Source organism: Rhinolophus hipposideros, assembly GCF_964194185.1.
Source record: "Rhinolophus hipposideros genome assembly, chromosome: 12".
In the NCBI taxonomy this organism is placed as follows: Eukaryota; Metazoa; Chordata; class Mammalia; order Chiroptera; family Rhinolophidae; genus Rhinolophus; species Rhinolophus hipposideros.
The window spans coordinates 11180751-11469108 of NC_138058.1; the positions used below are offsets into that span (position 1 = coordinate 11180751).

The 288358-nt window shown below is 40.5% G+C and overlaps 8 protein-coding genes and 1 pseudogene across 35 annotated transcripts in view; 5 read left to right on the top strand and 4 right to left on the bottom strand.

Moving 5' to 3' along the window:
* Window positions 1–2349: 2349 nt before the first annotated feature.
* MRPL30 (mitochondrial ribosomal protein L30) lies at window positions 2350–40463 on the bottom strand. 6 transcript variants are annotated; one of them, XM_081069573.1, is made up of 8 exons: window positions 15119–15138; window positions 10820–10913; window positions 10272–10349; window positions 8786–8866; window positions 3903–4049; window positions 3603–3676; window positions 3343–3525; window positions 2350–3258 (listed from the first exon to the last, which is right to left on the bottom strand). In XM_081069573.1, exons 3-7 carry the CDS (start codon window positions 10320–10322, stop codon window positions 3372–3374), a joined length of 507 nt encoding a protein of 168 aa, XP_080925699.1. In that variant the 5' UTR covers window positions 10323–10349; window positions 10820–10913; window positions 15119–15138; the 3' UTR covers window positions 2350–3258; window positions 3343–3371. The 6 variants fall into 6 exon arrangements, with proteins under 6 accessions (XP_080925699.1, XP_080925697.1, XP_080925696.1 ...); XM_081069571.1 differs by lacking the exon at window positions 10820–10913 and having other exon boundaries at window positions 15119–15230; XM_081069570.1 differs by lacking the exon at window positions 15119–15138 and adding an exon at window positions 15097–15114 and having other exon boundaries at window positions 2350–3525.
* On the top strand, window positions 15273–27690 carry MITD1 (microtubule interacting and trafficking domain containing 1). 6 transcript variants are annotated; one of them, XM_081069564.1, is made up of 7 exons: window positions 15273–15493; window positions 23470–23571; window positions 25274–25410; window positions 25492–25578; window positions 26306–26421; window positions 27321–27381; window positions 27481–27690. In XM_081069564.1, exons 1-7 carry the CDS (start codon window positions 15343–15345, stop codon window positions 27574–27576), a joined length of 750 nt encoding a protein of 249 aa, XP_080925690.1. In that variant the 5' UTR covers window positions 15273–15342; the 3' UTR covers window positions 27577–27690. The 6 variants fall into 6 exon arrangements, with proteins under 6 accessions (XP_080925690.1, XP_080925692.1, XP_080925689.1 ...); XM_081069567.1 differs by having other exon boundaries at window positions 15353–15447; window positions 27481–27624; XM_081069568.1 differs by lacking the exon at window positions 15273–15493 and adding an exon at window positions 19589–19640 and having other exon boundaries at window positions 27481–27624.
* Window positions 29605–30207, top strand: LOC308505753 (double homeobox protein A-like; the record flags this gene model as incomplete). The annotated part of the gene is made up of 1 exon (XM_081068436.1): window positions 29605–30207. One exon carries the CDS (start codon window positions 29605–29607, stop codon window positions 30205–30207), a length of 603 nt encoding a protein of 200 aa, XP_080924562.1.
* LIPT1 (lipoyltransferase 1) lies at window positions 34036–40831 on the bottom strand. Of its 3 annotated transcripts, XM_081069560.1 has the most exons (3): window positions 40441–40831; window positions 35319–35388; window positions 34036–35223 (listed from the first exon to the last, which is right to left on the bottom strand). In XM_081069560.1, the coding sequence occupies exons 2-3, from the start codon at window positions 35375–35377 to the stop codon at window positions 34101–34103; spliced, it is 1182 nt and encodes a 393-aa protein (XP_080925686.1). In that variant the 5' UTR covers window positions 35378–35388; window positions 40441–40831; the 3' UTR covers window positions 34036–34100. The 3 variants fall into 3 exon arrangements, with proteins under 3 accessions (XP_080925686.1, XP_080925687.1, XP_080925688.1); XM_081069561.1 differs by lacking the exon at window positions 35319–35388 and having other exon boundaries at window positions 40718–40822; XM_081069562.1 differs by lacking the exon at window positions 35319–35388 and having other exon boundaries at window positions 40441–40546.
* A 4926-nt stretch (window positions 40832–45757) lies between these two features.
* On the bottom strand, window positions 45758–54993 carry LOC308505916 (uncharacterized protein C2orf15). Of its 2 annotated transcripts, none has more exons than XM_081068738.1 (3): window positions 54664–54993; window positions 53943–54054; window positions 45758–47477 (listed from the first exon to the last, which is right to left on the bottom strand). In XM_081068738.1, exons 1-2 carry the CDS (start codon window positions 54988–54990, stop codon window positions 54046–54048), a joined length of 336 nt encoding a protein of 111 aa, XP_080924864.1. In that variant the 5' UTR covers window positions 54991–54993; the 3' UTR covers window positions 45758–47477; window positions 53943–54045. The 2 variants fall into 2 exon arrangements, with proteins under 2 accessions (XP_080924864.1, XP_080924865.1); XM_081068739.1 differs by having other exon boundaries at window positions 45764–47477; window positions 54664–54988.
* Window positions 54994–55127: 134 nt separating this feature from the next.
* On the top strand, window positions 55128–151125 carry TSGA10 (testis specific 10; the record flags this gene model as incomplete). Of its 9 annotated transcripts, none has more annotated exons than XM_081069581.1 (20): window positions 55128–55326; window positions 63192–63320; window positions 72214–72429; window positions 79306–79371; window positions 80355–80478; window positions 80876–81031; window positions 84875–85045; window positions 85135–85212; window positions 86116–86267; window positions 102632–102747; window positions 105064–105218; window positions 109057–109112; window positions 110573–110741; window positions 113130–113240; window positions 116424–116609; window positions 136294–136503; window positions 144993–145195; window positions 146907–147015; window positions 147191–147336; window positions 150384–150523. In XM_081069581.1, the coding sequence occupies exons 5-20, from the start codon at window positions 80428–80430 to the stop codon at window positions 150406–150408; spliced, it is 2094 nt and encodes a 697-aa protein (XP_080925707.1). In that variant the 5' UTR covers window positions 55128–55326; window positions 63192–63320; window positions 72214–72429; window positions 79306–79371; window positions 80355–80427. The 9 variants fall into 9 exon arrangements, with proteins under 9 accessions (XP_080925707.1, XP_080925706.1, XP_080925701.1 ...); XM_081069580.1 differs by having other exon boundaries at window positions 55230–55326; window positions 80311–80478; XM_081069575.1 differs by lacking the exon at window positions 55128–55326 and adding an exon at window positions 55433–55589 and having other exon boundaries at window positions 80311–80478.
* On the bottom strand, window positions 90455–90834 carry LOC308506045 (thymosin beta-10-like; annotated as a pseudogene). Its single transcript has one exon. The product of its transcript is annotated as a thymosin beta-10-like (transcript).
* A 2052-nt stretch (window positions 151126–153177) lies between the features above and the next one.
* Window positions 153178–153817, top strand: LOC308505670 (chromobox protein homolog 3-like; the record flags this gene model as incomplete). Its single annotated transcript, XM_081068320.1, has 1 exon — window positions 153178–153817. The coding sequence occupies exon 1, from the start codon at window positions 153266–153268 to the stop codon at window positions 153815–153817; it is 552 nt and encodes a 183-aa protein (XP_080924446.1). The 5' UTR covers window positions 153178–153265.
* Window positions 153818–190154: 36337 nt separating this feature from the next.
* Window positions 190155–288358, top strand: part of CRACDL (CRACD like) — a 112047-nt gene continuing 13843 nt past the window's right edge. For 2 of the 6 annotated variants that reach the window (XM_081069695.1, XM_081069696.1), the window contains exons 1-7: window positions 195881–195899; window positions 250823–250902; window positions 264845–265013; window positions 270128–270263; window positions 270618–270779; window positions 279427–279654; window positions 284313–285972. In XM_081069695.1, coding sequence (XP_080925821.1) covers window positions 250833–250902; window positions 264845–265013; window positions 270128–270263; window positions 270618–270779; window positions 279427–279654; window positions 284313–285972 — 2425 coding nt within the window. In that variant the 5' untranslated portion in view covers window positions 195881–195899; window positions 250823–250832. Of the gene's footprint in view, window positions 190174–190872; window positions 191035–195880; window positions 195900–212069; window positions 212103–214068; window positions 214128–250822; window positions 250903–264844; window positions 265014–270127; window positions 270264–270617; window positions 270780–279426; window positions 279655–284312; window positions 285973–288358 lie in introns of those variants that run through there. The other 4 variants (XM_081069699.1, XM_081069700.1, XM_081069697.1 and 1 more) reach the window with 4 other exon arrangements.

Sequence of the window (288358 nt, forward strand, 5' to 3'; positions counted from 1 at the left end):
GTGTGTGTGTGTGTGTGTATATATATATATATATATATATATATATATATATATATATATGAAACTATAAAATCCTTAGAAGATAGTGAAAAATCTTCATGATATTGGATTTGGCAGTGATGTTTTGAGTATGACAGCAAAAGCCAGAAAACAAAATAAAAATATAAATTGGACTTTATCAAAATTAAAAATTTTGTGCATCAAAAGAAACCACAGCAGAATAAAAACGCAACCCACAAAATGGGAGAAAATATTTGCAAATCACGTATCTGATAAGGGATTAGTACCCTCAACATATGGAGGACTCCTAAAACTCAGCAACAAAAAACAAAACCAACCAACCAAACAACAGAATTAAAAAATGGGCAACACAATTGTATAGACATGTCTCTAAAAAAGACATACAGATGGCCAATAAGCACATGACAAGATGCTCAGTATCACTAAGCATCAGGGAAATGCAAATGGAAGTCACAATACCATCTCACACCCATCACATTGGCTACTATCCAAAAGACAGAACATGAAAGCGTGAATGAAAGTATGGAGAAATTGGAACCCTTATGCATTGCTGGTGGGAATGTGAATGGAGCAGCTATCAAGTAAAAAGTATGATAATTCCTCAAAAAAAATAAATATACAATTACCATATGATCCAGCAACTCCACTACTGGGTACATGCCCACAAGAATTGAAAGAAGGGACTCGAACAAGTATTTGTACACATTTATAGCAGCATTATGTACAATAGCCTAAAGGTGGAAACAACCTACATGTCTATCAATAGATGAATGGATAAGCAAAATGTGGTTTATACACACAATGGAATATTATTCAGCCTTAAAAAGTATAAAACTCTGGCATCTGCTACAACATGGATGAACCTTGAAGACACGATACTAAATGAAATAAGGCACAAAAGGCCAAGTACTGTTTGATTCCACTTACAAGTATACAAGATATCTAAAGTAGTCAAATTTGTAGAAACAGAAAACATAATGATTGCCAAGGGCTGAGGGGAGAGGGAAATGTAGTTATTGCTTAATGAGCACAGCGCTTCAGTCTTGGGAGACGAAAACATTCTGGACGTGGATGGTGGTGATGGTTGCACAATGTGAATGTATTTAATGCCACTGAAATTAATGCCACCTAAAAAATGGTTTAAACTCCTATAACTTTTTTTTTCTGGGAATACTTCTTAAATAAATTACTTTCAGAAAATTTTCATCTCAGAACCTACTTGTGGGGAACCCAATCTACGACAGCTGGGAGGAGCTGAAAGTGTATGCTAGCTAGTCTCATGGAACATGAAATACTAAGACAACTTTGAAGGACATCCCCCAAAAGAAAAACAATCACAAAGTTCTCCACATCTTCCCTGACTCTGGCTGTGGGACGTGGGTTGTAAGGATCACTGAATGGAAAGAGAACTAGAAAGCATCTTGTCCTCTGAAATGTTATGATTGGTACCACTTTGGAAATTTTGTTTCTCTGGGAGGTCTGAGTTTCAGTGCTGCCGGCTCCCAGGAACCCCCAACCCCAAGGGAGCAGCTCTAGCTCCAGTTCAAGCTTTAACTCACCAGCAAGCTGCTATTGAAGACATGGCTGTCCTGGATCTTGGTTGGTCAGCAACCTTTATGGTGGAAGCATTCCTTGGCCACTGGAGTCCCTAGACTACTCAGAGGCCCATGTATCTTCTGGAAGATTTTGAGTTCAGGGGCTCTCAGAACATCTCCTGATTGGGGGTGTGGAGTGGGGGACTACTTGAAGGAACCTCTATATCCATCTCCAAATCCTCTCCCTAGAGTATGAAATTCAGCTTTGAGAAGCTGCTCCTTAGGGAGCTCCTTCCTTCCGTGTCTCCCTCCCCTTTGCACTTAGCTTCTGGGTGGGGCATTGCTATTCCAGGGCTGGAGTGTCTTGGTGTGCAGCTCCCACTCTCACTCACTTCCTGCCATTGTTTGACTTCTGATCATCTGTGGCTGGCTTCTATTGGCTTCCAGGATAGTTCCACTCTGCCAGGTTTTGTCTGTTGTGGCTGAAGTCTGTCTTTTCTCTTTCTCGGTTAGAGGGGCCTCTACAAACCTTGACAAATATCAGAGGGGATTATCGTAAAGCTTTTACCTTTTCTGTTGATAAGCGAGTGGCAGTGAGAACTACCCTGGAGAACTACATTTTGTCACCAGGTTGTCTCCCCAAAATGCCTGAGTTTCTTTCAAGCTTATCAAGCTCAGCTGTATTTACATGGGTGGATGGGTGGGAAGGGCACATTGAGGCCAGGATGGCATCTCTTTCAGCTTGAAGTTTTATGGGAAATAATTTGATAAAGAAATCTCTGGGCAAAAATATCTGCTTACCCAACTCTATTTTTACTTTTCTTTTACATTATTCATGCACAGATAGAAGCAACAATATATTTTTACGTGTATGTATTTAGGCATGTGCATATATATTTAATAAATTGAAGTTTCTATCTATAGCTTTAAAATAGGACTAATTTATCAATGTTTAAATAAAAGTGTATATATCATGTTAAATTACCATCTGAATAAGCATTAACAGAAAAATTATATTCACTATGCTATATATATATTTGTATTTCTTTATAATTACTGTACCAGATATAATGAACTGTTTATATTATCTTTAACTAAAGTGATCTTTTTTTTCTCAGACAACAAAGTTAGAGAACAGAAAATTATTTTCTCCATGAGCATTTACTTCATATTATCTTAATAATTCTGAGACAGAAAGAACCATAAACAAAATTATTCAAAGGCATTTTCAACATTTGTTAATCGACGGCCATTCTAACAGGAATAAAAAGTTTATTTAGTGACTATGTTGTACCTGTTTCTTTCTTTCTTTTTTTTTTTTTTAAGGAGGGTGCAGCTCATGGTGGCCCATGTGGGAATCGAACTGGCAACCTTGGTGCTACCAGCACCACGCTCTAACCAACTGAGCTAACCGGCCATCCTTGTATCAGTTTCTTATTTATAAACTGTCCAGACTTCCAAGGATTCTTCATTAACTAACTTAAATATTTGGCTACAGTCTTAAAATTAATTAAGAGAAAAGAAGTTTAGATGTAGAAAACAGATTTTGACATATGTGTATATACACATAAAAAGAGTGACTATGCGTCAGTCACTTGGACCCTTGAAAATTTTATCCTGCTGTGTGATTACTAAGGTGACACTGGAACCTACATGTTCAAACGATGCCATTGTCACCCAGGTGGCACCACAACCTCCAAGCCTATAGGAAGAAAGAACCACACTGTGTTTAGTCAGTGAAAATGACTGGCATCTATAATATATTTTAATGAGAACACTTTCTCACCATCTTTACATACAAAGGGTTTGCACGTGTTAATCTGAAACCACTCTGGCATTAGGACTCGTTGTGTCCGGGTCCACGGGACTTAGACGCCACTGCACGACTAACTCCCCAGTGCTCTTCAGGCACGTGTGAGCCATGTCCTCCTCTGCTGGAAGTCCTTGTGGCAACTTCAGGGGCTTGATTCTGTGACGCAAGAAAATGCTTTCAGCATTAAACCAGGCAACACATCTGTAAAACTGCGGAAGTAACAAATGACCAACCTGATCAAATGTTTCACCACTTTCAGTTTGGCATTCACTGAAGGGATGTTCTTGTGAACTTGGGGAGTATGTGCCTACAAAGAGAAACCGCGTTGGCGGTCAATTTCAAAAGCGCACATGGCCCTGTGTTTCAGTAGAATGTTCAGGTGAAGGCTCAGGGTCTAAATCAAATGTTCAAACACATTCTAAATAATACATCTCAATAACAACAAAAAATTAAATATATACCTTAAAGTTTTAACAGTGTCAAGTTGAAAACAAATTTAAACAACACTAAAGATGACTAAAATAGGTGCATACTTTTTGTAATCCAAGCATCTTTATTATATCTTTTTCCCAATATGGACGTCTTTTTGTACTTTTTATCCTGGTAACAATATGCAGTTTATGAGGGTGCTGCGGATCCCCACCATATTTTTCATGATCAGCAGGTGACGGCTGAAACACCTAGAAAGGAAGAATCATAAATGGTAATTTTCAACTTACAGTTTCTGTGTACCTCCTTTTTTCCGTAACCTCCCCCACAAACAACTACATAATACTCAATTATTATTAATCTTTCTATAATCCTCAACCTCAAATTGATTTACTCTAAGAAAACTATCACACAGTCAAGCACTTTGTTTTGTTTTGAAGGGCCACGCAGGAGAAACAGGATGATGCTAGTTCAGATGCCCACACCCGAGCTGGGCACTGGGCTGCACCCCCGACCCCCATTGAAATGGGGGAACAAACACATAAGTCTAAAATGACAATAACTCTTAAGTATTGTAAAAAAGTATGCACAAAGTACCGTGAGAAAACAGACAAATGATTGCCTAGGAGGAATTAGAAACAGCTCCACAGAGCTGACATTTGAACAGATTCTCTAAGAATCAAAAGGTTCTAGGAAGCTATCCCACAGAAATACTTCCATAAGTACATAAAATGTAAGGAGTAAAAATGTACATTGTAACACTATTTGTAATACTCAAAAACTTAAAGGCCACATCCATGCTTCTCAATAGGCTAAATAAATCACCAGGCATACATTTTACATAAAACTAATAATAAATCTAAAATATAACTAAATAAATTATAATGTATCCTACTGGATACAATGTTGCCATTAAAACAAAGCAGGTTTACTATCTTTGCAGGTACTACTAGCATTAGGATGGCAGTAATACATTCTTGAGTGTGTGTCGGGGGTGGGGGGTGGGGGGGAACCAACCCAAATTCCCATACTACTATGTGTGGTAGGATCTTGTATTTGCTTCATCTGTACCAAATACAATAAGTGTGTATGATATGATACATTCTATAAATACTGATTCTAAGAATCAGATACATATCATGTGTATAAAGGTCTCAAAGACATGGGATCAAGAGTCATATCTCTGGGAATTCATATCAAAGAAGCACCAAAAAAAAAAAAAAAGATGGTAGTTTTATCATTTAAAAGTGATATTGTAGAAAATTATCCACTGAGAGATTTACATCATATGGCTAAAGGAAGAAAGCCACAAGAGACACATTATATACGAGACAATTCTCATCTTTAAAAACATAAGGCAGAAAAGGAGGCGGAAGGTGTTGACAGTAGTTGTCTCTGAGTGGGTGGGATTAGAGGTGGTTTTGGTTCTTTTTACTTATTTGTATTTTTCTAGGGATTTTGAAGAGATGTAGGATCAGTAGAATGGTAGCCGACAGAGGAGGGCACAGGTGCACCATTGAAAAGGAGAGAAGGTACAGAGAAAGTGTGAAGAGTATGAGATATTTGGGAAAACCAAGTGGTTCAGTGTGGCTAATGTAGAAAAAGCGTGAAAAGCAATATAGGGGAAGTTAAACTATGCTCAACTAGGCTAAGCCTTTAGAAGTTTCCAGAAGGGATACAAAGCTATTGAAAGTTTGAAGCAACATGGTCATCCTTTAAAAAGAGATTCAGAAAAAACTCAACAACAAAAAAACAAACAACCCAATTGAAAAATGGACAGAGGACCTGAGGAGACATTTCTCCAAAGAGGATATACAAATGGCAAATAGACATATGAAAAAATGCTCAACATCGCTAATCATCAGAGAAATGCAAATGAAAACCACAATGAGATATCACCTCACCCCAGTCAGAATGGCTTTCATCAACAAAACAAATAGTAACAAGTGTTGGAGAGGCTGTGGAGAAAAAGGAACTCTCATACACTGTTGGTGGGAATGCAGACTGGTGCAGCCGCTATGCAAGGCAGTGTGGAGGTTCCTCAAGAAATTATGAATAGAATTACCATATGACCCAGCAATCGCTCTCCTGGGTATCTACCCCAAAAATATAAAAGCATTTCTCTATAGAGACACGTGTACTCCAATGTTCATTGCAGCTTTGTTTACGGTGGCCAAGACATGGAAACAACCAAAATGTCCTTCGACAGATGAATGGATAAAGAAGTTGTGGTACATATACACAATGGAATACTATTCGGCGTTAAGGAAAGATGATATAGGAGCATTTGTGACAACATGGATGGATCTTGAGAGTATAATGCTAAGTGAAATAAGTCAGACAGAAAAAGCAGAGAACCCTATGATTTCACTGATATGTGGTATATAAACCAAAAAGAACAAGACAAACAAATGAGAAACAAAAACTCATAGACACAGACAATAATTTAGTGGTTACCAGAGGGTAAGGGGGTGGGGGGTGGGTGATGAGGGTAAAGGGGATCAAATATATGGTGATGGAAGGAGAACTGACTCTGGGTGGTGAACACACAATGGGATTTATAGACGATGTAATACAGAATTGTACACCTGAAATCTATGTAAATTTACTAACAATTGTCACCCCAATAAATTTAATTTAAAAAAAAAAGAGATTCAGAAAGAAAACTTTTACAAGAAAACAAAATAAACTGGAGGTGGGTGACTGGTACAAGGAAACCCAGTTAGGAAGCACTTATGACCGTGGTTGAAGGAAAGGGACTGATATGGGGACTCTGAGCAGTAAAATGGATGGGTTTGTGGAGGGTGAAGAAGCAGGAGGAGTGAAGACTGACTCAGAGGTCTCTAGTCTGCGATGGTAGCATTAACTAATGAAACTTAGGACGAGCACCCCTTTTTGTTTGGTTGATTGTAGGGCAAGTGAGACAATGAGTTTAATTTTGGACATGTTTAAGTCGAGTACCCGAGTTATCCATACAGCAAAGTCTAGAAACCATTTGAGAATCTAGGAATAAGTTCCGAGATGGGCAGGGGCAGGAGGAACACACTTCATAGTCATTTTTATGAAGTTTAAAAGCTTCCTCATTTACAACAGCTAGTTATCAAAATCACTGCCTTGCACATTTTAAACAAATGCTAACATTTGTTTATCTTTTTCTCCCAGAAGGTAACAGACTAAGAAACATGGAAAAATATGAGACAATACAGTTGTGGAAAGGACAGCAGCAGAAAGACCGTAACTTGAAAAATAAAAGAGGTTTCTGATAAATGAACATCAAGCACATTAAAGGTATCAAAACAGTCAATAGTAATATAATACTATTTTATCTTTTATAAACATCAATGGAGAATGGTGGGTGCCAGGGACTGGAGAGAGAATGGGGACTTACTGTTTAATGGGACCAGTTTCAGTTTTGCAAGATGAAGAGGTCTGCAGATGGATGGTGGCGCAACAATGTGAATATATTTAATACCACTGAATTGTACACTTAAAAATGGGTAAGACCATAAGTTTTAATGTATATGTATGTATTTTACCACAATACAAAAAATTGGGAGGAAAAAAGCCCCAGGCTTTACAAAACTAAATATAGTCTTTACGACACATCCCAGGAATTGCATTCCTAGGTATTTACCTAAGTGAGTAGAAAACTTGCTCCGCACAGAAACCTGCACACACGTGTCCATAGCAGCTCTATCCCCTACTGCCCAAGCTTGGAGGCAACCGAAACACCCCTCAGTAGGTGATGGATAAACACCCATGGTACAGCTGGATAATGTAATATTATTCGGCAATAAAAGAAAATGAGCTGCACAGCCACAAAACTTAGGTTATAAAAATGTAGCTTTCATTATTTCCAGAACCTTGTCTGATTTCTGAGTCCCCAGCCACTTTAATGGAAAACAACCCGATCTTTTCAAATTCATGTTTTTCCTGAATTCTAGCCAGAGATTTTATAGCTAATTCATGACATCATTCTTTTGATTAAACATACAGTTAACTGAAAGAAAAAGACAAAGAAATAAGCTATGAAGTAAGACATCAAAGAACCTGAATTTCTTATTGTTAAAGTGAACGAAGCCTGTCTGAAAGGGCTACATACTATGTGATGCCAACTATATCACCTTCTGGAAAAGATAAAACTATAGAGACAGTGAAAAGATCAGTGGTGCTAGGTGTTGGAGGATGAGTGGGAGGGATGAAGAGGGGGAGCACAGAGAATTTTTAGGGCCACGACACTATTCCGTATGATACTTCAATGGTGGATGCAGGATATTATGTATTTGTTAAAACCCATAGCATGTTCAACACCAAGAGTGAGCCCTGATGTAAAAACTATGGGCTTTAGTTTATAATAATGTTCCAATATTTGTTCACCAATTCTAATCAATTTCTACCAATGCAAGATGTTAATAGGATCACTGTGTAAGTGGGGGGAGGGAGGATATGTGAACTCTTCGTACCTTCTGTTCAATTTTTCTATAAACCTAAAACTGCTCTAGGAAATAAAGTTTATTCATTTAAAACAAACAAACAAACAAAAAACAACGGAGGGCTTAGCCAGTTTTCTGAAAAAATGATATGTACACACAGACCTAGCAGAGAAAACTCAAAAGACCCAAAGTGGCAATCAACAGTCAACACAGAAAGGGAAGGAAAAAGCAGCAAAGACAGAGCCTGGGGGCAGGGGAAGAGGATTGTATTCTCAGGACAATGGTGATATGAAAATACAAAATATTAAGAGGAAAAAATCATACACAGGAATAATAAAGATTCTGAGATGATTAAAACCCACTACTTCGAAGGCAAGGGGCACATTTTGACTTTTTAATAAGCACTGACATAAATCCTATGTTCTAAGCGCTATACTACTACCTATACTCACAAATGATTTAAAATAAAGTTCTAACATTACAAAAATAACATTTTTTAAAAAATAGTAACTAACCCCGCCTGCCCCCCCCCAAAAAAAAACCCTTGTTCTTACTTTATCTGGAATTCTCGACCTGGTAAATTTGTGACGAATCCAATCTGTACAAATGAGAGACTCCACACCTTTTGTCACAATCTAAAATATGATATAAAACATTTTTTTTTAGAACTCTGTCTAGTGCAGAAACCCACACCCATCCATTTCTCAGGTGACAAAAGTCTGTTTCTACCTAACCCGTAATTATCAAATGTTTATCTCAGCCCCCTACATGAATGAATACATCTCATCTTACCACTAACAGATTAAAACACAAAAAGCACATAATTATAGACTTCCAGACCAGGGCCTGGCAATATTTTTCTGGAACGGACCAGACAGTAAATATTTCCAGCTTGGGGTTATACTGTTTCTATTGCCAAGTCTCAACTCTGCCACTGAAGGGCGAAAGCAGCCTAGACAATATATAAACAAATGGGCATGGCTCTGTGTTCCAATAAAACTTTATTAACAAAAATAGGTGGTAGGCTGAATTCAGCCTGCAGGCCGCAGTTTGCCAACCCCTGCTCTAGACAACGTGCAATAATTCACCTTCAACAATACAATGGAAAAGCGAGCCAAATGAGTTTCCAGTTTTCTTTCTAGTCTCAACAACGCCATCACTCCTAGTTCCTATCTCTTGTTCCCTTCCTACAAACAACCTCCAGTCCTGTTTCTCCCAGTCAGCGGACGAGAAAGGATTCACTGCTAATTCTTCATACCAGGAAACTCCAGTCCGATGGGCAATCATCATTCCCTTTGTGCCCCCCTGTACTGCAGAAATGGCAAAAACAACTAGGGAAAAAGCAGTAGGGGTGAGGGAGGGAAAGGAAAAACAAAGGTTTTGACACCCCATAAACATTGGGCTTCTAATCCTGGTTCTGTGCCTACCAGCTGTGAGAAATGAGACACCCTCTCAGAGAGTCAGTTTCCTCCTCTACAAAAAGGACATGATACTGACCACACAGGAATAATCTGAGGTTAAGATATGCATGTAAATCACCTGACATTATTGTAATCTACAACTAGCAGCAGCTCTGTATCTTACTCTGGCCCTCCTGAATACATTAGGGTCCACCCTGCAGTTTCTAAAGGAAGGAAATACATGAAAATACGGGATATCAATGGTCTCTGGGAAATTGTCTTTCTTCTTTCTGCTGTTCTATATTTTTCTAATTTTCTAAAATTGAAAATGTATTCTTTTTGTAATCGAAGGGAAAAAAAATACCTAAAACTTTAAAAAGATGAAGGCAGACCGAGGGGAATCAATGCTGGTCATTTTTTAGCAGCAGGTTCTCCAGGAAAAGATCTTATGTGATTCTAACTCTTTAGGGATAAAACAGCAGATAAATCATAAACAAAATTAACCCTCAACATTAAAAAAAAATTAATATATAAAAATGTTAAGTTTAACTTGCTCATAACGTTTTGTTAATTAGAAAAGAGAAAGAAAAAATTTTAAAGAAATAGAAAAAAAAGACAACTCTTGAAAAGAAACACTTACTTGTAGTCTGCCTGGGGGCCTCTGAACTAGTGAGCGTAAAATCCCCGCCATGAGTGTGGTAACTGTTCTCTGTACAGGCTGTGGATAGGAAATAGATCTGTGAGCCAAATATGCTTTAGAAATGGACAGGTACCCCCTCTGTAGTATTAAAAAACTAAACAACAAGTTAATGGTAACCTTGATTGAAAGTTAACAGTACAATCTAGGTTATTTTAATACAATAAAGGGAAGAATGACGTTATAGTAAATGTTTTATTCAGAGTTCAGCAAAACCATACATAGCAATAATATATTAACCATATCTCATTTTCACCAAATGAGTTAGAGCTTCAGCTGATTCAACAAAAAAATGGGCAATGGGGGTTACTATCATTTAAAAAAAAAATCTTCAACAATGAGGGTAGGTAACGAATGCCTTGCTTTAGATAGAATCACAAAAAATTAAAGAGCTGAAGGGACCAAAGAAATCCCAACTCCTAAAATTAGAACTGACAACCCTCTTACTTTATGGAGAAGGCAAATGAACCCCAGAAAGTTCAATCATTTACCCAAAGGCCCCCAGCTATCCAGGATGTACAGGGTCTGGAACCCAATTCTGTTAATTCCTAATCCAGTGCATTTCCACTGAATCGTAACACCGTTCTGTTAAAAAGTAAAGCAGAATTCTTTTTTGCTTATTTGTATTTTTAAACTATTCTTAACGAACATGCATTGCTTCTATGATCTAAAAAGTCATGTTTTTTTAGACACAAAACAATTATAATTCATTATACTGACAAACTGAAAGCAGAAAGATTAAATGCATGAACTAGCTCCACGTACATTTTGGATAGGTTAATTTGTGTATTTCAATTTTTTCTCCAAAGAACAGAAAGAAAATAATACCTATCTTGCAACTGAGTCATTCTAAAAACACCTAAAACAGTACTTGGCATAGAGGACACCATCAATAAATGGTAGCTTTTACTATTATGTATAAAATGAGTAAATTATTACAAAGCTATAATAAGAACACCCTAAAACACCAAAACAGGGAAAGGGCTGTATTTCAGTGTCCACCGGATTTGGGCTCACTCAAGGCTCTGCAGGTCTTTCCTGCGATGTGAACAAAGCAATGGACTTGTGGGAATTAATGCAAGATGTCCCATGAAAAGAGCCAGACTTCAGAAAAATTCTTGGGGTGGCCAGTTACTAGCTCAGTTGGTTAGAGTGTGGTGCTAATAACAACACTAAGGGTTGCCAGTTCAATCCCTGCATGGGCCTCTGTGAGCTGTGTCCTCCTTAAAAAAAAAAAACACCACAAAACAAAACATAAAATTAAAAAAACAAAAAAGAAAGAGAAAAATTCTCAGCAACTGGACCAATCTCTCAAAACTAATTATGGATCAGTTTCAGGAGAGTTAACTACAGCATCCTCAGTGGCCTGAAAGCAAGAAATGTGTCTCGATCCCTCTCAGCATGTAGCACACTATCTGATGAACAGTAGGCACCCAGTGTTTGTTGACAAATGTATGAATAAATGGGTTAGATCTCGGGTCTGCTCAACTCAGAATTTAGAGGTACATGAGAATTTCCTAAATGTCATTCAGACATCACACCCCAAACATTACAACACAGAATTAACAAGTTCTATTTCAAATCACCCCGTTTGCCTTGCTGGGTTTTATGTACTTGCATGGAGGTTCACTTAGAAGAGATGCTTAGTCTTCTGGTCCTCCAATCAAATAGGTAACGCTAAATTATTTCTCTACCATACTTCTGCCTTCCAAGTTAAACATTATATACTAACTCAACTCATTTAGCTTCACACTTTGTTAAATCTTTTTCTTACCACTTAGAACTCAACAAAAGCCTCCTGATTGGCCTTCCTGCTTCCATTCCACTTTCCCTAAGATCTTTTCACCATAGCAGCAATCATCTCGTTAAGCCCTAAATCTGATCATGTCAACTCCTCCACTCAAAATCTTCCAAAGAACCAGGTGTCTCACTATTGGAGGCTACACATAAGCAAGAGGAATGGTACAATGATCCATGGGATCTAGTGATACAAAAATAGAGTTGGAACTAAGGTTTAGCTCAGTATAGATACTAACGGACATAGAAATAATTAGACATGGATGTACATGGGTTAGCTCTGCTGGCTGAGAGCACCTAAAAGTAATTTCATCTCAGTAACAATGAGCACACCCAGTAACAATGAGCACGCCCAGATCTCAGTTTGTAATGGAACTCTCTAATAAAAGGAACCAGGGCTCCTCAGAGAAATAGCTGATTATAGGTCTGCAGGAAGGGATAGATAAAGATGAGTGTGGAGCATCTTGGAGTGCTAGAAAGGAACACTCAAAAAGCAAAAGGATGGGGGTGTGTCAAAGGGGCATACTGGCCAAATGAAAGAGCTCCCAATTGGTAAAGATGGAAGAGTATGAGCAATAAAATACGTAACAAAATATTGGTTTGTAATCCAAACCATAAAATAACCATGAGTCCATACTGCTATAAATGAGTGAATAAATTAAACTAATGGGAGAGAAGAAACAAATCTCCCCCACAGAATTCCAAATAGTTTATGTAGCTACTCCCCCCACAAAAAGTGGAGCAAACCACTCACGTCCTGGAACTGTGAGCTATGCTCAATAACTTGCTCCTCTCAGATGACAGTATAGAGAGGGTGGAAAATAACACTACACTAGACAAACGTGACTAGACAAACGTGACAAACACTATGTCAGCCAGGTGACCAAAGTTAACATCAACTGTGATAAAAGTCAAGTTGATAGCATGTACCCTTGGTATGATGGAATGAGAATGGCACTTCTCTGTGGTCTTCCTCTCAAAAACCCCTGCACTAAGAGAAAACTAACTAAGAGAAAAACGCCAAATAAACTCCAATTGAGGGACATTGTACAACACACCTGAGCAGTAGCTCCTCAAACACCTGACTGCCTTAAAATTGTCAAGGACATCAAAAACAGGAATGTTTGAGAAATTGTCATAGTTAAGGGGAGTCTAAGGAGACATGGTGACTAAATGTAGTAATGTAGTATCATGGATGGGATTCTGGAGCAGCAAAAGGACATCAGGTAAAAACTAAGAAAATCTGAACGAAGTATGAATTGTAGTTAATAATGTATCGATATCGGTTCATCAATGATAACAAATGCATCATACTAATGTATATGTTCATAAAAGGGGAAACTAGGCGTGGGGTATATAGACTTATATATAGTTCTTAACCCCCACCTCTAGGACTTCATCTCCAATTACTCTTTTGCTCAATCCTACACCTACTGGCCCCTTTGCTGGTTCTGGAACCTGCCAGGTAGGCATGCTCCCTTGGACTGGCTGATCCCTCTCCTGAAATGCTCCTGATATTCACATGGTTAATTCCCTTACTTCCTTCAATTTTTGGCTCAAATCTCATCTGCTCAGTAAGGTCTACCCTGATTCCATTATTGAGCATTTTGATCCATGAGACAACTGTCAGCACTTGCAAGCCTTCTTATTCTATTTGATTTTCTTTCAATAGCACTTATTTTCCAACGTAAATTAATTAGGTTTGTTGTTTATTGTCTGTCTCCACCCAATAGCATGTTTGTTCCCTAAGGACACGGATTTTTAAATTTTGTTTCGCTTTGGATTTGTTCTATTTGTTCACTGAGGTATCTCAAGCATCTACTTAAAGCAGCACCTGCTACATAGTAGGCACTCAATTTGTTCAATGAATGAAGTTTAATTTACAGTCTTCAAAGGACGTGTCAAAAGTAATGTTTTAATAAAGCAAAGGTTATTCTTAATAATTAGGCACATAACTCTTGGACCTTGAAACAATTATACTATCTTCTGTACAATAATTTTTCTCTTGCACAGATGCAAAAATAGGAAAATACATGCATCGCATGAGAAGTATGACCCATTTCCGTTAAAAAAAAAAATGTCTGTGAATGTGTGTGTATCCACAGAAAACCTCTGGAAGGTTATCAGGCTACCAGGGAGAATTTTCCTCTTTTTCGCCTCAGTAACGTCCGATATTTTTTTGTTGTTTTACAATGACCATGCATGTAACTGTTCTTTAAAAAAATTTTTTTTCCTTTCCTAAAGAGACAACTATTTAATGCTAAGGGGGGGGGACATTACTGAAAATACAAATCATAAAATTTCCCTTTTGATGAACCGAGATCTCTGAAGGCAAGAAATGTCTCTTCTTTGAACTCCCAAAGCCTAACAAGTCGTAGGCAGCCCTTCTAAGTGCCTTTTGGCAAAATAAGCAAAACGAGCAGCTTTGGGTTGGTAGCGACGAAAAAAACGATTGCAAAATCACGGCTTTCCGCAAAATGGCAACTATTGTAACTGCTAACTCCAGAAGGGTCGCGTTCTAACATGCAGCAATTTAAAAATTACGCAATTTTGTATCTTCATCAACAAATTAAGTTACGCTGATCCCCAATGGGAAGCCGGAGTTACAAATCAAGTAGATGCACAGAAAATGCTAAAACAAAACTCGAATTCCCTCTCCCAGGCTGTCCAGCCTAGGAAGCTCGACCCTTGAGCTTCGAGAATCGTGGTGCAACACGCCGCCCGTCCCGGAATCCCTCCGCCTGGGAAAAGGGTCACGTCAACCAGCGGATTTTCGGGAGCCAAAGGGACAGGAAACGGCACGGAGGCCCATCTAGGTTACAGTCAACTCCGAGATTGTTACCGAAACTCAGGAGCGAATAAGGACAATCAATCTGCATCTACATAGGGCTCCCACATATGAACTCCAGGACAAGAATGCAACTGTCCGCCACACATTCCCCCATATTCCCCAATATTCAGCGACAGCTACCCATTGCTAAGCACGAACTTACCCGTCGACAGGAAGTCAAGCGGAGGAAAAACCACCAAGCGCTACATTCAAACCCTACCGTCACGGTGCGCACGAAGTGAGGCACTTTAGTTCCGGCCGAGTCCCTCCCACCGAAGCGCGGTAAAACGAGGGCGCAGGCGTGTTTGGCGTCACGTGATGGCTTCCCGGAACAGCAGACCTGCCCGACTCTAGCAGGGTTTGAGGAAGAGAGGAGTTTCCAGAATCATGTCAAGATTCGGGTTGGGGAGCGATCCCGAGACCGCAGCTGCAGTCACTGTGCTAACGCGGGCGGTGCAGCTAGATTCCGAGTCTCGGTACCAGCAGGCTCTGGTATGTTACCAGGAGGGCATTGACCTGCTCTTGCAGGTTCTAAAAGGTGAGCAATGAGCGGTGGAGGGAGGATTGGAGGAAAGGGGGCTGGGTCCTGTTGTGTCTGGGCCGGAGGGCAGGAGTTAGTGACTCTATGCACTGCGAGGAAGCATATTCTACCGGACAAGTGGACTGGTTTCTTTTAATAGGCTGACGTCCTGAAGAAAAGGGGCTTACTACTGCAGATTTGTAAGAGACGTAACCAAATGTAACACGTACGCCTAGACAGGTCGTGTGGGTTTGAATGAACTGTAAGAGACAGTTTTAGATCCCTTTGGAAAGTTTGAATATGGGTGTGGTAAGATTAAAATTGTTCGATGTGTGAGGCAGTATTGTATATTCAAAAACGGTCCTTAATATTTAGAGATGCAGACCAAAATATTTTGGGAAGAATTGTCATGAAGTCTGATTTTAATTGTACTTAAGAAACAAACGTGGGACCCGCCAGGTGTCACAGATGATTGGAGAGCCGTGCAGCTAACGCTGAGGTCCGGGGTTCGATTCCCAGATGGGCCAGTGAGCTGCGCCCTCTACAGCTAAGATCGTGAACAACAGCTCTTTCCGGAGCCCGGCTGCCATGAGCAGCCCGAGGGTGGCGTGAGTGGCCGGCTGCCGAGAGCTGCTGTGAATGGCGGACTGATGACTTGCGACCGACTGCCTCAGCCACTGGAGCAGGGGAGCGCAAGGCTCCTAACACCAGCATGGGCCAGGGAGCTGTGTCCTACACAACTAGACTGAGAAACAACGGCTTGAACCGGAGTTGGGGCAGGGGGGGGGGGCAGGCGGCAGAAGGGGGAATACAAAAAGTTGAAGCAAATGTGGCAAAATGCTAACAATTTTTAAATCTAGATGCTGGGTAATAAGCGTGTTTGTTCATTACACTATTCATCTTACGTTTCTGTTTAAGTATTTTAATTAAAAGTAAAACAAAATCACATAGCGGTAGAAGAAAAACTTTTTTGTAAGAAATGGATGTACTGATATTTGGTGTGAGGAAATGCGTAGTATTGCTGGGGGTGGGGAGTGAGACTTTGTTATGTAATCATTCAGTGTTGAGAACTCCCCAAATAACCCTTAACAGCAGCACAGTGCCAGGTACATAGTAGACACCCTGTAATTGCGTTTTAAATGGATTAAGACGAGCCTCTGCTCCCCTTGCTCTGGAGATCTCAGTCTGGCCAAGGATCTTCCCCACTGCCTTTTAGCCTGTTTATAATATGTGTTACAGAAGCTTTGAGACAGTAGAGGGCTCTCTTCGGTGTTTGGGGCTTCTCTCATTTTATGATGTTGATGCTGATGCTGATAACAAGCAGAATAATTTACGATTTATAAGTGCTGAGTGCCAGACACTGTGCATCTTACATTAAACCCATGATCTCATTTCATCCTTACAATTGCCCTGTGACATAGGAGGTGATTATTATCCTAATTTCACAGCATAAAAAAGTAAAGGGTGCTTTCCAGTTCCCCCACAATTGGTAGAGTCACAATTAGAAGCCAAGGCTTTAAAGACTCTAGTGTAATGACTCCCCAGAACAGAGGTGGTGTGCAGTGTTGGTCAGGTGGGGACTGCTCAAGTCCTGGCCCGCTAGGAATTTGAAGTAGGAGAATCACAGGAGTTTGGCTGCAGTACGCTCCACTGATCCCTTAGAGGTTGGTTACAGAGACAGTGATGAGATCTTCCAGGTGAAGGCACAAATGCAGATAATAATTCTAACACAGGGAATAAGTGCCAGGAGGGAGCTACAGACAAATGCAGGGAGGATTTACACAGTTAAGTCATTTAGGGATGGAAAGGTGAAGATGGCTTTTGATATAGGGGCGTTGGAGGAACAACTAGAATTTCAGAAATTAGAAATTCAGCTAAGTGTGCACATTCTGCTTGTGCTGTTTTACCAAATAGTTTGTGTTGGTTCAGCCTGTCTATACGCTGAAAGAGTGAGAAGTGAAGGTTAAAGGTAGATTAGGTCGGAGAACACAGTGTGGATGGTCTTGACTGGTAGGAGGTTTTAACTCATTCTGTAGACAAGGAGAAAACACTTATTATAAGTACCACTTATTACAGTCTAACATACATGTTTTACCATCTAACATACATGAAGATAACTTATTTTTATCGTTGTCTTTCACTTGAACGATAGGGGAGAACTGCGTCTGTTTTATTAACTGCTGTGTCCCCAGTGCCTGGCATGTAGTAAGTTCTCAATAAATATTTCTTGGATAATCAGTGAATATGGCACAAGAGTGTAGGAGAGACATTAACCTGAATAGACTGAAGTCAAGCAGACCAGGAATCAAGTTGAGAGGGGATAAGGGGCTTGAATGAATCAGGAAGGTGACACCAATATTAGGAAGAGGGGACAGTGTAGATACTGAATTAGTGGCATGGGCACATGATCAGGTGAGGGAGTGAGGTTCCAATGGGAATCAAAGATGGTTGGAAAACCGAGGCCTGATGTTTGAAGAATGGGTCTACAGTGTCAAACTCTGCCAGCTGATCAGGATGATGATTAAGAAAGCACTACTACTACATTTATAGAGGATGGGGAAGTAGTCATAGGCAGATGTGAAGTAACAGTGGAATTTAAGAAAAGAGATGTTAGATAAAGTGTGTTTCTAAAGGAAGCCCAGCATGAGGCGTATGGAATCATTAGACAATAATGATGTTGACAACGTTTACTGAGTGTTTACTGCATGCCAGTTTCTTTTGTAATTAATCATCTCCACAACTCTCTTAAGGTACTACCGAAAATAAGACCTAACCAGAAAATAAGCCCTAGCATAAGGTTTCAGGATGACATCCCCTAAACTTAAGTGCTAATGCATCTTTGGAGCAAAGATTAATATAAGACCCGGTCTTATTTTCAGGGAAACATGGTATTACTCTCTCCATGTTACAAGGGATGATACAGAGAGGATGAATAACCGGCCAAGGTCACATCGGTAGAAGTGGCATAGCAAGTTTCGAACTTAAACAGTCTGACTCCAGATACTTTGCTGTTAACCACTATTCATACTACCTCTGTAAAGATACCATAACAAGCTTAATTGTGACAAAAAGACAGGACAGTGCAATGTTTCTGAGTTTAGAGGACCATGTAGTGGAAGCAGTATGAGTTCTCATGTTACCTTAGGAGGAAAAACAGGATTCTTCACAAGAGATTTGTAGATTACATATGGCTATGTTAGGATTTTCTTGTGCGACAGGAGTATAGGCATGAGAAAGTAGCGATCTAAACGATATTAATTTTGGAAGTAGAAGCACTTGAAAGGGAAAGATTTCAGTAATTATATTAATGTCAATAACATGTTGGAAACAACCTAAATGTCCCTGGGTAAGGGAGTGGTTGAATAAACTAAGGTGGGTCCATACAATGGAATACTGTACTGCTATAAAAAGAATGAGGAAGATCTTTATAAAGTGTATGGAGTGATTTCCAGGATACATTGTTACACAGGACAAAGAGTAACCATAGTATGCTATCCTTCCTATAAAAAAGATGGTTAACAAAATATTCATATGCCTACTCATTTGTTCTACTCAAAGAAGGATAAAACCAGAAACTAATGAGGTTTGTGGGGTGAGTGGGAAAAGAAGTAGAAAGGAAGAGGAAATGGGAATGGAGTAGTAAGATGAGGGGAGAGTGACTCTTCTCTGAGTGTTTCTATTGTAATACAAAAGAAAGGGGGAAAGAAACTAGGTAACCTAAGTATCTTTGGAAAATAGTATTTTGACTGTCTTCTGAAAGGTTAAAGACAAAAATCAGTATACAAACGTGTTTTAGTTGGTAAATATTTTTCTCACAGGAGTATGGGTTAGACATTCTGAAACTACTTTATGTTTAAACTAGATTTGAACAAACCACTAAACATAATGTGGATAATAAAAGAAGTTACAAAAAAAAAAAAAAGGAAAGGAGGAAGGCTAGAATGAACCCTGTGGGATCAAAGTTCTCAGCATGAACTGGTAGTTTTTAATACATATACAGGTGGATAGACACAAGTAAATACAGGCACGCCTCATTTTGCTTTATTGCACTTTGCAGATACTGCGTTTTTTTTACAAGACCCTCTACCAGCAAAAAGATTATGACTCCCTGAAGGCTCAGATGATGGTTAGCATTTTTTAGCAATAAGGTATTTTTTAAATTAAGGTATGTACATTGTTTTTAGATGTAATGCTTTTGCACACTTAATAGACTACAGTATAGTGTAAGCATACGTTTTATATGCACTGGGAAACTAAAAAATGCATGTGATGCACTTTATTGCAGTAATCTCTTTGTTGCAGTGATCTGGAACTGAACGCACAGTATCTCAGAGGTCTGTCTGTATAGATGTAGGTGTATATTCATAAACCTACTTATACTGTCTAGCTGTGTTGACTGAAAGGGTCTAGAAGTAGTGATAGGACTTCCCTAGTAGCAATGAGCATGCTGAGCATCCAGAATTTGATTTCTTGATACCATTCTCCAATATGAGGGACCAGGGCACCTTGGGAGAATGATTGATTCCAGGGCTGGGGCAGGGAAAACACAAGATGAGTTTAAAACCTTTTGCACTAAAAAATAAAGAAGTCCTCAAAAAATATGGGGCATGCCAAAAGGACAGAGCAACCAACAAGAAGGAGCTCTCAAAGCCAAAGCTGATATTTGAGCAAGAAAATGATAGTGTTGGATCACAACCCATAGACTAAAATAAATACCCTTGAGCTCATATTGATAAAAATTAATAATTTTATAAATAAATAGGTGGGGGAAAAGAAACAGCTCTTCCTTGCAGTAGAATTCCAATTAATAAATAGGATTGAAAACAATAGAAAATCACCATTTGGCAAACTCGGTAATAACTGTTGCAGGGAAGGACCATCATCGATGGATGCTAACATTTGTGGGTAAGGAGAAACAGGATATCTTCTCCCAAGATACTTAATCATAAACAAAGGGAAAAATAGTGACATTACAGGAGAGAAATGTGTGAAGACTTTAACCCAGTGATCAGAGTTAACATCAGCAGTAATAAGACACGTCGACATGTTGTACCCACTGAGAAAGGCATAACACTTCTGTGATTTTCTTGCCAAAAAAAGGCATAACTTCAGTCTAATCATGAGAAAACATCAACAACCCCAAATGAGAGACACACATTCTGCAAAATAACTGACCACTACTCTTCCCAAATGTCAAGAGCATAAAAGGCAGAGACACTAAGGAACCATTACAAATTGGAGGAGACATAACAACTAAATGCTGTGTGGGATTCCTGTCGAAAAAATGAACTTTCTTTAGTGGGAAAATTGGGGAAATACAAATGAGGTTTGCAGGTGAGTTAATAGTGTTGTATCAACATTGATTTTCTAACTCTGATCATTGTACTGCAGTTATGTGTTATGTTAATATTAGGGCAATTTGGGTTTAGGGATTCTGTACCATTTCGCAAGTTTTCCATAAATATAAAATTAATTCAAAATAAAATGTTTAAAAAAAACTGAGAGTTTAAAAATGAAATTATTATGGAAAATACAAGCAATATCAAAAGGAAGGAAGGAACCAGGAGTGATTTGGTGACCATTTGGGCTTAGGGGTGTAATAAGGAGCGGGGGGGGGGGAGGAAAGAAGGAGGAGGGACACACGTTAGAATGGGGCTTATTTATTTATTTATTTATTTATTTATTTATTTAATACCTAATCAATTTATTTAGCAATATGCAATAGCAAAAGACAAAGGCATTTAAAAGAATGTGCTAATGACAAAGTAAAGGTGGTGAAGACTAAACTATATACATTGATAACAATGTCGTGTCAAAGGAGTATACATACATATAAATTTAAGAGATCTCAACATGTTTATTATTGATCAAAAGTCATTTGGCTGGGGCCGGTCCAGTGGCTCAGGCGGTTGGAGCTCCATGCTCCTAACTGAAGGCTGCCGGTTCGATTCCCACATGGGCCAGTGGGCTCTCGTCCACAAGGTTGCCAGTTTGATTCCTCAAATCCCGCAAGGGAAGGTGGGCAGCACCCTCTGCAACTAAGATTGAACAGGGCACCTTGAGCTGAGCTGCCTCCCGGATGGCTGGGTTGGAGCACGTCCTCTCAACCACAAGGTTGCCAGTTCAACTCCCGCAAGGGATGGTGGGCTGCTCCCCCTGCAACTAACAACGGCAACTGGACCTGGAGCTGAGCTGCGCCCTCCACAACTAAGACTGAAAGGACAACAACTTGAATTGGAAAAAGTCTTGGAAGTACACACTATTCCCCAATAAAGTTCTGTTCCCCTTCCCCAATAAAATCTTTAAAAAAAAATAATTTGGCTAAATAAACAAATAATATCAGTAAGGAGTATCCAAAAACAGTAATAAGCTTTATAGGATAGTAACTATTAAAGTAGATGCCAAAAGCTCACCAAACGGGGAGAACAGCACTGGAAAAGTCATAAAGCAGAACCTTGCCAGGTCTGTAGCTGAGAAACTCAAGCGTCTTCCACACCACTGCTTGCTAGTTCCCAAGATGCTGCTGTTGTTGGCATTGTTTTGTTGTTGTTAGAAGTCAAGGCGTCTTCTAATGCTATAAGCTGCATGTAAGTTTTCAAGGTGTTAACAATCTGAAGAATGTTGCTGCTGTTGTCATTGTTGTGGTGTTGTTGTTAGAAGTCATCTTCTAGTGCTGTAAGCTGCAAGCTATGTATAAGAGTTCAAGATGCTAACAAGTTCTCAAGAAGGCTAACTGTGGGGAACAACACTGGAGAGGTCGGAACCAGCCAGACCTCACCAGGTCCGCGGCTGGAAGTCAGGACATCCCCTGGTGTTGTAAACTGCATGCTGCTGGAAGTCTTCAAAATGTTAGAATGATGAAGAATCACCAATGACAAAATGACCAAATGATGAAATAATAATTAATAATTACACTGTCAACTGAGGTCTGTCTTACATATTTTCTCAGATGTACCTTGAGCCAAGTTTTATGTTCCTGCCTCCCCCTCCAGGAATGGCCAGTTCCGGGAGGGTCCGGCAGTTACTGATATGAATGCTGCCCATGTGGCCAAAGGGCCAATTAATCCAGATAAGCAATATCTACTGTTCTTGTTTGGGACCATCAGCCCAAGGTCTTCCAAAGCCTGGCAACGTGCCTGTCACGTCGTCCTGAAATAACTTAGCTACTTCTTCACTTCATTTGTTAATGTGGGTGAAACAGACAGAACAAAGAAGGAATGCTCTCAACCCCTGATCAAGAATTTATTTAACCCTAAGCTAACCATCACCTCACAACACGGACAGAACAACAAACATCATTTCATACCTCCCCCACTCGAGAGAATGAGACCAAACAGAAACCTCATCTCATGTCTCCCCTGCTCTGGAGAATGAGACCAAAGGGAGAATTTACTCAATCCCATGTCAGCACAGAAGTTACCTCACATACAGGAACAGATAAAAGCTAATAGACAAAAGCTCACATCAATCAATGAAGGCAAATTTTCTTCAACATCTTCCCTATAAGAGGATAGGGCTTGGGGTAAGATTTTATTGATAATGTATATTCCAAACTACCTTCCATTTTTGGGGTGGCTGGGAAAACTATTGAACATAAACTATAGTGGGGAAGTCTGGAAGAGAAGCTGGTTTTGTGGGTTTGCTAACTTTTGATTAGGTTAAGATTTCAAACTTGTGGGTGATTAGAACAGAATAGTGCTCAGACTATTGACATGTAATAAGCCACCTTTGTCACTTCACTGGAATTGGTGTCCCTAGCAGAGAGACATGGTGTCAGAGTCCCTACTCCTGAATAAAGCAGCTTCAGATGCTTAGTGCACCAATGAAAGTCCTTCCTGATCTGGCCAAATTTGAGGCTATTTGTGTATTTTAGGACCGAAACCAACCATGCTAAGAGATAGGAAATGTGTGGAAAACTTGGGAAGCTGGAAATAATGCCTGTACTAAATAGAAAAACTGTTTCGAAACTTAGGAATATATTTTTTAATTTGTAGGCACCAAAGATGATACAAAGAAATGCAATCTCAGAAAAAAAATTTCGGGCTACATGGATAGAGCAGAAAACATAAAGAAATACTTGGATCAAGAAAAAGAAGGTACAGTGGCTGTTTTAGAAAGTGTGCTCACAAGCTGCTGTGACAAAGCCCATTTCACCTAGTGTTTCTCACTGTGCCCTCAGAGCTCTGTGGTCTGGACCATTAATCCCTGAAGCCTACAGATTTATTCTGCATTTCTGCGCCCCTATGCATAAGCTGTTCTTTTTTACGGTGGGAGGTGCGGAGGGAGGGGTGCTCAGATACCCTCTTGAGTGTCTGATTGATGAAATCTTTGCCTGCCGTTTTAAGGAATTCACAGACCCTGTGAAGCTTACATGTGGACTCCAGTGTGAGTAATAACACAGAGGAATACAGAATGTAAATCTTATATTTAACTTGCATTTCTCTTTATGAAATGATCAAAATATTAAACTATCTAAAGAAACTCATAGGATATTTTTGGGGTTTTGTTGCAAATCAAAAAAATTCCAGGAATTAAGTTTTCCTAATGATTAGAGATGCAAGAAGCATGGCCCCTATTTATTAGTTCTCTCCTCATGAGCACCCAGATTACAAACACATGCATCTCAATGGCCATGGCCGCCTTTGCCTGAAATGCACACCCCTGCTGCCTTTCTGCAGCTACAGGAACTACTGCCCTCAAAAGCCAGCGTATCCAGCCCCATCTGCTCTTCCCTGTGCTTCTCACTACAGCCCTCTCCCCCTCTTCCTAGTATTCTGTACGAGCCCATTCCGGGGGTGCCCCACTGAGCTCCTCTGTTGAGTGGCAATAAAACTGTGTTTCATTCACCCCCAAATTGAAATCTACAATGAAATGTCCCTCTAAAATATTGATGAAATATATAGTACCATCAGCATTGTGGTTTGAACACATTGGGTTCTATTAACCTATGTGACTACCGGGTTGGCCTCAAAACTGATTATAGTAAAATAAAACCAGGTCTTATGTTAATTTTTGTTCCAAAAGATGCATTAGAGCTGATTGTCCAGCTAGATCTGATTTTCAGGGAAACATGGTAGTAGGAACTGAATCCAAATGACTGGTTTTTAAACAAAATTTGAAAGTACAACTGCCATGTATAGAAATTGGGAACTATCATTAGGGGGTCATATTTAAAAAAAAAAAACACCTTAAAGGTCTTTGATAACTTATTCCATAATTATTCATTCTGAATGAACAAAAACATTGGAACTATCCTACTGATCCTGTGCCCCCCTCGTCTTTGGCTTGGGTTACTGAAATGTACCATCAATTTCTGCTGAAAACACTCAATATGTTCTAAGGACTTCTAAAGTCCACGTTATGCTGCATTTAAGTATTCGTTACTCACTTTAGCTACTCAACTGCAGGACATAAAAAGACTTAAATCTGAAGAGAAGGACCAGACAACCACTGAATTATAACTATGGTTGTACTCACAGTGATAGGAATATCAGATATCTTTATACATACAGTCCTCTCTGGAATAAACTTCCTGGTATATAGGAATCAGCTCAAGAATTTGTTCCAAGAGATCTCTGGATTTTCCCACTTGTCCTGCCTCCATAAAAGCCAAAATCATGGACTATTTTGCCTTATCTCGCAGTGTGCTGGGTACACAGCCGGCATTCAAAAATGTTTACTAAGTGTAGGAGTTAAAAAAAATTAACTTGTATCTCATCCTGATTAATCACTACATGCAAATTTAAGATGTTTAGAAAGAAAGTGGTCACTGGTTTTATTGAAGCTTGTGTTTTGTAGATGGAAAATACCACAAGCAGATTAAAATAGAAGAGAATGCCACGGGTTTCAGTTATGAGTCGCTTTTTCAAGAATACCTTAATGAAACAGTTACAGAAGTTTGGATAGAAGATCCTTATATTAGACAGACTCATCAGGTAAGTGAAATGTACAAAAATATGATGAAATGTTGTTTAAAATGTACCAGTTAGTAGTAACCCATCCCGTTGTCTTTTCAGCTGTATAACTTTCTTCGATTTTGTGAACTGCTTATTAAGACACCATGTAAAGTCAAAACTATTCATCTGCTCACCTCCCTGGATGAAGTAGGTATCTGAAGGCATTTACCCTTTCTTCATTTTATTCAGTTACAGCATGTAGCTTGAGTCAGGAAACCTGGCTGTAATGCTTCATTCAGCTAGAGCTATTTCTTTGGGGGGAATTTATCTAACAATGGGCATAAAACACCTTCAGAAAATGCTGTTGATTGTAGTAATAGTATTTTGTACCTTGCATTTGGCCACTTTGCTAAACTGTCTTATTCAAGTAGGTTGTCAGGTTATTCTCTTGGCTGTTCTAGGGGGCGATCACACTGTCTGCACTATTGACAACTTTGTCTTTTTTCTAAAGGTTATTATATCTCTTTTTCTAGATTGATTGCCTTGGCCTTCTTGGGGATCATAGCATGACAGTGGGTGTCCTTCTCTTGATTTTGACCTACATAGGAATGTTTCGAAATAATTCAGATCTCTGGGAGTCATCTGAGAAGAAAGCAGCCCCATCTGAAGAACTAGACAGCATTACTAACATATATTTTAGGAGATGAGATAGAGTTGTGTTATGTTCATGTTAGGAAAAAAACCCAGTTATTTTGATAAGAACAGTTGCTCTTAAACTACTTCATATTCTTTGGTTGCTTCTTTGAGATAACAAACATTGAAACTAGTATAGAATCTTTCCATTTTGATTCACCTACGATACACATTGCATAGCTTGGGGATAATTTAAAATATTAACAACTGAGGCAGAAAATTATATTTTTCCTATTAACAGGGCTGTGGGAAACAACAGCAAATTAGTGGCCTGGGGGAAATAAAAGAGTCACTCAGGAATCATGGAGTGCTGTTGGAATTAGAATACTCTTCTTCATTACATGACCGAGAAATTAGGTTAGTATATAGTAATACTTTAATTTTTTATGCAGTTGAAAAATACTTATTTTCATTTAAGTTTTATATAATTGCACATAAATGTTTAATTTAAATATTAATATTGTAAATAAAATTCAATTTTAGTATCTTTTCACTCTTGAGGAAAAAAAATCTGGCTTATTTTATCCTGTATGCAAGTTTCATATTTCCTAATGGAGTAAAATTTACATGTTCTATGTCGTGAGAAGAGGAAGTACTTTTCTGTCTGTTCAACTCTACATATTGTATCATGGTATTGGGAGAATTCCCCTTTCTGGTGATACTGATATTTTTTTAACGTGGCTTTACTTCTTGTGGTTTATAAAATATTCTAGTAGGCGTGACAGTAGGCTATGTCTATAAGGAAACAATATATGCAGTTATTTTCGTGGTATGTTCCCTCTGTTTAGCACAGTGGCTTCCATATGTTTATAGCAGCTGCATTGTAATGAAAACTTACGCACAACTTAAATGCAAAACAGATGAAAATGCAGCCTCTGTGTTGAAGCATAGGTCAGCATTGAGAGCTCTTCAGCTCTAGGTGGGGGAACCCCTGAAACAGCACCCCAGTCTGCTTGAGTACACTTTGAAACCACTTATTAGCAGAACGGGAAAGTTTGTTGTATCAGCAAGCTGAAATGCAAGAGTATTGTAATTGTTAAACTCTTTATCAGATAATCAAATCAACTGGTGCTTTCTGTGGACATTTTGTTTCCTTGTTGACACAGCCCAGGAGTTACCCCAGGTTTGGTTCAACTCGTGCCACTGGAGGAAATGATTTTCTCTGTTAGGGGGAGATTTGCTGACACTTTTTATACTCCAGCTTTGATAATTGTCTGATGTAAATGGAATATAATATGATATACTAATTTCAATAGGTTTAACAATGGATGGATGATTAAAATTGGAAGGGGACTGGATTACTTTAAGAAACCACAGGTAGGATATAGCCTTATGAGTGGGATACTCTTTTTGTATCGTTTTCATAACATGGCCTTGGCCTGTTTTGTTAAAGAAACTCTTTTCTTCTCTTCTTAGGGTCGTTTTTCCCTTGGATATTGTGATTTTGATTTAAGACCATGCCATGAAACAACAGTGGACATTTTTCATAACAAGTACACCCAAAAAATATGATGGGTAGTAGCTTAATTTTATATTGTATATTTGTATTTTAAGTGAATATTGGATTTTTTTTACTTTGAACATAATATATGAATTTAATAATAAATATATATATATATTTCTACGAATTTATGGATCCATTGTTCAGTTGTGTGACCAGTAATACATATTTTTGTAAATACTCAGTAGATTTATAGTGTTTCAAGTCATATATGGTTAATTTAAATATTTTACCAGCTTTTCTCTTATTTGTCTGTTGAAGAGTGAACCAGCAAATAATGAGCACCTTATAAAGATGAATTGGATGTTAATATTGTCCCTGGGAATTTGGAGTCCAGGAGGAAAAAAATCATGGATTAGAGCACTCTTAAGAGACACATGGGCTGATAACCAGAAAAAAAGTACAGTGTTAATTTTGTTACCATTAATTGTCTTTGGCACACATTCACCAACATTCAGTTACCCAATATTACCTAACTCCAAAAAAGCAAATCAACCTATTTAGTTACCCAGACGCATTTTGTAGCTCTTTCAACCGTGGCTGGCACATTTGTAAAGCTTTGCAGCTTAGAATCAACTCTTCTTGGTAAGCTTATCCATCCAGATTCCAGTTGACTAGCTGGGGAAAAGATTAGGTTTCATGGAGATAGACTGGGAGAGGGGATAGAGGTAGAGGCAGTGGGCAGTCCCTCTTGGAGAGTACGTGTGTATGTGTGTGTGTGTGTGTGTGTGTGTGTGTGTATTTATATCTGGAGAAGACTGAAGATTAAATTCAAGATTAGATAGCGTGGAAGACCAAAGCCAGGTGGAAGGAAGCCATGGGAATAGGTTGGTAGTATAGTCTTGGGTGGCCTTGGACGCCAGGTTTGTCTTGCCTTTGCGGGCCAGCAGGTACATGATTGAGTTGGCATAAAAGACCAAAGATAGCTTCCAGAAAAATTCCTGGTGTTTTTCTTTGATGATTTCGGGTAAAAGTGCTGATAAGGCTGAACCTGCAAATACTCTAAACCAGTCTTGCCAAGCTTTGTTATATGGAAATGAGGGTTCTCACGAGAACACTTGGACAAGTATTGGACCTGATCAAAAGTTACTTTCTGTAGAGTATTCTCACATATTTTGCCAGGTACCCATCATCATGGGGAATATTTCATTTCCGATGAGAACACATGTAAGACCTCCTTACTTTCATCTTAAAATATCAACTCTGATTTTTGGAGTGTATGGCTCTGCCACTAGAGAATCAGCAGTATGCAACCCTGTGAAAATAACTTTTATTCAACTATCATAGACATCCTGTCTAAGAGACAATGATGTTTAAGGAAGAGAGCCTATAGACATACTATCCATTACTCTCAGTATTTGAAGTTCTATCCCCAGATCCAATGAGACCATCAGAAGGCTTTCAGATGCAAGTTTTCCTACTAAACATATCAAGAAATGTGTAAGAACTACATGAAAAAACAATAAGCTTTATGGAAGGATGTAAAAGAAAACTAGAGTAACTGGAAAGGCAGATTATATTCCTGAATGGGAATGCTTAGTAAGATGTCAGTTCTCCCTAAATGGATTTATACATTAAATGACAAAATAGACTAACATTAGGAGACTTACTTGACTAGCTATAGAGACATAAATCTATGATATATTTTTTTAAATGTCTGGGCATAAGAATGGACAAGTAAATCAATGGGATAGAGGAAGCATATCTGAGAAAGTGAATGTGTATATGGGTATTTAATAAACAACAAAGATGTCTTTAAAAATTAGTGGGCAAAGAGTATTCAGTAAATGGAAAAAACATTAGAGCTCTGCCTTACTCCACCAAGAGAAATTATTCGAAATGGATTAAAGTGATAAATAAAAAATCCAAATTTGTGTTTTAAACCCAACTAAATGTTCTTAAGCACAACACAAAACCCAGCACTTACCAAGGAAAATACAAGAGCAAGAGCGTTGATTATTAGATATTTAAAACGAGTAAAGGGAACCATAAAAAAGTTTAAAAACCATCCCGGTTAAAAGCTTCAAGACTATTACAACATGGCCCAAAACAACTCTCCAAACAAGATCACAGCAAGGAATCATAGACGAAGCCGCACCAAATTCACAGAAGACCAGTTGAATATCCTCATCAAAGCATTCAATCAAACACCTTACCCAGGTTATGCTACCAAACAAAAGCTTGCTTTAGAAATCAACACTGAAGAGTCTAGAATCCAAATTTGGTTTCAGAATCGAGCAAGGCACCGAGTTCAGAAAAGATTAGAACCTGAGAAGGACTTAGAAGCAAGCCAAGACCAAGATCACCCTGAAGAGAAGATTCATGGTAGAGAAGATAGACGGTGTATTACCAACTATACTTCCTCCCAATTACATACCCTCATCACAGCATTTACAAACAACCCTTATCCTGGGATTGATTCCAGAGAGCAACTTGCTAAGCAAATTGGGGTTCCAGAGTCAAGAGTCCAAATTTGGTTTCAAAATCAAAGATCTAGGTTCCACGTACAGAAAAAAGAGAACGTGGTGAGCTCTTACAACAGATACAAGACCAGGAACGAAATCTCTGAGACATGGGAGTTCAAGGTACAGAAATCACACCAAATGGCACCAATCTCGTTAACAGCCGTCTTATTTCTCTGAAGCCAGAACAGAATGGACCAAGAGATAAATTTGATGTCATCAGCCTGGGCTCCAAATCTCTCATCCTGGGAACATACCCTTCTAAATATACTGTCAGCTTCTTGAGAAGCTGAGCCTTCTGGAGATGGTAAACAGAACTTCAGGAGGCAGACAGATACAAGGCACCACACAGCCCTATCCAACGGAGCCTGGCTCCACACTTTAGCAGATGTCAAAGAAAATGAAAATAAACTCATTCATATCATTTTTAAGTAAAAAAAAAAAGTTTAAAAACCTATGAGTTCAAATTTGTTACAGAAAAGTTATTAGTCCTAATGTACAAGGAAGGTAGCGACATTTTCAGCAAGTGAACTTGACCTCACCTCCTTTAGCCTCACCGAGGACTTGGTCCTTTGAGCAATCTCCCAACCTCTCTACAGCACTGTTCCCTCCTGTACACACACCCCCAACCAGGTATCACCCTATTTCTTTGTTCTTCATGAACAAACTTCTTGAAGTTCTCTATATAGTTTTTGTGTTTATTCCCCCATTTCCTCACCACCTATTGACACTTCAACTCAGGAGTCCCCAGTCTGGCATAAGGGGCAACAGGCCCTACTGGTTGATGACTCAAATGTATTAAATCCCCGTCAGTACTTCATTCTGTCTACCCAGCCAAGGTGGTCTTACCTATAATTTCATCTGTGGCTTTAATATTCCATTCTTCCTTTCTACCAACCCTGTTGCCTGCGGATTATAGGGGAGATGGAACCTCCACTCAGTGTCATGTTCTTTTGCCCAGTCTTGTACACTATGACCTTTGAACTGACCCATAATCACTGTCTGATGAGGACATCTGAACATTATACTTAGCTTCTCTAATCCCCTAACAGTAGCAGTCTGGTTGGTATGACAGGGAAGACTTGGGCTAAGCCAGGTGTGGTGTCCACACAAATCAAGGCATAGTTAGAACCCTGACTTGGAGCCTACATGAGGCTGTTGAAAGCAGTAAGGGCAGGTGTACAATACTCACTGGGTGCAGTTCTCAGATAACTTCTCCTATTTCCTTAACTCCCACTCCGGCAATTTATAATGTTTGACACTTACCACTGTTCCAGGAAGTGGTGAATTTCTGGATCCCAGGGGGCATTTCCCCTCAGCACTGGTTTGATTACTCTAACCCAGAGGTGGAATTCACCAGTGGAGGTTTGCAGTTTGACCTTGTAGGATATCAATACCCCATGTGTTCTCTGGTATTGGAAAGATAAAAAACTTATTTACATTCTTGTGGAGGAGAACGCCCAATCTGCAGTGTCAAAGGGACCTTCCTGACCATAACCATTTCCCTTCTGCAACCATCGATGGTGCTGAGGGGCCCAGAAAACTTGAGGGTTACCACGTATCAGAGTGAATTTGGCTCCAGTATCAACCAGAACTGTCACCTTTTGCTTATTTCTGGAGGACCAGTGAATGGCAAGCTCAACTTGGGGCCTCTGATCACCCCCAATGGCACTCACCTGGAGGTAATCATTGCCTGCATCCTATACGCAGGTCAGCATCCACCCCAATAGGACTATATCTCTGAGGCCTATGCTGGCACAAGTGGGGTCCTAGGGGTGGTAGAGCCAGGGGTGGTAGGAGGTCTGAACTGTTGTTCAGGTTTTAAGGCTTTCCACAGGCCAACCAACACAATGTTGGGTCGTGGGGGCCCAACTATGGGGCAAACCACATTTGCTGCTTGGTTACTTTCCCTGGACCTTTTACAGTCAATTGGGATAGGCTTTTGGCTTCTCGAGTTTTCTGTCTTCGGTCTTTTCCATAGTCTCTACCCGTTCCCGGGATTCGTCAATTTCCCCAGGTCAGCAATGGACTGCCCAACATCATAAATGTCCCACAACTGGGCTCAGCATGGATATCGGTGTCCCAAAACCTGGTACTGGGGGCAGAGTGGATTCAATCCTGCAGTGACTAGCGCAATAAGGGCCTTCAAAGATGGGTATAATTGGCTTGTATCATTCCTGACTCCGTAAGAATTTGTTGTACCTCCTCTATTGATTTCCAGGGTCCTACCTGACCAGGGAGATCGCCCTTACTGGGCCCTGCAGGATAGAATAATCCAATCAATGAGGGAGTACCTTGAACTCCCTGAGCAGGTGGTGCTCGAGGGCAGGGTACATGGTGATAAATGACTATTTTAAGCCACCAAGTTTTGGAGTGGTTTGTTCTGTGGCAATAGATAATTGATAAGACCTGGGATATTCTCCACTTTGCGTGGCTGCTTTCTTCTCATTCTTCAGGTCTCAGTCTCAAAGTTGTCTCCCTGATACCTGTAGGTAGGTAGCCCCTATTATTATGTTGTAACTAACTACCTGGACTTTTCTCATTTTGTAATTATTTACTGATTTCTTTGTCTACTTTCCCTACTAGACTTGAGTTTTTTAAACTCAGGTCTGGACCTATTAACGGGTCATAAAATTAATTTTAAACAAAATTGAATATAAGGTATCAAATTAAGTAAAAGCATTGTATTGTGAAACTTTTTAAAGTGTAGGTAATGTACGTGTGCTGGTACACAGTATAAAATATGCATTTTCTTCTAGTTTTAAAAGTTTGAAAGTCACTATACAAAGCTGTCAATTCCTGAGTCAGTGACTATGTCTCTTTCACTTACCATGGACATCCAACAACTAGCAAAGGATCTGGCACTTGGTAAACTATAAACACTGTGGGAGTAAGAGAAGGGTATGAGATTGAACTGTAGACAGGAAGTGGTGGGAGCTGATGTTACTCTTTGAAGAAGTTTGTCAATGGAGAGATGGACAGAAACAATAAAACCTTGAGCAGGAGAGTTTTTAGGAAAAGGGAGACATGACCATGTTCATTAACTGGGGGTAGGGATCTGGTGAAAGTCGAGAGAAAATGCTAGATAAAGAAGATAAATATTTGATGGTACAAAGCCCCAACAGACTGGAGGACAAAAATCTAGGGTACCATAGAGGGATTGGCTCTCAGGAAAAAGGATGTATTTCTTTGTGAGATTGAATGAGATAAGAAATGTTGAAATCGAGAACATGGGGCGGGATTAAAGGAGCTCATTTCTAAAAGCCTCTGCTCTCAAATTATGAGTCAAGGTTTGTGACAAGATTAAGAGTAGTGGGATTCTGAGCTTAAGAAGAGTGGAAACATTTAGAGATAAGGCCTTTGAAGAACGAGGGGGAGTCCACACAGATGAGTTGAATCTGACACCAACAGAAAGAAGAAATGTAAGTTGGAAATTGTAAATATGAAATTGGGTTAATCTGCATGATTGTGTGAATTTTCTTCCAGCATTGCCTGCCACCTGGGCATAAGAGTAAAAAACCAATTGTTGGAATAAAACAAAAAGGGGCTACGGTAGGTCGAGAGAGGGGCAAATGAGAATGATGGTAAGAGCAGTAGACTTAAAATGATTCTGGCTACAGTAGGAAGGGAGATGAAATGAGATTAGGGAAGAGTTAAGGGCTTAACAACTAAGTGCAATAGACTTGATTTAGTGGGAGGATGGAAGGATATGAAAATATAACTAAAGGGAGAATTTTAGAGTTTCAGGTATCAGAGGTGGCAAGAAGCCTGGGTTATATTTCACACAGGTAAGAAAAAGAAGTCTGAGGTCAGAGTGTTTACAATACATCCCCAAGATGGTAACAGGAAGGAGCTGAACTATAAATGCACGCCAGGTAGTAAAATCAGTGCAGAAAGAGAGAGTATCCTAGAGGTCAGTGGAAAATACGGACAGGGAAAGGTGATAAGACACTTTCACATGGGAAGACGTTACTGAAAGAGACCAGGCCTTTTTCATTTTAAGAGACATACAACACACATTGAAAAATTTTATTTTCTCACTGAAACTGTCAATATTAAGAAATTTACTTGAATCACATTATTCCCTTAATATTTTCACAGAGAATATTCCATCTGCTGTGTAGATAATCATCTTCTGGATATGTTCTACATAATATATTTGTTAGCACAGTAGTTTCAATTGGGCAAAACTTACTGCCAATAAAACTTGAATTTAATTTGTCACATATTTCCAGGGGCAACCAATGATCAGGTGCTTCAATGTTACAGAGTTCAATTCTCCCATTCTTTACATCTATTAATACTTTAACTTCCAAGTGTGACTGTCCATGGAGCACATTAAAGGAAGTGTTTATACTGAACTTTGGAGTTTTGCCATAGATCCACTCCCAGGTTTGCAGGTCTCCGGCTTTTCTGTTGATTCCAGGAAACAGTGTCTCGTCTGTTGGGTTTATTAAGCTGATGCGGTTGTCAATCTGATGATAAGCAGCGTACTCTGCAGCAATAGCATCAATCAGTACTTCACAGGTCAGAGTGGGATCGCTTTCCAGAAGATTTTTTACTAAGGAAGGTATGCTAGCAGTCGCATTGCTCCTGATCCCTTGGTAGGGGCTCTTGAGCAAAGACGACAAGAGGGTCCTATCCGTACTACATAACAAAGTGCAGTGGTGATAAGCAGTAGTCCGGCCAATCTTAGAAGCTGTGCCCGAGATTTTAAACTGTCCATCAAGTAAAAGGTCAAATCTTTTCGTAGGCTGCACGTCCAGTTGGGGTTGGACAGCATTCAGAGCTCTGACAACTAATTTTAGATTTTCCATCCTATCATACTTTTTCTTGGTTGTAAAAAACGTCAAGTTGATATTACCCATATCATGGTAGACGGTGCCTCCTCCACTTCTTCTCCGAGCCAGTTTTACACCTGCTTCTCTCATCAGGTTCAGGTTACATTCCTGCCAAGGGTTCTGATGCCGACCAATTACAACAGAGGGAGAATTTCTCCAGAAGAACAGAACCGGCTTGCCTTCTAGATTCATGTGGTCATGGATCCAGTCTTCTACAGCCAGATTTTGGTAAACATCATTGGAAATCGACTGTAAAATGAGCCCACTTTTTACTGTGCTTTTAAAGCCAGCTGCTGGGACCTTGAGGTTACAAAGTAACCGGAAGCAATTCTTCCTTGAAAATGGGATCAGCATGCTTTTAGAAATGGAAGACAAACACATTAATTGAGAAAAGGAAAGTTGAATTCTATTTTCTAGTTATCAGTTCTTGGTTACTTAATCCAAACTTACCTAATTCTCTTAAGTATCCAGTACAGTTGCTTTTCTTGACTTTTAGCTTTATCATTCATCTATAGCAATTCTACAACACAGTATTCAAAGGAAATAAATGGAGACAAACCTCCAATAATTTCAGTTGAAATAGAATCAGGGAACAGATTTTTCAAACAATAAATCTGCAAATACATTATGTAATGTATCTCAACGCCAAACCAATTCTTTTGAATTCACAGGGTAATACATGGTCATTGAGAAAAATGAGAAAATATAGATAAGCAAAAAAAGCAAAATAAAACAATCCATAGCACCACCACCTGGAGAACATCACAATTGACAATTTGGCGTGTCTCCAATTTTTCTGTGCATGTGTTTATGGTTCCAAAAAGTGGAACCATACCATTACTTAATTCAACATGAAGTCTATTTTTCTATTTTTGCATCAGCTTTTATGTTGTGTAATATTCCACTGTCAGATACACCACAGTTGACTCAGTTTGTAATTGAAGGTTGTTTCTAGCTTTATTGTGATACCAACAATGTATTCATGAACATCTCTGTGGAAAGTTTTAAGTATGTCCTTATACTACCTCTAAAATAATTCCTATTTGACTTTGAGATGTGATTTATTTAAAAATATTTAGTAGCATAAATATTTTATTTAGGTCAATATTAAATTAGGATGGATCCCCTGAGGACAGCGGTAGAGGCAATCACAGTAGCAGGTTAGATGGGAAGGCTATGAACAATTTTATTACGTTTGGACACTTGACACATTTTGTTAATAGTGCTGATGAAATATAAGGTGGCAAAAGGCTGAAAATACTAGCTATACTAATGAAGTATTTTGATTAGTTATGGTCGTAAAGAAACCCTCCTGTTCCAATTCTGTTTCTTAGGATAATCATAATTTTTTCTTATGATTAAAGAACTGGAATAGAATGGGTTACTAAAGTCCATAAGTACGCCAAATTCTTGTAGTGTTAAGTCCTAGAAGCACAATTCCTAGGTTAAAGAGTTTTCACATTTTCATCACTTGATATATTTTGATAAATTATGCTACAGAAAAATTGAACCAGTTTACACTTTGTCTGGAAAGGTCAGGAGAGATTTAATAGAGGAAGGGGTACTTGAACTGGGTCTGGTGTTTACCGAGTCCATGGGGTTAACATGTCCCAGGCACATGCAAAGACAGAGTCATCTAACAGGATGGCATGTTTTGGGGACTCCCTCCTCAGGGACAGGCTCACACTCCCAGTCTTCTAGCTCCACTGAATTCCACGGCTACGTGGCCTTAGGAAGCCTTTGCGGCCAGCCTGAACTTCTTTGCATTCTCTTTGCTCTTGGCTGTATTTAGATGATTCTGATAGTAGTCCCTCATTCACTCAACAACTACTTATGGAGTGCCTACTAGGCACAAAGTAATAAGGGAATAGAGAAGCGGAGGAGACAAATTCATGTAATTCTAAAACACTTGGACTTTTTCTAAAAGTAGCCAGGATCTACTGGAAATGTTTAAAGCAGGCAGGGGTTAAGCCAGCAGTGCTGAGCACTGATTAAAGAGAAGCTGGATTGGGGCAAGGAGACAAGTTAGTAGACTAATGCAGTTGTGCAGCTAGAGATAACGAGGGCCAGAACCTGGGCAGCAGACAGATAGTAAGGTCGTAGAGTGGTCTTTGCTTTCCAGGCACTCACAATCTAGTGGAAGATACTAAGAAGCAAGTAAGGAAGATAATTAAAGTTGTGTCATAAATACTGTGATAGGGTAAGTACATTAGAGGCCATCTCTGGCTCTGTCTCTAATTAGTGGAAGTCACAGTGAAGCTGAGACATAAAAGAGGTAAGGAAAAGTATTTACAACGAAGTGCAATAGCTTGGAGGGAAAAATGACCTGTTCAAAGAAGTCAAAGAATTTAATTCCATTGGCTGGTACCTAAACTTTGAGCAAGAATGGGGAATTTCAAGAGATAAGGAGGCAGGAGTAGAGATCAGATTATGAAGAGACTCAAAATCCAAGTTAAATGCTTACCTTTACCCTGAGGGCCCTGGAGGAGATGCTGAAGAGTTTTAGGAAGCGGAAAGAGCAGATTTATACTTTAGAGACATCACCTAGAGATCGAAGCAGGGAAAATCTACAATACTTGGTAAATGGTTGAATGAGGAGAGAAAGAAGTCAAAGGTTATGTCCTTTATAGTATAATGATTACAAGCTCAAACCCGAGCGCCAGCATTCAAATCGCAGTTCTGCGTCTTACCACCTAACTGACCTAAGGCAGATGAGTTGGACTTTCTGTGCCTCAGATACTTTATCTGTCATATTTGGGGAATGACAGGACTCATACCCGGATTAAATTGAGCAAATACATGTAAAGTGCTTATAAAAGTGCCTGGCTCATGGATAGTACACAGTATGTTAGCTCTTTTATTAATATGATGCCCCATTTCTGGCCTGGCAAATGGGTGGAAAAGAGGTGATATTTCCTAAGACAGATTTCATAGGGAGAGGAGGTATGGGGTGAAGATAATTAATTCATTTTGACTGTGTTGAACTTGAGAGTCTGTGGTTATCCAGCAGCCAGTGGTGCAGAGCTGAATAGATGGTAACTCAGGCCATGGAGGGGACTGGATTGTCCAAAGAGGGTTCAGTAAGAAGACATGAGAGCCTTAGAACCCTGAAGAGCAGACACCTTTAAGGGATATGCAGAAGAAAGAGGGAGAGCTCCCCAAAGAAACGGAATCAAAAGGAAGCAGTTTTAAAATACGGTATTATAGAAGCTTCAAGGAGACAAGCGGGTTAACAATGCCAAATGCTGAAGACAGACCAAGATGAGGGCTGGGAATGATCGATTTGAGTTAATAGCACCAAGACTCTTAGTGATCTTGGCAAGAACTATATGTGTTGAGTGAAGTGGAGACAATGAGTCCATTCTAGTTCCAAAGTGGAAAAGCTAGGGACAGTAGTTAGAAGGAAATGTGGAATTAGGAGAGGAGTTAAAATGCAAGAGAACTGAGCATGTTTAGATCCTGGTAAGTCAGGAGAGGGAGCAAGGGCAACACTGGCGAAGGGAGGTCCCTGACACAGTGGTGGTGTTGGCATCGAATGCAGGGAGGGAGAGAGGCAGCCCTGACAGCAGACAGGATCTTTTCCACTGTGACCCGAAGGAAACACAGTAAGGGACAGGCGTGATAGATGCTAACATGCTGAATGGTGTCTGTGGATTTGGACATTCTCAAAGGTCTTGTGAAACACCCTTCCCTAAGGTTAAGGCTCTGACTCTTATCTGCATATGCAGATTGTGGCAGGATAGCAAGTGGTTAACAACTTAACCGTTTTGAGATATATCATTGTATTAATTTAAGGTGTGCAACATAATGATTTGATGTATGTATATATTGCAAAATGATTATTACAGTAAGTTTAATGTTACAAATTCTTTTTCCTTGTGCTAGGATCTTTTAAGATCTCTCAGCAAATTCCAAATATATAACACATATAGTTAACTATAGTCACTTACAGAGCTTAAGTTTTAATCCTGGCTCTGCCACTTACTACCCTGTTTCCTTGAAAATAAGACCTAGCCGGATAATCAGCTCAAATGCGTCCTTTGGAGCAAAACTTAATATAAGACCTGGTCTTAGATTAGATTATATTATATAAGACTCGGTCTTATATTATAGTAAAATAAGACCGGGTCTTATATTAATTTTGCTCCAAAAGACGCATTAGAACTGATTGGCTAGGTCTTATTTTCAGGAAAACACAGTAATAACCATAGGTGAGTAGTTTAACCTCGAGCTACTTCAATTGCCTTATTTATAAAATGTTCTTACCTCACAGAATGGTTGAGAGAATTAAATGGGTTGACATGCAATAAGTGCTAATGCCTGCCACATATCACATTAACTGTTATGGAGTTCCTGCCTTTCCATCTCTATTCTCACACTGTTCCTGTTGTATGACATGAATTCGCCCTGAAGCTTAATAGGAAAGTGTAAAGATTCCTAAGTAATACACATCAAACAGACATTTACCTTGATAATTAACAATAGTGCAAGATAATGACTGGTCAAAAACACGATCTTGTTAGAGTTCCAGAATGAAATCAATTCATTAATAGTGATGAAAATACCTCTATTCATCTTGGCATTGTGTATACAGTGTGAATGAAACACAACAAAGGTTATTACTTCAACAAATCTTGCATCTACTACATGACAGGCATTGTTCTGGGCATGTGGGATTCATCAATGAAGCAGATACAGGTCAAGACTCCAGGAGAAAGAAAAAGGAGAGCCTGGAAATGGGTATTTAAGAGGAACTAGGCTGCAATTTTAAACAGGGTTGTTAGGCTATGCTTCACTAAAAAAAGTGATATTTGAGCAAAGACTGACAGAGCCCAGGAAGTTAGGCTGAGTGCCTACTATGTGACAGAAACTGTAGGCACCTGAATACATAAAGAAATAGGCCCCTGTGAGGATGTAACATATCAACTGAGCCCTGAAAGATGAGAAGAATCTGAGCGGGGAAACAAAAGGATATCTGAAAAAACCCGAATGCCAGTTTATTAGTTTACAAAGAGAACTGTAGGCTCTCAACTGGGTATTCAGCTCAGCCTGTCCAATTTATCATATTTGCTTGGTGAATTCGGAATCTGAAGGAAAGGATTGAGTTATATGATTTCGATATCTGATGGGATAAGCCCCGAGGAACCCACTTTCTTAAACTCTGGGTCCTGGAGAGGTCCTGCTATTAACACGAGGACATCCTGTCTCTCCTGGAGGCGGCCTGGATTCCTGCGGGACAGGTGCCCCTCTCTTTTATTCCACGCTTCAGTAACAGATCGGCCCTCCAGCTGAATGGTAGTCGTCTTTGTTTCCTTGTCAGGATATAGTCAATGAGTCTTGAAGGCCTGGTACCATTTCGTTTATTTAACTTTGCAGATCTCTTCTCACCTCGTCATGATGAATTTTATAGTTTTTCATCAGAGGGCAATTTTATTTCCCTGTTTTAGGGGACACGTAGCTACCACCACGTGGCACTGCCAAACATGCTCCTTCACCACCGAAAAGAAAGCAAAAAGTAACACAATCCCACCTTATCCACCTAGGCAGGCCCAGCCCCTTCAAAAATGCTTACCGTGTTATTTTGCCAGCTCCGACAGCGTGTAATGACGGTCCTATGTACGTTTGACTTCGCCTTTTCGGCTCTGTCTGGGCGCGCACACAGCCGGCACGCAGCACGTTTTAACTACTACTGTCCGGTGTCGGGGAGAAACCGGTCCCTGCGTGGTGCTGCGTCCTCCCAGACGCTGAGCGCGAACTGCGGCGCCGCCAGCACCAGCGCGCGGAGACCGCCCCGGCCCCCGCCCGCCCCAGCCCGCCGCGCCCCGGAGGCCGACACTGGCGTCACCCACCTGCTGCTTTCCGTAGCGCCCACAGCCGCGAGCGTGCTCGTGGGGAACGAGGACGCGTGGGACCCCCGGGCCCCGCAGGCTGCGCGCGCAGCTAGTCCCCGCCCCCTCCCCGGCACCGCCCCGGAAGTGGCGCGAGGAGGCGGGGCCCCGGCCGCCCCGGGCGCCCGCGGGAAGCCTGAGGGTCCTTCCCAGCGGCCGAGTCAGGGCCGAACCCGAGTAGAGGCAGGGACGCGCCGGACGACCGAAAGCCCTAGAGCCCCCCAGTTCGGATGGACGCTCCCTAAGTGACAGCACAGACCTGACGGTCACCGGGGCGGAGGTAGGAGGGGCGGCCGTGTCAGGCTGGAGGGCGCACTCGGTGCAGCGAGTCTGGGGGAGTCCGCCCCCAAACCCGGGGCCGTCGGGACACCGGCGAGGCCCGAGAGCCAGCAAGAACTGTCACTGCACGTTTGGGGTCTTTACCTATCTTCTCTTCACAGTCCAAAGGGCGAGATCACTGCACTGGGGAGGGGAGGAAACCAATCAGTTTCAAAAGACAGGTTGCATTTAAAAGAGTCACGGCGGGTGTTTCCCACGGGTGGGAAGGAGTGGGTCAGCAAACACACGCACGGAGGCCAATGAACGTTACCACTTGGGGCGCCCCTCGTTGCCGCTGACAAGAAAATCCTCGTGGCTGAGCCAGCTGGGCAGTTCCCCAGCCAGCCGGAGTTTCCGGTAACTATTGTGTGTCACAGACTGCCGCCAACATCAGCGGCTTAAAATGGTTTTATTATTTCTGACGAGTGTATGGGCAGGTTGGGTGAGCCCTCTGCTGGTCTGACGGGGGCTTAACGCCTGCGGCTTCGGTCAGCAAGGGGTGGCCGAGCGGGGAAGCCCAGCATGGCCTCGTTCACGCCCCTGACAGTTGGTGCTGGCTGGCTGCTGGGGCGCGTCACTTCGGGCCTGGCCCTGGAACTGGTAGGTCAGGCCCATTCTAGTCCCCAAAGCAACAGCAAAGGCAGCCCAGCGTTAAGGGGTGGAGCGGTGGACCCCACCTCTCGATAGGAGGATACCAAAGAATTTGGGGTCCTCGTTTTCAGCCTTCCACGGAAATCAGTCTTTCCTTCAGTTCGATTAAAAACCACCAAGTCTTACATCTCCCAGAAGGAAGCGCCCCGTGTTCACAGTTTGGTGATGCTGAGACAGTAAATAGCCAGGGCTCCATGTAAAGCTACCGCAAAGACACAAGGACGCCTCATTTATGGATTCCCCTTTTGATTGAAGTCACTCTGAATCCCGTACTCTTCCTGGTGTTATACAGATGGGAATGGATTCTGCTGAGTTAGTCCCGATAGGAATATCCCTAGTAGTCATTGAAAATAGCCACACAATACTTTTGCCCTCTGCTTATGTTACATCTTTCTATATTCTATTTCTCTGAAATCTGAGATGGTACAGTTTTTCCCCCCCAATTTCACACTAAGGTGGTTTTCGAGACTCCCATTTCCTCTGTGCTCTGAGACTTCTCTTCTTTGGTGATTCATACCCCCTCTCTCCTACTTCTTCAGCTTCTTCAAGGGAACCTTCGTCCACTGACACTCAAATATGAACTCCATCTCATCTTCACAATCCTCTAGTGACCTAATTTCTCTTTCCGCCTTTTATCCTGTCTACTCCCCTTCAGAGCTGAGCTTCTTCAAAAAGTTGCTACCCATCCTGTATCCACTTCCTTACTTCCCATTCATTTTTCAACCTATTCGAACATGGCTTCTATGTCCATTATTCAGTCAAAAATGCTTTTTGGGGGATGGACAAAATGGGTGAAGGGGGTCAAAAGGTACAAGCTTCAGGTTATAGATAACTTCTTGGGATGCAATAATACATAGCATGGTGACTAGAGTTAACAATATTGTATATTTGAAAGTTGCTAAGAGACTGGATCTTAAAAGTTCTCATCCTAAGAAAACAAGTTGGTAACTGTGTGGTGATGGATGTTGACTAAACTTATTGTAATCATTTTGCAGTATGTACATATGTAAAATCATTTTGTACACATGAAATACAATGTCACACGTCAATTATATCTCAATTAAAAATGAAATTATTTAAATCATTTGAAAAAAGTATTCAGGGGCGACGGAGAATTAGGTCAGCGACTTACTCTCAAATGGTTGTGGGGTGGGGGTGGTAAGGGAAAGGTACTAGTACTATACTTGCAACTTTTCTGTAAATTTCAGATTGTTTTAAAATAAACGGAAAATAATATGTTAGGTGTCTGGTATTGTCATAAAGACTGTTAGTTAGTGCCCCCACCCAGGCCCCCTTTACTCTTAATCCATGCATTCATTCTCCAGCTGCTGTGAGTGTAGAAGCTGTCATGCCCAGAGACACCTGAGTGGTTCACACTACCTCCCTGCCCCGCTCCCACTTTGGCTTAGTGGTGGGCAACCAGTGCCTGACTGGTATGAGGGTACAATAGTCCCCTTGCCTCTGTGGGACAACTTTGGAGTGTGAACTCTCCAGAGCTCCCTGTGGATTGGGGCAAGAATTTACCTGAGTCTTTATCCTTAGTTGACTTCTGCTTCTCTATCTTGCTTTCCTCATCCCTTGACAGGCTTTTCCCCAAAATCATGTGGACCTGAATCCCTGTCTCAGGCAGCTTCTAGGCAATCTCAGTGAAAACAGTCACACACCCGCTCAATAAATGATAGCTATTATTATTAGCATCAATGACAACACCATTAGATACAACACCAATGCATGTATTATAGGTCTAGTTACCCTTATTTTATGGAGATGTGGAATTTAAAGTTTCCTTCCATGCTTATTTCTACATTATTTTTATATGGGAGTTTTACTTTATTATCAAAAACAACAGAACTTTGAAAGTGCCCACTTTAGGATTCCATTTGTAGAATTCTCCCAACAAACAAACACCTAAGTGAGGCTGTTGTCTTGATTAAACTTGTTCCATTCCATCCCTTCCAGGAAGACTTTGTGAATTTCCCTTCCCAGGAGTGCTGCCTAATGTATGGCTTGGATGGGATTTGGGGATCCCAATTTTCTGATGTCTTAGCAGCAGTGGCTCTCAATGAGGGTAATTAATGTTTGCGTTTTTTATTGTCTCAGTGACTGGGGTGTGCTGCTACATTTGACATCCTGCAGTGCATGGGGCATCACACCTAACAAAGGATCATCCCAAATTCAGCATCTAACACAACTAGGTATGAAATGTCCGGTTGGACAGTCTTGGAGGATAAAACCAGTCTTGCCAGCTTCCCCTGTGCTGACCGGCTTTGAAATGTTGGAGTTCCTCAGGACTTTATCTGAAACTATACATTCACCTTAAGCAATCTCATTCATTCCCATGGCTTTAAACACCCTTTCTGTTTACGACTTCAAACTTTAGATTTTTAGTTCCATACAGACAGCTGTCTGCTTGCCTTGGAAACCTGATATGTCCAAAACCCATGCTCCTGAGCTCATTCTTTTCCCCCACGGGAACCTCCATGCATCTCGCCTTTTTTGCTAGAAACGCTTTTCCTCACTTCCCACTTTCAAACTATCGCTATGTCCTCCCAAATTTCTCTTGGACTCTATCCCTTTCTCAGCTATCACCATCATCTTGGACAACCACGTCACTGCAAAAGCTATGTCATGTCCTCAGAGAAGCCTCTCTAGTTCCCACATTTTACAAATCAAGTTTATGTGTTATGTTTCCTCTTCTGTGTCTCTGAACAATTTACTTTTTCTTCATGGCACATCACAGTTTGTGTCTTACGTAACCATTGTCTGATGTTCTGTCTTCCTGGGTAGACAGACAGTAACCACATAAAGGCAGTAGCTATTTTACTCACTACTAGACCCCTAGCACCAAGCACAGTGTCAGGCTAGGAGAACATATGGATGATTTGTGTATTTTTTTTCTCTCCCAAAGAATTATGTTCTTTAAATGATAAAAAGCATCATATTATTGCTTATGTACCATTCAACAATATTTTTTTTTACTGTCGGCTCAGGATTCTCTACAAATACAGAGCGTGCCAAAAAAACGCATACACATTTTAAGAAAGGAAAAACCTATTAAAATTGTAATACTCAATATATACCGATAACAAAAGATGAATACAAGTCATGTGTATACATTGTTTTGGCACCCCCAGTATATTACATTTGTTTATATGGTTCTGATTTATAAAATATTGCTACCCCTAAAAGACGATGCCTTTTCTTCTTTGTTTTTATGAATATTAAGGAGATTACTCAATTGGACATTAGAGATAGTCATTAAAGTACAGGAAAATGTTCAAAACATACATAATATAAATATAGTTAGAGGCCATTATATGTCCGACACAAAATGTTTTTTTTGGTTTTTTTAAATTGGGGAATATTGGGGAACAGTGTGTTTCTCCAGGGCCCATCAGATCCAAGTCATCCTCCTTCAATCTAGTTGTGGAGGGCGCAGCTCAGCTCCAAATCCAGTCACCGTTTTCTTTTTTTTTTTTCTTTTTTCTTTTTACAAAACAATGAATGGGTGAGTGGAGAAGTCTTTCTTGGGGCAGGTAGGAATTAGAGATTATCAGAAATGAAAATATGCTGGATTCATATCTCAAAATGATTCCCATTATATCATTAAGAGATCATTACTGACTTTGATAGGAGCAGATTCAGAAGCTAGATAAGAGTTTATTGCACAGTGATTGAGAAATAGTGAACTATATGGTTACCCCTTCTAGAATCTAGAATCTTTCCATGAAAAGAAAGGTAAAATAGGACTGTAACTAGTAGGGAGTGCAGGATTGAGAATAATTGGTGTTAGGTTGTTTTCTTTTTAAGATGGAAGAGATTAGACTCATAAGAGCTAGTAGAGATAGGAGTTGAAGGCAGGAAAAAGTGTTTGAATGATAGACTGAGGTTCCAGAAAAGGCAAGAAGAGGTGGTTGCAGACCAGAGACATTTTTTTAAAACTCAAGGCTCAGTCAATGCTTTTTGGGCATGAAAACCCATTGATTAGTTAAATACTTAGTTTTAGTAGAATAGTTTCCCAAATACAGACATCAGAATTAGCAGGGATATTTATTAAAAATTTGGGTTTCCAGGCTTTACATAAATATTATAAGCCAGGTGGTTTGGGACAGGGTCTAGGACTCTGCATTTTTTTTAAATTTTAATTTATTAGTTTCAGGTGTACAAGACAAGGTAATACTTAGATGTTCATCATTTATATCCCTTACACTGTGAAGCCCCCTCCCCCCATCCACTATCCCTCCGACCTCGCACCGAGCCATCACATTATATATATAAAATTATAGTTGGCATTTATTATTGTTTAGCTTCTGGTGTACAGTGCCATGATCAGGCATCCACAGTATCCCTGAGGTTGTCTCCCAAATAGGACACATGTCCATCGGATACCCAACAAAATCTTTACAACGTTATTGAATACGTTCCCCAAATTAATTTTCAAAAAACCCTGAGGCTATCTTGTGGTTACCAGCTGCTTCCTAATCCCTTCACCTTTCCCCAGTCACCGTTTTCAATCTTTAGTTGCAGGCCCACCATCCCATGTGGGAATTGAACTGGCAACCTTGTTGTTGAGAGCTCATGCTATAACCAACTGAGCCATCCGGCCGCCCCACAAAATGGTTTTAATTTCATCTAACATTACTTGGGACATACTACTGTTTCAGACTGCTAGATATTTCAATAAGAATGGTAAATTGACATATATAGAGCAATATTTTAGCACAAGGCTATATACTTATATTAAATATTGATGGTACAAAATGGTAGCATCTGCCAGATAAATTATTACACTTGGAAATAACTATTTTGTAACTCTGAAATGAATTCAAAGTGGCTGAAAAAAAATAACAGTTTTAAAAGGATAATTTAAAGTGTGGAATACTTCTCAAAGTACGCAGTTCACTGGTCTTTTGCAGAGTTTACATGCAGTGAACTTTCACAGAATAGAAATGCAAAAATACTGGAAGATAAAGTCCCCTAAAGCAAAATTCCACATTGGAAATCTAACACACAAAATCAGTACACTAGAAATAGTGTGACATACTGCTGTCAAATTGTTTGGGCACTGTTTTATGTTTTTAAATCACTTATTAAAGAAATACATTATAATTAATATGTTTTGACGCTATTTAAATACTGTTAGTCAAAAACTCCGATTCTGACAAAGATAGAATGTAATACCAGAGAAATCCGCTTTGAATTTTGGAAAGCTTTTTCTCCCTAAAGCAACAATTTTGAATCTGTTTCATTAAAAAATGCAGTCTAAGGTGATTCATAACTAGTGGAAACAAAAGCAATCATCTTCCTTCATTCTGATAGGTTTTCCTAGTAAGATTAAATTCTCATTCAACATGCCCTCTTAGTCAAAAGCAATTTTTGGCTTCTTTGGTAATACGTACAAATAATTTCATTCCACATCTGTCATTTCTATTCCATCACTTTCTTTAACATAAACCACTGAACCCAAGGCTTTCTCTGAAAGAGATCCCGTGGCAGTCTCTTTACTTATAAAGTTTTCTTGGTTTGTATCTTCTAATCTTATTTTCTTGGTGTTCTGAAATAACTGAGTCACTGGTTCCAGCTTGTTTTTCTCAGTCCGTTGAATTAAATGATCATCCACTTTTGAATCCATACACACAGCTGATACCTGAGTAGCAGATTTACTAAGAGAAAATCCCATTGGAACAGCTGAATAAATATAGTTTGCAGGTACCTCTTTAAAGTAGTTAGAAACGTTTCTTCAGCTTGATTTCTTGGAGGGGGGAAATGGAAACAAGTGAATACAGCAGGAATTTCAACCAACTTCATGGCAATGTTTGTTTTAATGAAATATGGTGATGATGCCAAAAATATAAAGTAAAATCGCCTCCTACTTCTACTGTTTACATTTTCTCTGTGGGAGGGGTCGCAGATTCTTTGGGAGTCTTTTTAAAAAGGAATTTACCAAATTTTGTTTCCTCACCTTTTAGAAAAGAACTTCCCTTCTACCATTATATTATCAAAAACTTTTAATTCATTATTACAGTAGTACCTCGGTTTTCGAACATCTCTGTTGACAAACATTCCACTTTACGAATGCTGTAAATTTTATGGACCTATGGTATCATTAGATAGTAAAATTCATGCTAAATTTGCAGTTTTAGGGAATGATTTTAAAGGTCTGGAAATGGAATAATCCATTTTGCATTACTTTCTATGGAGAAACCATACCTCGGTTTTCGAACGATTCAGACCTTGAATGGTCTTCTGGAATGGATTATGAAAACTGAGGTACCACTGTAATTGATTAAAGAAATAATTATTGAAGTCCAAACACTGCTAGGTGTTCTCCAAAAAACAATGATGCCCAAATAATGATAAACATTTACCAAATAGTAACACACCATCAAAATATATGAAGCAAAACCTGACAGAATTGAAGGGAGAAATAGTTCTACAATAATAGTTGGATGATAAGTAAGGAAATAGAGGATAAGTAAGGCTGGGTCTTATTTTCAGGGAAACACGCTATCTAAAAAAACCCAAAACAAAACAAAATAACAAGTGTTGGTAAGGATGTGGAGAAATTAGAGAGCCTTTATGCACTGTTGATGGGAATATATCATGGTACAGCTTTTGTGGAAAACAGTTTGGCAGTTCCTCAAAAAATTAAAAATAGAGCTACCATGTAATCCAGAAATCCAACTTCTGGGTATATACTCAAAAGAATGGAAAGGAGGGTCTTGAAAAGTTATCTATCCACCCACATTCATAGTAACATTACTCACAACAGCTAAAATGTGGGAAACAACTCAAGTGTCCATCAATGGATGAATGGAGAAGCAAAATGTGGTCTAGCCATACAATGGAATATTATTCAGCCTTAAACAGGAAGGAAATTCTGAAATGTACAACATGCTGAACCTTGAGGACGTAATGCTAATTAAGTCAGTCACAAAAAGACAAATGCTATATGCTTCTGCTTATGTGAGGAACTTAGACTAATCAAAATCCTAGAGACAGAAAGTAGAATGGTGGTTGTCACGAGGAGTTAGTGTTTAATGGGTATAGAGTTTTAGTTTTGCAAGATGGAAGATTTCTGGAGATGGATGGTGGTAATGACAGCACAACATTATGAATATATTTAATGCACTGAACTGTACACTTAACAATGGTTAAGATGATAAATTTTGTTATGTATATTTTACCTCAATACGAAAGAAGATATCCAATGAGGACACTACTTTTTATTATGGATGCCCAGCGTGTCAAGAGAGATGAGCATGCAACCTGGTGGGAGGGCTTGGAAAGGTCCTGAAAGGAGGGGGGCCTAGGTTGCGTTGGGCTTTGCAAGATGGGCAGGAATTTGGTAAGCAGAATAGACCAGGATGGCAGAAGGGACTGGCTTCCTAGCACAAGGACAGTGAAGACGTATGTGCTTGTTAGAGAATGGCGATGTACTGAAGATGCTGTACAGCACTGAGCGGAAGAGACTCCACAGCCGTGAATGAAGGCACTTAACCACTTTTGAGAGTGTGTGATTTCTTCACTATTTAGGCAGTGTGCTTCTACTTGTATGAGTTTACAATTCCGTCCGCCTCAAACTCTAATCGTTTATTGACGGAAGATTTCTAAAGGTATCATCTTAAAACCTTGTTTATCCACATTTGTGATTGAATAGCAGTGTTTAATCTTTCACAGAACAGTCCTGGGCCTACTGTCGAATCCTAAACACAGTTGTCAAATGTTGTCAAAATATCTACTCAAAATATAACAGTTAGAAAAATAGTATAGATTTGCCTTTGTAGGAATCTAATACAATTTAGCTAAATTTTTAAAAGATCTCTGACGATATTCTAAAATGTATTTAAGTATATCTGTTTCTTGGATTTGGAACTTGCACTTTTCTTCTCATCAAATAAATGTCTAATACTACCTTCAAATGACTAAAATTGAGTTTATTTTATTCTTTGGTTTCTCCTCTTTATTTAAAAAGGAAACACTCCTGTCAAAAATGCATAACTTGAATCTAATCATGAGGAAGTAACCAGATAAACACAAATTGAGAGACATTATATAAAACAAATAGTGAAAGAAAACAAGAAGCTGAAGAATTGTTCCAGTTTCAAGGAGACTAAAGAGATGACTTCCAAATGCAATGAATGATCCTGACTTTGGGTGAGGAGAAGGAGGATGGGTAGGAAATATACTAAAATGTCCTTTTTAGTACATTTGTCTTGGACAATAGGAAAATTTGAATATGATGGTTTATTAGATAATAATACCACAACAATGTTAAATGTCCTGAATGTGATACCATATTTTGCCGTGTATAATGCACACTTTTTTGTCCAGATTTGTGAGGGAAAAATAAGGGTGTGTATTATAAGTGGGTAGTACTACTTCTGTATTTATATAAATGTTTTTAATTCTTTTATTTAAGCTTATGAGTTAAAAGTATAACTCAGAAATCAATAATGATATCCATATGTAAAATAATACCCTGGAATATGATAATCAGTTTTGTTGAACTTATGATGAATGTGCAACGAAAGTAATTTCAGCCGGTGATTCAACAAAATGACACAAAGAGCGAGGTATTCTTATCCACAGAGTAGGTGACTCTGCCTTGATAAGACAGGTGATGCCGGCTTTATTACCACAGCGTGAACAGCGCGACTTTTCTCTTCATACACTTTAGGCAGGACCTAGCGATCTAGCTGATATTTTTACAAAAATTATTGGAAAATTAAAACAAAAGATTTTTTTTCCCCCTGAAAGTTTGGGCCCAAAATGTGGGTGCGCATTATACACGGGAGCACATTATACACGGCAAAATATAGTAAATTTATTGTGGTTATATAAGTGAATGTCCTTGTTCTTTAGGAAATACGTGCTGAAATAGGGGTAAAGGATCATATCTACAACTTGCCTTCAAATTATTTACCAATAGAGAAAGTGAAAAATTGGGAAAAAAAAGATGTCCAATAAAGATCAGCAAATGTTAAAATGTTGAATCTAGGTGGGAAAGTATAAAAAAAAATTGTTCAGTGTTTATTCTTGTTAAATTTCTGTATGTTTAAAACTTTCTCAAAATACAAAGTTGAAAAAAAGTTAAAAATACTAACAAAACACTATAAAACAACATACTTCATTTAAAATCAACAAAGGTAAAATAATGGTAACATATATAATTATCAACTAGCACATTAAACTTCAGTCTGATAGAGGGACTGGGAAAGAACCAAATGCAATTGGTCCTAGGAATCTCACCTTAACTTATCTGGGATCTTGAGGACATGAAGGGAGAACAAGAGTATTTGGGGACTCGTTGGAAACCCAGCATTTGGACAGTCATTCAAGAAGAAATCGTAAATGCATAAGGAAGAATAAAGTTCCATAGAGGTAAATAAGTTTGGACACACATACACACACACAAAGAGAGACTTGCGTTATAAGATACTAAGATATGCTACAGAGTCAAAATAATAAAAACAGTCTAGTCCAGGTGCAGGAACAAATAAATGACCAATAGAACATGACAGAGCTCCAACTTGAACCTAGATTTGTGCAGGAGCGTTACATATACAGTAAAGGTGGCACCATACAGCAAAGGGGGATAGATCAGACTACATTTAATATGCTAGCACCGTGATCACTGGCTCACAATGTGGACGAAAATAAATCAGGATCCCTCTGCTATACAAAAGGGGACTCCAAGTGCAGTAAATACCTAAATGTGAATGGTAGAAATATGAAATGTAGGACAATGTATTTGTCACCGTGGGGTAGAGAAGGATTTCTTAAACAAGAACTGAAAAACTTAATAAGGACGAAAACTGATGGATCTGACTACTCACAATTAGAAATTTCTTTTCAATAAAGAAACTATAAACAAAGTAAAGAAGATGGGGAAGAGACTGGTAGAAGATGTGCTGTCCAAAGCTGACAAGGGATTTATAGCTAGAATATAAAAAGAATACAAATTAACAAGGAAACCCAATAGAAAAATGGGCAAAGGATGTAAAGACATACTTCACAGATTGGGGAATCCCTAATAGGTAATGAGTATATAAAGAGATGTTCAAACTTACTAGGAATCAGAGCAATTCGAGTTCAGTACCATGAGAATGGAAGGCATTAGAAAGGTGGGTAACACTGAGTATTGAGAATGCAGGGTGACAGGAAACCTTGTGCATTGCTAGTGAAGTAATTTTTAACTCCTATTTCATATTCTACATCCAACCCTTCAATGAATCCCATTTCTGTTTCCACCCTTGCCCCCCTGCCCCATTGTATGGTTTTCAAACTGTATCTGGAATGAGCTTTTTAAAAGTTGGCTAGAATTTATGGAGAGAGATGCGGTGAGAAAAAGAGCTCCAGAGATCTGCAGAGGATTCCCCACAATTCTTTGGCTGTGCGTAAGGAAATTTTGAGGCCTGGGAAAGAACGAACCAAAAGGAGAAGGCAGACACAGGGCCAAGAATAAAGTTCCCACCAGCCAGAGTGGAAAAGAATCCTAATACATGGAGCATCGAATAGAGTCTGCAGAAAGGTACCGGCTCAGGAATGGGGCCAAATTAGCCTGAGATAAAGACTAGTTTGGACCTAACAAAGCTTGAAAGCAAGCTTCTAAAGCAGTGCGGTCCAACAGAACTTTCTGCAATGACGGAAATATTCTATATCTATTGTCAATGTAATAGCCACTAGGCACATGGACATTTGAAATTACACAGTACAAATGAGGAACTAAATTTTATTTAGTTTTATTACATAAATTCAAGTAGCCACCTGCAGCCAGTGGTTACCGTTTAGGACAGGGCAGCTCTAAAGATCAAACTGTTTCCAAGTAAACGTACTGTATCTCAGAACAAAGCCTAAATATATTTAGGCACCCAACAATGTGAAATCTGCAATGTCTGGCAGCCAATAAAAACTTACCAGGCATGGAAACAAGCAGAAAAATATGACCCATAACCAGGAGAAAACAAATCAGTAAATAGAAATGAAACAGGTGATAGAATATGCAAGGAAATTAACAACTATTTTAATATATATTCCATATTTTCAAGAAGGTAGAACAGAGCATGAGCACGCTGAGGTGTGATGGAAAATCTTTTTAAAAAATCAAACTTCCAGAAATGAAAAATACAATTATGACATGAAAAATATTGTGGATGGGATTAACACTGCCAAAGGAAAGAATAGTGAACTTGAAGATAATATCAATAGAAACTATCCAATTTAAAAAAAACAAACAGAGCAGCAGTTAGCTATAAGGTAATATCAAGCACGTTAACACATATATAACTGGAGTCCCAGATTTTTTTTTTTTGGAGGGGACCAGGAAGGTACAGGAAAAAAAAAAGGCAAAATAGAGATTTTCATAGTGAAACTTGTGAAATGATGGAGAAACTAAGGGAATAGAAAATGCAGGTTTTAGAACTGCACAGGAGTGTGTCACAAGGGAGAGAGCAGAGGTACTATAAAAAGGGTCATTTGGGGCAGGATGGAGCACTGACCACACTTTGGGTTTTCATAGAGGGAAGAAAAATTTCGGTTTCTTGGTCTGGGGAGGAAGTCTTTGAAAGGAAAATCATCATGTCCTGGTTTGGCCTTAAAGTGATCTTTTCCCTACATTCTTTCCAAAGAATCTTCAGTAACATCTAGGTGGCATACATAAATGCTTAAACTTTTCTCATTCTTCCCCTAAGGGATGTACTTTCCTACCTCTTATATTAATAATTCTTTCCTCTCCCCAAGTCTTCAATTCCAACTGAGTTTTGAAGTTCATACATTTTTCCCTATTTCTTTTCAATAATGCTGGATAATGAGAACCTGTTATTCAAAATAATCTTAGTATCTAAAGAGGAAACGAGATTATACATTGTTCTCCCTAAAATAACTTTTCTGGATGGTCTTTGAGAGCTCATGCTTCTTTGTAACTTATTCTCAGAGGAAATATATCTCTTGGGACCTCTGACTTCTTTATCTAAAATAGTGACACTCAATTTAATTTTTTAGTATCTAGCTATATTTACAAAGTATATGATATCTGAAAGTAAATGCTACAAAATAAGAAAATGTAATGGCACACAATGATAAAAAAAATCAGAGCAGAGAGTGTTTGAAAAACATAGCACTTATATTTAAATATACTTCTATGAAGAAATTGTTTCTAACATAAAATTTGTTTATGCCTGCCAATAATATATTGTGGGAATAAATGAGTACTCACCTGGCAAAAACAGGAATTGTGTCTTCAAATGTAAGTTTACTTTTGAAATGCACAGGCAAATACTAAATCAAGATCATCAGAGCAGCTATAAAAACCTAGTTATCTATTTCATCTGTGGAAAAGACAGGGAGATAAAACCACCATTAAAGTTCAGAAGCCCTTGGATTGTTTAAAAAAGATGGGTCATCCACAGCCCCCAAAACACAATATTTCTTAAACTGGGTTCCAAAAATTTGGCAGAATGATGTAGTTCACATTCTTTTTCACTAAAAACTAATTTATTCACTTATAGGTAATGTGGTTAACTTTAACATAGTTGGGTGGCCAAAAATATTACACCTGGGTAAGTTAAAGGAACGTTCTCTGAGAGAAGACAAGTTTAAATGGTATTAAATAGGAAAACAATCGATACAATAGTAAATATCAAGTGAAGCAGTACATACTGTGTTTCCCCGAAAATAAGACTGGGTCTTATATTAATTTTTGCTCTAAAAGACACATTACGGTTTATGTTCAGGGAATATTATCCTGAAACATCATGCTATGGCTTATTTTCTGGTTAGGTCTTATTTTCCGGGAAACACGATATACCCCTTATGGGTTTTTTTGTTAACCATCACCAGTTTTTCAGGAAAGGGACTGGCGGCACCTTGAGATGGAATATCGGACAGGAATCTGCGCTTTCATTGCTAGTTCTGCCACTTTTCGATTCAACACTTACTGGCCCGTGCAGGGCTGACCCGGCCGAGGGGGTCGCAGGCTCCCCAGACTGCAGGCCGCCGGTGCTCACCGAACAGGCCGGCTCTCTCCCTGGATGTGCAGCGGCAGGACCCAACCTGGGGGGCTCCCCGAAACCCGGCCCCTGGCTGCGGCAGCAGAGCGCACCAACCTCCCAGCGCCCAAGAGCTGCTCTGGGGAGTAACAGGTTCAATGAACGTGGGTCCAGAACAGGGCCGATCCCCGGGAAAAGCGGCACAAAGCAGTGGCAACCAAGCAGCAGGTATTCCCAAGCTGAGAGGGCGGCTGGAGGGCACACAGCCCTGCGCATGCGCGTTCCATCCAGGTGCGGCCACCGCGGCAGGGAATGAGAAGTCTTGAAAAAAGAGTAGCGGCTGGTTACTAGGAGACGGGACGCTGGGGGGGGGGGACGTGTAGTCGCTGCGTGGGCGTACGCCTGCGCGGCGCGGATGCACCAGGAAGAAGTCTTTCCTAGGCGTCTTGTAAGACGGGCAGGTGGACGTAGGTGTCGATACGTGTGTGGGCGCGCGCCCACGGCTTGTAGTCCCCGCTAGGGGGCCAGGTACGCGTGCGCACAGGGACTAGGGGCGCGCGGGACGGAAGCGGAGCCGAGGCGCCGGGGAGGTGGAGGACAAGGCCCCCTCAGGTACAGAGCGTGAGGGCGGGGCCGAGGGCGGCGCCGGCCTCCCGTAACCGCCCCCGCCTCCTTCTCGCCGGGTCCCGCCTCCCTCCGCCTCCACTGGGGTGGGGCCAGGTCCATTTGTGGGTGGGGAAGGAGGGGAAAAGGGCGGAGGATGGACTCTGGGAGGGACCTGGATCCCTGGCGGAGGCCCAGGCCTGGCAGTCGCTGGGATGAGCTCCGGGGAGGACGCCGGGCCGAGAAACCGGGGCAAGGACCGGGACCTACAGGTAGAAGCTGCGGGAATGCGCCGGGTTGGGGTGAAGCCGCTCCTGGGCCGAAGGCCTTTGAGAGGGCGGCTGCAAGAGGGCGGGTGTGGCGGGGGTTGGGGGCTGTGGGTGACCCCCGAGGTAGGCAGTCACTGCTTGAGCCGCTGTGAGGGCCAGTAACGGGCAGAGTTGCGGTCCCGGGAAGCCCTCCAGGAGCAAACTTTGCTCCTGTTGAGGTTTCTTAGGAGATTAGCGTAGGGCCCGGTTCCTATGGTGACCGCTTCGCTCCGTGCCGCGGCTCGGCGCTTGGTTGTTGGGGGGACTGTTCTGTTTAGAAACGCACTGGAGTGGGGCTCCAGTCAGAGATTTAGGAGTTGAACCTGACTCATCCCGACTCCCAACTTCTCACTTCTAAGCCTCTTTATAGCCTTTGGGAGGTGAAGGGCCGAAATTACCTAGGCATGTACATGAAAATCTCATAATTTCAGTAGAAATTATACATAGGAAAAGCAGAGTAAACTGGCTTTTGTTTGAAAGAAATATGAGACTTAGATTGAATAACTGTGGCGATCATGGACCTGATACCTAAATGCGCATAGAAATACATATTTTTCTTTAAAATGCCGTTCTTTTTTCAAGGATCGCTGTTTCAGGAAAAGTTCGCCTAGAGGACTGTCTCAGAATCTTCTTAAATTCCATGCTCTTAGGATAGCCATTGTTTTAAATGTCCTCTACTGACATTTCAGCTACACTTTTAGTTTGTTTTACCTGTAAGGAAATAAATAGAATAACAATTGGCTTTTAAGTAGAAGAAAATAGGTTAGTTATGAGTATACAAAGAAAGTGTCACATAATTCAAATCTGCCTCCAGGATAAAACATTTTTTTATTGTATTTTAATTGATCAATGAACTAAACGATTCAGTTTTCATTAGTGGGACATAATTAGGAAAGCACATTAATGAAATATTTATTTTCAACCATAAACTTTGGCATTAGTTAAGGGCAGCTCCACAATATATCTTATTTTGTTTATCTTCTGAAAAAAATCACTACTTATACCCCAGCATAAAATCGTTTGTAGAGATTCTCTGGGCTCTCTTTCTGTCTTCTCTTTCAGTTGCTTAGTTCAGTTTGTTTTAGGATAATTTGATTTTAAAGTGCTCCATATACAGAGGCAGTTAGAGCAAGCATTACTGTTCGTTCTCTTTTTCCATCACATCCCTCCTTTTCCCCAGATGTAGCCACTGTCCTCACTTTTGTGATTGCTACTTCCTTGTTTCCCCGTATAGTTTGTGCATCTTTGTAGGTAAATGTGCACATTGTAGTTTGGCTTGTTCTTGAACTTTACAAAAATGGAATTTTTCTAAGTATTCCTTTGCATTTTGCTTCTTTACTCAACGTTGTGTTTTTAAGATTTATTCTTGTTGTTGCTTGTAGTTTGTTGTTTAGTGTTCTATTGTAAGAGTATAGGCACCACAATTTATCTACTCTTCGTTTGCTGAACATTAAGGATTTTACAGTTTTTGGTTAATGTGAACACCACTGCTGTGAACTTTCTTACACATGTACTCCATGATAATCGTTTGAAGTTAGCTAGTTATTAAGTAGTTATATGTCTTAGTTATGCTAACAACAGCAGTCTATATATTATTAAATTCTTTTAGTTCAGAAAAGCCTCTTGAAAACAACTATTTAATCCCTTCTTATGTTTCCAGAAGGTCTTGATGAATGGTACCTCTCCTAAGGCCATTGTTTTATACTGTTTTAAAAAGACAAGTTATTTCTTTACGGTATAATCTGGATTGAAGAGAAGTGAGAAGCTTGAGTTTGGATGAAATGACTAGAGAGATTATTATTTTTCATAACAAAGGTTAAACATTGTGGCTTTACTATTTTGATTGAAGTGAATTCCCAAAACATTTACTGACTTATTTTTATTATAAATATAAAACCATGTCTCAAAATTATTCATAAAATTTTGTGTGGTTTTCTACACCTTTCTGTTAGTGAGGCTATTCCTTCCTATTTCAGTGTCTGTTAGTCTAAACTTCTAGAGACAATTTTATAAAAAGAAAACAAGTTGACCTTTTGTGGAACCAGAATTTAGAATCTCATATAAAATACTCCAGTGTTTTCAATTATTCTATCAAAATATTCAGTAAACATTTGTTGAGCACATATTTTATACCTGATATTTTACCCAGCATTGATGATACTTTTTAGCACTTGATTGTACTTCCTTTTTTACTAAAAATTAAGATTCTACCAGGCAGGAACTTTTTCAGATTTCTACCCCTTCTTATCTAAATCTTCATCTGACCTTGCTTTTCCCTTTATTGGAGGACAGTGCACACCCTTTACCTGGGTTTCTTCTTCTTAGCTCAGTGGCCATTCTGCATTAGTTAACGTTAACCTATGTCTTAGAATCTTCATTGTGTTTATACTGTAGGGCTTCTTAACATGGAGTACAAGAACTTTAGGGAGCTCTTGAACCCCCTGAAATTGTAAAGTTTTGTATGTGTTTGCATTTTCCTGAGGAGAGGACCAGGGCTTTTGTTTAATTCTGAAAGGGGTCCTTGATGTAAAGAGAATTAAGAAACATGTTTTTCGGGGCGGCCAGATGCCTCAGTTGGGTGGAGTGCGCACTCTCAACAAGGTTGCTGGTTCAATTCCTGCATGGGATGGTGGGCTGCACCCCTCCCCCCTACCCCCCCACCCCCCCACCTCCGCAACTAAAGATTGAAAACAGCAAATGGACTTGGAGCTGAGCTGCGCCCTCTACAACTAGATCGAAGGACAACGACTTGGAGCTGATGGATCCCGGAGAAACACACTGTTCCCTAATAAAAAAATTAAAACAAAAAAGAAACAAGTTTTTATCCTCTTGTAATGACCCTTCGACAACCCTGCTCTTCTTCCAACTTTCACTCTACGTTTATTTTTCTCACAATTGTGCTTCCTAAAAGAAGTCTAATTTTCTACTTCCTTCTTTACTACTCATTCATTTATCAGTCCTCTTCAGACTTGTTCCTACCCCTTCCCTACAATTAAAACTACTTTGTTCCAGTCATCAAAATTCATTATTTTAAAAATGTTTCCTTGAGTACCAACTTTGTGTTGGGCATTTTTCTACGCATTAGGGATATAAGTGACCATACAAAAGCCTAGATCTCTTGGAGCTTACATTCTAGTAGGGGGAGACAGACATAAAAAAGTGAAGGAATAAATGATATAATTTCAAATAGTGTTAGTGAAAATAACCTACTGAGAGAATGAGTAGGAGAGAGGATACTTTAGGTCAGGGAAGACCCGCTGACAGATCAACCAAATAGCTGGGGGTAAGATGGAGCCAGCCATGCAAAGAGCTGGGGGAGAGAATGTTCCTGACACAGGGAAGGCAAGGGCAGAGGCCTCAAAGAGGAATGAGATTGGCACATAGAGAAACAGGAAGAAAACCGATAAGGCTGGTGCATGAACAAAGAAGAATACTAGGTCTGTTTAGGGACATGAAGGCAGTGACCAAATCACCAAGGATCTCAAAACATTTGGATTTTATTCTAATTGCAGTGGGAAGCCATTGGAGTGTTTTTGACCAAGATCTCACTGTTTTATGATAGCTTTGATTTCAGTTTGGAAAATAGGTTGTAGGGAACTACAGTAGAAGCAGAAAGATCAGTTAGGAAACTGGCAGTCATCCCTGTGGGAGACGGTGGTGATTTGGACCACGGAGGCGGTAATAAAAATGTAGAGAAGTGGATGGATTGGGACATATTTTGGAGTTAGAACCAACAAGACTTGTTGATGGATTTGATGGAGGTCAGGGAAAGAGGAAACAGACAACTCCTCGGTTTTTGCAGGCGTACAGGGTTTTTAAGACATGTTAAAGTTGCAATGGCTGTGGACAGCCAGTAAACGCAATATGATGTGTTACGTGCTTCGATTGGGGTGTGTTTAGTTTTTTTGGAACATGGAAAATATATTCTAAGTATTTGGGGGAGAAATAGAAGTCAGACAGCCTTTTTTGTCGTCCTTTTCGCTGATGCATTTCGCTGATGCATTTCGCTGATGGGGCCCTGATCATGCTGTGCTGTAATTTTTGACTTATTTGTTCTGGACGTTCCTAGATTCAGGGAGTGTTGCAACTGTAGGTGTTTGTTTTTCATCTTTCTATCCCCAGAATCTAATGTTGGTTCATCTTCATTGTGGCTATTTATAAATTTGTTTGGTAAATGAATAAATGTGACTGTGACAGTCTCAAGGTATGAGCTGAAATAATGATAGTAGGGATGGAAGAGATGTATTTCAGAGAGATTTTAGCGAAAAGATCAGTAGGACTTGATGGCCAATTAGGTCAGCTGAGTCAGTGAGAAGAATTAATAATAATAGTAATTGTGAATGATGATAATACATATAGCATTTCTTTTTGCTAGGCACTATTCTGAGTGCTTTTATTAACTCATTTAATCCTCAGAACAACTATGAGCAAGTACTGTTACCATCCCTGTTTGATAGATGAGGAAGCCACGGCCAGAGGAGTAACTTGCCCATGGCCAGGCGGCTGAGAAGCGGCAGAACGAGCGTGATGGACATGAGCAGTGTGATGCTGAAAAACATGCCCTTAGCCACCATGCCCTGGTGCTTCCCAGCGACAGTGACTGTGATTCTAGCTTGGGTGTTTATGATGACAGCTTGCTGCTTGCACAGTACTTTTTCTTGCTTTCTCTGAGATCTGTACAGGAACAGAAGTTCCATCCTTAGTTCCATTTAGAGATTGTGGGAAAATGGAGGATATTCAGGTGACAGGCCAGGCATGGGCATTTCAGGTACTCTGATTTCTCTCCCTTCTTATTGCCTCCAAAGCTAAAGCACTTAAAGAAGCAAGTCTAATATGATTGCTCACAATTGTCAGGTTGGCTGTTGGTCTCTTCCTACTTTTAATTTCTAGACAAGCCTGGTAGGTAATTTTTTTCTTTTTAATTTAGTTTTTAATTACTTAAATGAAGAAAAAGCAGGGAATGAAGAGGAGAATTGGAACGGTTTCACAGTTAATCCCACACATCTGTGCCTTGGTCTACATCATGCTCTGTAATTCTGCTGCAAAGCTTATTGACTTACTTCCCTGTACTTGAAGTGTCAGTGGACATTGGGCTGGCTGCAGTATTATTCATAACCTCTGCTGTGAGAGCACTAGGCGGTAATTTTATAGAATCCCCACTGTCTTCACGAGAAGGAAAGTTCAGTTTTATCTGCTTTAGTACACTGCTTCATTATCAACCTCTACAAATTTTTATGATGCCTTCCTATTACACAAAGAACTCTGTGCAGGTTGGGGGGGAGTACAGAGAACTCTAGGACATTGCTTGTTCTTCAGATACTAATGACGGTGTGAGGAAGACATACCCAGAAAAAAACAAATAGCTACATAAATTGTTCTATAATGAATATATACAGAAGTCTCAAAGAAGGATGGGATCACTATTTGATGGAGCTGATAGAGAAAACCTCCTAGAGAATATGGAATTCAAGCTGAGCCTTAAAAGTACCTTTAGTTAAATGGAGAAAAGGGTGAGGATAAGTAAGGCTTATGAACAAAAGATAACATGACTGTATAAAGAATGTGTAGAGTATTTTGAAATAGATTGTCTTTATTAGAGGGGTTCTTGAAGGTGTCAAGTAGGAGATAAGTTTGGAGACATGGGGAGGGATCATATTATGAAGAACTCTGAATGCTAGGCAGATTTAGACTTTACTTAAATAGATCCTTGCTATTCAGGTGTAGTAGCTGTACTAGCCAAGTAGGGATCACCGAGCAGCTTTTTAGAAATGCAGTATTTTAGGTCTACTGTGAATAAGAATTTACATTTTAATGAGATTCCCAAGGGATTCGTATATTTACTGAAATTTGCTGTAGTGAGGAGTCATTTGATTCTGTTATTCTAAGTCAAATGTTTATAACTAGGAACACATTTTCAACAGGAACTATGTAAGAAATGGTAGTTAGGATTTCAGCCTAACCCATAAAGGCTTAAATTATTCTAATTAGAAATACTCTGTGAGATCTAATGCTTTAGTTCCAGGTGAGGCAGTAACTTTTGGAATGAAGAAGAGAAAAGCAGATTTGTGTCTTGTTTAGGGAAAAGGAAAAAGGAAGCTAAATCGGTCACACTGCTAAGCAAGTAGTGCACTGCACAAATTGTAACACAAGGTTAGTGACTGTGTTTCTGATCCTATAATACCCTGAGCACTAGATTTTGGAGAATAACAGCTGTGTTGCCAGGAGATGATCTAGGGTGTGCAAATTCTCTCTTTAACATAAAGGCAGCCTTGATTCAGGGAAAGAACAAATTAGTTCCCTAAATTACACAATATCTAAGTTACATTGTCAAGTGAAAAAGCACAAAGCAGACTACGTATAGTATGTTAAAGTGAAACGTCTTTAACACTTGTTATTTTGCACATGTGCAAATATGTACTATGCAGGGAAAATTCCTAGAAATGGAATTATTTGTACAGAAGCTATGTGTATTTGTAATGTTGCTAGGTTGTACACAAATGGCTCTCCGTACGTAGATGGTGTATCAATTTACACTGCCCCCAGCGATGCATAAGAGTGCTAAGCTGTGTGCCCAACTTTTTGGTATTTGCCAATGTGATAGTTAAAAAAATGGCATCCAGTGTTTCAATTTGTATCCCTCTAAATGGTGAGATTGAGTATCTTTGATTGTATTTAAAAGCCATTTATTTATGTGAAATATTCATAATCTTTGCCAATTTTTCTGTTAGGGTATTTCTTTGTTTTTGTTTATTGGAATTATTTGTGTATTAGGGAAGTTAGCCCTTTGTGATATGGGTAGCAAAGCTCTTTGTTAATATACAAAAGCAACAATAAACAGGTAGCCAGGAGCTACTCTACTGGACAACAGGCCTGGAGGTTGACCACTCAGTGTGCTGCTGACCCATATTTCCTTAGAACGTAATTACCAAGGGGATAAGAGGGGCATGTGTTTTTTGAAAAGCATATTCAATATTGTAGTTTCATATTTGAAAAACACAGAAAAAGTTTTTTTGTGTGTGTGTGTTTTTTTCTTTTTTTTTAGATTTTATTGGGGAAGGGGAACAGGACTTTATTGGGGAACAGTGTGTACTTCCAGGACTTTTTTTCCAAGTCAAGTTGTCCCTTCAATCTTAGCTGTGGAGGGTGCCGTTCAGCTTCAAGTTGTCCTTTCAGTCTTGGTTGTGGAGGGCGCAGCTCAGCTCCAGGTCCAGTTGCCATTGCTAGTTGCAGGGGGCGCAGCCTACCATCCCTTGCGGGAGTCGAACTGGCAACCTTTGATTGAGAGCGCACTGGCCCACATAGGAATTGAACCAGCAGCCTTCAGAGATAGGAGCACAGAGCTCCAACCGCCTGAGCCACCGGGCCGGCCCCAGAAAAAGTTTTATAACATAAAATTTTAAGAAAGTAAAGATTGCTGAAATCCTTATAGCTGGTGGGACAAGGTTTAAAACAAGAGAAAATGTATCTAAAAATGTTGTTAATTTTCAGAATTTATTGATTGTTGTGAGAAATCACCAAGCTGTTTTAAACCGAATGCCTCAGTGTTATTCTCACTCTTTCCACCAGGTTACCACCAAAGAACATCATTTTGGTCTAGGGGCTCCAGATTCTGAAGCTGAAAAATACCAAAATACTTTCCAGCTAGAACAAGAAGTGAGAAATCAAGATAAATTCATCTCCACACTGAAATTACAGGTTACATTTAATTTATATGTGTTTCCCTAAATTAATTTGGGATGGGGCCTATTTTAAAACAGAAAGATGGAGAATAAATACTAATTCAGTGCTCGTTTTATGGAATTTTTCCATTTTTATCTTAGCCATTTTGATACACAGAGATTCAAAGTCGGTGAGTGCAAACTATTGTTTGGTAATGCCGAGTGTTGTGTCAGGTGCTTTCAAGTACATAATCTTGCTTTATCCCAACCTTGTGAAATCGTGACATTATTTTCATTTCACAGATATGGAAGCTGAAGTTCCTAGAGGTTACGATACTGGATCAGTGAGTGACAGAGCTAGGATTTCTCTGCATTCCCAAGTTAGCTAGAATTTGAACCCAGTTCTCTGAACTCCAAATTCAGTGTTTTAAGTAGACTTAACTTTTCCCTATTCCTACCACGGAGTACAGCTAAAAACTCTGAACATAATGTCTAAAACATAGAACACTGAAAGGTGGGAGGAAGAAGGAAGACTGGCTAGGGATCTCAACATGCAATGAGTGATACATTAGTGAGTTCCTGGATTTTTTGTTTTGTTTTGTTCCATATACAACAGACAAAGTGCTGGAAAAACTGACACCCAGAAACAACAGTGGGTGCAGACAAATAAAGGTCTCAGAAAAACCACTCCTCACTAACCAACAGACTAAGAAAGGGGCAGCCTAGCAAGGCAGACTACTTTTGGACAGTAACTGCCTACTCTAAGCAACACAGTGGAAAAAATGATAGCCCCATTCCGGTCTAGACTTCTGTCCTTGCCAGGCTGTGACAAGGCGCCCTAGCCACTCCTCAAGCTCCCCCATCCTGACAGGTATCAAAGAAGGCTGAGTGGGGAATGAAGACTTTTGTGCCCACAAGATAGTAAGGAAGTTCCCATCCCCATAGTGTCAGTGGAGACCACGTGGAGGTGCCTAGTAGTAGGAGGTGCCCCCACCCCTGCTGGGTGGGGTCGTGTCAGAGGAGACCTAATACAGTTCAGACTTTTACCACCCCCAAGCAGTGGCAAGTCCAACCTCCCACAGTGGTAGAGAACATGTGTGAGGTACCTCTTTTCTTCCTAGCTGTGGTGGTATCAGCAGAGGCCTAGTGGGACGCCAACTCTCATCCCTGCCTAGCAGAAACAAAGAATCCCACACTTCCCAGGTATCAGTGGAAACTTAGTGGAGAAATTGGACTCCCCCTCTCCCCCCACCTAGCAGGACAAAGGCAGTATACCCCTTTTCTAGCTGGAGCAGTGTCACAGGAAGCCGACTAAAATATCAGAGCCGTGTCATAGAATACCAGATCTCAACAACAACAAAAGTCACTCTTCATTACAAGAAGATTCAATCTCAATGAGAAAAGACAAGAAATGCCAATACAGAGATGAATTAGATATTACAGTGATTTGACAAGCATTTAAAATCAGCCATCATATTCATGCTTCAACAAGCAATTTTGAGCATGCCTGAAAGAAAAAAGAAAATCTCAGCAAAGAAATAAGACACAAAGAAAAGAACCAAACGGAGAGTTTGCAAGCACCCAAGATGTTCTTCAGCAGGTGAATGGATAAACTGGTACATCCATACAATGGAATATTCATTGATAAAAATACATGAGCTATCAAACTACAAAAAGACATAAAGGAACCTTTCACCTAGCATATTGCTAGGTGAAAAAAGCCAATCTGAAAAGGTTATATACTGTATGATTCCAACTATATCACTTTCTGGAAAAGACAAAACATAGAGACTTTAGAAAGATCACTGGTTGCTGGGGATTTAGAATGAGGGAGAAGTGAGTGGGGCACAGGGGGTTTTTAGGGTATTGAAACTACTCTGTATGATACAATAATGATGGATAAATGTCATAGCATTTGTCAAAACCTATAGAATCTACAACTCAAAGAGTGAACCCAAGTATAAACTATGGACTTTAGTTAGTGGGTCAGTGTTGGTTCATCAACTGAAACAAATGTACCACACTAGTATATGATGTAAATAAGAGGGGAAACTGTGTGTATGTGGGGAGAAGAGGTATGTGGGAACTCTATTTCTTGATCAACTTTTCTATAAACCTAAAACTGCTCTAAAAAAAAAAGTCTATTAGAAATGCATGGGGGAAAATATTTCCAAATCATATATCTTATAAGGGATTAATATCCAAAATATCTAAAGAACTACAACTCAACAACAACAACAAAACAACCCAGTTCAAAAATGGGCAAAGGACTTGAACAGATATTTCTCCAAGGAAGGTATGCAAAATGGCCAGTAAACACATGAAAAGCTGTTCAACCTCACCAACCATTAAGGAAATGCAAATCAAAACCACACTGAGCTATCACTTTACACCCATTAGGATGGCTATTATCAAAAAATCAGAAAATAACAAGTATGGATGAGGATGTGAGGGCACTGGAGCCCTTGTCCAGTGTTGCTACTGGGAATGTAAAATGGTGCAGCCATGGTGGAAAAATAGTTTAGCAATTCCTCAAAAAGTTAAATATGGAATTACTGTATGATCCAGCCATTCCATCACTAGGTTTATCCCCAAAAGATGAAAAGCAGGGACTCAAACAGGTATTTGTACATCAGTGTTCACAGTGGCATTATTCACAAGAGCCAAAAGGTGGAAACAACCAAAATGCTCATCAATACATGAATGGATAAACAAAATGTAGTATATATTACATGCAGTGGAGTATTATTCAACCTTAAAAAATAATGAAATTCTGACACAAGGCTACAACATGGATGAACCTTAAGAACATTATGCTCAGTGAAATAAGGCAGGCACAGAAAGACAAATATTGTATGATTCCACTTATATGAAGTACCTAGGAGAGGCAAATTAATATAGAGTTTTATTTAATGGGTATTTAGTTCCTGTTTTAGACGATGAGAAAGTTCTGGAAATGGATATGGAATTGTTGCACAACATTGTGAATGTACTTAATGCCACTAGAATTATACATTTAAAAATGGTTAGAATGGTAAAATTTATGATATATGTACATATTTTACCACAATAAAAAAGTTTAAAATTTTGTAAGTGAAATTAAAAATTTAATGTTCTCAAACAACAGAATGGAGAGGAGAGAGGAATGAATCAGTGAACATGAGAATAGGAAAATAGAAATCACCTAATCTGAACAACAGAGAGAAAACAGATTGAAAAAAATGCAAACAGAGGCTCAGGAACAGATGGGACTATAACAAAAGATCTAACATTTGGATCATTGGAGTCCCAGAAAGAGAGGTAAGAGAGAGTGAGGCTGAAAAAAATATTTGAAAGAGTAATGGCTAAATAGCCCCCAATTTTGGCAAAAGATATATGAGATTAAAGAAAGTGAGTGAGGGCCGGCCCGGTGGCTCAGGTGGTTAGAGCTCCATGCTCCTAACTCTGAAGGATGCCGGTTCAATTCCCCCATGGGCCAGTGGGCTCTCAACCACAAGGTTGCCAGTTCAATTCCTCAAGTCTGGAATTGGATGGTGGGCTCCGTCCCCTGCAAGTAAGATTGAACACAGCACCTTGAGCTGAGCTGCCACTGAGCTCCCAGATGGCTCAGTTGGTTGGAGCGTGTCCTCTCAACCACGAGGTTGCCGGTTCAACTCCCCCAAGGGATGGTGGGCTGCTCCCCCTGCAACTAACAACGGCAACTGGACCTGGAGCTGAGCTGCGCCCTCCACAACTAAGGACAACAACTTGACTTGGAAAAAAAAGGCCTGGAAGTACACACTGTTTCCCAATAAAGTCCTGTTCCCCTTCTCCAATAAAATCTTAAAAAAAAAGAAAGAGTAAGAAAACTTGTCTCAAAATTATTTAAAAAAAGAAAAGAAGGTGAGTGAACACCTATTAGAGGAGTCTCCCAAAGAAATCCATGCCAAGACACTTCATATACAAACCTGTAAAACTGGGGAAAAAAATTCCTGAAAGTACGCAGAGAAACAATTCTTTACCTATAGGGGAACACCAATTCAAATGATAGCAGATCTGAAAGCATGGAGGTCAGAAGAAAATGGCACATTTTTTAAGTGCTAGAAGGAAAGAACGTATCCATAAGAAATGAAGGGGAAATCAAGACTTTCTCAGATGAAGAAAACAATGAATATGAACTGGTATTCTGAAAACTACAAAGTACTAATGAAAGAAATCAAAGACGAGCAAAACAAATGGAGAGACATTATGTTCATGGATTGGGAGGCTTAGTATAGTACAGGTGTCACTTCTCTCCAAATCAAAACACATGTTTAATGCAATGCCTATCAAAATCTCAGCAAACACGCTTTGGAAAAGAAGAATAGAGTGGAAAGACTCATTTTCCCTGATTTCACAACTTAATGTATAGCTATCGTAATCAAGACTGAATGGTATTGCTAGAGGGACAGGCACATAGATCAGTAATACAGAATAGAGAATCGAGACACAGCCTACACAAGTACAGCCAAATGATTTTTGACAGATGCAAATGCAGTTCGGTAGAGCAAAGATAGTCCTTTCAACAGTTGCTGCTGGAGCAGTTGGATATCTTTTAGAGGGAAAAATGAGCCTAGACCTAAACCTCACACCTTATACAAAAATTAACCCAAAATGGATCATAGATTTAAATGTAATATGTAAAACTATGAAACTTTTAGATGGTGACATACGAGAAAATCTTCTGGACCTTGGTCCTGGTAAGTTCTTGGACGTGACAACAAAGCATGATTCATAAAAGAAAAAATAATAATTTAGATTTAATAAAATTTAAGTCTTTTTATTTATGAGAGACCCTGTTAATAGAATGAAAAGACAAGCTACAAACTATGTTTCTGTCAGAGAAATCATGTCTAGAACACATGATTCAACAGTAAAAGCAAACAATCCAATTAGAAAATGAGCAAAAGATGTGAAGATATATTTCACAGAAGTTTTTGTGGTTGACAAACATATACAAAGCTTAGCCTTTCTAAATACAGGAAATACAAATTAAGGCCATGATGAAATAATGCACACCTATAAGAACAACTAAAATTAAAAGTAGTGACAATGCCAAATTCTGGCAAACATGAGGAGAAATTGGATCATTCATACATTCTCATGGGAATTGGAAATGTATTTCCCTTCGGAAAATGGTTGAGTTCTTATACAACTAAACATTTACCATACAACATAGCAGTTGCACTCCTGAGCATTTCTTCCAGATAAATGAAAACTTATTTCCACTCAAAAACCTGTTTATAGTTGTTCATAGCAGCTTTATTTATAGCTCCAAATTGGAAATTACTAAAATTTCCCTTAATTGGTGAATGAGTGAAGAACTGGTAATCCATATCATGGAATATTACTCAGCAATAAAGAGGAATGAGACGTTACAAAAAAAGAAAATTATAGGCCGATACCCCTGATAAACATAGATGCAAAAAATCCTCAACAAAATATTAGCAAACGGGATTCAGCGATACATTGAAAAGATCATACACCATGATCAGGTGGGATTTATTCCTGGGATGCAAGGTTGGTTGAATATCTGCAAATCAATTAACGTGATACGCCACATAAACAAAAGGAGGGATAAAAATCATTTGATCATATTGATAGTTGCAGAAAAAGGAACGCACTGTTGATCCCCATGACAATTTGGATAGATCCCAAGGGCATTGTGCCAAAGAAAAAAACTAATATCGGAGATCACATACCATGATCTTTATCACATGATTTTATTTATATAACATTTTTTTTTCCTTTTTTTAAAAAAAATTATTTATTGGGGTGACAATTGTTCATGAAATTACATAATTTCAGGTATACAATTCTGTATCACATCATCTATAAATCCCATTGTGTGTTCACCACCCAGAGTCAGTTCTCCTTCCATCACCATATATTTGATCCCCCTTACCCTCATTTCCCTCCCCCCACCCTCCTTACCCTCTGGTAACCACTAAACTATTGTCTATATAACATTTTCAAAATGACAAAATTATAGAGATGAGCCCTTGCTAAGAATTAAGGATGAGGAGGGAGAGGATGTGACTCTAAAGGGGTAACAGGAGGGCGATCTTTGTGGTGATGGAATAGTTCTGTATCTTGTTGAGGTAGTAGTTACAGCAATCTACACATGTTGATAAAATGGTATAGAACAATATACACCCATTGTACCAATGTCAGAGCTCTGGGTTTGGTATTGTACTGTAATTATTTAAGATGTAATTATTGGGGGAAACCAGGTTAAGGGCTCATGAGACCTCTCTCTACCACGTTTGCAACTTTAGTACTTTCAAAATGAAAAATTTTTTCATTAAAAAAAGCTACTTTTTGAGTACCTATTATCTTAAACTTTTGTATCTCTCTAACTACAGACCTGCAAATTGTAGATATTTTCTCCATTTAACAGACGAGACTCAAGAGGCCTCCATTTATTTTTTATGAGGTCAGATGCATCTCTTAGGATCAAGAAAGTATGGATCAAAGTTACGTAACTGGTAAAGGACTGCAGCGGGATTTAAACCTGTCTGCCTAAGTCTGAAGCCCACGTCCTTCCTATGGCTCCAAACTGCCTCTTCTAAAGTCCTTGTGTCTTAGAACTGAGTAAAATCAGGGCTTGACATTAGACATAGTTATTTAATTTGTTTCTTTTATTTAATAATAATTTGTTCATCGTGTGCTAGATATACAATAAATGATACAGAAATGAGTTATGTTGAACAAGAAATTAGAAACATGATCCCTTTAAAGTTGCTTAGAATTTAGTGGAAGAGACAGGTAAGTAAACAAATGATCATAATACATCTTATAAAACACTAAGATAAAACTAAGGCTATATAAGAGCACTGGGAGGAGAAGCATTTCACCTCTCCTGGTGCAACGGGAGGTCAGCAGCCATTTTCAGTGTGCTCCAGTTGCTCAGAAATGTGGCATTATGGAAGCGATGAACAAAGACAAGAAGACACATAAGCAGATAAATTGAAGGTTATCTGTGTATCCCACATCCTGTAGTTTAAAAAAATACTATTAATGAAAATAGCTTAGATAATAAGAGTAGGGGAAAATAAGAGACTTAGTGAAAGAGTGGGATGAGAATAGCAAACAGACAGGAGGTCACTGCACAGGCTTCAGTGCTAGTTGCTAGAGGCAAAGGCAAAAAGGAAATTTTATTGAAATAATTCACGGTCCAATAGGGTAAGAACAGACCAGGTATCCAAAGAAGTACATGTTTTCTTGAAATTGAGACCTGGGCAAAGTCTTCCCCGAGGATTCTTATAAAGAGGGTCCTGTGACATAGTCGAGCACGTTTTCAATAACTTCCCTAATAACAGGTTTTAAAATGAGTTTAGTGAAATTGTTCCTTACAGCGTGTCTGGAATGCAGGTCTATACTGGGGATGGTGTAGTTAGGTGGGGCAAGTATATAGGGCGGGGAACACAAATAGCGTGTTTTCATCTTAATCTCAGTGTGATGGAGCACCACGCTGGGTTTACAGGTGTTACCTCAAATGTTCATTTTCAACGAATTTGTTAGCTGTGTATGGGAGAGGGCCAAAAGATGAGAGCGGGAGGTATTGCTGCAACTCTGGGCAGTGTTGATAAAAGACTCAGCTAAGGAAATTAGTGCATTTACAGTTTCCCTTTCTGTTGCTTAAATATTTTTTCAGTTTTTTTCTTGTTTCTTGGATTTGATCATTCAAACTCTTCATCTCACAAGTTAGTGTGCCTTACAAAATACCAAAGGTAGAGTTAGATTAAAATAATGGCTTTTATAGTGCTTTTGGGTATGTATCTATTGAGTTAATAAATGTCATTGTAGTATATTTAGTTAAATTCATGACCTTTAGGATTTTTTTTTATATTTTGACAAATTATAAATAAAGTTTATATTTTTAGAGAAAACTGTTGATTTTGATTGTTTGGAAAAAGCTATCTCTATAGTGAATTGAAAAGGGCAAGGTCAGGGCAAGAATAATGTTAGAACTAAGAATAACATTAATTGAGGGATTTAACAATTTTGGATGCTTTTTACAGACAGACTGTTTTTTCCTGTCTTTTTACATCTTCCACAGGGTACTAACACATTGTCTTGAATATAATAGGTGCTCAATAAATGTTTGTCAAATACACAATGAGAGAGAGACAAATACTATAGAAAAGGACCTTTATGCCACCACTGTATCTCATAAAGACTTCTGTTCTGGCACTTAACATATTGTATTTTTCTCAAATAAACACTAAATTCTCTGAGGGTACCTAACCTATCTCTGTATCTTAGGAATTTACCTAGTTCCTGACATAGTCATTGTTCTATGGGTCTAATATATTTATTTTTTCTTTAAAGGCATTTATATACCTTCGTGATAGAAAAGGCTCTTTTCTTCATTCATTGATGGTTTGATAGTGGGCTGGGAAGTAAAGCTGTGGTCCTCCACATTAGTCAGCAAACACTTGATTGATTTGGTATTTAGTTTAGTCAAGTAAGTTAATATGTTCAGAGGGACTTTTCTAAAGCGTTAACATATATTGATAACAATAATTAGAAACAATTATAAAGAATGCCTAATTGATGATATTATTAAAATAAAAAATTTCAACACCGTGGTTTCCTTTTTTTGTAGATACAAATATTTGGCTATTTTTCTAATAGTTTTGTTAAAAATCAATAGTAATTAAGTTATTTTTTAAATTAAAGTAAATTGTCTTGATAGATATAGCTATAAAACTTTAAATTTTCGTTTAATGTATTTTTTCAGATAGGTAATACATTCACATGGCACAAAATTTAGAAAGTAAAATAAAGATACATAGAAGTCTCCTTGCCAGGGAAGCACTCTCTACCTAATTCCAGTCACCTGGTTCCCCTCAGAGGGTAGCTAAGGAAATGTTTTAATGTGATTTTTTTCTTTCTAATTCTAACAGATTGAAGATCTCAAACAGACAAATCATGGCTTGGAAGAATATGTTAGGAAACTCTTGGATAGTAAGAAGGTGGTAAGCAGTCAAATAGACGATTTAACCAGCCACAATGAGCATCTTTGTAAAGAATTAATTAAAATTGACCAACTAGCAGAGAAACTAGAAAAAGAGAAAAATTTTGTGGTGGATACTGCCGACAAGGAACTTGAAGAAGCAAAGGTATTAGGTTTATTACTGATCAGGATTTTTTTTGGTGATATATTTATTTATTTATTTATTTATTTATTTATTTATTTATTTATTTATTTTTAATTTCTTTTTCCCTAGGATAACTTTTTTTTAATAACTTTTAAAAAATTAGTTTCAGGTGCACAAAGCAATGTAATAGTTAGACATTTATCATTTATATCCCTTTCACAGTGACAACCCCCCGCCCCCCATCGACTATCCCTCTGACATCGCACACAGCCATTACATTTCCACTGTCTCTATTCCTAATGCTGTACTCCGCTTCTTGTAAATATGTATATATATATACATATATATATATAAAGTTATAGTTAACATTCATTATTGTTCAGATCAGGATTTTTTTTAATTGCCCTGTAATTGACATATCATATATTAGTTTCAGGTGTACAACATGATTAGATATTTGTATATATTGCAAAATGATCAGAATAAGTCTAGTTAACATCTGGTTAACTAGTTAACATCTAGTTAACTGATCAAGATTTTAATTCTATTTTCAACGTCATGCGGTTATTAAATGCAAGGAAAAAGTGACATTCTTGTTTATGTCATTTGAAAGTTTTTAGGTTTGACATTATTTTTAAATGTCTGTTCCATGGATTCAATTATATTGCAACTCACATTTTATTTTTTTAAAAATTTTGCTTACAACATTTCCTAAGTAATATGTAGTACTGGTAAAGACTTCAAGCAACGAGAATGTTCTGTATAGAGAACATTCTTCCTCTCACTAATTTTCCTCTGCAGATATCTACTAACAAGATACATAGGTTCCCAGCCTTTGTTTCTGTTTGTTTTCACACTCACAATTTATTTCACACTTTTCAAAAAGTTTTTCTAACCAAAGTTTTAAATTTCTATATAGTCAAATTTGGCAAATTTTACTAACTTCTGAGTTTTGATTATTTTTGTTTTCTGAGGTTTCCTCCCCCTTCTTAAAAATTTGAATAAACATTATTTTTTTAAAAGCAGTTTTAAATTCATAGCAAAACTAAGCAGAAGGTACAGAGATTTCCTTTATAGTCCCTGCCCCCCACACGCACAGCCTCCCCCCATTATCAACATCACCACCAGAGGGGTACGTTTGTTAAAATTGATGAACCTGCATTGACACATCACCACCCAAAGTCCATAGGTTACATTAGGGTTCACCCTTGGTGTTGTACATTCTGCGGGTTTGGACAAATGTATAATGACATTACAGTGTCATACAGAGTATTTGCACTGCCCTAAAAATTCTTGTTTAGGAAGGCCTTCTTACCTCAAGAACTACAAAAATATTTTCTATAGTTTTAATACTTTTTAATAATTTTTAAAAAAAGTTTTAATCCTTCTGGAATTTCTTTTTGTTCTGGTATGAGGTAGGGTTGACTAGTTCTTTTCTTTAGTCACTGATTTGAAGTGCCATTTTAACAGCTGCTAAATTCTCAGTGTACGTGGATGTGTTTCTGGACTGTTTGGTTTCATTGATTACTTTGCCATTTTTTGTGCCACTACCACATTATTTTAATTTCTGTAGCTCTTTCATATTTTAATAACATTTTATTTCTTGATTGAGTTTTAGTACTCTGCCATGAAATTTAGAAACTAAGAATTTCAACACAATTATAAAATGAAGACCATTTGATTTCTCATTGCTGCCTGGTGGCTTATAAGCAAGACACAGAGTGGACTTGAAAGCCAAAAAGCAACCTATTGAATTTTTAAAATGATAACGTGTTTGTTATCATTTGTGCTTGTTTGATTTGATTTTATTAATCACCAAATTAGTAAGCTGTAATAATAAGGTGGTTTCCCAAAGCTAATTGTTACATGTCATTTTTTAAACATCATTTTCATGTCTTTTTTAGCATATAATAAAGGGCTTAATTAAATAAATGATCAGGCAGAACATGAATGTTATTGAAGGCATTATTTGTTACAGTAACTTGAAATATAAGAACCCAATCTCTAGGCTGGTATTTGTTTATATGCACTTACATTGTGTAAAGGATAAATGCATCTAAATTACTGAAAAGTCTGAATAATGGGATATTTAAACATGTGAAGTTTATTACTTCAGTGTAAGGACACAGTCTTGAACGTGTTGCCTGGAGGAGATCCTTAGGGGAACCACTTGAGAGAGAAGATAAGAATGATTTGTTTTAACTTGTGAATTACTTATCTTGTCATGGTTGCTACTGAAATATTTGAAGGACATTTAAAAGCACCTTGAATGTTTTAAACATTTCTCAATAAACTCTTGTTTGTATTCTTTTTTAAAAAATAGTTATCCTTCATTCACATTTAGTGGTAAATTGAGTTCAGTCTCAATTATAAAAATGATCATATTAAAGAACACTGGATTAATGTCTTACCAGGTCTTCCTTGTTTTCTTCAAATTAAAATTTACTGCACTCCTTCCCAGACTCTGGGAAGTCAAGTTGGCCAGATTCCCATGAAGAGAACACCCAGTTTAGAAGTCACCTTTTGATGAGATTATTAGGGTCTGTCAGGGTGAATCCCATATTCTCAAAGGGAGAATTTCAGGAATGGAAAATTCATAAAGTAAAAGAGCTAGGGCTTACCTAAAACTGAAAATTCTGCTTGGCTCAAAAAAGAGTGTTTCTAGGAAATAGATTTCCATATATGAGGTAGAACGTTTATTGTATTAGAGAATTGGAAAGCTATTTGCGGAAGAGGTGGCAGTAGTTTGAGAGTAGAGAGAGCACTGCTGATGCTGGGAAAACACTAGAAAGTTAAGAAAGAGGACAGAATGGAAATAGGTCCTTCAGGTTGGTAGAATGCCCTGAAATGAAGCCACGTGAATGTACACGTAAATGGGGATTAGTAAGATGCATGACCAGAGGTGGGGATATGAACACCAATGCCTGTTGTTATCTTCCATATGTCATTGGCTGTACAATTTAGGTATCCAATTGCTGGCGAGAGATTCCTTGTCTGATTTGTGGGGTTGTTACCGGGTTGTTCTGGTGTCCCTTAGCATTGTCTTATCGAGAGCATTTTATGCAAGTACAGGATAGTAAGAAATTTATTAGTGAAGGCAGATACACTCTAAGATGTGGAGCAGACCAATCCCAACAGGGGGAAAGGCCTTACCTTACATTGTATGAAGGCTTCCTTTTATTTTTATGAGTAGAATTGCCTCCCCCTCTCTTCCCCTTGTCTGTCCTGCTGAATTGTGCAGTCCTCCCTTTTGGTTCTCAAAGTAGTTTCTGTCAATTTTCTTTTTAGGATTTGTTTGAGAAGCTCAGTAAAATGGTCCTGACAAACAGGATGTGTACTCTGATAAGCGGGAGGTCTTCCCTCCTTCTCTGGCTGTTAATAGCACACCCCCTTGATTTAGGGGCATGTGTGAGCCTGGCATCCTGCTGGGCTAGTAAGGCGCTAGTGCCCTACGTGAGGGCAGCTGCAAGGGGTCTTGACCCAGGTAGGAGCTGTAGCAGGGGGCTTTCTAACCAGGGACAGGCCTCTGCTCCTGCTCATTTCTATGTATCTACTTCCCCTATCAGGATGAGGCTTGAAGCAAGAGAATTTCTAATTTGAGAGCTGGGAAGGAATGTTTGGGTTCCTATACTACTTGAGGTGATGCTCTGGATATGTGGAAAAAGACTCTGAAAGTAAAGCTACTGCTCGCTCGTCTAGAATTGAGATAGGCCACATTACATTTATTTACTCAGAAGGGATTCCTTTTAGTCATATTTTTAAAGGTCAACAGAGTAAATTCTTCCATCATTTATCCCATACAAATGTTTTGAGTATTTCCTAGTGTTATTTGTTGCTTTACCAAATACTCTAAACCTTAACTTCTTTGAACAACATACATTTATATCTCACAGTTTCAAGTGCTGCTTAACTGAATAGTTCTGGCTCATGGTTTCTCAGGAAAGTGGAGTCAAAATGATAGTCAGGCTGCAGGTATTGCTTGACTGGCACTGGAAGATTGCTTTTATGATGGCTTACTCAGATAGCTGCTGGCTTTGGCAGGAAGCCGCAGTTCCTTGCCAGGTGGACCTCTCCCTCAGGTTGTTTGGTATATTTATAGCAGTGGCTTCTCCAATCTAGTGATCCAAGAGAGAGATAGCAAGGAGGAATCTGTAATGCCTGTTATGATCCAGTTTCAGAAGTTACATACCACTGCCTCTACCGTATCCTGTTCATTAAGGATAGGCCATACGCAAGGGGAAGGAAATTCAACTCCATCTTTTGAAGGAAGGAGTATCAGAATTCATGGACATATTTTTAAAGCACCACAATTATATGCCTCCTTTTATCTTCCCCTTGAGTTGTTTATCATTCATGCCTTAATACAGTGTTTCCCAGATAACTGAATACAATGTTTTGAAATATGAAGTAGAACTGCAGTTTTCTCATTCTGATTTCTTCATACAGTTTTATATTTTTAATTAACATAGGGGCCATTACTAGCCTGGATCTCTGGTGGTAGCTCCTGTCAGTATCGTCACCTTTGTGTGTGATTCAGTCAGTCAAAAATATTTCAAACCCTATGTGGAAGGCAAAACAGAAAGCATATTTAAGTTTTAACTCCTGCCCCCCTACACTGCAACATACACACACACAGACACACACTCTCCCCTGCTTTGTTTTGTTCTGTAGCACTTTCCTACTTTATCCCTCCCTCCCTCTACTCCGGCCACAGTAGCCTCCTTATTGTTCCTTGGAATTTAGCGGGAACCTCCTGTTCCTTTTGCCTTAGGACATTTGCTATAGCTGTATCTTCTGCCTGGAATGTTCCAGATATTTACATGGTTGACTCCCTCCCGCCTGTAAGTCTGCTCAAAGGGCACCTTTCAGTGAGGACTTCCCCGATCACCCTATTTAAAATTCCAAACTGGTCCTTTATAAACACCCCTAATATCCTTAACTCTGCTCTTTTTTTCTCCCTATTGTACTATATTATTTGTTAGGCTTATTTTTTTGTTGTCTACCCAGCCGGAATATAAGCTTCTCAGGGGTCTTTGTCTATTTTATCTAATTTTAAAATCTGAGGTACCCAGAATAGATGTGAATACTCATTATATACCAGGGGTGCCAAAAAAAACAACAACAAAAAAAGGTATACACATGACTTGTATTCATCTTTTGTTATCAGTGTATGTTGAGAATTACAATTTTAATACAGTTTTCTAATTTCTTAAAATGTGTATACATTTTTTTGGCACCTTCTGTATTTTTTGAATGACACAATCACTGTCTGACATATTTTACCTATTTTCTGTTTTCCTCTTTTCAACTAGAATGTAAGCTACATAAGGGCAGAGATTATTGTGTTTTATTCACTTCTATATCCAGCATATACCACAATGTCAGGCACATATTAGGTCCTCATTAAACAATGGTCAAAAAACGAAAACACTGAGTTGGCACATCTTTTAATTTGGGCCAGTTTAAATTTTGCTTTTCAGGGTGGAATCGGCATTATGTTTACAAAAGTAATACACATGTATTTTAAAATTATCAGTCTATATACAAGAGCATAATAAAGAAAATAACATCCACCAAAATCACACCTTGCTATAACTAGACATAATCCATCTTCCTCAGTTCATATATTATTGGTTTTGTTCCATCCATATCTAGGATATGTGTATATAAATTTTTATTTATATTTTTTGCAAGAATATGTCATACCAAATAAAATTTTTGGTATTTTATTTGGCAGTGTGAGTTTCTATACTTAATTTACTTTAGTAGGGACATCTTTATACATGATCCAGTATAGATCTATTTCTTTTTAGTGTCCACATAGTAGTATAAATTAAAGCATTGAAAATCACCTATACAAAGCTATACATAAGCTTATTTAAACTGTACATAAGTTATGTTCCATACCATAACACCCCTTAGTATTAAAATATGACTGCCAGAGAAATCTTAGAAAAGCACTTTGGTCTAAAGAATAAATGAGGTGCAATAATTCCAGAAAATTCAAATTTAAAATATAGCAGAAGACACTTTACAATAACAAAGGGGAAGTTTATGAATTGAGAAATAAGTTTATTAAACTAATATGCCAACATTTAGTCAAGAGCTATGCAGCTTTATATCAAAACGTAGTCACGGTCCTCTAGAAACATACAATCTAGTCATACTAAGTATATAACTGGGTAGCTGTACTGTAAGACTGCGTATATTCTTTCTGTGTCATAAATCTGATACAAAAAGTTTTTGGTTTTTGTGAGGTGGATTGAACTAAACTATTAAAAGAGTTCAGAGGAGAAAGCAATCACTTCTTTCTGACTATGGTGGTTTGGGAAAAAAATTTTTATCTTAGCCATTTTTTTATTTCTTCCCTATTATCCTCAGAATTATAATTAGCATTAGCATGTTTTTCCAGCTTCTGGGGGGAAGGGGTAATTTGGTAAAATACAGTCAACTAATATTTTATAGAAAACATTAGATAATTTAAAGCAACTGCTATATTTCATCCTAGGTTCTTTTACCATCCAAGTTAGGTGAACATAAAGGGTAGATTATCTCTTCTTTTGTAAAATAGTCACTTTCTGCATTTATTTATTTATTTATTTATTTATTTATTTATTTATTTATTTATTAAGTGTGTTTTTCCAGGACCCATCAGCTCCAAGTCAAGTAGTTGTTTCAATCTAGTTGTGGAGGGCGCAGCTCACAGTGGCCCATGTGGGGATCGAACCGGCATGGCAACCTTGCTGAGAGCACCTCACTCTAACCAACTGAGCTAACTGGCCGCCCTTGCATGTTTTTATTTTTAGGGGGCTTCCTTTTTTTGATGGTCTCTTTCCAGTTAAAGCAGTTTAAACATTTTAAGTCTCAATGACAATTGTTTTCTGGCTTGATTTGCAGATTGAACTCATTTGCCAGCAAAATAATATAATAGTACTGGAAGATACAATAAAAAGACTTAGATCTGTAAGTACATTTTTGTAAAATATGTGTTAAGGAATTGTTTTTATTCTATTAGTAGAGTAAGGCTACAAAAAGTGGTACATGTGTTTTATCAGCACTGTGTGCTTGGTGCACAGGTACTCCCACCTGTAGGAGCAATGCTGCTCTATTCCACTTCATCATTCCTTTCTTTCCTAGAGGTGGAGAGAACTTTTGGTTAGTTTTAATGCCCTTAGCTACTACTTGACTTAAAATGATGACTATAATTTAATTCTCAAAATATAAGATGAATTTGTCTACACATTAACTTTTATGCCTTATAGTAATAAATATCTTTAAGTCAAATTTTGTTACTTAATTCTGAGTAATATATTTTCTTTATCTAACAATGTGGAATGAAAACTGCTCTGTCGAGACCTTTTCACGTTACTATTTAAAATATTTTCAACACCTTGTCTGTAAGTATGTTATTTTCTCTCAATATAGTATTGTTAAAATAAGTGTTGTAAAAGAAATGTTTCTAAATATATTACAGTGAATGGGAATGCATCTGAAAGTACATGCAAGTATGGAATATCCAGCATTCATTTAATTTATTCATTCATTGAACAATTATTAAACAAAACTAGGATGGTTTACAAGGTTTTCTAAGCAAATTAATTCCATTGCTAGGATTTGTAACTAGATTTGTGGACATTTCTGGCCTCTCTGAAATGTCTTTACCATTTTTTCTTCAAAACTATTGAGTAAATTTGGGGACACTTTCAGTTAAATGAAAATATAGTACATTCAGAAATGCTGGAAAAGAAAGTTTCTAATTGCTTTTTTAAAAGTATTTGGTATTTTTTTTAAAAATACCAAATTCATTATTTTTAAGGATCCTGTTTGTCTTCAACTTTCGTGTAGAAAATGATGCTATAGTTTAGTTTGAAATAATGGCCTAATTTTTTCCTTCTTGGCAAGATAATTTTAGAGACTGAAAAAGCACAAAATAAATCTCCTTCCAGACTTGATTCCTTTGTCAAGACTTTGGAGGCAGACAGAGATTACTACAAGAGTGAAGCTCAAAATTTGAGAAAGATGATTAGGAATAGATCTAAAAGTCCAAGACGCCCATCTCCATCTTCCCGGGTAGGTTTTGGAAACTTATAACTATGTTGGAATTTGTTGCTCAAACACGGATTTTTATTCTTTGTTTTACCTAATCTGGATATAATTCATGTTGATTAGCATGAATTGGTATTTCAAAGAGGTTGGGAGACAGAGGTCTCTTTGATGGACGGTGGGTCATCAAGTTGGTTCTTTATCCCGAGCATTAGTAGTAGCTGAGAGGTAATCAGACAAATGTGGGACACGTTGGAGTGAAGCTGTTTGAAAGAGGTGATTTTTAAAACTCTGTTCTTCATCGTTTCCTTTCATTACATAGTCATATGTGCTTAAGTAGAGATTGTGTACTGCCATCAGTAGCACCTTTCCATTAGTAACAGATGTAAAGAAGAATTTCAAATTTCTTATATAATAATTGTAGGTTACAAACTGTGATGTAGAGATTTTAAAGACAACAAGAGACCGCGAAGAACTTAAATGCATGCTGGAAAAATATGAGCGTCATTTGGCAGAAATTCAGGGTAATGTCAAGGTTCTTACATCTGAGAGAGACAAGACCTTCCTTCTTTATGAACAGGTAAGTTTATTTATAAGGAAACAGAATATGTAAATAATAACAGTTAAGTCTAGAGATATGTACTTCTTTAAGTATACTTAAATCTGCCAATCAAATTGATTTGACATTTGGGAATTACTTTTGTTCTTAAGTTATTCTTAATGAAATGTAATATTTTTCCAATACAATAAATGTATGTGTACACTCACACATATATTCACACATATATGTTATCCCTATACCCAAAAAAGATCATGTACATGCATAGAACTAGTCTGATTTTTGAAATAAGAAATGGGGAAGATGTTAAATGAGAGGGTATGGTGAGTTCAAAGTAAAAAGATTTGCGTTTGGGAGTTAAAAAATACTAACATAGCATTTTGATGTACTGTCAACCACTTTAGGAACTGCCATGTACTTTGTTTAGTTTCAGAGAGTAAAAGTAATTTGTAGTTTATTTTTGGCTTAAAATTATGTAAACATTATTAATCGAATAGCTTCTTTATTCAACAAATATTAAACCCCATAAATCACCAACATAATTTAAAAATATCAAATTCTATTACAGCAACTTTGTGCAGGGTTCTGGGCTTGCTACTCTAAATAAAAAATGACAAGACTCAGACACTGGTTTTTCTATTGTTTGCAATCTAGTTGGGGAGATAAAATATATTGTCATGTATTTATTCTTTGTTACTTTAGCATAAGTAGTCAAGAAGATATTGCAAAAATAAAAGTGGATATTTTTAGTTATGGTGATGAAGGAAATCTTGGTAGAGAAGTGCAGTTTGAGTCCTGAGGGATGAATGGGGTTTCTGTTATCTAAAAGGGATAAGAAGGAACATTCCAGACTAAAGGACTGGTGTGAGGCCAAGGCAGGAAAATCAGCAGATAAGTGGATTAGTTGAAGACCATGTGTCAGTGGGGGAAAGGGGAGCTAAGGGGTAAGAGTTAGCTGGGACTACAGCAGGAGTCTAAGCTTTCTATAAAGCCCAGATAATGAATATCTTGGGCTCTGCAGGCCATGTGATCTCTGCTATTCAACTCTGTTGTCTTTTAAAAGCAGCCCTAGACAATATACAAATAAATAACTTTGTTATGTTACAATATAACTTTATTAATGCTTTACAAAGGGTTTATACTTTGCTTTATAAACAATAGGCAGTCTATTTTTTTTTAAGGCAAAAGAAATATGACCAAAACTACATTTTTACAATTTTAACCTGGGAACAATTTTATATTATCCCTCACATAATCTTTCTATGTTATCATCTTATATAACAGTTTCTCCTTCAAGAAAATTGGAAGGAGGGGAAAACCATGGACTTTTTTTTTTTTGAGAATATTTTTTATTTATTAAATTTATTGGTGTGACATTGGTTAATGAAATTATATAGGTTTCAAGTGTACATTTCTATAATACATCATCTATGTATTGCATTGTGTGTTTACCAGAATCAGTTCTCCTTCCATCACCATATATTTGATCCCCTTTTTCCTCTTCTATCACCTTCTCTCCCCCTTACCCTCTGGTAACCACTAAACTGTTGTCTGTGTCTATCAGTTTTTATTTCTTTGTTTGTTTGTCTTGTTCCTTTGTTGCTTTCATTTTTATGTCCCACATATGAGTGAAGTCGTATGGTTCTTGACTTCTTCTGTCTCACTTATTTCACTTAGCATTATAATCTCAAGACCCATCCGTGTTGTTCCAAGTGGCACTATTGCATCTTTTCTTATGGCCAAGTAATAGTCCATTGTGTTTATGTACCACATCTTCTTTATCCAATCATCTATGGAAGGACACTTTGATTGTTTCCATATCTTGGACACCGTAAATAATGCTGCAATGAATATCGGGGTGCATATAATTTTACACATAAATGTTTTCAGATTTTTTTGGTAGATACCCAGGGGAGGGATTGCTGGGTCATATGGTAATCCTGTTCTTAATTTTTTGAGGAACCTGTGCACAGCCTTCCAAAGTGGCTGTACCAATTTACATTCCCACCAACAGCGTATGAGGTTTCTTTTTTCTTTTCTGAGAATTTTTGTAAGAGTTTTTTTGAGCCAAACTGACAACAGTGCCAGGGAGCAAGATCTCAAACGCTCTGGAGAATTACAGTTTTGCAGCTTTTTTTTATGCTTTTGAAATTAAGGGGGGAAGATTACATGGAGGTAGGGGAAAGCAAGGTGGGGATTGGGTTACAGAACAGTTAACAAGGTTATGTGCTCTTTTGGAGGTGGTTACTACTTATTTCAAAGGTATGTTCACCTAGATTCAAAGAAACAATGGATAGGGCTGACTTAAGGCAAAGAGGTGCTGTCAGTTAAAATATAGGGACAGGTGCTAAAGACACAGTAAAGGAAGACTTGACAAGATTTGATTTGAGCAAAAAGGAGGATGAATGGAAATTACTGAAGTTGTTTTGAATGACTAAAGAATGCTGTCTGTAGAAAAATAGGAAAATCATTGGTGATTGGAAAGAAAAGATGTGTTTGGTTTCAACAGATGGAGTAATATGATAACACATCCAGGTCATAATTGCTCTCCAGCGGTAAGAAATAAGAGACTGGAGTAGGGAGAAAGGCAAGAGCTGATGATGTAGATTTAGAAGTCATCTGCTTAGAGGTGAGTTTCGAGCCTTTCGAGTAGATGAGGTCTCTGAATGAGAAAGCTACAGACAGAGAATCTTGAATGAGAAAGCTACAGATAGAGAATCTTGGGAAGTTTTATTCCATTGGTAGAGGAACCTTTGAAAGAGATAAAGAAGACAGGAAACTAAGGCAGCACAATGTTATTAACCCAAGGGAGAAAGGAATATCAAGGATGGTGTTGAAAACAATGCCAACTATTGTCAAAATATCAAGAACAGGAACTGAGAAAAGGCCATTAGATTTTGTGAGGTATTAGTTGAAATTCTGCAGAGTGGTGAGTGTGGGAGCCAGGTTACACTGGGGTGAGAAAGTGGCTGGTAAGGAATGAGCCAGAGGTATAGACCACGGCACTTAATGAAAAAGAAGGAAAAGAGATATAGGATGGTAAATGGGCTACATGAGTAAGTGACAGTTTTTCAAGATATAGGAACCCTATCCATGGTTGAAGGCAGGGGAGAAAGAGCCAATGGAGAGGGTACTCTTCACAATGAGAGGAAATAATTATAATTGAGTCGGGGATATCTTAGAAGAAATTCAGGAGATGAGGTCCAGTATTCTGGTGAAGGCTCAGCTATGGAATTTGGAAAGTATTATATCCTCCTCTGAGACTTGGAGACTAGCCGAGTAGATAGTGATCAAAATCAAGACGAAGGAAGATAAGGGACTTAAGCTGAGAAGTAGGATATGAAATCATCTACAGGTGTAGAACAGTTTGGGGGCTGAGGATGGTTGAACAAGTGCGTAGGGTTGGCAATAAGGATTGGTAGGCCTTTCTGTCCAGGGTAAGATTAGCCAGGACCTGACTACATACATTTATGTAGAGAAAGACTAGAACACCATGATAATATTTATTAAACCAGTATTCCACCCAAATTGTGCTGAATTCAAATTTATAGCGTAAAGTACATGGAGTCTACCATATATGTTTCTTAGTCAAACATTCTCTCATGCATTGGCTGCCTCCAAAATTAGTTTTAAAAAATTTGGGCTAAGATATTGTGAACCAAACTTCTATTTGTATACATTCATTTGCATTTTTAAGGCATCATTTGCATTTATTTGTATACACTCATTAAAAATTATTTTATTATCCTGCTGCATACATATTAATATAGGTTTGAATTTTACCTGGCTGACTGTAACATAACTGTATTTATGTCTGTTCTAAGGCTTGTTAAATACGAGTCTCTCTATGTATTTAAATGATAGGCACAGGAAGAAATTGCCCGACTTCGACGAGAAATGATGAAAAATTGTAAGTCTCCTAAATCAACAACAGCACATGCTATCCTCCGGCGGGTGGAGACTGAAAGAGATGTGGCCTTCACTGATTTACGAAGAATGACCACAGAACGAGATAGTCTGAGGGAAAGGCTAAAGGTCTGAAATAATTTTATCTCTGTGAACATTTGTGAAACACAATGCAGTGACATTGAAAGTACTTTGTTTTGTTTTTGTTTTTTGACCAGATTGCCCAAGAGACGGCATTTAATGAGAAGGCTCACTTGGAACAAAGGATAGAGGAGCTGGAGTGTACAGTTCATAATGTAAAGAAAAAACACTTTTGTGCTTTTGGCTATACATTGTCAATGGCTTCCCCCTTTTTCTGTGTTTAGACAAGTTCTTTTATATTACTTAAGATTACTTAAGATAGTGTTTGTAATCCTAAAATACATGGTAAAATACATGGTAAAATACATGGTATAAATTGTTAATTTTTCATTGTATATTTCCTTCTAAAAAATGTGAGTAAAGTCTTTTTTATGTTAGGTTGTGAAGTGTGTTCTTTTTTAAAAAAGTTAGGGATGCATTCTCAGGGATTTTAAAACTTTCTCATCTTCTTAGTTCATCAAGGATAACATTGCTAGATACAGACAGCCTGACTTAGGAAGAGAAAATTGTGATGAAATGAAAATTAATGAGAAAAATATATTTAAACTAATTTAAATGTGAAGCATCACAGTTTTACTAATCAAGGATTTGAGATCCTATGAATATATTTTTGAGATGTTACAACTATAGAAACAGAATTAAGAGAACTTGACTTACTGTTACCAAATTTAATTGAATATGTTTATGAATTCATCTGTATTGTGTTGTTATAATGAGTAAAAAAAGCAATTGATAGGAGGAAGATGATTTTTTTCATTAACTCACTTTATGTGTATAATTTGTTAACGTTGAGCAGCAAATAAGAAATCCTTTGCAAATGGGAGATGTATGCTGTAGTCACATTGCACCCGATTGAAAATGTAGGTGGGATCCTGTTGTTGTTCCTTCTCCACCATACCTTGTCCATACAGTCTCCCACAACTTCAGGTCTAATCTGATCAACTCGTTGTAAGTCTTGTCATGTACCACAGTTGTACCAGGAGAGGATCTCTCTTTAGGAAAGCACTAAGACTTCCTTAGTGATGGCTGTAACCTACCTTGTCGTTCTACTTGTATAGCTTGATGATGAACGTATGGAACAAATGTCAAACATGACTTTGATGAAGGAAACCATAACCACTGTGGAGAAAGAAATGAAATCACTAGCAAGAAAGGCAATGGATACCGAAAGTGAACTTGGCAGACAAAAAGCAGAGAATAATTCTTTGAGGTAAACTAAATTACCTTTGAACAACTAATAGTTTACTATACCTACTAGCTCTGCTTTTTTGTAGTGTATTTTATCATGATAATTATTTGTTGACTATAATTTCTGGGAGGATTATTACGAAGCAGTTGTAAGAAACCTCAGCACCCGTTCGTTACGTGATTTCTCCAAGATCAGTCACAGATTGGTCAGGCCACACTTAACCAGGAACCAAACTTCTCGTAATCTGAATCCTCCATTTGCAGAGAGCCTCAAATGTTTAGCTGAAATAGCTCTTGCAAGGCCCTTCTGGGTACAGAGTGTGTTTGACTTTGGCATGTGGTTGTTAATTTACCTTTATAAGGTAAATTATGTTCGGGATCTGAATGGCATAAGCAAGCACTAAGCACAGGTTTGATAGTCGCTTAGCAAAAGGGTGGTTTAGAATATAATAAAAAATCATAGCAGAGAAGTAGGAACATGTAATAGAACTTCTATTAATCGGATGTCAAGTACTGAGCTTAGCCCTTTCTACATACTGGTACAGCAGCAGAAGAAATTCTAATAAAGTTGCCTACAGGCAGGAGTATAGGGGAATAAATTTTTGAAGACCTGCATGTTATTTAACTTTTAGTATGTGTTGATGTGAGAAATACAGGTTCTGCAGATTCAGTAAGGCTGAATTTCAGTACATCTGTGAACATTTGAAAAATAGTAGTTCATTTGAGTGTGAAATATATTAAGTCTACAGATAATAGTTGGTTCACATGTGAGGGCGCATACATTGGGATCACTTGTCAGGATAGATAATCATTCAAATTCTTCCCTGCTTAAAAGGATATTGCAAACTCAGGTAAAATAAAAATGATAATAAGACAATAACCACAAAGAAAACCTTGGAAAATAGAGAAAAGTGTAAAGAAAATTTAAATCACCCATGATTCCACAAACTAGGGGAGAACTATTGTTACTGTGGATCTGTTTCTAACTAGAAATATGTTTATCTGTGTGTGTGTAAGTTTTCTACGTAACTGACATCATCCTGTAATAAGTTATATATTTGGCCAGTTTCACTTAATTGTATACCATAAGCGTTTTCACATGCATTGGAAGTTCTTTGAGAGCGTTTTGGTAGTTTATTAAAATATTCTAACTGATAGATGTATAATAATTTGAAGATGTTTTGTGTACATTTATCTTAACAGTATTATTAAAGTATTATTCACATAGTTAAGGTGTTCAGTTTGGTAAGTTTCGACATGTATGTACCTGTAAAACCATCACCTCCATCATGATAGTGGCCCTATCCATCACTCGCAGTTTCCTCGTGCCCCTCTGTGATCTCTCCCTGCCCTGCTAATCCCCAAGCCACTGCTGATTTGCTTTCTGTCATAGAGATGTGTCTGGATTTTCTAAAAATGTTATGTAAATAAAATCATACAGTACATATCCTTTTGTCCAGATACTTTCACTCACCATAATTATTTTGAGATTTATTCATGTAGTCAATGTAATCAAGAGTTTATTCTTTTATTGCTGAGTAGTATTCCATTGTATGGATACACCATGTAGACATTTTGGTTATTTCCAGTTTGGGACTGTAACCAATAAAACTGTTATGAATGTTTTTTATATGAGTCTTTGTGTGGATGTGTGCTTTTATTTCTCTTGGAAAATAACTAACAGTAGAGTGACTGAGTCATGTGGTAGATATATATTAAACTTTTGAAGAAGTCATTAAACTGTTTTCTAACGTGGTTGTACTATTTTATTTCACTGTGGCACTAGTGGTGTCTTAGTGTTCCAGTTGTCACATATTCTCACCAGCACTCGGTGTGCAGTGTCTTTTTAATTTTAGCTGTTCTGATAAGTGTGTGTTATGGTTTTAATTTGCCTTCCCTAATGACTAATGATTTCAAGCATCTGTTCTTGTGTTTATGTGCCATACATTTATCTTCTTTAATGTCTATTGAAATTTTTTGCACATTCTGCTTGAGTGGTTTATATTATGATCATTAAGTTGTAAAAGTCTTTTCTATATTCTAGATATGAGTCCTTTATCAGGTACATGTTTTGCAAATATTTTCTCCCAGTCTGTGGCTTGCCTTTTTATTTTCTTAACAGGGTCTTTTAAAGAGCAAATATTTTTTATTTTGATTAAGTGAAATTTAAAAATTTATATCCAGTTTTTTGTGTTCTTTTAAAGAAGCCATCATCAAGCCTAAGGTAACTAAAATTTTTCTCCTGTGTTTTCTTCTAGCAATTTTATAGTTTTAGTTCTTACATTTAAATCTATGATCCATTTCAAGTTAATTTTTATATAGTACTAGATATAAATCAATGTTCATGTTTTATCTTGCATATGGATATCCAATTGTTCCAGCACTATTTGTTGGAAAACTATCCTTTCTATACTGAATTGTTTTCTACTTTTTTAGAAAGTCAGTTATACATATATGTATAGGTCTGTTCTTGGTTATCTGTTTAGTTTACTGGCTCTGTTTATGTATCTTGATGCCAATACAACATTTCTGATTACTTTAAGTCTTCAAATTAGGTAGTGTTAGTCCTCCAACTTTCTGCTTTCTCAAAGTTGTTTTGGCTGTCTTAGTTCCTTTGCATTTTATTTTAATTTTACAGTCAGCTTCACAACATATACAAAAAAAGCCTGCTTGGGAATTTGATTGGAATTGGGGGAAAATGACATCTAAAGAATATAAAGTGTTCCCACTCATGAACAGAGTATGTCTCTCCTTTTCCCTAGGTCTTTAATTCCCTCGGGATGTCTTGTAGTTTTTAGTGTGTAGATCTTACACTTCTTTTGTCAGATTTATCCCTAAGTATTTCCTACTTTTCAATGCTGTTGTAAATGGAATTTTAAAAATTTCACTTTCTGATTGTTTATTGCTTGTGTATGACAATACAATTATTTTTAAAAATAAACTTTGTATGTTAGAACAGTTACAGATTTACAGAAAAATTGCAAAAGTAATACAGAGTTCTACATATCTCCTACCCAACTTCCTGGGTAGGAGAACATCTTACATTAGAATGATACACTTGTTACAATTAATGAATCAATATTGATACATTATTATTAACTAAAGTCTGTACTTTATTCAGATTTCCTTAGTTTTTCCTTAATGTCCTTTTTCTGTTCCAGGATCCCATCCAGGACACCATATTACATTTAGTTGTCATGTCTCCTTAGGCTTCTCTTGGCTATGCCCCTCTCAGACTTTCCTTGTTTTTGATGACCTTGACAGTTTTGAGACGTTCTGATCAGGTATTTTGTAGAAAATCTCTCAACTGGGGTTTGTCTGATGTTTTTCTCATGATTAGACTGGGTAATATGTTTTTGAGAGGAAGATCACAGAGGTTAAGTGCCATTTTAGGGTACATATATGTCCAAGGTATCATGGGTACAGTAGTATCGATATGATTTACTACTCTTGATTTTGACTTTGATCACCTGGCTGAGATAATATGTGCCTTTTCCAGAATGTCATATCATTGAAATCATACAGTATAAAGCCTTTTCAGACTGGCTCTTTCCCTTAGCAGTGTGCATTTAAGGTTCACCCTTGTCTTTTCATACTTTGATAGCTCATTTCTTCTGTAATAGTCTATCATATGTATGTACCACAGTATGTTTAATCTATGCACCTATTAAAGGACATCTTGTTGCTTCCAGTTTTTGGCAATTATGGATAAAGCTGCTATAAACTTTCATATGCAGGGTTTTGTGTGGACATAAGTTTTCAGTTCAGTAAATACCTTGGAGCACAATTGCTGAATCATAATACAGTCAAACTATATTTAGCTTTATAAGAAACTGCCAAACTCTCTTCTAAGGTGGCTGTGCTGTTTTGCATTTCCACCAGCAATAAATGAGAGTTTTTGTTGCTCCACATCTTTGTCAGCATTTGGTTTTGTCAGATTTTTGTATTTTAGCCATCATAACAGGTGTATTGTGATGGTGCATTGTTTTAATTTGCAATTCTTTAATGGTAAATGATATGGAACATCTTTTCATATGTTTACCATCTGTACCTTCTTTGGTGAGGTGTCTACTTAGATATTTTGGACATTTTTCAATTGTTTGTTTTACTTATTGTTGAGTTTTAAGAATCTTGTGTGTGTTGTGGATAAATGTTCTTAACAGACATGTGGTTTTTTTGTTTGTTTTGTTTTGTTTTGTTTTCTGCCACGAGGTGTGTTTTATTTTCATTAATCATACAAATAATTTTCTACAATATCCCAGGGCAGTCCGGAGAATTTGGCAGTCCGATTGGGGGGGGGGTCCCCTCAGAGACCCACGAGCCGATGGCATGGGCGCGGAGTGCCTGGGTTCACAGTGCAGCTTTGTCGCTCGTGTCCATCTTGCAGGTGGCTCCTTCTCCACATCACGACTGGAGTCTCCAACATGACGGGGGTGGGGAGTCCTCCAGGTTCTTAAGAAATTTCACTCCGCTTCTCCTGCTCAATGGTCTCTTTGGTCGGCAGGGTGTTCCTCTCCTGCGTCTCCGTCTTCTTCAGTTTGGCCTTATCGAAGCTGGCGATTTACCCCCATGTCGGGCTTGTCTGCCATTTTCTTAAAACAATCCCTGGTCTTCACTTGGAGCCGAGATTTCTGGCTACCGCTCCCGTCGCTGCAGCGAGAGACCCAGACACGTGTTTTGCAAAAATATTCTACCAGTCTGTGCCTTGTCTTTTTATTCTTTTAACTGTTTTTTGCAGAGCAGAAATTTTAAATATTCTTTCATGGATTGTGTTTTTGGTGTTGTATTTAAAAACTCATCACGGAAACTTTAGGGTACATATTTTTCTCCTCTCTTTTGTTCTAGAAGTTGATAGTTTTGCATTTTATACTTAAGGTCAATGGTCTATGTTGAGTTAATTTTTCTGAAATACAGAAAGTCTCTGTTTAGTCTTGCTTAATTTGCATATGGATATTCTAGAATTGTTCCAGCACCATTTATTGAAAGACTGGCCTTTCTCTGTTGTCTTTGCTCCTTTGTCAAAGATCAGTTGCCTGTTTTTGTGTGGGCCTATATCTGGGCTCGCCATTCTGTTCCATTGATCTATTTTGTTTAGTCCTTTGCCAAACCATGCTGTCTTGATTGCTGTTGCTTTATTGGATAGTATAAATTCTCCAACTTTGTCTTCTCAATATTATATTGGCTATTCTGGGTCTTCTTCCTTTCCATGTAAACTAGAATAAGTTCGTCAATAGTTATAAAATAGCTTTCTGGGACTTTAATTGGGTTTGCATTGAATCTTTAGCTCAAGTTGGGAAGAATCAACATCTTATCAATATTGAGTATTTTGATCTATAAATGTGGACTATTTCTCCATTTATGTAGATCTTTGATTTCTTTCATCAGTGCTTTGCAGTTCTCTACACGTTAATTTTGGAAAGTTCTAGGCCATTATTACTTCAAATATTTCTTATGCTCTTGTTTTCTTCTTTTTTCTCCTGGTATTTCAGTTACACCTACAGTTCTTAGCTGTTTTGTTCCACTTTTTTTTCATTCCTTTTTTCAGTTTGGGAAGTTATTACTGACCTATCTTCAAGCTCAGTGATTTATCCTTGACTGTGCCCAGTCTATTGATGAGCCCATCAAGGGCATTCTTCATTTTTGTCACAGTATTTTGTTTTCTAGCATTTCCTTTTGATGAGCATACCTTATTTGTAACTCTCTGAATTTGCCTTTCTTTTCAGATTTTGGAGTGGCAATTTGACTAGCAAATCAATATCCTGATGTTTCTACAAAAAGTCTTTGATTTTCAGTTTAATCATCTTTTCCTTGTTTTAACAATGAGAATGACATCTTCTAAGTTCTTTACCTATCAGGGCTAAAACCAGAAGTTTCACAATTTATTTTTAGATATATATTCTACAACCTTGCTGAATTTACCTTTTAGTTCTGGTAGTCTTTTTATAGATTCCATTTAGTTTTCTGCATCGACAACTAGGTCATCTGCAAATAGTGACAATTTTACTTTTTCAGTCTGCATGGTTTTTGTTCTTTTTCGTCTTATTGCACTGTCTGGAAGATCAAACACAATATTGAACAGAAACGGTGAAGTGCACATCCTTGTCTTTTTTCCACATCTAAGAGGGGAGCATTCAGACTTTAAACAAAGATGTTACTGTACATCTTTCGTAGATGTCTTCTATCAGCTTGAAGAAGTTTCCTTCTATTCCTAGATTACTGGGTGGGTTTTTTCCCCCAGGAATGGATGTACTTTATCAAATGAGTTAGGGTATATTATGCTTTTAATAGATTTCTGGTCTCAGTTAACTACTTCTTTAAGATATTTACCTCTATTTTTATCATTAAGATTGGCCAATAATTTGCTCATCTTAGGCCTTTTTAAAGTCAGATTTTGGTATCAAGATTTGTAAACCTAATAATAATCTTGCCAATTCATTCTCTCTTCTTTCAATACCTGGAAGAATTTGTATAATATTGGAGTTTTAGTATTTACCAGTGAAGCCATTTGGGTGTCAACATTTTTTTTTTTGAGGGAAGATTTTATTTTATTTATTTAATGGTAAAGGAACAATTAGAAGTTTCTTCTTATGCCAGTTAGTATCTATTTTTTGAGGCATTTGTGCATTTTCTGTAAATTTCAAAACATTTTTAGAGCAATGTTGTTTATAATACCTTTCAACATTTTAATGTTCACAGAATCTGTAGTGATTTCCTCTTTTTTTAGTTTGTTGCTTTTAATAGTCTTTTCAAAGGACCATGATTTTGCTTTGGTGATCCTCCCTATAGTTTGTTTTATTATTTCATTAACTTTTGTTCTTTATTATTTCCTTCTATTTTCTTTTTTTTTTAAATAAAGTTTATTGTGGTGACAATAGTTAATAAAGTTACATAGGTTTCAGGTGTACAATTCTGTAACACGTCATCTGTATATCACATTGTGTGTTTACCATCCAGAGTCAGTTCTCCTTTCATCACCATGTATTTGATCCCTTTTACCCTCATCTACTTTCCTCCTCTTTCCTTACCCTCTGGTAACCACTACCTTCTATTTTCTTTAGATTTATTTTCTATTTTTTTCTAATTTCTTACATTATGAATGCTTACATTATTGTAAGCCTTCTTACATTATTACTTTTTGGACTTTTTCCCCCCTCATATTAACATTTAAAGCCATAAATTTTCTTCTAAATACTTAATTTGAATGTACCTACAATTTTTATGTACTTCTTTCTTTATATTTTCTAATGTCATTATGACTTCCTAATTTGATCCATTGTGATTTTAAATATCCAAAACCAATTTTTATTTATCTACTTGTGATTGCTTTTTTGCTTAATTATAATTACATTATTTCTCAGAACATACTGTTAGGTTTCAGATTTCTGAAACTTGTTGTCTTCTACTTTTATGGTCAATTTTAGTAATAATCTGTGTATATTTGAGAAATTACAAATTCTGAAATAGTTGGGTACAGTGGTTTATATCTGTCCCTTAGTTCAGATTTGTAATCTTCTTATTCAAATATCCTATATTTGTACTAAATTTTTTGTCTCAGTTACAGGAATTCCATGAAAAGAGTTGTCTAAGCTTCTGGTCTCACTTTTTGTCCTCTTGTGAACCTATTGTAATCTGCCTTTCTCCCCTCCCATTCTATCAAACTTTTTTTCAAAGTAATATTTACTTTCATGTTGCTCAATTCAGTGGTCAATCCTCAGTCTTCATTTTATTTGACCTAGTAGCAACATCTGACCAAGTCGATCAGTTGTGCTGTCTCCAATGATTTAAACACTTTCTTCATTTGGCTTCTGATGTACCATGCTCATTTGATTTTTTCTTTTTTTTTTTTCTCTTTGGCTGTCCTATCTCAGTCTCTTTTGCTACTTCCTTCTTATCCCCATGACCTCCAAACGTTGGAGTGTCCCTGAGTTCAGTCCTTAGACCTCTTCTCTTTTGTATCCACACATCCCTAAGTCATCTCATCCAGTCTCAGATATTACTTTTGACTCTGAAATATGTATCTGTAGCCTGGAATTCTCTTTTGAACTTCAAATTTGAATGTCAAATTACCTCCTTTTCATCTTTATTATGATGTCTAATTCATACATCACACTTAACATTTCCAAACCTCACTTTCTGCTATCCACTACTCCTTTCCCTCCAACATACATAAATCTGCTCTTGTTTAGTCTTCCCATCTCAGTAAATGGAAACTCCGTTCATACAATTCTTAGCTTGAAACCTGGATACGATCCATGATTTTACCTTTTATACACCCATATCCAATCTAGTTGATTCTGTCTTCAAAATGTGTTCAAGGCTGAGCATTTCTCATCACCTCTATTGCAACCTTGCTTATATTGAAGGCAATTTTTACTAGGTAAAGAATTCTAAAGGTTAGGAATTATTTTTAACAATTTCATATCCTTCTACTATCCCTGACTGTTGAGAAGTCAACTATAAATTTATAAATTTATTTTTTGAAGATCAATATCTTATTCTTTGTAATAGAGTAATTTATCATAGGTCTCATATTTACATGTACAAAATGTAGAGAAACTACTCATGGGCTGTATAATCCAACTACATTCAATATAGTTAAAATACTATTGTCCCCGTTCTCCATTTTGTTGCTTGATGAAAAAAATATGTTTTATTCCACGTGTAAACTCCACTTATTAGAAGTTGAGTCCTGAGCACAGTTCACCACATGTCTAGGTTTTTATATCTCTAAACTAAGTACTGTGTTACAGGCCAAATCAGCCCAAAAGAAATGTATCCATTGCTGTTGGGTTTCACTGCTGATGAACAAAATTCCCAGGATTTCAAAACCAGTGCTCATCATTTGTGTTCTGTACTGCTGAAATGAACTTTTCTTCCTAAACAAGTCTATTTTAGTAGTAGAAGTTTTTTTCTGTTTGGGTTTCCATGTCAGCTAAATCAGCACCTGTAAAAGACTGGAGTGATTTCAAAATACTTCCTAGAAGCAAATTAAAAAAAAAAAATGTCTGTGTGCCTGCATCTGTGCATCAAACATCTTGAGATCCAAGAAGTTACAATGCCCCATACAGTTGAATGATTGATGGAACTATTATATGTCAATAAAAAGTTAGTTTGGGTCTCTGTGTCCAGTGATTCCAAGATAAGTTTAGTTTGAATTTGAGGATTTGAGGCTAAGACGATTTTAATATTAAAACTATTCCAGATGACATGATATTTTATGTAGAAAATCTAAAAGAATGGACAAAAATCTGGAGCAGTTAAAACAAGGTTGCAGGATATAATGTTACTATATGAAGTCAGTTGGTTTCCTATATACTAGCAATGAAGAAGTGGAATTTGAAAGTGAAAACACAGCACCATTTATATTAGCAACACCCAAAAGAGATACTTAAGTATAAATCTAACAAACTATACATAAGATCTATGTGAAGAACACTACAAAACTCTGGTGAATGAAATCAAAAAAGAACTAAGTAAGTTAAAAGGTAGTCCATGTTTATGGATTGTCAAGATGTCGGTTATTCCCAACTTGATGTATACTCGTATATTCAATACAGTGCTAATTAAAATCACAGCAAGTTATTTTGTGGATATCAACAAATAGATTATAAACTTTATATGGCGAGGTAAAAGAATCACCAACACAATATTGAAAAAAACAAAATTGGAGGACTGATACTACCTGTCTTCAAGGTTTACTGTAAAGTGACAGTAATGAAGACAATGTGACATTGGCAAAAGCATAGCTCAAAGGAACAGAATAGAGTGCCGAGAAATAAACCCAAATAAATATAGCCAACTGATCTTTAACAAATGAGCAAAGGCAATGCAATGGAGCAATGATAGTCTTTTCAATAAATGGTGCTGGAACAACTAGACATTCACATGCAAAAATAATAAATCTGAGACACAGTCATCACACCCTTTAAATTAACTCAAAATGGATCACAGACCTAAATGTGAATCGCAAAATTATGAAACCTCTAGAAGATAACAGGAGAAAACCGAGATGACCTTGGGTATGGTGATGACTCTTTAGATACAATATCAAACGTACAATCCATGAAAGAAATAATTTATAAACTGGACTTTGTTAAAATTCATGACTTCTGCTCTGCAAATGACAATATCAAGAAAATGAAAAGACAAGCCACTGACTGGAAGAAGAACACATCTGCTAAAGGACTGTTACCCAAAATATACAAAGAACTCTTTAAAAACTCAACAGTAAGAAAACAAACAACCCAATTAAAAATGGGCCAAAGACATTAACGAACACCTCACTAAAGAAGGTATTCAGATGGCAAAGAAGCACGTGAAAATACTCTCCACGTCATATGTCATTGGGGAAATGCAAATTAAAACGAGATACTATTACATACCTATTAGAATGGCCAAAATCTGGAACACCGACAGCAAATGCTGGTGAGGATGTGGCTCAACAGGAACTCTTATTCGTGGCTGGTGGGAATTCAAAGTGCTACAACCACTTTGTAAGACGGTTTAGTAGTTTCTCAGAAAATGAAACATTCTCTTACCATACAATCTAGCAATTGTGCTCTTTGGTATTTACCCAAAGGAGTTGCAAACTTATGTCCACAGAAAAGGCTACACACGATGTTTATAGCAGCTTTACTCATAATTGCCCAAACTTGGAAGCAACCAAAATCGATTCTAGGACTCTGGGCTAGACCAGATGGCAACTGTGTGCCAGATCCTATGTTAGTGTCTGACTGAGGACCTTCATGGTGTGATTTCTGGCCAGGCAAATGACCTGACAAAACGTTTTCCAAAACTACTTTATCATTTGGTTCTGATTATGTCATGTTTTGTAAAGGAAACATTCTGTTCTGTGCACTGAAGTTTATAATAGGTGCAGATTTCTCATCTTGAATTTCAAGTCTTAGGGTCATTCTGAGGTTGTAACAAAGCATGCATTTCAGTCTCTGCTAATAAATGGTTGCTTATAATACTGTTAAAATGCTGTGTCGTGAATGGAATCTGTAAAACACCATCACCATACATTATCGCTTGATTTATCAGTGCTGCCATGTAGAATTTTGTGTTTCATTGGTTTGAGTTTCTCTAGAGAGGCTAACTAACTGTAAACGACTATCTGTAAAAGCATTAATTTGGGGTGTCTTTGAATGAGGCTCCCTGGAAACTGGGCAAAAAAGGTATACGTCTGAACAGTAATGAAAAGTGTAACTTGAGAACAAATGGCAATTTGGTTCGAGAATAAGACCATATACAGGAATCAGGAAACCCTATGGTGCAGAAGGTGTAAAGTTTTGTGAGGTGTAAGACATATCTGTACAAGGAATGAAGATACATTATTCTTTTGCCTGTTTCCCTAGTTCTTGTAAAATATTAGATGGACCTTTTTACCCTTTGTGCCCTTGTATATCTGTACTAATTGGCTCAACAGCATTAGAATTTTCAGTTTTTGAAAGAGGCTGATTCCCTTTAAAAGAGAAAGCGTCTTAACCTACCCAAGGATCACAGTTGCTATTGAGGAAGGAATTAAATGAACATGGCAGAACCCTGTTTTTTATGCCTCCTACTAAGGCTGCACAGATGAGTTGTTTGTAAGCTCCCAAATGGGCATTTGAAAACACCCTAAACACCCTATGAGATAGTTTAAAGCCCCTTTGGTCAAAGCAACTTCGAAATATGTCTTGGGGGAATTGTAGAAGTCTATTTGCTGACACGGGAGTTACTAGAGTCTGTTTCCGCTTAATTTCTAGCATTCCTATTTCTTGCATGTGTGTTTTAATTGTGGGTTTTATTGGTCAGTGATGTAAAGGTGTGATTTGAAAGCTGCTTATGCATGTCATTTTTCATTTTCCTTTTTCCTTTTTTTTTATAAAGATTTTATTGGGGAAGGGGAACAGGACTTTATTGAGGAACAGTGTGTACTTCCAGGACTTTTTTCCAAGTCAAGTTGTTGTCCTTTCAATCTTAGTTGTGGAGGGTGCCGTTCAGCTTCAAGTTGTCCTTTCAGTCTTAGTTGCGGAGAGCGCAGCTCAGCTCCAGGTCCAGTTGCTATTGTTAGTTGCAGGAGGCGCAGCCCACCATCCCTTGTGGGAGTCGCACCAGCAACCTTGTGGTTGAGAGGACGCGCTCCAACCAACTGAGCCATCTGGAAGCTCAGTGGCAGCTCAGCTCAAGGTGCCCTGTTCAATCTTAGTTGCAGGGGGCGGAGCCCACCATCCCTTGTGGGACTTGAACTGGCAACCTTGTGGTTGAGAGCCCACTGGCCCATGTGGGAATCTAACTGGCAGCCTTCGTAGTTAGGAGCATGGACCTCTAACCTCCTGAGCCACCAGGCTGGCCCCGTCATTTTCCTTTTTCTTACTAGAGGGATCCCTGTGTTGTTCAGGGGGTCTTTGTGGCTCTTTTGGGAAATACGTGGCTGCAATGCAGTTTAACAACATAAGGCCAGCCACCGTGGACACCGGAAGGTTCTGCCTCAATCCTCTGCTGACTTTTCAGGACTCATTCATTATCATTTGTATTGATACACTTATTACATTTATGCTTCTTATTTTAGCACACATTTTTTAAAGTGTTGTTTTACAAGAAAAAAAATAGTTTGTCAGGGCATTTGAAGGAATTCTTCAGTTGGACTACAGTAGAATTCCACTACATTTTCAAATCTTACTGTTGATTTACTTTGCCATCCTGCAGGCGGTGATTTTTTTCTCCCAGATGTATGCTGAATGAAGATTATTAGGAAGGATTTTGTAACAGTCAGGGATGCTGCGCAGAAAGTTGATCTCCATTGTCCAGGGGAGCTCTCTCCGAAAAGCTTGATAAGCTTCAGTGGTAGCACCACTGTAATTCCTTGCTGCCTTGCTTCCGTGACCCAGGGACACAGTGGTGGTTCCTCTTATAGCTTCCTGGTCAGCCAGAGTGCTGCGTACTTAGCTTTCTATTATAGCCCTGGAAAATGGGTATTTTTAAAAAAATTTCCAGTATTTCACTCTCCCCATTTTTATACCTATTATTTGAAGATATGTACTATCTAGGTATTAACATTTCTACCTCTACACATCGTACTTTTTACAACTTTATTAAGGTATAATTTACATACAATATGTGTATGTACATATGTAATTGACATACATATGTATACACCCATTAAATTATCCCCATAAGCTGTATAATGAATATATATGTTGTCCCATTCTGAAATCCTTCCCTCATGCTGCCTCCTGCCTGCTACCCATCCTTAGGCAACCACGGATCTGCTTTCTGTCATTTTCAATTTGTTCAGGTTTTCTAGAATTTTATCTAGTTGCAATCATATGCCATGTACTCTTCTGTTGAGCTACTTTCACTGAGCATAATTACCTTGGCATTGATGCATGTTGTTTTGTGTGTCAGTAGTTATTGCTGAGTAGTATTGCATTATATTGATATAACAAATGGACATTTGGTTTGTTCCCAGTTTTTGGACATAACAAATAGAGCTGCAAATACAAGTCTGTGTGTGTGTGTGTTCACACTTTCATTTCTTTTGGGTAAATACCTAGGATTAGAGTGGATGATTCGTATGGTGGATACATGTTTAACTTTTGAAGAAACTGTCAAACTGTTTTCCAGAATGGTTGTACCATTTTACATTCCCACCAGCAGTGCATGTGAGTTCCAGTTGCTTTATATTCTTGTCAACACTTGGTATTGTCTGTCTAGTGGATGTGTAGTATCTTATTATGGTTTTAATTTGCTTTTTCCTAATGATGAGTGATGTTGATCATCTGGTCATTTACTTATTTGCCATTTAGTGAAGTGTCAGTTCAAAATTGTCCATTTTTTGTTGAGTTGCTTATCCATTGTCATTAATTTATAAAAGTCCTTTTTATGGTCTAGCTACAAATTATTTCTCAGATATGTTTTGCAAATATCTTCTAATGTATGGCTTGCTTTTTTATTTTGTATTTTGTTAGTGGTATCTTTTGGTAAGCAAAGACTTTAAATTTTGATGGAGTGTGAATTATTTTAATTATTTTTCATTTACATCATGCTTTTTGTGTTTTATTTAAGAAATCTATGCCAAACCTAAGGCCGTTAGATCTGTTTGCTATGTTTTCTACTAGCAGTTTTATAATTTCAGCTTACATTTAAGTTTATGATCCTTTTTGAATTAATTTTTGTGTAAGGTGTCAGATAAAAGAGATTGTGTGTATGTGTGTGTGTATCCATTGATTCTTATTTGTTAAGATTATCCACTTATCCATTGAGTTGCCTTGTCATCTTAGTGAAAAAGCAATTGACCATATATGTGTGAGTCTATTTCTGGACTCTAGTCTGTTCCGTTGACCTATTTTCCCATCTTTATGCTAGTATCCCTTTGTCTTGATAATTGAAGCTTCATAATGTCTTGAAATCAAGTACTCTGAGTCCTTCACTTTGTTTCTTTTCAAAGTTGTTTTGGTTGTCGTAGGTCCTTCACATTTCCATATAAATTTTAGAATTATCTTGTCAGTACCTATAAAATATTTATTGGGATTTTGATTAGAATTATTTTGAATCTATAGGTTAATTTTGGAAGAATTGACTATGAACAATATTGAGCCTTTTGATCCATAAACGCAGATTATCTCTCCATTTATTTAGGTCATTTTACATTTCTCTTAGCAGTATTTTATAATTTACCAGTGTATAAATCTTGCACACCCTTTGTCATATTTATACGTATTTCATATAAATATTTTTTCCCCTTCTTCCGCCTCCCCTCACCCCCACTCCCTTTCAAGCTGTTGTTTCTCAGTCTAATTATGTAGGACACAGCTCCCTGGCCCACGCTGGTATTATGAGCCTTGCGCTACCCCCTTGCACTCCCCCCGGCTGAGGCAGTTGGTCGCTGGCCGCTCACAGCAGCTCATGGCAGCTCTCTCCAACTGCTGGCTGCTACTTCACACTGGCCACCGCCCTGGCAGCTCACGGCAGCCCACGGCAGCACACAGCAGCCCGCGGCAGCTCACGCCAACCTCTGGCTGCTCACACTGAACTCCAGCTGCACACAGCAGCCCAGCTCCAGGGAGAGCCATTGTTCACAATCTTAGCAGTAGAGGGTGCAGCTCACTGGCCCATGTAGGAATAGAACCGGTGACCTCGGCGTTAAGAGCACAGTGCTCCAACCACCTAAGCCACTGGGCCAGCTCGTAATGTGCTTTTAAAATTTGAATTGTGAACTGATTTTCAGCAGGCTTTTACCTGAGGCTTAGTTCTGTACCTCAGTTGAGGGCATGTCCCTCCAGAGAAGTTCTGTGTTTATTTCTGCCAAGTGTTCTAGGTTATATGACCATCCACACCCTGAAGGCTACTATTCTGTAGAACCAGATTGTATTTTGATTTCTTATCTTGAGATTAAGGAATCCCAAGGAAGACTTAGTTGTTGTGATTATCCTGAGTTTAGGAATGGTTGACAAACTGATTTTATCTTCTCTAACCTTTACACTGAGGCTTTATGTGGAGAGTATTAGTTCTAATACTTGTGTTACAGACATCTCTATGGCCTCATCTTCGAAGTTAAAACACAAAACCCTAGACTACTGTGACAGGCAAATTCCAACCATATCTTACATAACATTGGTTCATAGTCTCATTGCTCTAATTTGATTCCGTTTCAAATTCTAATAAATTTTGCTGTACATTTAAAAGGATGCTTCTTACATTTTATTCAGTATGTCTTAAGTGTATTGTGGTGAGAGGACTTGTAGATTGTCCAGTTTCCACATTGTCGGAAATCATAGACTGTTTACTTGTTTACTGATTGACTTCATGAGTGTAGGGCCAATGCCCCCCCAGTTCACCATAGCTTACTCATCACCTAGTGCCTGCCTGGTCCATACTAACCACTTAATAAATGTTTGTGGAATGAATGAAATTCTGTTCATTACAGATTTATTTATAACAGTAAAAAACTGAAATGAACCTAAATGTCTAATAATACGGGAATATTTAAGTAAATGATTATATTTACTTAAAAGTAAATGTTTATATGATATTTTTCATCCAGAAAAATGAAGATTTGGAAGGCTGTATTATATGACTAAAAAACATTAAAGATTAAATGTAGGTTGAAAAACATCAGGATTCAATTTTAAATTTATAGTATGTTAGTTCTAAAATATGCATAGCAAAAAATTACTGAATAGTGAACACCAAAATGCTAATAGTAGCTGACATTACAGTGGTGGGTTGAGGATCCCTTTTTACTCTTTATTCTCTGAACTTCCTATAATGTGCTTTTATAATGAAAATACTAAAAAGAAAAAAATGTATATTAGTGTCCTTGATAGTTTTATTTTAAATATACTAAAAAGTTGATAAAACATAAAAAGTTCATAATTAGTTTTATTATTAAAATGTTTACAGACTTTTATATGAAAACACAGAAAAAGATCTTTCTGATACTCAACGACACCTGGCTAAGAAAAAATATGAGCTACAGCTTACTCAGGAGAAAATTATGTGTTTGGATGAAAAAATTGGTGAGTTTTTTTTTCTTGCACTTACTTTTTCTTTAAGTCTGGTAGAAAAATGTTTTCTTCTCTTCAGTTATAACATAGATAAACATTGAAACAGACCCTTAAATTAAAAGTTTATGCATCAAAAATCATGGAAAATACATTTTTACTTAATAGTAATTTTTTAAACTTAGATTTAGGACCAGAAATACTTAGACATGGCTTCATATTTTTCAGTGAAGAAATAGCTAAACAAAGCAGCCACACTTTATAAATATATGATGATCACTTTTAAATTTACAAGTTTTTGTATTATATTGTGGTTTGTACATAGCTCTTGTAATGAAACATATTACTTTTGGTGGAAAGGGTACATATATTTGGTTATATCTATGGTATTGTGTTTATAGCAAAAATTATTTTTATAAAATGTCCTGTTTATGACCAGTGATCTCTATGAAAATATGGTCATAACTTAATCTTCTTATACAGTAAAGTAAAATTTTGGTCAGGACTATAAAAGCCCATTTTAAACTGAAGGAATATTTTAGTGTTTGCTATTATGAAGTTCAAAACTGGTATAAATAATTAAATGGGTAGAGATGCTTTATATTTAGATAGGAAATATTAAAAGAGAAATATAAAAGGAAATGTTGAAGAACAAATTTTTGGATATTTAATTCCAAGTACAAATGTAAGGTAAGCAGTTAAATAAATATATTTTTATCTCAGAAGAGAAACTAAGTTAAAGTATACATTTGGGACACATCACCATATAAATGGTATTTTAAAATCATGAAATCACCTAGTGAAAAATATAGAGAATGAGAAGAGGACCCAGGACTGAGTAAGAAGAAGCCATAGAAGTAGGAAGAAAACCCAGAAGTGAGTGTTATTTTGGGAGGCAAGAGAGTCGAACGTTCTAAAAAGGAAGGCATCATCCATTGTCAGATACTTTCAAGAAGCAAAATAAGATGAGAATGTAAAAATACTGATTGGATTTGGTACATTGGAGGTTTTGGTAACACTGATCAAATTTGAATGGAGTGTTGGATGTGGAAGATGGAGTAAGCTGAGGAATGACTGACTGGGAAGTGAGGAAATAGAGAAGGGAGAGAACAGAAGTCTCTTAAGAAGCTTGGCTATTAAGAGTAGAAGAAAAATGTGGTGGTACCTTGAGTGGGATGTGAGATTGAGGATTTTTTAAAACTAGGAGATACTAGAGTTGTTTTAGAGCTATTTTATTTATTTTATACCACGTGGAATGAACACAGATATCAGAACATCCAAATCATACGTTTTGCCTTAAAGACAGTACCGCCTAGAAAAGGCACATGATATATTCTCAAATACCATATAAGTCATCCTCTCGGCATACAGTATTACCTCTTAGCACTTCACTGGGTGGCCGTTGGCAGGGATTTGCCTAGAGGTCTGGTCTAGCAGAGCTTCCGCTGTACAGCTGTAGACCAGTGCTTCTGAGACTTTGATGTGTGTCAGAATCACCTGAAGAGTTAATAGAGCTCACGGGATTAGGCTTCTGGACTAGGAGCTGGCTAGGGCTTTTGTGTCTTTACCAGTTTCTTCCAGTGGTTCTCAAAAGCTTCCTTGTACATTAGAATCATGTGGGAGGGGTGCTTGTTAAGGCATAATTACTCTGCCCACTCAGGGTTTCTAATTCAGTAGATCTTGGGTTCCCAGATGCTGCTGACGGTGCTGGTTGAGAAACCACAGTTTAAAAACTGCTGTTGTCTGCCAGTCACTCAGCCTTCAGCATTGATATTGCCAGTGTCCTCACAAATCAAATCAGACTTCTGGGATGTTCTGCCCCCCCGCACCCCCAGGAATTTTTATACTACTACTTTAGAAAAAACGGAATATTAAAAGACATTTGACTCTAAAGATGACTTAATTGAATATTTTATTAAGATCAGTTATTTACCAACTTATATACAACAGTGATTCTGGGCTACAGGGAAGGTAAATGAGAAGGGGAGATGGTATTTTAATATTCCACCACTTAATCCACCCATCCTCTCTTCCCCCACCGCACATGTAAATCTACTTTGAGAACTTGTGATATAGAGCTTTCCTTGGATGTTGTCATTCAAATGTGTTAATTGTGCTTTTACATTTATGAGTCATTTAGAATTTCATGATTCATCCTAGTTTTTAATCGCTAACAACAAAACCATTTTAAAAAAGAATTTGGGATACAGTGCTTATTTTTAGTCATTGAATGTAATATAGGAGAACTTAGTTTGAAAAGAATTGTAATCTACTTGAACTGAGAAAAAAATTACCTAGATTAAAGCAATGCTTTTATGATTACATATTTAGATAATTTTACAAGGCAAAGTATTGCCCAGCGAGAAGAAATCAGCATTCTTGGTGCAACCCTCAACGATCTGGCTAAAGAAAAGGAATGCCTGCAAGCGTGTTTGGATAAAAAATCTGAGAATATTGCATCCCTTGGAGAGAGTTTGGCAATGAAAGTATGTTCTGAGAACTGTGGTTTAAGAGAAATGTTTGCACTTGAATCTGAATAAATAGGATTTTTTTCAATGTTTTTTTTTAGAGAGCTGAAACTTTAAAATCTGATTTTGAAATATTTCAAGACAGTCTTAAGAAATACGTGTTCAAATCCACTAGCTAATATTTTTAAATTGATTTTTCTCTCATCAATTCCTGATTAACATTCATTAACAATAACTAATTCAAATATCAAAATGTGAAGCATGAGATAATAAAGCAGTGAGACTGCTTTCTTTTTAAAAGCATAGCAGAACTTACATTTTCAGGTAGCTACCTTGGGAGGCAGTGTTTATTTCATTAAAAACTACCTTTGTAATTGTGTTCAGAACTAGGAACGCAGTTTTACCTTAGCCTTGGAGACTAGATCAGATTGAGTTGGTGAGTAAAGCTGGATGATAATCTCCATCCCTCATTTTTTGTTATTCCAACAACATAAAATGTGTTGCCCCAAAGCAGGGAAATGTTGATACCCTTTTCTAGCTCATAAACTGGTTCTCAAGGCAATTCCTAAACTGTTCTCCACAAATGTCTTAAGCAAAAACAGCATCATTGGAATCAGGCCTTTCCTCTCTGAGGGAACTAATTCATTCCTTTATCCACCCATCCAGTCAACCAACACTTATTGACACGTAGCAGGTATTATGTTAGCCACTGAGGAGGGGTGGGCAAGTTTTCCAAAGGCAATAGTATAATTAGGAGAAAGATAAATAAAGATGCTATTATGATAGAAAGTGCAAAGTGCCGTAATGATGTCTGCACAATGGTGCGATTGGAGTTTGGCAGAAACACACCTACTTTAGCCTGAGTGTTGGATTAGGAGAGGAGGAAGATCTGAAAAGCTTTCCAGGGGGTAATGGTGCCTGGACCACTCTGAAAGATGGCTAGGAATTAGCCAGGAAAAGATTTAGAGAAAGGGGACAATGAGAGAAAAGGGGGTCCAGACAGGCAGAACAGTTTATATGAAAGCCCAGTGGCTTTCATAAGAGAATTTTATGAGCTTTCTTGATAGATTAGTATGTCCAGAGAACAGATTGCAAAGAGGTGAGTGTGGGGGCAGGGACGGTTCGGGGGACAAAAGATGAGATGAGCTAGATAAGCAGCAAATCATAAAAATATATGGATGTTGAGTTTAGATTCTGTCATCATGGATATAGAGGCTCATTGAAATAATGTAAATGAAATATTTATATCTTTATATTAAAACAAATATTTTGGTACTTGTTAGTCCATGTAAAAAGTGAATTATAAGGAAGTGGGAATAGTGACAAGGACACTAGTTAGGAGAAGATGGTGAGAACTGTGTTAGGGTAGTGGCTGCATCCGTGAGTGAAATAGATCTGTTAAGGAAATAAGATTGACAAGATGTGCTGTCTGACTTAGGAACCACATGAATAGTTGCTATGCACGAAGTAGGAAACACAGGAAATAGAACAGGCTTAGAGAGGAAGATTATTGACATGTCTTTGGGACGTGTAGTTGAAATATTCATACGCTTGTGGATTTTTAGGTTTGGAGAGAAAATTGAAATTAGATTGGGGAATCATGAGCATAACTGACGTATCAATGTGCACGAGATAGCACATTTTGGTTTCCTTGTTGGAAAGACTGACTCATTACCTTACAAGTTAGTTATACCTTAATATTTTTGAAATTGTATGGGTTTTTGGAGGATGGAATTTTGCTTTTCATTATATTCAAACCGCTTTTTGATTATTTAAGCATGCTTTTCTTAAAAGCACTAACATTTAGAAACAAATTATTTAGATCTTTCAGAATCTCATTTCCCTCTGCTATATCTAACACTTCACGTTTTCTCTGTTCTGCTAACTGTACCAACATTATCTTTTCCTTCAGAAGGAATATGGAGTTGCAAGTCCATTTCAAAATCAAGAACTTCATATAAGATTATAAACATAAACACATTCATCCTTTGAAGGGAAAATAACTTTTAAAAACAGTTTTAGACATTCGAAAGAATAAATGTGCTCAACAATGATATTCCAGAGCTGAATTTACACATACCCTACAGTTACAAGCTGGAGTTTTACAGTCTAATTTGGAGATTACAGAAATAGATTCCCATGGGAATGTCTGTACAATAGCAAATAAGGTGAATTGCTTCTGGAAATCATAGTTTAAAAAGATGTCCTATTACTTGCTAGCAGTTAAAGTTAAAAAACTCAAAAGTAAGTTTACAGGTTTTTGAGTAATAAAAGCCAGAATTATTTGTGTAAAATTTTAGTTTCTTTTTCCTAAGCAGATTTATGACTATTCTGTCCAGATTGAATTTTTAACAATTAGCACGAATCTGTCTCGGGTTGGACAAACATATTGAGGTTGTACAAAAGATATTAAATTGATAATGATGGCATACACTTTAACAATTTGAGAATTAGTGGTATGAGGGCACTATTAAGAGAAAATAGGGCTAATAGAACATATTATTGGATTCTACCTAATGCTTTTGTTGCCCTGGATACTTTACAATGTTTTTAGAGAAACTTAATTTCAAGATGAATTTCCATGGCTAAAGGAAAGTCCTTTTTAGGCTTATAAAACGTATTTAAAGCTTAACTAAGTAATGGGTTTCAGAAACACTAGGTCAATTCATTTTTTAGAATTTATTTAGAAAGAAATTATATTTCAGGAGCATGTGGAAACATTTCATTTTAAGCAGCATTTTGTCTTTGTGTTTTTCCTCTTTTGGCTTGTGCTTCTTAAAGGGGTTTAACTGTTTTGCTAATAGACATTTTAACCATGCTCTAATATTGATTACTGCCAGATGTGGACTGTGCACCAGTATTCCAGAAAGCAGAATGGGAAACAACTAAATAAAGGAAGATTAAACACACACACACACACACACACACACACACACACACACACACCCCTAACTCTGTCTCTAATGAACAGGAACAGAACTGGTTGGGAAATACAGGTTTAATTTTTCATCTTGTTAATTGGTTACCAAGGATTTGAGAATTCAAAGGGCAAAGAGAACTCTTTTTTAGGGCTAATGTTAGCGTATGTGGTTATAGTATCTGTAACTACCTCAGATCAGTGAGAGTTTTAAAAGCAGGAGGTGTGGGAGTGGTATAAGTGGCATTAAGATATTCACACCCATGTCAGCCTGACTGACTCCATTCATTCTACTCCCACACAAGACCGTTAAAAAGGGAAAATATCAAGTTTAATTGTTTTATTCCTTTGCTCTAGGCCTATTGCTCATCTCTTTATTAACTCACACCTAAACTTAATCATATACTTTTATATGTAACTCCATTTTAGCAGCTTTTTGAAGATGCTACTGATGACTAATATAAATAATATACTTGATCAAAGTTATTGTTCTTAAGAACTAAATTTAGTTTTACATGAGTTGCTTTTCTGTGTTTTATAACATGAAGTGAAGAAGTGAATCAGTTCTATTGCCAGTATAGCCCCTCAGTGCCAAACCATTGGTTTGCCTCCAAATACAGCGTGCTTATGGGGTTCATGTGTGGCTGGGTAACTGCACAAAACACCTCTTAACAGAGCACTTGATATATTGATCTCATATCAATATGCCTAAAAGTAGTCTTTACTTGAATAACCATAATCTATTGTTTTTATCCAGTATAAATATTCACATTGATATATTAAGCTTTAGTTTTAACGTGTAGAAAAGAATGGAGAATAAATGTTTAAATCCAAATGGAAATCAAAAAGGGAGGGGGAAATGTCTTTTTGTTCATTCGGTTTTAACAGAAGTAACAGTTTTAGATAATTTTTTATTTAACACTTACATTGCTTTTCAAGGAAAAGACCATTTCAGGCATGAAGAATATCATTGCTGAGATGGAACAGGCATCAAGGTAAATAATTCAATAAGAATTTGCACACTTATTAAGGGCAAAGTAGTAAGTTAGGTAAAAAGATAGTAAGAAACAAGGGGTTTAGTGTTATGTATAAGATGATAACTTTCTAATATTGAAAGAAGGCCTAAGTCTGCGTAGGGAAGTAAAAGAAGCTGTTGTGTTTGTCAAGTAAAGGAAAGGGAAGGGCATTCAAAGTAGAAAGGATAGTAAAGAACCACAAAGAACCACAGGTCATATTCAAGAGCCTCTTGAGTGACAAGTAGGTGAGTGTGTTGGAACCCAAAGTGGAAGAGAAGACATGAAGGGAGGGAAGTCTAAACAGGTAGGTGGAGGCCTGCGTAATAGACAAATGAGTCTTGATTTTGTCTTTGGGGCAATAAGAAATCATTAAAAAGTTTGGAGGAGATTTTTGTGTTCAAAAGATTACCCAGGTTGTAGAATGCTGATAGATTGGGTTTGGGGAGTTGAGGGACAGGAGTGAGCTGCTTGTGATGGGAAAACATAGGAATATTGGCTGGGGATGAATATTGGACATGTAAAAAGAATGTGGAAAAACATGATTTTCCTCTGAATTTGAAGAGCCTTTGACAACTTCTTGTAGATATGTCTAGTAAGCAGTTAAATAAGAGTGAAGTGTAAGGAAGAAGCCAAGGCTGGAGATAATGATTGTAGACTCATCAGATGGGGTTGGGACACGGATATGAATAGGATTCGTCTGAAAGAAGGCGTAGAGTGTGAAGAATCAGGAGGCTAAGAGGTAAGCCCTCAGAACCATTAAGTTTTAAGAGGGCAGAGGAAGAAGAACCTGAAAAGGAGACTAAGCCATGGCAGCTAGAGGTAGGATGAAGGCTCTCTTATGTCTGAGTGTCAGAAGTTTTGAAATAGTTAGCTAATGAATTAAGTCAGACAGAAAAAGTGAAAAACCATATGACTTCACTCATATGTGGGATATAAAACTGAAAGCAACAAAGGAATAAGACAAAGAAACAAAAACTCATAGACACAGACAACAATTTAGTGGTTTAGTGGTTACCAGAGGATAAGGGGAGATGGGAGATAGTAGAAGAGGGTAATGGGGGTCAAATATATGGTGATGGAAGGAGAACTGGGTGGTGAACACAGAAGGCAATATATAGATGATGTATTATAGAATTGCACACTTGAAACCTATGTAGTTTTGTTGACCATTGTCACCCTGATACATTTTAATTAAAAAAGAAATACTTAGTTAATCATTGACTGTTGTGTATATTTAGCATCCTTTTTCATAGTGAAATGTTGGCAACATAGAGAAAATCTAATCACTATCTTTGCAGTATTTATTCCTGTACATTTAAATGTGTTTAAAACTTCTTCAGATGTTTTCACGTTAACTGTCCATCTTTTGTCTTGTGAGAATTTGTGATTCTGTTTCAGTAAAATGTTTCTTATTATGTACCATTTAATTTGTGGAATAGACAGTCTACTGAAGCACTAATTATGTGTGAACAAGACATTTCCAGAATGCGTCGGCAATTGGATGAAACAAATGATGAGCTAGCTCAAATTGCTAGGGAAAGAGACATATTGGCTCATGAGAATGACACTCTCCAAGATCAGTTTTCTAAAGCTAAACAGGAAAACCAGGTATATTTATTCCTAGAATCTTCTTCTCCAAAAAAAATATATATTTCTTCTGAGGCATGGCCTTCCTTTCATTTTGTAGAAAAGCTCAGGCTTTGGAACTAGCCAGTTTTTACCTTTATTACACAATACATGCTACATAATTTCTAAGTGAAATTCTCAGACATAAAGTATAAAATATTAGAGGAAAGAGGGAACAGTGAATATAATAGATTTGTATTAAACCTTAGAAGTACTTCCTTACTTAAAGATAAATATTTGAATAAATCAACAAAGATGAAAACCTTCAGAAATTTTGAAGAAAAGGATAGACTTATTTGATGGAATATTATTCTGCTTAAGTATGAGTATATGGCCTATGCCACATTGTTTTTGGTCCTCTTTAGCACTTTTTAGATTCTTTTCAGGAAAATTTATAAGTACTTCCTCTCTAAGCCAATATATTTTAACTTAATCTACAGTTCTCATTTCCAATATCATTATTTTAATTCAAACATTACAAAATTCTATTTGGAAGGTTTTATCCCCACTTAAAACTCTTCAGTCTAAATGATTTCCCCCACTTTACTATCACTCTCAATGTGTTTAGTTTGCATTATAAAAATCTGTGTTTTTAACTATTAAATACTTTGATTTACATAAACAGATATAAAGATGCAGCATTTTGTTAATTATAAAAAAAAGTTGCCTGAGATGTTAAAATACTTTCTTCAAAAGTTAATGAATAATGGGACTCTAGAACAGAAAGGGACATTGTATAAAAATGAAAGAAATCTGAATAAAATATGAACTTTAGTTAATAATTATAACAATATTGGTTCATTAATCGTGATAAATGTACCATACAAATGTAAGACATTAATAACAGAGGAAACTGAGTGTAGGGTATATTGGGACTTGCTGTACTATTTCACAGCCTTTCTGTAAATATAAAACTATTCTAAAATAAGGTTTATTTTTTAAAAGATCTGATGAAATAGCAATACAAACAAAAGATGTGAATTTACAATTTTGTAGGCTAAAGGTAAATGTAACTTATATTTATGAAAAACTAGATTAAAAACTCTCATGTTTACCACCTAGAGTTATCCACTGTTAACATATTTTTTATTGATTTTCAATGTATTTAAAAAATTTTATACTATGTTTTAACATGAACTTTTAATGTAAACGGGATAAAACCACACACCCCTTTATATCAATCCTCTGCCTAGCTGTGTGAAAATATAACTTCTCTGAATCTCAGTTAATCATCTGTAAAAATGGAGAGTAAATGAGACTATGCCTAGAAAGCATATCATTGTCTAGCATAATCACTCGATATTTTGTAGCTATTATTGGCTTACTGTAACATTATAAGCACTTTTCTGCTTTGTTAACAATTCATAAACATTTTTTTTATAATAAGAGAAATGGTGTTACAACAATTTACATATCTTCAAGAGTAGTTTTTTTCCTTTGTTTGGGTCATAGGCCTATGTGGACCTCAGATTAAGAACACGTATCATAGAAGAATTGGAAAACAGAAACCTTAAAAAAAATTTCACCCTCAATACAACTTTTAACAAATTGGGGTGAGGTATTTTTAGTGTTTTATCCTGATTTTTTTCACTAAATATAGATGAACATTTTCCTCTGTTATTAAAAAATATTCCAAATATTTATCATAGATGCATAATGTTCTATGTGGTTATACCATTATGTGTAGTTACTATTATTTACTGCTTCATTCGTTGCTGTGGATATTGTCACTATAACAAATAATGCCTTAATGAACATTCTTTTTCATTAAACTTTACTACATTTAATTTCAAATTGAATCAAAGCTTATGAAATTTCTTTTTAATTAATAAAAAACATTTTAAGTGGACTTTACAAATATAGTGAATACCCATGTATCCATCTCTCACCTTCAACAAAAAGCAGCATACTTGTGTTTCTTGTTTTTGTGAGTATTCAAAAATGTCTCTTGATATATTACCAGATAGCAGATCACACATTTGCTTCTTGAAAATTTATGTTTAGTCCAGCCATACATGGAAATGGCTATCCATTGCCATAACGGAATAGTTTTAAATCTTTGCTAATTTAATAGGCAAAGTAGTACTTCATTGTTTTAATTAGCATTCCTTTGGTTACTAATAAATTTTTATCTTTTAAAAGTATTATCCACTTGTCCTTCCTTTTTGTGAATTGTCTGTTTGTGTTTTTTGCCCATTTACTGTTTGGACTCATATTTTTCCCACTTTTTACATGAGCTTTATATATTAGGTATATTACCTTTTATTTATCATATACTTATAAGTATTTAAAAATGTATTTATGGTGGTTTTGACATAGAGCAATTTTTAAATTTTTTTGTAGTCAAGTCTAGCTATCTTTTTCCTTTAGGCACTGTCTAAAAAATTGAATGATACTCATAATGAACTTAATGACATAAAACAGAAGGTCCAAGATACTAATTTGGAGGTTAACAAGCTGAAGAATATATTAAAGTCTGAAGTACGTATATATTTTTTTCCTTTTTTGCTCATGATACCTAAAAGTTTTCACTAAAGTTATTGATCAGTTCCACTCGTAGGGAGAGCTGAATCAGTCTTCCTTTAATGCATAGCATATTTTAGTGTTGACAATGATTGGTTAACTATATATTTAGATCATCACCAATGTCCGTAAAGGTAACTCAAGAATATGCCCCTTTTAGTTTGCCACTCAGCCGTTCTATAGAAGATAAGTGGGATCCTCCCACCTGAATAAAGAACCTGGGGTCAGAATCAACTTGGGCTCATTAATATTTGAAAATGGTAGACATTTCAAGTACAAACCTTTGACAACAGTGGCTCCACCTAATGGCATAGCAGATCAGAATGGATCACCCTGTTGGCGGGCTATCTATTTCCTAGGACCAGAAGGCAAGTGGCTCCCCTCTGCCTTTCTCTGTTAGGAACCATTTAGGTGCATGGGTGTGACATCAGATGATTCCAAGTAAACTTGGGTACATGTGTGGCAATCCTGGAATAAACAGCTTGACTAAGGATATTAAGTATGTCTATTTAGTAAAATGTTGTCTAAAATAGTGTAGTTGGGTTGATTAAAATAGTATGGTTGGATTATAATAGGTGTAGTGTTACCTACATACCACTGAAACCATGAATAGGAACTCCCCCCAAAACTGTTTTTCCTTATTTTATTTAACATATCATTTAACATCAGTCTAGAAACATACATTGAACATTTATTGACTGTTTAGGACTGAGAGATAAGAGATTCTAGGGACTCCTAAATTGTAGTGCTTGCTTTCAGGCAGTAAGCCAGCAGCCTTATGTTGACAAAGCACTCAGTTTCCTCCACGTCTTGATTTTAAGGTGCCGGCAATGTAAAGCCATGAATGGACAGAAGTTCTGGAGTCAGATTGGTCTGACTCCTCTTCTCCCTAATGGCATGGACTTACGTAGGCCACATAATCTCCCCGAGTCTCAGTGTCTTGTCTGTGATTGTAAATGCGCCAAACCCAAGTAAGTCAGAGAGACCTAGCACAGTGAGCCATTTAAGTCTGTCCTGGGACAGGGCAGAACAGAAATAAATGGAAATCTGAACAACATTTAACAGAGTCAACTTTCAGTCAATGTTAGACACTTACCTTTTTCTCTCTAGCCTGTCACGTTACCTTTTAGATTCCGGAATTGTGTTTTCAGACATCGCACATCAAGCAAGCATCCCTCAGCTTTTTCCTTCATGAGATCTCACTTCACAACATAGCTGGATGGATGCCAGCACTCCTGTGAGAGAACCAACCATGGGGCCAGTTTGGTAGGGAGGTCCGTTAGAATTGTCGAGTACTGCATTCATTCAGCATGCAGTATGCTAGGTGCAGAGGTGCCAGAGATGAAAAACTGAGAGAGGACACAGAATGGCACCGCAGACACTGGGGACAACAGGAGCGAAGCTGTTGTGGGGCGGGGAGGAAGTAGGACCTGTAGCTAGAATGGAGTGTGACGATAGAGAGCTAAGAAGGGCTTGCTTCAGGAAGCTTTTGTTACAACATAAGCACAGAAGTTATTTTTAAAAAGCCCTCTTAGAAAGATCATTCTGGAGATGTTGGGAAGAATAAATCAGAAGGGTAACAAAATCAGAGGGAGCGAGAGCGATCGGGAGAGACTGTATCCATAGTTCAGTCAAGGACAGAGGATTCCAGTTGAGGCAGCAAGCTTTATGGTCGTGGACTGTTGTAATGAGCCAAGTGGGCCACCAGAGGGCGCTGTGGATTACAGGGGTCGGGGCAGCACCAAAAAGGGAGAGCTGTTGAAAGGGGGATTGGAGAACATCAGGGAACAGTTCACTTTCTTTATGATGTTACCTGCCTTGGGCCCCACACTGCTCTGGCTGCTTCGGACGGGTACAAAAAAGGGTAAAGCATGGTTTCTGGTTTCCACGGGGGGGGGGGTACTAGGTGGTTGGAGAGCAGGAGAGACGTCTTATGGCAATTATTTTTCACCACGTAAACTTGGAACCTCTATTACCTAGTCACAAAATTAAATTTAATATTAAAAAATGGGTTCCTATCTTTGAGAATCCAAGGTGTTATTGGGGAGGCTGTACACCCACACCTACCTACATAAAGCTGTAAGGCAGTTTTAAGAGAATGACACTCAGTGCTACAGAAAATTAAAGAGGGTAAAGATTAATGTGGGTAAAATCCAGTGTATGTATGTCATACCGTGTACCTCCCAGTACATACTCTGTACGCAATTGTTATTTTTAGTACAGTAGTGGAAAACATACATCAGATTCTTATTGGCATATTTGGAATATCTGAATCTTGAAAGTCAGTACAGTAGTTTAGTAAATTCACTTGCTAACTAGCAAGTCTGCTTGCTAACTAGCAGACTTAGCAAAGATTTTTCACATTAGTCAAGTTACCATCAGACCACAAGATGGCGATATTAACTGAATTTCAGCCAGTCTCAAGCTTCATCATAGTTGTGAGAATTTAAATCTGGTTTGAAAGCCTTACAGGATGAGACGTTATTTATTGCAATTTGGTCATTTTATTTAGCCCAATGTTTCTGATAGGGAAATGCACTGTTTATTAACAGGTAGTATAGAAAGAAATCTAATGCCTTTAAGTTAATTACCAAAATTATAAATGATTCTCAAAGAATTAATTGGCCAAACCACACTACTAAAATATGTTTTCAAATATAGCCTCATAATGATCACTGAATATAGTATATTATTTGTGGAACGGATTGTTTTCCTCTAGAAATAAGATCATACTTTAGTCAATTATTCATGATAGAACTTTTAAGGTTTTAAAAATGTGGTTCTATATTATATGCCCAATATATACATAAATGTGTATTATGAATAGTGTTTATTGCCATAGGTTTGATATTTCACTTCTGAGCAATTTCAGGCAAGTCATTAGAACAGTAAGTAAAGTGAATCGTAGAACAGTCCATGATTGAGAAAATTAAGGCTGGGGCTCTGAATTATCCCACTCCCTTTTGTTAATTATGGGATGACCAATTTTCTAAACTGAGAGTGTAGGTGAAATCCCTCAAGGTTATGTTGCAAATGATCCTTGTGGCAAGTAAATTCCCCATGACCTGGCAAACAATGAATTTTTATTATATGGTGACCATTTCACATCTTTTAAAGTAATACCTAAGATTTGCTTTTCAGGAATCTGAGAACCGGCAAATGATGGACCAACTCCGAAAAGCCAATGAAGATGCTGAAAACTGGGAAAATAAGGCTCGGCAAGCAGAGGCAGATAACAATACCCTCAAATTAGAACTTATCACTGCTGAGGCAGACAATAACCGGTTAAAAGAAAAGGTAGATTCTCTCAATAGAGAGGTTGAGCAGGTGAGTTTGGGAAAATGTGCTTGTGGTACATTCTGCATCATATTTAAAAGAGTTTTGTTTGGCTTTCCATAAATTTATAAACAAACTCTTAAATCACTTAAATATACTGTGAATTGTAACCTGAGAACTGTCCTTCTTACACCCATCCTTGTTCTCCTCTAGTCTATTCCCTTCCCTACAACTAGAATAATCTGTAGTACTTTTTAATATGAGGAACTATTTCAAACATAACCCCCAAAAGGGCAAAAAAAGGTAATATAAAACACATACTTATACACCCTCCCAGGTTTAAGGATGCTAACATTTTGGCATATTTGCTTCAAGTCTCTCTTTATTTAAAACAAAACATTACAAAATACAACGCCTCATCCTTTCTCCTCCTCCCACCCTAATGGTTGGTGTGTATAACTTTCATGTCAGTTGTATAACTGTTTTGCATATGTTTATATTTTTTCTACATATCTGTCACCCACAGATGTATAATGTCGTTTTGTATGTTTTAAGTTTTTTTAAAAGTGATAATATACTATAGATACCCATTTGAAACTTGTAGTTTTTGCTCAATATTATAAGTTTGAAATGGATCCATTTTGATACGTATAGTGTACATCTAAACAGTTGCAGCTATATTCATTATATAAATATTTTCTTTTAAAAATTCTCATATGGAAGGAAATTTAATTATCTTCACTTTTTCTATAATAAAAAGGTGCAACAAACATCTTTTTATGTTTCTCTTTGGGTGTATATTTCTCTAGGTTTATGCCTGGAAGTGGAATAACTGGATCTAAGATACATGCAATTTTAACTCTTCTCAGTATTGTCACTTGCTCTCTAAAGTTTTACTCTTTCACCAGAAAACATGGAGTTATCATTTTCTTAAATACGAATCAGTACTTCATATTATTAGACATTTAAGTTTTTTTCATACTTTTTGTCGTGTGTTTCTTTGATTACAAATGAAATTGAGGATCTTTCATGCTTCTTAGCCATTCAGGATTTCTCTTCTATGAATTTTCTCAAACGAATTTTTGTAAAATCTCCTATTTTTCTATTGGGTTATTTATCTTTTTCATATTGATTTATAGGAATTATCTAGGTAGTTTTGATGATAATCCTCTTGAAGATATTAACAGTTATCTTCTTATCTGTGAATTCTCTTTTCATTATGCTTGCAAAATAAACAGAAGTTTTAAATTCTGAAGCTGTTGGAATTATTGTCAACCTTTTCCCTCATGGTTTGTGCTTTTATGTCTTCTTTAAGAAATCTTTTACTATCCCAAGACCAGAAAGATACTTTCTTGTATTTTCACTTAAAAGTTCTTCTAAAAGTATGTGAAAATTTGCCCTTCACATTTAGATCTTTAATTGATTGATTGATTTTGTGTATAGTTTTAAATAGAGGTGTAATTTTATATTTTGGTGGACGGTGGTAATCCATCTTTCTTTCTTCATTGAATTATAAGCCTACTTTGTCACAAAATTAAACTACCATGCATTCTGCTCCATTGGTCTGTTTATCTGTCTGCTTACCAACAATTCACTCTTGGAGCTTCTATAATTTTATGGTAAGTCTTGGTATCTGGGAGGATTCACGTTCCCCAAAATTATTTTCACTATACATTGCCCTTATTAAACTCTCTCAAATGAATTTATCACATTCCATGATTTAACATCTTTCTTTTATATGCATTGAAGACTGGAAATTTCTCTCTAAATATTTCTTTGACTGTATCCTACAAGTTTTGAGGTAATGCTTTTATTGCGATTCAGTTCTAAAGATCACGTAATACAATTATGATTTATTTTTGATCCCTGAAGTTATTTTTTAAATTTTCAATATATAGGGGACTTGAGGTTATTATCCTATTTTTTATTTCTAATTTTGTTATACATTATAAGACAAAATGGCTTATGTGATATTAACTCTTTGAATCTATTAAAACTTGCTTGGTGGCAGTGTACACAATATTTGATAATATTCCAAATAAGCTTGAAAAATATATGTATTCACTTATTGTTGTATGTGTGTGTGTGTGTATTATATGAAATATATTTACATAAGATATATTTATACATGCATGTGATTAGGCTTGGTAATAGTGTCATTCAATTCTTATAAATCCTTATTATTTTTGTATTCTTGATCTTTCAATTACTAAAAGAAATGTGTTAAAATCTTCTTTTGTAATTGTGAATTGGTCTTTTTCTGAGTGATTTCTCAATTTTTGCTTTATTTTTGAGACTATTATTAGTTTCATACCAGTTCAGTATTTTATATATTTCTAATGAAAATGTTCTATCTTTGTGTAATGACTCACTTGATTAACTAACACTTTTTACTTAAAAGTGTGATTTATGTATTAATGTGCCTATCTAGTTTGTTTATTGTTTACGAACTGCTGGTATATCTAATTTTTAATCAACTGTATTGAAGTATAATTTACATGCAATAAAAGCACTCATTTAAGAGTGTGATCTGACGAGTTTTGACAAATGAATACACTAGCACAACCATCACTATAATCAAGCTATGGGACATTCCATCACCTGCCTGACATCCCCTCAAGCCCTTTTGCAGTCAATCCATCCCAACCCCTAGGCAACAACTGATTTGCTTTGTGTTACTATAGATTAGATTTGCTTTCTCTAGAATTTCATATAAATGGAATCACACAGTAAGTACTCACTGTGTCTTGGCTTCTTTCACTCAGCAGAATGATTTCAATGTTCATTTGTGCTGTTTTGTGTTAGGTCATTCATTAGTTCATATTGTTGAGTTGTATTCAATTGTCTAGCTATATCTAATTGCTTATTTACCTGTTGATGGACATTTAGTTTGTGTGTTAGTCTGCTAGAGCTGCCATAACAAGATACCACTGAATCAGAGGCTTCAACAATAGAAATTTGTTCTCTCACAGTTCTGGAGGCTGCAAGTCCAAGATGAAGGTGCCGCAGGCTTGGTTTCTCCTGAGGCCTCTAAACTTGGTCTGCAGATGGCCACCTCACCATTGTGCTCTCATACGTCCCAGTCATGTTACATTAGGGCCCCATCCTTGTGACCTCAGTTAGCCCTACTTACCTCCTCAAAGGTCCCATCTCCAAATACAGTCACATTTAGTTAGGGCTTCAACATATGCATTTTGAGGGGACACAATTTAGTCCAAAACAGATTCTTTCTAGCTTTGGGCCATTGTGAATACAATTGCTGTGAACATTGCAGACAAGTCTTTGTGTGCACACAAAGTCCTTTTTCTTGGGTAAGTAAGCAGGAGTGGAATTGCTGGATCATATGATAAGTGTTCTTAACTTTGTAAGAAACCAGTAAGCTGTTTTCCAAACTGGTTTTAGCACTTTACACTCCTATTTGCTTCAAATGAGAATTCCAGTTCTATTTCTCTCCCAACATGTGGTACTATTAATGGATGTGTACGGTTGTCATGTATGTTTAGTTTGCATTTCCTTCATGACTAATGATGTTGAGCAGCTTTTCACATTCTTGTTGATCACTAATATACCTTCTTTTGTGAAGTATCTGTTCAAATCTGTTGCCTGTATTTTTATTAGCATTCTTGTTATTAAGTTACGAGAAATTTTTTGAACACTCTACATGTCCCTTTGTCAGATATATGCATTTTTGAATATTTCCTTCCAATCATTGGCTTGCCTTTTTATCTTCTTAAGGAAGTCTTTTAAAGAGCAGAAGTTTGAAGATTTCGATGAAGTCCTGTTTATCAGTTTTCTTTTACACTTTGTAGTTCTATGTCCCATCTGATAATTCTTTACATGCAACAAGGTGTATAGGCTTTCTTCTATGTTTCTTCTAGAAACATTATACTTTTACTTTTTACATTTAGGTCTATGATACATTTTGAATTAATATTTGTGTATGATATAAGATAGTCAAGATTATTTTTTAAATTTATTTTTTGATTAAAGTTGACATACAATATTGTGTTTGTCAACATACACAGCATACATTATGCTAAGTGAAATAAGTCAGTTGAAGAAAGACAAATACCATACGATCTCACTTACATATATAATCTAAAGAACTTAATAAATGAGCAAAGTAAACAGAAATAGTCTCAGAGATATAGAGGAAAAACTGATAGTTGCTAGGAGGGAGAGGGGTGGGGATAAGGGAGAATGGGGAGGGGTTAGACAGCATAAATTGGTAACTACAATATTGCCACAGGGATATGAAAGACAGTTTGGGGAATATAATCAATAATATTGTAAAGATTTTGTTGGGTGTCAGATGGGCACATGTCTTATTAGGGAGACCACTTCATGGATGGTGTAGATGCCTGACCACTGCACTGTACACTTGAAGGTGAAGCTGAATAATATTGTATGTCAACTATAATTTAATACATATATGTAAATATATATAGTCATTGGATATGGAGTAGAGCATAGGGAATAGAGCCAATGGAATTGTAATAGATATATACGATGTCAGAGGGGCAATAGATTGGGGGAGGGGAATTATCACTTTGTGAGGGGTGAAATTCCTAACTATTGCATTGTTTTGTACACCTGAAACTAATAAAAGAAAAATAAGTAAATAAATAAAACCATACACAATGTAGTGATTAGACTTTTATATACTTTATGAAGTGATAAGTCTAATACCCATCTGACACCACGCATAGTTATTACAGTGTTATTGACTATATTCCCTATGCTGTACCTTATATCCCCATTACTATTTTTAAAACTGGTAATTTGTATTTCTTAATTCTTTTCACCCATCCCCCAATTCCCTCCCATTTGGCAACCATCATTCTTTTTTCTCTGTATGAGTTTCTTTCTGTTTTGTTTGTTTATTTTGTTTTTTACATTCCACATATAAGTGAAATCATATGACATTTGTCTTTCTCTGCCTAACTTATTTCACTGAGCACAACACCCTCTAGGTCCATCCATATTGGCACAAATGCTAAGATTTCTTTTTTTTATGGCTGAGTCATATTCCATTGTATACATATACCACTTTTTCTTTATCCATTCATCTATCCATGGACACTTAGGTTGCTTCCATATCTTGGCTAATGTAAGTAATGCTGCAGTGAACATAGGGGTGCATATGTCTTTAAAATTTCTGTTTTGGATTTATTTGAATAAGTACCCAGAAGTGGAATTTCTGGGTCATATGGTAGTACCATTTTTCAATTTTTTTGAAGAACTTCATACTGTTTTCCATAGTGGCTGCACCAATTTATAATCCCACCAACAGTGCACGACCATTTTGTTTCCTCCGCATCCTCGCCAGTGCTTATTGTTTGTTGATTTGTTGATGATCGCCATTGGTATGAGCTGATATCTCTTGTGGTTTTAATTTTTATTTCCCTGATGATTAGTGATGTTGAGCATCTTTTCATGCGTCTGTTGGCCATCTGTGTATCCTCTTTGGAGAAATGTTTATTCAGGTCCTCTGTCCATCTTTTAATCAGATTGTTTTTTTTCATGTTAAATTGTATGAGTTCCTTATATATTTTGGATATTAACCCCTTACCAGAGGTATCATTGGCAAATATCTTTTCCCTTCAGTATTTTGACTTTTTGTTTTGTTGGTGGTTTCCTTTGCTGTGCAAAAACTTTTCAGTTTGATGTAGTCCCATTTGTTTATTTTTTTCTTTTGTTTCCTTCGCTGAGAAGACATATTCAAAAAAATATTTCTAAGAGCGATGTCAAAGAGTTTATAGCTTATGTTTTCCTCTAGGAGTTTTATGGTTTCAGGTCTTACATTTAAGTATTTAATCCATTTTGAGTTTATTTTTATATGTAGTGTAAGAAAATGGTCTAATATCATTTTTTTGCATGTATCCGCGCAGTTTTCCCAACCATTTATTGAAGAGACTGCCTTTACCCCATTGTATGTTCTTGCCTCCTTTGTCATAGATTAATTGACCATATAGGCATGGGTTTACTTCTGGGCTCTCTGTTATGTTCCATTGGTCTATATGCCTGTTTTTATGTCAGCACCATGCTGTTTTGATTACTGTAGCCTTGTAGTATAGTTTGATATCAGGTAGCATGATACTTCCAACTTTGTTCTTCTTAAAATTGCTTTGGCTATTCAAAATCTTTAGTGGTTCCATATAAACTTTAGGATTGTTTGTTCTAGTTTTGTGAAAAATGACATTGGTATTTTGATAGGGATTGCATTGAATCTGTAGATTGCTTTGGGTAGTATGGGCATTTTAATGATGTTAATTCTTCCTATCCATGAACACAGTTTATCTTCTATTTGTATCTTTTCCAGTTTCTTTTTTCAATGTCTTATGGTTTTCTGAGTACAGGTCTTTACTGCCTTATTTAAATTTATTCCTAAGTATTTTATTTTTTTGATGCAATTATAAATGGGATTGTTCTCTTAATTTCTTTTTCTGATAGTTCATTATTGGTGTATAAAAATGCAACCAATTTCTGTATATTAATTTTGTATCCTGCTAATTTACTGAATTGATTTATTAGTTCTCATAGTTTTTCTGGTGGCATCTTTAGGATTCTCTCATGCAGTATCATGTCACCTGCAAATAATGACAGTTTTACTTCTTCCTTTTCAATTTGGATGCCTTTTCTTTCTTTTTATTGTCTCACTGCTGTGACTTTTCTTGGATCTCATCAAGCTTCCTTAAAACAGCTATTTTGAATTCTTTATGAGGTAAATTGCAAATCTTCATGTCTTTGGGATCAGTTACTGGAAGATTATTGTGGTTCTTTGGTGGTGTCATGTTTCCTTGATTTTTCTTGTTCTTTGAACTGTTGCACTGCTGTCTTTGCATTTGAAGTAGCAGTCACCTCCTCCTGTCTTTACCGATTGCAGGAGAGAAAGTGCCTTCCATCAACCTTGCCAGGGATTCTCAGACCTTCTTTGGATACACCTGCTCAACACCTCTTGTGGTAGAATTCTTCAGCTTGTATGCCTTTTTTTGACCATTTGGCCAGGCTGTATTCTGATAAACCCCCTTTTGCTCTCCCAAGGGCAGTCCTTCCCACTCCTGTAGATTTGGGCAGGTTTCTGCACTTGCTCACTAGCCATCTGCAAACGCTCGCCCTTGCTATTGTTGGGAGCAGGCACAGGGAATTAGCCAGGGGTGGGGTATGTGTATGGGTGACAGATAGAGCACTTGGGGTGCCCATGGGCCAGCTGGGATTCATAGGAGAGGTATTACCAGTGCCGTTTCCCAGTAGTGTACCTGAGGTACTTCAGGCAGTTTCCCAGCAGAATACCTGATGCCATCACCAGGTTCCATGGCCCCTTCATACGTTCTGTTCTAAGCCCTGACTGCTATGTTCTCAGCTGCTCACCACCTCCAAATTGTGCAGCTCACAACTCAGTACATTGAATGACGTGAGAGAGAAATGGGCCTCTCTGGCAGCGCAGAGTTGGGGAAGCCGGGCGCTCACTCACACACTCTTACTTTCTCCATGGATCAAGTCATAGGCCAGGAATGACTCTCTTGGCACTGAGCGATGCCACCTTTAGGAAGGGGTGACATGGGTAAAGTCAAACTGTTCCTCTTACCTTCTCCATTGTGTGCAATCTCAGATACACACACACACACACACACACACACACACAACCCAGTACAGAGGGTTTCAAGAAAAGTATACATATTTTAAGAAAGAAAAAACTATTAGAATTGTAATTATATATACTGATAACAAAAGATGAATGCAAGTCACATTTGACTTCTGCAATTATAAGAGGTACTCACAGTGGTTACAATTAGTGTCCAGTCACTTCTGATTACAGCGAACTACTGCTTGAGCAACGTTGACCAGAGTGTCCACTTGTATACATTTTTGGCACCCCTGGCATATGAGTGTGTGTGTATTATGTATATATCATATATCATATATCAGATATATATGATATATATCATGTATATATCAAATATCACATATATATCCATATATATAACATATATATGGATATATGTATATATATATATATTCTGAAACGTAAGTTCACGAACTCATCCTAGAAAAAGTGCTACATACCTCACTGCTGAATATCACTATGGTCACCTTTGAAATACTCCCCTTGGGAATCTATGCACTGACACCAGCGCCTAGTCACCCTTCAAAGCAATTTTGGAACTCTTTTTCTGGAATGGCCATCAGAGCTGTCGTTTTATTACACTAGATGTCCTGAATGTCATCAAAATGTCTTCCATTCAGTATGTCCTTTACCTTTGGGTGAAGAAAAAAGTCACTGGGGGCCAGATCAGGTGAGTAGGGAGGGTGTTCCAATACAGTTATTTGTTTACTGGCTAAAACTCCCTCCCAGACAGTGTCGTGTGAGCTGGTACATTGTCGTGATATAAGAGCCATGAATTGTTGGCGGAAAGTTCAGGTTGTCTAACTTTTCCACACAGCCTTTTCAACACTTCCAAATAATAAACTCGGTTAACTGTTCGTCCAGTTGGTACAAATTCATAATGAATAATCCCTCTGATATCAAAAAAGGTTAGCAATATCGTTGTAACTAGTTTGGGAACTTAATTGTCCGACCTTGCCAACGTGTGTATGTGTGTGTGTGTACATATATATATATGTGTGTGTATACATATATTTATATATGTACGTATATACATATATACACATATGTACGTATATATGTATATATAGCTTCATTGAGTTTCTGGAACTTCTCTGCTGGACTTCTGGACTTCCTCAAAGGCTCTCTCCTTTATGGCTAATTGTCTAGTTTGGTGTTCTTTCCAGGCTCCCGGACCTTCCCCCACAGGGGCTGGAGCCATTTTTACGGGGCACATCATAGTCCATGGGTGGGTCCAAGGTCTGTATTACCCAACCCATGGGTGAGTGAGGCTCCTCCTGCTCCCTTGGCATATGGTGCTGGGCACTGAAACAAAGACAAACTCAGGAGTAGGAAGTTGGTTCTGGGTCTCTAGTCAAGACCACATCTGTGAGTCAGCTACCTGTGTGCAAGCCTGTTTTCTCAAAATGACTCTCCTTAGACCACTGCGGTTTCTCCTACTGGGGTTGCCCAGCTCCCACACAGGCACTTGTTGTTGAGATGGGGGATACGTGTGACGGACACCTCATTTGGCCGTCTTGCTGATGTTACCCTTGCGCCAATTGATTTTTGAATGTTGAAGCAGCCATGCATATCTTTGAATAAATTCCACTTGGTCGTGTTGTATAATTCCTAATATCTTGTTGAAGATTTTTGCTTCTATGTTTATGAGAGATACTAGTGTGTAATTTTCCCTTCTTGTAATGTCCTTTTCTGATTTTGGTATCAGATGCTAGCCTCATAAAATGAGTTGGAAAGTTTTCCATCTGCTTTTATCTTCTGGAAATGATTATATAGAATTGGAATAACTTCTGCTTTAAATGTTTGGTAGAATTAATCAGCAAAGCCATATGTGTTTGGTGATTTCTGTTTTGGAAGATCAGTTGTTGATTCAATTTCTTATAAGATATAGGCCTATTGAAGTTACCTGTTTCTCCTTGTGTGAGTTTTGGCAGATTGTGTCTTTCAAGGAATCAGTCCTTTCATCTAAGTTATCAATTTTGTGTGCATAGAGTTGTTAATAATTGTCTTGGTCTGTTTGGACTGCTATAACAAAATACCACAGACTGAGTGGCTTAAACAACAGTTTATTTCTACACTGTGGACGCTGGGAAGTCCAAGTTCGAGACTCAGGCAGATTCAGTGTCTGGTGAGGACCCACTTCCAGGTTCATAGACAGTTGTCTTCTTGTTACATATGACCTCAACATGGTGGAAGAGGGGAGGAAGCTCTCTGGTTCCTTTTTATTCGGTTGGTGCAAAAGTAATTGTGGTTTAAAAGGTTAAAAATTGCAAAAACCCGCAATTGCTGTTGTACCAACCTAATATAAAGGTATTAATCCTATTCCTGACGGCTGCACCCTCAGACATAATCACTTCCCAAAGGCCCCACCTCCAAATACAATCACATTGGTGATTAGGTTGCAACATATGAATTTTCAGGGGACACAAACTTTCAGCCTCTGGCAGTAATATTCGTTTATTTTTTAATTTCATAGATGTTTGCTCTTATTTTTATTATTTCTTTTCTTCTGCTTACTTTGGATTTAATTTGCTCTTCTTATTTTAATTTCCTAAGGTGAAAGCTTAGATTATTGACTTTAGATCTTTCTTTTCTTTTAACATATACATTCAATGCTGTCAATTTACTATGAGAACTGCTTTCACTGAACACCACAAATTTTGAAAAGTTACATTTTTACTTTATTTAGTTCAAAGTATGTAAACATTTATCTTGTGATTTCTTCTTTGACCCATGTGTTGTTTAGAAATGTGTTATTTATTCTCCACATTATTTGGGATTTTTCAATTACTCTTCTGTTATTGATTTCTAGCTCAATTTCATTGTGATTGTAGAGCATCATTGGTATCATTTCTCTTTTTAAAAAACTTGTTAAGGGAGCCGGCCCTGTGGCTCAGGTGATTGGAGCTCCATGTTCCTAACTCCGAAGGCTGCCGGTTCGATTCCCACATGGGCCAGTGGGCTCTCAACCACAAGGTTGCCAGTTCAATTCCTCGAGTCCCACAAGGGATGGTGGGCTCTGCCCCCTGCAACTAAGATTGAACACAGCACCTTGAGCTGAGCTGCCGCTGAGCTCCTGGATGCCTCAGTTGGTTGGAGCGCGTACTCTCAACCACAAGGTTGCTGGTTTGACTCCTGCAAGGAATGGTGGGCTGCGCCCCCTGCAACTAGCAAGGGCAACTGGACCTGGAGCTAAGCTGCACCCTCCACAACTAAGATTGAAAGGACAACAACTTGACTTGGAAAAAAAGTCCTGGAAGTACACACTGTTCCCCAATAAAGTCCTGTTACCCTTCCCCAATAATACAATCTTTAAAAGAAAATTGTTAAGGTGTGTTTTATAGCCCAGGTGTGGTCAATCTTATTGAATGTTCAACGTGACCCTCAGAAGAATGTGTATTCTGCTCTTGTTGAATGAAGTATTTTAGAAATGTCAGCTATATTCAGTTGATTGGTGCTGTTCAGTTCAATTATATATTTACTGATTTTCTGCCAGCCATATCTGTCAATTACTGGGTGTTGCAGTCTCCAATTATAACAATGGATTTGAATATCTCTCCTGGCCATTCTATCATTTCTTGCCTCACAGATATTGACACAATGTGTTGTTAAGTGCATACACATCAAGGATTGTTTTGTCTTGGTAAATTAATCTTTTTTTATCATTATGTAATGCCTCCTCTTTATCCTTGATATGTTTCCTTGCAGTGAAATCAGCTTTGTCTGAAATTAATGTAGTTATTCTAGCCTTCCTTTGACGAGCGTTTGCATCTTTATACTTAAGTGAGCTTCTTGTAAATACGTATATTTGGATCTTATCTTCCCCCTACACTCTGACATTCTGTGTTTTAATTGTATGTAAGTCCATTCACATTTAAAGTGATTATAGATATGATTGGCTTAGTATTTACCATATTTGTAACTGTTTTCTATTCATTGCCCTTGTTCTTTTTTTTTTAGTCTCCGACTCATTTATTGCTTTTTCTAGTTTCAGTTGAGCATTTTATGTGATTCTATTTTATCTCCTTTATTAGCATACCCATATACTTCTGTTTTAGAAACTTTTAAAGTGGTTGCCCTAGAGTTTTTAATACATACTTATGACTAAGTCCACTTTTAAATAGCACAGGAATAGTGCAGGAATCGTGCAAGTATCTTATAACAAAATACTGAAAAATTACTCCCTCGCATCCTTTATAACGTTGCAGTTATGCATTTCACTTATTTATAAGCTATAATAAATCATCCAATATATTGTTGCTATTATGTCAAACAAACTATTGTTTATTAGGTCAATCAAGAATAAGAAAAACAAAATATTTATTATGCCTTCATGTGTTCTTTCTCTAATGCCCTTCCTTTATTTACATAGATATAAGTTTCTGACATATCATTTTTCTTCTCTCTGGAAAACTTCTTTTAACATTTCTTCCAAGGTAGGTCTACTAGCAGCATTTAGTTTTCTAGTTTTCTAGTTTTTTAGTTTTCATTTGTCTGAGAAGGTCTATTTCTCCTTCACTGTAGAAAAATAATTTCTCTGGATACAGAATTTTAGGTTGGTGGTGTTTTTCATTGAATACTTTGAATATTTCACTCCATTCTCTTCTTGTGTGCATGGTTTTTGAATAGATGTATGATATCATTCTTATCTTTGTTTCTCCAGGTAAGGTGTTTTTTTCCCCTCTGGCTTCTTTCAGGAATTTATCTTTGTATTTGAATTTCTGCAGTGTGAATACAAAATGCCTAGGTATACATTTTTGCTTCTGGTGTCCTCTGTGTTTCCTAGATTCTGGTGTGGTGTCTGTCATTAATTTTTGGAAATTTCTTAGTCATCTTTACTTCAAATGTCTCTTCTGTTTCTATTTTTCTTGTCTTTTTGATAGTCCCATTATGTATATGTTACATCTTTTTCTCTGATACTGACCCCGAAGACCTGGAGGGCTCCTAGGGATAAAACTAATGAAAATGTGGGGGCCTCCCTAAGGCTGGGACCCCAGGCGGTTTATCTCTCACGCTAGTTCACACTCAGTCTCCAGCAAGTAGTCAATTACCCTGTAAGTGTTGCTACCTGTTACCAGCTCCAGTGGCAGCTTCTAAAACTGGAAAGCTGTGATTCTCCGTGGCCCTGATTCTCTTTGACACAGGGGGTTCATTCTGAACAACACTTTTGCTGGATACAGAATTCAAAGTTGGTAGGTATTTTTTCTTTTAGTATTTTTGCAATGTTGTTTCATTGTATTCTGGCTATGTCGTTTCTAGAGAGAAATCTGAGATCAAGCTTTTTATTTCTCTAAACATAATGTTCCTTTTTTGACATTGGCTATTTTTAAGATTTTTGGCTTTATCATTGGTTTCCAGCAATTGGACCGTGTGCAGTTGGGATTAGTATTGTTATCTTTATGTTTATAATACTCAGGGTCCCTTGAGATTATAAGTTATACTAAAATCAGGAAATATTGGTCATTATTTCTTTAAATCTTTTTTGTTTCTCCCCCTTGCCTTCCCCTTCCAGAACTCCAATTCCCAGCATGCTAAATCACTTGATATTATTCCACAGATAAGTAAGGCTCTGTACATTTTCCCCCAGTGTTTTCTCTTTTTGTTTCATTTTAATAGTTGCTGTTTTTGTGTCTGCAAATTTACTGATTTTTTTCTTCTGATGTGTCTAATCTGATGTTAATTACATTTAGTGAAATTTTAATTTCAAAGATTATATTTTCATCTCCAAGAATTCTCACTTGGTTCTTTGGAATGTCTTTCACTTCTCTTCTCATTATTTTTATTTTTCTCTTTAAATCCTTGAGCATATTGAGTGCATACATAATGAATGTTTTTTTAATATATTTTTAAAAATTATTTTATTGGGGAGTATTGGGGAACAGTGTGTTTTTCCAGGGCCCATCAGCTCCAAGTCATTGTCCTTCAATCTAGTTGTGGAGGGTGCAGCTCAGCTCCAAGTCCAGTTGCCATTTTTTCAATCTTAGTTGCAAGGGGCACAGCCCACCATCCCATGCGGGAATTGAACCGGAAACCTTGTTGTTAAGAGCCTGTGCTCTAACCAACTGAGCCATCTGGCTACCCCTCCAGCAGCTCAGGAGCAGCTTGTTGTCTTCAATCTGGTTGTGGAGGGCGCAGCTCACTGGCCCATGTGGGAATCAAACCAGCAAACTTGTTGGTAAGCACTTGCGCTCTAACCAACTGAGCCATCTGGCCGCCCCATAATAGCTGTTTTAATGGCATTGTTTGCTAATTCCATCAGCTCTGCCACTTTTGCTTCTGTGTCTATTGCCTGATCTTTCTCTTGATTATGGGTCTCATATTCCTACTTCTGAGCCCATTTAGTAAATTCTGATTGTAGTCTGGATGTTGTTGATTTTACATTATTGAGAGCTGGATTTTAAAAGTATTGGATTTATCTTGTCAAACTGTTCATTTCTTCACATTTACTTTATGTTTCTGAGGATTGTATACAAAAGCTCGTTAGGATAACTCTAGAATAGTCTTTATTCTAAGGCTAATTTATCCCCACTACTAAGGTGTGACCCTTTTTGGGTCTCTATTGAATGCCTTGTATAGTCAGTGAAATGTCAAAGTGTCTCTGCTCTGACTGATGAGATATCACATGATTCCTGGCCTTATGTAAGATGTGGGAATTGTTTGGTTCACAATTTTTCTTGGAAGATTGTTCTTTGCCTGGCCTCATGGTGTTTCACCTGTGCACGTACACCTTTCTGGAACTCTTTCTCTGCATAGCTCCCTTCTCGCTGGAGCGCTGCTCTATAGCTTCTAGCCACCTCGGCTTCCTTGAACTCAGAGCTTTTTCTTTTGAACTCAGTGAGATCACTGGACCAAGTTTTTTTATTATTATTATTATTTATTTATTTATTTTTATTAAATTTATTGGGGTGACAATTGTTAGTAAATTTACATAGATTTCAGGTGTACAATTCTGTATTACATCATCTATAAATCCCATTGTGTGTTCACCACTCAGAGTCAGTTCTCCTTCCATCACCATATATTTGATGGACCAAGTTTTGGTTCTTTTCCCTTGTGTCATGGTCCAGAATTTGCCTTTACCAAGATGCCCTGGCAAACACAGGTTTCTCCTTGTTTGTTTTTCTTCCCTCAGAGATCGCAGTTCTGTGCTATCTGTTATCCATTGTCTGAAAACAGGCAATTTTGTTTTCCCTATATTTTGTCCATTTTTCTGGTTTGTGGCAACAGGGTAATTCAGACTCTGTTATTCCCTCTTGTCTGGATTATAGCTATTTTAAAGCTCTTGTCTACTGATACCATCATCTTTGTCATTTTTGCTACTGTTTACATTCACCGATTTTTATCCTAATTGAGGGTTACATTTTCCTGCATCTTTACATGTTGGTGTTCTTTAATTGGATGTTGGACATTGTGACTTTTACTTTGTTGAATGTTAGATTTTGTTGTCTTCCTTTAAAGATTTCCTTTTGGATTTGTTCTGGCAGGCTGTTAAATTACTTGCAGGTCAACTGATACTTTCAAGATTGTTTTTAAGCTTTGATAGGGCAGGTATAAAGTAGCCTTTTCTGTAAGACTTGTGTAACCCTTACCACTAAGGTATGAACCTTCTGGATTCTCTGTTAAATGCCCAACTCAGGGTATTCATTAATGAATCTTCACTTTGACAGGTTCAAACACCGGTATTTCCCCAACTGTGTATCAGCTATGGGATTGTTTACTTCAGAGATCTCTGGTAGTTCTTTCCCAGGCTTCTGGAGTTTCACTCTACATGTTCATGGCTCAGTATTAAGCAACAGTCTCAAGGAAACTTCTTGGCAAATTTCTGATACATTTTTTATGTAGATCCCTTGTTTCTGGAACTCTACCCCACACATTTCAGTTGCTTATTTCTGTCTCCTCAATTCAGCAAAATAACTATGTTCTGGTTAAAGTTTCCTTCCCTGAACCAGAGACTGGAACGTGTCTCCAGACCGAAAGCTGGGATGATCACAGGGCTCCTCCTGATGAGATCACAGTCCTGTGCTGCCTGTTGGCCAATGGATGGAAGCAATCCTTCCTTCCTTCTTTTCTTCCTTCTTTTTCTCCCTCCTTCCTCTTTCCCCCTCCCTCCCTCTTTCCCTCTCTCCATCCTTCTCTCCTCCCTCCCTCCCTTCTTTATTTCCTTCTCCTCCTCTTTTGCCCCCTATCCCCCCATCTCTTCCCTTTCTCCCTTCTCCTCCTCACCAGTTTTGTAGTTGTTAACAACAGGAGGGTAAGTTTAGTCCCAGTTATCCTATTATGGCTGGAAACAAGTATTATATATTTTCTTAAAAATCCTTTTCAACCGTTTGTCTCTAATAAAAATCATATAGCTTGATTTTTAAAAAAATTCAATCTGAGAATATCTTTCTAATTAACTGATAAGATCAATCCATTTCTATTTTTTTAATTACTAGCACATTTAGTTTTATTGTTACTGATTTATTTTGTACTTTCTACTTGTCATGATTCTGTTTTTCATTTATTTGTTTGTTTGTTTTTTATTGGCAATATTGGATAACAGTGTGTTTCTCCAGCACCCATCAGCTCCAAGTCAAGTCGTTGTTTTCAATCTAGTTGTGAAGGGCACAGCTCACTGGCCCATGTGGGAATGGAACAGGCTACCTTGTTGTTATGAGCACTGCGCTCTAACCAACTGAGCCAACTGGCCACCCTTGTCATGATTCTTTTATGTTTCTTTCTTTCCTTTTATCTGTCTTCTATGTGTTTGTTTTCTTTACATACTTCCTATCCCCATTGCTCATTGGTTTGGAAATTGTACATTTTCAATCTATTCTTTTAGCAGCTAAAGTTGTAATGTGTGTATTTAACAAAGTCTATCGTTAGTATTTCCAACCCTCCTTCTAAACAATATATAGTCCTAGGAATATTTGAATATTGAGTTCAGCACCCTGAATATAGTGTGTGTGCACTCTCTCCTATTCTCTCTCTCATATACACACTCACACACCAATCTTAAGATATTGTTGGTACTATTTTAGTTCCACCTTGTTTTTTCATATCCTTAAAAATAAATTATCACTATTGTTCTTATCATTTCAGTCAATGCTTATTTGTATCCACCCACATGTTTGCAAAATTCTTCATTCATCATTGCTTGTTACCTTCTATTTATTCCTTTTCAGTTCAGTTTCCTTTCTTCAGAACTTTCTTTGATCTGTAAGTTAATTTTCTCAGTCTATCTAAAAATGGCTTTATTTTACCCTTGTTCTTGTATATTAGTTTATCTGAATATAGAATTCTAGGTTTAGAGGTATTTTCCCATGATAAGTTTAAAAATAATTGTTGTCTTTTTTGTTGAAAGTCTGTTCTCATTCTAATCGTTATTCCTTGTAAGTCTGTCTTTTGTCATTGGTTCCTTTTAAGGTCTTCTCTTTTTCTTTGTTTGTAGTTTCACTATTATATATCTAGGTATGGATTTATTTTGGGAGGGCTCTGGTTTTGTTGCACTTTTTCGGTCCTCTGTATTCATGCCTTTTATTTAGTCTGGAAAACTCTCAGGTGTTATTTCTTTGAATATTACTGACTCCAAATTCACTCTACTGTTTCCTTCAACTCTTTATAATATGCTTCTTGGGTCTTCTAGTCCAAATTTTTATTGATCTTTTTCTCATAGTTTCCATATATTTATATCTCTGTGCAGTGATCTGTTTTCTTGTTAATTCTTCCCTCTTCAGCTGTACTCATCTATTCTTTGATGTATTCATTAAGGTTTCATTTTTGTGACTACTTTTCTTTCTTCCAGAAGTTCTGTTTGACTCTTCTTCAAACCTGCCTGTATTTTCCTAAGTCATCTACTTTTCGAAATTTCTTTAATGTCTTTACAACTTTTAAGCATATTTTCCATGCCTTCTAAAATATTCTGTTCAGTAATTTGAAGTTTTACAAGCCTGATCCTGCCATGTGTTATTTTACTCTGACTCTCCCTCGTGGTGGGTTGTGTCCTCCTGTGTTTGATTGTAAGCGCCTCTTGAAAAGGACCTTTTCCCCTATAGAGTCTTGTTTGGCCAGAAGATAGATTTGCTTCTGTAGAGGGATCTGGGTTATCATTGGCATGGGACAAACTTCATGTTAAAGTTCAGAATTTAGGATGGGTAGTATAAAATCAGACTTCAAAACTGAGTAAAATCAGACCAAAGATTTCAATTTCTTACAGAAGGTATTTTTTCCCCCTATCCAGAGACTAAATCTAGATAAAAGTTTTGTTATGTCTCTATGAAGTTGAGTGGATTTTTACCCCCCTGGAGCCTCCTTTCTCGGGTTCAAGATTATGTAGAGGTCTCATTTTCAACTCTCAGGTAGTCCAAAATTCTTGTCTCTTCTCCTTGCTTGAATGTTGAAACATAAGCCATTCAGTTTTCTAGGTGTTTTTACACCCAGCTCTTAGGCTGCTCATTTGCTTCCTTCTCTGGCTTTGTTGTCTCCTTGTTTTGGGCATGTGAGAATTTCTCTTTCTTCCCTGAAAGCTCACCTATGAATTACAAAAATATTTTTGGTTCTGTTTTATCTTAACCTTTAAGAAAAGGGTTTCCTCTTACCTGTCTTACTAGAACCTGAAACATCCAGAGTGACCTTTGCAAAACACAAAACTGATCATATCACTTTCCTCTTTAAGACCTTTCAGTGGATAAAGACCTAAATTTGAACCTGGCTGATTAGGCTCTCTGTCTTATAAGTTGTGTATATCTTTTCAGCAACATCTCCTATCATTCTTCACTGTGATCTCTGAGCTCCAGCCATCCTACCTTTCTCCATGTTTTTGGAGCGCTCTCCCTCCAGAGCCTTTGCACTTAGCATTCCTGACCTGGAAAGCTGCTCTCCCCAACACGCACTCTGTATCTACTCACCTTTCAGATCTTACTCAGCTCAAGTGTCATTTACTCAGGAAAGCCATTCCTGACTTCCTTCTCAGTCTAGGTCACTTTTCTTTGTTATGTACTTTTTTTCCCCCTAGAAGTATTTGCTTAATATGTATTTACATATTCATCTGTATGATTATTTGACTGATGCACAACTCCTCCATAGTCTGGAAATTTTATGAGAGCAGAGACCATGTTGCTTACCATTGGATGTGCTTCTAGGCACGTTGACTGAAACATAGAACATACTCAATAAGTATGGCATAGATGGATAGATGGGTGGGTGGGTGGATGGATGGATGGAGAGAAGTTTATTTGAAGAATGAGTGACAAATACAGTGAGTGAGGAAGGAAGGAAGGGAGAAAGGAAGGCATGAATTGTGGCCAAATAATTTATTCCAGGAATAATTTTTTGTGCTTTATACTTGCAAAAGCAGAAAAAATGTCTTTATTTGCCTCTCAGTTCTGTTAGCTTCACATAATAACAAATACTTCTCTGTAGGTGGCAGTGCACTTACGTAAGACATTTTTTTTCCTTGAAAAAAGGGGGATATGGAATTATCTTAAATGTTTGAAAGCGTTTATATAACTTGAATCTCATATTACCACTTTTAAAAACATGCTCTTGTTTCTCATATGGATGTATTCTTAATTTATACTTGCCCAGGGTCTTTATCCCTCAGGTATTAGTAAGTGCTAGAGAGTTATCAGCCCTTATTTTATGAGATTATGGTCGATATCAATATGCCATTCAAGAATTGGAAAATTGGGTATTGTGAACTGAACAGTGGCAAATGTTTTGTTTGCCACTTTATTGTTAAAGACAACAATATTTATATTATAGAATAATTGAAACTGTGGCAAATGTTGACAGAACTATAGACCAAATGTATTTATCTCAACTAGCTTTGGGGTTGAGACTTTCAAGTGGGAAAGTTGTTTTCTAATTACATTAAAAAGCATGATCAGTTGACCACCTTATGTATAGAAATTTGAAACCCAAATTAATTTTTCCCAGAGGGTATTGTACATGCTATCACCACCTATATCGTCTAATGTTTCTTATAATGTAAGTATACTATAATTAAAAGATTTGCCCATTTTGTTTTCCATGTTGTAGTTTTTTTACAAGTTAGAAAAAATATATATAAGCGTATACATATATATATATATATTTATATATATACATTTAATAATTTTGTTTTTGTAGCACTTAAATGCAGAAAGGTCTTACAAGTCCCAGATTTCTACCTTACATAAATCTGTTGTAAAGATGGAAGAGGAGCTTCAGAAGGTTCAGTTTGAAAAAGTATCTGCCCTTGCAGACTTGTCTTCCACAAGGGAACTTTGTATTAAACTTGACTCAAGCAAAGAACTTCTTAATCGACAGTTGGTTGCTAAAGATCAAGAAATAGAAATGGTATGCAATACATTTAAAGTGGTTCTATTCATGTTTCTATTACTATAAAATGACTACAAGTTTAGAGAAACAAGTTCTTTTTTATGAAACAGTACATCAAGCCATGTCTTTCATCTTTAGATCTTATTTTTAATGTCCAAGAGATTAATTTGACCGCTGTGTTTCAACAATTCAAGAATATAACAGAAACTCTTTGAATATGTAATTTACAGTACTTTAGCCAGAAGAATTATAAAACACATTGACATACCAATCAGCAAAGAAGGGCGAGGCTGAGGTTTATCCAGCTAAATTATAACTTTCATGATACTCTTTTAAGCTCAATCAATTTACTAATTGGGTTCTTTTAAACGGTAATTCAGTTGATTGTATCTATCATGTGCCTGATATTGTGTTCTCACTGTGAATATAATGTTCAAAAGATATAGGCCCCTGCCCTTAAGCCCCTTCCAGTCTTGACATACAAATGATTTGGGATACATGTTATACTAATAAGAAATAATCAGGGTTTTAGAGAGGGGGTTCCTATTTGACAGAAGGGAGGAGGCCTTCCATTTCAAAAGGAACAACAGCATAGCAACATATGGAGCTATAAATGAATTCTTGAGTGAATAGTAAGTAATTTGCAATGGCCTGCGTAGCATGCATGGCTGACAGTGGCTGGAGATGCCTCTGGAGAGACAGATGGAGCCCGATCCTAAAGGGGTATGTATACAAGTTGCATAGTGTAATTAAAATATCAACACATTTTGGTCCTGTTCACATTTCTGTTGCTACCAAAACTTATTGAAAGTTTAATTTTGTTAGTCTACTGTTTGTTGCATTTGAGAATCATGTGTCTAGCTCGTAAGAATCCACTGGGAACATTTCATTAATGAAGTGGTATATGACAGAATTCTCAGACTCTTCCTTAAGTCATTTTTATTTCAGCAAGAACCTTTTGATAATGAAAGTAACTCATGAATACTCACTGTAAAAATTCAAATAATATGTTCTTAATTTTTCTTTAAAAACATATTTTACTTGGTGTTTTCAAACTGGAAAAGTAATACATGTTGTAATAACTGAAACACGTGTTATATTTCAGTTTTGTTTTTTCTTTTTTTTGATGATAGCTATTCTAATGGGTGTGAAGTGGTCAGGCTAATTCTCGTTATATTTTAAAATACTCCTGACATAAAATTTTTGCCTTGAAATTTAGTCATTGATGTATACATGTTTATTTCCATAATAGGCTATAATTTCCATGTGCAAGGACTATTGTAGTTATCTTTCTATTTCTTCAGCTGTACTATGCATAGAGAGACACTCAATTTTCTTTTATTTTTTTAAATTTATTTATTGGGGTGACAATTATTAATGAAATTACATAATTTCATTAATTTCAGGTGTACAATTCCGTATTACATCATCAATAAATCCAATTGTGTGTTCACCACCCAGAGTCAGTTCTCCTTCCATCACCATATATTTGATCCCCCTTACCCTCATCTCCCTCCCCCCACCCCCCTTACCCTCTGGTAACCCTCTGGTAATCTATTACCCTCTGGTAATAGATTAGTAACCACTAATCTATTGTCTGGAGAGACATTCAATTTTTTAAAATTAAACTTTCGATTTTGAGATAACTGTAGATTCACATACAGTTGTAAAACATAATACAAAGGAATCCTGTGTATCCTTTACCTGGGCTCCCAGGGGTAGCATCTTGCAAAACAGTAGTCTAATATCACAACCAGGATGCTGACGATGATATGGAATGTTTCCATCCCAGCATCCATCATGTTGCCCTTTGTAGTCCTATCTGCTTTCCTCTCATCCCACCCGCTCCTTACCCCCTGGCAACCACTCATCTGTTCTCTATTTCTATAATTGTGTCACTCCAAGAATGCTATATAAATAGAATTATACAACATGTAACCTTTTCACTCAGAATAATTCTCTGGAGATTCATCCAGGTTGTTGCATGTGTTAATACTTCACTCCTTATTGCTGAGTAGTATTCCATGCTATTGGTGTAACATGGAATGTTCCAGTTTGTTTAACTATACAAGTTGCATAGTGTAATTAAGATACATGCATTGAAGGACATCTGGGTTATTTCCAGTTTGGGGATCTTACAAATTTGGCTATTGTAAACATTTCTGTACAGGTTTTTGTGTGAACAGAAGTCTTCATTTTTCTGTAAATGTCCAGGGATGCAATTTTTGGATCATATAGTAGCTGCATGATTAGTGTTTTAGGGAAGTGACACATTGTTTTCCCAAGTGTCTGTGCCATTTTGCATTGCAACCAACAATGTATCAGTGATCGACTTTTAACATTTCTTTGTCAGCATTTGGTGTTGGCACTATTTTTTCTTTTAGCAATTCTGATATGTATGTAGTGCTACGTCATCGTCTGGTTGCGTTTCCCTAATGACTAATGAAGTTGAACATCTTTCTGTGTGCTTATTTGTTATCTATATATCTCCTTCGGTGAAATGTCTCTTTAAGTCTTCTTTCCATCTTCTCCTTGGATTGTTTGCTTGTTTTAATGTTGAGTATTGAGAGTTCTTTACATATTTGAGATACTAGTCCTTTATCAGATATGTGGTTTGCAAATATTTTCTCCTACTATGTAGCTTGTGTTTTCATCCTCTTATCAGGGTCTTTCTCAGAGCAAAAGTTTTAAATTTAAATTTTAAATTTTAAATTTTCATGAAGTGCAATTTATCAATTTTCCTTTTATGGATTGTGCTTTTAGTTTTAAGTCTAAGAATTATTTTCATAGCTCTAGGTCCCAAAGCTTCTGGGATGCCTGGTTTTATTCCAGAAATTTTATAGTTTTATGTTTCACATTCAATTCTATAATTCATTTTGAGTTAATTCCTACATGTATGAGGTTTAGGTCAAGGTTCATTTATTGCCTATGGGTGTCCAATTGCTCTAGTATCAATTATTGAAAACACTACCTTTCCTCCTTTGAAATGATTTTGTGAAATCAACATTTGTGAAAAATCAGTTAGATGTATTTGAGTGGGTCTGTTGCTTGGTTTTCTATTCTTTTATATTAATCTGTTTCTCCACCAATACCAACACTTGATTACTGTAGTTAATAATAAATCTTTAAATCAGGTAGATAGATTCCATCCACTTTATTCTGCTTTTTCAAAATTGTCTTAGCTGTTCGTCTCTTTGCCTTTCCATATAAGTTTTAGAATAATCTGTCTATTTATTCAAAAAATCTTGCTGGGATTTTGATAAGAATTGCATTAAACCTGTATATCAATTTGGTTGGAACTGACATCTTTGCTCTGTTGGGGCTTCCAATCCATGAACACATAATAGCTTGTTTAGATCTTCGATTTCTTTTATTACCTTTGTGTAGTTCTCCGCATGCAAGTTCTACACACATTTTGTAAGATTTACACCTACAAAATACAAAGTATTCTTTTATTGAGTCACTGTAAATGGTATTCTAGTTTTCATTTTGCTATCAATGTATCCATTGCCAGTATATAGAAGTACAATTGATTTTTGAATGTTTGTCTTACATCCTGTGACCTTGCCGAACTCACTTACTAGTTGTAAGAGTTTTTCTGAAGATGTCTTGGAATTTTCTATGTAGACAATTATGTTATCTGAAAATAAGGACAGTTTTGTTTCTTCCTTTCTAGTATTTATGCCTTCTCTTGTCTTTTTGCACTGGTTAGTACTTTAGTGCTATGTTGAATAACAGTGATCAAAACAGACATACCATTCCTTTTTTTCCTGGGAGAATTGGATAGCCACGTGCAAAAGAATGAAACTGGACTGCTATCTGTCACCATGCACCAAAATTAATTCAAAATGGATCAAAGACTTAAACATAAGACTTGACACAATAAACTGCATAGAAGAAAATATAGGTACTAAACTTATGGACCTTGGGTTCAAAGAGCATTTTGTGAATTTGACTCCAGAGGCAATGGAAGCAAAAGCTAAAATAAACAAATGGGACTATATGAAACTTAAAAGCTTCTGCACAGCAAAAGAAACCATCGACAAAATAAAGAGGCAGCTGACTGAATGGGAGAAGGTTTTTGCAAACAGTGCCTCCAATAAGGGGCTAATATCCAAAATATACAAGGAACTCATGAAACTCAACAACAAAAAAACAAACAACCCAATTGAAAAATGGGCAGAGGACCTGAAGAGACATTTCTCCAAAAAAGACATACAAATGGCAAATAGACATATGAAAAAATGCTCAACATCACTAATCATCAGAGAAATGCAAATAAAAACCACAATGAAATATCACCTCCCCCCAGTCAGAATGGCTATCATCAACAAGACAAATAGTAACAAGTGTTGGAGAGGCTGTGGAGAAAAAGGAACTCTCATATACTGTTGGTGGGAATGCAGACTGGTGCAGCCGTTATGGAAGGCAGTGTGGAGGTTCCTCAAAAAATTACGAACAGAATTACCATATGACCCAGCAATCCCTCTCCTGGGTATCTATCCCAAAAATCTGAAAACATTTATCCATAAAGACACGTGTGCTCCAATGTTCATTGCAGCTTTGTTTACGGTGGCCAAGACATGGAAACAACCAAAATGTCCTTCGATAGATGAATGGATAAAGAAGTTTTGGCATATATACACAATGGAATACTATTCGGCAGTAAGAAAAGATGATATAGGAACATTTGTGACAACATGGATGGATCTTGAGTGTATGATGCTAAGCGAAATAAGTCAGACAGAAAAAGCAGAGAACCATATGATTTCACTGATATGTAGTATATAAACCAAAAACAACAAAAGAACAAGACAAAAATCAATTAATAAAATATATCAATAGAATAAAGAGTAAAAAACAATGATCATCTCAATAGATGCAGAAAAAGCATTTGACAAAATCCAATACCATTTCATGACTTTAAAAAACTATGAACTAGAAATAGAAGTCAACTTAACCTAATAAAGAGCACCTACAAAAAACCCCACAGCTAATATCATACTTAACAGTGAAAGACTGAGTATTTTTCCTCTTTCTTGTCAGTAACAAGACAAAAATGCCCTCTTCACCTCTTCTATTCAACATTGTACTGGAAGTTCTAGCCTGGGAAATTAGGCAAGAAAAAGAAATAAACAGCATCCAGATGATAAAGAAATAAAACTATCTCTATTTACAGGTGATATGATCTTAGATATAGAAAATTTTAAGGAATTTACTAAAAACTATTAAAACTAATAAATGAGTTTATTAAGGTTCACAATACAAGATCAATATACAGTAATCAGTTGCATTTCTATATTAACAATGAACAATTCAAAAATGCAAATAAGAAAACAGTTCCATCAAATGGAATTACACAAAAAAGGAAAGCATCAAGAGAGGATAAAATACTCAGGAATAAATTTAATAAAAGAAGTGTAAAACTTGTACGTTAAAAACATTGTCAAAAGCAATTAAAGAAGACCTAAATAAATGGAAAGACGTCCCATATTCATGGATCAGAAGACAACATTGTTAAAATGGCAATACTACCTCAAATTGGCTTCTTTATAGAAATTGATAAGATGATATACAATTAATATGGAAGTACAAGTGGCTCAGAATAGCCAAAATAATCTTGAAAGAGAAGAACAAAGTCAGAGGACTAACACTTCCCAATTTCAAAAATGGCTACAAAACTACAGTAGTCTAGATAGTATACTACCAGCATAAGGAGAGACATATAGTTCAATGGAATAGAATCATGAGTCCAGAAATGAACTCCTATATTTGTGGCCAAATGATTTTCAAAAAATTGGTGCCAGTGCAATTTAATGGAGGAAAGAATAGTCTTTTCAACAAATGGTATTGGGATAATTGAACATATCGATGGAAAAGAATGAAGTTGGATTTTTATCATGTACCATATGCAAAAATTAACTTAAAATGGATTATCTTCCCTGCATATAAGAGCTAAACTTAAAAAAACTCTTAAGAAGAAAGCATACAATTAAATCTTTATAACTTTGGGTTAGGTAATCCTTTCTTAGATACACATCAAAAACACAACAAAAGAAAAGAAATAGATGGAAAAGACTTCATCAAAATAATAATAAAAATAGCTTTGTGCTGCAAATTATATCAATGAAGTAAAAAGACATTTCACAGAATGGAAAAAAAAACATTTGTGAATCATACATCCAACAAGAGATTTGTATCTAGAATAAAGAACTCTTACAACTTAATAATAACCTAAAAAAAGGGCAAAGTATCTCAATAGACATTTCTCCATAGAAGGTACATGAATGGCCAATTAGCACATGAAATGTTGCTCAACATCATTAACAATCAGAGAAATGCAAATTAAAACTATACCATTTCACAAAGACTAGGACGGTAATAATAATAATATAATAATAATAATAATAATAATAATAATAATAATAGACAATAACAAGTGTCGGCAAAGATGTAGAGAGTTTGGAACCCTCATACATTCCTGATGGGAATGTATGACAGTGAGGCCACTTTGGAAAACATTTTGACAGTTCTTCAAAGTTAAAAATAGGATTACCATAAAGCCCAGAAATTCTACTCCTATCTATTGAAGAGGAATGAAAACTTAGGTCCATGCAAACACTTGTACACAAATGTTCTGAGCAGCATTATTTATAATAGCCAGAAAGTGTAAATAACTGAAATGTTCCTACATCTTTGCAAGGGAATATAACTTGGCAATAAAAGTAATGAAGTACTGATACCTGCTAAAACATGGATAACTCTTGAAAACATTAGGCTAGGAAGGAAGCCAGTCACAAAAGACAACACACACATTGGATTCAATTTATATGAAATGTTCAGATTAAGGCAGATTACAGAGAGAGAAAGAAGATTAGAGATTGTTTAGCGCTGGTGCTGGAGCCAGTGGCGGAGTGGGAAAGGTGGGAAGTGACTGCTAATGGGTACTGGGTTTTATTTTGGGACCGATGAAAGCTTTTAACACTAGAGTGTGAGATTGTGGTATGATCTACAACTCTTTTATACTAAAACAATTCTATTGCACCTGTTAAGTGGGTGAGTTATATGGTATGTGAATTATTTTCCCATAAAGCTGTTACAAAAAAACAGTGATTCTCCATTTTGTATTCCTGCCAAAGAGTATATGAAATTGCCATTGCCCATTTTAATGTTAATAAACACATGCTAAGAAATTTGTCAATTTGATAAACTGGAACAGTGGTTCAGCCAAAAGAGGTTATGCTCCCTGGTAGACATTTAACCATGTCTGGAGACATTTTTGATGGCCACGACTAGAATAGGGAAATGCTACTGGCTTCTCGTGAATAGAGGCCAGGGCTGCTGCTAAACATTCTATTACGTAGGGCAGCTCCCTATACACCAAATAATTATCCAACTCAAAATGTCAGCATTGTCAAGGTTAAAGAACCCTGGACTAGAAATAGCTTCCTGTTTAATTTATATTTCTTTGGTTATTCATGAAGGTAATTTTTTCCCATATGTTTATTATTAGGTTGGTGCTAAAGGTATTGTGGTTTTTGCAATTATTTTCAATCTTTTAAACCACAACTCCTTTTGCACCAACCTAATTTTTATAATTTTTAAGTTTTCTGTTCATATCATTAGTTCATATTTATCATCAATTTGTATGAGTTCCTTATATTAGTAAGATATTACCTCTATTTAATTTACTGAGCTTAATTGCTTCCAGTTGTTTTCTTGTAAATTTTAAATTTATATTGATTATCAATATGTTTTTGTGTGGTCAGACATCATTTTTAAATTGTTATCTAGCCTAGAAATTTCTTCCCTTACCGGCCTACCCCTTCCCCAATAATTTCATTTTTATTAAATCCTCTTTTCTTAGAGTTTTACCTTTTTACATTTAACTTTTTTAAATGCATATGTAATTGGTTATATTGTGTCTTATGAGATAAGGAATCATTTTTTTCTAAATAGTAATGTCTGGTTTTCTTCCTTCTGGAGAAACCCTTGGCTTACAGAGCATATTCCAGGCTTAAGATAACCTTCAAAAAAAAATAATGAAGCTTTCCAAAGGTTTATTCAAGAGAGGGAATGTATCATCATTCCTAATCTTTCTTAATTATGGAGCACGATGACGTTCCATAAGGTAGTTAGGTGCTTGTAACTCCCCTAACTCAGGACAAAGCAGTAGTTGCAGATAACACCATGTCAGTCTTGCAGAAATATATAAATACACATCAAAGCTGCAAATGGAAATTGTTTGCAGTGCAGTTTGGGATTAATAAGTCTTCACTTATTAATGAATTTTCTGATAAGATCAGAGAGTTGGGGAAAGTGATACTGTGTGTGTGTGTGTGTGTGTGTGTGTGTGTGTTTGGTAAGAAGAAAGACAATTTCTAATCAAGAAATGAAAAGGGGTTGTCAGTTTATAACATAATAAGGAAATGTTGTAAGTCTCTGATAATCTGTGAGTTAAGTAAATGAAGAGGAATAAGTACATATATCTTCCTATTATTGTACAGATGGAGAATGAGTTGGATTCTGCTCGTTCTGAAATAGAGCTCCTCAGGAGTCAGATGACAAATGAGAGAATCTCCATGCAGAATCTAGAAGCGTTGCTGGTGGCCAATCGAGACAAAGAATACCAGTCTCAGATAGCACTTCAAGAAAAAGAATCTGAAATTCAGCTTCTTAAAGAACACCTTTGCTTGGCAGAAAATAAAATGTGAGTTGGTTAGCAATATAATAACATAAAGTCATATTTCTTAAATTTTTGTACTTTATAGGTTAATGGAATTTTAAAGCTGGAATTTAGACAAATTAAGCACCCATAATTTACCGTTAAACTGGGGACCAGAAATATTGTGATTTGCTTAAGATGCAGTACTTATTTCTATTATGTTTATCGAGATCGATCTAAATTTAAATTTAACCATCTCCATTGATTGTTTCCAACAGAGCTTTGGGTATAATAGGATGTCTGATCTAAAATATTAGCCTTTAGGAAACACTATAACTGGATTAGAAAAAAATGAAATACTTCTGAAACCAGAAGAATTTTTCTATTTATGGAGCCCCCTGGTATTGCTACCTAATTTTTCCACATGGCATTTCCTTATGCACCTATAAGTGTACTCATATACTAGGTACCTGGAAGAACTCCTGCATTCACAGAATACTGAAGACTTACTTACTTACTGCCCTCAGAACATTGATTTTGGCTTCTTTTTCTTTTCTTTTTAGAATCCTTACCACCATTTGCATCTTATTAAATGACCCTGGCTGCAAGGCTGGCTAGAAATGCCTGCGTGGATAGTGAATGATTTATTACTAAACTTGGTCACCTCTCACAAAAACTGATGGGACGTTAGGCCTCTGTTCTTATCTGTCCCATCTATAATGCTTTTTCATCCAGCCTCTGCCCCCCTGTCTGAGCTTGGGATCTGGGGAAGGATAGGAATCATGGTCTCAGGAATCAGCCATTCCCAGGAGCCCCTGACTAAGCAAAGGCTGCAAAGCCAAAGCCAGTTTCCTTCAGAAACTGTTTTCAGGTTAAGGCAGCTGCGACTGAGTCATTCTTTTCAGTCACTGCAGCTGGGCTTTTGTGATACCTTCAACTGGTTCTGCAGGGTCACTGACTGCAGCTGGTAGGAGGAAATCTGCCTTAGTGATGCATGCCCACAGGCCCACCTTAAAGGGTCCATTCAGTTTCAGTCCATTCAGGCTGACAAGTCCTGTCACTTAGAACTGGTAAACATGGTAAACTTTCATCTTCTTAGTCTCTCAGTTTAGATTTCAGCAGTCTCTAATGCAGTCCTGGAAGCCAGCAAAGAGGCTAGAATGTTCTCTGCAAGCAGCACTCATGTCTGTCACTGTCTTCCTTATGATAGTGGGTCTTATTACAGGGTTTTTGAGGCATTGCATAGCCCTGAGGAAGACCCTGTTGATTGAAGAGAGTTTGTATTTTTAACAGTATATGCAGGTATATCAAATTTAATTATAAATATATGTAAGGCACTTGGTTGATTTCATATACTATATATAACAGACCATATTAATCATAGTGCTAGTGAATTCCAGCGTTCATTATTTGGTCATACTATGACTGTGCATAGAATACCTCAAAGTACTTTTATAAAAATAATTTGCAGTAAATAGATAATATAGAGAGATAATAGATAATATTACCCCATCTAAACACAGGGAAATAGAGACAGAGAAGGTTTAACTAACTGAATGGGACTGGCACGGCGTAGGCTGTTCAAGTAGGCTAGTTTGTACATTTCCTACATCAAACATTGGCATATACATTCATATAAATCATAGTTTGGCTTGGATCCAGCTGAGAAAACATTGCCAACATGATTCAGGTACTCTAGGAGTCCTAGCCATATTTTAAGTTTAATCAGCTGTCACCCTTCTATTCCCTTCCACAGGGCCATCCAGAGTAGAGACGTGGCCCAGTTCAGAAACGTCGTGACGCAGTTGGAAGCTGACTTAGACATTACCAAACGACAACTAGGGACGGAGCGCTTTGAAAGGCAGGTTTTGTCTCTACACACCATTTAGCCTAGGAAGCATTATTTCTTAGATAACAGCAGATTTCAATTATTTCACGATGGTTGGGTCTTAAAGTCTGACTTGAACTACAGTTTTACAACAGTATTAATGATGTCACTGGATACAAAGTGAAAAGGCCTCACTATTTTGCTTTAGGGAGAGGGCTGTGCAAGAACTCCGCCGCCAGAATTACTCAAGTAATGCTTATCACCTGAGTTCTACAATGAAGCCAAATACAAAATGTCATTCACCAGATCGTGCTCACCATCGATCTCCTGACCGAGGCCTCGATCGATCACTGGAAGAGTGAGTAGTTTGGGATCCATTCCGTGGGGACCATGTAACAATAGATACAGTGACTATTTGAGGGAGTAAGGAAATAGTAACAGTCTATCGTGAATAGTGCTATTTAGACATTGCTGTATGATTGGATATGTACACATAAAAGTAAAGTACTTTGATAATTTTATATACATATGCTAGAGTGAACAATCTCCATTTTATCAAATGTTTACATAAATTATATCTTAAAAATCTGATTTTCTTTTTATTTCTACATCATCAATTTTTAATATACTTTCATTAACAAAATATTGGTTAATTATTATAGTACCATAAAAGACATATGCTCGAGGAAAGTAATAAGCTAATTTTTCAGAGGAAAATATTTTAGATATATTTTTATGTCACAAATTTTGTAAAAACGTTTTTATGGGGAAATACTTTCAAACTTACAAGAAAGTAATACAAAGAACATCTGTATACCTTTAACCCATATTCACTATTGTTAAAATTTTGCCCCATTTACTTTTTATGTGTTTATGGGACAACACATGTGCTGTCTCATTCACTCACACTCTTTCACATTCTCGCTCCCTCTACACACACACACACACACACACACTCACACACACACACACACACACACACACACACAAAATAACCAGTACTTCCAATTCCAAACCACCCTCACAGGTTTCTTTTTGCCTCCTTCCATTCTGTATTTGTAAGTCCTTTCTTCTGCAGCGAGAGCCTTGGCTCAACACCACACGTTTATTCCAAAACCTCAGCATACTTACTCATTTGCGCAGTCCCAGAGTGCATCCAAAATAGTTTCAAAATTTCTTCTCCTAAGTCACTACAATAAACAGACCAACTTTTTTAAAAGTTCAGGATCTGTTTGCAGTTCTCCCTTCCTATTTCCATGGGCTGCCTACCCTAAGCCTTGAGGGCATTTAGTTATATTGTGTTCTTAAATTGCTTGGATTGTTTTCCTTTCTCTGTGATTATGGTATACATTTGAAATAACATTAGACTCATTTGCTTCCATTTGCTTTCATTTTTTACCTTCCTAGTTTTTTTCCTTGATTTAATTTTTGAATATGTAGATTAATATGCTTTCAAAAGTCAAAACTCTGCAAAAGTAATACTTGAAGAAGTATCAGTCTCTTGTGTGTACTTTCTATCCCACCCCTCCAGTGAGAAGGGCTTTTTTTGTGTGTTTTGGTTTCATTTTCAACTTCTAGTGTTATTGCATTGTGATTAGATAATATTGCTAATAATATTTCTGTTTTATGGAAACTACTGATGTGTTCTTTGTACTTTACTACATGATCAGTTTTTGTGAACAGTGCATGTGCCCTTAAGAAGATACATTCTTCTCAGGATATAGTGTATATATATATCTAAAAGATTTACCTTTTTGATTTTTAGTTCTTTTATATCATTGCTTAATTTTTGTCCACTTGACCTGTGGTGCTAAGAATGGTGTTTTAAAATCTCCTATTATTAGTCTGTTTTTATTTTCTTCTTGTATCTCCTACACATTTTGTTTTAATAGGTGATTTGCTGGTTTATTTGTTGCATGGATATTCTGAACTGTCATATCTTTGTTGTGGAATGTGGTCCTTTTCTAACACATTTAATCTTTTGGATGGGTGAGGGGCTTGGCCTCTACTTGGTATTAGAGTTAACAACTCCTGTTTCCTTAGTGTCTGCATTTGCTTGGTAAATCTTTGTCCATTTCTTTATTTTTGGCTTTTTTGAATCACTGCATTTTTAAGTATCTCTCTTGTATATAGTATGGATTTGAATTTTGCTTTATGAGCCATTTCAAAATTCTATTTTTAAATAGATGAGTTAATTTCCTTCACATTATTAATATGACTACTAAATTTGATCTCAACTCTGTCATATTATCTCACGATAGCTGTGTTTATTATGTGACTTTACTACATTTCTTTCTCAATTTCGTTATTCTTTGTTTTTGAACATTTCTTTTGATATTCAGGAAAGTGTGTGTTTTCTTATAGTAGTTACCTTTCTTTTACTACTTTTAATAATGTCCTTAATCTTCTTTTTTCTTATTTAACTTTTGCTGTCAATTTTAAATGGTATCTTTTGACTACCACCTATTATTTAGACGACGATCCATGTGCTTAATTTGCTTTCCTCCAACCATTGAGCTGTCTCCTGCCCCTATAGTTTTGCCTTTCTGAGTTGTCACATAAATGGAATCATGCAGTATGTTGTCTCTAGTGTTTGACTTTCACTCAGCATAATATGTTTGAGATTTTTCCATGTTGTTGTTTGTATCAGGTGTTGTTGCCTGTGCCTTTTAACTGCTGCATAGTATTCCATTGTATGGCTGTACTACAGTTTTGTTTCATTTTAGTTTTATTTGGAAAGGATTACAGTCTCACAGGTAGTTGCAAAAAATAGTACAGATAGTTCCACATATCCTTCCCCCAGCTTACCAGTGGCACTACCTGACAAACCAGGAAATTGACTTTGGTACAGTACAATTAATCCGTAGGCCTTATTCAGTTTTCACTGGTTTTTACATGCACACATTTGTGTGTGTGTGTGCAGCTTTTTTACACACCACACATATCCACCACCACAATCAAGATACTGCATTGTTCCATCAGCACCAAGGAACTCATGCCCCCGTGATACCCCTCTGTAGTCACAGCCCTCCCCTGGCAAACACCAATTTCTTCTCCAGCTCTCTAATTATATCATTTTGAGAATGTTACATAAATGGAATCACAAACAGTATGTAACTTTTTGAGATTGGCCTTTTTTTCCATTTAGCGCAATATCCACGAGATTGATCCAAGTTATATGTATCAATAGTTCATTCCTTTTTATAGTCGAATATTATTCCATGATATGGATGCATCACAGTTTGTGAAAACAGCAAAAAAACACATTGTATCTGTTTTTATTCACAAAACCTAGGAAAAAAATCTTAAGTATTGCCAAATTAATGTTAGAGTATATTTTTTTGTACATGGTGTAATCGGCGAGCTAGAAATATTAATTTGCGTCATTTTTTCTCTCTCTCGTAGGAATCTTTGCTATAGAGATTTCTGACACACGAAAAGATTCTTCACATCCTTGGGGAAGGTCAAAGTTACAAACTGATTTTTTTTTGCTATATGATTGCATTTATCTTTTGAATGCTTGACAATGTTAAATGTATATATTAACTTTCTGGCTCTGAATCTCTGTTCTCATGTGCCATATTGCAATGATAGGAGATGACTTATAAAAACAAAAATGCATATGGCTCTTTCTATCCATACAGTGATAGTGAGTGTAAAACCTGCTTACTTCACTATTGAACACTGTTATGTTAACTATCCGGAGTAAATAAAGAAGCTTATAAAAAGAGGGAAGTGTTTTTTACAAAACTGATTTCCTTTCCTTTCTTGGTATCTCAAATAATTGCTTGTTTAAATGTTTTTCTTTGTGATTTATGCTTTCATGGCTGGAGAAGCTGTGCCAGACTAGCCACGGTTTATCAATGCTCCGATACTGGCCTGGGACCCAACATTCCATTTTGGAACCAACCTGACATAAATTCCAGGCCGTAATCTAACTTCAAAGCAGCAGGTAGTAGGAGTGTGTCAGGGCTTTTCAATCCATACTATTGTACCACTAATTAACATACATTTCCTATAATTGTGTTTACCCCTACTGTTTTTAGAAAGGTAGGTGATGCTATATCTGTCAAGAATGTAAGATTAAAAAAAAAATCTGTATTTTTAATAAGTTTTCTTTAAAACATTAAAGTACTACAATCAACTTAATTGCCATTTTATTTGTTTTTTGCCTGTGGCAGCTGTCTGTTATATAGAGTAATAAGTTCCCTGATGTTTCCTTATCCCCCCTAAAATCTCCTAAATCTCTTACTTTTTCTGTCCATAGGCTTTGATTTAAGAGCCTGAACACTACTATATTTTACTGATATAATCTATTTTTGTTCTTGCCATTAAAAAAAAGTCCTGTCATTAGTAGTATTTGTAAGATATAGACAATTTCTCATTGTAAAAAGTCACTATTCAGTATGACTTCAGTAATGTAGGATAATGCTCTATTTTAGATCTTGTATAATTTCTGATATTTTACTCTAAATTCATGCTTCATAATCACTTTAGTTTGATTTTTAAAAACCTTGAGGTTTACTCATGTAGTTCAAGATAGTCATTATAGATTGGTTTAAAAAATTGAATAATTTAAAATAAGATGTGCTTTTTTAAACATTGTAGGCATTAATGTACAAAAAGTTCTTGCTAATATCAAATAATATATTAATAAATATGCAAAATTAACCTTTGCCAGGTGATGCAGTGACCTAAGCACTAGGTCACTGTGACATTAATTTTAGTCTATCCACCTCCTAGATGAGCTGACAAGGAGCTGAGTGTCGCCTGTCATATGCACTGAACATATGTCGTATGTGAAGGGCATTATGCGGGGAGAGGGGCATGAGAGAAATAGGAAAGAAGTATGTAAGAAAATACTTCCTTACTTGATTAAAAGTATACTGTACTTGACTTGTGCCGTTACTTGCAGAATATTTAAAAGGAAACTTGTATGGTAAGTATAAAGGGGCCAACACTATCCAAAGGTAGGAAAACCTCAACTGTATTATATGTTAAAACTCAAAGAAATGATTTTTTCTTGTAATGTTTAAAAACATTCATTGGTTTAAATGAGATTCTAATCACTTGGCAAATGTATATAGCCTATTGATGTGGTAGCGATTGCCTAATGCAATAAAATACACAATACAAAAGCTACAGCAAACATATTCTTTCTTTGATGACAAAAAAATCTGAAAAAGAGCCCTCAGCTTTGAAATGTCATGTGCAACACAAAACATCCACTCTTGCTAAAGTAAGGGTGTTTTGAAAGAGAATTGTTACCTCTCGGATTTAAATATTTCAGAGGCACTGAATCACAGTACTTTTAAACCAAATTAAACAATGTCTCCTCCTTGCATTCTCTGTCCTTGTTTCCCACCATAGAGTGTCACCAGGCACTGTGTCAGGTGCCTGAATCCTGATCCCAGATGCCATCCCAGGTCACTCCCTTCCCTTCTCACTGCACAGTTCAGTCAACCTAAATGTCACTTCCAACTACACAATATTGAAGAAATTTAAAAAGACCTAAATAAGTGGAAAGACAACCTGTGTTCACAGATTGGAAGGCTTAATATCGTTAAGATGGCAATATTCCCCCAAACCATCTTCAGATTAAATGTAATCTTTATCAAAATCCCAATGGAGTCCTTTTTTTTTTTTTTTAACAAAATGGAAAAGCTAATCCTCAAGTTCACATGGAATCACAGGCGCCTAGAATAGCCCAAACAGTCTTGACACAGAAGAACAAAGTTGGAGGATCCATATTTCCCAATTTCCAAACTGCAGTAATAAAATAGTGTAGTGCTGATGTAAAGACAGACATAGGGATAGACGGCAGAGAACTGAAAGTCCAGAAATTTGGCACAATGGTGCCAACACCATTTAATGGGGAAAGAACAGTGTCTTCAATAAGTAATGCTGGGACAACTGGATAGCCACATGCAAAAGAATGAAGTTGGACCCATACCACACACCACATACAAAAGTCAACTCAAAATGCAACACATCCTTAAATGTAAGTGCTAAAACTATAAAACTCCTTAAAGAAAACATAGAGGCAAATCTTCATGACCTTGGATTTCACTGTGGTTTCTTAAATAGTACTTAATAGACAAGCTACAACAAAAATAGATCAATACGACTTTATCAGAATTAAAAACTTGTGCATCAAAGGACACTATCAAGAAAGTGAAAGACGGGATGTGTTTCGAGCTGAAGGCTCGCAGGGCCAGAGACGCTGCAGACACGAGACCCGGAGCACCGCCGAGGCGGTGAATAGTTCTTCAAGTCTGCAATAAAAAATGGCCTCCAATAAAACTACATTGCAAAAGATGGGAAAGAAACAGAATGGGAAAAGTAAAAAAGTTGAAGAGGCAGAGCCTGAAGAATTTGTGGTGGAAAAAGTACTGGACCAACGCGTGGTGAATGGGAAGGTGGAGTATTTCCTGAAGTGGAAGGGATTTACAGATGCTGATAATACTTGGGAACCTGAAGAAAATTTAGATTGTTCAGAGTTAATTGAAGCATTTCTTAATTCTCAAAAAGCTGGTAAAGAAAAAGATGGTACAAAAAGAAAGTCTTTAGATGACAGTGAGTCTGAAGACAGCAAATCAAAGAAGAAAAGAGATGCTGCTGATAAACCAAGAGGCTTTGCCAGAGGTCTTGATCCTGAACAAATAATTGGTGCCACAGATAGCAGTGGAGAATTAATGTTTCTCATGAAATGGAAAGATTCAGATGAGGCAGATTTGGTGCTGGCAAAAGAGGCAAATATGAAGTGTCCTCAAATTGTAATTGCTTTTTATGAAGAGAGACTAACTTGGCATTCTTGTCCAGAAGACGAAGCCCAATAATTATTTGCATTGCTTTATATATATATATGATATATATATATATATCATATATATATATCATATATATATATGTAAAATCTCGGTCTTGGTTTTTTTTGATTTATTAGCGTGAAGAAATAACATTCTAATGAAAATCAAGTTTGATATGTTTGTTTTGAAGTAGTATTGGGGTACTCGTCGGGGGTCATTTTGCATCTATAGCATTGGTTACTTTGAACAGAAGCTTCTGTAGTTGCTTCCTTTATCAGAAAGGAACATTTGATGCCATGGTATATTTTTTCTTCTGCGTTAAATAACAGCTTTTCTAAATGTTGGGGGAAATCTCCACTGTCATTACTCAGTCAGAATTTGTGTTTAACTCATTATGCCTAAGGATTATTCTGGGGTTTTTGTTTATTTAGGGGTTGGGGATGTGTATACATAGAAATGGTTTTCTTTCTTTTTTTAACATTTACTACAATAAAAAGCATTTCGCGACCATGGATGAGCCCATGTTTCTGGGACACCATCGTTTTCAGCAACCTTAGAAACACTTCAAGTGAAATGGAAAGTTTTCCTGAAGCTTTAACCTTTGAAATTACATAGATAATATGTAACTAATTGGCAATTCAAATAAAATGTAAGCAGTTAAAATTAGGAAATTTAAAAGCAGCCATATCAGATTTCATATCTATAGTCGTATTAATGCAAGTTTATTTGCAAAACCCCTTAAAGGAAAATTTTATCACTACCAACAACCATCCCACCCAAATGAGAAAACTAGGCAAATCCTGGTGTGTTTTAATTAGGTGAGCAAGACTTCCTCCTTTACAAGAAGTTGAAATCCTTTTGCTGTATTGACTAGAGGGTCAGTATTCATGGAATGTGTAAGATTTCGTTCATGGAACGAAGGTTAGAGACTTGGCAGTTTAGGACCTGCTGGAATAAATGGGTGAACAAACTTTTATGATCTAAACTCTTTTTGACCTGCATGTTTTTTCTTTCTCCCAGCTCATTCCTTACTTGTAGGCTTAATCTAAGTATTTGGATTACTGGTGCAGCAGAAGCCAGGAAAAACAATAACTGTAGTAATCAGAATGGTATCAGCTGTATATTGTTTACTTTATTGTAAATACTGGTAAACAGTGGTCAATAAATAGTTTTATATTCCTTTAAAAAAAAAAAGAAAGAAAGTGAAAGACAACCCAAGTAATGTGTGAAAATATTTGTAAATCATGTATCTGATAAGGGGATAATATCTAGAATATATAAAGAATTTTATAACCCAACAATAAAAACCAACTCAGTTAAAAAAATGGGCAAAGGTCTTGAACAGGCATTTCTCCAGAGAAGATAAGCACCAATAAGATAAGGCCAATAAGCACATAGAAAGATAATGTCACTTGTCAGTAAGGAAATGGAAATCAAGACTATAATAACATACCACTTCACATGCACTAAGATGGCTATAATAGAAAAGATAGCCATAGCAGGTATCAATGAGGGTGTGGAGAAACTGGACCCCTCATACGCTGCTGGTGGAAAGAAAGCATGGTGCAGCTGCTGTGGAAAACAGTCTGGAAGTTCCTCAATAAACTAAACATAGAGTTATTATATTACCCAGCAATTCAATACCCAGGTATATACCCAAAAGAACAGCAAATGTGTTCAAATAAAAACTCATACATGAATGTCTTAGCAGCTCTAACTCATGATAGGCAAAAGATGGAAACAACCCAACCCAAATGTCCAACAGCTGATGAATGGGTAAAGAAAATATGCTATATTTCTGAAATGGAATATTAGTCATAAATATGAATGAAGTACTGATACATGCTACAACATGGATGGACCTTGAAAACGTGCTAAGTGAAAGAATCCAGGCACAAAACCCACATAGTTAGTGATTTCATTCATATGAGCTAATCCAGAATGGGCAAATCCATAGAGACAAAGTGGGATAGGGGTGGCCAGTGGCAATAAGGAGGGACTGCTTAGTGCGTACAGGGTTTCTGTTTAGGGTGACGAATAAGTACTGGGACTAAATAATAGTAAAGGTTGTACAACATTGTAAATGTACTCAATGCCACTGAATTGTACAATTTTAAATGGTTAAAATGCTAATTTTTACGTTATGTGTATGTTACCACAATAGAAGTCACTTTCTCAAGGTTTCTCTGACTCCTCATATTGGTCAGATTGGGTCTCCAGGAAAAGCACCCAATATTTCTCCTTTGAAGGACTTAGCACAGTTGTAATTCATTACTTATCTAATATCTGTCTTTTCTTCTGTACTGTAAGATACCTCAAGGCAAGGGATCACATCTGTCTTCGCCATTGTATCTCCTAGGGTGTAGTGCAATGGTGACTAGGTGTTCTAGAAATGCTTACAGAACCAATGAAGGAATGAATTGCTCCCCAGTTCCTCATAATTCTGTCTCCTAAATAGCTTTGCAATAATCCACTTTTCTCTATTCTTACTTTAATCCAGACCATAGTAACTTCTTAATCTGCTGTGTTTCCCCAAAAATAAGACCTAGCTGGACTGTCAGCTGTAATGCATCTTTTGGAGCAAAAATTAATATAAGACCCAGTCTCATATAATATTATGTAACATTATATAATATTATATTATATTAATTATATTATAGTATATAAGTATATAGTATATAGTATACTATAGTAAAATAAGACTGGGTCTTATATTAATTTTTGCTCTAAAAGACGCATTAGAGCTGATGGTCCGGCTAGGTCTTATTTTTGGGGGAGCACTGTAGAGTAGTGTCGAACAGCCTCCTATGCGTGCTCTCTGCTTTCAATTATATTTCCATCTAATTCATTCTCCACAGTCATAAAAAAAAGCAGTTTTAAAACACTAATATGATCACATCCCTCTCTCCACATGTACCCTGTGTGTACCAAATTTACTATTAAAGTCCAAGCTCTTTGACATTGCCTTCACAGATTGCTTGGATTTTTTTTAATCTCCTCAGCTTCATACTTTGCCCCTCCTACTTGACAATTACAAATTACAGTTATTCTGAATTATTTTCAGTAACTTCAATAGTTTATGCTCTTTTGTCTCTTGGCCTTTGCACATGCTTTCTTCTGCCTGAATCACTCATTTTTCTCTCTCCCCTTCCCCCTCCCAACCTGGAAAATTCTTGTTTGGCTTAATAGCCTGTCCTCAGCACCTAGCACAGTGCCTGGTACATATGTGTGTCTAATACATATTTGTTTTAAAAAAAGAAAATCTTCTTATTTCTTGCCTAATTTTTATGTATTCTTCTATTTGTTATTAATTTCCCTTATCCTATGGGTTCATTGCATTCTTATTGCGTGGTCTTGTTTGTGTGTCATACCTACTAGACTGTACGCTCCACGAAGGCAGGGAGAATAGTCTGGTTTATTTATCATGGCACAGACCATGCCAGACTCATGGTGGCTTCCAGTTGATATATATTCATTGAAAGAGTGTAGAGTATAGGTAGTGAAGATCATAGGTTCTGGAGTGCCATTGCTTGACTCTATGTCATGTCTTTACACCTACTGGCTGTGTACTTCGGCAAGTTAGCACTCAAGCTTTCTAAACTTTATTTTCTTCATCTGTCAAAGGTATATTTATACCGTATTTCCCTCCAAATAAGACCTAACCAGAAAATAAGTCCTAGAATGATTTTTCAGGATGCTTGTAATATAAGCCCTACCCCCAAAATAAGCCCCAGTTGATTTTCAGTCAGACGGACGCATTTCGTATGTCTGTTGCAACACACGATGGACATATTGAATTATAAAATAATACTAACATATAAATATAAATAAATAATATTATTGACTGAATACTTAAAATAAATGATAATATAAATTATAATTCAGTATTTGTAAATACCCAAGCAGGTGCCTTTGGACGAGAGGTAAACGCCTACGTAAACAGATGAACTCGAGACTTATTGCCGAATGACCAATCGGAGTACAGACACAACGCACGGTTAACATGCCCACTTGATAACAAACGGACATGGTTTTGTCTAATATGAATCTTCGTAATTCAATACATCGTATGTTGTAACAGATGTACTTAATGCACTCGTATAAAATAAAGAAACGTTTTCTGAATTTTGGTGCCTGCAATTTTTTGTCCCTTTTGCGTGGACCAACATTCTTTTTTGTGGACCATAATTTTTGTTGCCACTCCTGTCTTGTAAGTCTTCAGTTAACACTTGATTTAATGGTAGATTTAAAGGGAATAATATTTTGAGCCCTAGACAAGATGAGTGCAAAAAGAAAGAGCTATCCCATCGAGTACAAGAAAGGAATCGTGGAGGACTCCTGGGGCAAGAATCTTACAGCTTTTTGGGAAGAGAAGTTGGGTCTCTGAATGGTCAGAAAATGGCGAGCAGAGTACGATAACCTCAGTCAACAGGTAGACGAAGGAAATGCTAAGAAGCACAAGTGTGGATCAGACTGGCAACCATTATTTCCTGAGCTGGAAGACATCATCTGTGAATGGATTGCTGACAGGAGACCAAAGGCTTTGTTGTGTGCAGGGCTGATATTCAAGCATTTGCCCTTGCAGTGGCACCACAGTTAGAAATATCCCAGAAGAATTCAAAGCATCACAACACTGGCTGGATTGGCTTCCTTCAGTGATATGAACTGTCTCTAAGAAGATCGACAACACTGTTCTAGCTGGAAGATACTGAAGTTATTAAACATGCACTTGCATTCAAGTCCTTTGTTGAGGGCATCGACTTTTCTACATACAAATTATATTTAGTAGATGAAACTGCATGATTGCTGTGGATGAAACTGCAGTGTTTATGGGCCAAGGATCTCAAACGACAATTGATCAGAGGGGTGCCTTGTCAATCTACATTGCCTCCACTGGTTACGAAAGTGCTGTATTTTGGCAATTCTTCTGGATGGAAAGAAAGCCCCACCTCTAATCATCACTAAGGGCAAGAAAGATAAGGTTGAATGTGTTTCAGGCATTTATGTTCTTGAAACCGAAAAAGCGTGGTGTACACCAGTAGTTATAAGAAAGTGGGTTGATTTAATGCTGCAACTTGTTTGTAAGGTGGCCAAAGAGATCTGCTAGTCTGGGATTCAGCCAGCATTCACCATGCTAAACACGTGAAAAACGTCCTTGCAGAGAGAATAGATCAAATAATGATTCCTGCAGGAATGACTGCCTATCTCCAGACTCTTGATATTGCAATAAACAAGTCATCCAAGGACCATTTGCGCATGGAAATCTATGACTACATTGAAAACAGAATGGAGAGAAATCAGCGTGGAAACTTTGTGAAGCCTAGCCCGCAAGAGGTCGTGACTTGGGTGAAGAATTCATGGGGAAATATCACTGACAGTTGTGTTGCCAATGCATTACGAGCAGGCTACGTGGACAAGAAGTGCTCACTTGAGAGCTCTATTGCTGGACATGAGAGATTAGGGCCAATGGTTCTACAGGAAATGGAGTCACAAGAAATTCAAGGCGGAATTCAGGATTTGGAGATTTATAACGATATTCCAGAAGAAGATGACATAACTGTATTTGAATAAATGTAGATATTTGTACATGAATAAATGAATAAATGTAGATTGTTGTACATGAAAAAATAAGACTTTCCCTGAAAATAAGCTCTAATGCATCTTTTGGAGCCAAAATTAATATAAGACCGGTCTTATTTTTGGAGAAATACGGTAAAAGTACCCAACTCAAAATAGTATGTGAATTAACTGAGATAATATAATTAAAGTACTTAGTCTCAGGACAATGCCAGACATATAGCAGGTGGTCAGTAGATGTTTTTATTTGTTGAATTAATACAGAAATCTATAGATTTGAGACTCAAGAGAGAAAAGTTGTCTAGAGAAAAAGATTTGGTAGTCCTCAGCAGGCATGGGATAGGAAATCAAATAAATCAAAAGCATGATAAGGAAAAACAAAAAGCAGTTCAGGAAGGGAAAGATTAATCATGGTTTACCAGATGGCCCAACTGTAAATAGTGTTTCATAATCATAATAATTAAGCACTTAATATAAATCTAAGCAAAATGACAAAATTGATTAATGAGAGGTTGCCAGAAAGGGAAAGAAGCAATGTATGAGAAAGGCCTGAGAAAGAAATAAAACTACATTCTCTTCTTTTGTTGTGGGAAGTCAAAGATAATGCCTAAAATTGAAAGATCAAGAAATAGTGATATAAGTATGTTATTTATAGAAAAGGATACCAAAACAATCAGCTAAAAGAGGTAAAAGTGGTTGCCTCTGGGAGAGGGAAATGCATGGGTGGGAATGAGGTCAGCTAGAGACAGTTGTCTTAATAACCTTGCAAAACTATTTGAATCTTCGTAATTTTGATGAAAATTGAAACAAAGTGCATAAAATATTAAGTTTTTGTTTTGGTTTAAGAGAGACGGTCAATAGCTAGAAGGCTTTTGTGTCTTGTCTAATCCCATCAGTCCTAAATTATTTTACCCTTCTTTGACCTCCTCTTAAAATGTTTACCTTTTTAGGCTTTTATCACAAAATGCTTGTATTACACTTATTTGTTCACATGCTTTCATCTTCTAATAGACTCTGAATATTTTGAGGAGAAGGAACATAGTTTTACCCATTTCTATCTTTATCCCCAGCCTTCTCCTACTCAAAACAGTGCTTTGTACCAGACAAGTAGTCTTTAAATACAGAGGGTGCCAAAAAAAATGTGTACACATTTTAAGGAAGAAAAAAAGCTGTATTAAAATTGTAATAGTCAATATATACCTATAACAAAAGATGACTACAAGTCATGTGTATACATTTTCTTTTTGGCACCCCTGGTATATGTTGCATGGGTGGAAGAGTATTTAATAGTTCCTCACTTCATGTTTTTTTCTTTGTTTCATCAGATATAATACAGGGACCCAGTTTTTAAGTTTTTTCCAATCTCTCACCATTCTGAAAATGTATAAAGGCAATAAATAAATGCTAGGATGATTAACAGGTGCAATATCAGATTTCTAAATTTTGAACAAGAACCAGGTTCATCAGTATGCCCAAAGTACCTTTCCAAAACAACCTAGGTTGTTCTAACATCCTAGAGAAATAAAGTGGAACACATTTACACAATTTATACCTCTGTAGAACTCTATTTAATTATCTTCATTTACTTAATAAATGTTCTTTCCCTTATTTGTACACATCGAGGTCTATTTGCCTGTGGTGTTCTCTGGAACTGAGAATATACACACTTTGTTCCTGTCCTTCAAAACATTTCCTTTGAGTCAAAATTCCAGTTCCTCCCTCCCTCCCTCTTTTCCTTTTAGTGGCTTTATTAAGATACAATTCACATACCATATAATTTACCTTTAAAGTATGTAATTCAATGGTTTTTATTATATCCACAGAGTTGTGCAAACATCACCACAATCTAATTTTAGAACATTTTTTGTCACCTCCAAAGAAGCACCATACCCATTAGCAATCACTCACCCTTATTCTCCTCCAAACCCCTGCCCTATGCAACCACTAATTATCTTTCTATTTCCATGCTTGGCCTATTCTGGACATGTCACAGAAAAGGAACCCTACAAGATGTGGTCTTTTGTGACTAGCTTCTTTCATGTAGCATGATGTTTTGAGGCCTTTCTATATTACAGTAGGTAGTGGTACTTCATTTTTATTGTCAAATTGTATGCCATTACATGGAGATGCTGCATCTTATTTACCTATTCAGGAATTGATAAGCATTTGGATTGTTTCTACCTTTTGGCTATTATGAATAATATGGTGAACATTCATGTACAAGTCTTTGTGTGGACGTATTTTCTATCCATGGGTACATACAGAGGAGTGAACTGCTTGGGTCATATAGTAATAGTTTTAGGAACCACCAGCCTTTTTTCCAAGCAGCTGTACTATTTTATATCCCGTTCAGCAGTGTATGGTGGGTTCCAATTTCTCCACATCCTCACCAACACTTGTTATTATCTTTTTTTATACCCATCTATTGGGTGTGAAGTGGTATTGTTTTGATTTGAGTTTTTCAAATGGCAATTGATATTGAATATCTTTCATGTGCTTAATTGCCATTTATAAATCTTTGGAGAAATGTCTATTCAGATCGTTGCCCATTTGTTAATTGGGTTATCTTTTTACTGTTGACTTGTAAGTTTTCTTTACATATTCTGGATACTAGGCCTTTATCAGATATATGATTTGCAAAATTTCTCCCATTCTGTATGTTGTCTTTCACTTTCTTGATGGTATCATTTATAATATATAGTTTTTAATTGGTAAGGTACAATTTATGTAATGTTTCCTTTTGTTACTTGTACTTGTGGTGTTGTATCTAAGAAACCATTGCCTAACTCAGGGTCATGAATACTGATTCCTGATTTTCTTCTAAGAGTTTTAGAGCTTTAGCTCTTAAGTTTAAATCTACAATCCAGCTTGAGTTATGTTTACATACAGTGTGAAAAAGAGGTTCAGATTCATTCTTTTGCGTGTGAATATTAGTTGTCTGAGCACGATTTGTTATAAAGACCATTCTTTCCCCCTTCAAGTTGTTTTGGCACCCTTGTTGAAAATAAATTGACAATAAATGCGAGGGTTTAAATTGGACTCTTAGTTCTGTTCTAGTGAACTATATGTCTCTCTTTATGCCAGTACCACCCTGTCTTGATTCCTGTAACTGTGCAGTCAATTTTGAAACCAGGAAATTTGAGTTCTCCAATTTTGTTCTTTTTTTACAAGATTGCTTTTCCTACTCTAAGTTGCTTGAATTTCTGTATGAATTTTAGGATCAGCTTGTCAACATCTGCAAAAAGGGCAGCTGGTTTTGATAGAAAGTGAATTGATCAATTAGGGGAGATCAATTTGGGAAGTATTGCCATTTTAATTATATTAAAGCTTCTGACCCATGCATAGGTGATACGGGACACCTTTCCATTTATTTAATTTCTTTTTGACAATGTTTTGTAGTTTTCAGTGTACCTCTTTTGATAGATTTATTCCAATGTGTTCTATTCCTTTTGATGTTGTGGTACAATTATTTCTTAACTTTGTTTTCAGATTATCCATTGCAATTATATGGACATACAATTGATACTTGTGTAATTATCCTAAATCCTGCAGTACTACTGAACTACTGTTCTAATAGGTTTTTAGTGAACTTCTTAGGATTTTCTGGATACAATATCATGTCACCTGCAAATAGAGACAGTTTTACTTCTCCCTTTCCAATATGTATAACATATTTCTTTTTATTTTTTATATCCCTAGTTAGAATCACCAGGAAAAGTTTGAATAGAAGTGATAAGAGCAGATATCTTTGTCTCGTTCCTGATATAAGGGGGACAGCATGCAGTCTTTCACCATTAAGTATAAGGTTTGCTGTGGGTTTATCATAAATGACCTTTGTCAACTTGAAGAAGTCTTTTTTTTTTCAAGCGTACAATTCTGTATTACATCATCTATATATCACATTGTGTGTTCACCACCCAGCCTCAGTTCTCCTTCCATCACCGTTTATTTGATCCTGTCCTTTTAACCTTATTTTGCTGACTTTTTTTTCATGAAAGGGTGCTGGATTTTGTCCAATGCTTTTCTACATCTATTAAGATGCTTATGTGGCTTTTTCCCTTTGTTCTACTAATACGATATATTACAAGAATTTGTTTTTGGATGTTAGACCAACCTTCCATTTCTGTAATAAATGCTTACCCACTTGGTCATGGCGTGTAATCCTTTCTCTCTCTCTCTCTCTCTCTCTCTCTCTCTCTCTCTCTCTCTCTCTCTCTCTCTCTCTGTCTCTCTGTCTCTCTCTCTCTCATAATCCTTTTTATACATTGCTGGCTTTGATTTGCTAGTTTTTTGTTGAAGATTTTTGCATCTATCTTTATAAAAACATTAGTCTACAGTTTTATTTCATTATAATGTCTTTGCTTTATGGTATCAAGGCAATGATAATTTCATAGAATTAGTTGGTCAGTGTTTCTTACTCTTTTATTTTCTGGATGAATTTGTCAAGGATTGATATTCTTTTTTTAAATTTTTTTATTAGTTTCAGATGTACAAAACAATGTAACAGTTAGACATTGATATTAATTCTTAAAATGTTTGGTAGAATCCACCAGTGAGACCATCTTGGCCTGTGTTTTCTTTGTGGACAGTTTTTAAATCCATCCTTTTTTAATTCAATTTTTTAAATTCATCCAATCCCTTTACTTGTCATAAGTCTTATCAGATTTTCTGTTTTTCTTTTGAGTCAGTTTCAGAAATTTGTGTCCACAGAATTTGTCCATTTCACCTAAGTTATTTAATTTGTTGGCATACAGTTGTTCATAGTATCCCCCATTAATCCTTTCACTGTTTTTTTGTAAGGGTAAAGGTGTTATCAATGCTCACTCACATCTTGATTTTAGAAATTTGAATCATATCTCTTTTTTACTTGTAAGTCTAGCTAAAGTTATGATAGTTTTGCTTACGTTTTGTAAGAACCAATTTCTGGTTTTGTTGATTTTCTCTGTTGTTATAATCTCTGTTTCATTCATCACCACTGTAATCTTTATTAGTTCCTTCCTTCTGCTTTCTTTGAGATTGTTTTTTTCTGTCTCTTTTTCAGTTTCTTAAAGTGGAAAGGTTTGAAATCTTTCTTCTTTTTTTAATATAATTGCTTACAGTTATAAATTTCCCTTTAACCAATGCTTTAACTGCATCCTGTAAATTTCAGTATAATGTTTCCTTTCTCATTCACCTTAAAACATTTTCTGTTTTCCTTGTGATTTCCTCTTTGACCCATTGGTTATTCGGAGTGTCTTACTTAATTTTTTTGAACATTTTGTTGAATTTCCAAAATTCCCCTTTATTACTGATTTCTGATTTTTTCCCATTGTGGCTGCAGAACATACTTTAATCATTTCAAACTTTATCAATATGTTGAGGCTTACTTTATGGCCTAATACATCGCCTATTTAGGTGGTCTTTTACCTGCCCTGTATTCTGTTTTGGGGTAGAATGTTGTATAGATGTCTGTTGCATTTTGTTGGTTTATAGTGTTGTTCAAATACCTGTTTCCTCATTATCTTCTGCCAATTGTTCTATTCTTTATTGAAAGTAGAATATTGAATTCTCCAAGTGTTATTGTTGAATTGTCTATTTCTCACTCAGAATTTGTCAGTTTTTGCATCACATGTTTTGGCGCTCTGTTGTTAGATACACATAATTATAATTTTTATATCTTCCTAATGTATTGACTCATTTATAATGATAAAATCTCTCTACCTCTAGTGACACTTTTTTGTTTTAAAGTCTATTTTGTCTGATGGTTTTATATAGTATTTTAGCTGTGTTATTATTCCTCTTCACAATTACATATATATTTTTTTCAATTTGTTTTACTTTCGACCCATTGTATCTTTGAATCATGTGTATTTTGTAGGCAGCATATAATTGGACCTTTTTTGTTTGTTTGTTTTTTAACCCTAGGTTGACTATCACTGCCTTTTGATTGTATTGTTTGATTAACATTCACATGTAATGTTTTTATCAGTATGGTTAGATACTGATAATGTTTAACATTTTGTTTTCTATATATCTCATGTCTTTTTTTCCCTCTGTTGTTCCTTTAACGTCTTCTTGTGCATCACGTGAATATTTTCTAGGGTGACATTTTAATTTATGTAATAACATTTTAACTATATTTTGAGTTATATGCTTGGTAATTGTTCTACATATCACTATTAATATATATAATACATATTATATATATCCATAAACTTATAAAAATATATATCTACTTCATAGTTTCTTTTCTTTTTTTTAGTACATTACAATTATAATTTATTTCTCAAAGTACACTGAGGATGAAAATCAAGTGATTTCTGTCCTAGGAGAGTATGAAAAATTATTCTGAAGCAAGCCATTTAGAAATTTCTATCTAAAGTACAGATACATACAGAAAACTTATTTACATGATTTAAAATATATAAAACAGTATTTTATAGTGATATAAGTACATAGAGAATTTGTAATATAATACATAAAGGCATGCACAAATATCAAATTGAAGTTTTGATATTTTACCTCCACATTCCTGGGGACCGAGGAATGCAATGGGCTAGGTATATGGGGGTAATTGGCTCCATCTACATTTTTTAAAATTAAAAAATAATAAAAATATCAAAAACATATAGATCAAAATTGTTAATAATTAGTAAATCTAAGATTCTAAGACTCTAAGATGGTATACCTGTTGTATTATTTTAATTATTTCTTTCTTTCTTATTTTTTTACAATATGTATATTTTTATTACTTTAGGTGCAATTTCATATTTTCGTTAACTTAATTCCAGTGATATATGCAAATATTACTCTTATACAGCTCTATCACCTCTATTTTTTGTGCTCTTGTTATATAATATATTACATATATAATGTAAATCAGGGCCATTGGAAGTAAGCCTAGCTCAAAGGCAGCTATTGAACTCCATCTTCATGTCTGTACTTCAGGATAACGGCCTCTAGACAAATAGGCCTATGCTTTCCCTTCCGTCTGGTGAGAGTAACAGACAGAATCAGGAACATGTCTCATGGTTGTTATTTCTGACTTTATTTTGCAAGGCAATGTTTTTAATAGTATAATTGACAATACTATATTAGTTTCAGTTGTACAATGTAATGATTTGATATTTGCATATATTGCAAAGAAAAATGTTACCTGTATTTAAGTATAAGCTTAAGTTGGTATTTATTTTTATAAAGTTCTTGCCATTGGACTGTTGCAACATTTTCACCAATTCAGCCTCAAGTACTAGTACCTTTCATATAATAGATATTCAATAAATATTTGTTGAATGAACACATGCATGAAACCTGTTTTTCATATTCATCAGGGTGAAAGATTTGCCTCATTACTTTTCTGTAACTCCAAGACCTCATTGAACTTGCACTCCAGGGCAGCCAGTCTTAACATGTTTCTTGTATGTCTGCCAAACGGCGGGTGACATACATGCTTATCCTTCGGCAATATAGACTCTGCTCTACTCAGGAATTCTCTTCAATTGCATTTACATTTTTGAAACATGGCCCACTTCTCTGCAGCTTCTAAAAATTTATGACTAAACAAAAGTTAGCTTTTTAAAGTTTATATAATGACACACACACACACACACACACACACACACGGTATGATAAGCTCACAGACTTGTTGCAACGATGTTGTTAATCTTTTTTGATATCAGAGGGATTCTTATGAATTTGAACCAACTGGACAAACACTTAACCAAGTTTATCATTTGGAAGTGCTGAAAAGGCTGCATAAAAATGTTAGATGACCTGAACTTTTCTCCAACAATTCATGGCTCTTGCATCACAACAATGCGCCAGCTCACACAGCACTGTCTGTGAGGGAGTTTTTAGCCAGTAAACAAGTTATTATATTGGAACACCCTCCCTACTCGCCTGATCTGGTCCCCAATGACTTACTTCCTTCTTTACCCAAAGATAAAGGAAATATTGAAAGGAAGATATTTTGATGACATTCGGGACATCAAGGGTAATACGATGACAGCTCTGATGGCCATTCCAGAAAAAGAGTTCCAAAATTGCTTTGAAGAATGGACTAGGTGCTGACAACGGTGCATAGCTTCCTAAAGGGAGTACTTCGAAGGTGACCATAGTGATATTCAGCAATGAGGTATGTAGCACTTTTTCTAGGATGAGTTCACAAGCTTAATTGTCCAATCTTAATTATCCTGCCAAAAAATGTAAACACATACTAAGAAAGGTAGAAAAACTATTAAAATTGTAATACTCAATATAGACCGATAACAAAAGATGAATACAAGTCACATTTGACTTCTGCAATTACAAGAGGTGCCTTAAGTGGTTACCATCAGCATCCGGACACTTCTGATTACGGCGAATTACTGCTTGAGTAATGCTGACCAACGTGTCCACTTGTATACATCTTTTTTGCACCCCTGGTACATAATCATTTCTTCAGAACAAAGCAGACAGCAGGTCTTTGCAAAAAATAAATTAAAGGCAGATCTGAAGAAGATGGTCATAGGTAGGTAACAATTCAAGAGCTCTTCCTTAGCAGCCCACAGTTGTAAAAATCAATAATCAAATTAACCCACGATGAAACAAGTCCCTTTGACCATTTTTTAGGACTTCTGCTTGGACAAGGACAATCAGTCCTTTGTTTTGTAGGTGTTAATACAAGGACTTAATAACCTGTGTTAGAGGAAACCCATGTTGTATGCCTTGTTAAAAAAGCACCCCTTAATGACAACTACACAAGCTGGTGAAAACTTTCTACAATAGGCAATTGAAAGTTCTGGCTTTATATATAAATCCATATAAATGTATATTTTATATATTCACATAAACCCCAAACTTTCAAATTCCTGCTGAAAAAATTTTCATGTGTTAAAAAATTCTAAACTGTATTTGTGATCAGAACTTCACACTTGCTCTAAAAAAAAGAAAAAAGGTTTTTCCTTCAAATCTGTACCTTGATTAAATTATGGCTACTGCTAAAACTGACCTACATGTGACTACTGCAGTCCCCATTGTAACATCTTTCAAATCCCTCTGCTTATTTACAAACCTGTGTTATTTGTGAGGTTCGAATTGTTCAGAGACAAGGATTCTCAGCAAGTAGATCAAAAGATAGATGACGTCTGGTTTTCTCTAAGCCCCCATCTGGCGATGGGTTAGCCTTTAGAGGTTGTGAAATAAACACTTTCACTGGGGCAAGTGGGTAATTCACACAAAAAGCATTAGAAGAGTATCTCCCTTTATAGTAATGAATGGCGGATTTATACACGTTAATTCTTGATGAGAAAAAATGAATAGGAATCGTCTATTTGAGGAGTTTTCACAGGTCATCAAAACCAGACAGGGTGGACTGTTGTTCCTTTCTGTGCTTCTCTGCTATTCTCTCTGGGTACTGTTGCCCATTGTTTTGGAGTTCCCTGGGGTAAAATAAAACAGACATCTCTGGATTCTGCAATGGGAAATAGAAGTTTTTCTTTTTCTGGCAAAAAAGGTCTTTGTGCCCATCATATCATAGGATTGTAGACCGGACTGACATCTGATATGCCAGATACATTGAGGAAAGCTAGAAAAAATTCCCTTTAGGGATGAGGGAAGAAGTATTTGATCCCAATTCTCTGTATTTTTTTTTTTTTTGGAAAAGTATAATAAATAAGTAACAAAGTCTTAGCAATCCTTCGTAGAATGTGTTTTTGTTGTTGTTGTTGTAAAGAAGTATAACAGAAAAGCACACTATACAAATGTTTTTTTAATGAACTCAATGAATGATCTCGAATGCCCTGAAGCCCACTACCTGGGTCAAAATATGGAGCACGTGAGCATCTCAGCTGTTTCCTTAGTGCCCCACCTCAGTCACTGGTCCTGTCCCCCCAAATAATTAGTTTATTTCCCAACTGCAATACATATTTATGAGATTCCTAATCAATCTTTTACCTAGTTTTCCGGTCTTATTAATTTATAGTTCTTTATGTATTCCGGATACAAGCCTGATAACCTTGCACTGAGGCTTGCTTTTCCATTCATTTAATGATGTCTTTTAATACACAAGTTCTTAATTTTAATAATATTCAATTTATCAATAATTTCCTTTATAAATATACATTTTTTTCTGTCCTGTTTAAGAAAACTTTTCCTACCTTAAGGTCATAATGATGTCTCATGTTATCTTCTACAAACTTTTTTGTTTTTCTTGTTAATTTTAGAACTACAGTCCACCTGGAATTGATTTTTGTATATGGCTTAGGTAGGCACTGACATTTTAAAAAAATTCCATATAGATTTCCAATTAACTTAGCATATTTAATGATAAGATTGGCTTGTCCCTACTGGTAGACTTTACTACCTTGTCCAATCAAATGTCCAAATATGTGTACCTTTGTCTTGGGATCTCTATACTATTCCATTATTCTATTTTTCTATCTGACAAATACTTCATTGTTTTCATTACTGTAGCTTTATGACGAAGTCTTGCTATCCACTAAATCAGGTCCTCTCATGTTATTGTTGTTCTTCAAAAGAATCTTGGCTACTTTGCTTTTGCATTCCCATATACCTTAAATCATTTGGTGAAATTCCACATAAAAGTTGTTAACGACTTTTAATGTACTGCATCAAATCTATAGGTACATTTGGAAAGAACTGACATATTTATGATATTGAGTCTTCTAGCCCATGAACAAATATTCTTTTATTTATTTGATTTTTCTCGGTAATAGTTCAGTTTTCTGTGTGAGGGTGTTGATCCACAAATTTAAAAATATTTGTTACTAGGTATTGCTTTTTTTTGATGCTTTTATATAAATAGATATTTTATTTTATTTTTTGATTCTTGCTGACATATAAAATTCACTTGAATTTTGTATTTTGACTTGGTACTATATTCAACAATCTTGCTAAGAGTCACTTACTCATTCTAATAATTTAGTGGTAAATTCTTTTGGATTTTCTACATATTCAATTATATCATCTGTGGAAAATAACACTTTAATTCTGTCACAGTTCTGATACTTTTTATTTTTTCTTGATTTAGTACGCTGGCTAGGAACACCCATATGAAGCTGAATAGAAGTGATGATTGTGGATATTCTCTTATTTATCATTACAGAGGGCACGTTTTCAACGTTTCACTATTAAGTAAGGTAACTTGCTATGAGTTAGTGTTTTCCAAAAAAAAAGTTGTTAGTATGTATCACATTAACAAAGTTAACTTCAATTCTTGAGTTAAGAAATTTAATCCTGAATGGATATTGAAGTTTATCAAATGTTTTTCTGCATCTGTTTTGGTGATTATATTACTTTCTCCTTTATTATGTAGTTGATTTATATTAATTGATTTTCAAATGTTAATTTGACCTGTACTCCTAGAATAAAGACAACTTGGTTTTTATATGTTAGTCTTTTTAGATATTGCTACATTTGATTTGCTAATATTTTGTTTGATAATTTTGCTTATGAATGAAATTAAGTCCTGTAAATTTTCATTCTCATAATGGCCGTATCAGGTTTTGGTTTTAAGATTAAGCCAGCCTCAAAACATGAATTAGAAACTGTCTACTTTCTGGAAGAGTATTTCTTAAGTCAGTTTTTAGTAGTTTGGATATTTTTTAGGAATTTTTCCGTTTAATTTAAACTTAAATTTTTAGACATTATGTTGTTCACAAAATCCTGCAGTTATTTCTTTAACATAGCAGCATCTGTAGTAATGTCCCTTTTTCATTCCTGGTATTGACTATTTTTTCCTTCTTTCTCTGATTTTTTTTCTCAGTCTCACTAGGAATATGTCGATTTTATTAGTCTTTTCAAAGAACCAATTTCTGGTTTTATTGATCCTTTCTACTGTGATTTTGTTTTCTATTTCATTAATTTCTTCTCCTTTTTGCTATTCTTTTTGTGTACAATGTGCTGTTATTGTGCCTAAATTTTATTAGCCTAAATTTTATTTTAAATTTATAAATTTATAAGTCTTTAAATTTATGTCTTTATTATAAATTTTTGAGGATGTATGCTTAAGTCATATTTTCAGTCTTTCTTGTTTTTTAATATATGCATTTTGAACAGATAATAAATTTTCCACTAACACAAATATTTAGGTACATCTCACAAGTTTTGATATATTTTCATCAATGACTCATTAAAAATATTTTTGAATTTCTATTGTGATTTCTCTTTGACCCATGGCTTATTTTAAAACTGCATTTCTTAATTACCAAACATCTAGGGTTTTTAAAATTATACCCATTCTCATGGGTGTGTAGTGGCATTGACTTGCATTTCCTTAATGAGTAATAATGTTGAGCATCTTTTAATCTATTTATTAGCCTATATATCTTTGGAGCAATGTCTCTTCAAATCTTTTGCCCACTTTTAATGTTTTTTTTTTTATTATTGAGTTGTAAGAGTTCTTTATGTATTCTGCATACAAGCTCCTTATCAAATATATACTTTGCAAATTTTGGTTATCTTTTCACTTTCTTTTTCTTTAATTTATTGCTGTTCTAATGTCAGTTTGCTGAGCAAAGGTCCTGGCGACATCTATGATATGCTATGAAATTCTTATATGAAGAGGTAGTTTTGGAGGCAAAAAAGAGTGGTCCAGCTGCCAACACTTCCAGAAAATCTTTTTATGCTATGTTTATGTAACCTTTTGTATCCAGGGACTAAAGGAACAAAGTAAAGTAGCATATTCATTATATTGATAATTATGTCATACTTTATATACATTCCTACAGAACTATTGAAAGACATCTTCTGCCACAATGGTTTCTATACAATATGGTACAAAGAACAAAATGTATTTTAAATGAAGCGCAAAGCTGTAACACTCACCACTCTTTTTACTTTCTTGATGGTCTACTTTGAAACACAGAAATTTATGATTTTGATGAACTCCAATTTGTCTTCTTTTTTTTTTATCACTTGTGCCTTTGAGTGTCATATACAAGAAATCAACGCCTAACTCAAAGTCACAAAGATTTACTCCTGTGTTTTCTTCTAAGAGATTTATAGTTTTGGCTTTTACGTTTATGTCTGTGATCCACTGTGAGTTAATTTTTGTGTATGACATAAGGAAAGGATCTAAATTCATTCTTTGGCATTTGGATACACAGTTATTTCAGCAACATTTGATGAAAAGTCTATTCTTTCCCTATTGAAACATCTTCGTGTCTTTGTCAAAGATGTAAGCATTGACATAATCATAGATGTAAGCATTTATTTCTGTTCTTTCAATTCTATTCCCTTGTATATATGTCTATCTTGTGCCATTAACACAGTCTTGATTTTTGTAGCTTTGCAGTAGCTTTTGAAACCGGGAAGTTTATAGACACTTTTGTTCTGAGTTTTCAAAATTGTTTTGGCTACTGTGCATTTCTTGTGTTTCAATATGAATTTTAGGTTTAGCTTGTTAATTGCTGCAAAACAATGTGAGCTGGGTTTCTAATCAGCATTGCATGAAATCTGTAAATCACTTGGGAAGTATTGCCGTATTTACAATATTAAGTCTTCTGATCATGGGGTCTGTTTCCATTTACTTAGGTTTCCTTTGATTTCTGGCAACAATTTTTTGTAGTTGTCAGTGTACAAGTATTATGCTTCTTTTCTTAAATTTGGTTCATGCATTTCATTATTTTTGATGCTATTATAAGGGGGACTGTTTTCTTAATATCATTTCAGAATGTTTATTGCTAGTGTATGGAAATACAATAGATTTTTGTATATTTATCTTGTATACTTCAACCTTTCCTGACTTGTTTATTAGTGCCAATAGTATTTAGTGAATTCCTTAGGATTTTCTATACACAGAATCATGTTATCTGCAAATAGAGATTGTTTTACTTTTCCTTTCAAATCTGGCTTTCTTTCACTTGCCAATTACCCCAGCTAGTACTTCCAGTACAATGCTGAATGGAAGTGGTGAGATTAGATATTTATGTTGTGTTTCTGATCTTAGGGGGAAAGTGGTTAGCTTGTCATCATTTAGTATGATGTTAGCTGTAGGTTATTTATAGATGTCCTTTATTAGGTTGAGGAATTTCCTTTCCCTTCTTAGTTTGTTGAGTTTTTATCATGAAAGTGTTAGATTTTTGACAAATGCTTTCTTTCCATCTGCATTTATGCTCATGTGTTTGTCTATTACTATGGTTTATTGCACTGATTAATCATTTTCATAGTTAAACCAACCTTCATTTCTGGATAAATCCCACTTAAAGGGTTATGGTGTATAACCTTTTTTTATATGTTGCTAGATTAATTTTGCTAGTATTTCATTGAGAATTTTTGCATTTTTACTTGTAAGGGATATTGATCTTCAGTTTTCTCTTCTTGTGATGTCTTTCTAGTTTTTGTATCAAGATCTTGCTGACCTCATAGATAGAGTTGAGAAGTGTCTCTCTAGGAATTTTCCATTTCATTAGGTATTTAGTTTGTTGGCTTACACTTGTTCACAGTGTTCACTTATAATCTTTTTTATTTCTGTAAGGTTAATTGTGATACCCCTTTTTCACCCCTGAATTTAATTATTTGAGTCTTCTTTTTTCTTGGTCAGGGTAGCTAAAGATTTGTCATTTGTGTTAATCTTTTCAAAGAATCAACTTTTGGGTTTATAATTTTCATCAAATTTGGAAGTTTTGTAGCCATTATTCCTTCAAACATTTTTTTCTTTTTCTTCTTCTCTCTCTACTCCCCAGCTGAGACTCTAATAACATGTATGTTAGAACATTTGATATGGTCCAACAGGTTACTGAGGGAACATTCAATTTTATTTTCAGTCTAATTTTTCTGTGCTTTATTTTAAATAAATTCTATAGGTATGTCTTCAAATTCACTCATTTTGTTTTTCAGAGTGTTGAATCTGCTGTTAAGCCCATCTAGTGAATTTTTAATTTCAGATATTGTATTTTTCACTCCTAAGAATTCCATACCCACACTTACCATGAATAAATAAGCAGATGGGGCAATAGAAAACAAATAGCAAGATAGTAGATTAATCTCTCATCTACCAAGAAGGAATGATAGTTAGTCTATTAACCTTCTATCAGAACTATTGAATGTCTGAATTCAAATTGAAATCATATACATTCTAAATGGTTCAATTTTCTCAGTTTACTGATAGGAAAATTAAAGTTCAGGAAGTTTTTGAAACTTGCCCACAGATAGACAACTAACTACTTCAGGGCTTAGCCGAGTCTAGGATCAGGACTCTTTTCACTAATACTAACACCACTTCCATCCATTTTGTCCTTCACAATTTAGGTAGGACCTGTCATCCTCCTTGACCTTTTTTATTATGCTGCACACTTGTCCTATGAGGATAGCATTTCCCCCTACTTTTCTTTGGGGGAGATTTTTGAGTACTTGTTTCTCAGAACCTCACTGTTTCTGCAGCTGATTCCGCAATGACCTTAAGTTTTAAAAGTTACAGGAAGAAACCATCGCACATCTCCCTACCTTGTCCCACTGCAGGCCACTATTTGGTAGTCACAAGAGGAATAGCCTTATGTTTGGGACTTCCCAGTCTGCCTTTGTCACTTCAACAACAAAGCGTTCCGAGAGGTTTTATACTCTCAAAGGGATCTGGGATTGTTGGTGGTTTACTCTTTAATGAGTCTTATTTTGAGAAAGAATGGCAAGGTTGGGTAGCCATTGTGCGTGTAAGATTTTGCAGTGAGCCCTTCAGAATAAGAAGAGTAAAATTGATTCATTTTGCTCCCAAGACTTTCTCCTTCTTGTTAGTTTTCTTTTTTGTAAGGTTATTATCTTAAAGTATATACTTGTGGATATTATAAAAGATTAGGGAGAGCATGTGAGGAAGGAAATTAAACAAAATATCCAAAACAACTCATTAGATATTAAAAATTAAAACTTAGGGCTAAGATGGGAAATAATAGTTTCTTTTCATGCAGCTGTTACATACAGTGCAATTGACTACAAAAATGAGAATGGAAATGACAAGACACCAATTCAATTGCAGAACAAAGTTGTAGTCTTGGATTTACAGCTTTTAAAGTGTTTGAAAGCGGGCTGGTCATCAAATACCTTTTTGTGAATAGGCCATGGAAGAAAAGTCTAATTTGGTTTTTCATTAATGAATCCGCCCTGTGGCCAGCAGTTCACGGACAGACAGACTGTTGTGGATGTACACCAGTTTTGTCCAGTCCAGCCTTAACATTTGAGCCCACTGGATGGATAAAACAGCCAGATTGGCTTGTTTGGGGTCTGCCTGTTGATCATGGAGGTTCCCAGATCACCAGTTTAACCATTAGGTGAGTATCTGGTTAAAAACTAAGTGACACATGTCGAGTTTGCAAAATCTTTAAAGAACTCTTACAAAGTCTAATATCTCTCCTGCCAGTCCTTCACAGGAGTCTCAATCTCCCGTTTCTGTTTTCCTGAAATTTATCAAATGGACGTTCGGCTTTTCAATGTTTCGAATCTGGTCGAGGCAATGCGGGTACAAAGGAGCAGCCGACACACACACCCGGTAGAGGCTTGTCGGGTGCACCCACCCTCACTGACCATGCCCCGGCCCCAGCTGCTTTTAGGTTTCCTGCCCTAACAGAGCACCACACACTGGGTGGCTTAAGGAACCAAAATATATTGTCTCACAGTTTTAGAGGCTAGAAGTCTAAGATCAAGGTGTCAGCAGGCTGGTTCCTTCTCAGGGCTGTGAGGGAGAATCTGTTCCATGCCTGTTGCTCAGCTTCTGGGGGTTTGCTGGCAATCTCTGGTGTTCCTTGGTTTATAGAATCATCACCCTGATCTCTGCCTTCATGTTCACGTGGTGTCCTCCCTGTGTGTGTGCCTGGGTGCAAGTGTCCTTTTTTTATAAGGCCACCCAGTTATATTGGACTGGGGCCACCCTACTCCAGTATGACCTCACCTTAACTAATTACATCTGCAGCGACTCTTTTCTAAGTGAGGTCACATTCTGAGGTACGGGGGTGGGGGGTGGAGTGGGGGTTAGGACGTCAACATAGGAATTTTGGTGAGGACACAGTCAACCCGTCAGTCTTTGCTAGGGCAGGTGTAGAGGACAGTTAATCCGTGGCAAGTTCAGTCCCATTACCAACGCCTGACCTCTGACGTCTCCACTGCGTGAGCTGTGTGATCCCCGAGGACTCTCCCCTCTGGCTGGTCAGGGCGGCCTGCGCCTTCTATCTGTGTGCGTGCTGGGAATCTCTCAGCTTGCAGCTCTCTGACTGTCCTTAGCCCAGCCTTGCGGAGTTTCACTCTCCAGCGTGCAGCCTGTGCCCAGAAGAGACTGGATTTCTGATCTCTTTCCGGCATGGCTGTCTCCTTTCCAGAATGCTGCCCTGTAAATTCCAGTTTCTTGAGCCTCCCTGATTCTGAGCTCCATTTCCTTAACTCAGCAAGGCTGCCACCTCTGTCTGGAGTCTTCCTCTCCACCCACGCAGTCCAGACATCACCTCCAGGCAGGCAGCCAAGGATCTCAGTCCTGCGCTGCCTGTAGTTAAATGTCTGAACATAATTGGTCCATATCTTTGTTCTGGTTTTCCAGTGTTAAGACTGGTTCTTCTAACACCTTTGGACTCAGGGGGCAGACATTCAGAATGAACTTTTTAAAACTTTTGCTTTTAAAGCTGAGCCGTAAAGCCATTCGTGTAGATGTAAAATTCGCCACTTTTAAATGCCTTTGGAGCACTGTACACGGGGATATTCTCCTTGCGCCTCCTGGCGTAGCTAAAAGGACAGCATAGTCATCTTCTGAGGGCTCACGGGTCACTGTGGTGTCCCCCCTCAAGTCTTGTTCCAGCCACAGCTCCTGTGTATGAGTGAGGGGAACACGTGAGTTTAGCTAACTGATGTTGCCAGGCCACGTGGGGAAGGCAAATCATGGGAGACAAGGGGTGCGTCCCTCAGCTTCAGGCAGCCTTGGAAGGGGTCCGGCTGGCCATGTGGAGCTCACTTAGCTGGCTAACTTCAATGTTATGCCCCATAGGCTGAAAAGAAATACATTTACGTTTGTACCAAACATTGGATTTCAGAACCACCAAATTATCTTAACTTGATTATCGGAAATTTCTGCAAATTCTTTACAATGGAGACGAGGAAAAGCCACGTCTATTTGAGTGCATGTGTGTTAGGCCCCATACAAACTGCTTTGGGGTCAGACCAAGCTGGGTCTGAATTCTGGCTTCTCAACTCACTAGCTACATGAACTTGAGCAAGTCCCTCTGAGCTTCCTAATTCCTAAAATGGAGATATTTTTCTCATAAGTATGTTGTGAGTTGTAAGTAGGAACGTGTGTCTACCACCAAAGCCTGCCATGTGACTGGCTCATGGAAAAGCAGAGTGGTTTTGGTGTTGCAGTAATGATTACCAGAGACCCATACCGTCCCCCCCACCCCGCATCTGCTCCCCGACCGTGTCCTGTGCTCTTTACCCACAAGCATGTCTTTTCTAAGACGCTTTTATTTTCAGGATTTAAAAAATGTATACATATCCCTATTAAATGGTGATGGAGGCAGGGAGCTAGCAAGTCAGCACTTGTCATTTACATCTTTGAAGGGGCTGGTTTACTAGCATGTTGGTTTATTAGCTGAGGTTTATATAATGGGTACATTTGAATGAGGGTGGAGGTGGGGGTATAAAAGGGGGCCTTGCCTGGAGAAGGCAGGTCTAGGGCATCTGCAGAATAGGTTTGTGTGATGCCTGAGGACCCTTTAGTACACTAAAAACAAGGTTTACCTGCCTCACGATGTCACACAGGTCAGTACCCCGGGTTTAATGTTGCACTGATTGAGTCAAGGGGGTGGGGTCAGACAACAAGCAACTGAATATAAAAATATAATCAATCAAAATGTTCACATAGACATGAAATCTTTCAGACTCACAGACATTTAGAAGGGGAAGAGATCATAGAGATGGCCGTGAAAGGATTCACAGTTGTTTAGAGATCCGTCATGTCTGCAGACGCCATCCCCTTTCTTTTAAGGAAGTCTCCAAACACTGCGTGGGTACATCATTCCCACTTTCCTATTTTTCCATGGAAACAATGAAGAAATTATTCCTCATCCTACTTTCACTCCAAATACTATTTTTGGTGTTAGCATTTGCTATGGAAGCATTCACTTAGTTCCTTCCCCTCAATGTCACATCATTTCACCGATAGAGAAGGAAGAGCAGCTCCAGCAGTTTCCAGAACAGAGCATGTATTTTGGGTGCCAAACATATTTTTGTTCATAACTCAGTTAAAAATAAGGAACTGCCCCCTAAGTGACAATTATAATATCTTCCTGTGATTAAAAAAAACACCAAAACATTATCTTTCTTTTTTAATATTTATATTTTATTTTTTATTTATAATCTACCAAATGAATACTATGCTGCATTCCTATCAAAGGAATAAGAATGTGGCTAATTTGTTCTACTAAGAAGATGAGTTTTCCGTCGAAAGTTTGCTGGTGATTACCAGAATCTCAAGATGCTACAGAATTGGGGGAGGTGGGCTGTCCGCCCCCCTACCCCCTTCAGAGGCGGGTGTGACTTGTAGCTCAGCTGTCAATGTGTAAAACCTTGAACTAGTCACTCTCTGGTCCCCATAAAACAAGGCTGAAGAGCAAGACCTCTAAGTTCCTGGACAGATCTGATCTTCCAAATTTGAATTCCAGTCACGTAGCACATTGTGCTGGGGGAGGCAAGACGAGCTCCAGGAAGCTTCATGTACACAAAAGTCGTGAACGGCAGTGGGTACTCAGAAACACAGCAGAGGGTTCATGGGCACAGATTATCGCTCTTGTGCAGTGCCTTACATTTATACTCCCACACTTGTTCTCCTTGCTTCTAAATTAGTCAGTGTAGAGACTTTGAAAAAGATTAGCTGGTTTAAAGCCATTTTTGCAAAAAGGAGCTTATGTGGGCCAGCACATAAATCAGGTAGACGCTTGTTTTATCTCTCTGCCCAAAAGAAAAGTGGTGGTTTAGACTTTTTCTTTATAAGCACAATTAAAGTTCTCATTTCTTTTATTTAAAATATTATTGCGTATAAACACAAAATGGGCACTGTTATGGGCACTATTTCAAAATAATCTTCCAGATTCTTCCCCAGTACAGGAAGCTGATAGCTTTGGATAAACAAATAACTTGTTAGGTTAGAGTAAGCGATAAGCACGGAAGTACAGAGTTCTATGGAAAAGAACATTATTTGCTAAAAAGCAACAAAGCTATGATTTTTAGATAGTGTAACAAGAGAATACACTTTTAAAAAAATAAAATTGGAAGCGTTTTGGAGTTGCCAGGAGATACTGTTGTGGATATTCCTGAAAATTTTATAAATTGCTGAAGGGTATTTAAATGGCTGCCCAAGGATTCAAAATTTCAGACTGTCAGTGTTTGGCATTTATCAAAAAAATAAAAAGAAAAAAAAAAAAAGAAAAAAAAATGGCGGAGTGAGGTGAGCCTCTGTAACGCTCCCCTGGAAGTTACAACGAATCGGACAACAATAACTCCACAAAGGACTCCTTGCACAGCAGACAGGGAAGACGAAGAGGCCCACTACTGAATTCACCTCCAGGTGGGTGAATCGCGCGAGCGGGGGAGGAGGGAGAGGAGAAGTGCGGAGACGGAGCCGCGCGGGCGCAGGACACAGACCTAGCTCAGTGCTCGGAGCCCGCTGCTCCCGGATCTTCCGCAGCTGCGGGAGAGGGAAGGACTCGGACTGCTAGGGCTCCGCTTACGGCCCACAGGGCTGAGGGGGCAGCATAGAAAACCGCTGAACCCAACGCTCACTCGCCGCAGACCTCGGAGCAAAGACTGAGGGAAGAGGGCTAAAATCGGTGGTTTAAGCCCTCACTGCCGAGCGGAGAACGGAAGCCTTAGGCACGGAGACTAGCCGCCCCTTCCCTACCCTCCCAGAGCTCGCCCCGCCCCCACCTGCCCGGTGCTAGAAGCGATAAAGTAGCAGTGTCGGATCAAAGGACAGAATATTTGCTGCTCTGAGAACTGTGGACCGCAGACACAGATTCGCAGCTCAACTAGTTCCGGCAAAGGGGAGAGAGCTGTGGAAGCAGGACTGGCTGTGGTGGTGGTCGCCGCCATTGCTCTGGGCCACCTCTCACAACTCACCCCGCCCCTGGCTCCACCTATCTGGGCGGATCCCTGCAGGAGTAAACAGAACTGCTGAAACAAACGGGCTCTGAATCTGGTGCAGAAAGAGCTTTGGAACTCCAAAAGCTCTTCGCATACCTATCAACCTGTTGCAGAAGACACTCCTGTAGATGTCTAGGAAGAGAAATAGTAAATCAGTGATTGCCATGAATAACCAAGGCAACAAGATAGCTCAGAAAGAAAGTGAAAAGTCTCCAGAAAAGGAACTTAGAGATATGGACCTTTGTGATTTAAATGACAGAGACTTCAAGATCGCAATTCTGAAAAAACTGAACGAGATGCAAGAAAACACAGAAAGGCAGTTTAATGAACTCAGAAACACAATCAAAGAACACCATGAGCATTTTACAAAAGAGATTGAAATCTTGAAAAAGAACCAAATAGAATTTCTGGAGATTAAGAACTCAATAGAAGAAATTAACAATAAAATATCCAGCTTAGGTAGTAGAGTTGACCAGATGGAGGAAAGAATCAGTGACATCGAAGATAGGAACCTGGAATTTACACAGAGGGAAGAAGAAAGAGACTTGAGACTTAAAAGAAATGAAAGAACTCTACAAGAACTTTCTGACTCCATCAGAAAGAGCAATATAAGAATAATGGGCATACCAGAAGGAGAAGAAAGAGGGAAGGGAACAGAGAATATATTCAAACAAATCGTTGATGAGAACTTCCCAAACTTGTGGACAGAACTGGATCCTCGAATCCAAGAAGCAAATAGAACACCTAATTACCTCAATCCCAACAGGCCTTCACCAAGGCACATTGTATTGAAGCTGTCTAAAATCAATGATAAAGAAAGAATCCTCAAGGCAGCCAGGGAAAAGAAGACGGTAACTTACAAAGGAAAGCCCATTAGATTATCATCAGATTTTTCAGCAGAAACTCTACAAGCTAGGAGGGAATGGAACCAAATATTCAAACTATTGAAAGAGAGAAATCATGAGCCAAGAATAATATATCCAGCAAAGATCTCCTTTAGATATGAAGGAGGAATAAAGACCTTTCCAGATATCCAGAAGCTGAGGGAATTTTCTAATACACGACCTGCACTACAAGAAATACTAAAGGAGGCTATTAGACCACCATCAACAGGGACAACTTGTGGCAACCGAAACATAAAAAGGGGGAGCGTAAAGGCCTGAACTGGAATATGGGAATAGAGAAAGTAAGCGGACTGAAGAAACTGGAATACTCTAAATATCAAACTTTCTTTTACATAAACTCAAGGGTAACCACTCAAAAAACATCCAAATCTGAAATATATACTGTAATAAAAGAAGAAACAGAGGGAAACATCATAGAATACCACCACACAAAAATAATAGACAACAACAAAAAGGTGAAGAAACAATGGGGACACAGCCTTACCAGAAAACTAAAGATACAATGACAGGAAATCCTCACATATCAATAATCACCCTAAATGTAAATGGACTGAACTCACCAATAAAGAGACACAGAGTAGCAGATTGGATCAAAAAACTAAACCCAACCATATGCTGCCTACAAGAGACACATCTCAGCTACAAGGACAAGCATAGACTCAAAGTGAAAGGGTGGAAATTGACACTTCAAGCAAATGGTACCCAGAAAAAATCAGGTGTAGCCATAATGATTTCCGATGAAACAGACTTCAGGGTGAAAAAGATAACAAGAGACAAAGATGGACATTTCATAATGGTAAAGGGGACTATACAACAAGAAGACATAACAGTCATCAATATTTATGCCCCCAATCAGGGAGCACCGAAATATACCAAGCAACTACTAACAGAACTAAAGGGAGAAATTGACCAAAACACAATTATACTAGGGGACTTAAATACATCATTGACAGCTATGGATAGATCATCCAAACAGAAGATAAATAACGAAATCGCAGCCCTAAATGACACATTAGATGAATTGGACATAATTGACATATATAGAGCACTTCATCCTAAAACATCAGACTATACATTCTTTTCTAGTGTACATGGAACATTCTCAAGGATAGACCATATATTGGGACACAAAATCAGCCTCAGCAAATTTAAGAAGATTGAAATCATACCAAGCATATTCTCTGATCACAAAGCTTTGAAATTGGATATCAACTGCAAAAAGAAAGCAGGAAAAAACACAAATACATGGAGATTAAACAACATACTTTTAAAGAACGACTGGGTCAAAGAAGAAATTAGAGGAGAGCTCAAAAGATACATAGAAACAAATGACAATGAAAATACATCCTACCAAAATTTTTGGGATGCCGCGAAAGCAGTTTTAAGAGGGAAATTTATATCATTACAGGCCTATCTCAAGAAACAAGAAAAATCCCAAATAAATAACCTCATGTTACACCTTAAAAAACTAGAAAAAGAAGAACAAGCGAAACCCAAGGTCAGCAGAAGAAAGGAAATAACAAAAATCAGAGCAGAACTAAATGAAATAGAGAACAAAAAGACAATAGAAAAAATTAATGTGACAAAAAGCTGGTTCTTTGAAAAGATTAACAAAATCGACAAACCCTTGGCTAGACTCACTAAGATAAAAAGAGAGAAGACACTAATTAACAAAATCAGAAATGAAAAAGGGGAAGTTATCACGGACACCACAGAAATACAAAGGATTATCCAAGAATACTATGAAGGACTATATGCCACCAAATTTAATAACTTAGAAGAAATGGACAAGTTCTTAGAAACATATAGCCTTCCAAGGCTGAATCATGAAGAACTGGAAAATCTTAACAGGCCGATCACCAGTAAGGAAATTGAATCAGTCATCAAAAACCTTCCCAAAATCAAAAGTCCTGGACCAGATGGCTTCACCAGTGAATTCTACCAAACCTTCAAAGAGGATCTAATACCAATCCTGCTCAAACTCTTCCAAAAAATTGAAGAAGAGTCAGTACTCCCTAACTCATTTTATGAGGCCAACATTACCCTGATACCAAAACCTGGTAAGGACAACACAAAAAAAGAAAACTACAGACCTATATCTCTGATGAATACAGATGCTAAAATCCTAAACAAAATTCTAGCAAATCGAATACAACAATGCATTAAAAAGATTATTCATCACGACCAAGTGGGGTTCATCCCCGGGGCACAAGGATGGTTCAACATTCGCAAATCCATCAATGTGATACATCACATAAACAAAATAAAGGACAAAAATCATATGATTCTATCAATTGATGCAGAAAAAGCATTTGATAAGATACAACATCCATTTATGATTAAAACACTTACTAAAATTGGTATAGAAGGAAAATACCTCAACATAATAAAGGCCATATACGACAAGCCCTCAGCTAACCTCATAATTAATGGTGAAAAGCTGAAGCCCTTTGCTCTACGTTCAGGAACACGACAAGGTTGTCCCCTATCACCTCTGCTTTTCAACATAGTGTTGGAAGTCCTCGCCAGAGCTATCAGGCAAGAGAAAGAAATAAAAGGCATCCAAATTGGGAATGAAGAAGTTAAATTGTCACTCTTTGCAGATGACATGATGCTATATATAGAAAACCCTAAAGACTCCACCAAAAAGCTATTAGAAACAATCAATGAATACAGTAAAGTTGCTGGCTACAAAATCAACGTACAAAAGTCCATTGCTTTCCTATATACCAACAATGAAATCTCAGAAAAAGAGATAGAAAAAACAATTCCTTTTGCAATTGCAGCAAAAAGAATAAAATACCTAGGAATAAACTTAACCAAGGATGTGAAGGATTTATATGCTGAAAACTATAAGACATTTTTGAAAGAAATTGAAGAAGACACAAAGAAATGGAAAGACATTCCGTGCTCATGGATTGGAAGAATCAACATAGTTAAAATGGCCATATTACCCAAAGCCATATACAGATTTAATGCAATCCCCATTAAAATCCCAATGGCATTTTTTAAAGAAATAGAACAAAAAATCATCAGATTTGTTTGGAACCACAAAAGACCCCGAATAGCCAAAGCAATATTAAAAAACAAGAACAATACTGGAAGTATCACACTCCCTGATTTTTCCTTGTACTACAGGGCTACAATAATCAAAACAGCTTGGTATTGGCGGAAAAACAGACACATAGACCAATGGAATAGAATTGAGAACCCAGAAATAAAACCACATAAATATGGACAGATAATTTTTGACAAAGAAGCTAAAAACATACAATGGACAAAAGACAGCCTCTTCAATAAATGGTGCTGGCAGAATTGGATAGCTACGTGCAAAAGAATGAAACTGGACTGCTATCTGTCACCATGTACCAAAATTAATTCAAAATGGATCAAAGACTTAAGCATAAGACCTGATACAATAAACTGCATAGAAGAAAACATAGGTACTAAACTTATGGACCTTGGGTTCAAAGAGCATTTTATGAATTTGACTCCAAAGGCAATGGAAGTAAAAACTAAAATAAACAAATGGGATTATATGAAACTGAAAAGCTTCTGCACAGCAAAAGAAACTATTGACAAAATAATGAGGCAACCAACTGAATGGGAGAAGATTTTCGCAAACAGTTCCTCTGATAAGGGGCTAATATCCAAAATATACAAGGAACTCATGAAACTCAACAACAAAAAAACAAACAACCCAATTGAAAAATGGACAGAGGACCTGAAGAGACATTTCTCCAAAGAGGATATACAAATGGCAAATAGACATATGAAAAAATGCTCAACATCGCTAATCATCAGAGAAATGCAAATGAAAACCACAATGAGATATCACCTCACCCCAGTCAGAATGGCTTTCATCAACAAAACAAATAGTAACAAGTGTTGGAGAGGCTGTGGAGAAAAAGGAACTCTCATACACTGTTGGTGGGAATGCAGACTGGTGCAGCCGTTATGGAAGGCAGTGTGGAGGTTCCTCAAGAAATTACAAATGGAATTACCATATGACCCAGCAATCGCTCTCCTGGGTATCTACCCCAAAAATATAAAAGCATTTCTCTATAGAGACACGTGTACGCCAATGTTCATTGCAGCTTTGTTTACGGTGGCCAAGACATGGAAACAACCAAAATGTCCTTCGATAGATGAATGGATAAAGAAGTTGTGGTACATATACACAATGGAATACTATTCGGCGTTAAGGAAAGATGATATAGGAACATTTGTGACAACATGGATGGATCTCGAGAGAATAATGCTAAGTGAAACAAGTCAGACAGAAAAAGCAGAGAACCCTATGATTTCACTGATATGTGGTATATAAACCAAAAAGAACAAGACAAACAAATGAGAAACAAAAACTCATAGACACAGACAATAGTTTAGTGGTTACCAGAGGGTAAGGGGGTGGGGGGTGGGTGATGAGGGTAAAGGGGGTCAAATATATGGTGATGGAAGGAGAACTGACTCTGGGTGGTGAACACACAATGGGATTTATAGACGATGTAATACAGAATTGTACACCTGAAATTTACGTAAATTTACTAACAATTGTCACCCCAATAAAATTAATTAAAAATAAAAAATAAAAAATAAAAAATAAATAAAAAGAAAAAAACGGTGTCTAGAAGAATCTTAGCTAAGAGTCTGAATCCCATTAAAGTAGCTTGAATGATAACCCCCATTTAAAATAATAAGTTTATTCAGCCAAGGGCCTCTGCTACAGACTGCCAGTGAGTGGGGGTGGAGAACTGGGGTTTCCAGCAATAAGACTAGGAAATTCTAATCATTATTGAAGAAAAGTTTAGGTACTGTGTTTCCCCGAAAATAAACCCCAGTTAAAATCATCAGCCAGACGGACGCATTTAGTGCGTTATGATGATTTTCCAGAAGAAGATGACATGACCGTATTTGAATAAATGTAGATTGTTGTACATGAAAAAATAAGACATCCCCTGAAAATATGCCCTAATGCGTCTTTTGGAGCAAAAATTCATGTAAGTCCCGATCTTATTTTCGGGGAAACACGGTATTAAGAAACTTGTTTTGAAAATCTAGTCTCCATCAGTCATCAGAGTAAACTCTTTTATTCTGCAAATCTGGCTTGTGGTAAAGCTATATCAGATTATTTAGTTTCTCTCTATACCACTAGTTGTATTTCTTTTACAATATTTTTGCTTTGGGCTGTTGCAAAACTTTTAATTATTATAAATTTAAAATAGTTTTCCACTTGCAAAAAAAAAGACTAGGGAATTCTAAACTAAATTCTTTATTTGTGTCCTATTGTTGCAGTAACACATGACCACAAACTTAGTGGCATAAAACGACACAAATTAATTATCCTATAGCTCTGGAGGGCAGAAGTGTACAATGTGTCTCATTGAGTTAAAATCAAGTTGTCGGCAGAATTATGTTCCTTCTGGAGACTTGAGGGGAGAATATACAACCTTGCCTTTTTGAACTTCTAGAAGCTGCCCACTTCTCCTGGCTCGTGTTCCTTACCTCCACCTTCCAAGTCAGCGATGGATGTTGAATCCTCTCACACTGCCATCTCTCTGGTCCTCTTCTGCCTCCCTTTTCCCCCTGGTAAGCACCTTTGTGATTACACTGGGCCCACCTGGATAATCCAGGCAATCCTCCCTCTGTTAAGGTCAGCTGCTTAGCAAATTTATTTCTATGCCTGATAACTTTACTTTTCTCTGAAGAGGAAGCAAAACCATCTGTTCACAAAAATATGATGTGGACCAGCAACGTGCAGTACATGAGAGCAGTTAGGGCTTGTTGCTGTGGGAAACGGGAGAGAAGCTACCTAGGACAAGTGGCAGTAGTGTCCAACTGTGTCACTCGGGCTGTAGAATCTTTGAGCCATTCACAGCCATGGACTCAGGAATTCCTTATGGATCTCCCCTAAGGCGACAATTATAGATACAGACAAATTACTTGTATGTACACAACTACTTGTCAAAGAAATGTGTATAATATATTCAAATTGGAAACAATGCAGGAGATAAATTGTAAAATAAATTATGATATATCCACATAGTGAACTATAATTAACCAGTTACTAAAATTTATGTTTACGGAGATTTGCTCATCACATGGGAAGATACTTATATAATTAAAAACCATTGGGATACAAAATTGTGTATTTGGCTTCATCTCAACTACCGTGTTTCCCCGAAAATAAGACCTAGCTGGACAATCAGCTCTAATGCATCTTTTGGAGCAAAAATTAATATAAGACCCGGTCTTATTTTACTATAAGAAAAATAAGACCGGGTCTTTACAATACAATACAATACAATACAATACAATACAATACAATACAATACAATACAATATAACCAGGTCTTATATAAGACCGGTCTGATATTAATTTTTTCTCCAAAAGACGCATTAAAGCTGCTTGTCCAGCTAGGTCTTATTTTGGGGGAAACATGATATGTAGAAGACATTGGAGTTTGTAGGCTGACTCCAATGCCTTCTTCACAAAAGAGAAAGTGGAAGGGAAAACAATGAAATGGCAATAGTAATTCTTCTAGGGTTGGAATTATTGGTGATCTTTCCTTCTTTCTAATTTTATGTATTGTCCCATTTGTTTTTCAGAGAATGTGAAAATGAATTAAAGCCCAAGTAAGGCTGCAGACTATAAATCTTTGTGGTTTTAGTCTGTACTGGACTGATTTTCCTTGGCAGCATGGAAAGGCCTGGCTGTAGAAACAGAGGAAGTTGGTGTAGGGCTGGGGCTTCAACTAGGAAGACCCAACAGGAAGGCCAAGAGATGATGGTACTGGCAGTGCTGGTAAGAGAGTAGCTGGGGTGAGGACCATAAGGATCAGGGCTATGAAGTGTGGAGACTGGGGAGGGCTGACTCTTGGGATAGGGGAGCATAGCAGATGCTATGAGCTGCCTCACTCCTGGGGAGTTTGGGTTTTAAGGGGTTTGGGTTTGGGTTTGGGTTTTATCCCAACTGCATGGATACCAGTGGAGGGTTCGGAAAGGGGGACACGGTGTGGTCCTGCACATTAGCGGGAGAGATGGGAGGGATAGAGGCTGGGTTCTAGATTCTGTGGGACAGCCAGCCTGGGGAGAGTTCCTCGGGAGCAGGCTTCGTGTGGCCTCTGACAGTGAGGCAGCTCAAGTCCACCTTTGTCACCAAGGCCCACCTGGGCGATGGGCCTGTTGTCATGACAAGTATGAGATTCTGTTTCCTAGTTGGTTTCTGCCTGGTCGTTGTCTCTAATCCTCTACCATCGTAGGGATACCTATAGGGTCTGCATTTCCTGAGCCTAAGGGAAGACAGGCAGAGGGAGTGTATTACAAAGACCCACGAGTAGGATTCGGGAGTGAAACGCTGTCCTACAGAACATGGTCTCCCAGATACGAGCCCCGTGAGGAAACCTGTTGCTTTTGGTGAAATCCTCTTCATCCCTTTAATGGCAGCCCCCTGGTTTGATGAAGAGTCAGGAGAATGGGCTGATTCTCACTTCTCTTCTAAACTAAGAGGCACTTTTCAGTTTGCAGAATTAGATGCCATGTTTAGAAAGGCAGCCTGGTCAGCGCTGAGAGGTGAGTTTGCAGACTCAAATCCTGATTCTGCCACTTAACTTCTTGCATGACCTTGGGCACATTATTTGCCCTTCCCATGCCCGAGTCCCCTCATCCCGACATGGAGATAATAGCAGCCCCTCATCTGTAAAAATGGGATAATGGTAAGTCTTAGTTCAGGGGTCTGCTGGGGACTGAATGTTGCCTTTGAACCTTTGGCAAAGCCGTACTTGCATGTTTTATCCTCTTCTCAACCCGACTTCAAAGTTTGGGCCAAGAGGCATTAAGGAGGCTCCCTTGCAGGTCCCAGGTCAGGGTCTTCAGCAGGAACGTGGAAGTGATGGGGACCAGGGAAGGACATTTTAAAGCATGAAGGTGCTTGATTTCCCAGGCTCCATCGTTTCCCAGTTTCCTAACCTATTCACAGAGTTCCCCACCTTGCTATTTTCGGTGTTGACACCATGTTCCTTCTCAGCCTTAGCTAATCACAGACAACTCCTTCCGGTTTTGTCCTCTCAAAGCCTCCAAGAACTTCAAAAGCTACCCACAGCACACACAAATAAAGCCAGAGGCTTAAGGTATTCTGGAAACAAGTGAAATTCTTAGGCAGACAGGTGATTTATGGAGTCGAGAAATATCTAGTAGTTACAACAACAAAAAATAAATGTGATTTTGAAAAGCAAGGAGCAGAGTTTCAAGGTGGGAAAGGAGAGAAGGGTGTGTAGATTTGCTGTGGTAGTTGGGTTTAGTTTGAGGTTTCCCTAAAAAGCAAACACACACTAACAAAGTCACTGTCTCTGTTGTGAGTCACCTGTCCATTGTGAATGCAGATTAACTAGGGTGGGGGGCGCTGTAGGCTGATTCACAATATTTTTCCTTTTACACAGGGAATTTAAAGCACTTACCTGCCAAAGGGGGCTTTTAAATGAATAGCTTGTGCCAAAGGGATTATATCAAAATATGTAAAAGGAAACTTCTCTATAAATGCTCAAGTAAACGGAATCTGCCTTTAGCCTCTTTGCCCTCCGATTCTATTTGGGATTTGGATCCTGTTTACAGCCACAGGTGGAGAGCGCCCCTTCCAGGGTAGGCCCCTGGCGATGCTCGGATCGTCGTGTAAACGTGGGCTTCTCGGGTTCTCAGTGTCCGTAGGGACAGCTCATCAGACCCACCACTGCAGGACGTGGCGCGGGGGCGGGGGGAACCCCCCCAGAACAGCGCTGACGTTAGCATTCTCTCTCTCAGCTGGGCATGAAGGTTTGTCGCCCGGTAAGATGTCGTGGCCTCGGTTCCTGCGGGGACACAGTTCGCATTCACTTCTCCCTGCTCTTGGGGGCCCTGGGTGGGGGTGGGGGCGGCCGAGGCCTCAGCGCGGGTCTCCCGTGGGTTAGCTGAGCCACCCCAACCCCAGGCCAGCACGTTTGCTAGGATGGTCTGCCCGCCTGTACCAGCCCGTCTGTAAAAGAAAAAAGGAGAGCCAGCGCGGCTGCGACGTCCTCAGCAGGTTTCCTTCCCACACTTGCGGTGTCACAACAATGAATCACCACCCCAAGACAGGGCGGCAGCTTCCCTCATTAGCCTGGAGACGCTCCGGACGCACAAGGTTATAAAAGACCAACTTTTACTTTCATTCAAATGCGCACTACCCACACCGGCGCCCACTCCCTCCGGTGCGCTGGCCGCCGGCTTTGCTTGGCGGATCCGGAGTCCCAGGCCCAGGGGACCCGCGAAGGCCCAGGGGACCTGGAGCGGGGCGGCTGGAGTCGGGGTCTCGGGGGAAGCCGGGCCTGGCGCCCCGACAGCGCCGCCGCGCGGGCGGCTGGGGCGCGTCTCCCGCGAGCGCCCAGACCCTCCCGGCGGCGGCGGGGCGAGCGGCGGGCGGGGCGGGCGGGGCGGGCGCGCGGCGGACGAGCGAGCGGCACGTCGTCCGCCCCCGCGGAGCCGAGCGCGGCCGAGCGGGCGGCGGCGGCCGGGGGCGCGCGCACAGGAGCGCGAGCGCCGCCGCGGGAGGGTCGTGCCCGCGCGGTGCCGGACTCCGGCCGTCGCGAGCCCGGGGGCCACCTGCTGCGCCGCGCCGCGCCCGGCTGCCGGGAGCATCCGGCTGGAGCAGCCCTGCCGCCGCCGCTACAGGTACCAGGCGCGGAGACGGGGCTTGGCTGCGGCGCGCGGAGGCGGAGGACCGGGGCGCGGGGCCGGGGCGGGGGCGGCGCGGGCGGGAGTCGCGCCCAGAAGTCGGGCCGGTGGCCGGGAAGCCGCGGGCAGCGCCGCGCCGCCGGGTGCCCCTCGGACAGCGGAGGGGACGCCGTCCACACGGCCGCCTCTTGGGCGGCGCGGGCCCGGGCGAGGGGAGGTGGGCGCGCTCCCAAAGTTTTCCTTTGCTCACTTTGCTGGACTTGACTTTGCCTTGTGAGGCCAAGCCTGGCAGGTGACGAGTTAAGAAAATAAATAAAAGGTCAGGGAGCCGATCTTGCCTGGAGGCTTGTTAGTATCAGAAGGATCTGTGCCCCCTGTCTCTAAAGGCCACTGCAGGAGAACTGTGGGCAAAGTCATTCAGTCTTCCTTATGCTCAGGTAATGGTTTATTTGCCAAACAAGTTTTAGGCTTTGATTACAAGCCAGCAGTAAGGGATTCTGGGTTTGATCTAAGAAAGGTTCAAAAATTTAATCAACAAATATTTGTTGAGCAGACGCTTCCTATCAGCAGCAGGGCTTTGATAAGGTGTTAACAAGTGTAAGTAAGCAGTCACTCAAAGGAGCTAACCTTGGGCCTTTGAAATGCAAGGAGAAAGGAATGCCAGCCTTGGAATTGGACTAGTGTAGGTACAAGCCGGCAGCTGGTATCGTGTCACTGGCTGAACACTTAATTTTGAGCCAGGAAATCCTTCAAATGGGAGACGAGCAGCTGTGTGATGGTTTTAGAGCCCACCCCACACCTTCCCAAGCTGATATCTTAAAATATCGTCCTCCCTTATCCAATCCTGCAAGTCTCCTTCATTTACATAACGCGTGCACATGACCATGGGATAGAATCTGGTTAGACCCCATGTTACCCCTGGCGCTCAGCCACCAGCTCACACCTGAGGTCATGGGGCATCATAGTCACTCTTAAGAGCCCTTCAAGGTCATAAAATTGCGAGGAGAAACATTTCTAGGGACAGCACACTGCAGGGACTTCTGGGGTCCCTGCCTTTGGGACCAGGTGGAGAAGGGTTGAGCTGGCTTCCTGGCTCTGCCCCAGTGCTGTGCTGAGCCATGTTGCAGCCTGAGATCAGTAATGTTGATCCTGTCTTTATTTAAATTTGTGGTATTTTGTACAACGTGGATTTTCTGTTAATTTGGTGTTTGAAAACCCTGCGTTAAGACATTGATCTCATGGAGTTTTTTGGTACCCATTAAATTTTATGCCCGAGACGAGTGCCTCACTTGCCTTACCTTGTTCTAGACTTGCGTACGAGTCAAGTTTCCTAAGCATCAGTTTCCTCATTTATATAATAAAGCAGTGGACCCTCCATGGATATTGCACAGCGAATGTGCAGCCTCTGCTGCTGAGGATGCCCAGGCCTGTGGCGCAGGCTAAGGGGTGGCTGTCCTGGTCATATGGCTACTGAGCTTGGCCCTCTTGAGCTTGTCACCGAATCTTGCTGAGTCTCAGTTTGCCGCTCAGCAAAGTGGGAGTAATGATAGCCAGCTCACGGCGATGCTGTCAGGGTTAAGTAAGAGACTGTGTGAATGAAGGCAACCGGCCCTCCTGGAGGGTGTTTTCTGTGATGGCGTGGCCTGGATTTGCCTTGGCAAGCTAACCACTACCTGCTTCTCCTCTGGAGGTTAGCATTGTGCCTTGTCATGCACAGACACTCATACATTCTGCTTGGGGAGCCCAGGGCAGTTTGGATCAGAGTAGGGGTGATTCCTGCCCGGGTTTATGATGGATGGATAAAGCTTACCAGCCACAAGTTGTGAGGGCTGGCATTTGTTATAAGTGAACTTAATTTTGCTACCCCAAACAAATGACTTCGGTTCCTGTTTGTTATATTCGGTCCTAGCTCACGATTATGATTTTCCTGAACCTCATTCAAGTGATACTATCTCAGTCACTATCTAGTGTGAAGTAGCTTGGTCCCTCGAGAGTCAGTCTCTCAGTCTCCCCAGGTCACTTTGGGGTCCCTTCTTGCCACAGGTGGTCTCTGGGCACCAGGAGCAGATTGCAGTCACATCAGGGTATGGGGGAGAGTGGCCTCTTATTGGTCAACTGGTCCTCTGATGAGTTTCTCACCACCACTGAGCCTCCTTCTCCTATTTCCATTGAGCATTGTCTAGCCGGGTATCACATGGATGAGCCACAGCTGGGGACCTGGCTCCTGCATCTGGCCTTGAGGTCCCCACATTCTGGGTCCCTACTGGGCACCTGAGCAGCTGCCCAGGTTGTAGAGAACTAGGATGCCATTTCTGCTGTACTGAGCGGTCTCCAGTCTTCCCGGAAGGAAGCAAGACAAAACTCCCTTGCTTTCCACATCCCCCTCTACCTCCCAGGGGTTTTTCTTCCTTCACCACCTCTCCTCCTCCATGCCAGGTGCAAAGGGGCAGGGGGCTCCATCCTTCCAGGTTCCTCTCCCCCCAGTACCGGGGGACCTACCTTCTGTCCTCCGTACAGAGTGGCTCAGAGTAAAGTTCCGGGCTCAAACTTCCAAGCTGTGCTCGTGATATGTAAAGGGAATTTAAACATCTTTTTCTGTTACCCTACTCCCCTATCCCTGGAGAAATCAGATGCACCCTGGTGCAGGAAGGAGCAAGCTGGGAAAGTCGACAGGAAGCTCCCTTCCTTTCCCCCTTTTCCATCTTTCTGGGCTCCAACTGGATTACGTGCGCTGGACTTCTTATTAGAAAAGAACTGGAAACACTAGGGTGGGGGAAGAAGAGAATCTTTTTCTGCTTACATAGTCCTGAGCCCAGCCCATAAAGTCAATTTCATGTGGATTAATGTCTTCCAAGCCACCATCCCTATCCATGCTGCCACGTCATCATCAACATGATCCACTATGCGTGGCATTTCCTTAAAACAAGTGAGGAAATACAGAAAAGTCCAAGTCATAATTGCTTCTTCACGGTGCTTAGGAATTACTTGGGAGAATAAGATTAGCCTTTATGAGACCTAAAGATGAACACGGAAGCCCTGGGTTTTGTTCGCACTCAGTGGGTGGAAGGTGAAGTGGTCAGGGACTGCTTCTTGGAGGAGGTGGGACTTTAAGTAACATGAAGACTTGGCCACGTGGACGTGAGATGAAAGAGAACTTCCCATGAGAAGGAGCTCTTGAATACCTGGAGGCAGAAGTACCTGCCCAGGGTGGTCTTTCAGGACCCAGCTGTGGCTTGCCCTTTCCTGGTGTCCCTTTCATTATCTAGGTACCTGTAAACCCTGGTACAATTAGTGTTATCTGTAGGTAGGACAACAGGTATGGTTTGCATTCTAAGTTCCTTGTGTTTTCTCCAAACTGAATGGAAATCAGAGGCATGTTCATTTGATCCTGTTGTTAAAAATACCTGCATCCGGAAAATTATTTCCAACTTTTAGGTCAGGTTATTGGTCCTTAAGATGCGTTTGTGATTCTGAGGAATGACCTTGGGATTCTTGGTACTGCTTTAACACGTAATCCTGAGCTCAGTGGGTCGTGGGCCACAAGCTGCCATGTGAGTGCTCAGCGAATTTAGCAGCAGATTCACGAGACATGATAAGACAGGTGTGGCCACGCAGCCAGGGTCACCACCTCACCAGTGTTGGCCACCAACGCCGTGCAGATGCTTGTACTGTTCCCATGTAAATTCCTGGTAGGAAGGGCCCTCACATATTTTTCTTATGATTAAGATATCTGTGAACAGAAATTACAAACAATCCTTTTAAAAGGTGAGGAACAGAGAGTTATTTGTTTGCTCAAGCCTCCTCCTGGCCCTGGTGTGTGGGATTGTTTTTTAAGTGTCTGAAGTTTGAGAACTTCCAGAAGACTTGCCTCACCTCTGACGTCCGTACACCAAGCTCTCCGTGCTTTCTGCCCCCAAATTCTCATGTCTGTGGGAGGCGACAGGACCATGCACGGTGGTGCACAACTTTCCCCAAAGCCACGCCCCAATGGCAGCTACCAGCATGGGATATGAAAATGTCAGAGGTGTTTTGCTTCCTTAAAGCAGGTGGTCCAGCCCAGGGGGCAGGTGGGTGGTCAGGACTCCAGGATCAGCTGTGCTACTTAGAGGCCCTCTGACCTCAGACATCCTATGGTGTGGAGGTGGTGATTCTCATCCTCTCTCTCTCTCTCTCTCTCTCTCTCTCTCTCTCTCTCTCACACACACACACACACACACACACACACACACACACGAGCATCACTTGAGATACTGTATCAGCAGAGAGAATGCTTCATAAATTATTTGTAGTTATTACTCTTCCATTGTCTTTCTTAGAAGGTGAAAGGTCATTTATTATAATTCCCAATAGGGACCTCCTAGGAAAGCACAGTAAAGGATTTTTCTGCATATGGGACCTGATGGAAAATGAGCAAGGCTGCTACGCAGAGTGACGCAGAGTGACCCCCTGAGCTGCTGACTACCTCCTGACTTCTGAGCAGAGCCAGTGGGAGATGTCATGTGGGCAATGACCTTGGTGCACTTTAAAACACACAGTGAGAAACAAGGGCAGGAGATGGGGACGGTGAGGCGGGTAGAGTAGGGTACAAGTAGGCCGAAGCCTCTCAGCGCCTGAACCCCAGGATCCACAGCGTTCACACATCTCCCCTCTCTCTCTGCAGCATCAGCTTTCCCTGCTAATACGAGGTTATAGGGGCCAGAGTTAAAGTACCAGCAGCGTGGCCATGGACGGAAGGTGCCCTCGCCAGTGACACGCACACATGTTGTACTGGTGAGACATGGGGACAATTCTGCCCTGCCACTGTGGTTTGCCACTGACCTGATGAACAGCCATGGATTAGAGGACCAGAATGGGCATCATCAGTGGGTAACTGAATTAGGACCTATATTACGTTCCTCGTGTATATTTAGTCTCATGCGTATGAATATATCATGAATATTTAGTACCATTTCAGATACCAGTTAGTGTTATCAAGAATATTTACTACCCAGCTGCCTGGGTATATTTAGTGTCCCACAGACATCAGTGTCCCTTAGTCCTTCCACACCTTTCTATCTGTACGTATTACACACGTGCCCTACCTTCTTTCTGTAAACTTACACACCTTACAAGAGTCATCCGTCCCCTTTGCTATCTTTTCTTCAGAATTGAATATTTTCAAACGATACAACAAAGGTATGTCTGAATAAGCCTCTTAAAATCAGTTTCCAACTTTGGCAGACTTATGTGAAGCCATTGTCCCATTGAGATGGGTGAGCCTGTGGTGCTTGGGGGCCTGTGGGAGCTGGGGGAGGTCTGTACAGGATTATGCAGCTGTTCACATGCACTTTAGGTTCGCAGATGGACACGGAACTGTGTGTCAGTGCTGGTCTCAGCTCTCAGCTCCTTGGGAAAGAAGTGACACGGGAGAACAGTGATCAGTCATGCTGGCTCTTCTGCTGTGGGCCTTGTGCAAGCCGGTCCCAGCCCTTTTTGGTCTGGTTGCCTCTCTGGGGCCAGGCAGGATGTGTGCACCTGCCAGGTGCAGTGGGCATGGACGCCACACTGTGTCCTGCTCAGAGGCTTAGACTTGGGTAGTTCACAGCCCAGCGGCCAACATGGGACGTACAGTGAGATGCTGTGAAACCCCCACCACTCTAACCTGGGTTTAATACCTCACGACTAGTCCTGACGGGCCAACATCTTGCTTTAATACTTGAATGACTCACCTTTTCTCTCACCATGCACCGCTCTCCCCGACCCCCCACCCAAGGACTGGTACCAAGAACTTTTTTATGGGTCCTTTCTGCAAGGAGACTTTGTGCCTTCGGAGCTAGCCGCAGGGCTGACTCTCACGGAGGAGGGGGAGGATGACGATGGGGTTTGTTGTTGGGTCAGACCCACCCACTTGACATCTGAACCACATGGCCACACCACTCCACCTGGTGATTCATTTTCTGTGAACTGGAATCGTTTCCACAGGAATAGAATTGGTCACGCAGTTTTGTATATGTGCTGCCGAAGCGAGCACAAATTGGTCACATATTTTTGGATGGTTGCTGGGTGTCAGCCTCATGCTCCGTTGGAAATCAGATCTTTAAATCATCATAGATTAGCATTTCCAGTCTGCTCTCTGGGTGCAAATGGGTGCTTGACATAAGAACACAAAGCACTTGGAAGATCTGAGTCACCCATTTTTTCCAAGGCTTGGCCAGTGTCATCTTGTTTTCATGAGCAAATATGGGTCTTGGGATTGAGTTGTTTTGCTGAGCAAGGCTTACCTGGTCCCACGTGTGGAACTGAAATGACTGGGTGCATTTCATGGGCCCTGGGGCAGCGCAGGGGGATCTCTGGGCGGTGGAGGAACCACTGTGGACAGGACTCGGCTAGCCCAGCAAGCAGGGAAGGCCCGGAAGGTCATGAATGTGGCACCGAGCAGGCCTGCCTACCACGTGGGGCTCCCACCAGACTGGTGATTTGGCGTTTTCCAGCCAGGCTGCCGTTTGGCTGATGGCTGGTCCCTGTGTGGCTCAAGGCCAGGTGCCCTGTAACAGACAGTCCCTGTATCCAGCACGCCCCAGGGCGGAACCTGAACAGCGTCTCGGTGACACTTGGGAGCATATCCTTCCAAACGTTTGTGTATGCTCTACCGAGTACTCATACATGCATGTATGCCCCCAAGTATATATTTAGGAGGCCACATGCTAGACTGCTTTGTGGGCTGCCTTTTGAAACTCAGTCGTGTGTGCTGAGTCTCTTTTCCACACCATTACGTATCCTTCCACGGCACCAGTTCTTGTGGTTCCGTCACATGGTCAGACCCCAGCTTACTCACCCAAGCCCTCTTTGGGTGTATGTACCGTGTTCCTCTGAAAATAAGACCTACCCTGAAAATAAGCCCCACTTAAGATCGTCAGCCAGACGGACGCATTTAGTACGTTATGACAATGTTCCAGAAGGAGGTGACGTAACTGTATTTGAATAAATGTAGATTGTTTTACATGAAAAAATAAGACATCCCCTAAAAATATGCCCTAATGCGTCTTTTGGAGCAAAAATTAATATAAGACCTGGTCTTATTTTCGGGGAAACACGGTAGGTCATTTTCAACCTTTGGCATCTTAGTAGCAGTACGACGATGAACGTTTGTCCTGCATGTTTGTCTGCTGGTTCCTTCAAAGTACCGTCTCCTCAGAAGACTTCCTGTGTGTGTACAAGCCTCCTTGTTGGACGTGTCCTGCCTGAAAACATTTTCTGTTTCACACCCAGGTGTTTTTCCCGTGAGATCTCCTGCACCTTGGTCGGCAGCATCTTTAGCATCTGTGCTATTCAGGGCTCGCTCAAGTTCATTTAGGTAGAAGAGGATTTAACGTGGGCAGTTCAGGGCCAGCAGCATTGCTGGAAGCTTGGCCCTTGGCCAGACCTGCAGCAGTGACCCCCTGAGCTACTGGGGGTGGAAGGCAGTTCCCACAGGCTGCTCAGTGCCCAGGCGTGGAACTGAGGATGGGGCTTTGAGACCTCAGCCTCCACAGCAAAGACGTGAAGGAGTGTCTGCCATGTGGGGAGCCTGGTGGGAGGGAGGCCAGAAGTGGGGTCCTTGGATTTCCAGCCTCCAACAGATGGTCAACAAACCAGGTGGGGTGAAGAGAATCTCAGCCTTTCTCTTTTTTGACTTTGAGCTTTTTATGTTATACAGAGGGTGCCAAAAAAAGTGTACATATTTTAAAAAAGGAAAACTGTGTTAAAATTGTAATAATATATACCGACAACAAAAGATGAATACAAGTCACGTTTGACTTCTGCAATTATAAGAGATGCTCAAAGTGGTTACCATCAGCATCCAGACACTTCTGATTACGGCGAACTACTGCTTGAGCAACACTGACCAAAGTGTCCCCTTGTATACATTTTTTTGGCACTGCCGGTATTTGATGCAAGCAGAGGTAAGAGTCACAGAATTTAGCCATGGGTATGGTGGGCCTGGTCCCTGTCTCCCAGACTCAATCATTTGTCTTCTTCAGAGCTCTGTGACCAGGCCCCAGCCCCATCCTGTCTCTTAGAAACCAGCCTGAGCACCACAGGGGCCGGGACACAAGGAGATGCCATGTGCAAGTAGGTTTTGCAGACTTGCCTGATATACAGACCTTCAGACCCCAGAGGCCGGCCTTAGCAGGAGGGGCATGGGCCATGAGGGAACTGTCCGGCTGTTTTCTCCACCTTGAAGAAACCTCGGTTCTCTTTGCCCCGTTCTTGGCGGTATCATGTAAATGCTGAATGCTGAACAGCCCCCAATTACCAGGCATGGGTAGGAAGCAGGAGTTAACATATAGCTAAGTTAATGGCCACATTTCCTTCATGAGCCACAATTGATCAGCAGTCAATTTATGAACATTATTTCTCCTTGCCTCTTCAAACAGGCTTTTGTGCATAACTACTGTGAATTCAGAGGTCGGTATAGTTGCAGGCTCCCCCTCTGAGTGGATTGCTGTGTTTTCAGCCTGTTCAAGGAAAGCATTGCTGAGGAAGGGTTCCAGGAAAGACTGTGTCTTTAGCAACCAGAGCCCATGGTGGTGGGGGGCTGGGATGTTTGGGTGACAGTGGGGGACAGCCACCAGCCCGATGGTGCATGCTCTTCTTACCCTCAAAGATCCCTCAACTAGTGAGTGACAGAGCTGTGAATCCATCTGCACCCCTATTTCTTTAAGGAGATGATTTCCCCTTAGAAACAGCCTCTGTTTCTCTTAGCCCTCTGCTCACACAGTGCGGCGTGGTTATTGGTTTTACCCCTGTTCCTAGTTAGTTGACATCCCCGGGTGCTGTCATGATTGCTTTACTCTTCACTGGCTTTATCCCCATTTTACAGAGAAGCAAACAGAGGCCCAGAGAGGTTAGGGACTTACCTAAATCACCAATATAGAGTGGAGCAGGGCTTTGAACCCTGTGTCCTTGTAGCCTATTTTTAACCTGTCTTGCCCTGTTATCTTGGAAATGCCGGGATGTGTCCTTAGAATTTCATGGCAGTGAACACGCTGGCGTATTACTTCCCTGGGTGTCCACAGGGCCTGGAGCAGCGCTGGGGCACAGGAGGGGTTCCTTATTCCGGGTCAGCACCCCCTAGAGCTGGAGTCTGCCCAGAGCCCGTCCTCCTGGCCTCCTGCCTCTTCTACAGGAAAGGAGGGAGGGGATGGTCAGGTGGGTGATGGCCGGTGGGAGGGCACAGGCTGGGGCTTGGGCTGACCCGGATCCACCCTGGGCCCTGGCTGTTGGGTGATCTTGCGCACAGCCTTGGGCACACTTTCCTTCTCTGCACACTGGGGTGTGAAATACCTGCCTCCCAGAGTTGGTGAGAGAAGCAAAAGCAATAATTTATGTGGAAATGGCTGATATGTTGTAAGTGTTGTCCAAGTGTGAGTTTGAAACACATTATTACAATTAAGCCTCACTGACCTCTCCCTTAGTTTTTTGTTAAAACTTTCCTAGCTAAAAATAGAATATGTCCTTGTGACTGGAGCACTGAGCGCAGAGCCTGGCGCTCCCATTCTCCAGCCTGTGGCCTCTCAGTGCCTCTGTCCCCCATCTGGAAAATGGGGATGGGACTTGCAGCCACCTCAGACGGTATTGTAGGTTCATGGGGCGTCTAGTGCCTGAAAAGTGCTTGGCCCAGAGTAAGCACCTAATTAGTCCTTCCTCACCTTCTGAGAGAGTGCAGGTGAAATGGCTGCTGTCTGTGAGAATAATAATTAAAGTGGGACGAGATGGAGAAAGGACTGGAACCACATGGCCGAAGCGTGTACAGTGGTACCTCGGTTTTTGAACGTCTCAGTTGAGGAATATTTCGGTTTACGAACGCTGTAAATGTTATGGATCTATGGTATCATTAGATAGTAAAATTCATGCTAAATTTGCAGTTTTAGGAGTTGATTTTAAAGGTCTGGGACGGATTAATCCATTTTGCATTACTTTCTATGGGGAAACTGTGCCTCGGTTTTCGAAAGTTTCAGAACTCCAACGGTTTTCCAGAACGGATTACGTTAGAAGATCAAGGTACCACTGTATATATTCCCGCCACTATTAGGTACTTCAGAAATACATTACCCCACTAGTTCTTGGAATAACCTTTAAAAGCAGAAATGATTATCCCTGTTTCGCAGTGAGGAAACTGAAGCTCAGGGAGGTGAAAGTGTCTTGCCTGTCCCTATCCGAGGAGACCTAGGTGAGGCAGAGAGGGGGGTGGTCACCTGAAGCCCCTGAGGGGCTGGCATGGGGTCCAGAGCTGCTGCTCACACCCAGGGTCTGCCACTGGGATCCTCACTTGGCATCAGCTCAGTGGTCGAGGGCACGAGGGTGGCTGTGTCCTGACTGTGACCCTAAGTGAACTGTTCATCGCGTGAGTACCTAAAGGAGCAGAAACTTCCCAGACATCATGAGCTCCTGTTTCTCCCCAATTCCTGAATAAACATCACTGTTGCGATATCAACATGCTCTTACAGCAGTTCTGTGCTCTTCTGATGGATGTTTTTACAGTCTTTTGTACAGAGTTGCAGTGGAAGCTCCTCACTGGCCACCAAACTGAAATTCCCATCTGAATTCACTTCAAGGAGGAATATCCAGAGTGACCTGCCACAGTGTTTGGTTTCTTCAAGGCTGTCGTTTCATGGTCTTTCTGAGTACTTTCTGAGTACCGGCGTCCCTTTGTTACATTGAACAATTTGGGAAACCTCTCACATGACAATAATGATATTTTCATATCATCAAGGAGGAAAATATACATAAGCAAACAGCTGCTATACATTTTCAGCCTCATCTAGGTGACATTGTGTTTTATTAATCGCACCTATACCTATTGAAAAATAATAACCTGTATATGTCTGTGACATCATATTGAGTCCATTTTCAGATAATAATGTATATCAGAGATTCGCATGTAAATAACAAAGGATTTTAGCCTTTCAAAAAGTAGATGTGCCCTTTTGCAGTTTGCTGTTTCCTCCTGGGGACTTTGCCTGCAATTTCATCAGGTTCCACCAGGGGCCGCCCGGGATTATGACGTTTCTGCAGTGTGACGCTTCCTTCAGCCCAGCGATGAGACCAAGAGTGGTTTCCTACTCCCGGATATTTTCTTTTTAGGACACAAATGCTTAAAACAACAACAACAACAACAACAAAAACGAAGTAAGAGAATATGCTCTGAAAGAGGTAACCAAACATGAAGACAAATTTAAAAGACGTAGCAGGATAACCAACAGTCCAATGATTAATTACTGCTTAGTTTTCTGTAATTCTGCCCAAGAAAGTCATCATGTGGTCCTGGGTGGGAGTGGAGCAGAGGATTCTGAAAAGTCTCCAGCTGTGCCAGCGCCTGTTCAGTGAAGGAACCCGCCTGTTTCTGCAGGCTCAGGACCAGGTGCTGGGATGCCTCAAGCTTAGTAGGCATCACTGAGAGATGGATGCTTGGGACTTTTCAAATCTGCGGAGTCTCCGCTAAACCAGCGAAGTTTGGATTTCTCAGAAGTGCATTTGTTTGTTTTTGGTTTTTTTTTTTTTTGGTCCTTATCCCAGCCTCGCTGCTTGGGAATGAGTCATATCTGAAAATGTATTTCCTCCTCAGTAAAGGTAAATCGGGGCAATAATTCATACAGGCTTGCTGAGGGAATTAGATCATAGGTGTCAAGTGGCTTCCTAGCCCAGAGCCTGGCTTCTAGGCATCGTCAGATGTCGGTTTCCTTCCCCTTTGTTTGTCTGCGTTGCTTCATTCAAGAAAGGCTGAGGACGAGGAGATGGAGGTGTGCTTACCTGGGCTGTACCTTGGTCTGGTGTCAGCACCTCATCTCTGGCTGACTCTCAGGGGGTCTGGGTGGGACTGTGGTTTGTGTTCAGAAAGCTTTGCAGGTGAACCTGCTGTGTGGCCGGGCTGACAACCTTGGCCTTCACCTGAGTGTGTCTAGGCCATGGGCAGATTTGATCTCTAAGACGGGGGCTCCCACCTTCCTGCAGGAGGGAGGAGCCCAAGACCTTGTCTGGGGAGATTCCAAGGGCGCAGGGCCGGGCTGGCCTGCACCCCATTTGCTCCCAAGAGGCACAGACACTCCTTTGTCCTCAGCCCTGTGGGCCTCGCTGACTTCCGGGAGTACTTCTTCCTCTTGGCTCGTGAGGAGGGACAAGAGGCTTCCCCACACCCAGGGTGCAGTTTCCAGCTTCTTCATCTAAGTTGTCAACACACGTTTGTTGCCTTCGTGTGCACAGCACTGTGATTTGAGGCAGGATGGCTTAGCTGTGGGCCGAGCCCTCTCACAGTCACCTGATAGGGCACAGATGTGTGAGTAACTCTTATCACGAAGTGGACTAAGATAAGGGCTACTCCACAAGAGGTAAGCCCAGTGGCGACTCATGAATGCGGATTATGAAGGTAGCATTTGAATGGCTCTACAAGAGTGAGATTCATTTCTACAGGTGGGAAGCCTGGGGAGAGGCATCTCCATTTGGAGGAAGCGTCTGGCTTGTAGGACAGGCCGTGTCCAATGGGACAGGGCGTGGATTGTGTGGAGACTGTGGACGGCAGCCAACCTGGGAAGGCCTGCGTCCTGGAGGAAAGTGCTGGTGCCCCTCAGGGGTCATGGGCCTGGGGGCCCAGGGGTGGCCACGCAGTAAATAAAGGCTTTGGAACCAGCTGTGCTTGGCTGGGGGTGGTTGCAGAGGCAGTGCCTATATGCAGAAGTGTGCACAGTGTAGCTGCTCTGCCCCATAAGGAAGTCGGAAGTGTGATGGATTCAAAGGGCGCGCATAGGAAATGTGTGGAACCTGTATGAGGAACACAATAAAGCTGTGTTGTGACACAGAATAGCACTTGTGTAAATGGAGATGTTTTGCATGTTCCTGGAAGGGAGGGACCAATATTTTAAATATTTAAGTCGTTCCCAAATTAATTTATGGATTTAGTGCCATTCCTGGCCAGAATCTGGGTGGATAAGCTACCAGATATTGAAACATACTGTAAATTTATAATAGTTTAAGCATTTTTTTTATTGGGGAAGGGGAATAGGACTTTATTGGGGAACAGTGTGTACTTCCAGGACTTTTTCCAAGTCAAGTTGTTGTCCTTTCAATCCTAGTTGCAGGGGGCGGAGCCCACCATCCCTGTGGGAGTTGAGGAGTTGAACTGGCAACCTTGTGGCTGAGAGCCCACTGGCCCATGTGGGAATTGAACTGGCAGTCTTCTGAGTTAGGAGCACGGAGCTCCAACCGCCTGAGCCACCGGGCCGGCCCAATTTAAACATTTTAATATTGGGATGGAATAGAAAACATATCCATGGAACAGACTACAAAGTATGGAAAATAGAAGCTCCCAGATTTAGTTAATAAAACCACTTGGGGAGCCATCAGGTTTCTCAACCATATGAATCCCTAAAATATATTCCACGTACATTAAAATTTAAAATGTAAAAATGAAATCATTACATTCACTTTAGGTAGGTATTTAAGAAATTAGGGCATGAGACACACGATACCAGAGGCAGAAGCCACAAGGCCAAAACTGTTAGTTCATCGAGGGGATAAAAACTTTAGTATGCCAAAAGGAAAAATCCCCCTAGACAAAATCAACAGTCACTTGATAAACTGAGGAAAAGATGTCTGCAACATTTCTGACAAATCCCCTCTCACCTCAACAACGCTAATAATCAATATGAAGAATTTGTGTTAGGATTGAATTTCCTAGTAGGAAAGTGTGTGAAGGGTATAAATTCATCTGCATAAAGAGAAAGAAATGGCAGTAAGTGTGACAGAGTCAATTCTACAGTCATCCGACAGAGGCACATTCAAAGAAGATAACTTTTTTTTTTTTTTTTTTTGCCATCAGTTGTTTTGGTGTGTATTGCTTTTGTGCACGATGGTACTCAATACAAGTGGAGATGTGCGGCCAGGGTGCTCATATGCCTTCAAGACTGGAACTCACAAGCTTCCTGCCAGGCAGTTTGACACGATGCCCCCAAACCCTTAAAAGAATTCATCCCTTTATCCTGGTGATTCCACTTGTAGGAATTTTTCCCAAGGAAACAATTAAATGTGCCCTCCAAAGATTTCTGTGCAAGGATGTTCATCACACTGTTACTTATAAAGGTGAAAATTTGGAAGCAGTTTAAACACCCAGTGTTTGCTTTGGGGAATGAATCATTCGTATCCTGGCGTGTGGTCGCACCCTTGGGAGCATTTGTGAAGGGTGCTTAGTCACAAAGGAACGTCAGGATCAAGGCTAAATGAAGAAGCAGGAAGGATGGTGGCTGGAGCTGGCAGGAGAGTGGGAGTCGCGGGAAAGCGCTGGCGGCCAAAATGAAGATGGGTGGAGTAGTGATGGGAGAAAAGGTCGGTCTTCATTTTCTTCAGTGAATTTTGATTGAGCGGATATTGGATGCAAAGTGCTGTCGTTTAGGCTCAATTTAGAGAAAAAGAAGGTTTGGGTGAACTGAACCAAAGAAGGGAGTGCTGACCCTGGAAGGCGCACGTCAGGGTGGTAGATGGCTACTCTGCCCTGTGTCCTGGGGTCCACCCCGTCCCTCCAGACAAAGCCTTTCACCGTGGGGACTCTGCCTCTCTCCTGGCCGCTCACCTGCCAGCTGCTGTCCTCACTTCCCGTTCTTGATATGTATGAGGGATTGGAGTTCAAAACCAAACAAAAAACTCAGGGTATACAACTTTAAAATTAAAAAGAAAGAAAAAAATTCAGAACATAAAGCTTTTTAAAAGAGGGGCTGTGTTCTACATAAAAACAAATTATATCTTTTGTATGTGTGTGTATAGGGAAAAGACTGGAAGGAAACACATAAAGATGTTATTTCTGGTAAGCGCTGATAGAATTATGGGGGATTTAATATTTTTCTGTGTTTCTTCTTGTGATCAGCAGGGATTAGTTTTCGAAAAACAGTTCTGCTGAGGTACAATTGACGTGTAATCTGCACACATTGCAAGTGCACAATTTGATAAGTTTTGACAGATGTACACTCCCCATGAAACCAACACCATGATCAAGATAATGAGCACACCCAGAAGTGCCTCATGTTCCTTGTAATCTCCTCCCTCTACCTCTCCCCTCCCCCGTTCTTGCCATTGGTCCACTCTGTCACTACTATTCAATTTCCATTTCCTAGAATTTTATATAAATGGAATCATACAGTGTGTGCTCTCTCTGTCTGGCTTCTTTCAGCCTGTAATTATTTTGTGATTCATCCTTGCATTTGTACATATCAAGTTTATTCCTTTTTATTGCTGAGTAGTATTCCATTGTGTGGGTATAGCACAGCTGTTTGTGTTTTAAACAATCCAATGAATTACTTTACAATAGGGAAAAATCTCCCTTTTTCTTTTTTTTTTAATTGGGGAGTATTGGGGTACACTGTGTTTCTCCAGGGCCCATCAGCTCCAAATCATTGTCCTTCAATCTAGTTGTGGAGGGCACAGCTCAGTTCCAAGTCTAGTCACCGTTTTCAATCTTTAGTTGCAGGGGGTGCAGCCCACCATCCCATGGGGGAAATTGAACTGGCAACTTTGTTGTTAGGAGCTCACACTCTAACCAGCTGAGCCATCTGGCCTCTCCAACCCCCCTTTCTCTAAGTGTACCCTGAGATTGGAAGTTTGGATCCTGCTAGTCATGCTTCTCTGAAAGTTTGGGGCAGTTTTCCAGGCCTGACACAGTGACTTTGAGGGCGGCAATCTGGCCACCCCAGAGGGGCCATGTGCTGTCATTCACCAAACAGAAGTCTTGGCCTGTCTGTGGTGAGAGTTTTGATTTTGGTTTAAGGAGACTGCGTGCTGGGGAACAGAGATTTTGAAGAACTGCCTCGTGCGTCACCTCAGTCCGAGAGTTCAGAAAAGCTTTGTTGAAGGCATTGAGTGTGTGACTTTCATGTATCACTGGGGCCCTGGCGGTGCTGCTGTCTGTCCGTGGCTGGTCCGCCTGCCTGCCCAGCCCCAGGCATGACTGACAGCTCCTTCCTCATCCAGCAGCCCCCTCTGTGTAGAGCCGTCCTCCTTTTTACCTGCCCAGTGCAGCCCCCTGTCACCTTGTAGCTCTTGGCCTTCACCTTGATGCAGTTGATGGCCTTCCTTCCTCTGTTCTCCGGTGATGTTCACGGGGTCTCCCCCTGTCTGCTGGATCGGCACACACCTGGCAGCTCCTCCAGACCCCAGACTGCCCCGGGTCTCAGGACAGTGGGTACAGGCCCTGTGGGTACAGCGACAGGCCCTGGTATGCCCCCTCCCCATTCTCTGCCTGCTCATCTCTGGGGGCCCCAGGAGGTGCCTTCTGTGCTCCGGAGTGGAGTGAGGCCACTGAGAGCCTGCTCTGGCCTCCTCTTGGGCACGCCCAGGCTGAAAGGAAGGACTCAGCCACACTGGTTCCATGCAGAAAGGGGACAGCAAGGGAAGCCCCTCTGCACTTTGTACCTTTGTCCCTGGGCCTGAGTCTCCTAAAGTCTGTCATGTGATGTCCTTTTCTGTCTTTTCTTATCACTCCAAGCAGAAGTCAGACCCAGCTTCTGGCCAGGCCGGCAAACACACTCCCATCCTGCTGGCCTCCCTCCCACCCTCCCTCCCCTCATTGTTCTTCTACCTTGAGTACTGCAGTGCCGACCCCTTCACCCAAACCACGCACCCTGCAGAGACCCTGATTAACCAGGGTGCTGATGCAGGGATGACTGGCTGTCCTGCTCTGGACAGACGGCACCCTTTGTCTATTGGAGATCTGTCACTGCCAGCCGCCCTCGCCCCAGGGGCTGGGAACCTGTGCCGGGAGCAGCCTCAGCGCTGAGACTCATCCCACCCTCCCTTTTCTCTCAGGGCGTCCCCGGGGAGGGGTGTCACGGCCCCCCTGGCCTTCTCGTGGGAACAGTATGGGTCAGGTGCCTTTGTGAATTCCCAGTGCACACAGGAGGGAGGGGACACGCAGGGCTTCTCTCTCCCCATCAGGAACTCCCGTTTTTTAAAGTGTTCTTTGAAGGGGATGGAAACAACCAGTAGGTCCTTCTGTGTGATCTTAGAGCAACTGTGGGCCGGGTGTCTGCAACCAGGGCTGCAGTGGGGCAGGCTGGGAAGCGAGGGCTGTTGGGAAGTGCCAGCGGGCTCAACCCAGGATGACTGCCCCACACCACGTGGCGGTGCCCCCTGCCTGCCCTGCTTGAGGTTCAGGGAGCCTGGGAATTCGGGGAGCCTAGGGATGCAGCCTGGGGTGGGGGTGGAGCCTATGAAATGAGCCCAGAGCGGTGGTGGCTGTCCTTAGCATCAGGGTGGCCAGGACCCTGCTGGGTTGCTCAGGGGGCCCTTCCTGGTGTCCAAAGGTGCCCAGGTGTGTCTTTTGTGCGTGTTTATACTGGCGCTTGTGTATACTGGTGGCGTCCAGGTGCACAGGGCGCGGTGCCCTGCAGAGAGGGGAGCCTTTCCACAGGAAGGCTGCTCTGTGATACTGCCTGCCTGGGAGCAGGTTCAGAGGCCGCCCAGAGTCCCCGTGCACGATGCTGCTGAACCGGCTGGGTTTTGGGTGATGCTGGTGCAGGAGGGAAGTGCTGAAGTGGAAGGTCCTTTAGAGGAATGTGGGGAACCCAGTTGCCTGGGCGATTCGGCTCAGCCCCCGCCCCCACAGATTTTCTATTTTTAAAATTTTATTGGGGAATATTGGGGAACGGTATGTTTTTCCAGGACCCATCAGCTCCAAGTCAAGTCATTTTCAATCTAGTTGTGGAGGGTGCAGCTCACTGGCCCACGTGGGAATCGAACCAGCGACCTGGGTGTTATGAGCACTGCTCTCTAATCAACTGAGCCCACCAGCCGCCCTCGCCCCCGTGCCCCCCCCACACACACACATACACACAGGTTTTCAGACTTCGAATCCTGGCTTCTAACCACCAGCGGGGCACCTGAGCCTGCTGGTCAGCCTCACACTGGTCAGTGGGTCGCATGGAATGACAAGACCATGAGTAAAGCTTTTAAAAGAGAGGCGAGTCTTAAGCCTGTTCCCAGGGCACCTATTCTTCTCGTTCTTCTTGAGGAGAAGGGTGGGGCTCTGAAGGGTGAGTAACTTCCCCCAGGTGTTACTGCTTCTAGCTGATAGAGTGGGGTTTGACCCCGAACCTGTCTGACTCTAAACTGCATATGTCCACACCGCTTAGCTCCTGTAATCCTGAGAATGGCCCTGCAAGGTAGGTTTGGTTTTGATGGTTTATTCTGGTTATGGTGAGGCGCGCGGTGTGGAAGTAACTCGCCCAGCCACATATGCCAGTCAGGGTCTCTGCTCCTGAAGACGGCACTCTCCACGAGTCCCTGGACGTCCAGACCTGCCCTGCGATGGTTCCTAAGGGGCTTGACATCAGGCCCTCCAGTCTGACTGTGCTTCTGTGTCCAACCACTTCTGATGCTTGCCCCTCCCCTCACAGCCCGCAGGTTCCAGCCTCGATACTCCCTGTTGTGAAAACACCCCAAACACCGCAGGCCTCAGACCTCAGGCCTGTGTCCTCACCGCCCACGGGCTTCCCACATGGACCCCAGCAGACTGCCTGCAGGTCACTCTTTCCCCTCCCTCACCTCCTGGGAGAAGTGACTGTTCCCTGTCACTTCCCCTCCAGTATCCTATATGCACCTTCACTGCGTAGATGACAGAGGTGTCTGCCTCCCCATAGACTGAAATCTGAGGGTGGAGACTACTTCCGCCTTAGGTTCTGGTGATGGTCAGAAAAATAACACGTAGTAGGTGTTCTGTGAATGTTTTCCGATCTGATGCCTTTTATGTGTGAGACCTTTGGCAACAGGGTGAGAATTTTCCACGTGCCCAAAATAGGTGTGGATGGTAATGGATGATACAGATTTAATTTTTCAACTCCAGATTTTCACTCCCTGATTGTGTACCATGGCTGGATGTCTCAAGAAATTAATGGAGTTTAAAATTGGGGCTCATCTACCAGCATGATTTGGATGAGGTGGTGAGAGGCCTCAGATCTGCCTCCAGTTTCCACTAAGGCTCGAGGACCCCTGGTCCTGGACTGATGGGGTGCCCGGTGGGCTCGTCACTGCCTTTCTCCAGGACCCTGCTTCTGGATGTCTCAGAAATGAGTCAGAACATGTGCAGCGTGGGCTTGTGTGGGCGGCAGGGAGCCCAGAATTAGCTCAACTGTGTTTCAGCAGGGCTGCTGAGGGGTGGAGTAAAGGGAGGGGGGGCGTCTATGCCAGGGGGAGGAGCAGGCAGCCCTGACCCACAGTGTGGTGGGGGGCTCTCAGGAGCCACCACAGGCCTCAGGTGATGTGTGTGGCGGGGGGCTGCTTTGTGCCTGGCATGCCCGGCTGTGGACATGCAGTGGGTCAGAGGGGCAGGCCTGTGCGGCCACCGTCAGTGTGGCCCCAGCATGCCACGCCTGAGACAGATGTAGGGGCCCCCATGGGTAGTTCACCCCCAAGGAGTGAGTGGCACACAGGTGTGAGCATCGGCTTGCCGGCCGTTCACGTCCTGCCACTCAGTGCTGTCACCTGCCTCAGCACACCCAGGCAGGCGGAGCCAAACTGAACCCAAACTGATGAGCCACCAGACAGCATGTCCTTCCCCTCTGCCTGGCATGCATTGACTCTTTGCAAACTGCCTTTTTGTTCAAAGGGAAGGTGTGGTTAGCTTGGGTATTTTAATAAATTGAAAGCGCTTTGTCCTCCTTTGCCCTTTTTCCTGTTCTCCCCAGTGTCTGGCACAGGTACGCTGCCCGGGACACCACACGTCACCAAAGCAAACAGGACAGCATGCTCATCACCCCCCCTGCTCTGCTCGCTAGGGCAAAACACACCCCTGCAGCCACCACATGAGTCAGCTAGGTGGAACAGCGAAATATTTCATCACACATGTGTCAGCATTGTTCTAGATGAAACATTTTTTAAAGGTTTTGGTATGCGGTATGGGCACGTTCCCTCTGCGGTTTTCCCGTTGCCATGTGAAACACATGCAAGCACGGGGCTCATTGTGCTGGGATTTCTGTGAGTTTCATCCCGGGCACAGAATGCAGAGAAAGGAAACTGAGCGTCCGAAGGTTTTCAGGTGGCCCAGCAGGTCATTTCAGCCTCAGAGCACCAGCCTGGCCTTGGTCAGCAGCATTTGGGTTCAGGTCATGGTGAACGGGCTCCAAGTGTAGCCGGCACCCCCCCACCCCCAAGCCCCCATTCCAGCGGGTGCCTCTCTTCTTGCTCTGGAACCAGCACCTCAGTTTAGACCTGGTCATCCTCATCGATGCAGGACAGGGCCAGGGGTGGGGGTGTCAGGAGAGTGTGGGGACCACACCTGGACCTCACGCATGCAGCGGGGAGTCCTCACCTGGGAGAGTTGAGAGCAGGGACCACCCTCTATCAGCTTTGTCCCTTCAGTGTCTGACTTAGCGCTCTGCACATGGTGGACCAGGACCCTCTGTAAGTGCTTCCCACACCCCTCTGCTGGCACCTGGGGCAAGGCCCTGGGAGCATTTGCAAAGGGTCCCCCCATCTGTTCTTTTCCAGGCACAGCCTGCTCCCCACAGCCTTGTTGGGGCCCCACATTAATTGTGAGGTGAGTGGAATTCCGTGCCCCTTTGAAGGATGAGGTACCTGAGGCCCAGAGAGCAGAAGGGACAGGGCTGCTTTGGGGCCAGAATCCTGGGCATAGTGGGCCTCCTGCCTCTCAATTCAGCGCCTCACCCAGGCGCCCGGCATTGTCGTACCCGGATGTCCCTCCAGATGCTACCCAGAACTCTGGGTGTCATGATCCCATCGGTGAGCTTCATACTGGGGAATCTTGGAGCAAGGATAGGTCCAGAAATGGGAGAACACACTGGCAGGTGGGTGTAGGAGGGAGGGCTCCTTCCCTCTGACACACTTGGCCTGCAGGCGTCTCCTTGTGTCAGTCTCGTGAGCCAGAGCTGACTCTAGTTCTGGGGGATCCTCAGAGCAGTGGTTCAGGAGACAAGAAACTTGTCAGAGTCCATTTTCAGAGAAGATGCTGCCATCCGCTGTTCTCAAAATGCGTGTGGGGTGTCCTGCCTGAGGGATGGTCCTGGCCCACAGCCCCTTAGTGAGCAGTCATTGCAATCTGCTTCCTGCAGGTAGGAGCAGCTGGGGGAGGGGATGGAGCGGAGCAGGGAGGTGGTGCCAGGCCAGGGTGGCGAGCAGAATTCCCCCAGTATGGCGTGGGGGGAAAGGGACAGGATGAGGAAGCTGGTATCGGACTGCTTGATGCTTTATTCAGCTGGAGGGTTGGGAATCGGAACAGACTGCAGCAGCTTCCTCCTTCAGGATCAAATTGCCCCTTTTCAAAAGCTGCCAGAGCCCTGCTACCTGTTCCTTTTGTTCTCATCTTTGCTCAGCCAGGTCTCTGGCCCTGTGCCATACCCCCTGATGAGCTCTGGACCTGGGGACAGGCTCTCTGAGACTGCAGACACTCAGGAGCAGGATTCTTCTGGCCGAAAGGGAACCAGGGAAAAAGAGCAGCTGGCCAGGTGGCTTGGGGTGTGCCGCAGATGGAGCCATCAGTGCCAGGCCCCTGATCCCCGGGGAGGGAGGCCGGGAGGCCTGGCATCAGATTTCAGTGGGCCTTTGCAGGTCAGCAGCAGGAATGTACAGGGGAGGAAATTCCATTTTGCATGGCCAACGTTTGCTCCTGTCTTACAGCCTGACAGCTCAGTTTGCATTTCCAGATTTCATGAACCACGGTTGGGTGACGGTTGCCTGGGCCCAAATTACATACAGACATTCTCAGCCTCCTCTGTGGTCCCTCATCTAATAATCATGACTGCTTTCTCAGCCATTTAACAGGGATTTTTCCATACCTGCCCACCTCTTCTTAAAATTTATAGCAATTACACTGCACAGCTGTTACATGTAAATGGGGAGACAATTGAACCAAATAAAGAAAATAATTTTACGAATAAATAAGTACCCCTTGAAAAGCACAGGGAATTTGATGCAAATATCATAAGGGAAATTGAAGAGTTTGCTACTGCTATTGAGGGCTCTGGAAAAGATGAATTTCATGGTGTGCTCTGCTCAGAAACCTTACACAGAAATTGCCTGACAGCTCTCTGCCAATCTTCTGAATTTTTAGTGGGGAGTTCTCTCAGGAGTCGGAGGAACAGAATTTCTGAAATGTTGGTTCACTGTGTGAGGTTTAAAATCAGGACCCCTCAATATAGCCTCTACTTTTAGTGTTTGCATTAAGCTCTTAAACGGAGGGTTAGGGAAAACAAGTTTTGGGCAGTGGGCTTTTTCTGTGTAGACCTCTGAACCTTTAGGATAATTCTGTTTTTATACACATGAAAATAGGGACTCAGTCCAGGTGGAGAGATAACAGGTCAAGGTGTAAATGAAGTAAATTTCTGTATATGTGGGATTTTCATGGCAATTGCGAGGCAAGTACAGACCGTGGCCTTTCGTAGATTCTGAAGTTGTAGCCACACTGATGGAGGCTGTGCCAGAGCGGGAGGTCATTGGATCTGTAAACCACCTTGGAAACCTGAGCCACGGTCTGTTGTCCAGGGCAAGTGGCAGCTTGTACCAGGGAAGGGAGGGGACGGCTCTTCAGGTGTTTATCTGCCTGGTAGACATTCCCAGAGATAGGGTGAGTTTGAGTTTGGGTTTTTATTTGGGCTGATAAAATCTTCCTGTTCATTTACAAGCTGTTAGGTGGACAAGCCAGCCATAGGCTGCGCATGGGAGAAGCCGTGGAGTCATCTCGCTGGGTGGTCAGACCCTAATTGCAGTACCAGCGGCAGGCGTTTGCTAGGAAAATAACTTCTGTTGGAGCGTTGACTTGGTCCTGCATTTGTAGGCGAGACAGCGTGTGACCCATTCCTGCGTCACAGGTGAGGATTTGGAATTGTCTAGAAGAGACCCAATGCCTGATCTCAGAGCTTTCCAGCCCACACATTTGGGTTCCTGTTCTTTTGTGGTTGGTTTCCCAGATGAGATGGCCAGTGGGTCCACTGCTTACAGCTTTCAACAAGGGACTGCCAGCTCCTGCTACAGCTTAGCTTATAAGAGGAGGTCCTTTTACTCCGGCCTTCAAAACTTCATGTTTCTACTTAGTGTCAGAGATGAGAACTAGCCTCGTGTGCCCATGGGCTTATCTGAAGGTACACATTTTACTTTTGATTTCTTGCCAGATTTGCACAGGTGTTTAACAGGTGTCCACGCATTAGTATTTTCTGCTTCAGGAAAAACTCCCTCGTCAGTCTTTTTTATGTGGCCTTAAAGTAGATAGTACATTTTGCAATCTCTTCCACATAGCAGCCAGTCACCTTTTAGAATGTAATCAGACTTCTGATCCCAGCTATGATGTGGTAATAAATATTGGATTTACTCTCCTTTCCTAAGCAATTATGATACTGCACAAAATATATGAGACAACGGTTTTCAAGAATGGAACAATGCTCAGTGCAGGTCTCCGACCCAAACTGAAGTATGTGAGGTGAACTGCACGTTCATGCTGGCTTTCTGTTGGTGAGTACCTGCAAAACCGAGGCACAAGAAAGCAGACACCAACAGACGGTCGAGCAGAGGAACCAAAAATCAGAATTTTGGGGTGCAGACACAGCTGGAATTTGTGGGGCAGGGTCCTGGAGAGAAGGGTTCTGAGCAGAGGAAGTATTTCAGAAATCTTCAAAGCATTCCCCTAGAATCGTGCCGACATGCTAAGCTGTGTTTACACAAGACAAGACTCTTTGAGGCTTGGCAGAAAACAACTACTGGGTGTTGGGAGGAGGAGGAGGAAGATTAATCAGCAAGTGAGCTGAACAGAGATTCTGGAGGTTACACAGTGCTGGGAGATTTAGAGTTCTAACCTGCCAGAGTGAAGAGACCTTGCTGAACACCTTGAGTATTCACCTGAGACCACAGAAAGGCCACATCTTAGGAGTTGGGTTACCCCTCGTCTACCCTCTAGTCTAGAGTAAGGGCCACACTAAACCCACCATAACAAAATCTGAAAATAAGCCTCACTGGTATCAAGATATGCCAGTCAGCTAACAGCCCGCCAGAATAAAACTCAATACTCTTTCAACAAAGTATTATCAGCAATATCCAGCATACCATAATAAATCACTAGACACGCAGGACAGTGTGACCAACAAGAAAGAGAAAAAGGTCAATAGATACAAACCCATACAAACATAATGATTGAACAGATAGGGATTTCAGTAGAGGAATGGAAAGTTAGTAACCAAATGAAAATTCTAGAAATGAAAAATACATTCATCTGAAATGAAAAATTCACTGGATGGATCTGCCAAACAGCGGTTTGGGCACTGTAGAAGAAAATACCAGTGAACTTGAAGAAGACAGATCAATACAAACCAAACTGATGCACAGAGTGAAAAAAAAAAATGAAAAAAAGATACAGAGCCTCAGTGACATGTGATTGATAATAGCAAGTAGTCTAAAATATGTGTAATTGGAGTTCCAGAAGAAGAGAAATTGGGGCAGAAAGATATTTGAAAAAGTGTCCCCAAATTTGATGGGAAAAAAACTCAACCTACAGATTCCAGAATTTCAGTGAACCCCAAGCAGGGTAAACCCAAAGAAAATCATTTCTGGGCACACCAGAATTAAATTGCTGAAAACAAAAGATAAAAATACAATATAAAAGCAGCCAGAGGAAAGAAGGTATATTACCTGTAGGGGAAGAAAAATAAGGACACAGCTGAATTCTTATTAATGCATACCAGAAGACAATGGGACATCATCTTTAAAGTTCTGAAAAAAACTTAAAAAAAATAAATGTGAAACAAAGACATTTTCAAATTGACAAAATTTGAGAGACATTGTTCCCTGCGGACCTGCATTATAAGAATCCTTAAAGCAAAGTCTTCCCAGAATGGAGATGACACCATATAGAATATGGATCTATATGAAAGAATGAAAAGTGCCAGAAATGAGAAATATGTTGTAAATATATAAAAAAAATATATTCTCACTTTAAAATTTCTTTAAAAGACAACTGGTGATTTAAAGCAAAAATAATAGCAATTTATTGTGGAATTTCTAATATTTTGTAACAGTAAAATGTGTGACAAAGAATAAGAGGAGGGTAAATGAAAGAATACAAACAAGCAATAGAGAAAAATCAGTGGAAACAAAAGTTGGTTCTTTCAAAAGATGAATAATTAAACTTGTTGGCTATCCATATCTTGGCAGTACAACTGAAGCTGTGGAACTACTTGTCAATATTCTGATGTCAATAGTCTGATGTATTAGACTGTATTTGTAAACTAAGACACCACGTGTTAATGTCTGCTAGGGTTAAATTTTAATCCTAGCCTTAGCTGTTATGTTGAGGTTACGAAGAAAACAGGTGGATTATCATGGTAGTTAGGAAATGCTTTTATCATGAAATTGTAACTTTTATAAAACCATGTTCAGTATGGTGATGGTAGAGTGCAAAATGTCTACAATAAATTATAGAATATTTAAAAACAAAACAAAAAAACCATTATAAATAAATAAAATTGATAATCCCCTAAGAAGATTAATCAAGAAAAAATCATGGGGCGGCCGGTTAGCTCAGTTGGTTAGAGCGCAGTGCTCCTAACACCAGGGTTGCTGGTTCGATCCCCGCATGTGCCAGTGTGAGCTGCGCCCTCCCCAACTAGATTGAAACAATTACTTGACTTGGAGCTGATGGGTCCTGGAAAAACACACTTAAAATAAAAATAAAAAGAAAAATCAAAGGAAACCAAATGGCCAGTATCAGAAATGAAAGAGGGCATATTATTATACATCTCATAGACATTAAAAGGATAATAATGGGGTACTAAGAACTACTTTTTGTCAAAAAGTTTAATAAATTAGATGAAATGAATAAATTCCTTGAAAGACACAAATTATCAAAACTGACCCAAGAGGAAAGTGAAAATCTGAATAGCCGTAAATTCGATTTAAAAAAAAGAAAATTTTGTAATTAGAAACATTCCCACTAAGAAAACTCTAGGCCCAATGGCTGTACTGGTGAATTTTAGAAAGAAAAAAAAAAAGAAGGATGAGATCTTACACAAACTTACACAAATTTCAAAGAGGAAGAGGAAAGAGGAAACACTTCCCAAATAATTTTATGAGGCCAACATAATGTAAAGAAGTTACAGATCAGTATTCCTCACGAACAGAGGGGGACACACACACGCAATGAAATACTAGCACACTGAATACAGCAATATATAAAAAGGACACTATCTCATGACCAAGTGGGTTTATCTCAGGAATGCAAGATTGGCTTAAAATGTGAAAATCAATGAATGTAATTCACTACATTTATTGAATAAAAAAGAAAAATTATGTGATGTGTTCAGTAGGTACACAAGAAAACATTTGACAACATTCACAGCCTGTTTATGATTAGAAACTCTGAGCAAATTCAGAGTAAAAGGAAAACTTTACAATCTGTTAGGGGTTACCTCCCAGCAGCCCATAGCCAGAATCATTCCAAACTGTGAACTGTTGAATGTTTTCTCCCTTGATCAGGACTAAGGTGAGGAAGTCTGTTTCCACCACCCCATACAGCACGGTAAAGTCCCAGGCAGTGCACTAAGGGAACGAAAAAGAAAGAAAGGGCATAAAGTTTGGGAAGGAAGAAGTGAAATTATCTTTATTTGCAGAAGACATAATTCTTAGTAATTCAATAAATGCTACTAGAGCTAAGAGGTGAATTTAGCAAGGTCGTAGGATATATGGTCAGTATGCAAAAATTAATCATATTTCTATATGCAAACAAGAGTAACCGGAAAATGAAATTAAGCATAAGTCACATTGTACCGGCCCTCTGCTGGGAACCCTCTGATGGCATCTTTCTTCACTCAGAACAGAATTTCAAGTGTTGCCCACGTCTTACAAGGCCCTCTTGCTGTGTACTCTCCTCTCCCCACAACACCCAGCATGTCCCTGATCCCCCGCCAATTCCCCTTGCCGTGTTTGCTCTCCCCTGTGCCTGCACTCTTCCCCCACCTACCCCACAGCTCATTCCCTCACTCATTCAGGTGTCTGCCGACTGTTACACCTCACTTTGGTTTTGAAAGCTCTCACCACCCCCCTTGCAGCACGTTGGCTATCAGTTTGTTTATTGCCTCTCTTCCCGCTCAGAACATACGAGCCAAGGTGTCGTGAGCTGTGGTAGTTCCTGGCTGGCTCTGCCGTGCCTAGCACGGTGCCTGGAACCGAGAGGTAGGTAGTCAGGACATACCTATTCCATGGATGACAGGGAACAGATTGTAGCACCGACAGGCATGAGGCCTGGGGCTAAACACCAAAATGTACGTACATAGTGTGCTAGGCTCTTGAGTTTGCTTTTGTCTTCTTTTTTTAAAAATCAATGTAATTTTACTGTGAAAGAAAGGTTACAGTGAAAAATTGCGATGTCTCGCCAAGTCCTGCAGTGGGACAGGGCACATCTGTAGGGCACCTGTTGTGTGCTTGGCATTCCATCATGGGCAAAGTGCTTTCCCGGACATTGCCACGTTGGACCCGCACAGGGCCCAGTGACAGAGTGGACAGGACTGTGAGTCAGAGATTCGGTTACCTGCCTACGGCTGCACAGACGAGCTGAGCTCGAGTCCTGGATTCAATCCTGTGTTTCCTTCCACTGCACCCATGATGGGAGCCAGGCCCCATCACAGAGTCACTACATGGTCACTTGCGGGCAAGGCAGCTCCTCAGGTCTGATATGTTCTAGTGTCTCTGTTTTGTGCACATGTGTACAGGATGGCAGGTGGAGCAAAAGAATTTTCCAGGTTTTCGAGATCTGTTTTGAAGGAGGATCTGTGGGAATGGAGGCTGGGGCCAGCCCAGCATCAATCAGGGTCAGATGTTTTCACAGATAAAGAGGCACAGGAAGGGTGCTGCCAGCCCTGGGGTGCCAGGAGGGCCCCACAGGTGTGTGCCCTAAGGGGCTTCAGCCCAGGGACCGTGGGTGTGGCCTGGCTGTTGTCACTTATGCCACTTTAGGCTGTGTGGCGACGAATGGGGAGAAATAAAGCTGGCCTTTTTCTTCTCTGATTAAAATTTATGTTGATAAACACTTGTGGGTCACTGCCAAATGAAAGGTTGGGGGCTTGTGTGCTGTATTTCGTTGGATCATCAAACTAGACAAGAAAAATGCCACCTCCATCTTCTCAGATGAAGAAACAGGCAGAGATGATCATGTGGATTTCCCAAGGTTATTCCCCTATAAGGTAGCACGTCTGGGAAAGGAGCCCAGGTCTTCAAACTCCAAGTCACTTGCTCTGGGGAGTGGAGTTGGGGGGCTTCAACTGAGAGAGGCCTTGTGCATTGAACAGCTCGGTTTCCTGCAGATTCATCTCTAGGAAAGGGTGCCTAAGGGCGGACATAAAGCAAGGCAAAAGGATGAAAGTGAACTCCTGTGAACGCGTGTGCAAGGAGGTGGGACACTCTTGCTTTCAGTGTCTGCTCTCTCTGCATGGCCCCTCACCTGCTAACAACAAGCAGTCTCTCTCTTTCTCTGGAGATCATTTTACCTGTCCTTACCAGGGTGGAGGTTCTCGCTCCACACAGGGCTGACAGGAGGAGCTCAGAGTATCGCTGACAGCTGTGATGACCGTGTGACAGTGACTCGGGCTCTCTTACACGAGGCTGCAGCTCTGTTTTGCAGATGTCATTCTGGGTGCCCAAGATCCGACAAGGGAGTGCCACCTGGACACAGGGCCAGGAAAGCAGGACTTCTGACCACAGCAGGCTTGCTTATCACAGACCGTGTGTGTGTGTGTGTGTGTGTGTGTGTGTGTGTGTGTGTGTGTGTGTGTGTGTGTGTAGGGATAATGCTGGAAAGAGTGGTTATTTCCTTGTAATTTAGGATGCATCAGAAATAAAAACTACTGACATCAGTTTGCAGAGCAGTTACAGGGTGAGGAAGGTTAAGGGCGCTGAGCCCATTCTCAGAGTTTGGGGTTAATCAGAACACAATTGGTTTTCATCGTTGGTATATTGTTGCTTTAGAAAATATATATACACACACACACACACACACACACACATTCCTTGATTCAAGCTTTGGCAGTCATTGCAAACCCCTCTCTGGTCCACGTGCCCACCAACATGTGGCTTGTTTCCACTAGTGGGATTATTTAGCAGTAAAATGTGACATCTTCTCTTAGACTTCAGCTCCTTTATACTTCCCTAGATGTGACTTTCAAAAGTAGGGGAAAACAAAATGGGTTTTAAAATCAGGGAATCCTCTTGGAGACATGACCTGTAGACCAGTATGTGTCTTCTGGATGAAGAGGTGACTACTGGCCCAGAAATACTGACCCCAGGGATCAGGGGATGACTCGGGGTCCCAGAGTTCAGGAAGGTGGGCTATGGCGGGTCCCTAGAGCCAGCCTTCTCAGGTGCTTTTGCCGGGTGAGGAGACCCCTGTCTAGTGCAGGACCCTCAGGCCTGCAGGCCTTTCCCTCCAGCTGGAGGGATGGTCAGGCCCTGGCACTAACCAGGGACCCCCTCCCCAGCTTACCCTAAACGGCTTTGAAAGCCTAAAACCTGGTTTGCGACTTTAGGGTGACAGTCATATCTGCTCTGAAGGCCACAATTCATGCTTCTGGCACCCCCCATCCTGCTCAGGGAGCCCATAGACATTCATCAGGCAGTTGGGCATGGAGTCCCATTGTCTTAGGGGAGGGACTTTTTCTGGCTGTGTCGCAGGGGCTGTCACTCGCCTTCTCCATGGACCCAACCTTGGGCCTTGCAGGCCAGAGCAGGTGTGCAGGCTTCCGGGCACCCCTTCACCATAGAGCTGGTGACACTCAGAAAACTGAGTCCATCCGTGTCTGTGACTACATGTGTCCTGGCTCCTTTCACTGATGACGTTGCTTTCCTCGTTCCACCTGGGACAATGTCTAAATCACATTCGCAAGTCACATTTTAGAGTTGGTGAGGCTCCAGGAGCCCTCATTCCGAAATTCGTGGACCTTTGACTTTGTCCGTCAGAGAGCGGCCTTTTCTGACCATCCCCGTGTAGGGGTCTCCTCCCTCCAAGGCCCCACTTCTCAGTTGGTGTCCCGTCATGGAATATTTCACCTGGATTTGTTCCTCAGCTCCTCTCGTGTTCACGTCTTCCTGCTTAAACTAGCTCGCGAGTGCCTTGCGAGGAGGGCTGGTATTGGATCCTCACTGGCACTGCAGGGCACGGCGTGTTTTCAGCAAAGTGTGGTCACTGCTCGGGAGGCTGGGTCAGCCTCGCAGATGGTGCACACCCAGACAGGGCTTACCCGATTTTGCCCATTCTGGCTCCAGATTCTGGACTCTCATAAGGAGGATCTACCCCTAACTGTAATCAGTCTCTCGACTGTGTCTTTGAGAATAGACGGAGGACTCCTATTCCTTGGAACTGCGGGCCCTGTGGTCTGACATGACGACTTTACGTGTGGTCCAGTCGCACAGAGAAGCATCCTGTGTAAGAGGCCTGGTGGTGTGGCATCCGCCTGCGGCCTCCTGCACGGGCGTGTTGTGCTGGGTCAGGATGCCCAGGCCACAGGCACCTGCCCCCCAGGGCTCTGACCTCTGGACTGTGCTCTTTGCTGTGTCCTGGCAGCTGTGTAGATAGGAGCGGGGTTCCCCCGAGCGCTGGGGATGGGCAGACCTTTGGGAAGACGACTTCCCCTCCCGAATGGGGACGCAAACCAGAAACCCTTCTGTGCAGTGCTGGCGACTGTCCCGCTGCAGCAGAGGCTGCACGGCCTCCTAATGGTCAGGCGGTCACCATTTACTGAACCCCTTCCATGGCCAGGCCCTGGACCAACACGTCTTCATTTAGTTCTCAGCAGCCCTGCAGCGGTATGTCCCATCTCACAGACGAGAGCAAAGAGAGGCCATGAGGGCTCACGGAACTCGCCCGAGGTCAGCGTGCTCTAACTGGCAGAGCCCAGATCGAAACTCAGGGCCGGCAAAGACCCGTGCCTTTTAAGCCCTACCCCTACCCCACCACCCCTTGACTTATTGAATCACATCCTGTCCTAGGTGAGGAGAGTGGCGTGGTCCTTCCTTCCATGGAACTTAATTCTGTAACCCAGGCCAGCTCTGATTATTCCCTGTAGCTGTTTGCCCAGCAAGGCTTTGGCAGGAGGCTTGCACCTCCCCCTGCTGGCCTCGGGCCATTGCATCACTTTGGGGGTAACAGGATGGGACAAGTATGCACGGTTCTTTTGGGAGGCTGCCCGCCTCTGTACTTTATTGAACAGCCCACCTTCGCCTGCCCCCTCCCCACACAGTGGACAGTCAGGCCCTGAGTGCCATCTCTGCTCTTTCTCTCTCCTGGCTCTCTAGTACCCCTTGGAAAGCCCGGGGGAGGGGGCACTGGGGGAGTTGTTGCTAGGCGGTTTTGTGGCCCAGCCCTGGCTGCAGGGGAGACCAGGGCCCCCCGTCACTTGAGCCTCCAGTCCATTCATTGTGCTCCTGTTTTGCCAAAATGTCCCCATCACATGTCCAGGGGTCTCGCCCTCGGGCTCTCCATGATCAGACCTGCACTGGCCTTTCAGCCCTTTTCCCTCATTTTTTCCTTAGTCATGTTTTTTTCACCAGCCCGATTGGGCCAGTCTGTCTGCTTCCCACACCTTGCCCTTTGCTGCCACTGCACGTGCCCAGGCGCTTCCTCCCTCCCCCCGCCTGAACTGCCACCCCCACCCGTTCCTTCACCTGGACATGTCCTACCTGTCCTTCAGAGCTTGGCTGCCGTCCCAGCTTCAAAATGTCCTTTCAGGAGTTCTAAACCCAGAATGATCTCAGCCCTTGGCCCGTCCATTGGCGCCTGCTCACGGTCTGCCTTGAGGACATTTTTTCTCTCTCCTATAAACTTGTTTAATTTACTACGGTCTGTCTCTCCGACGGAAGTATGAGGTTGTAGGGGAACTCTTGCCTTGTGTATTTGGTCATTCTTGGGTTCTTATTCAATAATTTGAATTTTGAAAGAAAGGGTTAATGCCTTGCAGTTAGAGCTCTTGTGTCACTCCTTTGAGTTGCCCGGTAGCCGGCATCGTACTGGGACCTTGGCGACTTCTTGGACAGATAGTGTGTGTGAGGAAGAGCGGTTCTGTGGAATTTTGCTAGGATTGGAATTTTGGCTAAAGGAACTGGATTACGTGGCAGTAGGTGGATTTAATATTCTCTGCTACCAGTCTGCCTGGAGGACATGTCACCTCTTCTTCACTCAGGTCCCTCTCAGGTTCAGCGGCACAGAGAGAGTGTTTCTGGCATCTTGGCTTTGTAGAGGCCTGGTGGCAATGAACTGGCACAGGATTCGTCCAGTCACCATAAAGGACTACATTGTGACTCCTCCAGATTTCAGCCTCTGTCTCCTTCCTTTTAGCAAAACAGCACCCTTTCTGGCAGAATTTAGTATATCCCTCTTCTATTTAAGTAAAAAACCCCAAACGTATTGTCTTGTGGGAAATAGCCTTTTGCTGTCCCAGGCAGAACAGTCTGCCCTCACACTCTTGGAGCACAGCGGTGACATTTCTGTAGCATCCGGCCTTTACAGTCCACAGTGACAGGCCACGAGACCTCCCTTCCCTGCCAAGCTCTGGACAATGTGGAAAGCACGGGCAGGTGCAGACGAGGCCTGGGCCCAGTGCGCCCATCTGAGCCAGAGCACGCGCCCTGTGGCCAGGTAAAAGGACTGTAGGTGTGCGGGTCGGCTGTTCTGACCCTCCCTTCTCTAATCTTTGTGATGCTTACCACCTGAGTTTCTCATTGGCCCTCATCACATGATGCCATGCTTTGGTGCTTTTGTCGTGGGCACGTCCTCTCTCCCTTTATCTCTGAGAAGTGAAGACTCTGTTCTCAGGTCTCTTCCAGACCCCCACATAGCCTGACTTGCATGTGGCCCTTTAAGTGAGTATTGATTATTGACTGTTTTTTCTTTTTTATGTGAAAAAAACAAAAGGGCCAGTAAAACTCCGACAATCAGCCATAAAACTCCACGCTCCAACCAGGGGGCCAGTGGGGAATTTCTTTCAGCTGATCCCTTTATATTTGGTCTTTGTAGCAACTAAACCCTAACACGATCAACTCTGATTAGATATGTGTAAATTCACCGTTTGGGGATTATTTGTGATGAACTGTAAATCCCATATCAGCTTCCCCAGCTATTCAGCAGGCTTTGGGGCTCTCCACCAACCCCTTCGATGGTGGAAGCTTGGGGAGCATCGTCATTTCAGTGGAACCTGTCTGCGGAGAGGGAAGGAATCTGGCTGAGGAAACCTGTGCTCGGGGGTTTGGGCCACTCTGGAGCCATGTCCCTGAGGGCAGGGGATGGCCACCTCTCCCTGTTCCCCGTATGGTGCTGTGTGCGTGCAGCCAGTCAACAACGTTTGGGGAATAAATTGTCAAATGACAGAGTTGCCTTGTAGCCCCCAATTCTATGAATAGCTGAATATTTGTGTGCTTTCCTTCTCCTTTCTTATTTTTATGAGAATGTAAGGCAAACCAGTAACAAAGGCTTTGCTGTGTTGCTGTGTTTCCCGTGTTAGCTTTGTAAAGAATTTGAGTAAAGGTTAATTTTTCTTTTTTATTGGGTTACGTTGGAGCATCTTTACTTCAGGAGTTAAAAATGACCCCAGAAGTTATACCACATGGAAGCTTCAGGGCTCTCTGTTTTACTAATCTATTTCAGTGAAAGTCACAGGTTTCCTGCCTACCCCATAGTATGAATTTGGTTTGCGGCTATCAGGGTTCCTGTGAAAGAGACAATTTCATTGGCATCCAGGAGAGAGAAAAACGTGAGTGATAAAAGGAGCCAAAAAGCCAATATACAAAGCAATGCTGTCAGTGCCTGTGTGTTTAATACCAAAAGGGTAAAAGGAATAAACTATTGTACACGCCACAGCTTGGCTGAATCTCAAAAGCATCATGCTTAGCGGAAGAAGCCAGTCTCAAAACGTTACGTACTCTACGGTTCCATTTTTGTGACATTCTCAAAAAGACAGGACGGTGGTGACAGAGAACAGATCAGTGGTTGCCAAGGAGTGGTGGAGGGGAAGTGTGCGACTATAAAGAAGCAGCAGGGTTTCCTTGTGTTTTTTTTCCGGGGGGTGGGGGGAGAGGGGTGCAATGGGACTGTTCTATGTCCTGGCTGTGGTATCTATATAATGTGTCAAACTCAGGGAACCAGGCACCAAAACCAAATCAGATTTACTGTATGATAGTTAAAAAAAAATTTTTAAAATACCAGAAGGATGAGCAGGGCCTAAGTTGTACAGTCACTGACCACAGGTTCAGTCCCCTCTCATCTCGTGGAAGTAACTGTCTCGGTGCCGGTGCCGAGAGGTTTAGAAAGATCCCCGACCCGGGGCCCACTTCCATGGGTGTCCCTCTGCTGACAATTGTCAGGATACTCCCGAGGTTGGGATCTGGTTTTCTCTGTTGCATAAAAGATTGTGGAGTTGGCACCTCTGCTCCAGACTTGCCCCTTAGGATGTATGTAGGGTACAGGGTGGGGTGAATATTTTTTGGCCACTCTCAGGATTTCATTTTGTATGTGCTTATAGGGTTTATATATTACATGTTTCTGTGAACATCGGTATTTGTGTGAAATGAATACATTTAGAGCAACTGTTTATTTTCAGCTTCTGGAAATAAATTTACCCCTCTGAGATGTTTTCTTCTCTGAAAACATGCACATGTCCAGAACTGTGGCTACGTCTCTGTTTCTCTCTCCCCAGCAGAGCCGGGTCTTCCATCTCAGGGAGTGACTCCACCATCCACTCACTTGCCCAAGTTTGAAACCTGATGTCCACCTGTCGTTTCCCTTCCCAGCCCTGCTTTTGGCTCCATGTCTTGTGTATTGTGTCCCTTAAGTGGCCCTCAAATTCTTGCCTTCCTCCCCCACGCCACCACCCCAGCCCCCCAGCCACCCCCAGCCCTACCCTTCAACCAAAGAGATCATTCTTACACTTACGTTTTAATTTTTTAAATTTAATTTTATTAAATCTATTGGTGTGACATTGGTTAATAAGATTATGTGTTTCAAGTGTACAATTCTCTAACATGTCATCTGTATATTGCATTGCGTGCTCACCACCCAAAGTCAAGTCTCCTTCCCTCACCATGTATTTGACTGACCCCCTTTACCCTCTGCAGCTGCCCCCCCACCCCTTCCTCTCTGGCCATCACCACTGATGCTCGCATTTGCTCATACCATTCTCCTGCTGAAAAATCTTACCATGCTCTCATTACCTTTAGAATAGAGTCCAAGCACCTTAACATAGCTTCATGTTCTTGAATCATCCAGCGTTCCTCTGCTTATGTCTCTAGTTTAGTCTCCTTCCCCACCCCCCAGCCAGCACTCGCACTTCTTACAGTCATGGACGGCTTCTGTTCACACTTGCCTCGGCCGTCACAGAATGCTCTTTCGTACACTTGGCATCATGCCGCCCCCCTCTGACCACACTCAGCATCGGGCAATCTTTCCATTCATCTGTCCATCCTCAGCCTAGATCTCACTTTCTTCTGCTCTGAGCATCCCTCCCTCCTTCCTGGCCTCAGAATCACCTGTACTTCTGGGCTTGTACCTGCCACACTAGATCACCCCCCCCCCAGGTCTTTGTGCACAGGGTCCTCCCCGTGTTGTCACTGTTGTGTCCTGGGCAACCAGCTCAGGGCCTAGAGCTGAAAGGTGCTGAGGAAACATTGTCTGAAGAATGGACAGAGTCACCTGGAAAATCTCAGAGCCAGCGACGATCTGGAGGCGCCTGTCCCTGCCCTTTGAATTGCTCACAGTCTGGCCAGGGAGATAGCAGCTGTTGAAATATGTGAATAATAATTGTGTGAAATCATGTGACATGGACTCCACATGCCACGGTGGGAGCGCATGGGAGCTGAAGGAGTCGAGGCTGTCGGAAAAGGTTTCACGGAACACTTTTCCCAAACTGTGTCTTTACCTGTTGTCTCACATTAGATAGAGTCTCCCCGCCTTCTCACACTATGCAGAGTGCCGAGGTGTGCTTGTGTGGCTGCTTTTCTGCTCTAATTAATGTGGAAATGCTCCCCAATTTGACCTCTCCTGCAGGGTGTCCTGCAGCCAAACCATTTATAGCGATGTGTGGGGAGGGGGCCCTCTCCCTCCTCCTTCTTCCCACTTCTCTTTCCTCCCCCTACACCTAGGAAGATGGCTTTCGACTTGGGAAACACAGTGTCTTGAATCAAACTTGAAGTGCACCTGCTGATTGGAACCTCTGACGGGTGCAGAAGCCATCCCTGTCTGTGGCTTGTCCCAGAACTGCTGGCAGAAGTGGCTACATCCAGGGATTTGTGCTCTGGGGTTGGGTCTGCAGACTATGTGCTCTGGCGCTGGGCGCAGGTGACTGGGGGAAGCTAGGCTGGGTGAGCACTCTGCTCAGGGAGGTCCCTGTGGCCGTCCTGGGCTGGGGAAGGCTGGGCCTCACACGTCTGAATGAGGCCATCTGAAGTTGTGTCTAGTGCTGAGCTGAGCCAGCCTGCCTGCCTGGTCTTAGGGTTCCCTGGGGAAGTTCTGCCTATATCTCACAGCCATCAGCACTGCCAAGGGGAAGGGCCACGGAGAGCTGACAGTTCTGCTGGCTCCCCAGTTGTGCCAGGGCCAAGGACACCTACCCGTTCTCGTTTGCAGCCTTGTCTGATTTCCTGATTAAAAACAACCCTCCCGGAACAGGGAAGTCTCCCAGTCTTGGCTTACAGGCACTGCCTATGTGGCAGGGAGTTTGTCCTAGCTTCTCACTGACTGGCAAAGGGACCAGGCCCTGGCTTTTCTGGGTCTCCATTACCTCCTCTCTCAGGAGCGGTTTGGATGAGGTGGTCACTGTGATTCTCTCCAGAAGTTCCATTTAACAACGTTATTATTCTGGGAGTTAGAGTTCGGGATGGTGGCCTAGGCACACAGATCCACTTTCCTCCTTCTGTGGGTCCCAGTGAAATGATAAACGACCAGGTAAAAAGAAGTGCAGTCACAATACCCTTAGTCAACCAGAAATGCAGAGGGGCCCCTAGAAGGTGAGAACACATGGGGTTGCCATGCAAACTGGAGCACAGGACGCTACAGCCTAAGACCCTAAGGAGAGGATTTCGTGGGAGCCTTGGGGAAGCTCCATGTGGTTAAACAAAGAATTTCAACTGCACGTGTGGCAACTACCCCCCAGGCCCTCCCTACCCCCGCCCCCCACACCCCAACACCTGCTGCAGAGTAGAGGAGTCCAGAGCAGGTCTTGCCTCCAGGATAAACCCTGAGAGCATTCGGTGAATACAGTGGGCAGTCTGCCCGCATGGGCTCCGTGCTGGTACTGGGTGTGAGAGAGAATCGTGGCACAGCCTGAGGTGCTAACTGAACACACATGGAGAACAAAACAAGGAAGGACAGTGCTGTCGAGGAAGGAGTCAGACATCACATGCCTTGTGCCCAGAGTATAGCTTTGGCAGTGGTGACAGAATCCCCAGCTGTCAGCCTGTCAGCATGTCCCCCCTACCCACCATTTTCAATCTAATTGCAGGGGGCACAGCCCACCATCCCATGCGGGAGTGAAACCAGCAACCTTGTTGTTAAGAGCACACACTCTAATCAACTGGGCCATCCGGCTGCCCCTCAGCAACTCAGCTCAAGGTGCCATGTTCGGTCTTAGTTGTGGAGTGTGCAGCTCACTGCCTTGTGTGGGAATCGAACTGACAACCCTTTTGCTCAGAGCTCTCACTGTAACCAACTGAGCCACTTGGCTGCCCCATCATTCTTGATTTTAGTGATTTCAGCCTTTTCTCCATTTTTCTTGGTCAATGTAGTTAAAAGTTCGTCAATTTTGTTGATCTTTTCAAAGAACCAACTTTTGGTTTTGTTGATTTTCTCTATTGTTTTTCTATTCTCAATTTTATTAATTTTTCTATACTCTTTATTACGTTTTTCTGTTTGCTTGCAGTTCAGTTTGCATTTTTTTTCTTATTCTTAAGGTATAATATTAGGCTATTGATTTGAGATTTTTTTTTTTAATTGGGGAAGGGGAACAGGACTTTATTGGGGAACAGTGTGTACTTCCAGGACTTTTTTCCAAGTCAAGTTGTTGTCCTTTCAATCTTAGTTGTGGAGGGTGCCGTTCAGCTTCAAATTGTTGTCCTTTCAGTCTTAGTTGTGGAGGGCGCAGCTCAGCTCCAGGTCTAGTTGCCGTTGCTAGTTGTAGGGGGCACAGCCCAGCATCCCTTGCAGGAGTCGAACTGGCAACCTTGTGGTTGAGAGGATGCACTCCAACCAACTGAGCCATCCGGGAGCTCAGTGGCAGCTCAGCTCAAGGTGCTGTGTTCAATCTTAGTTGCAGGGGGCGGAGCCCACCATCCCTTGAGGGACTCGAGGAGTGTTCAACTTTGTGGCAACCTTGTGGTTGAGAGCCCACTGGTCCATGTGGGAATTGAACCGGCAGCCTTCCGAGTTAGGAGCACGGAGCTCTAACTGCCTGAGCCACCGGGCTGGCCCAATTTGAGATCTTTTTAGTAACAGGCATTTACAGCTCTACATTTCCTTACAAACACTGCTTTAGCTGGATGATTTTAATCTTTCTAAATGTATTGAGACTTGTTTTATGACCTAAGAAATGGTCTATCCTGGAGAGTGTTTAAAGTGACCTTGAGAAGAATGTTATTGGGTAAGAGTTTTAGAGATGTCTATTTGGTTTAGTTGATTCATCATATTGTTCAAGTCTTCTATTTCCTTGTTGAGTTTATGTCTAGTTGTTCTATAACTGTTGAAATGGGGCATTGAAGACTTCAACTTTTACTGCCTAGTTGTCTGTTTCTTTCTTCAATTCTGTATTGCTTCATGTATTTTGGGGCTCTGTTATTAGGTGCATATATGTGTATAATTGTTAAATCTTGATTGATTGACACTATTATCATTATATAATTTCTCACTTTGTCTCTAGTAATTTTTGTCTTGAACTCTCTTTTGTATAATATTAGTATAGTCACTTCATCTCTGTTTTGGTTGCTGTTTGCATGGTATATTCATTTTCCATCCTTTCACTTTCAAGCTATTTGTGTCTTTGAATTTAAAGTGTGTCTCTTGTAGATAGCATATAGTTGAAGAATTTTTTAAGTCCATTCTGTCAGTTGCTGTCTTTTATTTGGACTGTTTAATCCATTTTTCATTTAATGTAATTACTACTAAGATAGGATTTACATTTACCATTGTGCTCTTTGGTTTCTGTATGTCATACCTTTTTTGTTCCTTTTTTCTTCCATTGCTGCCTTCTTTTGTGTTAAATAGATATTTTCTAGTGTACTATTTTAATTCTCTTGTCATTTCTTTACCTTTTTAAAAAGTTGTTTTCTTAGTAGTTGCCCTTGGGGATTACAATTTACATCTTAATTTATAACAATCTAGTTTGGATTAATACCAACTTAAATTTAGTAGTATATAAAAATTTTCTTCTCATATAACTCAATTCCCTCGCCCCTTTCCTATGCTTTTGTTGTCACACAAATTATATCTTTATACACTATGTGTTCAAAAACACAGAATTGTAGTTATTGCATTATGCAACTATTTTTTAAATTAGGGAAAAAGAATTACAAATGGTAATGCATTTATATTGTCTTTTATAGTTACCTATGTAATCACCTTTAGTGGTACTCTATTTTTTCATGTGGATTTGAGATACTGTCTAGTTCCCATTAGTATATCATGTAGGGCAGGTTTGCTAGTGACAATTTCTCTCAGTTTTTGTTTATCTGGGAATATTTTAATTGTCTTATTTTTTCCCCTAATTCAAAAATAAGGTCCGGCCCAGTGGCTCAGGCAATTAGAGCTCCATGCTCCTAACTCCAAAGGCTGCCGGTTCGATTCCCACATGAGCCAGTGGGCTCTCAACCACAAGGTTGCCGGTTCAATTCCTCGAGTCCCGCAAGTGATGGTGGACTCTGCCCTCTGCAACTAAGATTGAACACGGCACCTTGAGCTGAGCTGCCACTGAGCTCCCAGATGGCTCACTTGTTTGGAGTGCATCCTCTTAACCACAAGGTTGCCGGTTCGACTGCCGCAAGGGATGGTGGGCTGTGCCCCCTGCAACTAGCAACGGCAACTGGGCCTAGAGCTGAGCTGCACCCTCCACAACTAAGACTGAAAGGACAATGACTTGAAGCTGAATGGTGCTCCACAACTAAGATTGAAAGTACAACAACTTGACTTGGAAAACAGTCCTGGAAGTATACTGTTCCCCAATAAAGTCCTGTTCCCTCCTGTTCCCCTTCCCCAATAAAATCTTTAAAAAAAATCTTTTAAAAAATACATAAGGTGAAATTGATATACATAAAATTAACCATTTTAAAGTGAACAATTTGGTGGCCTTTGGTACATTCACAATGTTGTACAACCTCTATCTAGGTCTAAAACATTATTTTCATCCCAAAAGGAAACTCTGTACCTGTTAAGCAGTGGCTCCCTATTCTTCCATTATTATAGGATAGTTTTACTGGATTTAGTGTTCTTAGTCAACAGCCATTTTCCTTCAGCACTTTGAACAGTTCATTCCACTGCCTTCTGGTTTCCATGGCATTTGATGAGAAATCAGTTGTACATCTTTTTGAGGATCCTTGTAGGTGATAAATCCCTTCCCTGTTGCTGCTTTCAAGATTTTCTCTTTGTCTTTGGCAATTTGATTTTTTGTGTTTAGGTGTGAATCTCTGAATTTATCCTACTTGGAGTTCACTGAGCTTCCTGGACATACCGTGTTTCCCCGAAAATGAGACCTAGCCGGGCAATCAGCTCTAATGCATCTTTTGGAGCAAAAAATTAATATAAGGCCCTCTTTTGGAGCAAAAAATTAATATTAATTATATTAATTAATTATATTAATTTTATATATTTTTCATATTTTTATATATAATTTTTTATATTTTTATATTACTTAATTAATTTTTTGCTCCAAAAGACACATTAGAGCTGATTGCCTGGCTAGGTCTTATTTTCAGGGAAACACAGGATGGATTAGTGTTTTCCTCAAAGTTTGGAGTTCTTCAAATATTCCTTCCACACCAGTTCCTTCCTCTCCTTTTGAGACTCCAAATATGAATATGTATGCTCAGTGGTGTCCCACAGGTCTTTGAGGCTCTGTTCATTTTACTTCATTGTATTTCTGTTTGTTTCTCAGACTGGTTAATCTCAACTGACCTGTGTTCACTGAATCTTTCTTCTTTCAGTCCAGATCTGATATCGAGACTCTCTAGTGATACATTTTTTACATTTCAGTTATTATACTTTTCAACTCCAGAATTTCTATTTGGTTCTCTTTTATAATTTCTATCTCTTTATTCATATTTTGTATTTGGTGAGAGACCATTCTCATACTTTACACATGGCTTCCTGGTTCTTGGAACACTTTTAAAATAGCTGCTCCTCTTTGAATTTGTCTAGTAAGTCCAGCATCTGGTCTTCCTGTGCATTGATCATACTTTTTGTTTTATGTCTTGTAATTTTTTGTTGACCGTTAAAAAAATATAATGTGGCAACTTGGGATATTAGATCCCCTCCCATTCCCCAGTGTTCGTTATTTATTGACTTTACTGAACTAAGTCTATAAAGTCTGTATTTTTTGTCATGTGTGGCCACTGATGTCTCTGCTTGGTAAGCTTAGTACTTAGCTAATGATTGGACAGAGACTTTCTTCAACATTTAGAACCAGTTGTCCTCTCAGTTTTGCTCAGGGGCTGTGCATGGCTGGGGCACTCTGTCAACACTCAGCCAGGTACTAGCCACCTCTGTCTAAACCTCACTTTTTACTTGCACAGAGCCTCGAGGTCAGCTGGAGATGAGAGTAGAGGGCCTCCTCAGTTCTTTCCCGAGATTGTGCACAGCCCTTTATGTGGTCTTCTAGATTCCCAGAATACGTTGGGCTTTTCCTTTTAAGCATTTTAGTTAGTCGGCAGTTGTTTGCCCCAGTTGTCATCTAGTGACTCAGTGAAGGTAACTACCTGCCTTTAATTGTTTTCAATAAACACCGCAGTGAGAGGAAAGGGCTTTTTACACTGGGTGAGTTCTGGCTGAGGTCAGAGTGGGGTTTTCCCTTTTGCAATTGGAGGTTTTCCAGGGAACCACCAGACAGGACAAATAATGATAGTTCTGAGAGGGAGTGAAGCTTCAAATCTCCATTCTAGTTCTTCTCCTCCTAGTGGCTGTCAGGCTGCTAATTTGCACAGTAATTGTGAAGCTGTTGGTTTTCAATTGCCACAGAACTTACTGTTCTTACCAAGATTCAGCCATTTCTCTTGAATAAATCTCCATGGAGTGCTGCAAACCTTTGCTTATTTTCCAGAGTTCTGATGAGGTCGATTCTCTCTCTCTTGTTGGTGTCAGTTTTCTCATTGCTTTTATAGAGATGAGATTTTGGGGGGTGGGTGGCCTTTGTGCCACCATTTTTGCTGATGTTAATTGCTTTTGCTTTTATTGTTAAAAGTATTTTGAATCCCATTGCATGTTCGGTGCCATTAATTGTGGTTAGCTAAGAGAGCTCAGTTTTGCCACTAATTCACTGTGTCCAGGGCAAGTTACAGATTCCATTAGCCTCAGTTCTGTTGCTTGAAAAATGGAGGGTTGCCAAGGGAGAGCTCCAGTTTTTACGACCTCTGAAACCCTGAGCTTCTAAAGGCCATATTTTCATCTACATTTCCAATTCTTCTTATGCAGCTTTACCGTGTTGATTTTTAAAAATTCTTACCACAGCCGATCATAATTTTTGTGATAATTATTTCACTCTGAGTTGTAAACAATCTTCCAATAGCATCATGGTGGTGCTTGGCTGTTATTTATTCCCGCTGAGAAACTTCCTGCTGAGAAGATGCAGCTGCTATATATTTTACAATAATAAAATAATGGCGCTGCTCTTCCCTCCTATGTCCCCAGCCTTGGTTTGGTAGCTTCTTAGCAGGAAATTGAAGAAAAGACCTTTAGTTGGCCCTAGGACGGGGTCATGGTGTCAAGTCTGGAGGTAAGATGCCCTATTACCTGAGCCGCACAGCTTATGATCCCTTTGACAGTTGCTGAAGAATTGACTCAACCACAGATTTCAGTCACTCCCTTGACTGTCATGTCCGTAAACTGCAGTCCCTGTACTGGGCTCCAGCTTTCTTCTGATAGTCCTGTAGTGCAGATGCCTGGTTGCTATGGGCACGTACACCCTCCCCACACTCCTGCTTTCCATGTCAGGTGCCCTCTCACTGTCCTCCTAGTAAGGTGAAGCCCTCTCTGTGATCACTTGTCCCAGGTTCGAGGAAAGGGCACAGAGCCTGGCACCACTCTCTGGAAGGCCCCGATTCATCCTCCCATTTTCCAGGTCCCTGTGGGTAGCGATCAGAGCATCACCCTTGCTTTCCTCTTTCCATGGAGGTGGGGCTGGGTGACAGTGATGGGGCAGGATGTCCTGGCGGTGTGGCCAGGCAGACTGGCTTTCTGTTACTGTGGAAGAGGGTGGGGTTCCAGGTCACACCACCAAACATCTCCTTCTTCACCTGCTTCCAGCCCTCCGTGTCCCTTTGGCCTGTACATGGAGGTGGTGATCGGTCACTGGCTCTGTCTGTCCATTGCCCTGCCCTGCCCCTCTGTGCCAAGCCCTACTCCTGGCCCTGAGAGCTGTGCAGGCCTCTGCGTCTTTTGGCTGGTGCAGGTAACTGACTTCAGATCCAGGCTCTCTCAGACTCGGTGCTGCTTGTCCTAGCAGGAAGGGGCAGGTGTTCCTGGCCGGAACAGGCAGATTTTTTGCCCTGTGCTCCCAAGGCCTCCTTAGCACCAGGTTCCAACCCACAGGTCCCCTGGCGCCCTCTGCTGGCCTGTGTCTCCAGACGGATGGGGCAGCTGATCCACAGGTGCCTGTACCTCGCGGCACAGGCTGCTCCCCAGACACAGCACGTCTCCTGTGGGCGGCACTGTTTCCAAATCTCAGTGAGTTGGGGACGGGACAGCCAGAGCAGGCCTTGTGTGGAGGTGGTGTGGGTGTGTGCCCATGTGCTGCGTTCTGAGAGATGCCAGAAATAATGGTGAGCATGAGCCCTGCCATTAGCTCCCTGCTTCCTTTATGCATTATGTCATCTGGTTCCGTCCTTCATACTCGCAGCCTGTGCGACAGGCCCTGTGATAGGTGAGAAACCAAGGTCCAGCTGGTAAGCAGCAACCAGGACTCCAGTGCGGACAGCGGCTCGGAGCTCTTTCTGTTCTGCTCAGGCCCACGTATCTGGATGGAGGACGTTATCACTTGCAGTCAGTCACACAGGGTGTGCATTGGGTTAGTTTGGTGTTGTGCAAACGTGCTCTTCCCAAGGTGGCATGGGACTGGTGGGAGCAGCGTGCTGCCGCCTCATGTTGAGTGTTTGCTGTGAGCGGCGCCCCAGGTACAGGTGTCAGGCCACCAATGTGGGCGCCTAGAAACGACTTGGTTTTCCTCCAACTCAGCTTCATTTCCACTTGGAGCTGCCAGTGGGGCCTGGCCGCCAGCCTTAGTCTCAGCCCTTGTGACATTTCTTTCAACTTTCAGCACCCAGTGGGCAGCATGTCGGTTCTGGGCCACAGCCTGTGGTGCAGTGAATGGCTCAGGGCTTGGAGTTTGCTCATTCTGATGGTCACTGAGCTGTTCAGGGGTGACTCTGACACAAAGGGACCATGGCCCTGCCCCATGGGAATCTACAGTAACACACCCTTCCCTTACTGATCCCTGCCTGATCGTTTGCCCCAGCCTGTCCTGGGTTCAGCTGTCCTGAAAGTTTACCAGCCCCTCATCTTATAGATCTAAAAATAGAAACAAAGCATGTCCAGGCATTTCCAGAGGTTCAAATGGTTTAATGTTGCTCACCCAGCCCCTGTTTGCTTGGGGAATTAGTTGGGACTCTTTCCTTTGCAAATAAGGCTTGCAAAGACTCGTTTGGCTTTTAAAACACCAGAGAGACATACTTTGTGGCTCAGGTAACTGGAAGGTCACAGAGTGCCGACTTCAGGAACAGCTGGATCCAGGACTCCAAACAGAGTCCCCCAGTGCATTTGCTTTGTTCCGCTTCATCTCTTGGTGCTTCTTGCCTCTCTAGACTCACATCCTCCCAGACCCAACAGAAAAGAAATATTCTCCTTCAACAACTCCGTAAAGGCCCAGAACCTCACTCCCCTTGGCCTGAAATGAGTCACATGCTTGTGCCTGAAACCACCGCTTTGCCAGAGGGTAGAACTGCAATGGCCAGCTCAGGCCGGGGCCGTGTTCGTAGCTCCGGTCTTGGGCCACAACGTGTACGAAGAGTCAGGCCTTGGCAGGTTCTCAGAGGCCCTGGGTGTCTGCGCCTCAGTGAGCACAGTTCCATCGTTCTGGGAGAGTAGCCCCCACTGCTCGGCAGTGCCCAGGAGCGGAGTTCCCTTTCTGCCACTGATATCAAGGGACATACATCCTAAGCGGTCTTTAACCCCCTGGGATGGGTTCTCATTGTTAGGGGGCTGCAGTCCCTCGGTTCTCCTTTGTTTGACCTTCAGTGGCACAAAGGAAAACCTTCTGTTACAGAGACTGGAGCACTGGACACAGAACCTCTGCTCCCTTCCCTTCCATTTTCTGCTTTAGATCCAGCACCCCTACTGTTCCCAGGCGCTCCCTGAGGGCTGGAAAGCATCATGGCCCTTCCTCAGGAACTCCAGTTGTCCAGCCCTTCCGAGAGCAGCCTCGTCACCATCAGAGGCTGGACCTTTCTAGGCTGCCCTAAGCCTGCATGGGAAGAGTGCCTCTCAGAAGGGGGCTGATCAATAAAAGCGCCCTTTCCCTACCAGTGATGCTGTGTGCCCAGGTCCCACCGCCGGTCACAGATCAGGCCACACTGGTGGCTCTGGACACTTCCGTCGCCTGGATGGTGCCGGCACCAAGTTCGTGGCAGCTCCTTGTCCTTGTGGCTGAGCCCTGCATCATTAACCATGGGGAGTGTTTCCACAGGTGCCCCCGCTGAGGGCCTATCTAATGATGCGAGCTGCACTCAGAGGCCTTGACACGCCCCCAGAACAATGGTTCTCTACCCTGGATGCATTCTGAAATCACCTGGTGGGGGGGTGCTTTAAAAATATACTAACACCTGGGCCTCACTGCTGGCAGTTGGGCTGAGGCATGACCTGAGTATCAGGAGTTTTCAGAGCTCCCCACGTGCAACCAGGGTGAAGAACAACTGATCTGAAGCAGTACTTCTCGAACTTGAATGTGCAGTGGAGTCCCTTGGAGATGGTGTTCCAGGGAGATTCTGGGTCTGCAGGTCTGGGGGGAGGCTGAGGGGCACACCTCTGAGCAGCTCCAAGGTGCTGCTGAGGCTGCTGGCCCTCAGGCTGCACTGTGAGTGGGAGGGGACCTGGCATTCTGTCCCTGAGGCCTCCACACGCCCCCTGTCAGCTGGGTACATCGGTCTGGGCCAGTGCCGGCTGGAAGGACTCCATCCCACTGGGCTGCCTCGCCAGACACAGCTGCCCAGGTGGCTTCAGGCAGGTGCCCAGGCTGCCCCGAGTGATGTGTCACCATGAAGCCATTAGGATCCCTGGACTAGCACTGACTGCCGTCCCCAGGGTTCTCCAGGCACAGCTTCTCCAGGTTGGTTGATCGGAGGGCAAGTGATCGGAGGGGGGCAGTAAGTGTGCCCTTCTGCCTTACCTTTCCTCGTGGTGATGAAAATGAAGCATCAGGAAAAACTTTAAAACTGTATTTAGGTCCGTAACCATCTGTTGGGATCTAATATATGTTCTCAGTGCTGTGAACACACAGCTGCTTTCCACAAAGCCTGGACTTTGTTAATAAGCTTACAGTCTCAGGGCAGGAAGGAACGTCACCAGCTTGGAAAGTGAAGAGTGGGGGAATGTGAAAATTAACACAACAGTAGGTTTATGCTCTATAGTGCATATGTACTGGTTGTCTAAATAAACTATTTCAAAGTTAACTTAAAATGAAAACTAAGGGTTAACACCTTTCTAGATACTAAACTAGAAAGGTGGTTTCAGACCTATAAAGGCATTAAAATAATCTTACCTGTATTTTTACGCAACTAAAAAAAAATAAAGGCAAACCAGTACAAACATAGAATTTGCTTTCAATATTTTACAATTTCCTCAAAGCTTCGCATCTGACTCCAAACCTGAATATTCTCGTAGGTCAGGCAGATAGCAGGAGCACCTGGCTGCTTTTGCTTTCAGGTACAGGAAGCCAGGTTGTGGGCTCGTGCTTGACCCGGGATCAGGCTGGCTGATGGAAAAATCTGAGTGTTGACCAAAGCAGGCAGGCCACATTTACGTCGTGACAAATGGAGTCATGTGTCCCGGGTTCCTGTCATGTTTATTTTTTATAATTGCAGATACTTGCTCCGTGTGGCACCTCTTTATTTCTGTCCTCAGTGCCTCAGTCCATTTCTTTAGTCTCCCGCAGCGTGTCATTTCCCAGTGATTCTCGATGCTCTGTCAGTCATTGCTGTCTCTCTGTATGTTAGGCCACACAGTCCTCGAGCGTGGTTCTGCCCAGTGTCAGCCAGCTGAGAGAATGTTGGGACCACAGCCGACTCTCCCAGACGCGCCGCATTCCCTCGTGCTCTGTCCCTGACAGGTGGGGCCTTCGCCTCTTCCCTCTGTGAGAAGTAGCAGGGACAATTGTGCATAGCAGTTGACAGACATCACTGTTATCCCCTGAGGAACTCACCGTTGGAGATGGTAAAGCCAGGAGTGACTACGTTCCTGGGTTGCATTACTGGGAATGCATTACTTGTGTGAGAAAAAGCAGGGAACTAGGAGTTTGGAAGTCAGGCGTTGTCTAGTTGTGCCTTTGCACTAACTAACCGTGAACCTGAGTGAGCAGCCGCGTCTTTGTCTGCCCCTGTGTCCGCATCTGCTGAGTGAGGGCCTGGACCACACTGTCTCCTGTGACTTGTGCTATAAGTGGCCTGGGGGCCATGCCCATCCTTGACAGTGAGGTGCGTACCGTAGGCAGCTGTGTAAAAGCGAAAAGCACTCTGGGAAATGACGGTGCTGGTATTTCTGCATATGTGGTTTGATCTCATGAGATGCTTATTATGTGAACCATCTTTGCCCCATAGTACATGGAACCCAGGTAGGAGTGAGATGAACAACAAGGCATCTGGCCAGTCCAGATTGGAATTGTTTTGGGGAAAGATACCTTAACATCCTCCTAGATGGGTCAAAGGACAGTTGCCTTAATGAGCAGAGGGTCTGAGTCAGTGACTCCTGTTGGAAGCAACACTGAAACGTAGAAAACACCAGAACCTCTGCCACCTCTAAAACTGGGGTGATGGGGTGACAAATGGTGACAATGACGTGCTGACCCCAGAGCAGAAGGCACCACTGGCTGCATCACCCCTTCCAGGGAGCCCTGGAATCACTTGCTCTTTTCCGGAAGTGACCAACCCCATGTGGCCTGAGGCAGAGTGACTTCTGCCCAGCCCAGCAGCTTATGCAGCCCGCCTGTGGAGCCCCAGCAGGGCACTGCCCATGCATTTCATTTTGGTGTTCCCATAGAGTATGCCCAACTGGAAAGAATTTGAAAAACTTTCAATGTGGCTACATGATCTACAGCTGCTCTTTGCACTTGTTTGTTTGTTTGTTTGTTTTGGCTAAAGATCAATGTAACTCATGGTGATTGTTGGGCTCTTTATGCCATCACTTTGGGATATTAACAAGAAAAGGACACATCGCGGGCAGGTACTGCTTGTGAAGGTTAACGGAACAATACACAACAAAGGGGCGCAGAAAGCATCTGTCATCCTGTGTTCCAGTATGTTTGTAACCTCCTTCCTTATAGACGTTATTTGATTTCCTTGAGTTGTATGAATTCCGGCGCAACATAATGATTTTCTTTGTTTTCTTTGTAACACACATGTACACATATACTGAGCGAGAAAGGGGAGCAGAGGGTGGAGGTGGTGGTGATGGGGTGGGGGGAATGAAGGGAAGGGAGAAGGAGTGGGGGAGAGGATTAGGATTAGGAAAGAGAGCATTTTACTCTCAATATCCCATGCCAGTAACTTGGGTCCACGTGGCACAGTCTGTATACCTGGTGTGGAGGGAAGGCAGCAGAGATGAAAGTTAAAGGCCCTTGGAATTATTCCTGTTACCTAAAGGTCAGCACCAAACGGCTTGCTCTTAGCTGCCAGCCTCGCCATGGGAGGGGATCTGCCGAGCAGAGGCCAGTGCTGTCTCACCCTGTAGCACGTGAGCTCCCAGAGCATTTTGCTTCTGTCACAATAGTACACAGTGGCGTAGGGCTATGGTGTGATGGAGATCCATTTGCTCAGTGTAAGTAAACAAATTGCGTGTCCTGTACACCACAGGGAAAGTGCCCAGTATGGCGGCCTCTGTCGATCCAGGTGGTTTTCACATCTGCACATCCTGTGGGCTGCACATCACACGGTCTTGGGGAATTGATGTTGTGTCTTCAGCAACACACATCCTGGCAGTGTGAGGGATGCTTGGGGACTTGGGACAGGCAGTCACCCCACCCCGAGCCTCACTTTTTTCTTTTGTTACATGGGGACAGTAACCCAACAACGTACGGATCCCTTGTGAACACAGACCTTTGTGCTGTGTGAAGCCCCATGCGTGGAAGCCATCATCATGGTTATTATTACATAAAAAAAATACCGGTAATTATTCTACCTCATTGTCTGATGCTGCCTCTTTTGAATGGTTCAGAATAGAATGGTGGTGTTATGCTTCCTTATTAATAGGCTTTGCAGCGTGACTTCCTACTAAAAAAAAGTCTGCATCTGCCGTGCTGTAGAAATGCCAATCACACATGGAACGTCCTCTATAAATGATGCCTTAAGAGCTTTCTTCTGTCATTATTTTTGGTACACATACATAAAAAGGGGAGTTTATTACCTCCCTCAACTCATGAAGTTAAGAATAAAGCAGCCCTAATAAATCTTTCCTGTGCCCTGGGCTCTGGTGTCCCATTTGTCGTGTGTGTGTGTGCAGCCATCAGCACAAGGTACAGCTGTCACTCCAAGATTGAAAGTTTCCAAGTCAGACAGCATCTTGGCAAGATACTCTCAGCATTAGAATGAATGTATATTATATTTTCCCAAGAATTATGCAGATACAATTTCTTCACAAACCAAGGTTATGGAGTTTGACGCTCTTAACCCTTGCCTGTTTTTGAAATGATGGTTTTGTAAGTCCCTGATAATTTTTTTTTACTCTAATAACCTAATAATGTCTAAACTAATGTTTTACAAATCTCCTGTGAAAACATTCACTTCTGGATGAGTGAAACACTTTACTCCTGCGAAAGCCATCAAGCATCGCAGTCTGAAGCATGAGATTTTTTGAGCAGTGTTCATGAAGGCTTAGGCTGCCTATGGGAATACAGGTTCTCGTGTGTGAGTATATGCATATATGCCGCATTGGGCAGCTGTACACACCCCTGGCGAAGTAACTATCAATTTGCCCATTCACAAGGGCTCTGAATACCATGAAATCAACTGTTAATGTAAGTTTCAGAAAATGGTGTAGTTTGTCTTACGTGAGATTCTATCATGTGCTTATAAACTGTCCTGTTTATCTTGTGGATGATTGAGTTTGTTTGAATGGAGCTCTCTGTTGTTTCTTTGCAAAGAAACAGCCTAGTGAGTTCTGGCCCAGTGACTCATGGTCTCTGGATGTCCTCACTCTCCCTGCCCAGCCCATGGCCGGAGGGAAGCCCAAGGGTGGGAACAAGGCATCTGGAGCGGGGACGTCCCCTGCATCCCTAGTCCTTCACTCCCAAAGGCCATTGAGCTTCAGCTCTGCGTGGTTATAGGGTAGGTGATGTCTAAAGGAGGACAAAGGACAAGAAACACTCAAGCTAAAGAAATGTGACGTAGTTTAGCCAAGTCATGGATTTTGAAGGAAGTTTCTCCTCAAGTTGGTGGCATGTTAGGTGGCCTTGGGAACTAAGGTTTAATAGTTGATGCTGTCTCATTTTTATCAGGAGATGACTCGTGTGTCTAGCAGGTGCTATAAGTGCCTCTGGTTCATTCATTCATTCATTTAACAATACAATAGGGCCTCACTTAAGGTCAATAGGTTCTGTGACATTAAGCAAAATGGCACATAATGAAACCTGTTTTACCACAAGCTAATTGATATAAACAAGAATTACGTTCTTGCAGCACCCCATCAACGTTATAGCAGAATGATGTTGAACAAAATGACATTATTTAAGGACCTGCTGTATTTATTGAGCTCCTACTATGTGGAAGTACCATGCTGGTCCATATTCCCTGTCCTTAAGCAGTTAGTCTTCAAGTTTTACACACTTAGCAAGATAGGGAATGACTCACTCTCTAGGCCATGTCTAATTTTAGTTTGTTTTTTAAAATAAGATAAACAATTACAGAGCACTAGGAAACTTCTAAACTGACCACCCTCTAAGTTCCTTTAGTCTCCCCTTCTGCTCTACTCAGAACCCTAAGACTCGGCATCTGAGTTCTCTGGTTTCAGCCTTTTGCTTATGAGATTTCTTTGCTTTTTTTCCTCCCATATGTCATAGTACATCTGTCCCTTTCTCCTCCCTGTCTTTTATGACAGGTGGACAGAGAAGGTTTTACACAGACACATCGAGGTGTCTGCTTCAAAGGCCTGGAGGTTCTCTGGCACCTTCGAGGACCAATGGTTGGCCGTGGTGAGGTCCATTCTGGACACCACTCCACTTTGGGGCTGTGCTCTTGAGGGCGGTAATATCCATCATGAAGCAGTAAGCTGGCCCAGTTTTCAAACAGGGATTTCTCACAGGAACTTTGCAAGCATGACACATTGCATTTGCCTCAGTAATGTGAAACTTATTTTGCTAAGAAAGGTACAAGCAGATTCTGGTGACTCACTAGAAAATAATAGTTAAGTCACAGTTTATTTTTGGCTTTTTCCCCAAGAAAAGGAAAAAATTGATAAACGTATAGGGAATGTAAGCGTGCTTAACTCTACAAAGGGGAACTGGATCAAAGTCGTGGAGATATGCAGGTGATTAAAACCGGTAAGTCCTGTGGACCAAAGGTCCAGGCATTCTCACAGTGCATTGTGGGAGGTCCTGAAGGGGCGTGTCAAGCTTCTCGGGGAAGAGGAATAGAAGCTGCTATCTGAAGGATGAGTAGGAGTTTATGAGAAGGAAGTGGAGCATAATGGCAGGGAACAGCACGTTTGAGCAGAGGGAACGACATCTGCAAAGGCCCTGGGCTGGAAGGAAATGGAATGTTGAGGGGGGAGGGCGAGTAGGGCCACAGCACACATTTATGCCATTGTGCAGAGAGCCTCTGGTTGAAGACCAGGCTGCCTACTCATCTCATCCATATTTAGATTTACCCACATGTATATTGCTCTCCGTTCCTACCCACATCTCCAAGTTTCCACCTGAGATCACACCCTTCTTCCTTTAATATTTGTTTTAGTGTGGGATTGCTGGAGACGAATTGTATCGTGTCTTCTTATCCAAAAATGCCTTTATTTCACCTTTTTTGTTTTCTGGTAACACTTTTCTCTCAGCAGCTTTATAGACATATTAATTCGTACCAAGGAGTTCGTCTGTTTAAAGTGTGTTGTCAGTAGGTTTTAATATATTTACAGAATTGTGCAACTATGAACACAATCTAATTTTAGAACAAATTTATCTGCCCCTAAAGAAACATTGTGGCCATTAGCCCTCACTCCCCGTCTCCCAGCACCCTACTCCCCAGCCCTAGACAAACACACATCCGCTCCGTCTCTAGGGATTTGCCTATTCTGGATATTTACACATATGTTAATAATTATCATATTTTCCTAATGGATTACTAGCTGCCTCTGAGAGGTATCACTGATCTGAAAGTTGGTGAGTACAAAGACCCTGGAGATGACGCAGGACGGAAGCAGGCCCCTGCCAGGGACAGAAGGCAGAGGGAGGATGTTGGAGGGGAAGTGAAAGGACATCAAATGAAAGAATTTTTTAACCTAGCCGCCCCTAAAGCTGACCTGATGTAGGTTAGGTCACCTCCTCCAACCAGCCGAAGGAAGCGCAAGGTGAGCTAACGGTGACTGTCAGCCTTTCTACAGCTCTCTGAGGCCAGATCAGCTGGTATTCAAAAGTCTCAAAGTCAGGATACTAATGCCCATTGACCTTGGTTATTATAAATTTAATAAGTGCTTCCCTCAGCAAGTGTTTTTGAATATTTTGCCCCACAGGGCTGCCCTCTTATAATGTTACGTATCTGGCATATTCTCCTTCGATGATCCATGTCTGTACTTACTTCTTTGTGGCATCACATCACCGTATTGGGTGCTTTTTTGGCTTACATTCTAGACCACTGAGTCCTCTGCCCTGCTCCCCTGAGTTGCAAGTGCTCTGCCATGTATTTTGTTTTCTCTGCCATGGCCTCTCCTTCTATTTTGTATTCTGGTGAATAGTTTTGCCCCAGCAGCTTATGACAGACCTTCTATAAAGACAGAAAGATAGACAATTGGACTGGATGTTACTATCCAGTTAGTCTTCAAGGACTTAGGTGGCAGACACATTGATCAGTAGGCCACTTGGGAATGGTGGGCGTCGAGATGCTATGACATCCATCAGAAACACCATACGGTCCTGGAGACGGGACTGGTTGTGTGACTAGTAGATAAAAGCTGGCTAGAGGCAAGTTATGTCTCCAGGGGATCTGAAGAGAACAAAAGAGTGGTTGCCCATGTAGGATGTCAGGAATAGTCTTTAGTCCCAAGGGATGTGAGTTTAGTTATTGTTCCCATTTCCAGGAAGGCAGCAGCAGTCTTTCCCACGCACCACCCACCCAAATACACACACCACTCTACATGCTCAAACACATCCGTTAAATGGGGGCTGAATGGTTTTCAAGTTAGGCTCTGTTGTTAGGTGCTCATATGTTAATCAAAGAATGGTCTTTAGGCTCACCAACACTTCTGAAGTTCAAGAACAACAGGTGCGTTACGTGGCATATCTGTTGGTTTATTCATTCTGTCTGTTAGGCACATTTTTTTTTTTTAGTTGGGGAGGGGGAACAGGACTTTATTGAGGAACAGTGCATACTTCCAGGACTTTTTCCAGGTCAGGTTGTCCTTTCAATCTTAGTTGTGGAGGGTGCAGCTCAGGTTTAGGTTCAGTTGCTGTTGTTAGTTGCAGGGGGCGCAGCCCACCATCCCTTGCAGGAGTCAAACCGGCAACCTTGTGGTTGAGAGGACGCATTCCAACCAACTGAGCCATCCGGGAGCTCAGCGGCAGCTCAGCTCAAGGTGCCGTGTTCAATCTTAGCTGCAGGGGGTGCTGCCCACCATCCCTTGTGGGAGTCGAGGAGTTGAACCAGCAACCTTGTGGTTGAGAGCCCACTGGCCCATGTGGGAATTGAACCGGCAGCCTTCGGAGTTAGGAGCACGGAGCTCCAACTGCCTGAGCCACTGGGCCGGCCCTCTGCTAGGCACTTTTTGTGGTCAAACGCCCCATGTGAAGATAGAGAAGGTAGAGCCCTTGTGCCCTGCTCCCTCTAGGAAGACGAGCAAGCCCTAAGACCCTGAAGGCTCTCTCAGTGTTATCTGATTTTTAGGAACATTGAAAAGTAAAAGACTCCACTGGTTGGATGATCGTTTCAAGACAGGTGTCTGGAAGTGGTGCTCGGCTCTTCAGCTGATTTGGCACAGGAACACTGACTGGTATTCAGATTTATTTTGATTTGCTTTTAAACAAAATAAACTACATTATGGATCTGTTAAGCTTCTTAAAAGTTGCTTAATTTCATATCACTCACCGTGGGATCCTCAGATACAGCCACACAGGTCAAGGAGGAATCAGCTTCCTCCACAGCAAGCAGCCACAGGCGCTGGAAAAAGCGTAAAAGAAATGCACACAGATTGGCCTTACCAAAATGCCTGCACTTCTGTGCAAATTTACCTCTGTTATTCATCTTTTTAAAAGTCCCGTTGCTCTTTGAAGAAGAAAACAGTTTCTTTCAATTTTCATGTAGATCGAGAAGAGTCACAATAGGATGATTTACTTTTTACAAAGTCGGGCATCAGTAATTTCCTGGACGACTTCCTATGTCTTCTGTTGGATTGTAAAACTAGATCCATTTCTGGAACCTGATCAATGACTTTACTGTTGCTTTTCGTTTCATCTGTACCTGGATCTGTCGTCTCCAGAAGTTCCCTGGGTGTTGTCACCTGTCCGGTTCCTGTGTTGTGCTCAGTTCCGTGCTCCAGTCACTGTCCTAGGTGCTGAAGAGAGCAATGGGTGTGCAGGCATGGAGCCCACTCTCCCAAGCACACAGTGTTGGAAGGGAGGGGCATGTTAGGCAGACACCTCACCAACGAGTTCTCGTGGACAGCCTCAGTGAGTGTTGTGGAGAAAGGTGCGGGGGCAGGGAGAGAAGCCCCCAGGGTGTACCCATGGCCCGGAGGGTGGTGTGGAATTAGCGGGTCTGCAGGGGTGAACGCTAAGGCTTTCATGCATAATTACATGCTCAGAGGTATGTAATCAGGTTACAGATTTTTTTTCCATATTGTGTAGATAAACATAATGGATTGAAACTTTTAAAACACCACTTTACAATCTATTCTCGTTCCTCTCATGAATAAGCTCTTGTCAGCTTTTTCAGTATAAGCTGCATCAAACAGTGGCATTCTTCTGTAAGCTGGGAAGAAGCCTGTGGTTACAGTTAGGGTTCAGGGAGAGGGAGTGGGCCAGCTCCCCCTGGGAGCCTTCTTGGATACAAGACTCCTCTGGGTTCTGTGGGCACCCAGATACACACTGATGAGTGCTGTGAACTGCTGGAGGGGCCGGAGACTCAGTACCCTGTTGAGTTAATTAGAACTCCTGAAGGGGCCCCTCAGGTCCAGATTGAAAGACTAAGTTTGCCTTTACTTGGACTTGAGCTGTCAGAGCAATAGTGTCGGGCGGGTAGGGGACAGCAGCTGGGGGCCGGGGAGGGGGACGATGGGGCAGCCTGACTTGAACCTTGAGTTCCAGTGAGAAGCAAAGGGATGTGGGGAGATAGTGGGTATTTGCCACATGGCCTTTCTGATTATGGCTTGTCCTTGAAATTTCCTCGGGGAAGGGGAAGTCATTGGGCCCAGCAGACAAGATATCCCATTGTACCAGCAGCGGAAGGTTTTCACGTGGAGTGTCCCAGGGAAGGGGACCGTCCTCCATCGGCACACTCTGCAATCTCAGAGGGCCGGCGGCCTCCAAGGCCTGGAATTTTCATCCACTACTTGGTGGCAGTTTTACTCGTGGTCCATCAGGCTGCAGGACACTGGGAAGCTCTTGATCCAGGCGTCTTGATCCTTTGACTAATAACGGTGGCTATGAGGTGAGCCATTTGCACAGGACACTGTCTGCAGGTGTGCTGCCAGGCATGTGTTTCTTTCTGCATCTGCGCAGAGACCTGAGCATATGGTGAGGAACAAGCCACGGAAACCAACCACGGTCCTCAGCAAGTACTTGTGTGTACTGTGTTCTCACCATCCCAGGGAGTTAAAGGATTGTTATCCCCATTTTGTAGATGAGGAAACTGAGGCTCGGTGTGGGTGAGTGTTAGGCTGAGGGCTCGACCCCAGGACTGCCTGACTTCCAAGTTGTGGCCCCTTTTCTCTGTACCCTGTTGACTCTTGTGAAGGTGTTTGGAGCATAAAACACAAGCAGGTTTTAAGGTGAGGTGAGCCTGTGTAGCTGTCCCTTCATGTGTGGAGTGGCTTTTGCCTCCACGTGCGAGTCTGTCAGCAGCCTTGGCATCTGGTGATGCTCTCTGCGCCTGGGCCCCAACAGGATGTACCTACAGAAGGTGAGGACTGGGCCGTCCTCTCGTACCTCCCACATTCCTGCCTGCTCCTGAACCTTCTGCCCGCTGTTGCTGTGATAGCAACAATGTCATCCAACCCAGGAGAAGCAAGAGCAAGCTTCTGGATCTGCTCCACACTCAGTGGGTGAGGCGCCCTTCACACCCACATTCTTGTGCACACACCCTCACATGCACCTCCATGCACTTCCCAGCACTTCCCAGCAAGGAATGTTTGATTAAAATGTGTAGAGGTGAATGGACATTTTGAAGGGAACATCATGGTTTCTTTCTCAGGAGCATTAGGTAACGTATCATGGCAGCCACTCATCCCTGCCCTCAGGCTTGGATATCCTGTCAGACCTAGCGGATGGGCTTCTGGGATTTCATCAGCCTCTGGGCCCTGGCCCGACCCTGGAAAGGGACTGCTTGGCCGGAAGAGTCATTTCGATGGGAGATTGGTGTCTTTTGGATGTCCCAGCTTCCCTTAAGCCCCTCTGGGCACAGCTCAGGACTCTCCCCTTCACTGGGGCAGCACCTGCACGAGGCAGGGACCACGTCAGTCTCACCCTTCACTGTCCCCCAGGCCTCCCAGATGCCTGTCCATCCGTGCCGGGGTTACAGTCAACCTGAGCACATGAGTGCATGCAGTCAATACAGGACGTGTACCAACCTACGTATAACATGGGGACGTCAGTTGGTGTCTTTGCTTTGCCACTTTGGGTCAGTTAATCAACTTACCAAATATAATATGTGGTCAGAGTTCCAAAATGGGAATACTAAAAGTTCTTGAGGATTAAATGAAGTACTTCAGATGATATGCTACCTGCTTGATAAGTAATTGCAATGGTGGTTAAGTCCAAATTCAAGCAACAGAAAGTGCTGGCCCTTGTACCTTCTAGCTCAGTGGCAACTGTGGAGGATGGTACTCAGGGTCAGAGTTGGTGGCTCTTTACCAATCCCCACCATTTTCACTCTCCTGCTTGCTCCTCATATTTTCCAGCTTTTCCTTCTCTGCTGCCTCTTCCTGCAAATGTGCTGGTAGCTGCTCCCTCCCCTCACAGTGTCATTGAGCAGCACTGGGATCAGGGATTTTGATAAGATTGCACCGAATTTGTAGATTGCTTTGGGTAGTACAGATATTATAACAATATTGTCTTTTCATCCATGAACATGAGAAGTCTTTCTTTGTATCTCCTTTAATTTATTTCAGCAAACTTTTATAGTTTTCAGTGTACAAGTCTTTCCTCATCTTAATTAAGTTTATTCCTAGGTGTTTTATTCCTTTTGATGCTACTGTGAATGGAATTGTTTTCTTAAGTTCCTTTTCAGATTGTCCATTGTTAACGTGTAGAAACACGACTGATTTTGTGTGTTCATTTTGTGTCCTGCAACTTTGCTGAATTCGTTTGTTCTGGTAGTTTTGTGTGTGGAATCTTTAGGGTTTTCTACATATAAGATCATGTCATCTGTGAACAGAGATCATTTCACTTTTCCCTTTTCAATTTAGATGCCTTTTATTTCTTTTTCTTGGTTAATTGCTCTGGCAAGAACTTCAGGTCCGTAATATGTTGAATAGAAGTGGTGAGCGTGGACTTCCTTGTCTTGTTATTGAACTTAGAGGAAAAGGTTTTATTAATAGTTTGCTCCCCGTTTGAGTATGGTGGTTGTTGTGGGCTTTTCATGTATGACCTTTATTATGTTGAGGTAGTTTCCTTCTATTCCTAGTTTTCTTTAGTGTTTTTTATCAGGAATGATTGTTCTGTATCAACTGAGATGATTATGTGGGTTTCCCCCCCTTTATTCTGTTGACCAGACATTTTATGAAGCCAAATTATGTGAAAATTGAGAGGCAAAGTTGATGAAGCCTTGTTCACTTTGTAAGGAATTGACTGGTCAGGAATTGGGTATTTTGACATTAATATTAAAGGAGACCCAGATATGAGACTAGCTCTGGCACAGATCTGTGACTCCTTTCCTCTGTTAAATATTTTCTTGTATTTCTCCCATCACTTCCCGTTATGTGATGTGTACAAGTGGTAAATGTTAATTGGTTAATTAAATATTTGAGCTCCCTTTTTAAGTGTGAGGATGCATACTAACTGCCAGGAAAAAATAGCTTTCCAAATAAATGGTGAGTTAGTATGAGTTGGGTAGAGTGCACTGTTTAAAAGTCAGCTATGGAAGGCAAGAACACAGTTAGTTCGATATTCTGTAGCAGGAATATTGACCAGTAATCATTTATTTGATATCCATGAAGAGTCAGAGATATTTTATTTAGGAAGAAGCCAATGGATGAAATAATAATAATATCTGGGATGATTTGCTTTGAAATAACCTAGTGAGAGTGGGAGAGGGAGAACGGGTTAAAATAAAACAAGAGTGACCGTATATTAAATTCATTATATATTCTTTGTGCTTTTGTAGCTATTTGAACTCTCTCATAATAAAAAATTTTTAAAAGCAATGTAATGTAAATCAATGATGGTGTGGCTTTATATTGAAATATTGTGTAGCCATTACAATAACACTTAGGAAGAATTTTAACGATGTGGTATAAGTAAGAAAACCAAGAAGTCAGTCTTCCTAATACAGTGTGTCTGCATGCACACACAAATATTGGCATAGAAAACATATGGGGAAGGAAGTACGTTAAAACATTAACTGTGGTTATCCTTGGTTGGTGGGACTATGGGTGGTTTTCATTCTCTTTAGCTTCCAAACTTTCTACAGTAAACAAGAGAAAAACATAATTTCTGAAAAACTTTTGAGAGAAAGGAACCAAATCTGTATTTTGTAAATTGGCGCAGCCTTTGTTCCAGTTATCTATGTTCTGTTAAATTGCTCCGGTCAGTGATTAGATAAATGCCTACATGATTACTCATCTTGAGCTGTGGACATGTTTTGGGCTGTCCTGTATTTCGCCCTGGACTCTGTCTTCTCTGGAGTGTGGGCAGGAGAGGTAATGGGCGAGAAGCAGTCACCACCACCATTTTATTCACTGTTAACTTCTGTTAAACATGTTTCCTTAACATGCATTTCCATCTGGTTTTAGTGAGCTGGACATGATTTCCACGAGGATGATGGACTTTAAGCTTCGGGAGGCCGCGGAAGGCCTTGGGGAAGACAGCACAGGTAGGCCCTCACTTACCCTGCTCTGGGAAGAGTCCTCCTTGTTGGGTTATGGGGCAGGGAGAGGGGCTGATGGAGCCAGGCCTTTGGCGTTCTCTTCATGGAGATTGGGGCTTCAGTTCACAGCATGCTCAGACAGCTGCCAGGCCACTCACACTGTGATTGTAGAGCACATCCAGATTATTTAAGGCCACTCAGGGGCAGTCTTCCTTTGCTTCTCTGTCAAACACAGGAGCAGGGAATGGGAGTGTTAGAATCATTTCCCTCATTCCTGGAAGTAAACATGTCCCCATGTTTGGTTGACTTAAAAGCAAAGGAAGAGAGGCGCAATGGAATCATTTATCTTCTAAGAACATCTAAAGGTACCATAAAGAGTTTGGATAAAATCTAAGATGGCTTGACCATCTAGAAGAAATAATAAGAGCGAGCCTTTGGTCCCTCCCTCTTTTAGAAGACCGTATTATATCCTTTACTGAGCTAAATTCTAGGCCCATGAATCACCATCTCATAACACATCTTAAGAGTTACCCAATTATGTGATTGGCTTACGGCTATTTATATATTGCTCTTTATGTCTTGATAGACTTGTAAAATTGACATTAAAAAACATTGATCTTCCCACAATGTACCTTTTCTAAAGATCAGCCATTTATACTCACCTTATTTTGGTAACAAAGTTCTCCAGCTCTCTCTTATTTAAAGTCAAAACGCTAGTTGTCATTTTTTTTATATGTAGTTCAGGGGGAACAATTTCCAATATTAAATTCTATTTGGTAACCATTAGCTTCAGATACAAATTTCATGAATATATTATAGATATATTTTTATATATTATAGATATATTTTTCTTACTATTTCATATTAGAAGTACGTTTCCTCTGCCACATTTCAAGAGATGCCAAAAAAAAAAAAAAAGATACAATGTGAGGGTTTTAGAATGAACCCTGAGAAAAAAATTAGTTTAAAAATTTCTCATATTATGGCACACTGAATTATTACTGTTTTTAAACAAGAAAATACTGTTTGACGAAGTAGTTCATTAGCCTGAAATAAACTCTATAAATGGTAAGGGGGTGGGGGGCGGGTGATGAGGGTAAGGGTGATGGAAAGAGAATTGACTCTGGGTGGTGAACACACAATGGGATTTATAGATGATGTAATACAGAATTGTACACCTGAAATCTATGTAAATTTACTAACAATTGTCACCCCAATAAATTTAATTTAAAAAAAACCTCTATAAATGCTAGTTTGGGGTACTTATACAGGTCACCATGAATCAGTTTTTAAGAAAGGAAGAGAGAAAATAAGTATTCTTCTTTTTATCAAATAATAGTGAACTAAGTTATTCAGACTAACCCCTTCCATATATATAAAATTGAAAATTCTAGATAAGAGCATTCTTAAAAAAACTTTTCAAAAATAAGAAATAATGATGCCAGAATGAAAGAAAAATGGTAATCCAGAGAAATAAGCAAGCATAGAAACTACTTTTGCCCTCAGATCATTTACCAATCTTGGAAATTTTGAATTTCCCTTTTATGTCTTTAGGAGTTGGAGGTGAGGGATAGGGTCCAATATCAAAGTACAGGCCTGTACAATGTGGGCCATTTAGTAGAAGACCCTCCTTACAGTAAGCAGGGGGCCCAAGAAGCAGCAAAATCTGAATAAGTATGAACCAGAGGTAAATCAACCCTTGTGTGGATTTGTAGCTTGAGTTTGCACCACTTGGGTAATTCAGAGAATTTCAACCCTTGAATTTGGCTATTAATATTTCTAGACTAGATGTAACCCTAGGTACCTTGCAGAAGCAAACAGTCTTCTCTAAAGGAAGGTGCCTTGTATCTAGACTTCAAGTTATTATAGAGAATATCTTCAGTGTTATGACAAACACGGAATCAGGGATAACCGGGCATATAAGGCAATAAGGCATTGTGAATGAGAACGTGTTAAGGGTTGAATGGTGTGCCTCCAAAATTCAATTGGGGGTTGAAGTCCTAACCTCCAGTTCCTCTCAGACTGTGACCTTATTTGGAAATTGGGTCTTTGCAGATGCAATTAGTTAAGATAACACAAGGGCATACTGGAGTGTGTGTGTGTGGGGGGCCCTAATCTGATGTCCTTATAGACTGATGTCCTTATAGAAAGTGGAAATTTGGACACAGACATGCACCAGGGAGAACACCATGTGAAGATGAGGTCAGAGACTAGGGTGATGGCATCTACAAGCAAAGAGGCACCAAATATTGTCAGGAAACCCCCAGAAGTTAAGGGACAAACATGGGCAGATTTCTCCGTCACAACCCTTTGAAGGAACTAACCATGCCAAAGACACTTTGATCTCGGACTTCTAGCCTCTAGAACAATAGTGGAACAATAACAATTCTGTTGCTTAAGCCACCCACTTTGTGGTGCTCTGTTATAGCAACCCTACTAAACTAACGCAAAGCAGAAACAAGGGAAACAGACACAAAGGCATCGAATGTCAGGATTATCAAATATGTGCTAAAAACAAGCATGCATCTTATGTTTGAAGATAATAAAAATTTGAAAATATCTGGGAGGAACACGGAACTATAAAAAATGCTATAGCACCCACCCAATTCTCTAAGGAAAAGAAAGAAGAAGAAAGAAAGAAAAGGGATACTGATGGAAAGAAGAAATAAAACCACCTCTAACTGCAGGTGACATGATTATACAAAATAGCCAAAAAGTACCCAAAACTCTTAAGCAAGTTTAGCAATATTACACTATACAAGGTCAGTATTTTTTTTAAAAAAGGTCAATTATATTTCTATATAGTAGCAATGAAAAATTGAAATTTAAAATGTGCCTTTTACAATACCACCCATAAGAAAAAATATTCAGGTATATACCTAAGAAAATACATACAGGATATAGGTACTAAAAAATAAATTGTTTAAAGAAATCAACAAAGATCTATGTACAGGGAGAGATGTGCTATGTATGTGTTATGGACCGAAAGTGTCCCTCCAAAATGCATATGTTGAAACTATAATCCCATTGTGACAATATTTGGAACTGGGGATCTTTGGGAGGTAATTAGACCTAGAGGATAGAGCCCTTATGAATGGAACTACTGCCTTTGTAAGAAGAGGCCAGAGAGCTATTCACTGTCTTCCTGCCATGGACAGAGGACACAATGAGAAGTTGACCGTCTATGAACAGGAGGAGAGCTCTCAAGAGAACTCCACCATGCTGGAACCCTGATCTCAAACTTCCAGTCTCTAGAACAGTGAGAAATAAATTTTTGTTATTTATAAGCCACCCAGTCTATGGTACTTTATTATAGCAGCCCAAACTAAGACACCATTTTGTTCTGGATTGGACAAATCAGTGTTGCTACAATGTGAATTCTCCACAAATTGAGCTAAAAAATGGTGTATTATTCTATGTGGGGGAGAGTACACTGTTTATAGGTCAGCTATGAAAGACAGGGACACAGTTCAATATTCTGTATCAAGAATATTGACCAGTAATCATTTGATTTCCATGAAGAGTCTGATTTTGTTTATTTATGAAAGAGCCAAATCCATATGGATGAAATGATTATAGTATCTGAGATGATTTGCTTTGAAATAACCTAGTGAAGATGCAGAGGGGTGGTAAAGATGAACAATCAAAGCCCCAGAAAGATATTTTTCCAATGTTGACAAGCTGATTTGAAATTTTACATGAAAAAGGAAAAGAATTAGAATAGTAAAAACAATTTGGAAAAAGAACAAAGTTGGAGGACTCACATTACCTGGAAAAGATAAAACTATGGAACAGAGAAGATATCAGAGGTTTCCAGGGGTTAAAGACAGGGGAAGAGTTTGGCTATGAAAAGGAATCATGAGGGGCGATGTAGAGTTCTGTATCTTGATTTTGGTGGTGATTATGCAACTCTATGTACATCAAAAAGACTGAATTTTACTGTATGTAATTTTAAAAATAATTTTTTAAATGCTACACCAGATTTGAAAAACAGTCAAATAGATTTTCTAGAAATAAGTTTAATGATTACAATTAAAAACTCAGTAGTAAGTTTAACAGTGGATTATATCAGCTCAAGATAGATCACAAGAAAGTATACAGAATGGTAAAAAGATGGAAAACACAGAAGAGAGGACAAGAGGCATAGAGATAAGTGAAAGGGTATAAGATACATTTGAGCACAGTCTCAGGAGAAGAGGGAATAGCTGAGAATTTTCTGGAATTGATTTTTAAAAAGATGACCCAATCCACAGATTTAAGAAACCTGATGAATCCCAAGAAGGATTAATAAAAAGGGAAATCCATACAGAGTGAAAATATAGAAAATCAAAGACAAAGGGGGAAAAATCTTAAAATGAGTCTGATTAAAAAAAAGACATTACCTTTAAGGGCACAAAAACCTGACTTCTCAGCCACACAAGAGAAGCCACAAAACAGTGAAATAATAGCTTCAATGTTATTGAAAGAAATCACTTAGAAAAATAACTGTCTATCTAGAATGTTATACCTAGGAAAATATATATTTCAGTAATGAAGGAGAAATAAGAGCATTTTCAGACAAACAACAACAGTTTGTCACGAGCAGACCCTCCCAAAAGTGGATTCTGAAGGAATCTGCTTCAGGCGGAAGGAAAATCATCCTAAATGAAACATTTAGAAACATTTGTCTGAAACAAAGAAGGAACAGGGAAGCAGAAGAAATGAGAAACAAGCAGATACATCTAAATGTACATGGAATAATATCTTTTGGGTTTTTTAAACGTGAGAACAAAAACAGGGCATAAAAATATGATTAAGGTATTCAAGTTCTTTGTCTTGTCTTATAATAGAATGTGTAGTATAATTTCTAGGATAATCAGTGAAATAACAGAGATTAAAGGCAAAGCTTACAAACTAGAAATGGGAAGACTTTCTGAGTTCTCCTCCGGATCTTATCACAAACGGGACATTTATAACCCATCAAAGGACTCTCTGCTCATCATGCAGAACAGCTAAGGGACTTGTGCAAGGATTACTTGAAGGTGGTTAAATTGGGCGAGCAGGGGAAGAGGGAAGAGAGCGGAGTGGAGACGCAGCCCGCATCTGCAGCTGTGAGGACGTGGCCCGCATCTGCGGCGGTGGAAACGCGGCCAGCATCTGCGGTGGTGGAAATGTGGCTGGCATCCGCAGCTGCAGAGATGCAGGGGATCCCAGGACGGAACAGAGAACACAAAAGCCAGGAGGTGGGCTCTTTCTCTGCATCTCACAGCTGATCTCTCCTGCCAAGGGGGCAGTATATCCGTCATTTGAGGCAATAACCTCAGCTGATACCTCCAGTTGGGCCCTAGGCCGGACAAAGGACACAAACTCCATACCTGGGCCCTTCCCCCGCCTCCCCCTTCCAGTCCTACCCCTGCTCTTCTAGAGACTTAAATTGGCCCCTGAACTGAGGAGTAGTGTCAGATTACAGAGGAGCCTTAGTGCTCAGGCTCTGGGAAGACTGGCAAGCAGCTCTGACCCAGGGAAGAGGCTGGGAAGAGTGTGATTTTTGCTGGGCTAGGAGAGAAGAGACTCCTCTACCCCCAGCCCCCACCCTTTCTGGCCTGCCTAGGGCGGGGCAATTACAACTGGGGAGGCACTCCCAGGGACCAGCAGTAGGTGTCAGACACAGCTCTGCGCTTTCAGCAGCTCAGAAATCTCCCACCCGCCACACACAAACACACACACACACACACACACACACACGGAAGAAGTGCCCTAAGACTCAGGAGAACTGGACACAGGGATGGTGGTGCTACTCTCAGTGAGCATATGTGCAGGCAAGGGCAGAAACTGCACTGACTTTGTAAAAACTACCATCCAGACCCCTCAGGCCCATGCACCTAAATCTGCAGTCCCAACGTCACTCTGGGCACCAGGTGACTGGCTCTGCCTGCACAATACGCAGGGGACTCTTTAGTACAGCAGAGGAAAACCTGGAGATTACTTGGTGGGCTTAAGCCAAGACTGGCGCTGCTTTTTGTTTTGTTTTGTTTTGTTTTGTTTTGTCTTATATCTTTGATATCTTTTTGTTGAGTGGCGGTTGTCGGTTGTTTTTACACGTGAATGAGTTTGATTTTTTTCTTTGTTGTTGTTGTTGTCGTTGTTGTTGTTGTTGTGCTTGGTGATTTGCTTTGTTCTGAAATTGCCCTACCAGGGCCCAGCTTAAGAGGCACAAGATTCAACATATCCAGAGGCCAACTCCAGACCAAACCAGAGTACTACCGGGTTTGACCTACAAGTCACACACCCAGAGGGAATTCTCTACAGGCACACGAGCCCATAGAGGCCAAACCACATGTAAGTGGTCAACCCTCACGCAGCAGAACATCTTGCAGTGAGTGGGCAGAGCCAAGTCTCACAACTAGTCAGCCTAGGAGTTAACCCCACCTACTCACAAGCAAAAAGCAATTAAAGATCTTCTTTAACAGGACAATATACACAAGAGTCACCTTTGGAGCACATGCAGAGGAGAAGAACGAAGTAGTGCAAGTCAAATATAAAAGACACGTACTACATAAGATAACCCAGCAAGAACTAAGAACTCTAGGGGATCTACCTAATACATCAAAGCAAACACAGAGAGTCAGGCAGAATGGGGAAACAAAGAAACATGTCCCAAATAAAAGAACAGAAGAAACCTCCAGAAGTGGAACCAAATGAAACAGAGGTAACCAACCTATCAGAGACAGAGTTCAGAACACTGGTGATAAGAATGTTTAAAGAGCTTAGAGACGAAATAAAGAAGGATTTAGAAATCATAACGAACAACCAGTTAGAACTAAAGAACACAATTACCGAAATTAAGAACTCACTTGAAGGAATTACCAGCAGGTTAGATGAAGCAGAGGATCGAATCAGCGACTTAGAAGACAAGTTAGCAGAGATCACCCGACTAGAACAACAGAAAGAAAAAAATAAAAAACAGTGAAGATGGTTTAAGAGACCTCTGGGATAACATCAAGCACAACAACATGCGCATCATAGGAATACCAAAAGGTGAAGAGAAGAAGCAAGGGATTGAGAACATATTTGAAGTAATAATGTCTGAAAACTTCTCTAACCTGTTGAAGGAAACCAACATACAAGCCCAGGAAGTGCAGAGAGTTCCAACCAGGATAAACCCAAACAGGTCCACACCAAGGCACATTACAGTTAAAATAACAAAGCTTAAAGAGAAAGGGAGAATCCTAAAAGCGGCAAGAGAAAGACAGAGAGTTACATACAAGGGAACTCCCATAAGACTATCAAATGACTTTTCTACAGAAACATTGAAGGCCAGGAGGGAGTGGCAGGAGATACTCAAAGTGATGGAAAACAAAGGCCTACAACCTAGATTGCTTTGTTCAGCAAGGCTATCATTTAAAGTTGATGGAGAGATAAAGAACTTCCCAGAAAAGAATAAGCTAAAGGAATTTATTACCACCAAGCCAGCATTGCAAGAAATACTAAAAGGACTTCTGTAAATAAAAGAAAGATGAAAACAATTTAACTACAAATTTAAAAATGGCAATAACTATGTACATATCAATAATCACTTTAAATGTAAATGGATTAAATGTTCCAATCAAGAGACATAGGGTGCCTGAGTGGATAAGAAAGTAAGACCCTTATATATGCTGTATAAAAAAGACTCACCTCAGATCAAGACACACACAGGCTGAAAGTGAAGGGTTGGAGTAAGATATTTCAGGCAAATAGAAATGAGAAAAAAGCTGGAGTTGCAATACTTATATCTGACAAAATAGACTTTAAAATGAAGAACATATTAAAAGACAAAGATGGGCACTATATAATAATAAAGGGATCGATCCGACAAGAGGACATAGCCCTAGTAAACATGTATGCACCCAACATAGTAGCACCTAAATGTATAAAAACAGATGTTGACTGACATAAAGACAGAGATCAACAGTAACACTATCATAGTAGGGAACTTCAGCACACCTCTGACGACAAGGGACAGGTCTTCCAGACAGAAAAATAATATGGAAACAAGAGCCTTAAATGATACATTCGACCACTTGGATTTAATCGATATTTTCAGAGCATTTCACCCCAATGCTGCAAAATACATGTTCTTCTCAAGCGCACATGGAACATTTTCCAAGATAGACCATATGTTAGGCCACAAAACAAGTCTTGATAAATTTAAGAAAATCGAAATCATACCAATTGTCTTCTCTGACCACAGTGCTATGAAATTAGAAATGAACTATGGGAAAAAACTGGAAGACACACCAATTCATGGAGGCTGAATAACTTGTTATTAAATAATGAATGGGTCAAGCAGGAGATCAAGGAAGAAATCAAGATATCTCAAGACAAACGAAAATGAAAACACGATAACCCAAAATCTATGGGATGCCGCGAAAGCAGTCCTAAGAGGGAAGTTCATAGCACTGCAGGCCTACCTAAAGAAACAAGAAACATCACTAATCGACAGTTTATCTTCACACTTAAGGGATCTGGAAAAAGAACAGCAAAATAAGCCCAAAGGGAGCAGAAGGAAGGAGATAATAAAGATCAGAGTGGAAATAAATGAAATAGAAACCAGAAAAACAATACAAAAGATCAATGAATCCAAGAGTTGGTTCTTAGAGAAGATAAACAAAATTGACAAACTCATTAAAAAGAGAGAGAGAGAGGACCCAAATTAATAAAATCAGAAATGAAAGAGGAGAAGTGACAACAGACACCGCAGAAATACAAAAAATTTTAATATGCCAACAAATTTGACAATCTGGAAGAAATGGAAAATTTTCTAGAGGCATACAACCTTCCAAGGCTAACTCAAGAAGAAACAGAAAACCTGAATAGACTGATTACCACTAGGGAAATTGAATCAGTAATCAACAATCTCCCAACAAACAAAAGCCCTGGACCAGATGGCTTTACAGGTGCATTTTACAAAACGTTCAAAAAAGAATTATCACCTATTCTCCTCAAGCTCTTCCAAAAAATCCAGAAGGAGGGAAGACTCCTAAACACTTTTTACGAAGCCACTATAACCCTGATCCCAAAATCAGACAAAGACACCACAAAAAAAGAAAAGTACAGGCCTATATCGCTAATGAACATAGATGCTAAAATCCACAACAAAATATTAGCGAACAGAATTCAGCAATACATTAAAAGGATCATACACCATGATCAAGTGGGATTCATCCCTGGTATGCAAGCGTGGTTCAACATCCGCAAATCAATTAATGTGATACACCACATTAACAAAATGAAAAATAAAAATCACATGATCATATCAATAGATACAGAAAAAGCATTTGATAAAATCCAGCAGCCATTTATGATAAAAACCCTTAAGAAAGTGGGAATAGAGGGATCATATCTCAACATAATAAAGGCCATATATAAAGGCCATATAAACCCACAGCTAACATCATACTCAATGGGGAAAAGCTAAAACCATTCCCCCTAAGATCAGGAACAAGACAAGATTGCCCACTTTCTCCACTTCTATTCAACATAGTGCTGGAAGTTCTAGCCACAGCAATCAGACAAGAAAAAGAAATAAAAGGCATCCAAATCGGTAAAGAGGAAGTAAACTTGTCATTATATGCAGATGCTATGATACTATATATAGAGAACCCTAAAGACTCCACCAAGAAACTATTAGAGCTGATAGATGAATTTAGTAAAGTAGCAGAATACAAAATTAATATTCAGAAATCAGTTGCATTTGTATATACCAATAATAAAACATCAGAAGGAGAAATTTAAAAAGCAATCCCATTTACAATTGCTTCAAAGAGTATAAAATACCTGGGAATAAATTTAACCAAAGAAGTAAAATATCTGTACTCAGAAAATTATAAGACACTGAAGAAATGAAAGAAGATACAAATAGATGGAAACACATACCATGTTCATGGATAGGAAGAATTAATATAATTAAAATGTCCATACTGCCTAAGGCAACATACATATTCAATGCAATTCCTGTCAAACTACAAACGACGTTTTTCACAGAAATAGAACATATAATCCGAAAATTTATATGGAACCATAAGAGACCCTGGATAGCCTCAGCAATCTTGAGAAATAAGAACAAAGTGGGAGGTATAACAATACCTAACATCAAATTATACTACAAGGCTACAGTAATCAAAACAGCATGGTACTGGCATAAAAACAGACACATAGATCAATGGAACAGAATAGAGAGTCCAGAAATAAATCCATGCCTATATGGCCATTTAATCTACGACAATGGAAACAAGAATGTACGGTGGGGTAAAGACAGTCTATTCAATAAGTGGTGCTGGGAAACCTGAACATACACATGCAAAAAAATGAAGCTGGACCACCTCCTTAAACCATATACAAAAATAAATTCCAAATGGATTAAAGACTTAAATATAAGATCTGAAACCATAAAATCCCTAGAAGAAAATATAGGAAAAAACTTCACAGACATTACCCGGAGTAAGATTTTTACTGATATATCCCCTCACGCAAGGGAAGTAGGAGAAAAAAATAAACGTAGGATTACATCAAACTAAAAAGTTTTTTCACAGCAAAGGAAACCATTAATAAAACAAAAAGGGATCCTACTGAATGGGAAAAGATATTTACCAATGACATATCTGGTAAGGGGTTAATATCACAAATTTATAAAAAACTCACTCAACTCAACTCCAAAAAAACAAAACAACCCAATTAAAAAATGGGCAGAGGACATGAAGAGACATTTTTCTAAAAAGGACATACAGAAGGCAAACAGACATATGAAGAAATGCTCAACCTCACTAACCATCAGAGAAATGCAAATAAAAAACACAATGAGATACCACCTCACCCCAGTCAAAATGGCTATCATCAATAAATCAACAAACAAGTGCTGGCGCGGATGTGGAGAAAAGGGAACGCTTGTGCACTGTTGATGGGATTGCAGATTGGTGCAGCCACTATGGAAAACAGTATGGAGGTCCCTCAAAAATCTGAAAATGGAACTACCTTATGATGCATCAATTCCACTCCTAGGTATCTATCCGGAAAAATCCAAAACTCCAATTCAAAAATCTTTATGCACTCCTATGTTTTTTGCAGCACTATACACAATAGCCAAGACATGGAAACAACCGAAATGCCCATCGGTAGATGACTGGATTAAGAAACTGTGGTACATTTATACAATGGAGTATTACGCAGCCATAAAGAAGAAAGATATCTTACCATTTGCAACAACATGGATGGACCTAGAGAACATTATGTTAAGTGAAATAAGTCAGACAGAGAAAGACAAATACCATATGATCTCACTTATATGCGGAATCTGAAGAAAAGAATAAGTGAATGAACTAATCAGAAACAGTTTTGGAGACAGAGGAAAAACTGAGGGTTGCTAGATGGGCGGGGGCGGGGGATAAGGGGGAAGGTGAGGGGATTAGAAAACAGTCGGTAACCATAAGATGGCCACGGGGTTTTGAAAATTAATTTGGGGAACGTAATCAATAATGTTGTAAAGATTTTGTAGGGTTTCCAATGGACACGTGTCCCATTTGGGAGACCACCTCAGGAAAGATGTAGATGCCTGATCATTGCACTGTACACCTGAAGCTGAACAATAATGAATGCCAACTATAATTATATATATATATATATATATATATATATATATATACATATATATGTATGTATATGTATACATATATATGTATTTACATACTTACAAGAAACGGAGTACAGCATTAGGAATAGAGACAGTGGAAATGTGATGGCTGTGTGCAATGTCAGAGGGATAGTGGATGGTGGGGGTTCACACAGCGTGAGGGATATAAATGATAAACGTCTAAGTATTACTTTGTCTTGTGCACCTGAAACTAATAAAAAGAACTAGAAATGGGAAGAAATGGAATAATTTTTTAAAGTCAGTTAATCCAAAAGACAGCAAGAAAGGAGATTAAGGAAAAGCACGTAAGATGGTGGACTTGTTTTATTAACATATCATTAATGAAAGCGAGTGTGAGTAGACTAATTGCATTAATTTTTCCAGTTAGAAGTTAAAGATCATTAAACTCAAACTCTGTTAAATATAAAGATTCAGAAAAGTTGAAGGTAAAAGGATTGAAAGACATGTGCCTGGCAAACACTGGGCAGAAGAAAGCTGGCATAGCTGTATTAATAGCAGTCAAAATAAAAATTAAGGCAAAAAACATTACTAAAATTAAAGAGGACATTTCACAAAAGGTTCTGTTCCCCAGCAAAATAATAAATGTATCTTTCTCTGCACCAAAACGTCAAAAGTTATAGAGTAGAAATTGACAGTTAAATAAAGATAAAATCTGTCAGAGCAGGTTATTTTTATGCATCTCAGTAATTGATAGAAGAAATGCATTAAAAATTAAAGATATAAAGTATTTAGACAAAACAATTAAAAAGAGAATGGACTTATCCTAAATGACATATATAGAACATTGAAAAAAATACATTTTCAAGCACACTAAGAACTCTTATAAATTTATGGTAAGCCATAAAACAAGTCTCAACAAATTTGAACAGATTCAACTCATACAGAGTATATTGTCTGACTACAGTACAGTTGAGCTAGGTATCAGTAACAGAAAGATAAGAAAATCCCCAAGTCCTTAGAAAGTACCTAAAATTAATAAATTAAGTTGCCTAAAATTAGTAAGCTAAATATTTGTCTCAAGAAGTTTAAAAAGTAAAGTAAATCTGAAGAAAGTAGGAGGAACGAAAGGATAAAAATAAGAACAAAATTAATACAATAAAAAATAAATATTCAGGGGGCAGCCAAATGGCTCAGTTGGTTAGAGTTCGAGCTCTGAACAGCAGAGTTGCCGATTCAATTCCCACATGGGCCAGTAAGCTGCACCCTCCACAACTAGATTGAAGGACAACGACTTGGAGCTGATGGGCCCTGGAGAAACACACTGTTTCCCAATATTCCCCAATAAAAAATTTAAAAAAATAAATAAGTAAAATAAACATTCAGTAGAGAGAATTAACAAAGCCAAACTTTTTTTTTTCTTTTAAGGCAAATAAAATGGACAGACCTCTGGTGCAATTGATCAAGGAAAAAAGAGAAGGCACACGTAATTAGTATCAGAGCTGAGAAAGAACTTGATTACAGATTATGTGGATGCTAAAACAATAAGAGGATATTATTAATAACTATATGTCAATAAATTTGAAAATTTGGAAAAAACTCAAATCCCTAGAAAAATGTAACTTAACAAAACAGATTAAAAAAGTAGAAAACCTGAATAGTCTCTGCCACCATTAAAGAATTTGAATTAAAAAGTCTAGCAGGTGAATAAATGTAGCACAAACAGGCCCCCAGTGGGTGGCTGACTAACCATTGCAAGTCAAACAAACGTGTTCAGCCGTGAGACTCCGAGTCTGTGCGGCCACTGTCACCCACATCCACGAATCCAGCAGTGGCATCTTTGACTGCAAAAGGACAGTGAGGCTCCATGCTTGTTCAGACGTGCGGAGATGTGGACCTTCTGCAAAGGCCAGATGGTGACCTGGCAAATGCAGAAAACGGGAGTCTTTCCAGATAATGGACTCTCAGGTACCATGGAAATTCCTGCTAGAGTAAGTCCAGTTCTCCACGTTAGAGCAAGGTCGTGCACATTTCCCCAGAGGTCGTTAATATAAACCAAATATAAAGACCCTGTTTTTGTTTTTGTTTTTAAGGAATTCAGCTTACAAAATTATTTACTTATAAAACGAATAAATTGTTCTGGCAGATTTTCAAGATACATTAGACAGTATCCTGGTAACCCACAAATTGGCATCCTTCTATTGTTTAGTCCTTGTAAAAATTCAGAAGGAAAGGGACTCGTCAGGAGCGAAGAATTGATGCGTGGACAGAAATGTTGCTTTCTCTCCTCATGCATGTCTTGCACAGGTTTGGTAAGCCCTCCCATGCATTTCTTCCGCACAGGAAAGAAAAAATCCAAATTCAAAACATTTAAGAAGTTCTTCGGGAAGAAAAAGAGAAAGGAATCCCCTTCGTCCACAGGAAGTAGCACCTGGAAGCAAAGTCAGGCGAAGAGTGAGGTCATGGCCATTGAGTCAGGGCCAGTGGGCTATGACTCAGAGGATGAGCTTGAGTAAGTTGCTTTTCACATCCTTGAGGCTTGTGTGAGTGGGAGCGCCGAATACTCTGTCTCGTTGTCTTAGTAATTTGCTGCGTTTCTGAGTCTATTTGCCACGTAGGTAATTCTATGGCAGGTTCTCCCATAGAAGTTGTGCTTTCTGTCTTTTCATACATGTTGGGGACAATATTGTGGGGGAAATTATTAGGTACCTGCTGTGTGCCAGGTGCTGTTTATATTAAACATCTACAGTCGCTGTGGGACAGGAGGTAAGATACCATTTCATCAATGAGCACACCACACTTTAGCAAAATTTTGGAGAACTTGCCCAATATCCTACAGCTGAAAGTGACAAGATTAGGGTACAAACCCTGATTGATTTTGACCTGAAACTCTTTTTGAGGACCTGGATACTATACCAGGGAAGTACATCTCTTTAAGCTTGAACTTTGGGTAATCTGATAAGAAAATTTTCAAAGAGGCAGAGACAGGAAGAGGGGAGAAGGGAGAAGAAAGAACAGAGAAAGAGGCTTTTCCTGTTCCTTCTTAGAAAACTCATCCCAAAATGTCAGAAAGAACAGACTCAGTAGGCATAAAATTTGATGGAAGATAGTGAAGAAATCGTTATTTTTATAATTTGCATTTCACCAAAATATAGTTACAATACATATGTTCCAGTTATTTCAGCAGTTATATCTGTGAGTGAAAGAAAAAAACACCAAACGGGTTTGTTGCTATGCCAGCTTTTAAGTTTTCTTTGAAACAACATTGGCTCTTAATCCGATGATAAAAGTCTTCAGAGTCATAATGACCCTCAACAATGGGAAACTGATCACACTGACGTGGGGCTTCAGTGTCCTAGTGGTGGCGTCCTATCCCCATCCCTCCTCACCAGTCTCCTCTCTGGTTTTTAAAGGAGTAAAAATTACACTGACCACTTGGTGGCACCAAATTACGGAAGAGGAAAGATTCAAGTTTTTTCTGAGGTATTTTTTGTTTTTTTCCTCCCAGCTAGTAGTGAGCAGGTGCCCCATTGTACCTTGTGAGACACGGAGAGGAGAGGGACACAGAATTTGTAGGCAGTGTGCCCCAAACTCTTGGGGAGCAAGACATTATAGGGATAACATTGCGAATTAGTCAATGTCTTCACTGGGCCAGCCCCAGGAAAACTGACCCTCACCCCGCCCACCCCGGTCTTTTGACTGCAGCACACAGTTCTGGTGTCTGGGAGACAGGCCTGGGAGTGGCCCTTCCGGCCACGGAACAGGAAGGAGCGTGGCAGGAAGGCCCAGCTGGGGTGAAATAGCCTGTCCATGTGTCCATCCCCTCTCTATCACCGGAAACCCATGGGAAGGTGGGACAGTGTCCTTTCCATCTTTATATTCCCAGCACCTGGCAGCAGTCTGGTCCTCCCTGACTGGTAAAAGTTTGCTGGATTAACGCTAGGAAAGGAAGCTTGCAGGTGGAGAGTGACGAGGCACAGGAAGCACAAATGACATTTTTTAGAGAGCAGTGCAGAGGAACAGGCAAGGTCTTAAAGCCACCTCTCCACCCTCTGTAAGTCTGTGTGTCTTCTGGACTCTGCACCAACCTCTCTTCCATCACCATGGGCGGAAGAGTCCCATCTGCCAAGGCACATTCATGCTGGCAAGCCTGTGGGTTTGAAAAGTTGACACCCATTTATGGTGCCTGTGTGGTTATGTGTCTTAAACCTCTTAATCTGTACGAGCCTCCCCATCCCCATTTGTGTCATGCCATGATCTGCTGGACGAGCGGGGTCATTTGCTGGGCCGAATATCCCACCAGAAGGCTTTGATTTTGCTTAGCATGATTGTGCTCACTCCTGTATTCTCTGCATTTCTCGTAAAGTGTTAAATGGATCTAGATATTTACTTAGATTTAGGCTCAAGATGGTGCTGGATACTTACTGTCACTTCACACCACCAGGCACATACTTTCTGGTTGTCCCACTTCTAGTGGCTCTAAGACTGAGCAGTGGGTTCAGGGGGGTATCACTGCGATCCCTCCACCAGTGGTTTTGACACCCATCGCCTGGATCCATCATTTCGTCGTACAAGGGTGGTTTTCATAATTCTGTCATTCGTTCTGCATGCATCAGCTGCAATTCTTCTGTGAAGAAGACCTTTCCTTCACCAGTACCTTGCTGGCTCTCAAATACAATTGGTACAGGAAAGGCAGGACAGAGCTTGGAAAAATGATGCTTTCATTGATCCACCTCCAGAGTGATGACCTGGGGCCCGCTCAGCTTCCAATACTGGCCAATGAGTTTTCGTTTTTTCTTCTCTTTTTTCTTGAGTATCATGGTGAATGCACGGATTTTTATATATTTGATTTGCTTTAACCCAGGACAGTCTTTATTCATTTTTATGTTCACATTGTCCCATCTTATGTTATTGGCAATCCCTTTGCATTAGCTCCTGGGTTGTTTGGACATGACCGCACTTGTCTCTGAAAGCGTCCTTGCTTTCTTAGGAGAAATCTCAGGTTTACTTAGTGTATTTCCTGCCTTAGACCTGTCATCCACCGTTTCTTCACAGGGTTCTAGTTCCTTTCAGTGAGAAATGGTTTTTAGAGACCACAGTCTGGCTGCCAGGGGTGGTGATTGGTAGTGAGTTGGATATTATTACTTCTAAACCTTTCCAATACTTATAGTTAGGAACAATGCTTTATATTTTTGGAGAAATATAAATCATGAATTCACTCATATCTCCAGTTTAATTTATTAAGACAGAAATTTTACCTTTTTGTTTGAATTCACTTTTATCCCGTAAATCTTGGTTCCTAATGATATTAATAAAATTATTTTCTTCATTGTATAGTACACTTATAATAATTTTATTGTCCTCTCCCACACAGAAGTTGCATACTATAGAGATTGCTCTGCAGTTTTTAAAAAAATCAGTATTGCTACTCATGAGACTACCAAGTGCAATTTGTTATCTCTGGAGTTTTTTGTTCTTAGAATTTATCCTATTACGGATGTACGCGTAGACTCAAAAGTCACTTGGACGTTGAGTTAAAGTCACTTGAAATCACTTTTCTCTGTGTGGTTATGCCAACAACCTGATATAAAATCAGGCTTGTTTCTGATTGTTTTCTTTTTTTTCCTTATTGTTTTCTAGTTTTAGAGATTGTTTTATTTCCCTTTTCATTTGACTTTTGTCTTTTAACTGTGTAAAACATTTAGGTAGTTTCAGAATTGTAAATGTAGGTACCGTGGCACCAGTCTCCCACCTTGTTCTACCCTTCCCCCAAAGGAAATCATTTTTTTAAATTAGTTTGTTACCCTTTTATTTATTTATTTATTTATTATTTATTTTTTATTTTTTTATTTTTTTTTCAAATGACCAGAAACTGAGTTTATTCGGGAATAGCAGAGGAATGGTAAATCAGGAAATGCATGCTGTAGCAAGACACAGGAGAGTCCACTGAGGGTTTTTAGTGGGCTGTATTTATGGGAATGGCGTGAAAAGAGGGGGAAGTCCAGCCAGAGTCCAAGCAGGAAGTTCATTGGCTTGAAGATGGGGAGAGATTCTTGGCAAATGTTCATTAGTCAGGAGATAGGTTTCGGTGTTCTGTAAATCAGGCTTTTACAAAAATCAATCTCTCAGATCTTATGTGTGTTCCTTTCTTCTGAGGGCGCATTAAAAATATGAGCAAACACACACATATGTTCACATGTGTTCATCTATATTCTCACCCCGTTTCCCGCACCCAACTAACACACCATCATCTTTCTGCACTCTTTTCTAGTTTTGGCTTAGTATAGTCTTGTGCTGCCCGTATACAGCTCACAGACATTTCTCACCCATTGGTCAGCTGCAGTCTGTACATAACATGTTCCACAGTTTACTCGGACACCTCCTGGGGGACATTTGGGTTGCTTCCAGTCTTTCGTTTCCATAAATGTTGCTGTGTTTGGCCTTGTGTTTTTGCCAGTGCATTTTGCGGAGGCCTTTTCCTGTTGTCTCAACTCTCAGTTCCAACCAGAGTAGAGGTGCTTGGGCAGTGATCACGGTTTCCAAAGGGTATGACCATGGGCTGCCCACTGTAGGAGGGAAACCCAGGTGTGCCTGTGATCTTTGTGACAAGAGCTGCCCTTGTGGGAGGGCCTGCCTGGTGCTTTCCCTTGGCCTGATTCCGTCCCAGAAATATGAGGACACACCCTTCTGGGAGCCTTGGGTTCCCCACTCGCAAACTCACTGTAGCGGGCTAGAAAGAAGTTAGACAGAATCTCTAGCCAACACACGTAGATCCTAAGAGTCCCTAATGCCTCACAGAGGACAGGATGCCTGGGGTGGGTGGGGGTGAAGGGGGCATGGTGCACAGGATTGCCAGTGTCTGCAGAGGCCGGCTTTCCTTCCTTCATCATTGGGTCTCAATCACCTCCTTCCACCTATTGTTCAGGCAGCCACGCTGCTAGGAAAATGTGACAGCTAACTCCCACATCCTCTTAGGACATTTTGTGAATGTCCTGTGGGTACAGTTCCAAATTGGAGCCTTGAGGTCAGGGCTGGAGAAGGGGCTGCTGAGACTGTGATGACACAAGGGCCCGCCATCTATACCCCAGGACCTAGCAACACAGGTTAGGTTGCAGTGATCAAATCAGGTAATGAAAAAGGGCGAGGCTTTACAGATGTGCACTTCTCAAGCCCAGCTGTGGACGTGTGCTTTGGACCACCTTGTGAGGACGCCTCTGTGAGGCCGGTCCTCAGCCTGCTGTGTAGACATGGCCTCCAGACCACCAAGGGGCTGCATGTGTGCCATAGGAATGACCTCACCCTCCTGGGCAACCCCGCCAGCCAGCCAAGGCATCCCTGTCTCGGACCTCACACCTCGTCAGACCTTGGTTTTTCCTTTAAGGAAAAGGATTCACACAACCTTTAGATCTGTTAGGAAAATTCCTGTCTCAACAATGCTCCTAATAGTTGACCGTGGTATTTGATAGGGTGGGGATAAACCGGAGTCAGGACCAATTCAAAAATAAATGTAGCCGTGTGTTTGTCGTATGCTGGGCCATGGACCCACATGCCCCTTGCTGTTCGTCCCAAGGGCCCCAGGTGAGAGGTGGTGGTGAGCAGAGTTTCACGGTGTCCCTTTTATCCTAGGGAGTCAAGGGGCTCACTGGGCAGCCGGGCCCTCTCGCACGACAGTATTTTCATTCCCGAGTCGGGCCAGGACCCTTCACGTCCAGTGCGGGTGTTCTCCCAGGAAAATGTGTGTGACCGGATTAAGGCTCTTCAGGTAAGCTTTTCCTGGTGGTGTCACTTGGTATGTATGTCACACACAAATCAAGAAGTTTTTAAATTGTTGCTGCTTGGTGCTTTGGATATATTTTGGAGTGTAATTGCATGCATATCACAGCTCTCCCAAGACACACCAAGTTAGTTACACCTGGACATCGACTCGTTCTAAATCATAATCACTCATTTTCAAGATGACAGCAAGAGAGCTAGTGGCAGAGGTTCTTTTGCTTCAGTCCCCTGCACCAGGCAAGGCCACTGAAAATATCCCCCAAATGAATGAATTGGGGCAGGAGGATTTGTTGATAAAAGTCGCTGATGAAAACAAGAGCAAATGTTCTTTATTCCAATCCAGTTAAAAATACAGTGTAATGTGAAAATGGGACCACCACCTCCAGGAGGCCTTCCTGCCAAGCGGGGAGATGATGCTGGCATGAGTTCTGAGGATGATGGTCTGCCCAGGAGCCCCCCAGAGATGTCCCTGCTGCATGACATCGGTCCTGGCACCACCATAAAGGCAAGTGCAGCCTGCATCTCCCACGTCTCCATCCACACCCACCACACAGGGCAGCCAGGGCCCCTGGGGGCCCCGTATGTTCTCTTAAGATTCTCATGGTGGGGGTGGCCGGGCTCTGTGTGGCCAAGAGGTATTCCAGATCACATCACTGGAGCCCATAGTTGGTATTTATTTTCATTCTTTGAGCAGAAATTCCGGTCTTGTTGGGAGATAGGATTTTGGTGACATTCTTCAAGATGGTTACAGGTCTGATACAATCAACCCCATATCTTGTTTTTCTTGTCTGAGCAGATTACCAGACCAGCATCCTGTCTCAAAGAACAAAACTCCATTGTGTCTGTTCTCTGTTGTCATGACACTTGGCCAGAGGGAGAAGGGAGTGGTAAAAACATTTGACTTAATCTAGGCTCCCATATCTGACTGGGGGATGACTAGAACTTGTTAGGTTAGGGTTAGGAATGTAAGGTATGATGCTGGTGAACAGGGCTGCTGGGAAAGTTTGACAGGCAGGAGATGTATGACCTCAGCAGGGCGGGAGAGCTCATCCTGGGTACCACCCTCCCGCATGAGGAAGCACTGAGCTCTTTCTCATGTGTAAACCACAGAGCTCATGGTGCTGCCATTTGAAGCCCATACAATGGATTTGTATATAAATGATTGCTTCCCCCTTGTAGACGAGCTTGCTGAGGTGTGGATAGAGTTGGAGTTGTCCATATTATGCTGACACTTGGAAAACCAGTAAAAGCCAGAGTCCATTGTTTATAGCCACATACCTGGCCTGTATGTCCTTGGAGTGGTCACTTCTGCCCTCGTCGAGGGTCAGTCACAGCGAAGCCTCGGGCTTTCATTGTGACTCGGTGTCTTGCAGATTCTGTGCTGCTCTGAAATGTAATCGGTAGTCGCTTCAACCTGGACACCCAGAGCCCCCCACCCATTGGGGGTCCCCCACCCCACCTGCAAAGTCAGGGGAAAGAAAATTTACCCAGTTTGTGTGCACTTGTGGATTCCCAAAGGGTCAGTGATGACGGACCAGGCTATGGTTGGACGAGTGTAAACCCATCCCGTGGTTGGGGCTTACCCTGAATTAGCTAGAGAAGTATTCTCTCCAGAGTTCCACTCTAGGGCAAACCTATCCCTACTTGTTCCATGAGCAGCGTCTGAAGACAGTGGCTACCCACACCTGCTCTCCCACCTCAGGAACGAAGGAGGACAGGAGCATGGTTTGGCCCATTTCCTGGGTGTCGACCCTACACTCCTCCACACCTTAAAATACTGGAGGGAAGCTGACAGGCTTGTGGCTGCTTATGGTGTAATTACCACACGATAGACATCCCTTCGCATGCTCAGGTGTGTGGCTTCAGCGTCCCCAGCCTCAGGACCAGATGTGACTTTGTATGTTTTGGGGCCACACTGTGGGAAAGATGTCTCTTTGGACAATGGTTGGCCCCTGTTGAATCCCACAGCACACTCCGACGCTCACAGCAGCGTGTTTAGCTGAGACAGACAGTAGAGAGAACACGTCATTTCTAATGCCACTCACAAGGGAGTGCGACCAGCTCCGAACCCGCAAAGCGCTATAATGCACAAATTCCACAATCAGCTGAGCAAGAGCTGCTCATACTGGGCAGGGCTGATCTGGTCCTTCTCAGCATCCCTCCCATGGTGGTTCTGTTACTAAAAAAAAATTTTTTTAAGTGTTTGGAGATTGGACCATGTGAACAGTCCACTCGCTTCATAGGCAACCACAATATGAGCCTTTAAGACTTGAACAGAATAGATAATCTCAATCCTCATGGATTTGAAGACACAATGATGGTATTTTGTGCCCTGAAAGTGTTTTGGGGCCCAGTGGGCAGAGAGAGGGGTAAACAATGAACCCTTTAGAATGTGTTTATATAACACATGGTATTTGATATAATGGTGCCTTAAATCCCAAAAGGATGGGATTGGGGGCTGTTTAATTTTTTCCTGCTGTGGCACATCCACAGGCTCACATTCTGGACAGAGAAACTTAATGAAGCTTATTGTGAGAAAGGGTCTTCAGAAACAATATTTGATATCCCTGCCAAGTTGATATTTCCTGGCAGAATGAATTTTTCAGGAAATACATTGAATGACTTTTAAATTTTTTATTACCACATGGGGTAACAACTAAGGAAACTTAATTTGGTGATTTTTAAGGTAGAATGACATCTAACTAGTCATATTCTAGGTTTCCTGCCATTAAGTAGGGAATGCTGGGTAGAGGGTGACAAAAGTCTGTTTGCTCTGAGCTGAGGGCAGTTCAGCAGAGGGGACACAGCTCTAGTGGCAAAAGGGGGAAAGTCACCCACCACCACTATGGAGCAAGGCCGTGGGCAGGTTCCATCACCTGTAGGAATCTGTCCTCAGAGAATCAGATGAGATTGGGGTCCGCACCTGCGAAAGGCCAGCTGGCCTCTTGTCCCAGAACGGCCCCGTCACCTCTGCCTCATGTTTGCTGGCTGCACCCGCATGTGTCACCCTCAGCCCTCCCCTCAGTGGCTGAGCCCCTCTTTTTGAGGATAAACACTGTAAAGCAGCTGTCACCTAGGGTCACCCTCAAAAAAGCATCTGAACCCCAGGCTATTTCCTCAGGTCCCTTTGAGCCCCAACACAGGGCTACCATTAGCCTTTTAAATCACCCACTTCCAGAATCATCCCGAAGCACAGATTTCAGGAAAAATTGGGTGACTGGGAGCAAGCAGTGCCAGTGTGAATGCCCAGATGCTGCCAGTCTGCAGATAAGTACGCCAGTCAGCTTTCCTATGCCTCTTCCCTGTGGACCCCACCCCACCCCCAGTAATTGCTTCACTGATTGAAGACGGAGCTCATGATTCTCCTGGTCCTGAAGGGCTCGGTCTTTCCAGGTCCCAAGACCTCCAACCACAGCGGAGACTGGGCAGTGAGAGCTCAGTTCCCTGGCAGGAAGACCCGTGTAACAGCCAGTGCAGGGGGTGGACAGGGAACCACTGCATTCCCCACAGAGTTGTTCAGGGTGTCTGGGAAGTGAAGCTCCTGGCCAAGGCCCCCAACCTGGGGGCCAGAGTGGGCCACACCAGGACCATCGGCTCAGGCAGAGCAGACACGGGGGACCCAGGTGAAGGAGGCAGGGAAGAATGCCTGTCCTTTGGGTTTATAGAGGGGTGACCAGAAGCCCGTTTGTCACACACGATGTAATCATTCTCATGTGTGGGCTCACTGCATTTGCAAAGCAGCTCATCTGGTCTGTTCTCTTGAATCCCAGACAGTCAGAAAAACAAAAGCAAAGTTTCACCAAGTATGTATATATACTTTTCCTCCGGACAAGGGGGGAAGGGAAGATTCTGTATGATTTTGAAATGGACCCGTCCTGCTTGTGACCCTGAAGGAGGGCTTCCTGGGAAAGGTTTCACCAGTCCAATCTAAGGTGAATTCCTGAGTCATCAGCTACAGCAGGGGAAGCCAAAGCCACAGGTACAGAGGAAGTCATGGCCAGGAGTCCTGTGGCTTATTTTTTTTTTTTATTCCCCCTTCTGCCTCCCCCACTCCCCACCCCACTCCAGTTCAAGCTGTTCTTTCTCAGTCTAGTTGTGTAGAACACAGCTCCCTGGCCCATGCTGGGATTATGAGCCTTGCACTCCCCCCGCCCCGGGCTGACGCAGCAGCTCTCACCGGCTGCCGGCCACTCACACTGGCCACTGGCCACTCCTTGCAGCACACGGTAGCCCGCAACAGCATACAGCAGCCCACAGCAGCCCATGGCACCTCACGCCGACCTCTGGCCTCTAACGGCAGCCCGGTTCCAGGAAGCCGTTGTTCACACTCTTAGCTGTAGAGGGCGCAGCTCACTGGCCCATGTGGGAATCGAACCGTGGACCTCGGCGTTAGGAACAGGGCACTCCAACCACCTGAGCCACCAGGCCGGCCCCTGTGGCTTATTTTTATAATAATTCGTCCTCCTTTATTCCTGTAAGAACCTGAATAGCTAAAACAAGAGAACTATAATAGATTGTATTCACTTATAACCTCTTTCCCTTGTTTCAGTAAATGTCTTCTCCCAGTTGACAGGAATGAACTTCAAAAAACTTTTTTAAAATTAATTTTTATTAAATTTATTGAGGTGACATTGGTTAGTGAAATTATTATAGGTTTCAAGTGTACAATTCTGTAATACATCATCTATATATCACATTGTGTGCTCACCACCCAGTCAGTTCCCCTTTCGTTACCATACATTTGACCCCCTTTACCCTCTTCTACCTCTCCTCCTCCCCCCTTACCCTCTGGTAACCACTAAACTGTTGTCTGTGTCTATGAGTTTTTGTTTGTTTATTTTTCAGTTTTATATCCCACATATAAGTGAAATCATATGGTTCTTGACTTTTTCTGTCTGATTTATTTTGCTTAGCATAATATTCTCAAGATTCATACATGTCGCAAATGGCAGTATTTCATCTTACGGCTGAGTAATATTCCATTGTATGTATATACCACATCTTTTTTATTTATCCGTCTATTGAATTGTTTCCATGTCTTGGCACTGTGAATAATGCCGTAGTGAATATAGGGGTACATACATCTTTAAGGATAAATGTTTTCAGGGGTTTGGGGTTGTTACCCAGAAGAGGGATTGGTGGATCACATGGTAATTCTGGTCTTAATTTCTTTTAGCAGCCTCCATACTGTTGTCCATAGTGGTTGTACCAATTTATATTCCCAACCAGCAGTGTGTGAGAGTTCCTTTTTCTCCACAGCCTCTCCAACACTTGTTATTCCTTGTTTTGTTGGTAATAGCCATTCGGACAAGTGTGAGATGGTGTCTCATTGTGGTTTTGATTTGTGTTTTCCTAACAGCAAGTGAAGTTGAGCATTTTTTCATATATCTGTTGGCTGTTGGTCTGTCTTCTTGGGAGAAGTGTCTGTCTGTTCAGGTCCTCTGCCCATTTTTAAAATTGGGTTGTTTGTTTTTTTGTTGTTGAGTTGTATGGCTTTTTATATATTTTGGATATTAGGCCTTATCAGAGGTGTTGTTTACAAATATATTCTCCCATTCAGTTGTTTGCTTCCTTGTTTTGTTGACAGTTTCTTTTGCTGTGCAGAAGCTTTTAGTTTGATATAATCCCCATCAAAGTCCCAGTGTCATTTTTTAAAGAAATAGAACAATAAAAAAAATCATCAGATTTGTGTGGAATCACAAAAGACCCCGAATAGCCAAAGCAATCCTAAAAAAAAAGAACAAGGCCTGAGGTTTCACTATTCCTGACTTCAATTTATACTACAAAGTGGCAATAAGCAAAACAGCATGGTATTGGCATAAAAACAGATACACAGACCAATGGAATAGAACTGAGAACCTAGAAAGAAATGCACATATGTGTGGGCAGACAATTTTTGACAAAGGAGCCAAAAACATGCCATGGAGAAAAGAAAGCCTCTTTAATAAATGGTGCTTGTATAATTGGAAAACCACATGCAAAAGAATGAAACTAGATTGTTATCTGTCACCATATGCCAAAATTAACTCAAAATGGATCAAAGACTTAAATATAAGGCCTGAAACAGTAAATTGCATAGAAGAAAGCATAGGTAGTAAACTTATGGACCTTGGGTTCAAAAAGGATTTTATGAATTTGACCTCAAAGGCAAGGGAAGTAAAAACAAAAATAAATGAATGGGACTGTATCAAACTGACAGGAATAATCTCTATACTTGCATTAAAACATATAAGGGACCTTTATGTGAGACTACATTCCCTTCTGAGGCAGTGTCCTTTTTCAGGGGACAGTCCCTACATCAGAGCCAGTCTCTCTAATAGTGCCACCCCTCTGGCCTGCCCCCCTCTAGTTTAGCATAGGCTACTGGGTACCTGCACTGTGTGGGGCTCCAGGGTTGTGGAAAAGCAGGTAAGCGAGATGCACTCACACCCCTGGGAGCCTGCTCGTTCCTGTATCTTGTTCACCGCCTCCTTCCTGGGGAGACTGTTTTCATGAGGGCTTACTAAACCATTGTGAGATGCATAAAATTATAGTCTTAAGTTAAAATGTAAACTTGAAACCACCTCACACCCATTGGGATGGCTACTATCAAAAATGATAAAAATAACAAGTGTTGACTAGGATGTGGATGTGGAGAAATTGGAGCCCCTGTGCCCTGTTGGTGGGAATGTAAAATGGTGCAGCCATCATGGAAATCAGTGTGGCAGTTCCTCAAAAAGTTAAAACTAGAGCTACCATATGACCCAGCAATTCTGTTATACTTCTGGATATTTATCCAAAAGAATTGTAAGAACGCCCCCAAAAGATATTTGTACACCCACATTCATAGCAGCTTTATTTACTATAGCTAAAATGTGGAAGCAACCCAAGTGTCCAGCAGATAAATGGTTAAGCAAAATGTTGTCTATGTACACAATGGAATATCATTCAGCCTTAAAAAGGAAGGAAATCCTGTCACATGCTACAACATGGATGAACATTATGCTAAATGAAATAAGCTAGACACCAAAAGACAAATACTGTATGATTCCATTTATACAAGATGTGATTAAATAGTACGGTGAGGGTTTAAATTTTTAAAAATCTATTAAAGTAAAAGACACATTGCCATTAATCTCCTTTAAAATACTCCCCCTCGCTTCAAACATACTTATCCCATTGTTCTTACCACTTTCTGAAGCAGTTCTGGAAGTCCTGTTTCATTAGTGTCTTTAGTTGTGCTGTTGTGGCTGCCTCGATGTCCTGAGTCAATTCAAAACATTTTCCTTTCATGGCCATTTTGACTTTGGGGAAGAGTCAGAAGTCGCCCAGTGCCAGATCCGGTGAATAAGGTAGATAAGGACATATCATAATGTTTTTATTTGACAGAAATTGCCATACACCAGAAGTTATGTGTGACATGGAGCATTGCCATGATGGAAGATGATTTAGGGCACACTTTAAAACAGACCTTCTTTCAACTGTAGCTCACACCCGACTGACTGCATCGAACAAGTCAAAACTTGTCACACACTGTTACTAAGGTTCAACGCACCGCTTCCTGTATTGAAGATCCCTGCCTTTCCGTTGGATGGCACTCGGCAGCAGCATTCACCGTATTTTGTGATCACAACAGAAAGGCTCCATGTTGCACATCGCTTCTTGTACAGCAATTTCTATCAAATAAAAACATTCCAGTATGTCCTCATCCACCTTATTCACTGGATCTGGCACCGTGCAACTTCTGGCTCTTCCCCAAAATCAAAGTGACCGCAAAAGACAAACATTTTGAATCGATTTAGGACATCAAGGCAGCCATGAGAGCACAACCAAGGACACTCATGAAAGAGGACTTCCAGAACTGCTTCAGAAAGTGGCAAGAATTATGGGATAAGTGTGTTCGAAGTGAGGGGAAGTATTTTGAGGGGAGTATTAATGGCAATGTGTCTTTTTACTGTAATAATTTTTAAAATTTAAACATTCACCATATTTTTTGATCACACCTTATGTGAAGTACTTAGAGTAGTCAAATTCATAGAGATAGAAAGTAGAATGGTGGGTGCCAGGGACTGAGGAAGGAGGACGGGGAGGTAGTTTTTAATGGATATAGAGTTTCAGTTTCACAAGAGGAAAAGTTCTGGAGATGGATGGTGGGGATGGTTGCACACTAATACGAATGTACTTAACACCACTGAACTGTACACTCAAAATGGCTAAGATGTTAAATTTTATGTGTATTTTACTACAGTAAAAAATAAGGGGAAATAAACAACATTGGACAACCCACGTAAACTTGACACTAACATTGAGCACCTGGTGAGAATAGAAAGTCCGTTGGGTTGCTTGTAGGTGGCAGGGTTGTTACCAAAGCCAGCACCTCCCAGATTCTCTCTGCACCTCAGTCCTCATCTGGGTAGAATTTGCTCATGGTCCCAGTGGGTGCCCCCTCCATTACTTTATGCTGACAGTGACTTTGCAGGAGACCCACTTAGACCCCACTCGGTGGAGGAGCTTGCCAAGTTCAGTGGGCAGGGTCTTAGGGTGTTGCCATCATTCTTGATTGATTCTTGCACGTGTTGACCAGAATCCCCTTCTTCCCTGGCCATACTTTTGCCCTTGGCTGCCAGTCACTCTCTGCTGCGGTGTAAGCTACTGAAATATTGCAACTTAACAGATGGTAACTTACAGAAGCGACAGAAACCTCCTAGAATGAACAAGCACAGCACTGGTGATAGACTGCTGAGTGGTGGGCTGCGCGCATTCTGTACCTATAAGTCACACCGTTGGGCCACCCTCTCAGCTTCCAGAGATAGAACCACGCCCAGCTCTGCCCTTGGAGAAATAGGGCTGGTCTGTGTCATCAGAGAAACCAGCTCTTGTCTGAAGCACCTGTGCCAGCTGCTGTGGGAGGGTGAAGGCAGCTATCCTGCTGAGGACGCCTGGGATGTCAGGTTGTCTGGGTGGCTTTGGAAATGAATGGTAGGTTTCCAGGGGTTAGCCCAGCCCTGAAACCTCCCAGCCATTATTCTAGGACCCTCCCTGTTGAGAGTCAAATGTAAAACATGTCCTCTCGTGGGAAGACAGCACGGTAAAAGGAGAGAGTTGAAGTGTTAGCTACAACCGTTCTGTCTTGGGAATTAATGCTTGCTGTGTTTGCTCCTTGTCTCATGAAGGTCTCTTTAGTTTCCTCGTCCCGGCCGCCATCTCCAGACCAGCTCTCCTCCAGGCACTTGAATGACGCCCCCGTCTTCCCCCGGACCTTGGACAGCAATGTGGCACCTGTGGCTGATTTCAGTTATCCCCCAGAATTCTCCTCCTGCCTGGACAATTCTGCAGCTAAGCACAAGCTCCTGGTTAAGCCCCGCAACCAGCGGTCGAGCAAAATGAGGCGGCTGTCTTCGGTAATTTGGCTTCTTCCCCACCGCCAACCATCTGCCTCTCTCCCCTCAGGGTCCGGTGCCCTCTCTGAGCGACCCCTATGGCCCCACTTACCCGCTGCAGGAGGTGGCATTGCTTGTCTTTTCAATGTAAATTAGATATATCTCTCCCCTGCATAAACACTCCATTCATTCATTCATTCATTCATTCTGCATATTTACCAAGAACCTGCTCTGTGCTGTGGGTCCATTGCCTTCCCACTGCGTTCAGTGTCCAGTCCACACTCCAGGCTCTGCCTGCCTCTCAGATACCCTCTCATTCTCTCCTGCGACACACTTTGACCTCCTTCTGGCTTCTTGAGCTGTCCAGGCTGCCTTTGACCCCAGGCCTCATACCTGCTGTAGATGCTCTCTCTTCTCCTGGCGACTCCTTCTCAGACTTGTGGTCTCAGCTCAGAGGTCCTCTCCCCACAGAGGCTCACCTGAGCCACCTTCCCAATACCGTGTTCACTTCCCTCCTGGCCCTGGCCACACACAGAAGGGACCTTTGGAGACGGATGTGCTCACTTGTTTCTTGCCGGTCTTTTCTGGGACCTTGTCCCAGCTGCACTTCCAGCACTTGGCGCAAGGCTGGTCACAGAGCTGACATGCAGTACACGTATGTTGAATGCATGAATGAATGAACACACAAATGAATGGGTGAGTGAGGGAGGAAGAAACTGACCCACTAGAACGCCTTGGATGAGAACCTGCTTAGTAGCATGGGAATCATGCCCCCTCTAAGGATGCAGCCCTCTTTGAGAGTGTTGCCTGGGGCAGGCGTCAGCTCCCAGTTCTGGGAGCCAGAACTCACTGGTTGAGTACTTTGACCGCATGGTACCCTGGGATTGGAGGTCCACATGGGGTTGGTGCCTTCTCCCCTGCCTGGTGGTGCCCGCAGGGAGGCGCTTAGAGGCAGGGTGTGGGCCAGCCTGGCCCCAGAGCATGACAGTGCTGAGAAGGAGATGCTCACAGACCAACATTCTCCTTTTCCTCAAGACAAGATTCTAGGGTGTTGATGAAGTACCCAGGACAAGTTAGGTGCTTCCGCTGGTGACAGGGGCCCAGGGTCTCTCAGGATGTCAGGGACGTCCTGAGAGAGGGGAAGATGCTTTGGAAATTCGTGCCAGAAGGCTTGACGTGAGTTTTAAAAGGTTGACTTTTGAGGAGACTGATGCTAGAGAAAGAAGTGAGCTGTGGTTACGTTCAGGTTAACATGCTCTCGTGCAGCTAGGGACAAAGGGACGTATGCACATGCTGACCCATCCAGTGACAGTTAAAGGTTCTGAGCTGTGGGGACTTGGCACGGCCCAGTAACTCTGACCTACCTGTCCCTCTGGCTGAGTGGAGACACAGGGCAGGGACAAAGCCACCTCCCTCTGGCCTTCAAGTCTGGGCTTTATTCCCACAGGGGTGTCTTTTGTCTTGGCAAGGATACATGTAACCAGCCACTGCCAGGCCAGGACTTGGTGGCAGAGGGAAGCCTGGCTGTGACCCCAGGGGGAAGTGCAGCACCCCTTCGTGACGCCCCCTGGGCAGAGCTGTGCCCCGCCTTCTCCCCTTTTGAGCTTGACTTAGCCCTTGAACTATGTTATTTAGAATAACAGGAAATCTGATTTCGTCTGTCTGGGTAAACAGTCTTTCCTTGATTTCAACTGCCATTTGCATGCCTTCCCCTCCTTTCCCTTCACTTCTTGGTGGGGAGCAGGATGGGTATGTAAAGTTTATGAAGATGTCTCTGTTTTCCTGACTGGGCAGAAATATCTGGCTGGTGGTCCCCAGGATCACTGTTGGGTCCTCAGTTGGAGGCCTCTGTCCATCAGTGTCCAGCGCCCCTTTGGCCCTTTGGTCGTGAGGTCCCGCCTCCCAACCATGAGGACCTTCCTGGTGCATTCAGATGTCCTTGTCCTGCTCCACAGTGGTGAAGAGCCACCACACTGTCTGTCTGCTGTCCTCCGACCCTGGGACTTCTGTGGGGGTTCACTGCCCTTTGGGCTTCACTGGACAGTGAGGTCCATGTATCCCCTGCTTTTCTAATCCCTCAGAATATCTGGGGTTTCTTTCTTCATCACCCACTCTCTCACCTCTCACCCCCAGGCCCAGACACCTCCAGAGTCCCCACTTTAGTCTCTTCCTCTTGCTGCCCAAGTTCCTTCCTCCATTTGGGCAGAGCAATTGTTCATGCCCAGCCAGATGTCTCCGGCTCTGACACCAATGGGGTAAAGTCTCATCCACATCATCTAGGCTTTGAATCTTTTTGGAGCTCTAGAAGGAAAAAGGGGGGGGGGATACTTTTCTTACATTAAAAACCCAATCTTGCATTGTTAAAAAAAAAAAAGAAAGAAAAAACCTTGGCTATAAAGACAGTGATATTTATTATGATTTTGAAAAATACATTCAAGTGTGTGTTTGGCTGAATCTGTGTGCCCCCACCAAAGCAGGGGTCAGGAAAGACAACCACAGGTTGTTGTCTCAGCATTTTACCCTGCTGCACAGAGCCGTGCCCTGTGTGTGGCTCCAGCACCAGAAGTGGGACGCCCATAAATGTTGACTCTAACATCTCCCCACACCAGCTGGTCCTCATCCCAACCAGGCAGTGCCGGGAGCAGGGAATATTATGAGCTCTTGGCAGCACGATTAAATGACTTGCCCAGGGTTGCATGGCCAGCAGAGCCGCCAGCTTCCAGCCCTGAGTCCCAGATGGAAACTGGCACCTGCCCTCACCCCAGCACTACTTGTCGGCAGTGTCCTCTGCCCAGAGATTATGTGGACTCCTCAAGACTGTTTCTGGCGAGAAAAGGTAGATGAGCCACACTAGTCTCCATCCCAGAGCAGGCTGACCACTGGGTCCTCCCCTTCCACTTCCTCTGGGAGGGGTCCAGGATGCCAAGCTGTGGTGAAGGCCCAGAAGAGGAGTGGAGGGGAGGCAGAGATGGAGTGGGCATACGCATCCTTCCTGCTGTGCCCAGCCAGGAGCCCAGGCTGAGTCAGAAGCTGCTCTGTTCCCTGCAGAGCCTCTGCTCAGCGGCCATCCCCTGGTGTCCGTGCCCCACGCCAGCCTTCGTCCGGTCCGGCCGTTCATTAGAACCTCCCCGGAGGTGCCAGTGGCTCAGCTTGAGGTGTGTCTGGTCCTGAGCTCTGTGCTGACTTCAGTGTGAGTTCCAAGCATTTTAAAATATGACCCACATCCCAAAGAGGTTTCAACATCAATGATTTCCTGTAACAGCTAAAGGCCAGTAACGCCTTTTGTACACAGCTTTTGAAAATTCTTCTGTTGGCTTTCCGTGTATGTCTTCCTCTTTTCATACCATGAGGAACAGGATTGTGCTTCTTGGCGAGAGATTAGGTATTGTTCAGACACCCCAGTTACCCTGTGTTCTGTGAGCTAGGAGATGCCAGCTGGAAAATGTTAAAATAACATTAACAAACAACGAAAACCTACTGTAAACAATCCTCGAGTGTTTCCTAAAAAGGGGGAGGAGACAGCTGCACTTATGCAAGAGCCTGAGCAACTCTCCGGGTCTCATGTCGTGAACTTTTCACAAAGATCTGCCTCAACACCCTCAAACATTAGGTCATTTTCACATATTGCTTTTGAATGAGTCGTCATTACCTTTTCTGCCCAAGAGAGCCGGCACTGACTTTGTGTATGGGAAGGTGGATGTCACTAAGTCAAAATCCCAGAGGCACTGCAGAAGAAAAATGCTACAAGGCAGTGTAGCATTTACTGTCAGGCCAGTAGAGCTTCAGGAGACAAGGGAGAGCCATAAGCCTCAGGGAAGAGGCAAGGCTTCCTGTCGGGAGTGGACTTTGGGGCTGTCTTGGGGGTGTGGGTAGAGCACCCTGGAGGTGTGAGGGGAGAGGAAGGAGCTGGCCAGCCACTCAGACCCGGAGTCTGGCACATACAGTGTGGGGGCTTCGCTGGACCTGAGTAGGGAGTGGGAGAAACAATTTCAGAGGGAGAACGGAAGACTTTAAATTTAGCTAAGAAGTTGGGACTTTATCCTGTAAGCTATGCTTTGCTACTGATCCTCTGACGTGATATGAATTGTCTTTTGAGTAAACCAGTCTGTCCTTGTGACGAGGGCGCAAACCTAGGGAAGGAGCATTGAGGTGGGAGGCTGGCTCTGAGGCAGCCCAGGGTCACGGAGCACCAGCTTTCCACAGAGCTGAGAGGCAAAGACAGGATGGACCTGTCTGAGCTCCCTGTTCTCTGGCTGCAGAGAGAGAATAATAGTACTTTCCTCCCTGGGATGACGAATCAAGGAGTAAGAGTAAATGAAGTAACAAGTATAGAGCACAAAGCATGGCAGAGCCCCGCCTGGCATGGGTCCCTTTCCTTTGCTTTGCTTTGTAAAGCAGTGTCCACTGGTTTCATGGCTCAGCCATAAGAGCCTTAGGCAACATGTATTTCGAGGGCATAGCTGCTACTATCGTGCTAAGAGCTGAGGTTGTGAGGCAAGAATCCAAATAGACCAGTAAGGGAGGCACTAGGAAAAGACGCCTGTATGTGAATATCCAGTCCAGTGCCCACTTCTGGGACATACTGCTGCCTTTAAACCATATGAAGAAAATGGGAAGATCACAGGCTTCTTAATATTCAGTGTAAAGATGCTGTCTTTTGTCCTCTTCATCTCTCATAGCGGGCACAATCTGAATCCCTGAGCGACCTGATCTGTACCCCAGAGGAGGAAGAATATGATGAGAAGCCATCACCCACAGTCAGCTCGGAAGACAAGTCCACTGCTGGACAACAAGACATGGTCCTGGACAGAGGCCCTGAGCCCAGGGGACCGGCCACCGTGCTGCCACCTGGGGGGCCCCGCGCGAGACGGGCGCGCCTACAGCACTGCCCGGCGCTCAGTGCCAGTGCCGAGGAGGAGAGCACCCCAGGGGACAATCCCTTGAGCCTCCTGACCACCCCAGAGGTCACGGAGCCTGAGTCAAGCCCAGCCCCCTGCTTAGAGTCCCCATTTCTGCCAGAAGGCTCCCTGCACTCTGACCCCGACAGCGAAAATCAGAGGGAGGAGCTGTCCCTCGCAAGCACATGTCCCTCAGCGAGGGACATGGCTGATGAGGTGTTTTGTGCTTCTGAAGACACTGAGAGTCAGTTATCTCCCCACATCCCTGGGGAAGACATGACACCTCCTGGGCCCCGCCCTGGCACCCCTGCAGAGACGCCCTCTGGTCCAGACAGGCCAGACCACAACGAGCAGAAGGAGATGGAGCTGACGCTGGCAGTGCCCAGTCTCGAGGGAGAGGGGACAGAATGTTCCAAGGTTCCTGCCCCAAACCTCCCAGCCCCCAAGAGCTGCTTGAAGCACAAGGCCCTGGTAGCCAGCAAGAGCCTCAGCGTGTCCCCCACTGTGCCCACCTCGGAGTCGCCTCCAGAGGAACCCGCCCCCTGTGGCCTGGACAAGGAAACCACCCCACTGGAGCCTTCCCGGGCCGAGCTGGCTGAGTCCCCACAAGAGGGACCCGAGAAGGTGGTACGGGAGCAGAAAATTGCAAGAGGTGGTGGCGAGCCCCGGAGTGTGAAGAAGTTCTCCGTGTCCTCCGGCCGGGTGTGGCCACGCACAGGCCACAGAGAACGGCTGGGACACCCTGGCCCTTTGGGCCCTGCTGCTGCCCCCTCTGCTGTCCGGCTTCCCCTGCTGAAAAGCAGCCTGGCCTGGAGGAGCGAGGCCACCCTCGATGACCTGCAGGTACCTCCTGTGCCCCCAAACCGAAAACTAGACCCTCAGGAGCCACCCTCACCAGCTGAGTGTGGCTCTCAGGACCTTGGGGACAGGGTAAGCAGCCAGGCTGGGCCGGGCCGGAGCCCCCAGGATGCAGAGAATATGCCAGCCACCAGCGACCCCCGCCCCGCTGCCCAGGAGCCACCCACGTGTGGGGACAGAAGCCCCTTCCCTGTCAAGCTCCGGTCCACGTCCCTGTCTTTCAAACATAGAGAAGTGTCCTCCCCGGAAATGAAAGGAATCAAGAGGTACAGTGCTGAGGTCAGGCTAGAAAAGGGAGGACTGACTCTGCTTTCAAAAGAGGACAAGTGTCCCATGGGGAAGGCCCCCACTACTCGGGGGGCCAGGTCCCCAAATGACCAGGAGAAGGGGAAGGCTCGGTCATCAGAGCAGCTCGGCTCCAAGCCACCCCTGCCCAGGAAGCCACTTCTGCAGGCCCTCACCCTCCCGTACCCGCCAGCGTCCCCTGATGACAGCCCCGGAGAGCTGGACAAAGCCGTGCTGCCCTCGGGCCCCAGAAAGGAGAGTCGGACGGCGGAGAAAAGGTCGCCCCGCCAGGGAGCTGGTAAGAGGCTGTTTGAGAAGGGACGGGACGATGGGGAATCACATTAGTGGGACTAACTTGCTGGATGGCCACCAAGTATGTAAATGCGTATTTGGGGTAAAAATCTTGTTGCAGGGGAATTGGAAGAAAACGTCATAATTCCTCGTGGTGCTCTCACATGTTTGATTAAGAGTTACAGATGGAGAGTAGAGAAGGGGAGACAAACACCAGGGTTTGTTGTAAGTTCAGAGGCATCAGGAAGTTGTCCACACTCATTCTGCAGGGTAATGTTCCCTGAGAGGAGCTGGATCCCTCAGTAGGCCACTCCCACGTCGCTCCACTGTTTGCCTCGAGAGCTCAGCGAGGCCCAGAGCCCAGGACGTGTGGTCTGCCAGGGCCTTCGCTCTTCTTGTTATAAATGAGGCATCTGGCTCTCCTGTCACTCAGCATCCTCTGACTTTTCCCCTGCAGGAAGCATTTCCTCCTGTTTTATAATCAGGCTGCCAGAAGCACCCCATATATGGCTCACACGGCCTTTGTCAAGTGTGAGCCCCTTAGAGGGTGGGCGTTGGCTGCCTGTCCCAAAAGGGAGCGGTGTAAAGATTGGGGCAGAGTGCAAGAATGTTCTAAAGCATCTGTCTTCTGAAATGAGCAGAGATAAAACCCATGGCTCTTCTATGTTGTAGACATTTGTCACTTTTTATTGATAGTGTTTCCAACGAAATGAGCAGCTTGTGGGAAATGGGTCTTTGTAGTGGAGCTAGCAAGCCTTTCACTGGTCCTTTCTATCATTACTGGAAAGCAGAAAGTGAAACTTCCCTAATGAATCATGTACATGGTGACGAGGGCCCTGGGGGAACAATGTTCCATGGCAAATTGTATTTTATTTAACAACAGCAAAAAACTTTCAGCGTATTTTAGGTGGCTACTCTGAGTCTAGGACTTCACCTAAGCACTGCTTTATGGGACAGAAAGGAAATAAAACCCAGTTGTTCTCTTAGGAACCGCCCCCCAACCCTAAAAGCAAGATGGAGGACACACACACAGAGGGGAGTTACATGAAACAACATGAAGACAGATTTGAAGAAGTTCTAGTCTTTTCCATCTCCCTCCTAGGAAGTTAGTAAAAGTGCAGTAATAAAACGTGTTTTAAGATGACACCCACAGATGCAGGCAGTTCCAGGCAGACGTGCCAGGAAAACGCCCCCAAGGCGCATGTGTGGCCTTTCTGATCTGGGGCCCAGCTCAGCCGTGATTTTTTTGCTAGTGCTGCCACTCCGTTAGGACAATCAGTGAGGGAGTCCTGGGGAAGGTTTGAGCTGTTCCTGAGGGTCCAGCCCAATTTGCAGCCAGGTTATTGAAGTCACTGCAGAGTGATTCACAAAGTATCCAGTTTAAATAGTGAGGACGGAGAGGGAGGAGGGGGCTTGCCCTGTGCAGGTAAAACCCTGACATCAGCGCAAGCACCGTCCTCCTTCATGACCTAGAATTAAAAACGTCCCTCAAGGGCTTGCAGGATGAATGGAACTTAAACACAGGACCCTCAGGTTCCCAGTGTGAGCTGGGAGAGAAGCTTCAGAGAGGAGAGCGGAGAGCAGAGAGCAGAGAGCGGTGCTTGGCACATTAATAATTCATAGTTTCCCAGAGGTAGGCTTTGTTTATTGTCAGATGCCTAGAATGGCCCCTAGTTAAAGACCTGATGTTTTTTTTTTCTTTGATTTATAAAATACAGTATAGTATTTATATATTAATGGCTATGCTTAAATAGTAGAAGATTATCTTGTCCATCTATGTTGATTAACATCGTCTAAGCCACAGAAATAACCAGTTCAGATGAATTCCAGAGTGAAAGAATCTAGGTTACTTTATGGGGCATGGGTAGTGATTTTTCATTTCAGTGCAAAGAGAGGAGAGAAGAGTTACCCGCGTTCTGTTGGGAACCGACCCTCCCAATGGGGGTTAATATTGGAGGGACAAGTGCCAGGACAGGCTGTGGCTGCTATGTGGTCCCACCCAGGACCGTGGGGCTGACCCAGGATCTCAGGGTCCATGCTGCCGGACCCCACCAGTGAAGGAGCCTTTCCCAGACATTGAATCTGCTTGTGGCTAAATTCATTGTTTCTGCTATCACCCTCATTGCTCCCAAGTTGTAGCAGATGAAGACAATTCAATTCATGCAAAACATACAGATCATAAAAGTTTTAATAACGGTATTACTCACTTTTCCAGAAAGTCCTAATTGTTGCTGTAAATTATCTTGCGGTGGCAGGCATTTTTCCCAGAGCTCCCAGGTAGGCTGCCATCTCCCCTGTCCCCAGCCCTGCCAAGGGTACAGATCATAAAATCAGGTTATCGAGGGGTCCCAGATGGGTGCAGGGTTCTGCCTGGGGGACTCAGGCTGCTTTAT

Bases quoted from the DNA above. Each gene is read 5' to 3' on its own strand.
- LIPT1 (XM_081069560.1), bottom strand. From the start codon at position 35,377: ATGAATGATAAAGCTAAAAGTCAAGAAAAGCAACTGTACTGGATACTT. The intron at 35,224-35,318 runs GTAAGTTTGGAT...CATTTCTAAAAG, and splicing joins TGGATACTTAAGAGAATTAG to CATGCTGATCCCATTTTCAA.
- LOC308505916 (XM_081068738.1), bottom strand. From the start codon at position 54,990: ATGCGCAGGGCTGTGTGCCCTCCAGCCGCCCTCTCAGCTTGGGAATAC.
- MITD1 (XM_081069563.1), top strand. From the start codon at position 15,343: ATGTCAAGATTCGGGTTGGGGAGCGATCCCGAGACCGCAGCTGCAGTC. The intron at 15,494-23,469 runs GTGAGCAATGAG...TTTAATTTGTAG, and splicing joins GCTCTTGCAGGTTCTAAAAG to GCACCAAAGATGATACAAAG. The intron at 25,411-25,491 runs GTAAGTGAAATG...TTGTCTTTTCAG, and splicing joins ATATTAGACAGACTCATCAG to CTGTATAACTTTCTTCGATT.
- MRPL30 (XM_081069571.1), bottom strand. From the start codon at position 10,322: ATGGCGGGGATTTTACGCTCACTAGTTCAGAGGCCCCCAGGCAGACTA. The intron at 4,050-8,785 runs GTAAGAACAAGG...CTTCCTTTCTAG, and splicing joins GGTCGAGAATTCCAGATAAA to GTGTTTCAGCCGTCACCTGC. The intron at 3,677-3,902 runs GTATGCACCTAT...TTCTCTTTGTAG, and splicing joins AGATGCTTGGATTACAAAAA to GCACATACTCCCCAAGTTCA.